Source organism: Eretmochelys imbricata, chromosome 22, assembly GCF_965152235.1.
Source record: "Eretmochelys imbricata isolate rEreImb1 chromosome 22, rEreImb1.hap1, whole genome shotgun sequence".
Lineage (NCBI taxonomy): Eukaryota > Metazoa > Chordata > Testudines > Cheloniidae > Eretmochelys > Eretmochelys imbricata.
In genome coordinates, this window is record NC_135593.1 from 3539391 (window position 1) to 3823965 (window position 284575).

The window sequence follows — 284575 nt, forward strand, 5'->3', positions numbered from 1 at the left end:
CAGGAGAGGAGCCCCACGCAGCACGGCCTGGGCACGGCCAGCAAACGTTGCCTCCTTTTCTCCGGAGTGCCTGGTCCCTGGCAGGACTTCTCCCGCTGCCCCACTCACAGGCTGGCGCGCCATGTGGGGGCCAAGCCGGGATTCCCGCTGTTGGCGTCAGGGCCGATCTCTGCTCCGTGACGCTGTCTGGGGCACTTGCCAGCGTGGGCTTTTCCTGGGTCACACGGGGAACCCCCGGGTTTGGAGGCCCTTGCAGCTGCTGTCGGTTTACAGAAGCCTGCATTTGCTGCCCAGGTTGGAGCTGGGAGCCCGGCGGCTCTGCCCACCCAGCTGGGTTCACCACACTCAAAGCTGGGGGTTGTTTGGCAATTGCCTGTTACGGTTTGGTCAGGTCTGCCCTGGGCAATGCTCTCAGCTCTGCAGGGGCACGAGCCTTGAAGCGTTTAATATTTCCTTTAATGGCTGTTGTGAGACGTTTTCCGGACCTGCCTGATTGCCCAGTGTGGTGGCCTTATTCCTGTAAATAAAGAGAGCTTTTCCAGCGAGCTGATGGCCGCTGAGTCACGCTCTGCACAGCGCCCAGCGAGCCCCGGGGGCCACCCACGGGGCACGGTGTTAGCACCCCAGGAGCCCTCCAGAGCCTGGGCATCGCGCTGCAATGAAAGGCGCAAAAAAGGCAGCTGAAAACAAACTCCTGACAGCTGCAAGGTCTATCGGAGAGCATGCGGGGGGGCTTGATTTGCCTCAGCACGTGTCGTTCCCGCCCGTTGGCGTGTCTGCCCTCGGCTCCTGTATGGCCAGCGTGCAGGGAGCCTGTACTCCGCGGGCTCTGCGTGTGGTGGGCCCCTCCTCCGCAGTCACTGTGAGCGAGTGGGCAGCCCTGCGGGCCTGGCAACGTGCACTGAAGCTAGGCAGATACCCGCTGCAGTGGCTCTGTGGGTGGCCCAGCCCCGCTCAGCCCTGTGAGATCCCCTCGAGGAGTTAAATCACCCTGGTCTAGCAGGCCAGCATGCAGTGATGGTGTCTGGAAAGTCAGCCACCCAGGCCCGGCTGCAGCTGCCTGCTGCCCTCCTGGAGCACCCGACCGGGGCTGGGGACAGGGTTACTAGCCAGGCCAGAGATCAGGATGTGGTAAGAGCCACCCAGGGTACCCAGGCTTCTGTGGGGAGCCCCAGATCCGCCACCTGCCCTGGGTAGGGGGCTGGAGTGCCCAAGAGCAGCCTGTGGCCCATGTCCCCACCCCTGAGGGCAGGTGGGGCATTGCTCTGGCCGCTCCGGTCCCCAGGCCATGTCGCTGCCTGGCAGCCACGCTCAGGACGGGTCACGGCACACGTTGTCCCACATGCCCCAGCCCTGGGCACGAGTTGCTGTGCCCCTGAAACCAGGCACATGTAACTGCCCCAGGAGCTGGGCTTTGGGCGAGCGCCCTGCCACTGCTTGAGCGCCAGCTCTCTGGGTGAGGCCTCTGCCAACACCTGGCCCCGCAGCCATTCCCTGCGACTGGGGCCATGCGGCGAATCCCTGCGGCTCCAGGTCGAGCCGGGAGGCAAGCTCCCCTCGGCATTGCCCTAGTGAGTGCGCTGCCCCGGGGGCGCTGGGCAATGGGTGTGTCTGGGGCAGAGTGCCCGGACCCGGCCATCAGCGCGGGGCGCTGCAGAGGGAGAGCGGGCTCTATGGTTATGTCGTCACAGCATTTTGGAGCATGCCTCCCAGCCCGGGTCAATAGACTCGGCTAATGCTCTAAGCACAGCTGTGGACAGCACCTTGATGGTGTGGCTTGGCCTGGGCGGGGAGAGGGGACCAAGAGGCCCGAGGCAGGTCGAAGCGCTGGCAGGGAGGCTCGCTCCTGTGCAGGGCAGACGAGTCCCAGTGTGGCCAGCGCCGGTGTGTGCCCCGCCCGCGGCAGGTGTACGGCACACGGCTCAGCCCGCTCCCCAGGTACGGTGCAGACAGCCTGGCTCAGAGCACCATCGCCCTGGGCTGGGATGAGCAGAGATCGGCACTGTGTGATCAGAGTGGCCGGGAGCCAGGGGACCTGCAGCCACAGCCAGGCCGCTGCACGTCTGCCCTGCTGCTGGGAGAGTCAAACGCACGGTCCCAAGCCTGGCAGCGTCTCCAGGGACCCGACTACCCTCCCCAGCCTGGCTGCCTGGGCAAAGCCACGCACTGCTGTATGGAACCCGCACACGTCACCTCAGGGTCGCCCCGGCCCTGCGGAAGTCAGGCAGGCTCCATGCAGGGCCAGCCCAACCGCCCCGGGGAATGACTGCCTCTGCTTTGCCACGTGCGTGCAGTGGGTGGGCGGAGAGCCAGGGCTGGCAGGGTTATCGGGGCTCCTGACAGGCTTCCGGCTGGACTGTGAACAGGGCATGGGCACACAATCATCAGCCTTTGTGCCCTGAGTGCGATTCGGACCCTTTCCCTCTAGGCCTTTGGAGACAGCACAGCTGGGCAGGGGCCGGGCGCAGCCAGAATTCTAGGCTGCTTTTGTTATGTTTCCTCCGCCCCTAGAGAGAAAACAGTGGGGAGTCTGGTGGGCACTTACTGATGGTCTGAGGAGTCTCGCTGGGCTGGGAAATCTGCCCTTTGGTGCAGTCCTGCTGGTAGGGCTGGGTCAGCCATGCCCAGATGGGTGAGTCCTGCCCTGGCATGGCGGGGAAATGCCACCCATCCATCCCCAGCACTAGCCAGACATGTCTATTGACGGGAGCCCGCTGGGGTGTGAACACCAACATGGTAGAGTGGTACAGTCACCTACATGCAAAGTCCCAGATGGTGTCTTTCCGAGTGGTAAAGCCCCAGTGCGGAAGGTGGCTGGCAGATCAGGTGGGTGGCATCCAGTCTGCTGGCTGCTGTGCTGGGCACACAACACCAGAAACGAGGGAGTTCTCCTAGTTTGCCCATTAGCTCTCCTCTCCCTTGCTGTTCCTGATGGACTGCGAGTGGCTGGGGGACGCGAGGGTGGGGGATTGTTACTCTGAGTGCTCCAAACACGCTGGACTTCGTTAACTCACGCACCGCTAACTGCCCAAGCCAGTGTGCAAGCCACAGCCCGAGTCAGGCAGGAACGACCCTCGCGCCCGGACACTCCTCTGGGGAAAAACCACTGTTCTGAAAACACAAACCAGACTTTATCCGTCAGTGAAGAGGCAGAACCAGCCCCAGCTGGGTTCTTTGCAGGGCACCTTTGAAACCACCCGCTGGCCACAATAAACATAGTCTAACGCCTCCTGCCATGTTGGCACCCACCTGCCCTTAGCCATCGTAACCCCGTATCTTAACCCCCCCGGCTCTGCCCAGCGCCCCCACACTAGCCTGTGGTGCCCAGCCTGGCCCTGCTGTGACCACTGGGAATCTGCCGACACTCATTCTGGTTGTGGCACAGCCGGTGAGGAGCAGCAGGGGCTGAATGGGGCGGCAATGTCTGCAGCTGGCTGTGCTTTGAGCCCAGTTTCCCCGCCCCGGGAAGCCGCAGCTCAGAAGGGCTGGCAGTCCAGTTGTGCTGTCCAGCCCAGGGGATTAGAACTGATGCAGAGGGAGAAGGAACTGGGGAGGAAGGCGGCCGGGCCCCCCATCGGTGCAGGACTGGGGGGCGTCCCAGGAGAGACGTGGAGCGGAGGGGAGCCCCAGCACCGCGGGCACTGTTCATTGCAGGGAGCTGAAGCAGGCTGCCGCCTGGGGTGGGAGCTCGGGCGTGAGGCGGGCCTGGCCTGTCGGTGCTCGCTCCGTGTTCCCAGCGCAGCCAGCCGAACGGAGATGGATCCCTGGCACCTCTGCTGGCAGGCCCAGCCTGAGCCGCGGCCCCCTCGCCCAGCCCCCCCAGCCCCGCTGCGTGTGCTGGGGCTCAGTGACCTTCACTTCACCTCCCGAGTCACTCGAACAGCCCTGCCCGTGTGAGAATCAATCGCGCTGCTCCTGGGGCGATCGATGGGCTGGGTGCTGGAGTGAGAGCAGGTCCTCCGTGAGTGGTGATGCCTGAGTGCGGAGGGCTGGCACCACTTCGGAGCATTACCGAGCGCACTGATAACATCTGCAGACAACACCACGCTGGGAGGGGCTGCAAGCGCTTTAGGGGGATAAGATTAAAATGCAAAGTGATCTGCACAGACTGGCAAAATAATCTGAAGTAAATAGGATGAAATTCAATAAGGACAAAATGCAAGGTACTCCACTTAGGAAGGAGCAATCAGTTGCACATGTACAAAATGGGAAATGACTGCCTAGGAAGGAGTCCTGCGGAAAGGGATCTTGGGGTCATAATGGATCACTAGCTAAATATGAGTCAACCGTGTAACGCTGTTGCAAAAAAAGTGAACATCATTCTGGGATGTATTAGCAGGAGTGTTGTAAGCAAGACACAAGAAGAAATTCTTCTACTGTACTTCACACTGTTTAGGTCTCAGCTGGAGTATTGTGTCCAGTTCTGGGCACCACATTTCAGGAAAGATGTGGACAAATTGGAAAGTCCAGAGGAGAGCAACAAAAATGATGAAAGGTCTAGAAAACATGACCTATGAGGGAAGATTGAAAGAACTGGGTTTGTTTAGTCTGGCAGAGAAGACTGAGAGGGGACATGATAACCATTTTCAAGTACATACAAGGTTGTTACAAGGAGGAGGGAGGTAAATTGTTCTCATTAACCTCTGAGGATAGGACAAGAAGCAATGGGCTTAAATTGCAGCAAGGGTGGTTTAGGACATTAGAAAAACTTCCTGTCAGGGTGGTTAAGCACTGGAATAAATTGCCTAGAGAGGTTGTGGAATCTCTGTCACTGGAGTGTTTTAAGAGTGGGTTATACAAACATCTGTCAGGGATGGTCTGGATAATACTTAGTCCTGCCTTGAGTTCAGGGGACTGGAATAGTCCTGTGAGTCTATGATTCTATGATTCCCCTTCCTGGATTGCAGGGCCAGACTCACCACCTGGCATGGGGCAGCCGGGCAGAAATTCATAGAGTCTAAGGCCAGAAAGGACCACTGTGACCATCTAGTCTGAACCCCTGCATAGCACAGGTCAAAGACCTGCCCCACAATAAGGCCGAGCGCAGAGCTTTTGGAATAACAGCCAATGTGGATTTAAACATTGCCTGTGATGGAGAATCCACCACGACTCTTGGGAAATTACTCACTGTCAAAAATGTATGCCTTATTTCTAGTCTGACTTAGTCTAGCTTCAACTTCTAGCCATGGGGACGTATTAGACCTTTCCCTGCTGCATTGAAGAGCCCCTTAGTCAATATTTGTTCCCCATGTAGGCACTTATAGACTGTGATCAAGTCATAGAATCATAGAATATTAGGGTTGGAAGAAACCTCAGGAGGTCATCTAGTCCAATCCCCTGCTCAAAGCAGGACCAACACCCACTAAATCATCCCAGCCAGGGCTTTGTCAAGCCTGACCTTAAACCTCTACAGATGGAGATTCCACCATCTCCCTAGGTAACCCATTCCAGTGCTTCACCACCCTCTTAGTGAACTAGTTTTTCCTAATATCCAACCTAGACCTCCCCCACTGCAACTTGAGACCATTGCTCCTTGTTCTGTCATCTGCCACTACTGAGAACAGCCGAGCTCCATCCTCTTTGGAACCCCCTTCAGGTAGTTGAAGGCTGCTATCAAATCCCCCCTCACTCTTCTCTTCTGCAGACTAAATAACCCCAGTTCCCTCAACCTCTCCTCATAAGTCATGTGCCCCAGCCCCCGAATCATTTTCGTTGACTTCCACTGGACTCTTTCCAATTTCTCCACATCCCTTCTGTAGTGCAGGGACCAAAACTGACTGCAATACTCCAGGTGTGGCCTCACCAGTGCCAAATAGAGGGGAATAATCACTTCCCTTGACCTGCTGGCAATGCTCCTACTAATACAGCCCAATATGCCATTAGCCTTCTTGGCAACAAGGGGACACTGTTGACTCATATCCAGCTTCTCATCCACTGTAACCCCTAGGTCCTTTTCTGCAGAACTGCCACTTAGCCAGTTGGTCCCCAGCCTGTAGCAGTGCATGGGATTCTTCCGTCCTAAGTGCAGGACTCTGCACTTGTCCTTGTTGAACCTCATCAGATTTCTTTTGGCCCAATTCTCCAATTTGTCTAGGTCACTTTGGACCCTATCCCTACCCTCCAGCATATCTACCTCTTCCCCCAGCTTAATGTCATCCGTGAACTTGCTGGGGTGGAATCCATCCCATCATCCAGATCATTAATGAAGATGTTGAACGAAACCAGCCCCAGGACCGACCCCTGGGGCACTCCGCTTGATACTGGCTGTCAACTAGACATTGAGCCGTTGGTTACTACCCGTTGAGCCTGATGATCTAGACAGCTTTCTATCACCTTATAGTCCATTCATCCAGCCCATACTTTTTTAACTTGCTGGCAAGAATACTCTGGGAGACTGTATCAAAAGCTTTGCTAAAGTCAAGGTATATCACATCCACCACTTTCCCCATATCCACAGAGCCATTTTTATCATCAAAGAAGGCAATCAGCTTGGTCAGCCATGACTTCCCTTGGTGAATCCATGTTGACTGTTCTTGATCATCTTCCTCTCCTCCAAGTGCTTCAGAATTGATTCCTTGAGGACCTGCTCCATGATTTTTCCAGGGACTGGGGTGAGGCTGATTGGCCTGTAGCTCCCTGGATTCTCCTTCTTCCCTTTTTTAAAGATGGGCACTACATTAGCCTTTTTCCAGTCGTCCGGGACCTCCCCTGATTGCCATGAGTTTTCAAAGACAATGGTCAATCTGCAATCACATCAGCCAACTCCCTCAGCACCCTCAGGTGCATTGCATCCAGCCCCATGGACTTGGGCATGTCCAGGTTTTCTAAATCATCTTTAACCTGTTCTTTTACCACTGAGGGCTCTTCACCTCCTCCCTATACTGTGCTGCCCAGTGCAGCCATCTGGGAGCTGACCTTGTCTGTGAAGATTGAGGCAAAAAAAAGCATTGAGTACTTCAGGTATTTCCACATCATGAGTCACTATGTTGCCTCCCGCATTCAGTAAGGGCCCCATGCTTTCCCTGACCCTTTTCTTCTTGCTAACATACCTGTAGAAACCCTTCTCGTTCCCCTTCACATCCCCTGCTAGCCTCAACTCCAATTGTGCTTTGGTCTTCCTATTACACCCCTGATGCTCGAGCAATATTTTTATACTCCTCCCTAGTCTTCTGTCCAAGTTTCCACTTCTTGTAAGCTTCCTTTTTGTGTTTAACAGATTTCTCTGTTAAGCCAAGCTGGTCGTCTACCATATTTGCTATTCTTTCTGTACATGGGGATGGTCATCACAAGTCAGCTTAACAATGTCATCACTTTGTTAAGCTAACTAGGTCGAGCTTCTTGAGTCCATCACTTACTCCTGGGGGAATTCTGCACCACTGCACAATGCAGAATTTTGCAGAAATTAATGTTTTGCATGCAGAATTTTGCTACTGGCCACCACTAGGGGCCGCTGGACCCAGCCGAGCCCAGCTCCCACACAGAAGCCACTGCCAGGGGGAGGGGGAGGACGCTTGAGGGTTCCTGCCAGCTGCAGTTCCCAGAATGCCCTGAGGGAGGCATGCAGGAAACTCCACGCTATTGAAAGCCTGGGACCAAGTATCAGGCTGTTTCCCCTTTGAATCCCTGGGCTCGGGGCGGGGGGGTGTCTGGGCTCAGGGGCCACGGCTGAGCTCTGGGGGTGTGTGTGCAGGTATCTGGGCTGGAGGGGTCCTGCGGCTGGGTTCTGGGGAAGAGGGGGTTTGGGTGCAGTCTGGGGGGGCCCGCAGCTGGCCTTGGGGGGGTGGATTGTGGGTGTCTGGCCCCCCCATCTGGGCTCTGGGGAAGGGGGGAAGGGAGCAGAGAAATAGGAACTGGGTTGTCATAGGGGTTTCTTTAACTTTCTACTCCTGGGGGAATTTTTGTGTGTGTCTGCATTGTTTCAGACATACTTGTTGACAGGTATTTTGAAATAAATGATGAAAATAACCGAAACTGGTGGGATTATGTCGTGTTATTTTGACAGATAAAATTTGCAGAATTTTAAAATAGTGTGCGCAGAATTTTTAATTTTTTGGCACAGAATCTTTTTGTGCAGGATGCCCCCAGGAGTAGGCACTATAAGGCAGGTTTTCTCACCCTTTAATCATTCTAGTGGCTCTTCCCTGACCCCTCCAATTTATCCGCATCCTTCTTGACCTGTGGACACCAGAACGGGACACAGGATGCCAGTCTCAGTCACACCAGTGCCAAGTACAGAGGTTAAATAGCCTCGCTGCGTCTATTTGAGATTCCCCTATTCCCCGCCCCCCCGCCCAGCCCCAGAGCAGCACATGGGCTGGGCTGCAAAACACGGGCGGTGACGTTCACTCTGCTGCTGCTGCCCCCCATTCCTGGGGGGGGGCGGGAGGGAGGTGACCGGGGGGACAGAAGGTGACCCACAGCCCTGCTGCTGCTCGGAGGCCTCACTGAGCTGCAGAAGCCGGGGTACCTCTCAGCCAGGGAGCTGAGTGCGCCGGTGCCCCCCCAGCCCGGGACCTTCTCCCGGGCCGCTGAGGGCGGGAGCGCTGCAGGAGGCCAGCACCAGCCACCTCAGGGCCCGAACGTCCCCGGCGCCGCTGTAAGGGGCTTGCCAGGGCTCCAGAGCACGTTCTGGTGCCTGCAAACACGGCGTCTGCAGCTCCCCCCCCCGCCCCGCACTGGCCCGACGGCTTGGCCCTGCCAGGGGATGGCATGCTGGCCCCACGGGCAGAGGTATAGCTGTCCCAGCAGTGAGGGGAGACCCCTCGGCTCAGCACTTGCCAAGCTGTGATCTGCTGCCACCCCCCTGCCATGCCCCCGGGGCAGACACACGTGTAGCCAGGGCATTAGCACTCGGACCCCCATGCGCCCCAGTCGGGCCCTGAGCACGCTCAGCGGACACGGCCAGTGGGCTGGGCAGGGGCATGTTGGAGGCCAGGCTTGGGCACACCCCTCCGTTGCCCTGGGGTTCATCACAGGCAGTGAGTCGTTAGTGCAGGGGCAGAGCGGCGTGGCCTGGCAGATATGGCATCTCGCAGTGCCCCAAGCGCCCACGCCCCCTCCATGCCCACACGGCAGGCCCAGACCATAGTGAGTTGCCAGGGCACTGAGTGCCATGCTGGGCTGTCCCTCCCTGCCTTGCTGGGGCTGGAGACTGCAGCGAGTGGCCCCCGCTTCTCTGAGCACTGAGTCTGGCCCCCGGGCCAAGCCTCAGCAGCCGGCTCCCCCTGCCCCAGGCTGGGCCAGCCCCTGGGGCCAAGCCCCAATTTAGGGTTTATAAATGCTTTTGCCAGCCCCATCAAACCCTGTCGCGGCCCGGCCTTTTCAAACCATCCGTGACACGGGTTTGAAGTGACCCCTCACTCAGCTGGTGCGGGGGCCAGAGCCCGGCAGTGACACGGACGAGACACAGAACTAACCCGGGGCGGCCCTGGGCAGGGGCTAGAGGGTAAATGGCCCCAGGCGGGGAACAGCTGAGATTGTCGTTAAGGTTTCACTTGCAATAACCTGAGCTTTGACTAACAGTGCAGGCGAGGAGCCCGCTCCGCACAGCACTGGCAGTGTGGCATTAAGCAAGTTTAGGGAATATTCTGAGGCCTAGGACGTGCCCCTCATTCCCCGCCCCAGGGCAGCCCCCTGCTGCCGCCCATCACCCAGGACCCAGACCTCCCCTGCCCCAATAAGCAAAGCCCGTCGCTCTGGCCAGGGTAACAAACAGCTTTATTGGTTGTTTTACAAAAGGGTTCATTAGCTACCAAAAAACACCCCTGCCCACACGAGGGGCTGGTTGGGCTGGCAGTGCCCCACGGGCAACGTGTGCCGTGCGGGTGGGCTGCTCTCTGTGCCTGGCTGGAAGCTGGTCCTGCCCCAGCTGCCTGCCCCTGCCCTGCTGGGCACAAACCTTCCTTTGCAGAACTGCCGGCTTGGTACTGAACGGGCTCATGCAGGCCTCACCCACGAGCCCCGTGTCCTGGGTATAAACACAGCCTGCCTGCCGCTCCCAACCCCACCTATTTACAAGGGACTGGGCCGCCTGGCTCCAGTCACAGTGTCATCAATTAAACCAGCCCAAAGCCCAGAGCCCAGCCCAGATCTCAGGGCAGAGCCCTGCTCTCAGCCTGCATCCGCTCACTCAGCCAGCGCCGCTGGCTTCATCTCTTCTCCTGCAAAGAGAGAAAATCGTCAGCAGGGCTGGGACCTCAGAGGGGCTAAGGCCATCACGGGCATGGGCCAGGCGCAGCACGGCTTGGCTGGGCCCCTCTGCCCCGCCCCTGGCTGTAGAGAGCATGGGGCCCCAGCCCCAGAGCTCGCCAGCTCCTGAGGGGATGCCTACTGGTCATGGGGAAATGCCACAGCAGCCCCACCTGTCGCTGGCAGCCATGGCCGGGGGGATCCAAGCTCCCTCTTTCTGTGGGACCCAGCCCTCCCCAGCATTCCCCGCCCCAGGACTCCTTTAGGGGCTGCTGCCCTGAGGTGGGGCTCCATTGGGAACACCCCCGCCATGCCCGTGATCCGGCTGCCCAGCCCACCACAGAAACACCCAGCTGTCTCCGAGCCAGCAGGCCCCTCCCAGGGGTTCCCCACAGCACAGCAGGGCCCATGTGAATGGGGCTGCTCCCTCCCGCAGGGCAAGTTAAAGCCCCCAATGGTCTGGTTTGGCCAGGAGACTCCCCTGGCCAGGCCAGGCCCCTGTTCCGAGCCCTCCCTGCCCCTCCTAGTGAAACCCCTCTCCTACCGGCTGGAGACCCAGGAGAGCAAACCAGCCCCGGTGCAGCGTGCAGTGGAGAGAAAGGGAATCAGCCCCATCCAGCCCACGCTCGGGACCCCACACACCAGCCCCACCCCAGGGGGCCCAGTGTCCTGCCCTCGCTCTGCTGTGCTGCTAGATACTGACCCTGCAGGTCGCTGCTCCCCCAGTGCCTGGCAGGCCCCCAGGTTACGCGCCTTGGCTCACCTCACTACGGTCCCCGGCTGTCCTGCTGCGGCCGGAGCCGTGGCCCCGGGACCCCGTCGAGCCCCTGGAGGAGGAGCTGCCGGTCGTGGAGCAGTTGCTTGACACCTGGCCTCTGGAGAGGAAGGTGGGCCTGCTGTACGGGACGATCTCCTCCACTGCAAGGGAAGGGGCAGGCGCGTGGGTGGGGCTGGTGCTGCCTCCCGCAGCCTCCTGCCCAGCCCGCGCCCGGCGGAACGGGGCCCTGCAGGGAGCCCCTGCAGCACATGGCCGGGGACAGGCAGCTCAGGCCCCCATGGCTAAGCCCCACCTCCCCACGGCGTTTGATCTTTAATGTACCCAGTGCCCACAGCTCCTGGGCAGGGCCTGGACCCCATGGTCTCCCCTGGAGTCTGGCTGCAGGGCACCTCGGAGACCCGCAGTGCCCTGCCATGGAACCGCATTGCCACCGCGTCTGCTCAGCGCCCCACGTACAGCCCCACCCTGCAGCCCTGCTGGCAATGCCCTGGGGCCAGGTGGGCCCTCCCAGCAGCCAGGAGCCAGCTGGGGGGCCAGACATCGGGAGGGTCAGGCTCCACGTGTGGCTGGCATGTCTGTGCCCGCGGGTGGCCGGTTTCTGGGGGGTGCCGCACGGCGGGGGTTACCGTCTCGCTGCTGGTGCTGGCCCAGCACGGTCCGATGGCCAGCTCTCCGCTCTGTGTCGCGGGCACCGAGCACGTCTCTCTCCAGAGAGGAGGCGCTGCAGGCCGGTGGAGGTGCTGGGGGCTGAGCAGAGGCCCCGGGGTCCTCGCTGGGCGGGGGCAGTGGGGGCGGTGGCAGATCTGTGTGAGAAGCAGAGGGAATTGTGTCAGCGGGCCAGTAAGGCTGTGCCCATCACACCCAGCCAAACCCAGGCCCCTCCCCAGCAGAGATCCTGATGGGGGTTGGTGTGACTTGGGAAGGGGGCCCTGACACGGAGGTTACACCAATGGGGCCATTGGCTCCCCGGCAGACAGAAGAGCCAGGAGCCTTGCTGCCCGGCCTGCTCCTTGCTGCCCGGCTGGCATTGCCGGGGCGCTCGCTGCCACAGGAAGGAGCCGCTGGTGCTGCCATGTGCCGTGCCCACACTCACCTCCCTGTTTCTTCTCCCGGCGGTAATGGCTGGACTTGGGCTTTTTCTTCGTTCTCGTTTTCTGTGCCGGGGGGAGGGACGCGTCACCGGGAGCGGGGCGGGCTTTACCTGTCGGCAAAGGCAGCGTGAGTCCCTGACCTGCCTCTGTCTCCCACCTCCTCCCACGGGCGCCGGCGGCTGAGCGCTCGGTCCATGGGCCACGCATGTGCCCACAGCGCCTGGCTCGCTGTTCCCCCAGCTCTCCGCAGGCTTTAGCAAAGCTCTCCGCAGCCAGAGCACACCGATCCCACCCTGGCAGCCCCAGAAACCAGGCTGACCATGGTGGGAGAGGGGGTATCAGTCCCTCTGTCTGGGCACAGGTGCCCCCACCTGCCAGGGCCGGGTGCTGCTGCGGGAACGTAGAGGGCTGGGCTGCACTCACCTGGGCTCCGGGAACTGATGTTCTCAGCACTGTGCGCTGGGGTCTGACTCAGGTTGCGTCTGTGCCCGTGTCTGGGTGTGTGGCCATCGGCCCCCTCCGTAAGGGCATTGAGATTTGGGTCAGACTGGGTCAGGGGAGGGCTCGGGGCTCTGGGCAAAGCCCCCGAGCCATTCGGCAACCGCCTGGAAAACAGCAAGGCCAGCCCAGTTAACCCACGCACTGCCTGGGAGCAGGCGGCTCCAGGAGCAGGTCTCCGGGAACCCACCCACCCCACCCGGGCAGACTTGCAAACACCAGCCATTGCTACAGCTGCCCTCTGCCAATGGGCCCCAGCTGAGAGGAGAGCCCAGCCTCTCTGGCCCCGTCAGGCTGCCAGTGGGGCAGGGCTGTGCACAGCTTTGCTCTGGGGGCACCTGCCCAGCAGGAACTGGACCAAGACCCAGCAACCCACCTCCACTGGCTGCACCAAGGCCCACACCGCAGGACCACTCTGGGCCCCCTTCGGCCCCAGCTCTGCTCCCAGGCTGCGCAAGTCATGAGAATGCAGCCTCTTGTGCACATCAGACAGGCTCCCAGGCACTGCCGGCCGGGGGGCGGGGGGGGGGTGCTGGAGAGGACGAAGAAGCGGGGGAAGAGCACAGGTAATGTGGAATAATTCATCAGGCAACCAGAGAGCCACCCTGGGCATTAATCACCCCTGGCCCAACTGGGTCTCCCTGGAACCTCTGGGGGACATCCCCAATCGAAAGCCACAGCACAGCGTTGTCCCAGGCGAGGGTAAGCGTGGATACTGCAGGTCAGGATACAGCAGAGCTGGGGGGGCCCAGGGCTGGGGTAGCAGGGGCTGTGGGTCGGGATTGAGGGGCACCGGCGGAGCGGCGTGTGGGGCCCAGGGCTGGGGTAGCAGGGGCTGGTGGTTGGGCTTGAGGGGCTCTGGCAGAGCTAGGACACAGGGAGTTGTGCGAGAAAGCTCTCCAGGTGAAGGAGGAGTGACTACGTGGCCCTTGCGGGGAGCTGATTATCTGTTACTTTGTTTTTGTGTGCTTGCCATGTGCCTGCTTGACTGGAATTTATAGTGTGGGCTGTTCGGGGGGCTGTGTGCTGAGGCTAGTGACCTGGGGTTTCTTAATGAGGCTCTAGCCTGCTGTCCTTTGAGCCCTAACCCCTTTAGGCTCCCTTGGCAAGGGGCTGGCTCAGGTAGAACGGGGTGAACAGGTCAGCTCCAGAGAGACCGGAAGAGCTAGCAACTAGGGGAGTTTACAGAGGGAGTATGAGAGCCAGATGCTCCTAACAACCATTCTCTGAACCTAGGCCAACAAGTGTCCCCCTCCAAAAAGCCAACCAACCAACCAAAATCCCTGCAAGAGCACAAAACATGCAGGCAGAGTCCCGCAGCAGACCGAGGCTAGCCAGCGTATTGCACGGAGTGCAGCCAGTACGGTTACCTGCCTTGTGGGCAGATGGCTTGCTGTGTGCATGTTTGGTGCAAGGAGCTCTGGAGACCAGAGTGTCTGAACGGGAGGAGCTAATGGAAACAGAGAGATGCAGAGATGAGACCTTCCAGGACACAGAAGCGGGTCCCACCCCCAGTCTGATGCCTCTGTGCTGTTGAGGAGGATGAAAGTCTCGGGGAAGGAGAACATCAAAATGGAGCAGAGGGAACTATCCCATAGTTGGGATCCTCCTTCTAGATGATGGCATGGTGTCCACTCACACTGAGGATACCTCTTCGGGGGAGAGGACCTCAATTAGAAGAGCCAGGTAACAGTACTGGGGGAGTCGATCATTAGAAACATAGCTAGCTGAGTTTGTGATGACCGGGAGAACCACATAGTGAATTGCCAGCTGGGTGCAAAGATTGAGGACTTCTTGAGACATCTAGACAGACTTATGTGCAGTGATGGGAAGGAGCCGTGAGTCATGGTACATGTGGGTACCAATGACATAGTGAAAGGTAGGAGTGAGGTCCTGGAGGTCAAATTTAGGGTGCTAGGTAAGAGCTTGAAGTCCAGGACCTTCATGGTAGCATTCTCTGAATGCGTCCACCTGCACACACAGGGCCATTTAGACCGGCAGAATGTTTGGATGAGACAATGGTGTTCGGAGGAGGGATTTAGATTTAGTAGGAAATGGGAAACTTTTGGGAAAGGAGAAGCTTATACAGGAAGGATGGACACCACCTAAACCAAACCAGAACCAGATTGCTGACACTTAACATTAAAATGTTTGTAGAGGATTTTTTTAAACTAAGGGCTGGGGGAAAGCCGACAGGTACGGAGGAGCACATGGTAAAGAACAGAATTGTCAGACAAGACCATAGATGAACACACTATGTTGGGGAAGAGTCAACAGAGCTTTTGTAAAGGGAAATCATGCCTCACCAATCTACTAGAATTCTTTGAGGGGGTCAACAAGCATGTGGACAAGGGTGATTTTTTGGATATATTGTACTTGGACTGTCAGAAAGCCTTTGACAAGGTCCCTCACCAAAAGCTCTTACGCAAAGTAAGCTATCATGGGATAAGAGGGAAGATCCTCTCATGGATCAATAACTGGTTACAAGACAGGAAACGAAGGGTAGGAATAAATTATCAGTTTTTACAATGGAGAGAGGTAAATAGCAGGGTCCCCCAATGATCTATACTGGGACCATTGTTGTTTAGCATAATGATGGGGGGAAAGGCGTGAACAGAGAGGTGGCAAAGTTTGTAGACAATACAAAATTACTGAGGATAGTTAAATCCAAAGTGGACTGTGAAGAGTTACAAAGGGATCTCACTGAACTGAGTGGCTGGGTGGCACAATGGCAGATGAAATTCAATCTTGATAAATGCAGAGTAATGCCCATTGGAAAACATAATCCCAAAAAACCATACAAAATGATGGGGTCTAAATTAGCTGTTACCACTCTAGAAAGAGATCTTGGGGTCATTGTGGAGAGTTCTCTGGAAACATCCGCTCAAAGTGCAGCATCAGTCAAAAAAGCGAACAGAATGTTGGGAACCATTAGGAAAGGGATAAATAGAAAGAAAATATCCTAATGCCACTGTATAAACCCCTGGTGTGCCCACACCTTGAATACTGTGTGCAGTTCTGGTGGCCATAGCTCAAAAAAAATACATTAGAACTGGGAAAAGTACAGCGCAGGGCAACACAAATGATTAGGGGGGTGGAACAGCTTCTGTATGAGGGGAGATTAAAAAGACGGGGACTGTTGAGTTTTAAGGGGGGCACAGGCACGGGAAGTAGGAGTGTGGGGGGTGCTGCAGCATCCCCAGTTTTATACGGTATCCCAGCTGCCGGCCCCGCTCCCAGCCATGCACACGGGAGCCCAGTTGCCGGTCCCGCAGGCGGGGCTCCGCTCCTGGCTCCGTGCCTGCCCCCAGCCTCGGCCCCCTTGTCCCTGTCTGTGTCCCCCCCGGACACACGGCCCTGCTCCTGGTCTCAGCTCTGAGGGGGGGGCACGAGGTAAAAAGTTTGGGGATAGTTTTCCTGGCTTTCAGCACCCCCACTATGAAAAGTGTTCCAACGCCACTGAAGGGGGGATATGACAGAAGTCTATAAAATCATGAATGATGTGGAGAAAGTGACTAAGGAAGTGTAATTTACCCCTTCACATAACACAAGCACCAGGGGTCACCTAATGAAATGAATAGGCAGCAGGTTTAAAACAAACACAAGGAAGTACTTCTTCACACAACGCACTGTCAAACTGTGGAACTCCTTGCCAGGGGATGTCATGGGCGGCAGGTATAATAGGCCAGGGGACTCAAGGGAGATTACTGAGGAACCCAGGAGGCTGAGTAGCAAATGCTTCCTCCTCAGCTGCCCCAGAAACTGCATGGGGCACAGCACAGAGACAGATCAGAGAAATGCTTTTCCCCGGGCAGCTTGGGGTCTGGGGAGGGGAGGTGCAGCTTGGGGCTCCTCTGGGCCACAGATGGGAGGGGAGTTTCAGGGAACCTCCGGGTAGGCGTGAGTGTGTGTGTGTGGGGCTCGGGGCTCCGGCCAGCCCGGGACTCCTCTGGCCGACAGGGGGTGCGCGGGGCTTCTTTGGGCAAGAGGGGGGTCCTTGGGGCTCCGGCCATGGGGCAGGAGCGTGAACAGAAGGGGCAGAGCTGTGGCTTGCCTCCCCAAAGTGGGACTCTATCTGCCGCCCGTGGGGAATGTTTTGAAGGCCAAATTATAAAAGGGTTCAAAAAAGAATTAGCTAAGTTTGTGGAGGATAGGTCTGACTATGGCTGTTAGCCCAGAGGGTCAGGTCAGCAACTCCATGCTCTGCGAGTCCCTAAACTCTGATGTGAAGCTGGGACTGGACGACAGGGGATACTTGCCCTGTTCTGTACCTTCCCTCTGAAGCACCTGTCCCTGGCTGCTGTTGGAAGGCAGGATCCTGGGCTAGATGGACCATTGGTCTGACCCAGTCTGGCCGTTCTCACGTGTGTGGGGGGAGCCCCGGGCTGGGGTATCAGGGGGCTGCGGGTCGGGATTGAGGAGCACAGGCAGAGCTGAGTGGGGAAGCTGGCCTGACCCAGGCTGGCACTCCACTCGCCCAGCTTCTCTCTCCTGCGAAAGGTTCGGGGAGCCCCCAGGAGCCTGAGCCCCAGGGGTGGGGTGGGGGCGCCTCCTACCGGGGCAGGTGCGGGATCTCGAAGTGATGCAGCCTGGGGATGTCCTCGGCAGCTCTCATCTCATCACGCGGCGAGGGCGTCAGCGTGGCCGTGGACTGCTGCCCGTAGGAGTGGGCGGGTGAGGAGATGTCGCCACGGGGCGGGGGCAGGGGGCACTGTTCCTCCTGGACGTTCTCCATCAGGTAGGTGCGTTCGGGCAGCGGGGGGCACCATTCCTCCGCCTCCGCACTGCAAGTGGGGGTATGTTAGACCCTGCCGGGCACCACAGGCCTGGACGGCGCCTTGGCTCTCACAGCCACCCCACTCAGCCCCGCAGGCCGCCCTCATCTCGCCCGGCTTCACATGCCACCGCACCCGTCCCACGGGCCTCCTCGCCCGGCTCCATGTGCCTTCCCACCCATCCCACGGGCCTCCCCGCCCATCCCACGCACCTCCCCAACCGTCCCACGGGCCTCCCTGCCCGGCTCCATGTGCCTTCCCGCCCGTCCCACGGGCCTCCCCGCCCGGTTCCATGTGCCTCCCCGCCCGTCTCACGGGCCTCCCCGCCCGGCTCCATGTGCCTTCCCACCCATCCCACGGGCCTCCCCACCCGTCCCACGCACCTCCCCGCCTGTCCCATGGGTCTCCCCGCCCGGCTCCATGTGCCTTCCCACCCGTCCCACGCGCCTCCCCACCCATCCCACGCACCTCCCCAACCGTCCCACGGGTCTCCCCGCCCGGCTCCATGTGCCTTCCCACCCGTCCCACGCGCCTCCCCACCCATCCCACGCACCTCCCCAACCGTCCCACGGGCCTCCCTGCCCGGCTCCATGTGCCTTCCCGCCCGTCCCACGGGCCTCCCCGCCCGGCTCCATGTGCCTCCTGCCCGTCTCACGGGCCTCCCCACCCGTCCCACGCACCTCCCCGCCCGTCCCACGGGCCTCCCCGCCCGGCTCCATGTGCCTTCCCACCCGTCCCACGCGCCTCCCCGCCCATCCCACGCACCTCCCCAACCGTCCCACGGGCCTCCCTGCCCGGCTCCATGTGCCTTCCCGCCCGTCCCACGGGCCTCCCCGCCCGGCTCCATGTGCCTCCTGCCCGTCTCACGGGCCTCCCCACCCGTCCCACGCACCTCCCCGCCCGTCCCACGGGCCTCCCCGCCCGGCTCCATGTGCCTTCCCACCCGTCCCACGCGCCTCCCCGCCCATCCCACGCACCTCCCCAACCGTCCCACGGGTCTCCCTGCCCGGCTCCATGTCCCTTCCCGCCCGTCCCACGGGCCTCCCAACCTGTGCCACGCACCTCCCTGCCCGTCCCACGGGCCTCCGCCCCCATCCCACACACCTCCCTGCCCGTCCCACAGGCCTCCCCACCTTGCCCACACGCCTCCCCGCCCGTCCCACGAGCCTCCCCGCCTGGCTCCATGTGCCTTCCTGCCTGTCCCACAGGCCTCCCCGCCCAGCTCCACATGCCCCCCCGCCCGTCCCACGGGCTTCCCCACCCGTCCCACGCACCTCCCTGCCCATCCCACACGCCTCCCCGCCCGTCCCATGTGCCTTCCCGCCCGTCCCACGGGCCTCCCCACCCGTCCCACGCACCTCCCTGCCCGTCCCACACGCCTCCCCGCCTGTCCCATGGGCCTCCCCGCCTGGCTCCATGTGCCTTCCTGCCCGTCCCACGGGCCTCCCCGCCCCGTCCCACATGCCTCCTTGCCCGTCCCACAGGCCTCCCTGCCCGGCTCCACGCCCCTCCCCGCCCATCCCACAGGCCTCCCCGCCCGTCCCACGCGCCTCCCCACCCGGCTCCACGTGCCTCCCTGCCCAGCTCTACAGGCCCCTGGCGCAAAGCCAGGCCGAAGGGGGAAGCACCCCATGGCTATGGCTGTAATCAGCCTCTGTCATAGACTCTCCTGACCGAGCCTCTGACCTGACCCAGGCAGGCTGGCAATGCCATAGGTCTGCCTGGGCCCGCCCAGCTCCCTGCAGTGCCTCTGGCAGGGCTGGGGGAGTCTGGCGCGAGGGGCAATGTCTGCCCGGCCCCGGCAGCCACTGGTGCAGACTCTGTGTTGCCATGGGCACCCAGATCCTGGCCGTGGGATCGCTGGGTGTTTGTGCGGTGGCACCGTCCCTGCTAGGACAGAGAGAGCGGTAACTGTGCTCACCTGGCAGCCAGCTCTTCCTCCTCCTCCTCCTCCTCCTCCTCTGCCTCCTCCACGTACTGGCTCAGCTCGCTGGCCGGAGGCGGAGGGGGCAGCAGCTCCGTCCAGTTCAGCGAGGGCGTTTTCACCGGCTTCCCCATCGACTTTGCTTTGCCGATTTTCACCACTAGAGAGACCGGAGCCAGACAGGTGTTTCTGACACAGCGAGTGGGGCAGCCCCACAGCGAGCCCCCTGCCTCTCGCCTGCCCTCGGAGTCCACAGTGGCTGTTGAGGGCGTGGGCTGGGCCCAGGGTCCAGCCAATCCGCTTTGGAGACACACGGCGCTTCCCAGCACTCCGCGGTGTCCTTGGGGTGCTCCTGGCAGCGGAAGGTGGCTCCCATGCCCAGAGAGCTCCTGGGGCCAGCCGTCGGAAGAGCCAACTCTGTGCCTGGCACTGGCTCACTGGGCCCCCCACCCCGCGTCCCCCGGGCTCCACAGCCCGACCAGCTGCACACCCAGCGGTTCCCACACGGCGTCCCTACCCTGCTCAGCTCTGCTGCGCTCCGGGAGCGCGTACTGGCTGCCGGAGGGGCCAGGCTGGGGGCTCCGCGGGCTCTCCTCTGCGTCAGGGGAGGGCAGGCTGGGCACCCCATACGGCACCAGGGGTGTGCTGGCATAAGGCGTGGTGTGCTGCGAGAAGGCCCCGTTGAAGGTCCTCATCTCGTCGCTGGCAGGGTCAATGGTGCTGTAAATGGGCCCGTCCGACGCGCCCGCCCCAAACTTCTCCGTCTGGGCGAGGTAGTTGGAAATCCCGGCCTCTGCGGGGCAAGTTACAGACACAGGACACTGCGCTATGGGGACAGTTCAGCCACGTATGGGGTCATTTGGCTCCTGTCCTGCCCACCACGTGGCTGAGCTGTTGCTGGCCCAGAGTTCCCAGCGTTGGACCAGCTGCCTTGGGCTGCTTCTCCTGCCCCTCTCCAGGAGCTCGGCCCACCTGCTCCCCAGAGCCAGCAACAGCAAAGCCGGCTTGGGCCCCCAAAGAGGGACTCAGCTCGGCTTCCTCGCCCACCCAGCCCTCACAGCCTTGGGGCCGGAGATCATAGAACCATAGAATCATAGAATCATAGAATATCAGGGTTGGAAGAGACCCCTGAAGGTCATCTAGTCCAACCCCCTGCTCGAAGCAGGACCAATTCCCAGTTAAATCATCCCAGCCAGGGCTTTGTCAAGCCTGACCTTAAAAACTTCCAAGGAAGGAGATTCCACCACCTCCCTAGGCAACGCATTCCAGTGTTTCACCACCCTCTTAGTGAAAAAGTTTTTCCTAATATCCAATCTAAACCTCCCCCACTGCAACTTGAGACCATTACTCCTCGTTCTGTCATCTGGTACCACTGAGAACAGTCTAGAGCCATCCTCTTTGGAACCCCCTTTCAGGTAGTTGAAAGCAGCTATCAAATCCCCCCTCATTCTTCTCTTCTGCAGGCTAAACAATCCCAGCTCCCTCAGCCTCTCCTCATAAGTCATGTGTTCTAGACCCCTAATCATTTTTGTTGCCCTTCGCTGGACTCTCTCCAATTTATCCACATCCTTCTTGTAGTGTGGGGCCCAAAACTGGACACAGTACTCCAGATGAGGCCTCACCAATGTCGAATAGAGGGGGACGATCACGTCCCTCGATCTGCTCGCTATGCCCCTACTTATACATCCCAAAATGCCCCGGACATGGGCCCATTCGTCCTGGCCCCTTTCCTGGCTGCTCTAAGCCCAGCCCCCTGCCACGGCCTGGCCACCCGCAGCTCCCCATGCCCCACCAGTACCATTGTAATATCTCTCCGTGGCATCATGAATCCCTGTGCAGCAGCTCGTGCCAGGCTCCTTGGCATTCCCATTGAGCAGCAGGTTGGGGGCGGGCCATGAGTCCGCCAGCCAGGGGTAGTTGGAGGCGCTGGTGGCCATGGCCAGCATGCCTGGTCTGCAGGGAGAGAGGGTAGGGTTGGGGCTTATGTTCACTGCGTGCTGGGTAGCCCTGCTGGAGGGTTTCCCCAGCGGCCCCCGGCCGCTGCGGAGCGTGGGGTGGGAGGCCTCTGCACTCACCTGCTGTTGCCGTGGGCCAGCCCCTCTGCGTGCGGGAACGAGACTGAAAGAGACAGAGATGCTGCGCTGAGACCCGGCTGCTGAGGGTCGGGTGAGGCCTCGTTTGCTGCGGGTTGTGTTTGACCCGGCTGCTGAGGGTCAGGTGGGACCCAGGGGCCAGGCCCAGGTGCCATTGCAGAGCCTGGTGACCAGGCTGTGGTAAGCAGGCAGCTCCCACAGTTCAGCAGCCCAACCCCCGCCCCAAAAAAACCCCACAGGTCCATGTCGCAGGCCAGGACCAAGACACCTCCAGGGCCGGGCCGGGCTCTGACCTATGTGGACAGGGCTCAGCCGGGCACCGTTTGGGTGAAGGGGGTGAGAGACATGGCAGAGACAGCAGCAGCCAGAAAGCTGAGCAGGGACCCGCTGGGGACAGCTCTTTGGGTGCAGGCGACGGCAGGCTTGACACTGCAAGCACGGCTGGTCTCCTGCTGCTCGCCTCCTCCTGTGTTCAGGCAAACGGGACTTCGTAGATAACCTTTGTAACTCAAGCTGGGTCAAGGGGCCCCGCCACGTTCTCGGGGAGCCCCGTGGCTGGGGCAAGGTTAGGGCCTTACCTGCTGGCGTGTAGGCAAAGGAGGCTGCAAGAGAGGAGGGGAGACGGTCAGTCGCAGCAGCTGCAGGCAGGAGGAGAATGCCAGGGCACAGCAGGGGAGCGAGCAGCAGGGCAGGAGGTGGGAGCTGGGACCAGGCACAGGGCAGCACAGGGGCATTCACAGGAGCATGGCACACCGCACCCCCTGTCAGGTCCCAGGCCCCCAGGCTGGTACATTCTACTGGGAGGGGTGGGTGACACAGAGGCCCTGCTCCCTTTGGGCCCCAGCCTTGTTCCCCTGGATCTGCCTCTGACCCAGCTGTCTGGTGCTAGCAGCCACGCTGGGGAGCCCGGGCCTCCCCAGCGGGCAGCGGGCACAGGGATCCCCTGGGAAGATAACTGCATAAGGGTTCACCAAAGGGTGGCTTGTTAGGTCTCAGCTGAGGGCTAGTAGCCTCTGGGGTTGGGCTGGGGATGTGGGGTTTGGGGTGCAGGAGGGGGCTCAGGGCTGGGGCAAGGGGTTGGCTTGGGGGGTACAGGGTCCCGGTAGCACTTTCTGTGACTGCCAGGAAGCGGGTGCCAGGTCCCTGCAGCCCCTAGGTGCAGGGTGGCCAGGGAAGCTCTGGGTGCTGCCCTCGCGCCTGCAGGCGCCGCCCCTGCAGCTCCCATTGGTAGCGGTTCCCAGCCAATGGGGGCTGCGGAGCCGGCACTGGGATGGGGGCAGCGCACTGAGCCTCTCTGGCCGCCCATGGGGCTACAGAGATCTGGCGGCCACTTCTGGGAGCTGTGCAGAGCTAGGGCGGGCAGGGAGCCTGCCTTAGCCCCGGGCCCCCACTTTGCTGCTGACTGGACTTTTAACGGCCCAGTCAGCGGTGCCGATCAGAGCCACTGGGTCCCTTTTCGACCGGGCGTTCCGGCTAAAAAACGGACAGTCAGCAGGGCCAATGGGCTGGTCTGATGTACTCAGGGTACCAAGAGGCCCCTGGATCCTTCACTGAGGGGCTGTTGTCTCCTGGCCGAGGGGCGCAGCCAGCCTGGCTGGGAAGCGTGGCCGAGCAGTGACTGTGGTTCTCAACCTTTGATTGTATAGAATTGAATTCTGTTCAGTCTGTTTTCAGTCTGGCTCTCGCGGCCCCCTCAGACAGTGTGCAGGCCCCCAGGGCTCCGCAGAGCACAGGCTGAGAACCACGGCTGCATGAGACGGGAGAGTGTCTAGGCTCTCGAGTACATGCTCGGACTTCATTAGATTTGTAACCAGGTGTTCCCACCAAGGGCTGAGCGTGCAGCAGGGCAGTGAGTGGAGGGGAACAGGTGAGCTGGGTGCACTGAACCTTTGGGAGCAGCGGATCGGGCACTGCGAGAGCCAGGGGACTGGGGCCGGATGCTCCGGGGAGGCGCGGGAGGGCTTGGGGGTTGCGAGGTGTCACTTGTTAGCCTGCAGAGAGTCCGGGGCGTACGAGGCCCAGAGGGCAGTGCCTGTGTTGCCTGGGGCCGCTGCAGTGGGGAGCTGACCCCTGGCAGGCACAGACAGGGCTCCCTCCCGCTAAGGACAGGAGGTAGCGAGGTGCCCACAGGCCTGGGCACCCCCAGGAAGTGTCACACCCATGTGTGGAGGGTAAGCAGAGGGGGCGAGCTCTGCACACGGGCTGGCTCTGGGGGGAAGCAGTCAGGCTGTGGGGATGGCCCCCTTATGTCCCAGGCAGAGCCTGACTTGCCCGCATCTAATCTGGAGTGGCCCAGTCCATGGCACAGTGTGATGGTGGTGGGCGGGGGGGCAGTCCCTGGTGAGCAGGGGAGGGGCTGATCCCTGGCATGAGGTTGGGGTGGGGGCTGGTCATGGTGCATGGTGATCAGGGTTGGGGTGGGGGCTATTCCTGGTGCACTGGGGTGGGGGTGGTCCCTGGCATGCTGGGGTGGGGGCAGACCCTGGTGTGTGGTGGTGGGGGTTGGGGGGGGCTGTCCCTGGCGCACTGGAGTGGGATCGGTCCCTGGTGCTTGGCAGTGGGGGTTGGGGTGGGGGTGGTCCCTGGCGCACCGGGGTGGGGGGTGGGGGGGCTGTCCCTGGCGCACCGGGGTGGGGGCAGACCCTGGTGCGTGGCGGTGGGGTTGTGGTGGGGGTGGTCCCCGGCGCACTGGGGTGGGGGTTGGGGGGGGCTGTCCCTGGCGCACTGGAGTGGGATCGGTCCCTGGTGTGTGGCAGTGGGGGTTGGGGGGGTGGTCCCTGGCGCACCGGGGTGGGGGCAGACCCTGGTGCGTGGCGGTGGGGGTTGGGGGGCGGAGGGGAGGCTGGCCCCTCACCTGTGTAATGACTCAGCTCCTTCCTCTTCTTGCGGCGCCAGTAGATCCAGAGGCTGAAGCACATCAGGATGACCCAGCAGGCCCCGCCAATGCCCGCGATGAAGGCCGGCTGCTTCACCACGTCTGTGATCTGCTCGGCCAGGCTCACGTTCTCCCCACTGCTGATGGGCACCGAGCCCTGGTCCAGGGCAGGCTCTGCGGTGGGTACAGGTGGCAAAGGCAAGGCAGTTAGAGGGCGTCTGCATGGCCCGACCTGTGCCCCTTCATGCCACAGCCCCCCTCATGTGGTCAGTGGTCCTGCTGCAACCCCAACGCCGCCGGTGCCCATGTCACACACACCCCAGCATCCCTCTGACCCTGGCAGACACTGAGCCCCGACCCCCGGCAGAGACTTCCCCCTCCCTGCCTGCCCTGCCTGCAGTCTGCTGAGCTCCGAGCAGCCCAGCGCCCCGGCAGACAGAGCCGCCCCACCTTCACTCCAGTGCCTTGCTGCCCCTCACCGCGCATGGGCAGTGCCCAGCACTGCAGTGACTCCAGGCGGGCACAGGTGAGAGACGTGCAAAGCCTGGGCAGGGAGGGGTGCAAAGGGAGGTCCTGGGGTGAGAGCCGCCACCTGCCCGCTCTGCCGAGCGCACTCACTGATCTGGATGGGGACGGGCGCGCTTCTCACTCCTACGCCGGCGCTGGTGACAGCGGCCACCTCGGTGAGGTACAGCACCCCGGGCACCAGCCCCTGCAGCACTGCGGAGTGCACCGTGCCCTCCACGCTGCTGTTGATATGGAAGCGGCTCTCGTTCCCGAGGCACCAGATCTGCCAGGGAGAAGACTCTGGTTACCTGTGGCTTCAGGGATGACGTGGAGCAGCTGCCCCCACCCCCAAGTGCCTGGCATCGGCCCCGCCAGAGCATGCAGGCAGTGCGGGACTTGATGACCCTTGCCAGTTTGGTCGAACCCTCCTGGCAGCACCTGTGCCCGGCACATTGGATGCACCTGGTACCTGCCCCCCTGCAGTGCCACCTTACCCGGTAATCCTGGATGATGCCGTTCTGCTCGCCGGCAGGGGGCGGCTCCCATGACACGCTGATGCTGGTGCTGTTGCCCACTGTTACCACGGAAACTGCCTGAGGGGGGGCGCTGGGGGCTGGGAGGGAGGAAAGAGGGTATAGTGCTGAGGGCTGGGGGGAGCTGCACATCAAGGGGACTGGCCAACCGCGAGCACCATGCCTGGCCCCAAGAGCCTCCTGCTGGCCCCTGGACTTGCCCCAGGCTCCCTCCACCTGGCCCAGCCAGGAGGGGACGGGTGCGCTGCACATCCCCAGGGAGCCAGCAGCCCCAGGGGAGGGCAGCAAGCTCTAGCTGCTCCCGGGCCCCGGCTCTGACAAGCCACAGGGCACCAACACCCTGTCGGCAGCAGCTGGGGAGGGAGCCCGTCCCAGAGCACGACCGCTGGCTCCGTGACGGGCACCATGTAGCCACGGCCCACGGCCCGCGGAGCTGCCGGGCCAGGGCAGGCCAGCCGAGGTAGGCATTATGGGACAGGCAGGTTAGCGTACGCACTTCGCACTCCCCCCCGCACAGCAGCCCTGGCGCCCCCCAGACGCCCCTCCAGCCCTGCTCAGCGCCGGGCTCCTCTGCCCCCACGCCAGCCCGAGGAAGCCAGGGAGCACCAGCCGGGGCAGCGTTCGTGAGGATCCCGGCCCCTCCCGCGGCGGCCACGGTCAGGGAGCCCGCGTCCCTGCAGATGGCTGCGTCGCTGGCCCACGGCACGGCAGCTGCCCGGGGAGATGCCGGCCCTGCCCGGGGGCCGAGCTCTGAGAGGGGGCTGCTGCCACCCCACTGACCTTCCTCGGGCGTGCGCACCACCAGCACCTCGCTGTCCACGCCCTGGAACTCGTCGAAGTAGGGGCGCAGCTTGACCTCGTACTCCTGGCCCTTGCGCAGATCCACCAGCACGGTGCTCCGCTGGGCCGGTGCCGGCACGTCCTGCACCAGCCAGGCGCTGCCCCGCGGGCGGTACAGCACCCGGTAGCCCTGGAGGAACTGGGCCTGGCGATTCACCTGGGGAGAGGGGACCAAGCCACGGGACAGCATTGGGGAGCGCTCGCCCGCGGCCCCAGCACGGCCCGCGGCCTCCGGAGAGCTGGAACCGGGCTGCTCCCCATGCTCTGCCGTCCCACCCCCACCCACCGCACCCTCTACGCCACCCCCAGCAGCACACCATCCACAGTGCCCTGGCACAGCCGCCCGGGCTCTCTCCACGCTTCCGGGCCCGCCTCCGCCTCTCCACCCCCGGGCCAAGCTGGAGCTGGTACTCACAGTCCAGGACGCCTGGATGGTGGTCGAGGTGAGGATGACGGGCTCCTGCAGCTGTACCGCGACCTGGCCGAGCTCGCGCTGCACCTGCCGGTGATCCACACCCTGCCTGGTGGGGCTGACGTCTGCCAACAAACCCAGCGTGAGTGCGGTGCCCAGAGTCACCCCACTGTACCGGCACAGGACACAGGCACAGGATCGGGCACAGGTGCCCCTCAAGCCAGCCACTGGCTGGGCACATATCTGTCTCCAGGTGCCCACTAGGCCCTACTGCCCAGGGAGCCTGCTGGGACGGCCAGGAGCCCCTGCCCTCTGCTGGGGCCAGCTGTACCAATGGCTAGGGCCGGCTCCTGGTGCTCAGCTGCCTGGACACACACCATTGCCCTGTGCTTCTGGAGTGGGGCCTGCAGGGTGGGCCTAGAGAAGACATCGGGGGACTTGGGCTGGGCTCCAAAGCCCAGCGCAGGTGCTGATGAGGAAGGCAGGGGGCCAAGCAGCCTCTGGGGCTGGGGCACTGTGCTCGGGAAGAGGAAAGGCTTTCCCTGTGGCCTGGGGGGCACAGGCTGCTGGCTCTGGGCAACAGAAACCCGGGCAGCCTTCGGGTGTCCTTCCATCCAGCACCCTGCTGCTGAGCACTCCCAGCCCCACCTAGCCCATTGCCCTCCTCTCTGACCTTGCCCATCCCTCAACGGAGACCCCGGGGCCCTGCCCATCACCCCCTGAGAACCCCTTGGCTCTGCCCATCCCTGCCTTTTGCTGAGTCCCCCTCCCCAAGGATGGCCTTGGAGCCCCCACCCCGTGCTTTACCCTGCTGCCTCACCTTGCGTGCGCACCGGCTCCGAGACGGGGCTGGGGTCGCTCAGCCCGTAGGCATTGGCGGCGCGGATAAGGAAGAGGTAGATGGTGTTGGGGTTCAGGCCGCTCACCGTGTGCTTCTCCACCCGCACGTTATCGGCCACTGTCTGCCAGGTGCTGCCTGAGGACTGGCTGCAATGGGGCGTGGGGAGAGGGGTGAGCCACAGCCAGGTCATCTGCCACCTCCCTGTGCACCGGGCAGGGGTGGGCAGTGCCTGGGCCTGGCCTGGCACAGGGGGGCAGCAGCAGAGACAGGGCTCGCCATGTGAGGGCGATTCCAGAGTCCAGCAGGCCCAACGGTGCCAGGGCCCAGCACAGAGGGACTAGGGAGCCGGGGCCTAGTCTGGGCCAGGGCAGGGGCACTCGGCCCCTCTCTCACTGGGTGTCCGAAGGGAAAGCAGAGCCTCCCCCTGGGTTACCAGCACCGCCTGCTCCAAGTGTGAGCCCTGGGCCTGCCGCCAGCCACAAGCCCCTGGTGTCACTGGCTTCACCCCGCCTCCCCCATCAGCCTATGGGCAATGCCGCCCCGGCTGCCACCCCCTCCACGGTGACTGGGCCTGCCAGGAAGGGGCTCCTCCAGCCAGCGAGAGATGGGGGGCGGGATAGGGTGGGGCAGGGAGCCCAGGAGCACTCGGGCTGGGTTTGTGTTCCCAGCCCGGCCCCCCTCCCGCATCCCAAAGCAGGCACTCCCTGGGCCCCCCACGTTTTTGTTTTTTGGGGGCCTCTCTGCTGGGCGCCCTGGGCAGCAGTGTGCAAAGCGTTACCTGAATGCTTCGATGATGTACGTGGTGGCTGCAGTGCCCCCTCTCTGGGGGCTCGGCTTCCAGACCAGGGTCACGCTGTTCTTGGTGACGTCAGTGACCAGCGGCGCTGAGGGGGGTCCAGGGAGGTGGCCTGGTTCGGAGAGCTGCACCTGGAGGTCAGCCCCAGTCTCTAGAGAAGGACAGATTGACAGACTGACAGGGAGGCACGGAGTCCAGCCCGGGCGTGTGCTCCCAGACCGGATTCCAGCTGGCAAATCCAGAGCCTTTCAGTGCATGGGCCCTGCCACAACCACGGCCTCTGGCGGATGAGGCCAAGGGGGACACGGCAGGGGAGAGGCACAGTGCCAGGCCTGATGCTTGTGCTGCGCCCGTTTTGTGGGCGAGGGTCGTCAGGTTCCAGGCCTGACAGTGCAGCGCTGCTCACCAGCAGGCCATCCCCATGTCGTGCTGGCACGGCAGTCCTGCTCTTGAAGCTCAGCACACGGGAAGGGCCCAGGCCTGCCAGGAGTGCCCTGGCTGAGAATGCGGCTGGGGGCTGGAGAACCGCCAGGAAGTGTTTCATAAGAACGGCCAGACGGGGTCAGACCAATGGTCCATCTAGCCCAGAATCCTGTCTTCCGACAGCTGCCTGCACCGAGCTGATGAGAAGCTCAGCTACGCCCCCTCTGCGGAGCCAGTGCCCCGGCTGCTAGGACAGCAGAGGCCATGAGAACTGGGGGGCTCCTCCCACCCACCAGGGAGTCCCTCCAGCTTTGCTTGTACTTGACTTGGCCCTGGGCAAACCCCGAGCTCCTGGGCAGGTCTGGCCAAGGGCCGTGGCTGTCTTGGAAACACATTTGTGGCTTTGTCAGTGAGCAGGACTGCACCTCGGGCACACCAGGCAAGGGGGTTTGCAATGGGGTGACCCGTCTTCCCCAGGGGCCAGCCCCACCCTGCCCAGCCCAGACCTCATGCTGAAGCACTCGCCAGCGCTGGGTGACGTGTCCCAGGAGGAGCGAAAGGGAACGTGGGCTCAGAGCTTCCTGCAGTGGAAGGGACTTTACACCCATCTGAACACAGCTGCAGGCTGGGGGCTGCTGGAAGAACAGCACAGCTGCCCAGCCAGAGGGTCTGCCTGGGGTTGAGGAGCAGGGGAAGCCGGCGTGTCTGTAACTCATGTCAGTGAGTGGCATGTGCAGCAACGCTGGTGGGATTCCCCCAGAGCGGCCGACGTTGGCGCTGGGTCCAAAGCTCTGGAGGGACATGGTGCCTATGCCTGCAGGCCCAGCGCTCCCTGGGTTTGCTCACTGAGTGGCCTGTTTGCTCTTCAAAAAACCTGTCCTGGAGAACAGACAGTTCCTGCCCCAGCCACCTTCTCAGGGCCCGGGGCGGGGCCCGCAGACCGGCTGAGCTGGAAACCCATGTGGCAGTTACCTGCCCTGCCGGCTGTCCTGTGCAGGGGATGCAGCAAGCCAAGCAAGACCAGCGCTAAGCTCTCCCGGGAGTGGCTCTGACCTATGCATAGGCAAGGCACCCGCAGTGACAGCTGCAGGCCTAGGGCAGCCCAGGGAGCCCACGGGCATTGACCCCAAGGGTAGGAGCCAATTGAGCATCCTGTCTGAGCTCCCTCACAGCACAGAGCAGCGAGCCTCCCCCGTGGGTCCTGCATTCAGCCAAACAAGCACCTTCCCGATCGGTGTAACCAGCAGGGACCAGCTCCCGACCCGACCTGCCCCTAGCGCAGCTACTGTGTGTGTCTGGGCCATTCGCCCCCACTCCCAGCTCCCAGCCCCCCGCCCAACCCCTAGCACAGCTACTGTGTGTGTCTGGGCCACTCGCCCCCAGTCCCTGCTCCCAGCCCCCCGACCTGCTCCTTGCTCAGCTACAGTTTGCAGTTTTGTTTATGTACTGAGGTAATCTGCTTTGATCTGTTTGCTATCACTTATAATCACTTAAAATCTACCTTTTGTAGTTAATAAACTTGTTTTTGTTTTGTCTAAAACCAGTGTGTGGAAATTATGACTTGGGGCAGAAAGCTGTTGCATATCTCTCTCCACATTGAGGGAGGGGGCAAATTTCACGAGCTTACACTGTACAGTTTCCAGTGCAGTGCAAGACTGTACAATTTTGGGTTTACACTTCGGGGGGTGCCTTAGCAACTGGGAAGTGCCTTAGCTGAGCCTTCTCATGCAGAGCTGAACTCAGCATCTGTGTGCGAAGCTGCAGCTGGGTGTGTCCCTATCTGTGTGTATGCTGGTGAAAGAGCAAGCTTGGAGAGCTTGGCAACTTATCACAGTGCCAGTGTGAAAGGAAGCCCAGGCTGGTGAGCCAGGCGGGCTCAGTGGTACCCCAGCTCCAACTTGCACCCTGGGGGGAACCCGTCACAGCCCCCATAGCCCTGCTACCAGGCCCCCCAGCCTGCCCCTAATGCAGCAACTGTGTGTCCTGGGCCACTCTCCCCCATTCCCTGCACCCAGCTGTCCTGATATGCCCCGACATTGCAGGGCCCAGGTGAACTGGTCTGTTACTGACCTTGCACTGCCAGGGCCCCACTCCATGTCGTCTCCCCCGTCGAGCTGGTAGCGACACAGACATACAGCCCGGAGTCCGTCACCTGTGCACAGCAAGGGGAGCCAGTGAGTCGTGCAGCTGCCATGGGTGAGTCCCTGGCCAGGATGAGCTGTGGGGGATGGGACACCGTTTGCACACCCAGAGCGTGCTGTGCACGAGGCTCCGTGCTGGGGATCCCTTTGTAGTACTGGGATTGCAGACCCCCTGTGCCCTCGGGGCCGGCCAGGCTGCAGCCTCGGGAGGAGCTCTCTGGGGAATGCATCCGGCAGTCCAGCAGAGGAGCTGAGTTTCCACAGCCCAGATAGGTAGCTGGCTGCAGGTTTCCTTGGGAGAGACAAAACTGCAACAGCCGCCCCAAGCAGTGTAACAGAGCCTGGACCTGGCCGGGTTTCTGCTCACATGGGAACAGCTCCAGGAGGGCAGCTGGCCTGTGTGCCTGGGCATTGCTGCCCTCCTGAACTGCACCGCAAGGGGCAGTCTGGAATGGGAGTGGAAGAGGGCGGCCAGGGCGGTATAATGTCGGGGCTCAGCGAGAGGGGCCTGGGGCTCTGGGAGCATCGCCTGTGTGTTCGGCTCATGGATCGTGGCTGAGGGCTGTCGTACACACAGTGTGAGCTGGGCACGGTGGCTCAGAGCCGCAGGCTCCCTGGGGTGGCACGGGGCTGAGTGCAGTGATGGAGTCAGCCTGCCTCTGAGCCGCACCCACGGCCCTTCCTGCAACGCTGTGCCATTTCGAGATCCCAGTGACGATAAATGGCACATCAGTGTCCAGGGACTTCCCAGCCTGAGCTTCAGGGAATGCCTGCCTGCCGGAGGTGCCAGGGCCTGGCACGAGAGAGCTGCACAGCCCAGCCTGCCAGGGCTGCTCGCCAGCCACAGTGACCCCCTGGCACCACGCTCACCAGGATGCCACTGCGTGGTGCTGCCACGCACACTCCACACTCCTGCAGGTGGGAGGTGAGGACTGCCGGGTACGGGGGGCTCCACTGGCAGAGCAAGGCCCGGGACAATGTCCTCTGAGCAGGGCAGACAGCAAAGCCGGGGGTGCGATGTCCCTGGCTGGGGGGCGCTGCAGACAGGCTGTGCGGAGAGCGTCAAGGGAGCGCCGGCCGGGGAGGCAGCAGGCCTGGGGGACAGGAGGGCAGCATGCGCAGAGGGGAATGGAGGGAACGCTTTAACGTGCCTGTCAGGTGGGGCTGCCCCACTTTTCCCCATGAAGCAGCATGGCCTGAGGAGGTGGCCGTCCCTGGGGACCATTAACTCATGCTACCCCTGCTAGCCGCCTGACAGCTCTCATTGCTTCCTGGGCACAGAGCCACAACGGCTACCCACCGATGCCATTAGGTGCGCCGGGAGCCGGCAGATGCATTAACCTCCTGACTCGCACACAACGGCGGCCCAAAGCGCACGTGAAACAGTTCGCTCCCCACTGATGCCTGACATCAATTTTTAAAGCACTGTTTAGCGTGAGCTGTGTGTTTTGATAACTAATTTATGGATAACCTCCACTTTACCCCGGCGCCGTGTCTGACTCCGCCGCGCCTGCCTCCAGGCCGGGGGGAGGAACGCAGCTCCCACAGCACCCCAGCCATGCCCACCCAGCAGCCCTGCACATGACAGCCACCTCCCAGAGACAGGAGCCGGCTGAATGCCCCATTCCCGTCAAGTGAGCAGGGCCCCATGGTACCAGGCCCTGCCCCGACTCCAGGCCCTGCCCTCCCCATCTGAATGTAGGGCAGGCTGCAACCGGTGTGGTTAACAGAGGGGTGGGGGTGGGGGAGGGAGGGCGTGGCAGCACACCGTGGCTACATCAGGAGGGGGTGCGCAGCCGGGGGACTCAGCGCCCATGGGGAGCGGGGTGTTCTTTGGAAGGAGGCCCAGTCCCAGATGGCGTTTAGTGCCTGGAGCCAGTAGTGCTGTCAGCCAGCCTGCACCCCTGCTAGGGACCCCCAGCATTCCCTGCAGAGAGCTGCTGTGCCCAAGGATGCTCGGGGCTCTTCGTTCTCCTCCACGCCCCCCACTCTGCTCTTTACAAACAAACGATGGGTGCATGCATGGACACACAGGTGTATGTGCTCACACGCTCGTGTGCACTCCCACCCCCACATCTGCACACAAACTTTAAGACTCTACTGCTGCATAATTCGCACACACCGGGAAAGAACACTGCTCTCCCTTCCCCCCCACACTGCCACGGTTCAAACGCTGCCCCCTCGAAGGAAGAGCCATCCCTAGGGCCCACCCCCCAGAGCTGAGCAAGGCCTTGTCTCCATGGGAGAGCGGCCCACCTTAAGTGCCGATGTGATTTCAAGCTTATGTAGTCCGACCGGCGCAAGGCTAGGTGGACGTCTAACCCTGGGTTCGTTTAAATCAACTAGGACTGAGTTAGGCCTGGGGCCAGATTCTGAAAAGTGCTGAAGCTTTGCTCAGCTTTGCGTTACAAGGCCTAAGTGACTTAGGAGCCTGAGGGCATGTCTACACTACACGCTAGGGCTCTGCAGCTAACAGGGCTGCACTGTGGCATTGACGGACGGGGTTTTTCTACCGATGCAGGTAAATCAGTGGAAGCACCCTTCCATCGACCAGCCGCGTCCGCACAGAGGGTGAGGGCTACCTGCCTGTGGTGCTCAGGGCACAAAACTCTTGTCGCTGGGCTGAGCAAAGTTTGAGGTGTAGGCCAGTCGTAAGTCTCATTTTCAAAGGGACTTCGAGCTCGTTTACACGTCAAACGTTGTAGCAGCGCAGAGGGACCTCTAGTGCTCCAGGGAAGACGCTACTTACATCGCCGGGGGTTCTCCTGCCGGTATAGGCACTCCACCTCCCCGAGAGGCCCCCGCTGGGTTGACGCCAGGGGTCAGGACGGTTTAACTGGACCGCTCAGGGCTGTGAGTTTGCACTGACCTGATTTCAGAGTGCAGCCCATTTAGGGTTGTGTTGGCGAGGCCGGCCGGGCCAGCGGTTTGGGCCACCGCTCTCGACTTCAGAGACCTGCGCCCAAGTCCCTGCTTTACCCCAGCGACTGTGTGGCCTCGAGCAAGTCACTGAGGGTCAGATTTGTAAAGGTATTTAGGTGCCGAGTGGTATTTTCAAAAGCGCCTAACTCCCACTGATTTCAATCTGCCTCGCCTGGTCCCTGAATACCTTTAAAAATTTGGCCCTCCGTCTCCGTGCTTCAGCTTCCACGCGTGCCGTGAGGATTGCAGCACTTTGCAGCCACACGGGGATTCAGGGACATGCACCCTGAGACCTACGAATAACTGCAGAGTGGTATTACCAAGAAGGGGGAGTCAATTTGAAGCAGAACACAGCCAGGAAATCTGTACTATGCCAGGTGGACCAATGCACGGAACAAATTAAATAATCCAGTGTACCTGCACCGTGCCTTGGTGCTGTTAAAAAATGTCTCGGTTCCAACTGGAACATCAACAGAACATCACAGGACAAAACTGAAAGGCCCAGTAAAGTGGCAGATTGCAAACGCATGCATGCCAGGGGTCTCAAACTTGCCGAAGAGATGCTGCGGGAGTGGAGTCAGAACAGCAGCAACAGCTTGAGGGGCTTTGTGATTTCTATACTCCACCAGGACCCACTGCACTTCCAGGAATAACAGACCGAAGCACCAGCTGCAAACTCCTCCCCAAAAGGAGTAACAAAGCTGGGGCTTGACAAAGGGGAAAAGGCTGACTCACAAGAGGGGCTTCAGGCGCAGCTCTGGGAGCGGGGAGTGGGGGGATGTTTGTGATGTTTGTTACCTGCATGTTTGTGATCTGCAGAGTCCCGTTGTCTAACAGGCTGACCCTGGGGTCCCTGCCCACAACCTGCTGCCCATCTTTCAGCCACTGGACGCTGGGTAGCGGGTTCCCGGTCACATGACATTGCAGCTGGGCTGTAGCATCCACGGCCAGCGTCTGATTCGCGGGCCCTCGGCGGATGATTGGCGGGATGCGGTCGGATGTCACTTAAGGGGAAAAGGCCAGAGCAGGTGTTAGCGGCTCTCCTGGCCTGCGTCGAGGGCAGAAAGCACCCAGTCCCGCTATTGAGGGACCATGTCCAGCAACACGCCCGCCCCAGGTTACCTGGCCACACCACGGCAGCGCCACGGCCTCTGGGCAGGTGCCACCTGGGCAGCAAGGAGCAAGCTCCATGCCCCCCATCTGGTCAAGGTGCTCACCCCGCCCCGGAGGAGCCAGTCTGGCCTGCTGGGAGAGGGGTCTGAGACCCGGCCCCACTTGATCCTTGCGCTGCCTGCTGAGGCTCCCCCATGGGCCCAGGAGTGTCCATTTGGTGGCAGGGTTGCTGCAGTAAGAAGCCCACTCAGCCCAGCCCTCCAGAGACCCCAAGCAGCCCAAACTCGCCCCACACAGAACGGCCCCTCCCAGCAGAAGAGAGCTGCCACTGAGGCCCCTCCTGTGGGCAACATTGTGACACCCCCTCCCCCCCAAGGCCCCTCCCATGGGCAGCACCGTGACACCCCCTCCCCCCCAGGCCCCTCCCATGGGCAGCACCGTGACACCCCCTCCCCCCCGAGGCCCCTCCCATGGGCAGCACCGTGACACCCCCTCCCCCCGAGGCCCCTCCCATGGGCAGCACCGTGACACCCCCTCCCTCCGAGGCCCCTCCCATGGGCAGCACCGTGACACCCCCTCCCTCCGAGGCCCCTCCCATGGGCAGCACCGTGACACCCCCCCCCGCAGACTTCCGAGGCCCCTCCCGAGGGCAGTGCCCCCCCTGCTCCAGTTGAGCCCCGTCCCCTTCCCTAGGCTGTAGCAAAGGGCAGACGCCGAGGGAACGGGCGGTTGCTCTGAGGAGAGGGCTGTGGAAGTGCCGCCAACCCCCGGCTCTGGTGACGTGCGCAGGTCGATGGCACTTTAATGAACTAAGCATCTGAGCGAGCCACGGGCCGGCCCTGGCTGGTGCCATCCACCAGAAGCCAGATGTTGGTGCTAGTTTGCTAGCGGACCAAGGCCATTGATCTGCCGTGTGCGAGGGGAGAGGCAGGGCTGCTGTGACACCAGAACAGCCCTACTGACCGCAGATCAAGGGGGGAAGCAGCAGGACATTGAAGGAGTAAAGGGAAGGGCTCTCCTTAGACGGCACTAAGCACCCAGCGCTCCCAAGGGGTAGCTAAACCGCTCCGCTCTCTGGAGCACCAGGCTTCCTCTGAACAGGGCAATGGGAACAGCCGACCCCTGGTGCCCCATCTCCCTGTGCTACTGCCCCACAGACCGTGGGCGGCTCTGAGCCTCTCCCCGCACGCACCCCCAGTGCTGCACCGGGCTGACCGCTCTGCGCTCACCTTCCTTTGCTGGCCGGTCTGTGGCCGATAAATCCGGGGGCCAATTAGAAACAGGCTTTTGGGGTGGACGCAGAGGCCTTGGAGCTCAGGCTGTGCTGACTGGACTGCAGGGGAGAGCATGGGGCGGCTGAGGCCGGAGTGCCATGGCAGCAATGTGCCAGCCCCAGGGGAAGGCAGCCGCGTATTGTGCCAGCAGCCACAGCTGGCAGCCAAAGAGTATGCACACAACACAGGTAGCTAGAAGGTGGGTGCCAGGCCATGGAGAGCCCCAGAGTGCAGGGATTGGGGAACAGAGTGGGAGGTGGCTTTGCCTCCTCGGCCCCTCCTATGCTGGGAAAGTGACCAGTGGGGAACCACGGCTAACAGGGGATCTGGGAATTGAGTTCAGACACCACAGCGGAGTGGCAGGCCCCGTTTGGCCTGGAGGACGCAGGACAGGAAGAGCTGGCACAGACAGAGACGGGAACCCAGCACCTGGTTCCAGTGTCGCCATTTACACTCACACACCATGTGCGAGAGGCAGGACACACCCCACGCCAGTGGGCCCAAGGCAGCCCAGGAGTGCGAGAGCTGGCTGGAGGGCAGGGTCACCTGCTCACTCAGCAGGCTGTGGGTCAAGTTCTTGACACCAGAGCACATCTGTTGTCGGTAGCGGGGAGGCCCAAGGTGCCGCACGGGCAGCAGAGAGGGAGGTTATTAGTCGCCAGCCCGAGCAGGACTCTTGTCAAGCAGTTGGAATGGGCTGGCTGTGGGTTGGCAGTGCTGCTCCACAACGTGGCTGCCAGGAGCCAGGGCGCAGGGAGGCCTGTGGGGACTGTATCTTGTGGGGCAGGCCACTGTGAGGGGCAAACGGAGGCCTGTTTGGTGAGGCCTGAGGCAAGCATTTCATTAGTAGGAGCGACTTTAAAAACCTGAAACTAGCTTAGAAGCTGTAAACAAGACACCTGAGTGTTCAAAGTCATGTAGAGAACTCCCAGGCTAAGAGGGACAAATTCCAGCCTACATGCATAAGATGTGGAAAAAATCATATCTCAAGAGATGATGCATGTGCAGCCAGAGGTGTGCAGTGTAATAAATGTATAAAATATGGACATTTTGGAGCTGTTTGCCGCACCAAAGCAGTCAGGGAGTTGACTCATATTACACACAATTCAGAGCTTTTGTTTCTGGGATCTGTCACTTGTGATGACACAAAGCCTGTCTGGAGAGTGAAACTAAATATTCACGGCAAGACTATTGACTTTAAAATTGACTCAGGAGCAGACCTCGCTGTCATCTCAGAAGGGAACCCCTCCCAGAGCTGAAGTCACCTGACACTGCTTTGACTATCCCTGGAGGTATTCTGAACTGCAAGAGCCAGTTCACCACAGAAACAACTTACCAAGACAAAAGCTTTGCATTCAGAGTGTATGTGACAAACAGATGACAGACCAACCTTTTCAGCCGCAGTGTGGCAGCCATGATGGGCCTAGCAAGAAAGGTGGAAGAACTTGAATGAGAATTTGATGATATTGGACTTTTGAATGGAGATCCAGTACAAATCAACTTGAGAGACAATGCTGGACCATACAGTATACAAACACCTGTACCAGCCAGATCTTGGAAGAGACTAGCTGCAGATTTATGCAGATTCAGGGGAAATCACTACCTGGTCGTTGTGGACTTTTTTCAGTTATATAGAAACAATGTACTTGAAAGTCATAACATGTCACAGTGTTATTGAGAAACTGAAATGCACTTTTGCTGACTTCAGTATTAGAGAACAACTGATGATGGACAATGGATCGTGATTCACTGCAGCAGAATTTTTGTCATTCAGAAGGAACTAGGATATTGACCATATTACTAGTAGTAAATGGAGAAGCTGAGAGAACTGTACAGACATCCAAGAAAATCCTACAGCAGAAAGATCCATTCCTTGCTCTTCTGACTTACAGATCAACACCAATAGCATCTACTGGAAATAGTCCAGCACAACTCCTGATGTGACGACAACTCAGAAGTACTGTTCCAACTTTGGAAAAGAATCTGTCTCCACATTGGCCAGACATGAAGCCAAATTGGATAAAAAGCAAAAAGTCCATGAACACTTTTACAACAGTCATCACTCAGTTAGAGAACTGCTAGGTCTAGAACCTGGTGACCGTGTTTATTTCAAACCGGAGGGAGAAAAAGGACGTCCAGCTGTCATGAAGACAAAGAATTCATTGCCCGGATCATATGCGATTGAGACCGACAGTGGAGAGTTCAACAGAAATTGTTGACATCTACAGTTTGTTCCTCAGAAAGAACAATCCACAGAGCAAACTCTGCAGCTGGAGGGCACAAAACAAGAAGATGACTCAAGAATTCCAAACCAACCACAGCCAGCTGTTGTAACCACTGGACAGCCAGCTGACCACGTTGTTCCGTGTTTGGGTCATGTAATTAAAAAACCCAGTATGGTTCAGAGATCCTTAACAAACCGATACATACTGTCCTTCAAAGACAGCCTGAGGCATGTCGAATTTAAAGGGGGAGATGCAGTGACTTGGCTGCTACTTTGAAACCTGTATTATACGGTTCAGCCACTGGACTGCACTGTGTGTAAAATGCCTTATTTAAGTTCTCCTCAGCCATACCTGGCACAGCGTTGAAGGATCTGATGCTGAACACAGCTAAGGTATAGAAGCGAGCTCTGTGACCTGTCCACATCTGATACAGGGACATGGCGGATGTGAACAGGGCGTGGCCCACCATGGCTTTGAGTCGCTGTTAGGAGTGGGTGAGAATGCTCATTGCGACAATGAAACAGCAACTGCTGGGGCTGGGGCAAAACAGGGAATTTGCATTTGCGGGGAGGTTTTCTGTGATGTGGCTTGTTTTATGCAGAAGCTGACAATGCCCCGCCCCACCCCCCCAAAGGAGCTAAACAACTCAACTCCAGTTCTGTCTGGCAGGAGCCAGCTGCACCAGAAACATGGCTGTTGTCGTTCTAGCAGGATCTATGCTAATTTTTAAACAAGACTGATGCGGGTGGCTCACATGTCATCATCACTCAGCGGCTGGCTGATGGCCTCCAATCTGCATATTGGCTGGCAACCAGCATTCAGAGCCTCAGCCACTGGCCTGGCTGGCATTACAAGGACATCGGCAAACAGCTCAGCTAAAATGGTGGCCAGCCACATGGGGCCACTTTCTAAACTCTGGGGGCTTCGGGGGTGTTAATCCTAATTTGGGAAACGTGGTTTTGGGGGCATAAATCAGTGATCTGGGCCATGATGGTGAGTGCCAGGGCCTCTGCTGGCAGAGACGCCAGCTCATTTCACAGCATCTGCACAGACATGCACCAGAAAATCATATCCCAGAATAGGACAAAAGAGCCAGTGATGGAACACAGCTGCTTCCCCCTCTGTGCTCTGTCTGCCCTCTAAAGCATCACTGTTCCTTTAAGAAGCTGGCACATTATCATCAGCAGACCAACTTGGCAGTCCACACGGAAGAGGAAGGACAGGTGCTGGGGCAAGGGACAGTGTTAGAAAAGAGTCATGTAGGACTAAGGGCCACTGTTTACTATAATGCTTCATAACATTTGTTCTCTTCTCTCCTGTGTAGGTTTTTATGCCGTGCTCCTACAGCCAGGGCTGGAGAATCAGCTCCCTGACAGACACTCACAAGGAATGGCCCTCTTGCAGAACGACAGCCATCACCCACTGTTCTCAGTGGGATCAGAGCCACAGGCTGCCCTCAATTACAATGGGTCATTTTGTGACAGCCTGGACTCCTGTGCTCACCTTTTTACAAAACTATGATACATTTTGTACAAAGTCTGCCTTGTGAGGTATCATTTGGAAACTCATAATCTGCTGAGCATTACTGTCTAGGTAAAATATGTGTGGCAACACTGTATACAAAGTTATAAAATTCTACTGTATGACATTGATGAGACATGTTCCAAGTTTAGAAAAACAGCCTCAGACCAGTTCCCCAGAGACAAAAGATTAGTCCACCCCTCAGCCAGGTGCCAACAAAATCAAGTGGACTATCACCTGGGTAAATGGCCATTCTTTGGCAAGAAGAAGGGTGTGAACGAGACATTTACATTTTGAGTTGGGGGTTCCCGTGTGACAGACTAGCTGTTGCCTATACCCCCACTGGAGATAATCCTCAAAGAGGAGAGAAAGTTATAAGAAGAGAGGAGACTCTACACAAATTACCTTTCTCCTCCATTCCTTTCTGCTCACGGCAGTATCAACACCTGAAGAAACACTGAACTGGGGAGGGGTCCTGGCCTGGAGGCTTTCAGCCAGCAAAGACTGCAAAGAGCAGGTGGTGAGAAAAGTCTTTGCTTTGAATTCATTTAGCTTGCTAAGTTAGGTATTAGTTTGCGTTTGGGTTTTTTTTGTAACCAACTCTGACTTTGATGCCTCATTACTTGTAATCACTTAAAATCTTCCTGCAGCTAATAAACTTGTTTTATTATTTTATCTCAACCAGTGTGTGCTTGGATTACAGTGTTTGGGACCCTCCAGCTAAGTAACAGGGCTTGTGCATGTCCTTTTCTATTAATGAAATGGCAGGCTTTCTATGAGCTTGTACTGCACAGACGGAAAGAGCTGGGCAGTACAAGTCACACACTTCAAGGGGCAAGTCTGGGAGTGGGACTTTGCTGGGGTTGCCCTGTAACGTAATTCATGAGTGATTAGCTGTAACGCTCAGACAATTCAGCTGGGAGTGATTTACTTGCTAGAGGCTGTGTGTGAGCAGGCCAGGAGTGGTTGCTCTTACAGCAAAGCAGTATTAACGGCACCCCAGGTTGGAGATTTCAGGGGAGACAGCTGTCCATCTGTCCAGACTGTACCCGGGGCAATGTCACACATTTCCTTACAGCATGGGCAGGATGCTGTTTAGGCTGCCCCTAGCAAAAACGGCCACTGCCTCCCATTGTTACTAACGAAGTAAAGCCAAGCTGCCCTGAGTGCTAATGGCAGCCCTGATGCTGGGAACAGGCCAAGGGGCGTACTGGGAGGGGAAGGGAATCCAAGTGACTGTGGCACTGGGGGAAAGTGGGGACCAGAGAGGGATGTTAGAGGTATGGAGGGGGGGGCATTCAAAGGGAGGCAAAGGGGGCAGGTGAGTATGAGAAGCAGAGGGAGACTGAGAGGAAAGGAAGGGCAAGGGAAGCCCAGGGAACAGTGGGGGAGAATGGGAGGGGGGCAGAAGACCGGCTGGGGGAGGCTGGGTTTAATAGGGGAGGGACAGGGTAGCATGGTATTCCCCAGCCCAGCGGATGGGGAGGGGAGGCTCCTGTTTGTGCAGATAAGGTAGGATTGTGAGCCTAGAGGGATCTCGCACAGGTTCGGGGGTGGCTCCAAACACACCCAGCCTCCACCCTGGATAGAGCAGGGAGGGGCAGTGCAGGGAAGGGGGCAGGGCTTGTCTGTCCGTGGGGATGAGGCCGTGCAGTATTTGGCAGGTGCCACCCCTTCAGGGCAGAGCCAAGGTTGTGGGTTGCAGTGTACGGGGGAGAGGGGATGCACTGAGAGGGGCTCAGCTCCCCACGTCCTTTCCTTTGTGGGTCAGCGTCAGGCATGCTGCGTGTGTCGCGACCTTCCCAGTGTCGCGCTTTGTGCCGCAGCCCACAGAACGCTGTGCCCCTCGTTCTCACTGCTGTACCTGGGCACCCACAGTCGGTAAGCTCACCGCACCCTGGGAGGCAGGGAAGCACTATCCCGCCATTTTACAGGGGGCCATTGACACAGAGAGACAAAGGCACTTGCCCAAGGTAACGCAGGAAATCAGTGGCAGGGCAGGGAACTGGCCCCAGCTCTCGCATGGCCCAGGCTAGCCCCTAAGCCACCTTTCCCCTCTATTATTGTTCCAAGAACTCATGGTGCTGATGCCACCCTGCCAGCTGTGTCCCTGCCCCTCTCTCCGCACGGATCACAGCTGTCGGAGCACACGCTGCAAACATGGAAGAGTGAGGCGGCGAGGGCGTGAGCGAGGTAGGTCCTGCGGGGCAATGGGAAGCCCACGTGGGGCCGCAGTCGCCCCAGGGGTCACTGTGAGAACAGGGCAAGGTGGGCAGGGAGGACCAGGTGCTGTCAGAGACGAACTGCAACCTGTCCTATGATTCCCGCTGGGGTTACTCAGCGGCTGACCTTGAAGTGGGCTGGGTGGGTGCAGAGTACAGTCAGGCCAACTCTCCCCTCACTCTGCTGCGAGTGTCACCATGGTGATGCCCATTCGGGGCACCCTACACAGCATTAACGATGACCCACCCCCACCCGAACTACCCCAACCAAGTAGAGACAAGCTTCCACCTCCGGCAGCAGTCTCCATTCAGCTCAGCAGCCCAGGAAACGGCAGCATCCGCCCATTATTTATGACCCTAATTACTCTCCATTGATTGGGAAGCAGCGGCTGGACAAAGAGCCCCGGAGAGTCACACACAGTTGAATTTGCCAGTAACAATCAGCAAAGAAAGCGCCTGGGAGAGGGAGAACAAACCCCAGCCAAGGTAAAGGAGCTGGCTCAGACCGAAATCAGCTGGCAGCAGGCAGGCACCACACTCAGCACTCGTAAGCGGGGCGGCGTTTCCCTGGCCTCCCGGGCAGCAGACAAAGTGCCTGACAGCTTCGCCGGTGACGTGGGCGCAATGAGCAGGATGCTACAGGCCACAGCTGCCTCCTGCCCTGGCCTTGTGCGCTCGTCTGGCAGAGGCCTGGCTCCCGGTTCCGGATTGTGACTCACTTGCCCTCTTGTTAACACGCCCCTGGCCGGAACAGGCGCTCCACAAGATCCAGACACATGAAGTGTCGCATAAAGGCCAGGGACGGCTCATCTGCCGCTGCGGAGTGCTGTGCTGGCTAGCCACCCTCTCGCTGCGGGAAGCCATCTGCGCTGCGGAATTAGGATTCTGGGTTACAACTCTCTTTGTCCAACAGTTGCCATTAATCACCTCGCCCTTGTCAGCTGGGCTGACGGATCAGGTGTTACCAGAAAACCGAAATCACCCAGGAGTGAGCGCCGCGCTGCCCAGCTCAGGGGAGAAATAAGGGAATACAAAGGCTTTCCCTCTAGTAGGTACCATCTGCTGGGCGCTCACTGGCCTGCGTGCAAGGAGTCTGGTGGGAAGCACAAAGGGGAGAAGCTGGTTCCCACACTGGCAGCCCCAGAAGAGGCCAGAAGCAGAATGTGCCATGGGGGCGAGCTGTCCCCTCGTACCTACAGATGGTCACTCCAGCTCCGGGTTGAGGCACGGCTGTGGGCTAGTGCAAGGTCTCTGCACACGCTGGGCCCATGCTGCCCCAGTGCGGAGCTGGGCTCAGGAAATGTTGCTGGGCCGTCTGTCTCTCTCCAGGCTTTGCTGGGAATAGGTTTAAGCATCTCAGTTGAGTTAAATCGACAAAGCCCTCCTTAAGCAGACACGGCTGTACCAGGTTTCAGAGGAGCAGCCGTGTTAGTCTGTATCCGCAAAAAGAACAGGAGGACTTGTGGCACCTTAGAGACTAACCCATTTATTAGAGCATAAGCTTTCAGCACATGTTGGGTCGAGAACCAGCAGAAGCAACGCCGGTGGCAAGCGCAATTGTGCTGTATAACTGCCCCCGCCCCCGCCCCATCGTTCCGCCATCTCCTGCAAAGGATGAGTTTTCAGGTCCATACCGAGCAATACCTTGTGCACATGGTGAGGCGAAGCCCTGAGGCAGCCGGCCCTGAGCGCAGAGCCGCTCGCAGCTTGGCGTGGGGTGCTGTCAGCACGGCCTTTGGAGAGCACAGCTCTCTGTCGGCACGTCCAAGCCAGGCTCCCGCCAATGGGGTTTCAAAGAGACACTCGTTTGTTTGGACAAAACGCAGGATACCTGCGGGAGGGGGCGGCGGCAGGTGGGCTGGGGGAGACAGGCTCCACACAGGAGGGCAGGAAGCCTGCCTCTTCAGCTGGGTTTTTAACAAGAAACCCCTTCAAGATAGGCAAGGATTTTATTTGCAATAAAAGGAGAGCCTCTCTGCTCAGGACTTGCTCGAAGCCGTGGTTCCTGTAACACCTCCCGAGCCCTGGCTAACGCCAAGGGAACTCAGACAAATGAAATTCACAGCAGGAGAGTTCAGAGAAAATGCCAGAAAACTTCACAGGAACAAATTCCACTGGCAAAGACCCGGGCCGCAGCTCCCCAGGCAGGGGCAGCTGCTCCGCTCCCGTCCCCACTGCTCAGACATTCCCGGGCTCTTTGCAGTTCCACAAGGGAAGCAGCTGGGGGGCCTGTGCAGGGCTGTGCCAGTCCCTAGCTCAGCACATGCTGGTCTGCGCCCGACCGAACCCCACTGCAACCGGGGCAGAGCAGCCACATCTTGCTGCACACCCAGCTGGGGCCTGGTGTCAGGGCCCCACCAGGCCTTTGTGAGCTGACAGCCGTGTTCCCCCTGGAGATGGGCTGAGTGAGGGGTAACCACTGCAAACGGGGAGCCTGAACCGCCGACCCAGCAGCTGCAGGAGCAAATGGCTCCCTCTCCAAGGGTAGGGCTACGGGACGGGCACCATACCACTGTGGCTGGGGTGCTGGAGCTCTGCTGGCAGAACCCCGTCGTACAGATGCAGCCCGTGGCCATGGAAGGGGTTTTTCCGTTGGTGCAGGAATGCCACCTCCCCGAACGACGGAAGCATTCTTCTGTTGGGGGTGCGGTGGGATCTGGGCCCTGCCGGGAGCTGGGCAGCCTTGATCGTCTCAGGCGGAAAGAGCTGCAGCCACCCCACAGGAAATCCAGCAGCAGGCCACTTCTTCCATGCTCCTCTCTGACCCCTCCCCACATTGCCCCCACAGATCTTCCCCTGCCTTCTTCCTGTGCCCTGCACCGGACCCTTCCTCCCCCGACCTACTCCTTCGCTGCCCCTTGCTCATTCCCTGCACTGGGCACCAGGCTGGCTGCTGTTCCAACGGGCCGTAGCTAGTTAGGATCCCTGGTACTCCGCTGTTCTGGATGTCTGTGGCTCATGCCCCAGGGCCCTGCTGGCACAGTCCCTGTGCGTATCTGGGCAGCTGGGAGGTTTAGAGCCCTCCTCCCAGGTAGGAAACACCTTAAAACCCTGACCCCCTGAAAATGCAGTCTGCAGGCTAAACTAACCAGCTGCTGAAACACAGCCCTGCGACCCTGAGTAAGGGGCCGTGACAGGAGCGTGCTGCAGATAAGGGGCCATGCTCCAAGGGGTTCAGCATGCAGGCTGTCCCCTGCCCCCAGCTCAGCGAGGCGGAGGGGATTTGGCTCCAACTGTCCAGAACCTGCCGCCCAGAGGGGCAGGGGTCGAATGGCACCTTGCCCAGACTCAGAGGGAGCACTACTGGACCAAACCAGCTGCCAGCCTGAGTGAACGAAGTCCACTGAAGCCCCCGGCAGAGCCTCCTGGCCAGGCTCACCCCTGTGCTCTGCTGTTCCCTCACCAGCACCTTGGGAACTCAGCAAATGCTCCACCGCTCCTGGAGAGAGATGTCACGCTCCCCCACTTCTCCCCTAGAGCCGCCTCCACCCTGAGCTCCGGGGCCCAGAGCCCCTCGGCCCTGCAATACGCCGACCACATGACTCCAAGCTCCTACAGGGCAGTGAGCCTGCTGCAGGGCCTGGACGTTACCGGGGGTTGTGCCCCTTGGCCTGGGGACCACACCAAGGGCTCTCCCTGACCATGAAGGGCCTTACTGGAGCCTTTACGTTTACAAGTACTCACCATCCTCCACCTCCAGCAGGGCTTTGGCCAGGATGCTCCCCGCCACGCTGATGGCCTGGCACATGTAGTACCCCGAATCTGCTGTCTGCACCTCCGTGATGGTCATCTCGCCACTCGGGGACACGGAGAAGCGGCCCATAGGCTGAGGGGGCTGGCTGGGAAACAGCAGGATCTGCAGGGCAGACACAAGGGGAGAGCCCCTGACTCTCCACCTAGTGAGAGCCGAGGGCGGCCTGGAGGCATGGGGAGTATAGGGCCTCTGCAAGGAGAGGCTGGGCTGATTTTGGTGTGCCCCGCCCAGGGCCAGGCGAAACAACACGGGGCCCAGCTCTCCCCTGACACTATGCAGGGTGGGCGGAGGGGCTGTTCCTGACATCAGGCAGAGCTCCCTGCACCAGTGCCCAGAGATACAGAGGAGCCGGCACCGTTCCAGGCCCTGCGGCGGGCCAGGGCAGGGCTGCAAGGGGCCAGCCTGGGCTATGGGAGCTTTTCAGGGGAGTTTCAGGCTCCCAGATTCACCTTCAATCTCACTGAATATGAATAACAGTCCTACAAAGCCACAGCCAGCCCTCGGACAGTGCGGGGCCAGTCCCCTCCCGTCAGCCCTCGGAGCGCGCGGGGCCAGGCCCCTCCCGCCAGCCCTCGGAGCGCGCGGGGCCAGTCCCCTCCCGCCAGCCCTCGGAGCGCGCGGGGCCAGGCCCCTCCCGCCAGCTCTCGGAGCGCGTGGGGCCAGGCCCCTCCCGCCAGCCCTCGGAGCGCGCGGGGCCAGTCCCCTCCCGCCAGCCCTCGGAGCGCGCGGGGCCAGGCCCCTCCCGCCAACCCTCGGAGCGCGCGGGGCCAGGCCTCTCCCGCCAACCCTCGGAGCGCGTGGGGCCAGGCCTCTCCCGCCAGCCCTCGGAGCGCGCGGGGCCAGGCCCCTCCCGCCAACCCTCGGAGCGCGCGGGGCCAGGCCTCTCCCGCCAGCTCTCGGAGCACGCGGGGCCAGTCCCCTCCCGCCAGCCCTCGGAGCGCGCGGGGCCAGGCCCCTCCCACCAGCCCTCAGAGCGCGCGGGGCCAGGCCCCTCCCGCCAGCCCTCGGAGCACGCGGGGCCAGTCCCCTCCCGCCAGCCCTCGGAGCGCGCGGGGCCAGGCCCCTCCCACCAGCCCTCAGAGCGCGCGGGGCCAGGCCCCTCCCGCCAGCCCTCGGAGCACGCGGGGCCAGGCCTCTCCCGCCAGCCCTCGGAGCGCGCGGGGCCAGGCCTCTCCCGCCAGCTCTCGGAGCACACGGGGCCAGGCCTCTCCCGCCAGCCCTCGGAGCGCGCGGGGCCAGGCCTCTCCCGCCAGCCCTCGGAGCACGCGGGGCCAGGCCTCTCCCGCCAGCCCTCGGAGCACGCGGGGCCAGGCCTCTCCCGCGGAGCGCGCGGGGCCAGGCCTCTCCCGCCAGCTCTCGGAGCGCGCGGGGCCAGTCCCCTCCCACCAGCCCTCGGAGCACGTGGGGCCAGGCCTCTCCCGCCAGCCCTCGGAGCGCGCGGGGCCAGGCCCCTCCCGCCAGCCCTCGGAGCGCGCGGGGCCAGTCCCCTCCCGCCAGCCCTCGGAGCGCGCAGGGCCAGGCCTCTCCCACCAGCCCTCGGAGCGCGCGGGGCCAGGCCCCTCCCGCCAGCCCTCGGAGCGCGCGGGGCCAGTCCCCTCCCACCAGCCCTCGGAGCACGTGGGGCCAGTCCCCTCCCGCCAGCCCTCGGAGCACGCGGGGCCAGGCCTCTCCCGCCAGCCCTCGGAGCGCGCGGGGCCAGTCCCCTCCCGCCAGCCCTCGGAGCACGCGGGGCCAGTCCCCTCCCGCCAGCCCTCGGAGCACGCGGGGCCAGTCCCCTCCCGCCAGCCCTCGGAGCGCGCGGGGCCAGGCCCCTCCCGCCAGCCCTCAGAGCGCGCGGGGCCAGGCCCCAACCGCCAGCCCTCGGAGCGCGCGGGGGCAGTCCCCTCCCGCCAGCCCTCGGAGCACGCGGGACCAGGCCTCTCCCGCCAGCCCTCGGAGCGCGCGGGGCCAGTCCCCTCCCGCCAGCCCTCGGAGCACGCGGGGCCAGGCCTCTCCCGCCAGCCCTCGGAGCGCGCGGGGCCAGGCCCCTCCCGCCAGCCCTCGGAGCGCGCGGGGCCAGGCCTCTCCCGCCAGCTCTCGGAGCGCGCGGGGCCAGTCCCCTCCCGCCAGCCCTCGGAGCACGCGGGGCCAGGCCTCTCCCGCCAGCCCTCGGAGCGCGCGGGGCCAGGCCCCTCCCGCCAGCCCTCGGAGCGCGCGGGGCCAGGCCCCTCCCGCCAGCCCTCGGAGCGCGCGGGGCCAGGCCTCTCCCGCCAGCCCTCGGAGCGCGCGGGGCCAGGCCTCTCCCGCCAGCTCTCGGAGCGCGCGGGGCTAGTCCCCTCCCACCAGCCCTCGGAGCACGTGGGGCCAGGCCTCTCCCGCCAGCCCTCGGAGCGCGCGGGGCCAGGCCCCTCCCGCCAGCCCTCGGAGCGCGCGGGGGCAGTCCCCTCCCGCCAGCCCTCGGAGCACGCGGGGCCAGGCCCCAACCGCCAGCCCTCGGAGCGCGCGGGGGCAGTCCCCTCCCGCCAGCCCTCGGAGCGCGCGGGGCCAGGCCCCTCCCGCCAGCCCTCGGAGCAGGTTGGGGCCAGGCCCCTCCCGCCAGCCTTGGAGCGCGCGGGGCCAGGCCCCTCCCACCAGCCCTCAGAGCGCGCGGGGGCAGTCCCCTTCCGCCAGCCCTCGGAGCGCGCAGGGCCAGGCCCCTCCCGCCAGCCTCGGAGCGCGCGGGGCCAGGCCCCTCCCGCCAGCCCTCGGAGCGCGCGGGGCCAGGCCCCTCCCGCCAGCCCACGGAGCGCGCGGGGCCAGGCCCCTCCCGCCAGCCCTCGGAGCGCGCGGGGCCAGGCCCCTCCCGCCAGCCTCGGAGCGCGCGGGGCCAGGCCCCTCCCGCCAGCCCTCGGAGCGCGCGGGGCCAGGCCCCTCCCGCCAGCCCACGGAGCGCGTGGCTGGGCCCACTCCGTCTGGAAAGCACCTGGGTCTTGTGTTTGTGGTGCCTTCCCCTTAAGAAGGGAAGCATTCCCCAAGGAGAACGGCTGCTGGAGGGGGGGGATGACTGGCCCCCGCCCTCCCTCGGGGTTTCTGTTACTGGGTGAGGAGGGAGCTGTGTACAGCAGCAGGCCCTGGTGTGCCACAATCCTGGTCTCACACCTCCTCTCCTCCTGCCACGCATGTGGGCAGAGAGAGGCTACATCACAGCACTGCCCTCCTGGCCGCACCAGGCCCTGGGGCAGTTCTGGGCCTCTGCTGCAAGCATGCCGGAGGAGCCAAAGGAAAGGGACAACAGACGATTGAACAAAACAGAAGGGATGGGATGGAAAGAGCAGCTGCCAGGCAGGCGCGGCTCCTTGGAGATCTGGCAGCTGGTGCGCTAGGCACCGCAAAGCAAACACACTGCCTTGCCCTTCTGAGCTGTGCAGCCTGTGGTATCATGCAGGCCCGCGGGTGCCAGGCTGGGCAGACAGCACATGGCAGGCATGCCCGCAGCTCACCCGGTGGTTCTGACAGAGGGAAGCCAGGCACACACTGGAATCTGCTTGCAGACCCCGGCAAGGCCCTGCCGAGCAGAACGGAGTCGTCCTGCTCCACTGGCCAGGAGATGATGCAGGACCCCAGGGAGCACAGCATTGCCCTGTTTCAGTCCCAGAGGTCCGATCCTTTTGCCACTCCAGCCTGGGCTCCAATATTCCTGCCCTGTCCTCCGGGGCCCGGTTCATCCCTATGGTTGTTCCCAACGGGGTTCAGTGCTGACTGGCTCTGCTTTCAGGTTCCTGGGTCCCTGCACACTGACCCCTTCCCGGAGCGCTCCAGCTGAGAGCGCTCTCACCCATGCGGTATGGTTCCCTCGGCTCTGTACGGCCAGTGGGCAAGGGGGGAGCTTTGCGTTCATGGGCAAGGGTGTGGGGCTCCAGCAGGGCAGCAGAGCAGCGTCACTGTAGAAATGTGCACTGCAGAGCAGCAAGTGCCAGGGCTGATCTGAGCACCTTAGCTGAGGGAGCCTCAGGAGGGGAACCCAGGGGGCTGATCTGAGCCAGGGCCCAGGCAGGGAGTGGGGAGCGGTGGGGAGCAATGTTGAACTGAGCCAGGGTCTGGGGAAGGGAGCCAGGTAAGGGTCAGCTAGCACCTGTGAGCTGGGGTAGGGGGCAAGTCAAGCTGGGCCCTGGGAGCCAAACTGGGGCCTGAGAGCCCGGGGTGGGTGTGGTGGTCAGTAGAATCGAGCTGGGGCCTGGGAGCCTGGGTGGGTGTGGGGAAGCTCAGTCGGGTGGAGAAGACCTGCCTCAGGGGAAGACACGGCAGTCTGAGGGGGCAGCAGAAAGCAGCTGGCCCCCAGGGCGAGGCCAGGGGCCCATGGCACGAGGTGGCAGCATCTGGCAGAAGAGGAGAGCTAGACACACTGTTGAGCTGGGCCCCCTTGGCCCTGCTGTTCCCCGCCCCCCTGCACTCACTAACCTCCCCTCCCCACCCATCACACCTCCATAGGCACAATGCTGCCTCCCCCCCGCCACCCCCGGGGCTGCCTTCCTCAAGCCTCACCCTCTCAGGGCAATACTGTTGGCCTCTTGACTCCTGCACTAGGGTCTCGCCAGTGCCTCACCCGCCTGCAGGAGCCTCGACCACCCACAGAATAGCCCTGGCACGGCTCCAGGCACCAGGGCAGCTGGGGATGATTCGCTGCGGGGCGAACCCCATTGCCAGGGCCACTTAAACAGCTGAGCTAAGCCCCAGGGATGGACCAAGTGGGCCCCAGCATGGCCCCATGGGAGCCACCCAAATCCAGGACCTCTCGTCCCCAGGGCCTAGGAGGGGGCTGGGCATGGAGGTGTCTCAGCTGCGAGGATGAGCTGGTTGGAACGGGGCAGCAGGACCGTGCCTGGGAGATCTCCCCGAATCGAAGCCAGAATGAACTGGGCTTGACACAGCCCAAGGGCTGGACCCCAGGGCAGCCCGCAGGGGACAGGCAGCAGGCTGGCGGGCAGAGAGCAGCCTCGGGGGAGGCAAGGGACGGGAGTCACTGCCTGGCTGACTCAGCCAGGCCTCGCACTTGAAGTGCCCAGTGGAGAATGTTCCTTCCCCGTCCCCTGCTCCCTGCCACGCCGACGCTCGCTCGCCAAGGGGGTGGGATTCCCAGCCTGGGCCGACGCGCTCACACTCGCTCAGCTCCTGCAGGGTGGATCTTGCTGTGCCCACAGCGGCTCAGGAGAGACATCGGGCGGGCTATTCTTAGCACGCTAGCTGGCGCTGCCCTCCCTGGGGCTCACGCCTCCCCACTGCAGCCTAGACGTCCCCACACAGGCCCTGGCCTCCCGGCTCGCAAGAGCAGAGTCAGCCAGTTGCTCGTCCCGAGAGGCCGCCCTAGACACTGTCTCACCCTGCGAACACAACGCTGCTTTGTTTGTCCCAAGGGACTGGGTCCCTCCTGGGTCCGGGTGGGGTGGGACCAGGTTTGTGCCCTGGGAGCATTGCTGGGGACTGTGATCACATGGGCCAGGGACCCCAGATGTGAATGCACCCTCTGAGGCTGGAGGGCAAGTCACAACCTCCCGATGGGCTCGGAGTCCTGGGCAAGGCAGCCAGAGCTTCGCAATCTGGCTTCGCAAGGCAGGGGCGTGGGACAGGGGCACGGGTAGGCCTTGGTACACACTCAGGGGAGGGGGCCATGCAGAACCTACCTGGCTGCCCTCCTTCTGCCAGAACACAGCCGGTGGCGGGTTTCCTTTGGTCTCACAGTGAAAGGTCACGGTGCGGCCCTGAGCTACAATCTGGTCCCGAGGGCGCGTCACTAACTGGGGTGGAACTGAGAGCGGGTGAAAAGAGGGAGAAACAAATAGACACGGGTTGCAAAACTTTAGAAGGGGTTTTGTCCAACAGCATGGGGTCTCCAGGCACTGGGGCTCAGGGCGCCTGGGGCTTTCTTGCAGAAATGCTCCCCCAGGAGGTGGGGAGGGGATGCTGTGTTGGCTAGCAGAACGTATTTCCACAGCCCAGAGGTCCATGCGTTTCTCTTAGCCTCCAGGCAGCTGACCAGGAACCGGAGCGCTGGCCCTGTCGGCAGCTACAGGGACCCCAGGGAAAACCCCTAATGCTGACATGCTGCACTGGGGCAAAGCTGGGCTTGCAGGGCGCAGCCTAATTTGGTACCACACCAGGACACAGCATCTACGCAGGGATAGCGACACCAGAGCCAGTTCCCTTCCTGGAGACTGGGGCTCCGCCACGCTGCACATCTGGCCTGTTTTATGGCCTAAGCTAACACTGGGGCAGCAAGCACTAGGGAGGCACAGCAAACCATGCCAAACCAATCTCATTCCCTTCTCTGGCAGGGTCACTGGCCTAGGGGCTGCGGGGGAGCCAGAGATGGGACAGAGCGTGATTTTAGTAAAGCTTTTGACACAGTCCCGCATGACATGCTCATCAGCAAACTAGGGCAGCGCTCTAGATGAATTTACTGTAAGGTGGAGACACACCAGATTGAGAAACCGCCCTCAAAGAGTAGTTATCCATGGTCCCCTGCCAGACGGGGAGGGTATCTAATGGGGTCCCACAGGAGTCAGTCCTGGGGCCGGTATTAGTCAATGTTCTCACTCATGACTTGGCTAACGGAAAGGAGAACGTGCTTGTAAGATCTGCAGATAACACTACACTGGGTGGGGATGCCAGCACTTGGGAGGACAGGATTCGAATTCAAAACAACCTGCCCAAATTGGAGAATTGGTCTCATTTCAACAAGAATAAATTCAATAAAGAACAGAGCAAAGTACGTCACCTAGGAAGGAAAAATCAAAGGCACAGCTACAGAATGGGGAAGAGGATCTGGGGGTTACAGTGGATCACAAACTGAATGTGAGACAACGAGTTGCAGTTGCAAAAGAGGCAATATTCTGGGGTGTATTAGCAGAAGCGTTGCATGTAAGACACAAGAGGTAATTGTCCTGTTCTACTTGGCATTGGTGAGGCCTCAGCTGGAGCAGTGTCCAGTGCTGGGTGCCACGCTTTAGAACGATGTGGACAAACTGGAGAGAGTCCGGAGGAGAGCAACAAAAATGATCAAAGGTTTAAAAAACCTGACCAAGGAGGAAAGGTTAAAAAAGCTGGGTGTGTTTAGTCTTGAGAAAAGAAGACGGACAACAGTCTTCAGATCGGTTAAGGCTGTTATAAAGAGGATGGGGATCAATTGTTCTTCATGTCCACTGAAGGCAGGACAAGGAGCAATGGGCTTAGTCTGCAGCAAGGCAGATTTAGGTTAGATATTAGGAAAAACTTTCAAACTAACTCTCAGGGTAGCTAAGCTCTGGAAGAGGCTTCCACAGGAGGCTGTGGAATCCCCATCTCTGGACCAGGTTGGCAAACTCCCATCAGGGATGGTCTCGGGTTACTTGGTCCTGCCTCGCACAGGGGGTTGGACTTGATGACCTCTCGAGGGTCCGTCCAGCCCGACATTTCTATGGCTCTCTGGTAACATGGCAACCTGAGCCCTGGGCCTTCTCCCCAGGTGCTGGGGCGTCCGATGGGCTGTTTACAGAGGTGAACAGCCACAAAGATATTGCAGCACCTGCCTTCTGTTTCTCTGACAGAGCAGGAGTGCTGCCGGGTCCCTGGAGAGAGGCCCAGAGCTGCAGGTTGCATTGGAAGAGGCTGCCCAGTGGGACCGGGAGCTTGTTGCTTCTCTGTCAGCCACAGCGAAGGCCGGAGGGGGCCGCATTTTCTTCCTGCTTTTTTCTGACACTAGCACTGCCTGGCTGGGCCTGGAGAACAGGCTGAATGGGCAGCATTGCCAAGTGTGGCACCTTGCTTGGCCCTTGTGCATGGGCAGCCCTGCCACACCTCCCTGCAGCCCTGCTTTCACCCATAAGAAACCTCACAGGCAAAGCTGCACAAAAGGTGGACGCTATGAAAGGCAGCAGCACGTTAATCAAGTGAGTGGAAGTGGAACAGAGGGGCTGGTTTCCTAGCCAGACTGTAAAACCCTTTGGATTTAGGGGTTTTACGGTAACACATTTAACTCCAATGTCTAATTAATAGTCTGGATAAAGGAAGCCCTTGCTAATGGTACCACATCCTCTCCCCTTCCATTCAGATGCATGAGCTCCCGGTAAACATTCTCCAGCCAGACCTCTCCAGCCAGGGCAGACTTGACTTTCCTTATATTTGTAGGGGAAAAAACGAGGAGAATAATTCTTAAAACCCAGAACCCCACATCCTCCATCAGGAAGAAGAAGAACAGGCCTGAGACTAGACCAGTCCCCTAAAGGGGAACAGCCCAGCCCAGGGCACCCTGCACTAATCCCAGCTTTGGCTCTGTGATCCCGCTCTCCAGGCTGCGAGCCACGTTCAGCACAGAAAGAACGTCACTAACAGTGGGAACAATTCTTCTTTCCTGTTGTGAAATCCTCCTGGTACTTCCCAGGTCTGTGAAAGCTCCCAGACGGCAGCGCTCCGGGACATCATGAGCCCAGATAAGGGGGGCTTGAGCTGGGAGTCACAAGAGGCAAAAAAGGCCACAGTTTCCTCCTGTTTGATTTTGTGGGGGTCACTTACAGGGAACTCGAAGGAGTATCGTTGTTGCAAACACTCCTTGATTAGCAGCTGTGACCGTCCACGGTCAGACGTACCCAACTCTTCCATAGCTTGAATGTGATCCAAAGCGGCTGCACTGTGCAGGGGCTCCCCAAATAAATGTGTGAAAGAAAGCACCCCCTGAATCCTATGCCACGAGCCATCTGGTGTCTGCAATGTCTTGGCTACATCTACACAGCGCCACAGTGTGGACTACGGGCATGCAAATTGCAGAGCGCACTAACTAACGGCCTCTTGTAGACACTGCTGGCACGAAAGGAAAAAGGTATCTGGCTTGTGTTAACACAGTCCTCTTCAAAGAGGGCTATGTTCATATGAACTAGCTACCTTTTCATTCACGCCAGCAGGGTCCATATGCACACAGGGAAGTTAGCTCTGCAATTCACACTCCACTCGTGTGTGCTGCGGCACAGTGTAGACCAGGGCTTAGTGTGCGGTGTCTTCTCCAAAGCAGGATGCGCAGAGGAGAATTAAAACACATTGTTTAAAAGGTCCGTTAAAACTTACGTGTGTGCTGGAAGCCCCCAGCCCAGCTAGTGGGACATTCTGGATTTAAATCCTTGAACACCTCGTTGAGCATCCTGGTCAATAATCTGACTAGCTCGAGGTTAAAACTACTGGGGGGAGGGTGGGGTGGGAAAGAATACCCCAACCCACGGGCAAAGCTGCCCCATTTAAACTGCTAGAGCCTTGGCCAAGATCAGCCCAGTATTTGGACTCTAAAATCAGCCAGATTCTGACACTCTCGCTCAGCTGAGTGGCACCTTGCCCCAAAGCGACCTCCCGGACGTGAGATCAGCAGGGCCCGTCATGGGGTAAGGTGCTACTTAATGGAGGTTTTCATAGCAGCCTCATCACCATAGAACCTCTACTGATGAGTAGAGGATCAGAATTTGGCCCTCTGACATTTCTAGTGCACACACAGACAGACAGAGACACCCCTCTCCCTCCTTGGGCTGAGACATAAGTTCCCTCTAAGCCGTGTGGCAACGCAGCAGGCTACCAAGGGCCACGCCGGCAGGGAGAGGCGCCTCTCCCCCGGCCCCAGGCTGCTGCAGCGAGAGAGGGCTGGGAGGAATCAGCCCTAGGGCAGCCTGCACCCCAAACCCCTCATCCCTGGCCCCACCCCAGAGCCCATCCCTCTGCCCCAGCCCCCCTCCCACACCCCAACCCCCTCATCCCCAGCCCATCCCCAGAACCCGCACCCCCAGCCAGAGCCCTCACCCCGCCCTGCCCACCAACCCTCTGCCCCAGCCCTGAGCCCCCTCCCACACCCCAACTCCCTCACCCCCAGCCCACCCCCAGAGCCCGCACCCCCAGGCAGAGCCCTCACCCTGTCCTGCCCACCAACCCTCTGCCCCAGCCCTGAGCCTCCTCCCACGCTGCGAACCCCACCACACGTCACCTCCATATTGGTGCGCATAACAAAATTCATTCTGCACATGGATGGGAGAAATGAGAGGGAACGTTGGCTGAGACGGAGCATGGAAACTACCAGCCCCAAAGGATCTGTTTGAGAAAGTAGCTACTCTACAGCCGAGCCCGCTCCCCGAATAAAATATTGCCCAGCTGCTGGCACCCGGGAGAAGCAACAGATAGTCACTAGCTAGCTCCAGTGGGATACCGAGCCGTTCCCTTTCCTAGCAACCATCCACCACAGCCCCCTTAACACAACTGTCCACCCCAACGGCGCGCTGTGCAGCACCGGCTTGGCCTTCCCGGCAGCCAGGACCCAGCGCCTCAGCAGCCGAGTAGGGTGCGCTGTGCGGGCGGGGGAGAGACCGGTGGGCGGTGGAAGTGAAATCACAGCCGCGAGTGGCAGCACTTGGGGTTTTCCTGGCTTGCAGTGGTCTCCGCAGCAACCTTCCTGGTCTGGGACACAGGAGCCGGCCTGTGTGCAACCCCGAGGGGATCTCCCTGACCAGACTAGCTTGGAGCCCTGGGTGCCCACCTACATCCCGTGAAGTAGGCCAGGGGAAGGGGTTTGACTCAGTGTGGTGCGAGCGGGCTGCAGCAGCACACGGGACTGATACTCTTCTCTGGCTGGCACAAGTGAGCTGGAGCTCACAAAAGCTCATGCTCAGATAAATGGGTTAGTCTCTAAGGTGCCACAAGTCCTCCTTTCCTTTTCTTTCTGCTTCCTAGAGGGATCGCAGGGGGACAATTCCAAACCAGACGCCCCCAGCCAGGTATTTACAAGGGGACAGATAAGAGGGAGCCAGGCAAGGCCCCAGGATGTGGCAGTGAGGCTCTCCTGAATAAAGCCATAACACTCAGGGGAAGGTGCATTGATGTGCCTCCGGATAACCTCTGGGCACTCAGAGCAGGATCTGGAGATGGAAGGGGGAGGAGGGACAGAGAAGAAAAGGAGCAAGTCTCCTAAATCAGCCACCTTCCCATAAATAACTAACCCTCCCCCATCCACCTCTGGCTGTTCAAAGCCTTTTCTTTCCTCTCAATGGAAGACAAATGACATCAGGTTTTACAAATGCTAATTGCCCGCCTTATCTCCCCTCTGCCCACCCCTTCCCTGCTCCCTCCAGGAGCAGGGAGACAAAGCAGAGCTGTAAAGTATTTATGGGGCACGGGACACTATCACATAGAGCTTCAGGTGTGCCATTGTCAGGCTGATCCCTGCAGGCACCGCTTTAATGAAGTTATGGATTGCTAGGTACCCCCATGCTAACGGCCCCCCCCCCCCAAAGCTGCTAGCTCTCCCCAGCTGAATTTCCATGGCAGGAAAAGAAAAACCTGCAGCTGCTTAATTGTTATTGATCTGCATGTGGGACGGACGCTGCACAGAGAAAGGGTGTGCGGCCGAGACCGGGGAAAATCCAGAGCAGGGGCCAGTGCTCTGCACCAATGGTTCTGCTCACTTGCACCAGCTGAGGATCTGGCCCCCATCACAAAGTCTGTTTAGGGCAGTAAGTCCCCAGAGCTGAGTCCCCAGAGCCATCCCCACACAGTGCAGGGAGCCGGCCCGTGCCAGGAACCCGCCGGCCTGGCTTGAGAAGCAGATCTGCAGCTGGAGATTTAAGCACGCCCTGAGGAAGCCATGCTGCCCCCTCCCCTTTGCCTGGAGGGCAGGCTGCCCCCCCCCCAAGCAGTGGCTGGAGGTGGGATGCACCTTGCATGCTCTTGTGGGAGGCTCATTGTAAAGGGAGCTCAGCTGGCTCTGCCCAGTGCTTGGATTCAAATCCAGCGACCTGTGACCTCTCCCAGCAACAGCCTGTGTCTGTGTAACCACCTGCTCCACAATCACATCTCAATGGCTGTGGCTGGAAGGGAGGGGGCGGCAGCAATGCAGAAGCCTCTTCACAAAGCACCCTCCCCCCCCCGGGCTTCAAAGGGGCAGCACCCCTCCCCCCCCGGCTTCAAAGGGGCCAGGCGCCCACATGGAGCAGGGACGATGGAGGCTGACTCAGGAAATCCACCCCCACGTTCTGCTCCTGCCCCACTTCAAAGGCCAGGAGGAAACGAGGGCCAGTGACGTGGGCGCCCCAGGAAGCATCACTTAGTGCTGAACGAGCGCTGCTGCTAAGGGGCGGGGGCGGATCAGAGGGGGCAGATCAGAGGCAGGAAACTGACTGGACTGGGGCCTGCCCAGCGGGCAGAGCAAAGGGAGCCGGGTTCTGCATTGGCCCCATCACTTGCTCCCCTTCATGCCCTCATTTTTACCTCTACAAGGAAAGCCAGGGGGTTTGTCAAGGGCATTTCACTACTGACACAATACACACCTGATGGGCTAAAGCCAACCACACCCTGCCCAGAGCCTGCGGCTCCCAGTGCCTTCTGGCTGCATCAGCTGCAGGGCCAGGCCTAGTTACTGCTGTCATGGGAGCCTAGGGGGGTCTGTGTCTCTGACTTAATGCACTGCAGATATTGGCTATTGCACGGGGCTACCAAGTGGCTGGTCCACACGCTGGAGACGGGAGAAGGACACTGCGGGTTCACACACTGCACAGCGGTTCTGTGGCTAGAGGGCAATCACAGGGCCACAGAGTGGGCTAGTGTTAATTAACTCCCAAGCTCCATGCTGGAACCCAGTGGCTTTTCAGCTGAGAGAGAGAGAGAGAGAGAGGGAGGAAGAGAGGGAGGTGCCCATGGTGGGAGAGACCTGATCAGATGCACTAGCCAAATGCTCTGCAGCCAGCTGAAGGCCAGTTGGATTCACAACTGCAGGCTGCTCTGAATTCCTTCTTCTCCCAGAAAGGAGAGTTGGAAAAGCCCTTGTAGGCCAGCCAGGCCCGTTCCTGAGAGCCCCCGCCGGCAGGTTTTAGAGTGCTCTCCAATGGTCTGACGCAGGCAGCTGGCCGGAGCACCACAGGGTGTGGGGAGAGGGCAAAGAGCCTCTTGCATAGATCGTCTCCCACTATGGCCTCATGAGCCCACAGGAATGTCACATGCACAGCCCCTCCCTGCCCGCCACGGTGGCCCCGCGGCCATCCCCGCGGCCATCCCCGCATGCCCCAGTGTTATGAGATGAAATGGATACTCACGGAATGGGCTCACTGGAACAGAGAACACAGAGAAACAGGCGTGAGATGAGCAGGATCCAGCGAAGCCGGGGGGGCGTTACAGTGACAGTACGCATGAGGGGCCGAGAAGCAGAGTGAATCGGCGCTTCTGAGTGCCGGGCCCACTCGGCCTCTCAGCGATGGAGCCTGCTGCGTGCCAGCAGCATGGAACAGACGGATCATGCAAGGAGGGGGTCATGGCAGTGTCTGCCTATCGTGGCCAGGCTGATTCGCCTTCCCAGGGACTTCCACGCACTAACCTCGGCCCAGCCAGTCGGTACCGAGGCTGTGGCCAGCTGGGCCCAGTCGCTGGTGTTGAATTGTAACCAGAGGGGATCGACAGAGACTGGCCTGGCTCAGCGAGGGAGCCTGGCCCATCTCCCTCCATCCCGCCAGCCCCGAGCGCTGGAAAAGATTCACATCTAACACCCCGGCAGCAGTCGGTGCCCGACTAGTGTCAGCCGCCTCTGAGGAGCACTCAGGACCTGGGCTGGGATCTCCCCATCACGAGGCGCTGAGAGAACAGGGCTGCTCATCTCCTCCTCGACTCCATGTGTTCCACCACCAGCAGCAGCCCCCATCGCTGCCTGGCCCCCTGAGCGACCCCTTACCGTGGACGCTGAGCGAGCCAGAGGCTTCCGACTTGCCCACGCTGTTCTCTGCCACGCAAGTGTAGGTGCCCTCGTCCTCAGCACTGACCCGGCTGATCCGCAAGGTGCTGTCACTCTGGATGTCTGCCCTGGGATTGACCGAAACAAACGCTGTGAGAGCCCAGCCTGGCGCCAGCCCCGGTGCCCAGGATGCCAGTGCCACATTGGTGCCAGTGTTGTACCCGGAGACCACTCCCATTCAGTCCATCCTGCTCCCCACTGGGGGAGAAATGATGCCTGGCATTTCCTGGGTCAGGGCCCAACCTCGGGCCTCGTTAGTGCGCGCACCCACCCTCGTTGTCTTCCAGACCCATCTAGGTAAGCAGGAGGGTGTTAGGGGCTGGCAATCCTCTCTGGGTAGGTGGGGATTTCTACAATGAGTCACGTCCTGGGACCACATTCGCTCCAGGAGTCAGACTGAACGGATCTAACGGGGCAAGCGAACCCCCTCGTGAGCCAGGCAGTCCGGGCTTGTCTGGTAAGAAAGCTGCCAGACCCTGTGCGGACGCTCTGATTCTGGGTAGGAACAGAGTTCATTAAACTAGAATAAGCTTCTTAGACCGGCACCCACGCGTCCACCCGGGTTAAAGTCACCCTTGGGTTCAGCTGGTGCATGTCTCATGTAGAGCAGCCCTGGGGTGTCCACACACAGAGCAGAACTGGTTTAGCGACATCATTTTAGTGTCTCACCTCTAGCTCTCCTGTCAGCTGTGAGCGTGGAGCGGGCCGGGAGTGCACAGGCAGCCCGGCCCGGCCTGGAACCAGTATTCCTGCTGCACCCCATCCCAGGAAAGGGCCTGGCCTCTCATCTCTTACCTGCCCCGCGGCAGCTCCCCTTCCTCCTTGCGCCAGCGGGACGTCGGCACTGGGTCCCCCTGCACCTCACAGTGGAAATCCACGCTGTCCTCAGCGAGCACCACCTGGTTGATGGGTCTGCGGATGAATGTGGGGCGCTCTGCCAAGACAGGCCAGAAAGGCAGCGTCAGGACTGAGCACAGGAGCCGTACAGCCCACACCAAGTGCAGAGACCCCACAGCCTCCGACCCCTGCACATGCAGCCATGCCAGACTCAGAGGATGCACTTGGAAAATGTCGGAGAAGCCGGCCCCATGGGATCGGAGCCTCCTTGCACTAGTCAGACGGGTACACGCAGCCTCACCCCCTGTTCCATGGGGCCTCACGCAGCCTCACCCCCTGCTCCCTTGGGGCTCATGCTGCCTCACCCCCTGCTCCCTGGGGGCTCTGGCCCCCCGGTGGCTGCTGGAAGGCTGATGGGCCTGGAGCTCAGAGGGCTCTAGCCACACAATGGGTCTAAAGAAAAGGAGGACTTGTGGCACCTTAGAGACTAAGCAATTTATTTGAGCATAAGCTTTCGTGAGCTACAGCTCACTTCATCAGATGCATCCGATGAAGTGAGCTGTGGCTCACGAAAGCTTAGGCTCAAATAAATTGCTTAGTCTCTAAGGTGCCACAAGTCCTCCTGTTCTTTTTGCGAATACAGACTAACACGGCTGCTGCTCTGAAACAATGGGTCTAGCAGTGAGAGGACAAGCGTCTCCTCCATCAGGCTCTGCCTCCCAGTACCTACCCAGCCAGCGTGGCCCAGCCCTGCCACGGAGTTTGGCCTCGGTAGCTCCGCCAGACCTTGGTGACTTGTAAGGGCAGCACACTTGCCCTGTGGGAACTGGCCGGGCCGCAGGGTTATTTATGCAGCTGCCTGTCCAGTTCACCATGGCCCAACGTGCAGGGCTGTGCACTGACTGAGGGAGCAGTCCTGTGTCCGGGCCAGCCTGGCCCAGAGAGGTCTCACCACCTCCCAGCCAGCAGATGGGATGGAGCAATGGAAGGCAGAGGGAAAAACATCTCAGCACCCAAGACTGGCAATAACGTAGGCAGGAACTGGTTTCCCCCTCGGGCTCCGGCCAGGGCTGCTCAGAAAAACACCTGCCTTGTTTATGACCCCTTCGGCTAGAGCAATAAACCATTTCCCAGCTCCCAGCACGGCAGGAGGCAGTCAGTGCCTGGAGAAGGGGATGGTTGTTAATGGCCATTCAGTCCCCTCCAGCAGTGGAAACACAGAAGGCTCCTTGGCGTGACTGACGATGGAGAAGGTAGTGACTCAGTGGTACTGCTCTGGGTTGGAGATTCCTGGGGGCAGCTTGCAAATGTTCCCATATGGATCCTGTTTGTGAGTGTAGGGTCTTTGATTAATAATGTCTGGCACCCCGGGTGGCCCTAACCACATCCAGACAGCGCTGCTGCCATGCAGCCACTTCTGGGGTGGAGTGCAGCTGTCAATCCCAGCTCGCAGCACAGCAGCAGGGAAGCAGCCATTCAGGGACGTACACTGGGCCAGACCCAGCCAGACAGGCTTGCACCTAGGGGGAAAGGCTGCTGAGATGTAGTCTGGGTATTCCCAGCCTGATGCCTGGCCACTCAGCTCTGGTGCCTTGGCTATGGGGCACTTCTCAAAGCGCCTAGCTCATCAGCCGTGCTGGGTGCTGTGTGGGGGAGCAGCCATAGAGCCGAGCTCCGTGACACATAGCCAGCCACCCTGTGTGTCCTGCCCCACACCAGCCCCAGGTACTACGTACCAAACACCACCAGCTCGGCCGGCTCGCTGTCCCGCTCCCCCACCATGTTAGTAGCCACACAGACGTACATGCCAGCGTCACTCTTCCTGGTGTTGGACATCATCAGCTTCCCCCCACGGATCTGCACCAAAGGGGAAGAGCTCAGAATAGCTGGCCCTGCCGCGGTACGGGGAGTCACACGCTTGGGCACCTGAAACATACTGCTGGGGAGGGTCACAGGACCGCTCTTGTGGCTTCCCTTTGCTTCCCCATCAGAAAGTCATTTTTCTGTGGGGAAGCAAAGATATCTGGAGGGGACATAAATTCTGCGCCCGTGCAGAATTCCCCCAGGAGTATTACAATAACTGTATTGGAGAAGAGGAAAAGTCACAAGATTTTATCCATTACAGAAGAGAAACTCTGCCATCGGGGGTGTGGCATGAAGGATCCCAGCTCTTTGAACTGGACCTGCACTACAAGGACAAGCGAGAGTGACTCCCCATGCCACCCTGCAGGACAGATGCTCCCACGGCCCTCTCCCTGCATTCCACCCTGCCCCCATGGGACAGATACCCCCATTACCCAGTTTCCCCTCTCCACAGGACAGATGCCCCCGTACCTGCTATGACGAAGTGAGACTGTTCTTAATGTTTCCTCTGAATAGTGTGGGGGTGCCTCAGTTTCCCCTATGCAGTTCTTAAGTATCTAGGTGGTGGGGTAAGGATGTACGATCATTGCAGAGCCCTAGAGGGCAGGTGTGTGCAGGGGTCTGGACACAGAGAATGGCCAACACCCTGTTTCCTGGCCACTGATGGCCTGGGCCCTTCCTCCCTGCAAGGTGAGAGCTAAAGGGTTGGAGAACAAAGGAATCCGGTGACCTCCTGGTCCGGGAAAGGGGAAAGCCCAGAGGAGGAGGGGCTGGTGAGAGTTTCCGTTTGGGGCTGGCTGGGACATGGAGTGAAGGGCAGACGTGGTTGTCTGGCTCACTGCCCCCCAAAATGGACCCAGCTGAGGGGTCCTGTTCTCTGCACCTACAAGCTCTGTTTTAGACCATGTTCCTGTCGTCTAATAAACCTCTGTTTTACTGGCTGGCTGAGAGTCACGTCTGACTGCAAGGTTGGGGTGCAGGACCCTCTGGCTTCCCCAAGACCCCGCCTGGGTGGACTCGCTGGGGGAAGCGCACGGAGGGGCAGAAGATGCTGAATGCTCCGAGGTCAGACCCAGAAAGGGGGAAGTTGTGTGAGCTGTGTGTCCTGAAGACAGGCTGCTCACAAAGAGGAGACTTCCCCAGAGTCCTGCCTGGCTTCATGGGGAGCAGTTCCAGAGCATCGCCCGGGGACTCCGTGACACCTGCATGCCAGCCCCGCCCCCATGGGACAGACACTTCTATTAGTTTCCCCACCCTGCAGGACAGATGGTCCCATAGCCCTCTCACTGCACACTACCCCAGCACCCTGCAGGACATATTCCCCCACCATGCCCTACACCCTCTGCACCTCGGGACAGATGCCCACCATACCCCCGACCCCGCTGCTCCCCCCACCCCACTCCCCCCAGCCCTGTGGGATGGGCAAGGCCTCACCGTGATGCGCTCATCTTTATCGCTGATGCGGATGCTGTTCTTCTTCCAGGAGATGGTGGGCTCAGGGTGCCCGCGGGGCGGGATGCACTCCATCACAGCTGGCTCGCCGGCCGCCACCACCACATCACTGGGGGCCTGCCGGAAGTCATCGCGCAGGACTGCAAGGGAACCATGGATGCGTGAGCCAAGGGCTTGGCCAAGGGGCCACGCAGGCAGAGAAGGGGCAGACAGCTGCAGGTGCCCTCCAGAAACAACCGTGGCCATTTGTGCTCCGCCTCCTCCACCTTCCTCTGCACCCACCTTGCTGCCCTGTCACCAGCCAGTGCCCGCGGGAGCAGAGAGCCCAGTGTGGGGACAGCCCTGCGGGGAGCCATGTCCCCGTGGCCGGTGTGTCCAACCCCAAGCCCAATCCCGGTAGGACGTGCCGCCTGGCTCGCTTTGCCAGCATGCCCAAATCGGGGTGTGTGACCTGAGGCGAGCCGCTGCAGTCTCCTCAGACAAGGCGGAGCGAATGCCGCAAGAGGGGGAGTCACACCCCACGGCTGGGTTCCCAGCCTAGAGCCTTCCACAGGAGTCAGGAGGGGCAGAAAATGTCCTGTTGCATGTGAGGGCTGCTGGGTCTGGAGGGAAGCACCCACACACACAAGTGCCCAGGGCAAGCTAAGGATGCTCTGCCTGCCCAAAGCCTCAGGTGCAGTCTGGGATGTGGGCTGTTAGAATCATAGACTATCAGGGTTGGAAGGGACCTCAGGAGGTCATCTAGTCCAACCCCTGCTCAAAGCAGGACCAATCCCCAACTAAATCATCCCAGCCAGGGCTTTGTCAAGCCTGACCTTAAAAACTTCTAGGGAAGGAGATTCCACCACCTCCCTAGGTAACGCATTCCAGTGTTTCACCACCCTCCTAGTGAAATAGTGTTTCCTGATATCCAACCTAGACCTCCCCCACTGCAACTTGAGACCATTCTCCTTGTTCTGTCATCTGCCACCACTGAGAACAGCCGAGCTCCATCCTCTTTGGAACCCCCCTTCAGGTGGTTGAAGGCTGCTATCAAATCCCCCCTCACTCTTCTCTTCTGCAGACTAAATAAGCCCAGTTCCCTCAGCCTCTCCTCGTAAGTCATGTGCCCCAGCCCCCTAATCATTTTCATTGCCCTCTGCTGGACTCTCTCCAATTTGTCCACATCCCTTCTGTAGTGGGGGGACCCAAACTGGACGCAATACTCCAGATGTGGCCTCACCAGTGCCAAATAGAGGGGAATAATCACTTCCCTCGACCTGCTGGCAGTGCTCCTACTAATACAGCTCAATATGCTGTTGGCCTTCATGGCAAGAAGGGCACACTGCTGACTCAGATCCAGCTTCTCGTCCAGTGAAAACCCCAGGTACTTTTCTGCAGAACTGCCGCTTAGCCAGTCGGTCCCCAGCCTGTAGCGGTGCATGGGATTCTTCCGTCCTTAGTGCAGGACTCTGCACTTGTCCTTGTTGAACCTCATCAGATTTCTTTTGGCCCAATCCTCCAATTTGTCTAGGTCACTCTGGACCCTATCCCTACTCTCCAGGGTATCCAGGGCCGTCCCTAGCCATTTTGGTGCCCTATGCAGCCGTCCTGCGGGGCGGTGGGCATCCTCAGGCCTCGGAGTGGGGGAAGGAGCAGGCTTGGGGGGCATGGGGGAAACCGCCCCCCAGCATGAGCCTGTGGAGTGGAGCGGGTTGGGGCCGGGTCACTCCACTTCCTGCCGCCCGGTGAGTGCAGGGCAGGCCTGACCCCTGCTGCAGTCCTCCGGGGAAGGAGTGGAGTGGGAGTTAGCCCCAGGCCTAACACTAGGGTTGCCAGCCGCCCGGTTTTCAACTGGAATGCCTGGTCGAAAAGGGACCCTGGTGGCTCTGGTCAGCACTGCTGACCGGGCCGTTAAACGTCAGGTCGGCGGCACAGCAGGGCTAATGCAGGCTCCCTACCTGCCCTGCCTCCGCGCTCCTCCTGCAAGTGACATGCCCCTGCTGTTCCTAGGCGCAGGTGCGAGCAGAGAAGCTTTGCTCACTGCCCCCACCCCAAGCGCCAGCTCCGCGGCTCCCATTGGCCTGGAACCATGGCCAATGGGAGCTGCAGGGGCGATGCCTGCATGTGCAGGCAGTATGCAGAACCGCCTGGCCATACATCCTCCTAGGGGCCAGCATGCCGGCTGCTTTCAAGAGCTGCACAGAGCCAGGGCAGGCAGGGAGGCTGCCTTAGCCCCACTGCGCCACCAATCAGGAACCGCCTGAGGTAAGCGCTGCCCTGCTGGAGCCCGAACCCCCTGCCCCAGGTCAGAACCCCCTCCTGCACCCCAAATCCCTCATCCCTGGCCCCATCTCAGAGCCCACACCCCCAATTGGAACCCTCACCCCTTCCGGCACCCCAGTCTCCTGCCCCAGCCCAGAGCCCCCTCCTGCACTTCAAACCCCTCATCCCTGGCCCCACACCAGAGCCCACAATCCCAGCTGGAGCCCGCACCCCCTCCCACATCCCAACCCGCTGCCCCAGCCCGGAGCCCCCTCCTGCACCCTGAAAACTCATTTCTGGCCCCATCCCAGAGCCCGCACCCCCACCCCCTGCCCCAGCCCAGTGAAAGTGAGTGAGGGTGGGGGAGCATGAGCAACAGAGGGAGGGGGGAATGGAGTGAGTGGGGGCGTGGCCTCAGGGAAGGGGTGGGGCGGGGGCGGGGCAAGGGTGTTTGGTTTTGTGCGATTAGAAAGTTGCCAAGCCTACCCAACGCTGCGGTGCAAGGACGAGAGCTGCTGAGCCCGCCCAGGCCCTGGGGGTCCGGAGCGCTACCAGCCAGGCTGTGACCTCGGGACCACCCAACTCGCTGCACTGCTCACTGCCCTCAGGAAGCTACACAACACTGCGCTGCGTCCCTTCCCACTCCGCCCAGCCCATGACCCGCGTGCGGACTCGAGGGGCACACGGCGCTTTGGGCTGTTTGCCCCAGATCAGCCTGTTTTCCTATCCTGCTTGGCCTCCGCACCAAGAGCGGCAGGACCTACAGCTCCATGCCCCCTGTGCCCTGCCCTCCTGTTGGCATGGTAGCTGCATGCCCAACATGGCAGCACAATGCCTGCATGCCCCCGTGCCACTGTGACTGTGTGCCCGGCCCTGTCCGTCAGCAGCTCGCCCGCCCCAGCCTCCGGGCACCCTCCTTCTTGGCTTGGAACAGTAGCCTCGAATAAGCAGGCTGCAGTCGGACTCATACACCGGGGCCTGACAGCGTCCCGTCCGGTAGGCCCGGCAGAACAGGGCACCTGGACACACCTCTAGACCCCCACAAAGGGTCACTTGTGGGTGGCAGAGAGGAAGGTGCTAGGGGCAGGGGGTCCTGGCACTATGACCCCATCCCCCCCAGTCTGCGGAGAGTCACAGGGGCAGGCTGAGATTGGCGAGAGGGCAGGGGGAATGGGTCGGAGAGGAGGGGAGCGAGTCTGGGTGGAGCTGTGGCAGCCAGGTTGGCAGTTCTGTGTGTTGAGGGGCACGGGGGGGGGGGGGTGGGCCTCACAGTGAAGGGGACGGAGGATGCAGGGGATACAGAATGGAGCAGCTGTCCCTTTTCCTGGCTGCAGCTCTCTGCGTCCACGGGCTTGGGAGTGGGGATTTCCGACACCCGCACCGGTGGGCCAGGCCCGGGGAAGGAGTGCGGTGCCGTGCAGCGCTGTGGCTATTCTCCAGGACTCTCACGCACTCCAAAGCCATCAGAAACCCCAGCTCGTCCCCGCTGTGCCCCTGGCCAGAGGCTCCAGCCAGAGCTCCGGGGACTCAGAGCTCCCCCAGGTCTCTGCTCCGGCTCAACACACAGAACTTGCCATCGCGGAGGCAGGAGAGTCCTGCAGTGCCCCAGCCCTCCTGCTGCTGCCCTGCCTCCTGCCCACCCCCCAGCATCTCTGAATTATCGCCGACCCCCTGCACATCGCAGGCCACAGAGCCTCGCCCACCCACGGCTGGAATAGACCCCTCGCCTCTGGCTGAGTTACTGGCGTCCGCAGATCGTGATTTAGAGACTTCAAGTTACAGAGAATCCACCAATTACCGTGCTGCAGCAGCACTCATTCTTCTGCTCCGGGCAGCGCGGCCCAGCGTTTTATAACCATTACGGAGAAGTGTCAGGCCCTTAATGCACAACTGGCTGTGGGGCCGGTTACTGCTCCTTCGCTTGTCAAACGCACCTGCGCTAACAATTCATTAGCCGCGTTCACCAGCCGGCCACTCCCCCTGGGGACTCGTCCAGGAGCCGATTAGCACTCGGAGCAGCAGGAGGCATGATGGACACCACAGGGTGGCCACAGCCAGAGGGGATGCCCCTGGGAGCCGGGGGACAAAGCATCACCCCGGCGCATCCAGTCATTGGCCCCCGGAGACTCAGCTGGGGGCACCGTGGGGATTTTCATACAAAGCTCGACCGGCGAGGGGGCTAGTCTGGGAAGGCCGATGCCCCGAGAGCTCACTGCAGCCAATGGACGGCGGGGGTCTGAAGCCACTTCTGCTTTCTTTGTACTGGTGGCTGCTGGGGACAGGCCCTGGCACATCCTGAGCTTCCACTGTGGCCAAGAGGCTGTGTCTCCCGTGGTGACACCCCCAGACTCAGGCTGGCCCCATGTTCCCTGAGCTGACACTCTGGGCCCTGCACCATGGCTAGGATGGGGCCCGTAGCCCACAGACCAGCTGCTCTGTACAGGGAGAACCAGGGCTCGGTGGAGCAGAGAAGAGGTCCCTGTGGCCAGCACACCAGCCAGGTTCATTGGCCTAGGGGTGAAGGGTTCCTAGGGCTCCCCCAAGCCCCCCGCAAGGCCAGGGCTGTCAGGCACCATGGCTGTGTTTTCTGAATGAAGTGAAGGTGGCCTTGGCTACTCCTCCACGCCCTGACACTGTCCCCTGGGTACAGGTTATCTGCGGGATAGGGAGACCCTGACCTGCATGGATGTGCTGGGCCTGCACCGGCTGGGGGTAGACTCTGCGAGGGTGTCCAGCACCCCAGCAGCCCAGGAGTTAACACACAGACCAGACTGCAGATGAATGTGCACACGCAGGGGTCTCCTATGCCCTGGGCCAACCAGGGGCTCCGCACTAGGGCACGTGATTCTCAGGCACCAGCAGCCCTCATTGGCCTGTGACTCTGTGGCCAATGCCCCCCGGGGATGTAGCATCACAGCTCTGTGGCGCGGGATGCTACGTAGGGGCACATGAGGACGGAGGGTGGGGGGATTCACAGGAGAGCTGGATGCCCAGGGCGGGAGAGGAGCCCACAACAGGCTCTGCTGCCAGGGCCATTTGCTGTCCAAACAGAGGTGTGGCACGGTCGCCCCCTTTCAGAGTGCCCTCCAGGGCAGGGGAGCAATGAGGGCTTTCCCAGCAAAGCAGGGCAGAACGGGGCAGTGCCCTGAGCTCCCCCCACCTGGGAGAATGCAAACTGGCAACCTGGACAGAGGAATACTGACTGGGGGGCTGAGACTCTCCTCGACATGATGAGGGCCACGGATGATGAGGGCCACGGTGTATAAAGCACAAGGCCTCCCACTGGTATCAGGGCCTCTGACCCAAGCAGGACAGGCCCAGGGTGTCATCCATCACTGACATTTCAGGCAGTGGGAGCCAACCTATAAAAGGCCCAGAAAAAGCCCTGGTAACTACGTGGGTGTGCAAAGGGGCCGTGCAGTCGCAGCTGGAATCCAAAGGGAGCAGTGCAGGGAAGCCTCCTTGGGTGCTCCGGGAATGGGGAGCTGATCTTGCACGAGGAGACTGAAAGAGCGGGTCTGGGTTAGTTTAGCAAATGCAGGCTGCGAGGGGATCGGATTGCTCTGGGGCAGGCGGGGGCACACTGGAGAGGGAGAAGAGCTAACGGACGTGAAAGGGCACCAGAACTAATGGGGATAAACTGGCCAGCAATAAATCTAGGCTGGAAATTAGAAGCCGGTTTCTCACCGTCAGAGGAGGGGGGTTCTGGAACTGCTTCCCAAAAGGAGCAGTGTGGGGGAGAAAGGTGGCTGGTCTCCAGCTGGAGCTGGGTCAGTTCATGACCAGGATTGGATGTCGGGGCTGCCTGTGATAGCAGGACCTGGACTCGAGGAGCAAGCAGGTCCCTTCCTTCCCTGTGGGACTCCCTGTAAATGGGGAGGCCTGGGCATGTCTGACAGCAGCATTCCCAGGGTCCCGCGGCAGCTGTGGACCCCGAATGCTCATGAGCTACGTCCAGATGTGGGTGCCCCCAAGCGCCAGGCTCTTTGGTTTTCTAAGGGATTCTCCGTGCCGGTCAGATGGGCGTGGTGCTGATAAGGCAAAGGCCAGGTGTGTCCAATCCCGGCTCTGTCAGGGCAAACCCAGCCAAGCACAGAGGCGAGGTCAGTTTCAGTCAGGGCCAGGGTGACTGCCCAAGCCATGCAGCACTCCTCTCCGCATCCCCTCTGCTGGATGCCCCCTTGAGCCCCGGGGTGCCAAGGGAACTCAGAGTTGCCAGGTTCCTAGAAGCTCCCGGTGGCTGAATGGAGTCTCAGCACTTACCAGATGTGAATAGCTTGTCAATAAGCCATTTAACTTGGTGGGAGTAATACACCATAAATATTTGTATCCAAGGGTAATACGCTCAAATAATCCAGCCAGTAATGAGCAATAAAACATGGGTATATTGCTTATTATGTATTTATGTACCTAATCCAGGCGCGTTCCCAGGCTGGCTGCCTTCCAAGAATCTCACACCCAGGAGAGCACAAAACAAGCAAGAGCACAAAACAAAGGGTCTGTCTGCTCTTTGGACAACTGAGCGTTCTCCACGAACCCTAACCACAACCAGCACATCCCCAGCTGCATGGGGTCTAACCTCACGGGCCGCGGTAGCCAGGGGAGCAAGGGTGGAGTCCCTGCCCCGGAGGAGAGGCCCCTTGCTCAGAGAAAGAGGCAATGGTTCGCCCAGCACCCATGAAGGTTCTGCTCAGTAAAGATCTCTGCTGGAGCTTTTCTAAATATAGCAGAGGGGCTGAGCCCTGCTCTCCTTTCTCCCACTATAATGAATAAATACAGAAAGACGCAATTAGCTGGCAGTAACCCTGATAATCTAGATCAACGGCTGCTGTATCCTTAATGAAGTGTTAAATTGAGTCTGTCTCCATACCCCGCCCCCCCGCCTCCGACTCCCCTGCAGGCTGTTTCGGTGATGGGTTTGTGGCTTCCCCTGGCTGGGCTCAGATCAGTCACGGAGAGTCATGAGCCCTGGCTAGCGCCGAGGAAGGAGAAGCAGCCCACCTGGGTGACTCCTCGCCACCACATCACAGCTACGCCCGGCCAACAGGTGGCTGCTGTCCAATGCCAGCCCTGCCATCACCACCCTACAGGCTTTTATAGTTCTTGTGCCAAGACAGGTGCCCTCCCGGGCACATGTCCCAGCGCCCCCTACCACCCAGCCACCCCCAGTCCTGCCAGGGAGTCACCTTCTGTCTGAGAACCCTTGAACATGTGAAAGGCCAGGCAGCCATCTGACCCACCTTAATGCTACCTGGAGCCAGCCCCACCCCCTCCTAGCTCCACTGACCTCAAACAGCTTCACACTTCATTACCCAACACCCTCCTCCCCTGCAGACACTCCAATCAGGCCGCCTCTCCGCAGCCTCTCTGGAGGCCAGAGAATACCAGGGTCCTCAGTGTCTTCTGGGGCCTCGGCCCTCGGATCCATTAATCACCTTTGTGGCCCTGTGCCGTGCTCACCCCCTGCCCGTGTCTCCTGCTCCCAAGGAGGGGATCTGTCTCAGACACCGCACATCTCGTGCCAGCTACATGGACCCCTCAGATATGGGAGTTCTGCAAGACCCTCTCACCCCGTGGGGCACGCTGCTCTGTAACCTCCTATGGACAAGAGCTGCAGGAGTGCAGTGGGGGGTCAGGAAGCCTTCACGGCTGTACTCCCAGCTCTGCAGCTACCCACCAGCTCCACACAACCCCTCTTGCTACAGGACCAAGCCCAGAGCAAAACGGTGCTTTTCTCTGTCTCCCACTGGGCTGAGGGGCCTGAATCTGCACACGCAGGACTTCTTGTTGGGGGCTGTACTGTGTCTTCCAACCTGATCTCAGCACAGGTGCTGAGGCTGGCTCAGTGTTATCTGGCAAAGACTTCGCAGCCAGGGAAGGGACTGTCACCCAGAAGGCTCAGCTGCCAGGGTTAGATCATCTCAGATTGGCCGACTGCTGGCTTAGCCTCAGTGCAGCATAGTCGTCCTGGTGAGAACATGGTAGTAAAAATGCCTCTAAGGCAGCTCTCCAGGCCCTAGACAGAAACCCTGACACAGGCATTATTGACGTGAGTCGGGGAGGGCCTCTTCCACCCTGAATCTAGGTAGATCACGCACCCATTCTATACATACACGCACATGTGTCTCCCCATACATAAACGTCTGTTGTTTCCTTTCCCTGTATTTGGAGAGAGAAATCCCCTTGTTAGACAGTCTCTAAGATGCTATAACCATGGTAATAACTGTCCAGGTGGGGAAAAGAGAAGTGAGCTGAGCTGGAGCTGCTGCTGATGTTGGTAAAGTCCAATCCCATTTCTTAGAAGACCAAGCCAGACAAACACACCCGAAAGAGGAAGGACTTTCACTTGCAGTGTTGCTGCTGAAAGACAGAGGGATGGCACCTGGTCTGATCGGCTACTCTGAGACCTGGCAAACTCGTACCACCATTGGGCTCTTCAGGGCACTTTCTGGTCACAGGCTCACTGCAGTGTTGCAAAGTCTGCAGTGCTGGCTCGCTAAGCCAGACTCTTAGGCAGAAGGAAGAAGGCGAGGGCTAGGAAAGAGAAGAAATAAGACGAGGAAGGGAAAGGAGACACGGGGGCAGGCGGGGAGACAATTCTCTCATCCCAGATGGTATTTGGGATTCAGCCAGAGCTGGTGGAGGTAGCAACATGAGGAAGGCCCGGGGGCCCAGGAGACAGCAGGGTGGCAGCCACGGGGAAGCGCCCCCCAGTAGCCAGCTTTTCTCCCCAAAGTCTGTTAAGAACCCCAAAGGAAGTGCTGGGGGGAATAGCCATCCTCTCGTTACTTTGTTAAGCCCTAGTTGCTGACACACCAGTTTTGGTTCCCTGATTCTGGTCTCACACTGTTTTCGTTTACCAGTTCTGATCTTAACACAGCCCTTGTGTTCCCTCGGGAGGTCTTGTCCTTCACACTCAGTCAGGCTTTCTGTCTCTTTTTGGCACTTTTGCCCATCACCATGTGTTGTTCTGGATCCTGTGACACTTCAGGAACGGTCACTCACTTTTCAGGCAGGAGCTCACAATCGCGCTGCATTTGTGAGCCCAGTTACCACAAGAGACTCCCCCAGAGTCTCAGAGCCCAGGGCTGACACACACTGCTGCCCGCTGAGGGGTGCCAGGGGCTCTGGCAGCCTGGCATACGACTGGCTGCAGCAGCCTCTCCACCATGTCATGGAGCACCTGCTCTGGCAGCCTCCCCTGTGCTGTGGTGGGCGAGTCTGTCTTGGTAGCAGGGAGGAAACAAAAGAAAGTTACATTAGAAGAAACCCCCATTGCTCTGGGGAGCGAGCAACTGTCCAGGCTCTTTGTCAGCTCCCTGCCCGCTGCAGGGGGACATGGCAGCCCTGGGGAAGGATCCCTCATGGGGCTCAGCCCATGGAGGTGACTCCAGCTGGGAGCGCCCAGCCCCCCTCAGATCAGCCCCATGGGGTGCTGGGTGCAGGACTTTACTGGCATTTTCCTATCACCCTTTGAACCCAGGTATGAGGCTTGGCTCCCAACCAGGGGCACATCACTCCTTAGGCTGCTCAACTTCCCTGGCTCCATGAGCAGCACTTCTCCCACACATCCCTGACAACCTTCCCTCCCTGTCCCACTGCCCACTGCCAATGCACGCTGCCCCCTTCCCAGCCCAAGACGGGGTGCGGCTGCACAGTGGGGGTTGGCAGGAGATATTGGCAGGGCCAGGAGGAGGGAGAGTGAGGCTGGGTATGGCCCCTTCCAGTCTCTACTTGGCTGCCCTTCCCAAAGGCCAGAGACCCCACAATCCCCACACAGTCACTGCCCTTGAAGTCTTAACATCCAGCCTACTTCAGTAGCGTCTGCAAATGCGATGACAGAAGGTGGTAGGTCTGCACTGAAAGCAACACAAATACTTCAGCTAGTCAGTGCCAGCATTGGGGGCCCTGGCGCTTGGCCCCACTCCACGTGGCCCCGGGATGCGTGGCCCCTGATCTGCTCCATGCAGCCTGTGGCGCCTGACCCTGCTCCACCCGGCCCTGGGGCACCCAGTCCCATGCAGCCCCATGGCGCCCGGCCCCACTCCACGCAGGACCTGGCTCAGTCCAACCTCACTCCATACAGCCCCAGGACACCTGACCCCATGGTGCCTGGCCCCGGAGCACCCAGCCCCACTTTGCTCCATGCAGCCCCAGGGCACCTGACCCCATGGTGCCCAGCCCTGCTCCACTCCACGCAATCCCTGGCTCAGCGCAAAGCCTGCCCCTGTGCCTCCTCTCCCCATCGCTCTTTATCCCGCTTTGTCCTTTATTAACTAGCCCATATTCGGATGGTTTATACAATAAACAAATCTGGGAAACTTTACTGAGAACTCCCCGAGACTCCACATGTGTTAGATCTATCGGCTCCTTTCAATCCAGCCCAAAGCTCCCTCAGTACCAGTGACCCCAGCCCGGCCTGACAGGGTTCCCAGTCACAGGCCCAGGCTGATTCTCACTCACGACTGGCACTAGGTGGCAGATCCAGCCTATCCTATGGGATAACATGATTCTGGCAATTAATTGATCTTTAACTATTCATGGTAAATAGGCCCAATGGCCTGTGATGGGATGTTAGATGGGGTGGGATCTGAGTTACTACAGAGAATTCTTTCCTGGGTATCTGGCTGTTGAATCTTGCCCAATGCTCAGGGTTCAGCTGATCGCCATATTTGGGGGCGGGAAGGAATTTTCCTCCAGGGCAGATTGGCAGAGGCCCTGGGGGGGTTTCGCCTTCCTCTGTTGAAGGGGGCACGGGTCACTTGCTGGAGGATTCTCTGCTCCTTGAAGTCTTTAAACCACGATTTGAGGACTTCGATAGCTCAGACATAGGTGAGAGGTTTATCGCAGGAGTGGGTGGGTGAGATTCTGTGGCCTGCTTGTGCAGGAGGTGGGACTAGATGATCATAATGGTCCCTTCTGACCTTAGTATCTATGAGTCTATGCGTCTATGTCCCTGGAGTCAGTACGTTGCCTGGACAAGCCAGCTCAACTCTTCTCCCTGGCACGGGTGTTACCATCGCCCCTCTCCCTTCCAGCTCCTTTTCTCTTTCAGAGCCTGGCAGTGCACCAGCTCTTTGCCAGTCACCCCCCACTTCTCCAGTCTCAGACTTCAGGAACCTAACATAGCGGCTTAGCACTGTGACCCCTAACCTGATACATCAGCCGCCCAGCCCGTGGCTCACCCTTAGCCTGTCCATTGACTGCTTCCATTTAGACTGCAACTGCGCAGGGCAGACTTGCATTAGTGGCCTGTGAGGTAACGCACTATAGTAATACAATTAACAGCACCCCTGCTATTCCAGGCTGCTGGGTTTACAGGAATGTATCAAAGGGTAGAGGGGAATTAGCCAGTTAACCGGTATGCATTCGACGGCTTGAGAAGCAATGCTGCGAAGCTCTCCGAGGCCCTGACCACAGCCCCAGTCAGTGCAAAGATTCCTGTTGCCTCCCGCATCCTTGGACTAGCCTGAAGCTTTTAGGCAATTCCCAACCACCAAAGTGCTACAGGATTTTGTATTGTGTGCGCGTCCCCCTATCCTCGGCTGGAAAGAGCTCACCCCGAGAGTACAGCCCTATACTGCTAACCTCTGAGGGAGATTCTCCTGTAAGAGCCTGCGCTTTTGAAGCCAGAGGACCCGGGAGCTCCTGTTGCCATGAAGTCCCCGGTGAAGCAGTGACACCTGTGAAGTCCTGACTGGAGCCTGCCCGTGGATTGGCTACCAGCCTTGGCAGCACACAAGCCCCCTCGGCTAGCTACGCTCTGAGGGCAAGTACACAGCAATCGCTCAGCACTGCCCACCTTGTGAATGGGTGTCAGAGCCCCGCACAGCAATCGGCCCGCTCATCCCCCAATCACATCCTCCCCAGGGGGGCTGTGACAACCCTCCCTGGTAAATGTTAATGCAAAGCGGCTGCTGAGCTCTCCTGCAGTTTCCTTCCCAACCCAGCTCTTTGATTTCACTGCCCAGTCAGTGGCCTCACTGGATCACTCTTATTTCTTGTCTCTCTGCTGGGCTTAAGGATTTGGGCTCTCGTCCTGGAGGCTACGAGCTGATGCAGGAGCAGTGGGAATTGCCAAGCTAATCATGAGATCTCACATCGGGAGTGCTGCAGCAGGGCGGAGAGGGCAACAATCCCAGTGTTTAGGGTTTAACTGCCCCACTTAAAACTGATATTTTGACCTATTTGGAGTGCACTATTTTTATTGGGCTCTGACTCTCAGGATGTGAATGATGGGCAAAACCCCATCCCGCCAGCCTGGTCTCTTGTTACCAGACATGCCAAGGCAGGTATATTCAAACTACAGCAGAGCAGATTTAGATCTCAGGAAAAACTCCCTAACTGTAAGCACAGTAGGACAATGGAACAGACTGCCTAGGGAGGTCATGGAAGCTCCTTCATTGGAAGCTGTCAAAAGAAGGCTAGATAGCCCTCTGCCTTGGATGGGTTAGACACAACAAATCCTGCAGCTTGGCAGGGATGACTAGATGACTAGGACCTAACCCTATGGGTCTATCATATTACCCCTGCGTCTGACCAGCTTCTCAGTGTCTCACCGAAGGCAAAGAACTAGGGGATGGTCATGATTATTGCAAGATATTTGTACGGGAAATAGTTTCAGAGATGTAAAATGTAGCAAATTGGGTTTCAAAATTGGAAGTGAAACTTGTCACAGACGAGGCAGGTCTCCGGGCTCACTTCATCAACACTGAGAAAAGGGGACATCTGTGGAGACATCTTCTTTTATTGTCGGGATCTGGTGCAGGTGGGAGAATTTACAAAAACAAAAGAAGGTCCCAAGACAAGTCTCTGCCTATGGGACCCCCTGGAGTAACAGATAATGGTCTGCAACTCTTACTCCTGAGGGCATTCTGCGCCAAAAAAATTAAAATTCTGTGCACAACATTTTAAAATTCTGCAAAATTCTGCAAATTTTATTTGTCAAATAAATGTGACGGCTCCAGCATGGCATTGAGGAGCACAGGCCGCCGGCTGTACACAGGTGCGAGATCACTGTGCAGCTCCCCGGACTAAGCAGTGAGGCTGCACCCAACCTGGACACAGAGCAAGGACCAGGCCTGCTCCAGAAACACCCCAGGGTCCTGCCCCTCCATGCCAGGTGCACAAGGCAGGATCCAAATGTGGAGGGGCTTAGTGTGGGGGATCCAGGTGTAGGTTGAGAGGGTTCTGTGGGGGGCAATCTGGGTGCGGGTGTAACGCCGACAGACCCCAGTCATTAGCGGGGGGGATCAAACCTGGGACCTCTGGAGCTTAGTGCATGAGCTTCTATTGCATGAACTACAACCCAACTGACAGTAGAGTGGACACACACACACACACACACTCACGCTCACTCTCTCTCTCTCGTCGCCACTAGATGGGACAGAGCACCATACCCAGAAGGTGCATCGGTTAACTGGGCAGCTCAGTGGGGGATCTGGGTGCGGGAAGGATCTGGATGCACAGGGGCTTGTGGGGGGTTCTGGGTGCAATGGTAACGGGACTCTGCAGGGGGGTCCAGGTGAAGGTGGTTGGAGCTCAGTGGGGAGGGGGGGTTGGGTGTGGGGGGACAGAGCTCAGAAGGGGGGTATGGGTGTGGGGGGCTCAATAGGGGGGTCCAGATGCTGGGGGAGTTGGGCTTAATGGGGTGGGGATCCAGGTGTAAATGGTTAGGACTTGGTGGGGTGGGGATCTGGGTGCGGGTGGCTTGTCAGGGTGGTCCAGGTGCAGGGGGAGTGGGGCTCATTGGCGGTGGGGGGTTCTGAGTGCGAGGGAGAGAGGCTCAGTGGGAGATCCTGGGTATGAGGGGGTCTGGATGCATGGGGTTGGACGGATGGGGCAGCAGCTCCGTTTACAGGGATCCCTCCCCCTGCAGCTGAGGATCGATGGGTGCAGGAAGCGGGGGAGGGGGAGGAGAAGTTTGCAGAGCTTCCTGAAGCTGCGGGAAAAATCTGGAGGTGGGTCTGACCGGGACCCGGATGCCATGCAGGGGAAGAGGAAGTCCGGTCCTCCCCAGCCCAGCCTGGACTAGCATCTGAGCTCAGTGCAGGGTAGGATCTACCAGTCGGGTCTTTCCCACTCCCACCCCTACTCCATAGTGATTTACCTCTCTGCCATCTATCCTGGGCACCTGAAACATACTGCTGGGAAGGGTCCCAGGACCGCTCTTGTGGCTTCCCTTTGTTTCCCCATCAGAAAGTCATTTTTTTGTGGGGAAGCAAAGAAATCTGGAGGGGACATAAATTCTGCCCATGTGCAGAATTCCCCCAGGAGTATTACAATAACTGTACTGGAGAAGAGGAAAAGTCACAAGATTTTATCCATTACAGAAGAGAAACTCTGCCAGCGGGGGTGTGGCATGAAGGATCCCAGCTCTTTGAACTGGACCTGCACTGCAAGGACAAGTGAGAGACACCTTATTAGACAGGAAAGTAGATTGTTAATAAGTTTGCATCTTATAGTTTTCTAATAATTTCACCTGGAACCTTATGTTTCCAAATCCTTTCAAATGTATTTGAATTTTTATCTCCAGCTCTGTTAAATAAACTCCAAGTTGAGTTTACTATCAAACTGGCTACATGCCTTGTGCTAAAGAGATGACGCTGGTACACTGGGGGGGCACTGCTTCCAGGGAGGCAGCAGATCAGGGTATTCAGCTGGGGTCCAGAAGACAAGGTCCTGGGCACGTAAGTGTAACAACGTGGGGTGTGTACACTGCTAGCCTGCAGAGAGGAAGAGCGGGGCTCACGGAGCCCAGAGCGGAGGCCTGTGTTACAAGCAGCTGGTAGTTGGGGAAGGTTTCCCGTGGTGGGCACAGACTAGGCTGTCTCACGCTAGAAGCAGGTGCTACTGTCCTGGAGACCATGGGAGATCCGAACAGTGTCAAGCAAGTCCCACAGGCGACCGGCGGCTCTGCAGTTACACAACAGAGGGCAGCTCCCAGGCACTCTGCCCAGAGGCTCACGTTAGCTCCAAGCTCAGACTCTCCGGGGTCTCTGGGACCCGATGGCACTAACCCTCAGAAATGAAGCCACCGGAGCCAGGTGAGCGCTGGCTGCAGCCAAACCAAGCAGAGCTGTCATCGGACGACAGCGCCTCAGTGTGGCCAGCAGGGCGAGGCTCTGCATCTGGGGAGCCATCGCTGCAGCAGGGCCTAGTTAGTGCCCCAACCCGCCCCATGCAGCAGAGCAGCACCCGTGCTAAGCCCCCCCTCCCCTCGGCTTTATACATCGCCCCTTTCACACCATTTATCTAGGGCGTGTTTTGTAAACGAACCCCTGGCAGCCAGCAGCCCCGGGGAGCAGCCTCCAGGGAACAGCCGCAGCCCCCAGTGCACCGAGCGCTCCACCGGGTTCAGAGTAAAAGGATGGCAATGGTGCAGAGGAACAGCGTTCCTGGGGCACCCGGCTGCAGTCACGGGGCTCTCTTTGTCCCTGCTGCGTAACACGATCCTGGGAACGCTTGTCTTGGACTCGGCTCTGGGAAGAGTTCTGACAAAACCTACATTTTGGGCTGATTGGTCCTGGGGGTCTGACCCCATGTCCCCCAAGAATGCACCTCCGGATGGGCATACGGCATGCGGCAGACCACACGGTAACAGGCCAGAGACCTAAAGAACCAGTCCCTGAGACCTTGTGCCCCACTTGGACGGCGCTGGCTCCCTGCCCAGCGCCATTAAGCCTGGTGTCACCGCAGGCAAGATGATTGTGATTGAATCTTGTCAGCGGCTTTGCAATGACTGAGCAAGATGCAGCTTCCCGAAGGGAACAGACCCATAAGGGCAGGTCCCACCTGGCGATGCCCATTCAGAGCGAGGCAGGAGCCCTAGATGTGACCAGCGGACGCCCCCAGCTGCAACTGTCTCTAAGCTCCCTTTGCAGATTGCATGGAGGGCGGGAGGAAGGGAGCCTGACTCTGTGCTGCCGTGCTGCATCCAGACAGCTGCAAGTGACCAGCCAAGCCCCTCGCTTCCCCACACGCAGCCCCAGAGCCCACAGCCTGGCCCATTGCCTCCCCACTCTTGATTTAGTCCTAAGTGGGACACAGGATCTAGTCCAAGAGGTGAATAGAGCTGGACCGCTGGGTAACAGTGATCATAATATAATTAAATTTAACATCCCTGTAATGGGGGAAAAACCACAGCAGCCCGACATGGTCACATTTAATTTCAGAAAGGGAGTGTAGCGGGGCAGCTCCCCCACTCTGAGAGCAAAGGCTAGGCTGGCTGGGGAAGCAGCCACAGCTGGGGCCACGCCCCAGTCAGGCCACGCCTGGCCCTGTTGTAAGGGCTCAGGGAGGAGCTGGGTCAGACTCTCTCTAGCTGTGGAGAGAGAAGGACTGGCTGCCTGGGAGCTCAGGGTACCGGGAGTGGAGCAGGGCTGGGGAAAGGCCAGAGGAGCTGGGGAGCTCCAGCCTGGAAAATCTCCAGGCTGCAGGCCTTGCTAAAGGCCAAAACAGGTATTGGGGCTCCAGAGGTGCAGCCTGGGGTTAGGCAGAGGCAGGGGATGCTGTGTCGGTGAGCCTTCAACCTCACTGCAGGGAGACTCACAAAAATGGGAAAGTTAGTTAAAACAGAAATTAAAAGGTACAGTGCAAAAAGTGAAATCCCTGCAAGCGGCATGGAAACTCTTTAAAGACACCGTAATAGAGGCTCAACTTAAATGTATACCCCAAATTAAAAAACCTCAGAAAAGAACCGAAAAAGAGCCACCGTGGCTAAACAACTAAATAAAAGAAGCAGTGAGAGGCAAAAGGGCATCCTTTAAAAAGTGGAAGTTTAAATCCTAGTGAGGAAAATAGAAAGGAGGAGTATAAACTCTGGCACATGTGTAAAAAATATAATTAGGAAGGCCAAAAGAATTTGAAGAACAGCTTGCCAAAGACTCAAAAAGTAATAGCAAACAAAATTAAGTACATCAGAAGCAGGAAGCCTGCTAACAACCAGTGGGGCCACTGGATGATCGAGATGCTAAAGGAGCACTCAAGGACGATAAGGTCATTGCAGACAAACTAAATGAATTCTTTGCATCGGTCTTCACGGCGGAGGATGTGAGGGAGATTCCCAAATCTGAGCCATTCTTTTTAGGTGACCAATCTGAGGAACTGTCCCAGATTGAGGTGTCATTAGAAGAGGTTTGGGAACAAATTGATAAACTAAACAGTAATAGGTCACCAGGACCAGATGGGATTCACCCCAGAGTTCTGAAGGAACTCAAATGTGAAATTGCAGAACTACTAACTGCAGTCCGTAACTCATCATTTAAATCCACTTCTGTACCAAATGATTGGAGGGTAGCTAATGTGATGCCAATTTTTTAAAAGGAGTCCAGAGGTGATCCCAGCAATCACAGGCCTGACTTCAGTACCGGGCAAACTAGCTGAAACTATAGTAAAGAACAAAATTGTCAGACTCAGAGATGAACATAATTTCTTGGGGAAGAGTCAACATGGTTTTTGGAAAGGGAAATCATGCCTCACCAATCTACTAGAATTCTCTGAGGGGGTCAACAGGCATGTGGTCAAGGGGGATCCAGTGGATATAGTGTACTTAGATTTTCAGAAAGCCTTCGACAAAGTCCCTCACCAAAGGGTCTTAAGCAAAGTAAGCTGTCACGGGATCATAGAATCATAGAATATCAGGGTTGGAAGGGACCTCAGGAGGTCATCTAGTCCAACCCCCTGCTCAAAGCAGGACCGATCCCCGACTAAATCATCCCAGCCAGGGCTTTGTCAAGCCTGACCTTAAAAACCACCACCTCCCTAGGTAACCCATTCCAGTGTTTCACCACCCTCCTAGTGAAAAAGTTTTTCCTAATATCCAACCTAAATCTCCCCCACGGCAACTTGAGACCATTACTCCTTGTTCTGTCATCTGCTACCACTGAGAACAGTCTAGAGCCATCCTCTTTGGAACCCCCTTTCAGGTAGTTGAAAGCAGCTATCAAATCCCCCCTCATTCTTCTCTTCTGAAGACTAAACATCCCCAGTTCCCTCAGCCTCGCCTCATAAAGTCATGTGTTCCAGTCCCCCAATCATTTTTGTTGCCTTCCGCTGGACTCGTTCCAATTTTTCCACATCCTTCTTATAGTGTGGGGCCCAAAACTGGACACAGTACTCCAGATGAGGCCTCACCAATGTCGAATAGAGGGGAACGATCATGTCCCTCAATGTGCTGGCAATGCCCCTAATTACACAGCCCAAAATGCCGTTGGCCTTCTTGGCAACAAGGGCACACTGTTGACTCATATCCAACTTCTTGTCCACTGTAACCCCTAGGTCCTTTTCTGCAGAACTGCTGCCGAGCCATTCGGCCCCTAGTCTGTAGCGGTGTATTGGATTCTTCCATCCTAAGTGCAGGACTCTGCACTTGTCCTTGTTGAACCTCATTAGATTTCTTTTGGCCCAATCCTCCAATTTGTCTAGGTCCCTCTGTATCCTATCCCTACCCTCCAGCGTATCTACCACTCCTCCCAGTTTAGTGTCATCTGCAAACTTGCTGAGGGTGCAATCCACACCATCCTCCAGATCATTTATGAAGATATTGAACAAAACCGGCCCCAGGACTGACCCCTGGGGCACTCCACTTGATACCGGCTGCCAACTAGACATGGAGCCATTGATCACTACCCATTGAGCCCGACAATCTAGCCAGCTTTCTATCCACCTTATAGTCCATTCATCCAGCCCATACTTCTTTAACTTGCTGACAAGAATACTGTGGGATAAGAGGGAAGGTCCTTTCATGGACTGGTAACTGGTTAAAAGATAGGAAACAAAGATTAAGAATAAATGATCAGTTTTTCAGAATGGAGAGAGGTAAATAGTGATGTCCCCCAGGGGTCTGTACTGCAGCCAGTCCTATTCAATATATTCATAAATGATCTGGAAAAAGGGGTAAACAGTGAGATGGCAAAATTTGCAGATGATACAAAACTACTCAAGATAGTTAAGTCCCAGGCAGACTGTGAAGAGCTACAAAAGGATCTCTCAAAACTGGGTGACTGGGCAAAAAAATGGCAGATGAAATTCAATGTTGATAACTGCAAAGTAATGCACATTGGAAAACATAATCCCAACTATACATACAAAATGATGGGGTCTAAATTAGCTGTTACCACTCCAAGATCTTTCTTGAATCATTGTGGATCATTCTCTGAAAACATCTGCTCAATGTGCAGTGCAAAAAAAGCGAACAGAATGTTGGGAATCATTAAGAAAGGGATGGAGAATAAAACAGAAAATATCCTATTGCCTCTATATAAATCCCCGGAATGCCCACATCTTGAACACTGCGTGCAGATGTGGTCGCCCTGTCTCAAAAAAGATATATTGGAATTGGAAAAGGTTCAGAAAAGGGCAACAAAAACGATTAGGGGTATGAAACGGCTGCCATATGAGGAGAGATTAATAAGACTGGGACTTTTCAGCTTGGAAAAAAGACGACTAAGGGGGGATATGAGTGAGGTCTATAAAATCATGACTGGTGTGGAGAAAGTGAATAAGGAAGTGTTATTTACTCCTTCTCATAACACAAGAACTAGGGGGTCACCAAATGAAATTTATAGGCAGCAGGTTTAAAACAAACAAAAGGAAGTATTTCTTCACACAATGCACAGTCAACCTGTGGAACTCCTTGCCAGAAGATGCTGTGAAGGCCAAGATTATAACAGGGTTCAAAAAAGAACTAGATAAATTCCTGGAGGATAGGGCCCATCAATGGCCATTAGCCAAGATAGACTGGGATAGTATCCCTAGCCTCTGTTTGCCAGAAGCTGGGAATGAGTGACAGGGGATGGATCACTTGATGATCACCTGTTCTGTTCATTCCCTCTGGGGCACCTGGCATTGGCCACTGTCGGAAGACAGGATACTGGGCTAGTATCTGACCTTCGGTCTGACCCAGTGTGGACGTTCTTATGTTCACACGCAGAGCCAGACATGCAAAACCTGGCCCATTGCCTCCCCACACACAGCCCGAGACACGTGCACAGCTGGGTCCATCATCTCCAGCAAGCCCACTTAGTAACTGAAGAATTCAAGGGATAATTGGGAGGAAATCCACTTATTTTAGTCAAACTGGAAGAAATCCCCAGTCTCCTACTAACAGCAGGAATCACTCGGGGCTCGATGGTCTCATGTGGACAAGCAAGTTCTGGATGGGGATGGGTTGGTGTGGCTTTCCCGTGGGCACATGCAAGTGCATGCATGAAGGATGTGGACACACACCAACTCCTCCTCCCCTTTTGCTTCTCATCCCAGTGCCAGGGCGAGAAAAGCACCTTCACCCTCCCACTCCCTCATTGTCTCGCATCAAACTCCCAGCCAGCCTGCGGTTGCCTCTCACCACGTACGGCACTGCCGGGCCCTGCGACCCTCAGGAACATGCTAGAGGACTTGTTCTGCGTGCCGTGTCCTCACAAGCTGCCTCCCTGAGAGCTCTGCCGCCGCGTGCCTCGCAGTGAGAGCCAGCTGAATTATTCAGATTCCAAGCAATAAACAAAGTTGCTTTATGACAGTTCAACCTTCCCAGTCAGCTTCTAATTGTTCATTACACCGACTTCCAGCCCCTCTCCAGGGCTGTGTCACCAGCGAGGGAGAGAGCCCCTCAGAGCTGATTAATGCCCATGCTCCCTGTGCTTAATGAATCAAAGGCTGCGGCTGAATTTGCAGCACATGACAGAGAAGCAGGATGGTCGGGCTTCCCCAGCCGCTGCCCGGGAGGCTCCCAACTCAGGCTCAGCACAGGAAGCAGCGAGAGCAGATGGTCTGGCTTGCAGAGCCAAAGGCCACGGTCGAGGGACATGGACAGGACCTAGGAGAGACGAGGTCCACACGGCCACCACACACATCCCATGCGCAGGTCGCATGACGGCAGGAGCAATGCAGGGGCTTCCTGACCCCCGCAGGGAGTGGCAGAACCCGGATCCCTGCGCTCCTGTGCAGCCAGGCCCCTGGCAGTAACACCTGGGCTCTGCAGACAGCCCCATGGGAGCTTTCAGGGACACGTTTTGGGGACGGTCCCCACTGTGAGCTGGGGGTGCAATTCCCAGCTCACGGAGACGCTTGCACTCACTCGCAGGGAGCGAGTGTGCTAACAGCAGAGCGTAGCTGCAGGTAAGCCTGTGGGGCGGCTGGCCCCTCCAGCCACTTGCTGCCATGGCCACACGCTCCTTTTAGCATGCCAGCTCCAGCACAGAGACGACAGGTGCGTGGTGGCGAGCTGGGAACAGCACCTCCCGCTGGAAGTGTAGACGCCCCCTTTGTCAGGGCTCTCATTGGACAGCTCATCCCGAACGTACTGGGCAGCGTAGCACACTCCCCGTAGGGCACCGGGGCAGCCCTGGCGAGGGAAGATGTCCCCTGCTACATCACCAGCTCCACTCCCTCCCTGCTCCTTGGAGCCTCCCCATGCAGAAACGGAGCCAGCCCAAACCTGTTAGCCTGTAAGGTCCTTCAGTGATCACCACAAAGCACCTGCCGTGGGGGGTAGAGCAGGGGGGCTGCTCAGATAGGAGGGGCCAGGCCAGGGCCTGCTGGCTGGCCTTTGTTCAGGGTTCAATTTTCCCTGATTAGCAGAACTAAACGCTACACAAAGCTGTTTTTCTCCATAATTACAGGGTGCTGGGAGGAAGGCTCCCTCCCTAATGGGGATCATTAGGCAAAGTGCTAATCACCTTTCTTAATGAGGTCCGGGTGTGATTGGCACGAGTTGCTTAATTGGCTGTGCAAATGGAAGGTGTCTTGCCACTGGAGAGAAGGGGACAGCGTTCGTGGGCAGGGGCAGGCAGCTGCGTTGGGCGGGGAGCTTCCCTGAGCATCCCCCAGCTCAGCGCAGCGTGGCCGGGTCGCTCATTGGGTTCAATCTGCCCTTGTGTAATTGAATTGTGAGATCCTGACGGAGCGGCCACTTGACCTTTCAGTCAATAATTCCTTCTGTCCCACGTGGGGGTGGGAGCTAATGCCCGGAATTATTCTAACCTCACGCTCCCGCAGACGGCACCGTCCCGGCCTCGCTCAGCCGCTGCGGGGCGAAAGGGACCCTGAGATCAATGGGGGAGGGGAGAGCTGGCGTGAACTCCAGAGAAAGGAGAGTGATGAATGGGAACTCTGAATCCCTGTGCTCCAATCAGCTTTCCACCATGGGCAGGGATTGTTAGCAATCTATGTTTGCCCGAGTATTACACCTTTCATTGCCAGGGCTAGCCCATCAGGACCAGCCTGAAATGCAGCCACCTCTGGGGCACCACGCAGCAGCTGTTTAGCACAGCATCACGACACAGCAGAGAGCTAGGAGCACTGTCTCCAGCAGAAAGCCCAGGGGCGATTACACACAGGCAGAAATGAACCACACAACTTGACAGGCAGCCAGGAGGCCAGTGGTGATGGGTCTTTTCCTATAGAAGTGCTCGGGGGGGGGGGGGTTATGACCTCCCTAGCCCAATGCCTCTCCGCCACAATAGGGCAGCTGGCCAACATGGATGGAGCAAGCCAAGACATCCAGGCCCTGACTAGACTGGGCTCCAGTTTGCTAGGGAGAGCGTGGCCCCAGCTCCAGGCAGGGATCACACCCCGTTTGTGGGTGCTCAGCAGGGCTGATGGGAATGGCTTTTCCTGCTTTGGGAGGTTTCAAAGGAGGGACCTTTCCCCAGGCACCCGACCAAATGCGCTGGGATTTCACCCTTCGACGCAAGGGGCTGCCGAGCAACGCTGGGCCTCCAAAGCCCCCCTCAACCCCGCGGGAACGCCGGGCACTTTCACACACCTGCCCTTACACGAGTGCCCTCAGGGCATTCTCAGGGGCTGCACTGCCTGCTCCCACCACAACTCGGTCACAGGGGCGAGACCGGAACCCACTCCCCAAGGCCTCTGCGCTGGTCACCGAGTCCACTGCCCTTTGCTTTCCCTGCAGACACACACAAGGCCAATCGCCCCGAAACACGCAGCTGTCACTGGCAGCTTTCGCCCTGGCCTAGCCAAGCAGAGGTGACTGTGCAGCACAGGGCAGACCTGAGCAGACGGAGAGCTGGGGCCTGCGCCTATGGCCTTGCTGCCCCAGTCGCTTAGCCAAGGCCCGGGGAAGGAGAAGGTCCAGCTGAGGCTGCTCCGCACAGGACGGTGATCATGGTGGTGGGTGGGGAAGCAATTTGGCAGACTGGCAGGGGTTGTGACTGCTCCATCTGTCGGTCGGGTGTGCCATGCCCTTGCCAAGGAGGTTCCAGCTCTTGGATTCCCAGGCAGCAGTGCGGGCTGGTGGGGCTCCTTCCATCTGCCATGCAGCCTGGCCTAGGGGGCTCTGCGGGCTGCCCTGGAAGGCGGCTCCAGCAGGGACTGCAGCAGCCTGGGCTGCTCACCAGGTCAGGTAGGCATCAGCCCATCCCCCTGGGATTCCTCGCCTGGCACCGGCTTCACGCCAGCCATTCAAGGGGCAGGTTTGAAGCTTTCTGTGGTTGGGAGCCCGCCTGCCTTTAGGAGCATCCTTCCTTCCCCCCTCAGGCACTGGGAACGCAGCTCAGCCCAGATGAGGTGCTTCTGCCGACAGTCCCTGGTGTGCGCCCCTAAGCATAGGACATGCCAGCCAGAGCCCGAACTCACCAGCCTTCTAGGCATGTGGATAGGCACCAAGAGATCTTTGCTTGGGGCAGGGAGGGATAGGGGGCAGGCCGCACTGACCTGGCCGACCATTGGGATGCCTTGCTTGTCCTTGGTATGTAGCACGGACCCAGATGCCACCATGCCCAGAGAGAGTCATCAAAGCACCAGCTGCCACCCCCTTCACTGCTTGATAAACCCTGCACGGGATGGTTTGTTCTGAGCCTATCGCCAGGGTAGCAGGGTGCCCCCAGCCAGCCCTTCTTCCCCAGCTCTGGGGCTAGGGGAGAGACGCCCATTCTCCTCATGTAGAGCGGGGCGTGTAAAGCTGCCTGCTCTGCCTTGGACCTCTCTGCTTCAAAGAGCAGCCAGAGCCCCCAGAGCCCCTCAGAGCCACTGTAGCATCATCCCAGCACGCATCCTGCACTGGAGTAAAGTATATGGAAAATAAGGAGAGCTGCACTGTCTTCCCAGACACAGGCAGGAACAAGAGGGTCTGACCAGTGCTGCTGTGCACCTTGTATTGAAGGCAAACGCCTTCCAGGAGCCACCTCATCCATCTCCACTCTGCAAAAGAGCTGGGCCAGCTGGCCCCTGGGGGTTATTAAACCACTCAGCCATGACTCTTCCCTGGGGACAGAGTGACAAACAAGCCTTCACTCGAGCAGGTACAAAGACCTGGTTAGAAAAGGGAACTGATCCATGCAAAGGGCGCCAAGGACATGTCTTGGATGCAGACCTCACAGATAGAGTGAGTAACAATGGAGGGGCCGGCTCCTGCTGGTTACAGATTAACCTCCTGGTGAAACAGGCTCCACTAAGGAGGGGAGGGTTTCTCTTGGCAGCGTGCGCAGGCCGCAGACTGGGGCTGCGGCTGGACGCACGGGCTCTGGTGAGTTACAAACCCGCCTGCCGCAGTCTGTGGACTGAGCTGTAGCGTTCTCTGTCTATTCCGGTCCCGCCACCGGGGCTGCGAGCGCCTTCCAGCCATGCACAAAGCCACGTGGCTAATAATTGCCATTCTCTTCTCAAGGGGCTTCTCTTTAAAGGCTCTGCCAGTGCGCCGCTTAGCACAGGCCGGGAAACAGGCCCTAGGGCTCCGACCGAAAAGCAGCAGGGTTGAGGTCTCTGTGGTCCTGGAGAGTTCAATCCACCCTTGGACTGGCTCGAGTTTGCCCCGTCCCCGACCCAGATGAGCTTCAGGGTCATTCCTTTCAGCCTGAGGAGTGGTCAAAGGCCCGGAGCGTCAGGCACCTTGTAGGCGCCAAAGTCGGGGGTTGCTGAGAGCCTGGAAGACAAAGGCTGAATGGCTTTTCAGGGCCCCTGCGGGTGGGCGGAGGGCAGGGGTCAGGGCTCAGCGTGGCTGGGCAGGGCTTGTGCTGCTGTATTCTCCGCTGGCTGTGAGTCCCTTTGCGGCCCCATAGACTGTGAGGTTTTTAGCCAGACAGGAGGCGACAGGATGTGAATTCCCGAGGCCAGGCTCCAGCCCCAGCACAGGCCGTAGGGATAAAAGGGTCAATCGCTGACACAACGGGTCCGAATTCTTTCCTCACCCTTCGGTGCCCCTCTAACCTCCCTCCACGCCCAGATGGCAAAACAACAGGCATCAGCTCCTAGGAAGTGGAGCCCTCTGCCCCCTCAGTGCCCAGGCAGCCAGCTGAACCCCCACCGAGCAGAGGCTCCTCATCACCAGCAACCTTCCTCCGTCCTACCACCCAGGCTAACCTCAGTAACCCTCGATGCCTGGCTGGCGGGGCACTGGCCGGGGACCCTTTTGAAACCCCTGCACTGAACATGCCCTTGGGTTCCCACTGCAGAGGCAGCAGTCGCTGGCATGGGCCCTTTGGGACCTTCAGACAAGGCCCCATGAGAGCCAGGACCCTGCCACCTTAGCGTGGATCTGGCACCTGCTCCGGCCCGGTGGAACGCGGGGCTGTGTTGACAGTGGGCGTGTGAGGCCCTTGGGTGCTTTTCCTTTCCCTCGTTCGGGTCACCCCAGGCTGGCAGCTCCCCCAGGCTGTAGGCGAGCGCGTACGCAGGGGTGCCGTGTACCCCCGCCCCCAGGGCACTGGGGTTACTCAGTCATGCAGGAAGAGCTACAGGTGAGCGAGTGCTGAGAAGCACCATGGCACTGCCATGCCTGGTACAGCGCCGCTGTCATCGTGGCCAGCTCGTGGCACAGCTCCATTCCCGGCCCAGCTCTCCTTATTCAAAACGGATCAGGCGCAGTCCTTATGGGCTCTGCCTTTACCCACAATGCCTTGCAGACCCTGGTGGGTTATGAGTTTGACCTCTGACCGCCCCCAGGCTCCCAGGGGGCTTTTCCTGCTAAATGCAAAAAAATGCAGTTTAATCTCTCTCCAGAATGGCCAATTAGAATTGATTAAAACGACCAGCTGCCTTCCGATGGGTGGAGTAAGTCTCTGCGGAATAAGTCTTTCCAAGATCCCGTCCCCAGGCCCCAGCCAGCCAGAGGGGCGCGGGCTTGGAAAGGACGGAGCAGGCTCCCTGGACAAGACTCAGCCCAAATGCTCATTCAGTCGTCCCGCTAGTGGCACTGAGCCCGGTAGTGGATAAACCAATGAACAGCAGTGTTCAAATTCCTATCAACGCCGCGGGACAAATCTGCCTCTGCATCCCCCCACTGACAAGTCTCAGGCCTGCAGGGTAAAGGAGCCCAGCTGGGTTAGCCTGGTGTTAAATATCCCAGGCCTTGGGGCACCTCCTCCCTGCTCTGCAGCAGGAGGCATTGTGCCACTTTGAGAGCCTCGTAGGGCTATTCACCCCCAAATCCCCTGCTCATTCCATTCTGTTCCTGGTCCTCTCTGCATCTCCATGGGTTTGCAGAGACCCGCTTTCACAAAGCTCCTGTAAGGAGCGGCTAATCCAAATGCAGAAAGCCCTTCATTAGGGGAGAATGCAGACCTCTATCCAGCTGCAGCACAGCCCTGCCTACAGCCAGGGGCTCTGGGCTGGAAGAGATTGATACAGGGCAGCAGGGAGGGGGCCAGGTGTAAAATCACCCCATCTGGAGCTGCAAGAGCAGCCAGTGCAGTCAAAGAGGCCTTTCTTTGGTTTATCTGTGGCACTTTGGAAGTTGTTTAAGCTGTCAGTGACTCTGAAAAAGATTTGGAGGTTGGGCTGGATAGTCAGCCCAACGTGAGCTCCAGGTGTGACACTGTGGCCAAAAGGCCTAATGCGATCCTGGGATGCATAAACAGGGGAATCTCGAGGAGGAACAGAGAGGTTATTTTACCTCTGTATTTGGCACTGGTGCAACCACTGCTAGAATCCTGTGTCCACAGTTCAGGAAGGATGTTGATGAATTGGAGAGGGGTCAGAGAAGAGCCGCCAGAATGACAAAGGACTGGAAAACCTGCCTTATAGCGATGGATGCAAAGAGCTCAGTCTGTTTAGCTTAACAAAGAGAAGGTGAAGGGGTGACAAGATCACAGTCTATAAGTACCTGCACGGGGACCAAATATTTACTAATGGGCTCTTCCATCTGGCAGAGAAAGGTCTAACGTGATCCAATGGCTGGATGTTGAAGCTAGACAAATTCAGACTGGAAATAAGGCGTGCATTTTTAACAGTGAGAGTAATTAACCATTGCAACAATTTACTGAGGTTCGTGGTGGATTCTCCGCCATGGGAAATGTTTGTTGTTTTTCTAAAAGCTCTGCCCTGGGAATTCTTCTGGGGCAGGTTTCTGGCAGGTGCTATGCAGGGGGTCAGACTAGATGATAACAATGGTCGCTTCTGGCCTTGGCATCTGTGAATGAACTGGAACAAGTTGCTCCTGCGCTGGACAGAGGGCCCAGCCGGGGTTAGACAGGCCGAACTAGAGCAGTTCAACTCTCTGGGTAATTTCGCTGGTGTAACTTGCCACGCAGACAAAGCCCTACAACCAACTGGCCCCTCTCCCTGCCCTCCCTGTTTTCACCTGCCTCCCAGACAGCAGCACCCCCTATTGCACTCTGCTTGCACCTCCTGGATTGTGGGCCCTGCCATACTCTGCGGGCACCTCCCAAATCACAATGTGCCCTCCAGCATTCCTCTCCCAGACTGCCCCCTCCTGGATTCGGGGGATCCACCCCAGACAGCACCTCCCCCATTACATTCCTCCTGTATTCTCCCACACTCTGTGCATCAACCCGCTGGCTCTGCTGTGCAGCTCTCAGGACACGATTGCAGGTCACCACGTTCCCAAAGCGCAGTGCAGTCTGGGAGCACAGCTGCTGCCCTGCCCAGCAAAGCCCCGCTCAACTCATCACACTAATCCTACAGAGTGCTAGTGACCTGCCACCAGGGCTCCCGGTACAGGCAGGACCTGGGGCCCAAGGAAAATGGCAGTGTGGCCTGTCACTGCTCCCCCTCCCCTGGACTGTTCCTTGTTCTTTCTGACACCCCTCCCCTGAGCTTCCCCCTAGGGGTGCCGCCTGGGATTTGCACCCCTCGTATCTGTTCGTGACCATGTTTCCTCCCCGCAAAGCTGGGAGCTGCACTCCCCCGTCCACAGACAACTGCTCACACGTGATCTGCTGATGTGCAGCCGGATTATTAAAGGGACTCGGAGCCATGTTGCCAGCTTCCTAGGATGGGAGGAGCTGGGCTGCAGCTCAGGTTGGCCAGGAAGCTGCTCAACCCAGCACTGCGTCATCACCAAACATCCCAAGAGGGTGCCAGGAGCGCAGGAGGCATCAGCCCTGCCATCCAGGCCGGGGTCCCTGCTGTGCCCTCAAGGCTGCCAGCTGCCCTTTTGGAGAACCGACTCCATGCTGGGTTTCACAAAGGGACAAGGGCAGTGCATGCTTCCCAGGGGGCCTTGCACACATCCCAGGATTTCTCAGGAGGTGGCATGGGCTCCCAACTCCTAGATCCTGGGCCGTGGGGCCCTGCCACCAGCAAGCACCTGTGTGCACATGTAGATTTGAGGAGGGGGGATCGAGGCGCCTGCTCTCCCTCCACTCCCTGCGGCACAGAGCTCATACTGCAGGCATGTCACGTAGCAGCCCTGCAGGGCAGGGCCCTGCCCAAGGGGCTGGCCGTGCCACTGACAGACAGGTGAAGCTGCCACGAACCCCAGGGATGGGGAGGGCAAGACACCTGCATGTCAAGGCAGTGCAATTTCTGTCCCCAGTGCTGGGCTGCCAGCCTGAGCCTGCAACAGCTGGAAAGGCCGGATGGCGCCAAGCCCTGCCCACCCCAGCCCTGGTTTAAAACAAGAAGTCACCGCTAGTGTACAAAATGCTCACTGAGCGTGGAGCCGGAAATGCCACCTGATGCCCAGCTGCCCCTCCACGGTACTCACTGCCCAGGAGTGCGTGCGAGGCGTGCTTGGCTGCAGGGTGCTAGACCCCAGAGCCAGAGGCTCTCGGCAAGGTCTGGCAGAGGGGAGCAGAAGCCCCCGAATTCCATTCCCTCTGGGGGAGGGGGTGTTTGGACTGTGCATCTCACTCTGCATGCCCATGCCAGGGTGGTATTGAGGCACGGCACTCAGCAAATGCCAACCTCGCCCCGAGCCACATACACCAGGTGCAGACAGGGCTGTTGCATGTGTGACCACTTCCAGCAGGTCTTGCAGGGGGGGCAGGTGTAGGGGGAGGTGAGCGGGGGAGCGGCGGGTCGGTCACTTCGCTGACAAACAGGGCAGTAGGACAGGCAGGGCTGAAAGTCCTGGCAAGCGGGGCCACATGGGCCCTTCACATGCCCTCGCTCAGGTCCCGGCCACAGTCCTACCCGGAGGAGAGCCCGCGGCTGCCCCTGTACCTGGCTTGGCTCCCTGCCGGGAAGCGCAGAACGACCAAGCGGCGCCTTTGGCTGCAGGCTCCAGGCTCCCGCAGCGGATTTGTGGCCCAGGCCCCACGAGCCCAGCCTGACTTCCCTCGGGAGGCTCCTGAGCCGATGGAGATGTTCAGCCTCCAGGATGCTAATCGTGCCCCGTCCCCTCCCGTGAGCATCGGACCCTGACATGAATGGTTTGTGCTCCCCAGCTGCTGTTTCACAAAGTGATCCTGGCAGGGTGACCCGGCCATCTCCAGCACAGCCAGGCCAGCACGGGCTGCACTCCACAGGCATCGCGGCTGCCTCCCAGCTCCATTAATCACTTTGAACCTGACCGACTGCCAGGTGAGAGCGACTCTCAGTTACCAGCCAGGCAGAGGAAAGCCAGGGGAGCAAAGGGACTCCTAGTCTATCAAATGCAGGAATCTGGGGTGCCAGGTCAGCTTGCTGGGTCCCAGGGCCTCTCCAGGTGGGAGCCAGAGCAGATGGGGAAGCGATGGCCCGGCTAGCGGTCAGCAGAGGGCTTGGGGGAGGAGGGTGCTGCCGGCTGCCAGCAGACTGCATTTAGCATGCCAGCTGGCTGGTGCTAGGAGCTGCAGCTCCCCACGGGCCAGAGCAGCGAGTCTGTGGGGAGGGGATTGCAGAGCCAGCAGCCAGGGCTGTGGCGAGAGGGCCTGGGGCACAGCACCCTGGCCAGCCCCAAGTTGTAACTTTCTGGCCATTCTAAAGACACAGGGGCTTTCCCGTCTTGCCCTCAGGCCACAAGGCTGTGGCATAACATGGCCCTAATCCGGGACTTGGGCTCCTGCCCACTGTGAAGCATGCAATGGAGGCAACTCTTCTGGAGGAGTTTCGGGGACAGAAAAGGGCACCCCGCACCTGCCGTCTCCCAGCGCAGGGTCTCCTGGCCAGGAGCACGGGGAGCTCTCCCTGCAGGGCACCGGCTGCAGCACGGGCCTGTCCCAGGCTATCCCAGCCCCCGAGAAGGGCAGCGCTCCCTAGCGCAGTGTCGTGACACGGCCCCCACTGGCCCCAGAACAGCCCGGGGTGTAGCTGGGTTGCTGCTCGGGGCAGGAAGAAGGTGGGCTGTCAGGCGAAGGTCGGCTGATGTGTGACTATTACATTCCAATCAATACGGCCCATTGTTACAGGAACAGGCCTTCATTAGCGGGAGCTGCAGCAGATGGCCCCACGTCCCCGGGGGGCCCCGTGCGCGTTCAGGCCAAGGCAGTAGCTCAGCTCACTTCCTTGAGGGAAGTAGCCCTTTAATTAGCAGGCCAGCCATCAATACGTCGCACACGAACAGTGGCATTCCTTCGGAGCGAACACACCGGAGGACAAGCTGACGGGCTGGCCTGGGGGTGGGGCGAGCGAGCGAGCAGCTCCGGCGGGGGGAGCTGGCCGCAGCTCCGCTCACATCCTGCATCTGCGCTGTCGGCGCTTCCTGGCGAGCCAACGGGGCTGAGCACGACTGTGCCCAAAACCACAGCGGCTCCAACAATGGGGAGGCCCCACCGGGAGGGGGACGGGACGGGACGGTCCCCACCAGCTGGGGAGGCCGCCGGGTGCTCGGACGGGCCCCCGTGGTGTGGCCCATCGCTGTGTGCGGGTTTCTCTCGGTCCCTCACCCTTCCACTGCCCCTCGAACGAAGAGCCCTTGCCCATCGCACTGCAGGGTCCAGGCGGGCCGTGCCCAGGTCCATGCTCTCAGCTGGTGGTGACTTGCCCTGCTGTGGGGGAAGGAGGATGCAGCTGTGGGGGGCGGGGAGTGCTCTCTGCTCCAGGAACAGAACCTGCCCTCCATGCGGGGCCCCTCAGCTACCAGCCTCCCGTCGGGCTGCGCAGTTGAAGGAGAGGATGTGCTGGGAGCTGGAGACAGCTGTGGGTCCCAGCCCGTTACGGTCCCATGGCTCCCCCCACCTGGCCCTGGAGGGGGACTGAGGCCTGCAGTCCCAAATTCCTGCCTCCCTCCCTCTCAGCCACTGCAGCCGGCACCCCACAACTACGAGGTTGTGCTGGGGGAGGGAGGTTGATTGATGCTTGTGCTTGGCACCGCACAGGGCAGCGACCCACGGAAGTCAGGGCTGATTGGAGGGGCCGTTCTCTTTCCAAGCACTAAGCAGGTGGGCAGCGAGGGGTGGCACTTCCCTGACCCTGCCCTCCCATGCCAGCCTGATCCTCCGGCAGCCCAACCAGCTCTGAACTGCTCCCTGGCCAGAGCACATGGTGCCCCGGAGGCTGATGGTGCAGGCAGCAGTGACCTGCCCTGTGCCCCCCTTACCCAGGGCTGGGGGGGATGAGAATGCCCATTGCCTGCTGCCAGCATTGGGGGTGTGGACTCTGAGCTGGTTTCCCCCCCTCGCCTCCTCCCCCCCGGGAGCCCCAGACAGACAGTTGAACCAGAAGCTGTCCCAGCTGCAGGCCCCATATCCTCCATGTCACCAACAACCAGACAGACCGTTGGGACTGCCGGGAACACGGGAGAAGAAGGCAGCACGAAGCTGGCAGCCCCCCACCGCCCCCGGCACAAGGCAATGAGACCTGCCCGGTGCCTGTCCCAGCCTGCGGGGCCCCCAGCAGCGCCTTGCGCCTGCGGCCAAGAGGGCTCCAGACTGCAGAGTGAGGGAGCAAAGGGAGGGGATCCGGTGCAGGAGATGGGCTGGGCCGAAGGAGCAGGGATGGGGCGGGGCAGGGCTGGGTGTGCGGGGAGGGGGAGAGGTGACACCTATTTGTGCAGCTCCAGCTCCCGCCACACCACCATTGTGCCCCTCGTGCCTCCCTCCTGCCCAGGGCTCCAGCGAGGGGCTGGAGGAGAGGAGCCCTGGGCACTGCCTGGGCCCTGCTGCACCAACAGCTGGTCTCCTTGAGGCAAATGGCCGGGCGGGCACAGAGCCCTTCCCTTCCGCCCGCAGAGCCGACACATAGAATCATAGATTCTCAGGGTGGGAAGGGACCTCAGGAGGTCATCTAGTCCCACCCCCTGCTCAAAGCAGGACCCATCCCCCATTTTTGCCCCAGATCCCTAAATGGCCCCCTCAAGGATTGAACTCACAACCCTGGGTTGAGCAGGCCAATGCTCAAACCACTGAGCTACACCCCCACAAGCCCCTTTACGCCATCACTGCTCAGTAGGGTGGTGGGGGGAGCAGTTTTCCAACCGCCCAAGCCCCGGAGCGGACGCAATGCCTGGATCAGCGAACACTGGTCCCTCGGCCCGAGCGCGGGCTGCAGAGCACATGGCACACAGATAGCACTTCCCGTTAGTGGAAACGGGGCGCTGGCTGTTCCTGTCCTTGTTACACTCCCCACAGGGCGATCTGCAAAGGGGAGGCCGAGCGGATACAGCGTGTTCGGCGTAGCCAGGGCGGCCCGTCTGCAGGGCTGGGATTTAACAGGCGATGAGTCCCGAGGAAAATGAGGGGATAGTTTTACACCATGCAGTAGCCATGAGTCCAGCGCACACAAAGCTAGCCGGCCTTCTGCCCCCCGTGCTCACTGCTCGCTCCCAGCCCAGGAGCAGCGCAGGAGGGAAGGACGGAGACACAGCGGGGAGTCCAGGGCTGAAGGCAGAATTGGCACGGAGGTGGGCGAGGGCTCAGGGCTGGGAGCGGTGAGTGCAGCGGGTCAGGAGCGAGGGGCGATGGCTCGTGAAGCGGAGGAGCCAGGCCCGGGTAGCAGTGGGCGGCAGGTCTGTGCGGGAAGCTGCAGCGTGCCCGGTAGCCCAGCCCGTTCCACCAGTCGCTCGCGAGGCGGAGTGCCGGCTGGTTTCATGGAGCGGCTACGCACGCCGCATGGAGCTCGCCCCGCCGGCAATGGCTCAGGTTCGGTGAGTGGCAATGAAGGGGAAACGTGAGTCACTTTTCGCAGTCTAAGAAGCAGAGTTTGCAGCCAGAGGGAGAGAGGGGCTACAGGGAAGAGGTGGGGACCTGCGTTGTGGGAGAACTCACGGCTATGCAGGAGGCTGGGGGAGCCCCAAGCCCAGGGAAGGCCCCCTCATGTCGCAGGCACCTGCATAGCCCTGTTAACACATGGGGGGCTTGGAGGAGAGTGAAGCAAGCTGCTGCCCCTCCTGCAGAGCCGGCAGATTCTCCCCAGCCCGCCTAGCTCAGGAATGTCGGAGCTGGAGCCAGCGGGCCAGGCTGCACCCCCGGAGCAGTCAGGGGAATTCAGCTTCTACACATGACCCTGGAGAGGTGAAAAGGGCAGGATCGAATCTGGCTGGCTAATGCCGAAGGGAGGGGTACCGCTGGTCTGGACGCGCAAGGACGGGAATTTGGGAGTGAACAATCGTCTCTGGAAGGAGAGCGTCACAGAGTGCTGGGCACGGAGCAGGTACAGACGGGGCTGTATTCCCCTGCCCCCCCACCCCTTGACTGGGAGCAGCTCACAAAGGGCAGCCAGAGCCTCAAGCCGCCTTGGCACACGCGGGTTTTGAACATTACAGAGCCCTTTCTGCACGACACCGGATGAAAACATCCCCATGCCTGTGGCAGGGGTGCTGCGAAGACATTCCAGCCCTTGGGCTCCCTTAGTTCGTTCAAAGGGACAAGGGCCCAGGCAGGCGGCTGTGAAAAGGAGCCAGCTCCTTGTGGCGGGGCTGCTCCCAGCAGGAGCCGGGCTGTGGAATGCGCTTTCTTCCCCGCTAGCCATTGACAAACTCCACATTGTGCCTTTGGCTCCAAGCCTCCCCTCTGATTTAGTGGGGACAGTTATGTGAATGGCCTGACCTCTGAATGGGAACTTCCCTGGCCGGGTCCTGCCCTGCTCTGCAGTGGCCCCTGCATCATGTGCTGGCCTGGGAAGCTGGGACCATCCTGCTGGCTGCCCAGCAATCTCCTGGAGCTGGCCCTGTGGTCTGGGTACAAACAACCCCAGTGGTGGAGAGGAAAGGGCAAGTCCTGCTCCGATCTGATAAGAGCCGGGGGGGTGGGGGGGAGCGGCTCTGGCCAGGCAGCTGCAACAGGCCTCCTTTGCCCCATCCCAACAGCCTGGCAGGGGCTGAGCCCCTCGAATCAGGGATTTGCACCTTCCTCCAGCACAGCGACTTGGTGCCTGAGAGCTGGCAAGCGGGACTCTCTAACCAGGGGATCACGTGATCTGCTCTGCAGCGTGCCACCCAGGCCAGCTGCTCCCCTTCAGCACAGCAGCGCCCACTGCACCCCGAGGGAGGAGCACAAAGGACGGGGGTGGGGGAGGAGAGGAGGCGAGGTTTGATTTGGGGTGGGAGCGCACTACCCCCAGGACAGATGCCATTTGCAGTGATGGATGTTCTCGGGCCTGGCTAGGAATGCAGCCGGCGCTGCCATCTGGCACCTTGCCCTGCCCAGGTTGGCAGCAGCATGCCTGCTGTCTGACACGTGTCGCTTCCCGGCACCACAGGCTCGAGTGCTGCTCGGCGGGAGAAACCCAACCCAGAAAGAAACCAGCCTGGAAGTGCTCCGCTGGCCAGTACGTTCCTGCCTCGAGGCAGCAGGAGCCGAGGAGAGCAGCGCGTTCCCGGCTCCCCTCACACGCAGGCAGGGCTGCCAGATGCCGCGGGACGTCTTTCCACACACCCCGGCCTTTCCGCTGTAAGCTGGAGAGCTGGAGAGTGCCCAGCCAGGATCCTGGGAGAAATCCAGTCACTGCCCAGAAGCTGGGGCCCCTAGGCGCATGCTCAGTGTGAGACCTGCAGGCCAGCCCTCCCTCCTGAGAGCCAGGCTCACCCTTCAACTGCCCCACCTCTCTGGCTCCTGTGCCAACCCTTCAGACACCCCTGGGCTTAATCGCTCCCCCTGCGTCTCCCACAACTCCCCTCATGGGGGAATGCTGGGCTGGGCAGCCTGAGGGGCTGGCGTGACCGCTGCTGCCCTGCCCCTCCCATAGAGAGCAGGTGCAGGGAGACAGGCTGATGAGCCCCGACATCCCACTCCTCCCCTAACACTCACGCAGCAAACGTTCCTCACTCCATGGCACGGGGACACCAATGCTAAGTGGTGACGAGGCCTGAGGCCCTGTAACTCCCCTGTTGTGCCATGCAGCCCCATGGAAGCAAAGAGTTACAGCAGCACAGAACCAGAGAAGTGAAGGAACCAGCCAGTGCTCGATTTCTGACCCCCTCTGTGTCCCTCGCTAGAGAGAAATCCCAGGGGCTCCCCAAACCAGAGCAGAGATTTAAGGGACATTTGGGGGTTGCTGGGCCAGGTGAGGATTTTCCCTCTTCCAAGTCCAATGCTCTAACTCTGACTCTTCCCTCTTTCTACTCCAATATATAATTTGCAGGAATTTCTGTCTCCCAAAGCGCTTAGGTCCCCAGCCTGGTTTATTGCGCTGGTCTCAGTGAGGACTGGTCACTGCAGGGCCGGTGGGAGAGGACAAGGGCTCATTTTAAAGTCATTCCGTTGTGCTTTTTGGAGCCTCAGAAAGTTCCATGCAACCCCAGAACGCCCCAGGCTCCATATGCCCTGATGCGCAGGGCCAGGGGCAGGCCTTCCAGCATCAGCACTGCAGAGACACTGCCATTTCAATGCCAGCTGCAGCCCTGGCACAAGGAGATTGGGAGAGCAGGAGAAAGGGGCCCAGGCCTGGGGAGGACTCTGAGAAGGAAGGAGACAGAGGGACAGTGCAATTCCCTGGCTGGCTGGACTGTAAACACTTAACTGCTCCAGCCCAGCAAGAAGTCCCGCAGGCAGCGCTTAGCTCGGTCACCCAGCAGGCAGTGAAATCCAAGGAAAGAGCGGGCTTAGAGACTGCAAAGGAATAACGTGGGGTCCTTGGCTGGGTTGGGTAGATCTTCCCTTTCACTGCGGGTTTCCGGTGTCAAGATCAAAGCCCTGGTGGGTGGAGCAGGGATCTGTCGGATCTGTCTCAGCAAAGAGATGTTTAGAAGGGAGAACTAAGGGAATTCTCAGAATACACTATGTCCTGAGTCGCGCTCAGACAGCGGCTGCATTCGGTATCAATTTAAGCTTTGGATCCTTCAGGACAGACCTAGGAAGTGCCAGACTAGAGCCCACAGGTGCTCAGCCTCCCTCGGCCTGCCAGACAGACCAGACCCCACGTCTGTCCAGCCCACGCTCCTGCTGTCAGTGGCAGTACTGACATTTGAGAGGAAGGTCTCCTTAGCCCCTTCGCTTACAGCTCAGCTTATGCCCTGGTGCAGGATGCGTCGCCTGGCCTCCTGACATCACACCGGCTCCGGGGCTGATCAGTTACCATGGCAGCCAGCATCCCGAATCCCAGGCACGAGGCAGAGGGTTGGCCCAGCAAAGCCATGGCAGGCTCAGAGCCCAGCTGCGCAGCAGAGGCTAAAGCAGACAAGCGGAATCAGTCCCTGGGGTCCATTTCCCCTCTTCCCCCTTCCTGGGATCAGGCCATTCTCCCTCCCTCTCCCAGCACCCATTCTCACATCCCAGCTGCCCGCAGAGGCACCCGTGGCTGGCCCGCGGGTGGGGGCTGGATCCAAGCTCGGAGTGGCTGGGCTTTGGCTGCACTGCCCTTCTGCCTCAGGATTGCTCCACGGCTCAGAAGCTTTTACCCACCAGAGTCTCCTCTTAGCTGTAGTGATTGTGGTTGCTGACAGCGCGGGCTTACAGTTAATCTTAAACCATGCTTCGAAACATAGGCCAGTCACTTTACTGCCCTGTATTGGCAGCACGTCCCCTCCCCAGCTCACCGCGCCCTCCTGGAGAGAGGAGAGCTTTGCGGGATCCCAGCTGGGGCAGGGTGGGGGGAGGGTGAGACTCTTCTAATTACTTCTCAGGGAGTTAGTTAACGGTGCAGAGCTCTGCAGCTAATCTCATCCAGGAAGATCCCAGCAGCAAAGCGGACGGGCATGGTAAGCCCATTGGCTTCGCCACTTCATTTATAGACACTGCGAAGAAAAGAGGGAGGCTTAAAACCTGCAGCTCTTGTGGTATTAGCAGGGCTTGCTTCCTCCCAGCCCCACTAGACCAGAGCTGCAGGGCAGCCCGACCCGGGGGCTGTTCCCAAGGCAGCACTGCCTGGCAGTGAGGTCTGGACGCCTCGCGGCTCCCCAGCGGGTGGTGGTGCAGGAGGACGGGGAACGGCCACTCCCAGCACACTCCACCTGGGCAGGCCGACGGGGAGCCAAGGGCAAGCCTCGATTTGCATGTGAGAAGTGGGGAGAGCCGAGTCAGGCCCCTCGCTGCCCAGGTGCATGGGAAGCAGCTGCATGGTGTGTGCCCCTGCCGAGAGCACAGTCAGGCTGCCCCATGCAGCGCTGCCCAGGGCGGCACGAGCAGCATCCCAAGGCGGACGCTGCAGCCAGGGGTGCAGAGCGAAAGAGGCAGAGCACATTCCTTAGCTCCCTGGGGCTGGCAGCTCAGCTCCAGCTGCAGCTGTACCATGGCAGCCAGCGAGCCCTGCCCCTCTGCATGGCGCTAATCTGGGATGAGCAAAAGCCCAGCTGGAAGCTATTCATTAAACCCCTCCCTGCCCCCAGCAGCACCTGCCACCAAAGGTGGGGCCCATGCGGTGCACATTCCCTTCCCTCCCACACACAGCGTCCCCGCCCTCCCAGCGTCCCCAGGGCAGACCTGCACTGAACCAGAGCTCCAACCCGCACAACGGTGTCCACTCTCAGCTCCTCCCAAGAAGGGAAGGAGATGGAGATGTTCCCGGGTAGGTTTCACACAACTCATCAAAGGGCTGGGGGGATTGGTCCAGGAGGAGAAATTAGCAGAGCTGAGTGTGTGCTGCTTGGCTAAACAAGGGCTGCAGGCCGCGTGTGTTGGGGGAGACACCTAGGAAGACAGGGAGGGTGTGACTGTTACCTGCGGAGAGCAGTTAGATTGGAAAAGGGGGCTCCACGTAACGGGAAACGAGATTAAATCAAGGGAACCTGCATTTGGCCGAATGTCAGGAATGAGTTGCACAGGGTGGGAGTTCTTAGGTGCTCAGCAGCATCTCGGAGGGAAAGGCGGGTGGGACAAACCTGCTCCAGCAAAGGCCCAGCCTCGCGGCAGTGGGGAGTCTTTTCCATCCCTGACTGATTTCCAGCTGTGCAAACAGCAACCTGAGTGGCCAGGCTGGGCTGGAACTGCAAACACCCAGCCTTCAGGCCTGGCAGCGTGCTCGCCACTTTCAGCTAACTACCGCTCAGCTAGCCAAGTGTCCCTATTACGGGGGCGACTGACCTAGCTCTGGCCCTCCTTCCCCAAGCCAGACTCCCTTAGCTAGAGTGCGGCTGGGGGAACTCCGTATCTCAGAAATGCAGGCCACTTTTATTTAGGTACCTACACACAGGATTTCGGTTCCTTCCTCGAGGCATGCACAGAGCAGAGGTCCAGTGTCGGGTCCCTAGCAGTCAGGTCAAAGGGGCAATTTGAGACAGGTTTGGACATGGAAAGTAAAAGAAACAATTTTACAGGCTCTAAAGAAAGAACATCCAGTACTGGGGGATGCGAAAGCTCAGCCTTTGGGGGAGATTCTGGGGTTAGGCCCCGGGGGTAACTAAAGGATAACCAGCGGCAGAGTATTCATAGGGAAACCACACAAGCTGCCAAGCTCCGGGGGTATTTCTCTAACAAACGAGTGGAGAGCAATCTAATGAATGAGGGCTTTGAGGGGTCTCTCTGTGCACAGCATGGAAAGTCACCCTGGTCACACAGCAGCCGAGGCGACACACACATTTAAGTCAGGTTCCTGCAGCGTACAGACGGTCCCTGCATGTTTGCACTGCAGCGTATGACAAATGTGCTGCACGACGCTGCACTTGCAGCCGAAGCAAAGGGCTGCCCGCGTCACTTGAGGAATACCACGTGATGGCCTAAAGAGAAACGCAGGTGCTCAAGGGGTCGTTTCCAGACTGGAGCGGATTTCCACCGAGCCCCGCTGAGGAAGCGTGCCCGAGGCTATACGCGGGGAGTCGGGGCAGAACTAGACGGAGAACCCTGATCTCCTGACTCCCAGCCCCTGCCTTAACCTCAAGGCACCCTTCCCTTCCAGCAACCGAACGGTCACACCGATGGCGACTTCTGCTTTATGGCATTTCTCTGGCACACAGAGCCCCTGGCATGTGGCGGGGTGAGGGGGCAGGGGAAGGAGGTGTACAATGGGGACCCACAGAGCCCCTGCTGTCACAAGTCAGGGCAACTGCACCTATATTGCCTCTTCATGCTCAGCAGGGCTCCCACTCTCAGCTCCCCAGCCAATGCCTTTCTGGCTGCAGACGCACGTCTCTCCCTTCCGACTGGGAAATCCCCAGGCTGTACAGTTCCCTGCGTACTTCCCAGCATAGACCCGCTTGACTTTCCTGCAGAGACTGCTAACAGAGGCTACTGATATAAGTCACTGCACAGGTCTTTCTCACGAGGCCTACTTATTCTTAGGACAAAAGCATTACAGAGAAAACACAGTAACAGCACTAAAGGAACCTGCCCGCATGCTGATCAGCTTACCAGGGCTCACCCCAGCATGGATTCTTGCAGGATAAACCCTTCTCCCACACACAGACCCACAACCTAGGTGAGTCCTTAGGGTTACAGTTCATCTCACGGCTTCAGCACACCCATGACAAGGTCAGTCCACCCTTTTACACAGAACAGGGGTCTTTGACCCGGAGTTCATACACAAAGGGCGTGTCTTCAAAGGGTTGCTTTGGAGGGGATGCTTTTGCATTCCTCTCACCTCAAGGTATTTCCAAGGAAATCCACCTTCCACACACTGCTCCAAAAAGACCTGCGAACTTCCCCCTCCTTTCCTGAGATCCCAGTGATCTTGTCTAACGGCTAAAGAAGTTCCACACAATCTCACACTAGCACATAAACATTTGCATTTCCAATGCAACGCACCCCAAAGGTGTTAACCCTAACTCGAGCCAGTACATTCAGTCAGGACATTACCAGTCTGTCACAGCTGGTATGGTGGGGGAAGGTGGCACGCAGGGAGCCATGGAGGGGGCAAGAAGCCCCTGGGCTGTTCAATGAACTGGACTGACAACGTGTGCGACCCCCCAAGTTTAAAAAAGGGCAAACTGACAATTCCAGCCTGGCCAGCCACAGCTTGCCACACCATTGCGGCCGAGTCCCTGTAAACTCCAGGAAAGCCAGTAAGAGCTGCAGTTGCTCGGCCCCTTTGAGAGCAGGCCAGCAACTCCTGCGGGGCTGCGTACCCGGAAGTGCTTCGAGGGGTGTGGGCCCTATCTGTGCTCCACGCGCCCGAGGGCGGAGGCTCAAGCGGTGTCCGCTGGCCCGCACACACACAGTACTTCACCTCGTCCTCCAGATCGCGGGCGTAAGAGGCCATGCGGGCCAACGCCTCTCCAGTTCCTCCTCACCGCAGTCCAACCGAACGTGAAACAGAAGAATAGATGGTAGGTAGAGGAACACAGATCGGGACCATGCACCTCAAAGAACCTCCAGTTACTCCGCTCCTCTCTCTGGGTGTGTATTCCACCCATGGGTGACAGACCCGCAGTGCTCAGACTGGAGCGCGGTGAAGATGCTGGCCAGGATGATGCTGGAAATATGGCAGTTCCCAGTGCTGCGTCTGCAGCGGAGGTTTAACGAGTGTGTGACTGGAACGCCAGGGCACCACGCTACGTATGTCCAGCGATGGTCCTTCATGCAGCAATGCTGCAGAGACAGCTTGTGCTCTAGTGGAGGGTGCCCTTACCCCGTCAGGGGGAGGGATACGCACTAACTAGTAGCATGCGTGATGTATCCAGCAATCCATTCAGAGATCCCCTGCGTGGACAGCTCGTCCCATGAGCTCTCAGCTATGGCAAGAAATAGCCTTGGAGACATTGAGAGATTTGGTTCTCTGCAGGTAGAACGCCCAGGCACGCCTGACATCCAGGGAAGGAAGGGGCAGGGGTTTGGGGAGGAGAACAGGAAAGTGGATAGCTTGGCTGGCATTGGGGAGGAATTCAGGAGGCAAATGAAGAAAGCTTTCCCTTGTGAAGTACACGGTGAGGGTCATAAGGGCTCCCATATCGCCCACCCTTCTGGCTGAGGTAATAGCCACTAAGAACATGACCTACATGGACAGGTGGGACCTGGAGCCTGTTGCCAAGGGTTCAAATGATGGCCCAGTAAGTGCTGATAGGATGAGAGTGAGGTCCCATTGAGCTATAGGTTTGATGACTGGCGGAAAGGCCCTAACCAGGCCTTTCCTAAACCTCACTGTTATAAGGTGAATAAAGATGGAACGTCCATCTACTGGAGAAAGGCAGACATCGATTGCTGCACGATGGGACCCACAGTGAGCTAATGGAAACACTCGAGTTCTGTATAAACAGGAGGGGATCTAAAATGACTGGGATATCTGTAGCTTATCCTGAGCCCCGGTCAAGAAGCATCTCCACTTAGCTGAGTAGCAGGTTCTAGCTGAGTCTTTCCTACTCCGAGTAAGATTAGCTCGGACGGGTGTCGAGCATGAGCATTCTAGTTCTGATGCTCATCCAAACACCAGGCCATGAGCTGGAGTGGGTCTGGACTGGGGCATCTGACTCTGCCGCCTTCCGCAGGAAGGAGATCTGGGATGGGGCGGATCCTGATAGAACGGATCGACATCCTCAGGAGCTCTGTGAACCAAAACTGTCTGGGCCAGCTGGGAGCGCTGTCCTGTCTCTAGCCCTCTCCTGGCAGATCAGAGTGAGGGGCTTGTACCTGGCAGAGAGTTGCTCGTCTGATAGGGCCGACGTGCCAGGGGTCTCCTTGGCCCATATCAGAGTGAGGCCTCAGAGTCTTCTCCATAAGGTCTTTTCTTAATCTACGCTCACAAGCACGGCAAGTTTGCAGCAGAAAAGGGCGACAGACACTGCACTTTGCAGCAACATGCGCCTCCCGCAACAGTAGGGACAGAGTTGGTGCTCGGCCCTCGGGAGAAGGAGTGAGAGCAGGAGACAGCTCGTGAAACCCAGGACTCTGGGCATGGTCCCAAGGCTGCGGGGATGGAGTCCCTGGTACGGGGAGAAAAATGACTTATACTAACTACACTGAAAACTCACTATGGTAACGTGACTATTTACAAATATATTTAGAGGCCAAAGATGAAAGCTGGAGAAATCTTTGGACACAAGGCGTCTGACTCAGGCCACAGGGCAGTAAGAAGGAACTGGAGAAGCATTGGCCCTCAATCTGGAACATGTCAATAACTGCGGGTGTTCGAATTTCCCGACTCAGGCGCGTGGCATGCACACTCCCCCCATGGGGAGTACAGATAGGGACCAGCACGCCAAGCACAGGATAATGATACCGGTGCAAGGCAGGGTCCTGACCCTGCAGACACTCGCAGTGACGAGTACTGGGCGGGTGCAGGAGTCCCACTGCACTCAGAGGGGCAGATGGGGCAGGACGGGGGCCACTGTTTCAGAGCGGCAGGAGAGGCGGCATCTCTCCTTAGTGAGAGCAGCAGCGATTGCTGGGGGAGGATGGTTTCAATCAGGCAGAGGCCAGATTCTATAACCAGGAGACCTGGCAGATCAAGATAGGCTCGGGGAGGAGGCACTTGAGTAGCTGCTGGGCTGGGTGCGTGGAGTTAAGTCCCCAGCTCAGCGGAAGGGCCTGCCACTCTGCTGCTTTCAGACACTCCTCACTTCATTTACAGCCCCGGCTGAGTGCGCTAAGTGCCCCCTGGAACTTCTCCCCTGCCAAGTTTCATGCCTCGCAGTTGAGCCACTTCTGAGCCACTTCTGAGTACCACAATACAATGACACAGCTTGGATCATTTTTCCAGAGAGAAGGGTCATTTTCCCACCCTCCCCTAGCTCAGCGACGGCCCAAGAGGCTTCTCCAAACTTGCAAATAAAACCCCCTACGTTTGGCCAGAGAGCGGACCTGGAGAATTTCAGCCAGAAAGGTGAGATGTAGAGTTGTGAGCAGGTGCGACTAGTAAAGGAAATTCCCCAGCAGCCTTCGCCAGCCCCAGACAGGGAAATCCAGGAGCACCACCCCCCGAGCAGGGCACAGGAGTCTCATCCCAACAGCCACCCACTAAGCCACGCAGTGACCTCGTGTCCCTCTCCCCGTCCCATCCCCCTGCCCTCCCCCTTCCAGAGCCCCACTGTCACCTCTCCCTCGTATAAAGGGAGGAGAACGGCTGCCTGCACCCCTGCCCTGCCCGCTCCAAGCCAGCCATGAAAGGGCATCAGGTCTAGGCAGGGAGGGGCAGAGCCAGCTGCAGCCTCACACCCACACAGCTGGGCACAGAGCAGCCCCCTAGAGGCAGGAGTCTGCACTGCACCTGCTTTCTTTCCACCAGGCGTCCACAGTGACTGCAACGCGTGGTTGCATTTCCTGAGCCCACATGGACCAGAGCCTCACTTCCAAGCCAATCTGCCATTCCCTTTAACGCAAGGGCACCTGGAGCCCTCCGCTGTGGGGGTGGGGACAGAAGAGGCAGTCAGCAAGAACCCTGTAATAAACCCTCATGGCCCACCAAGCTGCCAGGCTCCACCTCCCCCCTTGAGCAGATCCTTGTCCTACTTGACCGGGCAGGATTCCATCACCAGGAACCAAGGCTCCCGAGTCCCAGTGTGGAAAACAGCACAAAAGGGGCTTGCATGCATTTACATGTAGTTCTATGAGTCAGGCACCTCCCAGGTGTGGATGGTGTTGCGGGGGGGTGGGGTGGAGGGGGGGCTGATCCCATGGCAGAGGGACGGGAATGGCCAATAGAGAGACAGAGTGAAAGCAGGTTTGGGGAGTTTGCACAAGTGCATTAAAGACCAAGGTGCTCTTGGGTTGCAGATGACTGGCAGGGAGGGGACACCTGGTCCAGGTGGCCTTGGTATGACTACACGGAGAATACTGACCAACCGGGGGGACTTCAGAGCAGAGTGAGAACTACAAGAAAGCAGCAGCAGGTCCTGGAAGGGCTGGTTTAGGAGGAAGAGCTAAATTTGTGTCAAGCTTGGGCAGGACAGGGCTGAGATGATATTGCAAGCGGTGCCCAGACGTGTAGTCTGGGAAGGGACTGTTTATGCTGGGCCCTGTGGGGTGATCCCACACAGCAAGGCACAGTGGGCTCGGAAGTAACCTCCCACGGGACTGACGGGAGCCCCACGACACTTAACAGCCTTGAGAAAAGCACCAGCCAGGCAGCAGAACATGGTGTAGGCCCCGCGGGATGGATGGGCCATGCCAGGCTTTTCCCATCGATGTGCTGGGCCTCTCATTTGAACCTGTCTCCACATGCTCATGGCTCCGGCTCGCTCTGCACCTTGGCCCTGGAGCTTCTGCTGCTGGCTCCCGGCCCAGAGCCCAGCTTTGGTGAGAAGCCTGAGGAAAATCCCTTCAGCCATGGTGGAGTTCATGGAAAGTGAGCTGGGTGTGGAGCATTGGAAGGCTGGTTACTCACAGGCTCTGGGCGAGCCGTGAAGGCAGTCAGTTAAAGGCACTCAGTGGGTAAAGTAGACACCTGCTAAGGTTTTAGCAGATCCTAATCTCCCCCAGTGCCAGCATGCAGTGCCCCGCCCAGCCTGACAGGCCAGGGAGGCACATCAGAGATCTGGCTTTGTGCTGAACTTTGGACCCTACCTGCATTGTCTCCTCGGGCACATGCTTAATGGTGCACCCTCAACATGAGATGGGAAGGGGGATTCGTTTATTTTAAAAACACAAACCAGGTAAATGTAAAGAAGAGAAGCGGGACGTGTGGGCATGCCCGGAGCCTGCACCAAATGGCAGCACGTGCAGGGGGCATGGAGCCTGCTGCATGCACATGGGGAGAGATGGAGTCGATGCATGGGAAGAAGCAGTCTCTGGGCATGGCCCATACCACACTCTAGCAGCAGGATGGCTCCAGGTTTGCTCCAGCAAGGGCATGGCTGTAAACAGCTCGTCAGCCGGGGCGCTGGGCCCCAGGAGAACAGCACCCATTCCGAGCAGCGCAGCGGCAGGGTGCCCTGGGGTGCTCTGCACCCGGTGAGGCTGCGGCTGTCGCGCGCAGGGCTGTCTAACACCTCGCCCTGGTGTTACCAGGGTCTGGGGAGCTAGAATCCCGGCCAGGATCTCCTAGGCTCAGGGTGGCTCGTTACCTGACCGTGCTCTTCCCAAGGTTCCCAAATTCCAAAACGTTCCTAAGAAAAGCAGGCCGCTCGCCGACAACAGAGAGGAGCAGGAAAAGGCCTCAGCCTTGCATTTCCTTCACCACCTTTCACTTGGCATTTCCCTCTGGCCAGGGGTCTGCAAGGACAGCAGGGGCTGCTATTCCAGTTGGGATGCCAGGGTTTCCCACCTGAAAGATGTACACGCCTGGGCATCACTCAGCGCCCCTCCCTGCCATCTCTGTGTAACCCCCACTGGAGCATGAGAACTGGGCTTTGATCGCTGCTATTTTAATCTCCTTTGGAAACAGATGTTCCTGGTGCATCTCCCCAGCCCCTGGGCTCGGTCTGTCCCTACCGCTCACGCTCACGGCTGACCCTTCACTGTTCTGTCGCTTCGCCCTCCTTCCTTTGCACACACAACCACCACATTCGGACAGGAATAACTTTCCCCCCAGGTTCTGCAGCCTGGCTGCGGCAGGGACTGTCCTTCCTCCTTACTGCGGTATAGCTTTCATAAGAGCCAGTCACACTGGCAAGGTCCCGGTACATAAAGTCATAGATTCCATGGCCAGAAAGGACCATGTGTTCATCTAGCATCCGGCCCATCAGACCTTTTAATTTGGCCCTTGAGCTCCTGCCGGGGAGCAGGGTTGGGGGCTTGCCCCGCTCCAGAGTTCCAGCTGGGGAGCAGGGTCAGGTGCTTGTCCCGCTTCGCACGCATCACAGAAGCGGCAGCATGTCCCACTTCTGGCTCCTATGCGTAGGGGCAGCCAGGGGGCTCCACACACTGCCCCCGCCCCAAGCACCAGCTCTGCAGTTCTCCTTGGCCAGGAACCACGGCTAACGGGAGCTGTGGGAGCGATGTCTGCAGATATGGCAGCGCGCAGAGCCGCCTGGCCGTGCCTCCACATAGGAGCCAGAGGCGGGACATGCCACTGCTTCTGGGAGTTACTTGAGGTAAGCGCCACCCGGAGCTTGCACCCCAGACTTTCTCCTGTGTGCCGACCCCCTGCCCCAGCCCTGATCCCCCTACCACCCTCTGAACCCCTTGGTCCCAGCCCAGAGCACCCTCCTCCACCCCAAATCCCTCATCCCCAGCCCCACCCCAGAGCCTGTACCCCCAGTTGGAGCCCTCACCCCCCCCCCCACCCCAACCCTCTGCCCCAGCCCGGAGCCCCCTTCCACACTCCAAACCCCTCAGCCTGGAGCCCCCTCCCCCACACCCCAACCCTCAGCCCCATCCCAGAGCCCCCTCCCACACTCCAAACCCCTCAGCCCCAGCCCGGAGCCCCTCCCACACCCTGAACTCCTCATTTCTGGCCCCACCCCAGAGCTCACACCCCCTCAGCTGGAGCCCTCACCTCCTCCCGCACCTCAACCCCCAATTTCTTGAGAATTCATGGCCTTCCATACAATTTCCATACCCAGATGTGGCCCTCAGGCCAAAAAGTTTGCCCACCCCTGCTAGAGGCTGTGATCAAGTCACCCCTTAACCGTCTCTTTGTGAAGCTAACCAATCAAGCTCTTTGAGCGTATCACTCTAAGGCAGGTTTTCTAACCCTTTAACCATTCTAGTCGCTCTTCTCTGACCCCCTCCCATTTATCAGCATCCTTCTTGATCTGTGGGCAGCAGAACTGGGCACCGGATTCCAGCAGTGGTTGCCCCAGCGAACGAACAGACATCAGCCACCGGCACAGAGCTCGGAAAGAGACTGCATGGCAGCTGCCTCCAGCACCCCAGATTCGCTCCCCTTTGAGTCCCCTCACAGGAAGGGCGTGTCCCGCGCACGCAGATTTCTCATATTTGTGCAGAGCGCTGTAGCTCCCTGATGGAAATCCTCCCACGCGGTCGGACAGCTGATGCCTCTGGGCAATGACGTAAGATACCCTGGCTGAGGTATCTTACCTCAAGTAGCTGCGTTCTAGTGCAGCTGCCATTGATCTCCTGCTGCTCCCTGCTTTTTTTTGGTGGGGGTGGGCAGAGGTGCTTCCCTCTCTGCCCTCAGAAAAGGTGGTTTCTTCCCACCCCATCAACTCTGAGTCCAGGGCACTCACCCATTCCTGCCAGAAGCTTAGAAATAGCCAGACACAAATTGCAGAGAAACAAGCAGTTATGCAGGTGTCCCAGAGCCTGCTGCCAAGGGGCAAGAGAGAATACCACAGACTCTTCCAAAGACAGCCAGCCCGAAAAACTAGTTTTGCAAAAGATTCCTACGTGGTTTTTGTTCAGAAAGGGTCAAAGCAGACCTAATTGCGGGGGTTCAGGAGGGTTTACAAGATTCTGCCTCTGATATTTTTCATTCAAAATGACCGTTAATTTTTTGGTTGACCTGAAACCAGATTTTTGGTGAACAAACGTTTTCAATTGTGTGTTTGATAAAGTGTGTTTGTTTTTTTAATTGTGAAAAATGTTCACAAATGGGTTTTTGGTGAAAATGTTCATTTTTGAAAAAAGACCTTTTTGAAAAAAGAAAAAGAAAAAGAAAAAAAACCCCTTTTCATCTGAAAAAATTTGGCCAGCTCCAGTTTCCACACACAGGGTTGGTTGGTTGTTTTCCAAAAGTAACCACAGCACAACACCAGGAACAAAGGCCACATTCTAAGGTCAAGAGGGCGCCTAAAAAAATAAAATCTGGATTTTCTTTAAAATACACTCCTAGCCCATAGTCCAACACCGCTCACAGCCAAGTGGGTAATCTGGACAGACAATTCCACGGTGCCAGCAGAGTCTGCCCAAATCCAAACTTAGCGACGATGTTTCCTAACGTGCATACAAGCAAAATCAAACGGCTTTATCTTCGTTGCTTTTAGTTTCTCCCTCTCACTGACTGCCCTCCACTGCCTTTTTGCTGCACACCTGGCTGCATGTTTTAACATTCAGCAGCTTAGGAATGTTTTTAAGGCACAAAAAAAGCAGAGCTAGAGAAATGTTTGAAGTGAGAAAAGCAGAATTTGTTTCCCATTTGTGTGATTCAAAAGAAGAAATTGCTTGAATAAGTTCTCTTCATTCCCCTCCCTCCCTCATCTTCTCCCCCTTCCCGTGAGGGATGGTGAAATGCTCCTTGAACTCAGCCTCACACCTCGGGTGGTGGCAGCCATGTGAGCAGGCTGGCAGGACTGGGGGTGTCGGGCAGACCTTGAGCAAGTTTCCCCTTGAGAGCCAGTCAGTAGCGCTGAAACAGGCTAGTGCTGCAAGCACAATCAAGGACAGCTAGTCTGCCAAAGCCTCCCCACAATCCCCAGGCTCCTGCCCCAGTGGCCTTTTCTTGTCCTTTACCTGTTTGCTTACTGGAAATCACCTAGCAGTGCACGTAGGCGTGCTCAGCAGGCAATCCCCACATGCACATGTGGCTTCCGATGCCAGCTACTGCTTTCCTTCAGTGCCGGACCAGAGAACACCCCCGAGACAGCACCTCAGCCGGCTGCCGGGTGGCAGAGGCCACCACCATGGAACTGGTGCATCTCTGCCGCGACTCGGGGAGCAAACCCCAAAGTGCCAAGCTCTCCAATGGGATTTCTAAGAAGCTGAGCCCAGATGAGAAGTGCTCAGATCCCTTTGCTACAAGTGAGGTTTGAGGCATGTCTGCAGCAGGCGTTTCCTGGGACCGTGAAGTGCCCAGCAAAGGGGAGAAATGGTTGTGTACTTTTTTAGGGTTCTGTATGCTGGAGAACAGAAGCCTGAAAGTTGTAACTATAGCTGGTCAACAGCGGGACCGGCTGTTCCGGGGCAGCCCGAGCAGGCAGCCAGCTGGCCTGGGAGTCTGGAAGCCTGGGGTCCCCCACCTAGGGCAGCCTGCATGACTCTAGGACAGCCTCACTGAGGACACTGGGAGCTGGGTCTATCACTCCTAGGCTCCCCGCTCCATGGCAGGGCACTGGTGGATGCTCTTCGCTGGATCCTGGGCAGGTGTTTCAGTGAAAATTTTGTTGAATCTGCCACAGAATCAGCAAAACATTTTGGTCCAGTGAACCAGCATTTTCTGACTAAACCAAGTTTCTGACTGTGACAAACAGGCCCCTTGACAAAGGGTCCCCTGGTCTTCGCAAACAACTCTTGTCTCAGACCTGACAAGCTCACTACATCAAATGCATGGCTTGAAGGGGATTTGTGCATAAAGGAGAACATGGAAGATCTCTATCGAAAGTTGAGGTTATTGAACTTTCTGATGTTCATAGCCATGGCAGGATGTGTGCATGGGTGACACTTAAGGAATAATGTACCTATATTGAGGTTTATACCCTTATGGGCTTAAAGCTAAGGGATGTCAGCAGGCCACGATACCACTGGGTAACGGCCTCTAGGCAGGCAGAAGCTGCCACCCCTCCCTGTCAGCTGGTGATGTTATGCCAGGCTCAGTTGTCCACCCCTGCCACATCCCAGGACAGTCAATGGAAAGCCATCACAGACAACTGAAAACAACCGAAACCACTTGGAGATAAAGAAAGGACATGGTACCAGGTGGGGGTCGCCTGTCTATGAACAGAGAAAAAGACTGTCTCAGTGTGACATCGAGTGGGGAGTACTCTCTGGGTCCATTCACCGAGGAGACAGCTTGTGGAGCGGGGGTGTTTCATGGAAGATCAGATCCTGGTTCCCGTGAAGCCAGCCAGCTCTGCAACAGACTGAACTTTGGGGGTGAGGGGACCCACTTTATCAGCTAGAAGAGGGAATTTCATTAATAAGTGTTGGCCCTAGTTCGTGTTCTGTGATTTTGTTTTGTAGTGTAGCCATTTGCTTCCATCTCACTCTCTTGTTTCTGGTAGAACCCCGTCCTTCCTTAACTCACCCTTTGTTTGTTCCAGTACCAGTGCCGTGAGTTATATGGGAGCAGTGGTTTAACTGGGGTCCCTGCACCTTTGGGGGCAAAGGCTCTGGAGTTTTTGTGAGTAGCCAGTGTCAGGGGCTGGATAGCACAGGGGAGTGCTTCAAGGGGAGTCGGGGACTGGGGTGCACCTATTGCTAACTGCAAGGTGAAGTCAGGGCTGGCACAGCCCAGAGGAGAACATAAGAACGGCCAGACTGAGTCAGACCAAAGGTCCATCTAGCCCAGTATCCTGTCTGTCGACAGTGCCAATATCAGGTGCCCCAGAGGGAATGAACAGAACAGGATCAAATGATCCATGCCCTGTTGCTCATTCCCAGCTTCTGGCAAACAAAGGCTAGGGACACATTCCCTGGCCATCCTGGTGAATAGCCATTGATGGACCTGTCCTCCATGAACTTACCTAGTTCTTTTTTGAACCTGCAGGAGCGTGCCTGAGTGGCTGAAAGGCTGGGGCTACCAGGGAGCTGACACCCAGTCACACAGACAAAACTCCCTCACGCTGGAGGCAGGGGGATAACGAGGCAACTCAGAGTTCTGGGTACCCCGAGATCCATCACAGTGGCCAGATCTACTCCTGTTTCCCCCCTTTACATTCATTTTGCTCGTCTTACTGCCATAGAAACTCTCAGAACATGATGCCTGCTCTCCCCGCTCAGACTGGCAGAACCCTGGGCTGGCTCAGGCCTCACCGACAGGAGATGGTTGCACCCGTTTAACAAATGGGGCAACTTTAAACAGATTTAACTAAATATGATTCGCGCGAACCTGGTGCAGCTCAGCCAGGTGCAGAGGGGACGTGCTCAGCCCTGAGCTGAGAAAAGCATTGCAGAGGTGTTATCAACAAGAAGAGTTGCACACAACCTGAATAAATTCCTTCCCCTCTCCTGCAGGTTCCACTGTTCTAACCCCACCAGCTCTCCGCTCAGCCAGAGAGCCTGCCAGGGTAGACAGGACCTGGTTTTCTATGCAGATTTCCTTTATAATCAATGGCTGCGAATGCCACCACAGAATCACTTATAGCTCTGTGCATCAAATCCACTGGGCACTGGGGATGGCTTACATCTCCAGGCAGGTACCTCTGAGCTAACAGGAGCATCTGCAACCTCTGGGACACGTTACACTGATCTTTAAAACATTTCAGCTAGAAAGCAGCCTTTGGGACCCCAGCCATTGTGCTGACCTGTGCCGGAAGAGTTAGCATAGTATCAAGCCTTTGTGGCAATCAATGCAGGCACCAGATCAACACGTCTTTGAGCCTCTTTAGAGGAGAATGGGATTGCATGGCTGCAGCTCAATCAATTTCACCCACCATTGGAAACACTGATTAACTCTATGCAAATGATTTTCCCGTTGGCTAGCAGGAGCGGCACCTCCGCAAACCTGAGTGCGCACAACAACGACTTTGGTGGTTCGGAGCCAGGCAAGAGAGCTAGCCAAGGGTGGATTTATCAGCAGTGGAAATTTGTAATGCAAATAACAGCCCCACCATTTACCACCCTCGGCTGAAATGTGCAAGAGAAAAGAGAGACCGGACACTCTGGCCCAAACGTAACAGGCGAAAATCATCAACAGAGCCAGAGTCACGTCTGCCCCTCTCTCAAGTAACAACCACAGCTGACCTGTGGCCACGAGGGAAGGGAGTTTTTCCGAGTTTCTAACTAGGAACCCAAGTGACCCTTTCACGTGTCGAACACAAAAGAGTCTAATCTGCCCAAGCACATTCTGCCTGCAGACAGGAGGCTAAGAGGGTCACCCAAAGGGTTCCCGTTACTTAGGAAATGACTTAATTCCTTCCCCCTTGTAGCCAGCACTCATTTCCTAGCCCAGGCCCCAGCTGAGCCGCTCTCTTCCCATATCACTGGTTTGGAAGCCCTTAAAGGGAGAGCTCTAATAACATGCTCTCGCTCCCCTCGCCCCTCCTGGAGCGGCTGCACTTTACCACTGGGAGGTCCTGTAAGCACTGGGAAGAGAAATTCCTGTCCAAATGAGAGAATACCTTCCAAACAAGGCTGCTGTCTGATTACAAGGCTTGGTAAGTGGCCGCGCTAGACAGTAATTCCTGCCAAAGCCCTGTCTGTGAATGCGCCAGGGGAAGACAGAGCGCTCTGGGGTGTGTGCATCACTGGTTTATTGTTATCTTCAGCCAGCTCCACAGCCCCAAATTTCAAAATCACAAGGTCAAAACATCTGAAATCCATTAGGAATTTCTAAAATTAGCCTGTCAACGCAGGGTTCCAGCCGCTGCTTCCAACACAAACGCCAACGCCCTGCGCCGGGGGAGTGACGGGCTGTCAGCACCGAGTCACGGCTCCCCCAGCCAAACTGATGGGACGCCCCCAGAGACTGCTCCTGTCCCCCAGCTCCCTCCTCTCCCGGGGCAGCCCTGGCGGCGAGGAGGGGGGGGGGGGGAAGCTGCTGCTATTTTGTTTGTTCCCCCCGCTGCCCCCTCTCCAAATTACATAAACGCCTCCTGTCTGGGTAATGGACTGAGAAGTGACACAAAAATCAATAAACAATTCCCGTTTGGAGATGGCCGGCTGCTGTTCCGAGCGGCTGCCTGGGCATCTCTGCCTGGAGCTGTCAGCATGTCCTCAGTCACTCACAGAGCCGGCGTCCCCTCCCCCATCCCCAAATCTAACCCCCTGAGCTTCCGGCGTCAGACAAAGGCCATAAGGTCAGAGGGGGCATGCTCGTCCGCGGACGCTGTTCTGTGCTTGCCCCACCTGGGTTTTGTCCGTGCTGGCAGGTGGGGACTAGCACTGCCCGGGAAGGCAGGGGCAGTGCACTGAAGGCCGGAGCTAAGAACCCCGGCCTAGACCCAACTGCTCACTTGGGATACTAGCCGGAGCCAGATTTCCAGCTCTCTCTTCACCGGGCCACCCACGGGCTCCTTACCCCGCCCCTCCCCCCACAACAGCCCCAGCAGCTCCTGGATGCGCCTTTCCTCTGTGCTTTGTTTTTCCCGGCCTAACGAGCTCGGAGCCCATTGCCTCGAGAGTGACGGTCTATCCCCCCTGCCAGGAATGCACAGGGCAGGGGCCGCTGCAGCAGGCTCGGGGCGCGGCATGAATCCCAGGGCTGCTGCGCTCGCTGCACTCCAAGGGACCAGTCAACACGCACTCGGAAGGGGGGCCAGTCTCTGCCTGCAGCCGCAGCCTGTCCGTCCGCATCGGGGAACTCACCTGGGCTGGGAGAGGGGGCTGCTGGCAAATCCCTCCGGCCCAGAGCTGCCCGCTGCGTCCGCTGCGGCACACAAACCAAGCTCCCAATGGCCGGACAAAAGCCACTTCTCCTGCCGTCCCGAAGGCCACCAGAGACTGCCCCCTCCCAAGCGCCCCCAGCACCCCGCTCCCTTGTCCCTGCTGGGTGCTAATCTTTGACCTCCCGCCATGGGCACAGTCCCTTGGTGCCTGTAGCCGACGGATCCCAGAGGAGGATCCCCAGCATCCCGCGATCTATCCTTCTGGAGAGCCAGGACTTCGCCCGTGCAGCCCAAACACTCGTTCCATTCACTGCTCAGATGTTGTTACGGTCACAATAAGGCCTGAGAGTTCCCAGAAGCCACGTGGCCCATCCATGTCCTGTTCCCACCGTCCATGAACCCAGAGCCAGAACAAGAGTCTGAACCAGAGGCAAAACTTGTGGAAGTCAAGAGCAACAAAGATCCTTTCCTGAGCAGCAACTCATTTGTGGGCATGTTTCCTATGCTACTGCTCAGAGCCCCCTGCAGGGACCAGACCAGCGCCCCACCTTGCCGGGTGCAGATGCAGAGCGAGAGATGGTCCCTCCCTGCCCAGCTCACAATCTAAATAGACAAGACACAGGATGTGGGATCCCCATTTTACAGCTAGGGAACTGAGACACACAACGATGAAGTGGCTTCTCCAAGGTCACACAGGGCGAGAGGCAGGAGCTGAACCCGGATCTCGCATCCAGAGCCTTCCCCCCAAAGCCAGCTTTCCTCTGAGACACGGCATTTGTATTTATACTGCAAACTCGTCAGGCTGGGACGGTCTTACTAGATGTACCTACGGCAGGGAGCCCAGAGAGCCTGTCCAGGCACGAACCCCACAAATAGTAGTGAACTATTAACAGCCAGCAAAGAGACCAATGACAGCTGCGGGAATGGAGACTGGCTAATAAATGCCTGTGCAAACAGTTGGCTGCTGGAGACTAGTCTCCATAACAAGTCGCCTGATAGACAGACCAGCCTCAGCTATCCCCGGGAGTGCTCCAGGGGGAGGGGCTGCTCCCCCCCGCCCCCCAGCAGGCCTCTGGTTGTTACCGTGCGTGTTGCATTTCGCCCATCCATCAAAGATAGCAGAGTGCCTCCAATGGGACACACCCAGGAGCAGCTCGGGCGAGAAGGTGCCTGTTACTTGTGGCAATAAGACAGGAATGGATCCAGAGGCTTGTGCTGGGGAATGGCAGAGCGTGAAGAGCAGATGCTAAAGACAGGCTAGCAAACAGCTGTGGGAAAGGGCAGTCTGTGCTGAGCCCGGTGTTCCAGCATCTCTAGGGGGGCATCTACGCTGCAGCTGCAGGGGCCATTCACAGCTCGGGTGGCTGGACGTCTGCTCGGCCTAGAGCACTAAAAATAGCAGGGGCCCAGGCCTGCCACCCTGTACTTGCCTAGGAGCTCAGGGCAGCCGCTTGACCTGGGAATTACACCTCCTAGCTGCAGTGCAGCTGTACCCTGGGCGGCCAGGGTTGTTCCTAGCACGCACAGATGCACCAACGTCCTCCAGACCCAGTGGGCCCGTTTTAACCCCCACTCTCCTTTGCCCTGAACTTTGGGAACACCCTCGCTTGGGGCTGGGCTCAGGCCAAACAGCCAGTGATTCTTAAAGCACCACCACTTAGGGTACGTCTACCCTGCAAACTCCTTATGGCGCCACGTAGAGTCCGTGCCCCACACGCCCCCCAGCGCAGGTATAAATAGCAGTGTACCCAGTGAGGCACGGCTTAGGGGAGACATGACACACCTGGGGCTTAGGCCCAGGGCACGTATCCTACACAGCTCTCTACTCGCCCGAGCAGCACCTCACCTGCGGCAGGGAATGGCTCCGGCAGCTCCCAGCCGCCTCTCCCCTGCCATGGGCCCTACATGCTGCTGCCAGAAGTATGCAGTATCGACAGGCCCTCCGTTCAGGGTAGACATACCCCTGCATTTTCAAAGCAGTGGGAAAACCCCAGCGCAAACAACCAGTTCATTAGGTCTGAATAAAATCCACTTGGAGTTCTGCAAGCTTGGGGCGAAACACCAAACCCAACCCAACCCAGCTTCTTTTCAGCAGTTAAGTTACTGAAGCTTCTACCTTCAGACTCGCCAGGCAGCTTGTCCTGAATGAGAGCCCCTGAGAAAAAAGGCTTTGTTTTAAAGCTTCCTCCTCAATGTGATACTCTCTCCTAGATACTCACCCTCCAACCCACCACCGATCGGAGCCAGTACCCCCAGCTGCACTCATTCACATGACCCTCTCGTGGCTGGTCCATCAGGGGATGAGACCTACTGGTGAAAAAGGGACTCTCCCGCCACTCAAGAGGGCAGCAGGGGCCTTGCTTTTGGAGCAGAAGGTCCAGGGTTCTCAGCTCAGCTCCCCAGGGAGCATGTGGTAGAAGAGGGACATCTGGAACCCCCCACCTGTATCCTGCAAAGAGAACAACTCACGCCCACGCAGCCAGGAGAGACCATGCCCTGCCCTGCAGGCAGCCAGCCAGCAGAGAGAGGCACCGCTGCATTGAAGGGAATGGGGCGTGGCGGAGCTCTGCTGCATGATGCCCATATTAAGAGCATTAGAATCCATCTATCCCAGTGCCAGGCTTCAGAGAGAATGAACAGAACAGGGCAATTACCAACAGATCCATCCCCAGTTGTCCAGTCCCAGCTTCTGCCAGTCAGAGGCGTAGGGACACCCAGAGCATGGGGCTGTGTCCTTGACTATCCTGGTTAATAGTCATTGATCGACCTATCACCCATGAACTTATCAAATTCTTTTTTGAACCCTGTTATACTTCTGGCCTTCAGAATGTCCCCTGGCAATGAGTTCCACAGGTTGACTGGGCACTGTGTGAAGAAGTACTTCCTTCTGTTTGTTTTAAACTGCAGTTGGTGACCCCTAGTTCTTGTGTTATGGGAAGGGATAAATAACACTTCCTTATTTACTTACTCCACCCCAGTCAGGATTTTACAGACCCGGATCACATCTCCCCTTAGGCATCTCTTCTCCAAGCTGAAAAATCCTAGCCTCTTCAATCTCTCCTCATACAGGAGCTGTTCCATACCCCCAATCATTCCTGTTGCCCTTCTCTGCACCTTTTCCAATTCTAATAGATCATTTTTGAGATGGGGTGATGAGAACGGCACACAGTATTCAAGCTATTCTGATTTAGTTGGGGATTGGTCCTGCTTTGAGCAGGGGGTTGGACTAGATGACCTCCTGAGGTCCCTTCCCAGCCTGATATTCTAGGATTCTATGGGCGTACCGTGGATTTATATCATTGCATTATGATATTTTCTGTCTTATTATCTGTCCCCTCCCTAATATTGGGGCACTGGGGAGGAGAGGAATCTAGCTGGTTTGTAGAGCTCTGAAGGGCTCAGTCCTGGGGAGCGTGTGCTGCTCTGAGGGGCAGCTGGAGGAATCACAGCTTCATTTTACTAAGTTTCCTTTTCCTTTCTTTATTGGCAGCTTCCAGTTCCAAAGGATTTGGGTTCCACAGACTAACTGCTGGGAGCAAATCCAAGCATCTCCAAGGCCCCAAAGCTGCTGCATGCAAGTCCTTGCTAGCCTAGGAATAACTCACCCAGTGCGTTTCCTTCTCGGGAGCCTTTTATAGACCTTCCTTATTTGATGGCTGAATTTTAAACAATTACCCTGGCTGCAGCACACTCCTTCGATAGCTTTAGTCAGACGGCAACTTCTCAGCCCAGCCAGAAATCACCTAGGCTAGTATCAGCCCTGTCTGCTTCCGAGCTCTGCTCAGGCCGGCTCCCAGCCTGTAATGTTGGTGACTCAAGGGCTTAGCAGAAATGACATTTCATTTCCTATGCTGCGGGTGACTTTACATGGCCTTGTCATAGGTAACATGGTCATTTATCTTGTGCAAGCATCGCCTGGCTGGGGTTTGCGCTGTTTGTTTGCAGATCTTTGTCTCTGTAGAGCCATTAGGGAAGACAATGGGGTCAGGACACCGAGGAACAGCACAGAGGAGACTGGTTGGGAGGTCAGGGCAGATAAATACAGCCAGGGTTTCTTTGGCTGGAGGGGCACAGAGAGCTGGGAAAGACACATCACAGCCTGCCTGGAATGCAGTCTGCCATTGCCGGCTGTGGACAAAGCGGACTAATCAGGAGTGTTTGTTCACCTCGGAGTCGGGAGCACAAAGAAACAGCTGCAGATAGGCCAGAGAAAAGAATCTGATCGCAGATATGAGTCCCTCTCTGCAGCATATGTTCTTCCAGCCAAAGGGGAGCGCATACCTGGGTGCAGAGGGACAGAGATATTTCCAAGGCGCTGGCCCATTACTGTGCTGGGGGAATTCTCGGAGGCTAATCCTGAAGGTATGTGCAAAGACCCCAAGTCAGGAGCGGGTGACTGATGGGCTGAGCTGTTCATACGCTGACAGCTCAGGAGCACAAAGGAATCTAAGCAGGAGAAACCCTTCCCCTAAACAAGGCTAAAGAGCAGAGGCTGCCTATGGCAATTAGGAGCAGATCTGCAGCTATTAGAGCAATGAGGGAAGAGCAAGCCGATCAGTAATCCACCCCAGCAGCTCCCAGGTCACCGGCAGTCAAGAGACCGACAGACTCCAGTTTGATCTCGGACCCTGTTCCCGTGGTGCAGTGCGCCCCGCCCAGCCTAAAACAAGTGGGACCCACAAAGCAGGTCGCTGCACCAGCACCAGCAAACTAGACCTGTCAGAGGGGTCCTAGGCGCCGCCTCACCCCTGTGTCTGGGGTTAATTGTCCATTGCCCCAGTGCAAGTGAGCTGAAAACAGTCAATGGGACTGTTAAAGCCAGAGGAGCGGGGGGCTCAGGGCAGGTGCAGCTCAAACGCCATTCAGCTCACTTCCTGAAACTGGTGAGGTTTCAAGCCGGCAGGGTCCTTTTAGCTTCCAGGTGCTGTCAGCTGTCATTGCCTCTCATCATTCACTCTCACCAAGCCCTGCTTACTCCACAGCTCCCAGGGCAAGGCCCCTGGAACCTGCACTGACGGGAGAGTCTGTTCCTGCTTCGTTGAAGTTTAAACTGGAGGGTTCTGGAGAATGGAAATCGAATCAGTCAGCCTAGCAGCCGCTGTTATTGTTTTGATGCCTCCTTCTGTTTGCTTTACACAGCCCCCACTCACACTTTCATAGCTGGTGTGAACAACCCACTGAGGCATGGCAGAAGCCAGCGGCAGGGGGCCGTGGAGGGTCAGGCAGCTAGGGAGAGGTCAGGCAGCGGGACAGCTTGAGACAGTAGGAGAAATACTGGAGCTGAACGACCCTGGAACGACTCCCTTCAGGTTTCAGAGTTAACGTCCCACTGAAATGAATGGGCTCTCTGAAAGCTGTTGTTTCAGGCCGGCTGCAGACTCAGGCAGACAGCACTGCATCAGTTCACACTTGATTCCAGGCAGGATGTGAACACCCGCAAAGGCCAGGAACAGATGTTTTTATAATGCAAAATGGAACAAGGCCCCTCAGCGAGGAACGGAGTCTGCAGCCAATCCCATGGAACACAGAGGGCTCCAACTAGCACCAGTGCAGATCTCAGGGGAACGGGGTAATGGGGTGATGTGGTGAAGGGACCCCACTTGGGTTGTGGCAGGGGTGGGGTTAAGTTTTGTCCCAAGCAGGCAAAAGGACTGATGAGGCTGCAGGACTGTAGTGGAGAAGAGCCCTGCAGACATCTGTGCTCAGGATGCCCCGGGGGAAGCATCCCTCTACTTTCCAGAGGCAGAGAGCAGGGCAGGGAGGGAGCTGTGTCTGTAAGACAGGCAGGTTCCTGCAGGAGGTTCACCCCCCATTTTACTTTTTACTGCATTTTACTTTTTCTGCAGTAAAAACAGCAGCCATGAGCTAAGTTGCAGAGAGTCACATCCTCATGTTCCATCTAAATTGCACCAAACCAGTGTATTATCAGGCTGCTGTGAAGCCACTCCTGTCCTAAGAGTACCCATCACTGGGTAAAGAAACAGATCTTAAGACTTTTAAGAAAACTTTGTTTGACAGCATTCTGCCTGGCAAAGAACCACTTATCAACAGCTGTATTTGTGAAATCTCTACTATTGTTTGGCCTTTGTGGTTCCTACTTCTCTATTATTTATCTGTGTGGTCTCGGTCTGATTCTTTTATTGTTTCAGTCTGTTGCATATCTCATGAATCAACTGAAGTGGTGGGGTGTGATTGGTTAAAGAAGTGTTTTATAATGAGCTAGGATGGGTGAAAAATACCATTTTGTAGGACTTTAGTGTAAAATGACTGGTTAAGGTACGGCTAAGCAGGACCCAAATTTTAACGATATAAACTGGGGTCCAAAGGGAGGTTCTTCAGAACCTAACTTCAGAACACAGCCCAAGGTCAACGCTGCAAAACCATCACACCCTGCTGACCATACTGTGCAGAAGCTGGAAGCCCAGACAAGGAGATCCTGACCGGCCACCAGGAAAAGTCTGTCTGCCTTATTAGGAGTGGTGAGCATTGTATGCTTAGCGTGTGTAGTCTGCTGATCAGCTGTTAATAAATATAGGTTAGTACTGTGTCAGGCTCTTTCACTGGTAAAAAGCCCCACAGACCCATAGAGCCCTGGGCCCACTAGGAATGGGTGTTAGCCCTGAGCCCATGGAGAGGTAGAGTTGGGTCCCTTACTCCCTGAGTGCCCACAGATGTAGGGGGCTGGGAACCCTAAATTGTGCAGATAACACCGGGAGGCCCCCTCTCCCTGGGGGTCCAGCCTATCTCCCTTTGCTGGTCTGCACTGTGGGACAGAAGGCTTCCTGCTGGAAAACGAACACGGCGCAAGCAGGGCTCAGGATTTCTCCTGAAGGGGCTGAGGCCTGCACAGCTAGGCAGAGGGTGCTGCTATGGGCTCGCTGGGGGTGCTCGTCAGCTCGGCAACTTTTGCAAGAGAATCGTACTCGGACTGCAGGGCTTGGCTGGGAATCCAGGATCGATGAATGCGGAGAAAGGCTCCAGCCCAGACACACACAGCCCAGCCTCCCCAGACCCATGCGGCACAAAGCCAAGAGCGCTGTGTAAAGGGCCTCGCTGCGTTAACTCTTCACAGAGAGCTAGCATGGCCCTGGCCCGCCATGCCCAGCACTGAGTGCTAGCAGGAGAGGACATTACACAATCATACATTCAAACATCCCCATTGCCCGGTGCCCATAATAACCACAGCCAGCAGGGCAACACCGACCCGCCATACCAGCCAGCTGCACACGTGTCGGAAGGCACCAGCTCCCCTCTCGGCAGGAACGCACTTATCCGGCAAGGCAGCTGGCATGAGCGCACAGCAGAGCCCTGGCCAGGCTACGCTGTGCTGCCATTCAACTGCCTCTTAGCAGAGCACGTAGGAGCCAGCCCCAGCGGGAAAGTCTAACACAGCCGGCAAAGTCGTCGGGCCAAATTCTGCCCTGGAGTCCATAACATGACTTCCCACAGCCTGGGCCCTCAGCAACTCCTAGAAACAGCTCGCTCCGCCCCAGAACCACCCGGGAGCTTGCTCAGAACCCCACTCACTGGCCACCTCCAGCGACGCGTTCCGGCTCACGGCCTCTCCCAGGTAGTTCCTGGCCACGCACACGTACACGCCCTCGTCGGGCTTGCTCCTCCTGCCGTGGACGATGCGCAGGAAGAAGAGGGAGCCACTAGGCAGCAGCATGCGATGGGATCGCGGGTCCTCCTTGTCCGTCTCCACCCGCTCCCCATCCTTGTACCATTCGATTATCGGGGTGGGGCGCCCCTCCGCCTTGCAGTTCAGCGTCGCTGGCTCCCCCTTGGAAACGATGAGGTCGGAGGGGTGCTCGACTATCCTTGGAGAAAAGTCTTCGAGTCGAGGGCGGGAGCCTGAGAGGCAGAAGAGAGAACAGAAATCAGGGCGAGGGCTCCAGCTGGGAAGGGCAGAGCTCCCAAGGGGATTAATAGCCATGCTGCTGGGAATGGAGACAATGGCCCTCAGCAACCCTGAGCTCACAGGACTGTGTGGCCCCATGGCTGGAGATGGGGATGTGGCACTCCGTACCTCAAAGCAGCCCCCTGGAACCCCCATATTCACCCTGTCATACAATTATGTACATTTCATACAAACATGCCATGTAAGATATCTTATGAAAAGTCATGATCTGTGAAACCCATTGTTCTGTCCAAATATGTATTTTCTTAGTGCGTATCAAGTTATGAGATTTTGCTGTATGGTGGTTACTGAAATATGTTGTCATTTGCTAGTGACATGCAAAGGAGATGAACCACTCCCAGGAGGGTGTTCAATGACAATCATCAGGGGAGGTGTAATCAAGGGATTGACAATTGCACAAGCACCACACAATGGGGACTGCTCAACTCTATGACTCGGTTGCAGAAGACAACACCAGGGGGATAGCTCCAACCTGTTACTCTGCAAAGCCCACCAGGACACGTCTGGGCTGGTGTTTTCCAGGCATGTGGTCTGAGAGCATAAAATAAGAGACAGTGGCATCATGCCATGGCCTTTCTCCTCCCCCACCTATGCTGGAAGCAACAAGAATGCTGGGAAGACAAAGACTTCAGCTGAGGGGACTGGTCCCAGGCTTAAGGGAGAAGCCTGTGTATTAAGAACTGTAACATCCAGTGGGCTTGATCCAAATACTGCCTCGTGCAATAAGATTTAAGATTTCGACTGTCTGCTTACCGTTTATTTTCTTTGGTAACTATCGATGACCTTTTATGCCCACCACTTATAATCACTTAAATCTATCTTTCTATAGTTAATAAATCTGTTTTATATTTTACCTAAAACAGTGTGTTTTGGTTGAAGAGCTTGGGCAATCTCAGCTCAGTTTACAAAGGCTGGTGCATAACCTCTCCACATTGAGGGAGGGGTGGACTGAGTAATAAACTTATGCTGGTCAGGCTTCTGACCAGGGCAAGACAGTAGTACAGTTCTGGGGTGTAACGCTGGGGAGCTGGGGGGATTTGGCTGGTGCCTTTCTTTGTGTGATTCACGAGTGGCTCTGGGAGCATTCATGCGAGCTAGCTGGGTGTGGGACTCCACATGCGGCTGTACTGAGTGGTAACAGCACCTGGAGGGGTTTGCTGCTTGTCACTAGCAAAGCACTGTGAGAGACAGCCCAGGCTGGAGAGTTAAGGGGGCACAGAAGCACCCCAGTTCCAGGTTGTACCCCGGAGACCCCATCGCAGGGGGCTGGGACTCCAGGAATCTACCCGGGCAGCACCGAGAACACTAAACGCCCGAGAGACAGGCTCACGCTCCCAGGGTTCTACACCATTTCCCGATGGCCTCTCTGCGCGCTGGAGTCCTGGGGCCCAAGGCCCGGGGAGCGCGTTGCTCCTTTTATCATTAGTTTCGCTTTCTGATCTATTGTCTCGCTGAAGCCAAGTTCTCCTGATCCCTTCTGGGAGAACATGCTACAGCCCATACTCAGAGATGGGGAAAGGAGCTTTTCCAGCTTGGGGAAGGGGGCAGAAGGGGAGCCGCAAGGCTGGTGGGGCCAGTGCACAGGGATCCTGGGAAGAGACTGGAAGAGCAGACCACTACTGATAAGTCCTTGGGTGGCTGCCAGGAGCCCTGGTGGAAGTGAGCTGTCTGCAGCTCGTGGCTCTGGATCTATATTTAGCTCTGGCTCACACTCAGCATGGGAAACCACACCACAGCACAGGTGTGCCCGGAGGAGTCACCCTAGGAACTCAGCGTTCCAAGTACTGTCCCTGGGCTGGCTGCCCTACAGCTTCCTGCCCTTTAGAGATCAAAGCGTGAGCCTCAAAACCTTTACACCAGGACGCCTTTCTTACCACGGCAATCGTCACACCAGGAGCCCAATCATCTGCTGAGGTCAGGGCAAGCCCACAGCCAGGACAAACCCACAGGGACATTACAAGAGAGGGGCAGACAAGTCGCACGCACAAGCAGCTCGCAGATGAGCATTTCATTCGACAGCTCCAGCTCTCACTGAATCGTACTCATCTGACGCCCCAGCTCAGCCAGGCTGGAATCCAGGCTCCCCCAGCTAGCAGGGCAGTGGCTGCCTCTTATGGGCCCAACACACTGGGCTAGGCCAAGTGAATGGCCCCTCAAGGTTCACAGCCTGCTCAGCCTTCTTGCCCCGTTTGCTCCATGGCAGCAGAGAACCACACTACCCTAGTTCCCAGGAAGAGCCTAGCAAGCTGGCTGGTTGGGACATGCTCAGACAGGAGCATTTTATTCACTTTCCTGATAGGATTCATGGGGAAAGCTCTCGACTGTTCCAGTCTCCGGCTCATGGCATAGCCACTTTGAGAGCATGCAATGCCTGCAACCTGCCCTGGAGACTGCACCCTCAGCCTTTGGCACGTCAGTCCCAGCAGAGTCACAGTCTGGACTCCGGTTAGGACAGGGCATCCCTACTACGCCGGCCCAGCTCCCTGCACGTGGCCGTTGCTGTCAGAACACCGAGAACATCATGCCCAGCTCGGGGAGAGGGAACTCAGTTGCCACGTCTAAGCTGATCAGTGAATTGGAGTCTCAGTCCAGCTTCTCTGGGGCAAGTGTCTGCAGCATGAAATTACCGTGCACCTGGCACCGGTGCTCAAGTCTCAGCAGATTGGCAAGAAGCAAACGGCTCATGGAGAGGGCGGTGGGGTGGGCAGGGAGGCAGTGGGGGAGGGGAGTTCACACACCACCAGCCTTGCTACAAGTCTGCACTGGGGCAGCCAGTGGATGTCAGACTCACGGCGCGTGATCTGCTCCTCACCACTTGAAAGGTCCCTTAGGGGGCATCTGCAGAGTGATGAGAGATGCTGGGATCCAGGGGTGCCGGAATGGGGGGGCAGGGGGCCATGCTCCCCCCACTTTTAGGATGCTTCCGCCGCTCCTGCTGGGATCCTCCTCTCCCCACAAAAGGAGAAATTATTGTTTTTATTTAACGTTAACCCCTGATTACTATCAAGGAATAATTACCCTGAAAGTTCAGCGCTGCCGGGCTGATGACCGTGTGTGACAGCAGGAGAAGGGACAGGGAGAACCTGGCAGGGCTGTGGTAACCATCAGCCAAAAACCCCAAGAAAATGCCTTTTCTGCCCACCTCGCCAGAGACCTCGGTGCCCCGCCCCCTGCCTCGGGGCTGGCCCGGACTTCTGGCATCCACACCACTAGCCATGCCTTCCTGCTGAGACCTTGTCAGTCAAACAGACACATTCGCAGGAGGTATCTGGGCAGCTGGCTAAGGCACCGCAGAGGGGCGGTTCTCCGGGATCCCGCCCTGCCTGAGTGCTGCCCACGCACCTAAGCAACATGCCGTCTGTTGGGTCCCCTTTGTGTCACGTGACACCGGGCGACGTGGCACGTCACACGCGGGTGCCTCACCATGTGGGGTGTGCCCCGTTCGCCAGACAGCTGTGCAACCGGAGTAGAAGAGCCCAAGGGGCGCTGCAGACCGTGCGAATCCTGTGAGTCAGCGATTATGAGCCCACCCCGTAGACGCTTTCAGCACCTTAGACAGAGCATTGCACAGCGCAGCATCACTATCTGACTCTGCAGCCACTTCCTTCCTGCACCTCCCAGCCGCCCAAGGCTGAGACAGTGAACAGCTCTGGTCCCCGCCCCCGCCGGAAGTGCAGAGCTAGCTAGGAGTGCATGGAGATTCACTGAGGGCGAGGACTTAGGGCAGACACCTTTTAACACCCCATTCCCTCCACCTTCTCCTGGCTCACCACAAGCAATGCCAACAGCCTGTGAGCATCCCCAGCCGGGCCCATGGATTACAACGCCGGGGCCAGAAGGGCTCCACTGACCCTGACTCCACTGACAAGCTGTATCCCTGGCCACGTGAATCGGCCAGGGTTTTTGGCCTGGTGTTTTTGGCCTGGTGAACTGGCCTGGTGTTTTTAAAGGAACATCAACCACCTAACACAACCAGTCACGTTGCTGTCTGCAAAGCCTGCCCCTGCTATTCTTTCATTGGAGTAATGCCTAGGAACTCCAGCCATGGACCAGGCCCCCTGTGCCAGGCATGGAGGGTCACAGGGAACACCTGACAGGGCTGTACTGGTGAGAGACAGACAGCTCTTGACTCATCTGCTTTGCTCGCGCTGGGCATTAGGAAGCAGCATGCGTGGAACTGGGGTACTATCTGCCCTGTCTAGCCAGTTTCTTCCTCATCTACTCACCCCGCACTAGGAGCCAAGAGACCCTGCTGAGCAGAGAAGGACTTCTGTGGACACGATCTGGGACAGGCTGTTTAAAGGGGCTCTATCAGAAAGTGTGTTTGTACATGAGTCCGTTTAAAAGAGCCTCAAGACATCCGAGGGCCCACGGCCCTGTCGACACCAGGCTCCTGCTCAGGGACTCCCATGCCAGGGCCCCGGCTCAGAAACAATTGGCTGGCTGGAAATGTCTCCAGAGTCTGCAGGCAGCCTGGTCCCCAGTCGGGCTGTGGAACAGCCATCACCTGGAGCCCCACTGGGTCCCTGCCATAGATGTCAGCTGAGGGTCTCTGGCTCATCCCCACAGCTCGTCCCCTCCTCAGCATCCCGCCCCCCAGCCCCGATCCATTAACACCAAGCCCTGCTCCCTCCCTGCTCATGGGCCCCTTATGGTGAGATGGCCCATTCCCTCCTCTGCCCTGAAAGCGCCCGCTGCACTCTGTGGGACACCAGCCCGTACCAGCCAGCCTGCTGCTTGTGTCTCCGAGCTGCTTCTGCAGCCACAGGGGCTCCGCTCTGATTCTTCCTCCTGGCAGCCCTGCAGAGTCCGCCTCAAGCCCGCCAAATCATCAGCTGGCTAAAGCATGGTGGGGCATTGCTAGGTGGGCGTGCGCAGCCTAGACTGCCAGCTCTTTGGCAAGGTCTGCATCAACCCCAGCAGCTACACAGAGCTCAGCACGAAGGGTCGCACTCCAGCAGGGAACCCTGGGGATACTGTAATACACCTGAAAACCAAACAGCCCCTGCGACTGCCATCCCAAGCTGCATCCATGCAGCCCTGAGAACCCCTAGGGGAGCTGTTAACTCAGCTCGCGGTTTTGAGCCCAGTTCTGTCCTCAGCCCCCCCCCAAACCCCCCTGAAGACAGGGAGATAGCCAAGGCGTACCTGAGAGCAGAGCCTGCCCCTGGTGAAGATGCAGCATCACTATCTGACTCTGCAGCCACTTCCTTCCTGCACCTCCCACCCCCCAGAGGAACTGTGAGCCAGAGCCCCAGCCCAGTTTGTGGTGCTGACCCATGGACAGAGCACGTCTGACCTGGAGTCACCAGCAATGAGCTGTCAGCTCCCATCTCGGCTACCGACTGGCCAGCTCACACCAGGGAAGCGTTAGATTCTCTGCCTGGGTCACTGGGGAAGGGGCGGGGCATTCAATCGCCTTAAAACAACCAGATTGAGAAGGGCACCCTTGGGCCCATGTAGATGGAGGAGCAGAGACACAGATCCACAGAGTGAAACCGCCCTCTAGCCGGCACCAGGGCAGGCTGCAGCCCCCGCAGTGTTCAGCAGCAATCACGTTTTGCTAACCTGCCCAAATTCCAACACTCAACTCAGCGTTAACTCCAGAGAACCTGGACCCCCTCGTTTTTATTGTTAATTCTGTACATTACGGGAGTGCCCAGCAGGCCCCCTGGTGCTGGGGGCTGCACAGACAGTGACAGACAGTCCCTTCTGATCTAGGGTCAGATTTCCAGGAGCTCCCAGGCTCCTCAGAACAGGTCTCATTGATCCACATGCTCCAAGTGACTCGGGGACTTCGGAATATCCCATCCTAACTAGACAAGTCAGACAAAGTGGGAGGGATGGGAAGGGACTTGCCCAAGGTCAGTTGCAGAGAAGACAATGAAACCCAGGCCTCCCACGAGCCAGCTCAGTCAACAACTCCTCATTCTCCCCTCTGCTCCCCCCCACCACGCCTGCTGACATCCCCTTCCTTACTCTAGGCCCCTTCCTTCCTGATCCTCTCCCCACCTCCCACTTTTCTCTATTTCCTCTGTTCCTGAGTGCCCTCCTGCTCCCAGATCTCATATCCTTCCACCAGAGCCCACAGCAGCCTGAAAAACATCCCCAGAATCTGCTTGGAAACGAAATGGCTGTGAAACCCACCCTGACTGCCTTGCCTTTGGGGGCCTGCCAGCACCTCCCAGCTGCGCTGGCATCTCACCGGCAAACGGCAGCCAAGGCGCTTGCCAACCACACAGCCCCAGGGACGCCCCCAGGATGGGACTGGGCTCCGCGTCTCTCATGGCAAGAGAGAGCACTAGCTTTCCTACTGTCCCACGCTGGAAGGAGAAGCTGGTGTCTGCAGCTGTGCCAAGCCATCATCCTCAGCAGTTCGCCATATGTTTATTCAACCAGCCGGTCCATAGGGAACGTGTCCCTCCACCTGTGCGTCACGCGGCTCCCCCAGGAGCACGTTACATGCCTCTCGCAACACACAAAAGACACCACATTGATTGAGCACCAACGTTCTCGGGGCTGGGCAGGATCCAGCCTTAAAGCCAGGCCCCGGGCTAGTGAGCTGGGCCCCCGGGGAAGGGCAGCGCTCGCACTGTGCATTAATGCTGTCACTGACGAGGGCACGCTGCCGACTCATGGCCCAGATACGCCAGGTTAATAAACTATTCATAGATGTTTTAATAAACGGTTCATCAGTGGTGAGAGTCCAACAGGCTGCTTACAGCTTTCTAGAGCACATCCTACTGCTCACCTCTGCGCTTGAAAAGAGCTCTCAGCCGTGCATGAACCCTTTCTAAACAGAGCCTGAGTACAGTGTGGGCGCTAACCCCCTTCACAGGACACCCCACAAGGAGGGACTGTTCGGAGGGGACTGGAACAAGCTGGGGAAGCAGTGGGGTTTGCCTAGTGACATATTCACCCAGTAAGTTGCTCTAGCAATAGCATTCTGGCTCCTAAAGTTTTTGGCTTCACATATTGGATCTGGGAGGAGGGAAACAGGCATGTTTCTAGCCACCAGCCCTGCAGACTCAGCCAGGCATCTGAGAGTCATGCTGGGCTTTCTCCTGCTCCAGCATCCTCAGCAGCAGGAAGGGAGCCGCAGCGAGAATTACGCTCCACCCCCATGGGACCCATCGGCTCAGAATGATGCCCTCTGCTATGATGGCTGGAGGCACGGAGATCCCCTAGGGCTGCATCCAGCCTGCAAAGCCTCTCATACCGGTGGAGAGAACGTGCGAGGAGGAGGGCGCCCAGTGTGACTCTCCGAGCCTGGCAGAGAGTGCAGGGCCAGCAGCTAACAAGCCCTGCAGGCTGCTTCTGCACTCGGCCCCAGAGAGACAGACAAGCTTTGGGAATAGCCGAGAACCAGCCTTTAATACTCATTTTCTGCTTCAAGCTCAAGTGTGTTTGTTGCCACTTCTCCTGCCCGATGAGGAGCCTGTTCACAAGCTCACTGACACAAGGCCCCTGCGGAAACACCAGACAGCTGGGAGGTGCGGGGCTCGGGGTTGGGGGTGGTCTAATTTTCAAACCCTGGAGCAGCACAATCCTGACAATTGCCTCTAACTTCTGCTGCTAATAACAGACCAGAACAAACCCAGGGAGAGAGAAAGGAGGGCCAGGAAATAGGAAGCAGATGCAGATTTGAGGGCTTTGAGAAGAACAGCTTCTGCCAGACGGAGTCGGTAACGTCACAGTTCTACCGTGAAGCGGCTGCACGTGGGATACATTAGCATTGCTCTTCAAGTCACATCACCCTGGACAAATTAATTCAAGCAGGCCTGCACCGGAAGATGGCCACGTGGAGTGAAAACTGCAGGGAGGGTCCTGCAGGGAGCAGCGGTCGGTCGTTGCGCACTGTAGGTCACAGACAGGGAGGGGAGCAAACGGCCGTCTGATACCATCTGGAGGCAGTAGCTCCTTTTACATGGCCCACCTCCCCCACACAGCCCAGTGCCCGGGTGGGTTCTTCATATTCTATTCGTTGCGGAATGAGCAAAAGACAACAGAGGTGAAGTGGGAGGAGCTGCGGAAACTTGTGAGATGGATGAAGTAGCACAGGGACCCGGAGAGATTAGAAACACAGCTCCCACCAGGGAGAAAGCAACCAAGGCCTCTGCGGAAAGCATCGGACCCACAGTCCGTGGGCGGGAGAAGCCAGGTACAAGGGGAAGCCAGCAAAGCAGACAGACAGGTAGGGCATGGCAGGGACACGATGGGAACCCACAGGCATTTCAGCAGTGCTAAGGCCAAGGGCAGAAGGATCAGTTAGGGTAAGAGTTGGGAGTAACATGGTTCACACTAAGACACTGGAAAAAACGCCCTGAAAGCGAGATGCATCAGGCAGCAGCATCCCCTCCAGGAGGAGGTGGTCAGAGCCCCACAGCTTGGGGCGTTCAGAAGCAGACTGGCCAGAGGCAGGGAAGAGCACATAACACCGCACTAGCCCTGCAGGACTGTCGGACCTCACAGTCCCCACTGAGCATGGACCAGAACCGCCCCCCGCGGGCACTGCCAGCTCCCACAGCAGCTCTGCGGGGCTGGCCCATGCCGTCAGGGCTAGCTCCGAATGCTGCACTAGCCCCATTTCGCCTCTTCTGTAGCCTGTCTGCTTCCAGCGGCCCCAGATGCGGTGAATCCTCCTGCAGCGCTTGGCACAGGTGTGCACAGGGGACAGACGAGCCAAGCTCCGGGAGACTGCATGGCACCTGGGCCCCGCCCTTCCTGCTCCCTCTCTCAGGCACACAGCGCTTGGCTTCAGCCTGCCATTCTCCTTGGCACGTGAGCCAGGCCCCAGCCCCTCGTCCAGCGCTGAACTGTAGGGCCCGGCTGACAGCGTCAGAGAGGGCTCCCAGCTGCCGAGAGCAGAGGCACCCCGCTGCTCCCGCCTCCCTCAGCGGGTCAGATGCCGGACGCGGCCCTCCAGCTGGGAATACAGGAAACAAAAGCGCCCCCATCCCCCTGCACCACGGCAGGGCCAAGGCTAAATATTTACTTAAAGCATTTTTGCTTTGTGAGGTCACGGGGCCGGCCTGTCCCTGCTCTGGGCTGGTGTCTCCCCCCAGGCACACCCAGGCAGAGGCAGGGCAGCCCCACTCGTGCGCTGAGCTGCCTGCTTGGAACAGCCCAATACTGCAGCTGCCCGGCTCACAGCCTCGGCTCAGCTGCACAACTCACACCGCACCTGCCTCCAGAGCCTCTCCCACGCCCAGCCTCGTCCACCCCGTCCGGGCTGGGACCCTTCCTTCGCCAGCACAGCAAGGCCCTGGGCAGCCGAGGGGCCGTATGCACGCTGCCAAGCACCAGTGACCGCAGAGTCCCTGGAGGCTGCATGGCTTGAGCAGAGCCACTGAGTCATACCAACAAGGAGCTGAAAAATAAACTGGCTCCAATTTAAAATGACGACAACCCACACGAAGGCCTAAACTTACCATAGCCCACCAAAATCATCTCAACCGTATGCTGCTGCAATTGGCCTGCCTCAAATTTCACTGCGTTAAAAGGGAGCTGCTTTCTGAAATACACACCGCACGGGGGGGGACCCGCAGGCATTATCCTGTTGCAGCGGCACGGAGGGCAGCGAGCAGCGGTATTTTCAGCAGGCTTTACACGCGCCTGCACTGGCAGGGGGGGTTTCCAGAAGTGAGTGCCTCCCGAGTCCGTTGTGCAGAAATGCTTTTTCCTGAATTGGCCGAGCTCACGAGCTGCTATGCTCAACTGGACGACACACCTTGTGAGCAAAAGAGAAGGTTTGACTAATTAAATCCCGGGTGCCTTTCCCTCCCCCAGCCAGATGCTAACAAGCCAGCAGTGTCTGCCTGCAGCACCCCAGCCTGTGGGTTCTGGTGACTCCCAGATATCCCAGAGTTGGTGTTAGATCCCTATAGAGAGGGGACCTAGGGTGTGGGCTGAGCAGACCTGAGGGAGGAGCCTGGGGAGAAGGGCTGAGCTTAGCTTGGTTTGTTTATTGCTCACTTGCGGGTGAGGCCACACTCCAAACAGGCCAGCGTCAGGCACAGGCCTTGGGCACTTGTTCTGGAAGAATGCCTCTGAGACACACCAGCCTGGCAGTGTCCTCGCCCTCCAAGCAGCTGCCATCTCCCGTAGGACCTGGTGCAGCAGCACAGCCCTGGCCTGGCCATGCAGCTTTGGGGGAAGTCTGCTCCTTTAATGATGCCCTCTTCCCACTATGAGTAGGGCTGCAGCCCAGCTGCTGTCCCCTCCCCACAAAAGTGTGTTTGGGGGAGCGGAATGATCCAAGGGCAGCAACATATTCAGCCCCAGCCCAGACTTCACACAGCAAGGAGGCATCACCTGCCCACCGACACATGCAGGCCAGTGCCCGGCTCCACCCCGGGCTGTTCCCATCAGGAGCCGAGAGACCAGGCTGCCAGTTAGAGCAGTCACAGCCACTCCCATGCCCCACCCTACAGCCCTCGCACCTGACCCCGCTCTGGATCCTCCTGTGCCCCAGATCACAGCCTGCTTCTCTCCTGCGCCCCGGCAATCCCAGTCTGGCAGCCCTGAGGCTGGCTGGGAGGGTCATTCACTCCTGGGAGCTGCAGTTCAGCCTGTCCCGCTCGGAATGGGAATTTCCTTGTGGCTTCTAGTTCAGATTTCCCGTAACCCCCGCCCCCCCCAAAGGCCTCCTGAGAACCCAGGGCCGCCGTCTGCCTGCAGGAGGCGCTGCACAGCGCGGGTTACGCTGTCATCATGAACCCCCTGCAGGGCTCCCGGAGACACCTTCAGGCTGCCACTGACACTGGAACAGCAGCTTTCCTGCGTCACGGGCGATCAAGTGCTGCCGGAAACCTCCAGCAAATCCGGGATAAACCCAACGGTGAGAGGGAGAATTACAGAGCACCTCCCTTTCCTCCTCAAGAGCGATTAGAGGCCGAGCAGCTGTGTCCAAAGAGACCTGGCAGGATTAGGGCTTCGTGGCACCACCGCCACCGATGGGAGCTGGGCGCGGATAACAGGCAGACGCAGCGGGCCAAAAATCACTGCCAATGTCAATAAGCAGAGCTGGGCCATGGAGGGGCAGCGTGCCAGGAATGAGCCAGCTGTCAGGGTGCCCAGGACAAAGCCTTGAGGGCATGGCTCCAGACCCCGAATACAACTGTGTCCCAGCTCTCCCACTGGGGCTTCCCGAACACGCTGGCTGCCTCAGGGCCCTGCTAAGGTGCTATGGAGGGACCCTGCAGGTCACCGGTTTGAATCCAGCCCAGCCAGGATTAGACGCTGTTCCCATCTGACCGATGCTGGGTGGCCCTGAGATGAGATGAGTTTGGTGGTTCTCAGGCCCAGCTCCCATGTCACAAACTCCCCATCGCGCTTTGCTGAGTCAGTCAGATAGCGAGCAGAGGCCAAGAGATGCCTGAGCCATGGAGAGTGCACCACCCATCACCCCAGTATCCCCCAATCAGGGGTGAAGCCGGCTGGCAGGGCTGGGTCTGTGGGGTGACCAGAGAGCTGTCAGACAGGCACCTCTCAGCAGCACTCCTTCACCACCCTGGCCCGTGAGGGCTGTGGCTATCCAAATAGCCAAGTTAGCTCAAATTAAGCCTGGCTGAAGGTTAGAGATCCACTGGCACTTTAATCACAAAGAGGAATCAGGACTCTCCAGGGTGACCTGGCTCAGGGCCGCTCTCAAGGCATGGGCGACCCCGCTCAGCCCCAGCTCTCCCGCTCCTGTCAGAAACTCGGGATGGCCCAGCAGCTGGTGAGAAGCTGGGCAGCTGGGACAGCAGAGAGCCCTGGGTGGAGACTCCGACGTGCTTCTCTGGAGCTTTGGTGAGGATGTAACTGGCTATTTTGCTGCTTCAGCCCTTTCAGCGATTACCGGGTTTGCAAAGAGAAGCCACATTCCAGCAGGGGCATCGCCTACCTGGCAGCTGTTTATAATCTCCTCCCCGCCGAGGAGTTCAGGATCGCCTGGATCCTTTACTCTGCCTTAGAGTTCACAGATTGCCAGGGAGGAGGGTCCGTCGCCAGGCTGAAGAAGTGACGTTCCCCCTTTCACACACCCAGAGACAGCGCGAACGTCACCCTGGAACCCCGACTCAGGGCAGCAACTGCAGTCGCTGGGCACAGGAGCTAGTGACGCTCTGCTAGCAGCTCTCTTCCCTCAGACCAGACACCGTATTACCGCAGCATCTAGGCTCCAGCTGTGAGCAGGGGCTCATTGGGTATGGTGCTGCACAGACAGAGAAAGAGCCAAGCCCTGCTCCAAATTGCTGGTGATCTAAATAGACAAGACAAAGGGTGGGAGAAAGGAAGGTTGGCTCTTCCCAGCCAGACGAGCGCTGAGACACACAGAGACTAAGTGACTTGACCAGGGTCCCACAGAGAGTCTGTGGCAGAGCTAGGCATCAACAGCAGGTCTCCTGGGTCCCAGTCCAGTGGGAGACACCTTGCTCCCTCATGTAGCACCTGGGCTCCACGCTGTCTTCTCTTAAAGAGACTCACCTGGAGAGAGGAAGCTGAGGGCACATTTGCAAAGCAGCCAAATTGTCACTGCACGGTCCTACACAAACCGTTTCAAGGTGACAGGGAGAAGAACAGGTTTCCAATTAGCCACACGTGGGAGCCATTAGGATCCCAGAAGGCTATAAACGTACCTGCCATAGTTTGCAAAGTTCGATAGTGATGAAACTGCTGCCGTTGCTGGTCACAGAGACCCAGACGGAAGCAAAGTTCTCGTTAACAGAACGACGCCCTTTCAAACACGCGCAGCTACGGCAAGAGAGGCAGGCCTGCTCCCAGCGGGGCTAGCTGCTGGAGCCAGCGGCTTGCACTCTGTGACTGTCCAATTAACGTCCCAAGTAGGAGGCTCTCGCACTGCTCCTCCTCCAGCCAACCTTTCGCTCCACTAATGAACTCTGCCAGCCGTTCAGAATCGCTAGCACAAAACAGTCTGTCTGGAGGTTTCCCTTCGGCAGCGTCCGTGCAAACTCTCGGACAACGGCATCTCAAAGCAACAGCAAGGACTGTCAGCTCTACCGAGTTATGGGATTCGCCTGGGCTACTCCAACAGCAGAACCAGCTGACACCGGAGCACACATCCCCCTGCGTCACCTGGAGTCTTTGCATCAGACTGGGTGAACAGAGCCAGAAGGGAACAAGCACCGGGGGCAGGACTGCTGCAGGAATCAGGAGGTCAGACGGGATGATCAGAAAGGCTTAAAAAAAAAAAATCTATGGATCTACAAAATAACCAGAACGGGCAAGTGATTTTAGTAACAGCCCCAGATTACAGCGAGGCCCCATTAGCTTCCCAGGCTTCCGCACTCCCCAAAGAACGAGCCGACTTACCCATTTCCTTCTCTATCTGAGAGCCACCCTGAGGGACACAACTGACTCTGGTGACTCGATCAGTGTATCATTATCCTGAACCCCAGATGCAGCCAATCCTTCACCCTGGCACGGCTACATGCTTCAAAGTAGTCGCTCTACGAGACTGCAAGGACCGGGGAGTGCAGCTGCAGCATCACCCCTTCAGACCCCCATTCTCATCCACGTGGGATCTAAAGACACGGACACTAGGTTCAGTGGTTCTGCCCTGCAGTGGGAGAGAAGGTTGTGGAGCATATCCAGCCTTTAACGCCACACCGCATCCGTATGAGCACGGGCATGAACAACCATACGTGAGCACACGTTCCATGGAGAGTTCCTTTCCTTCTCCAGCCTTAAATGCACACGTAGGGAAGCTGGGAGCGCACGGGAACGAATGTACACCGGGGAGCAGGCTTGGCACAAAACCCTGCCCTGAACTCCCAGGTCTTCCCACCGCTGCTGTAACCGGGGTTGTTTTAGAAAGGCGGAGAACCCAGAGTCCCCAGTTCTATAACCAACAGGGCCTAGTTTCCAGCCGCACCAGTGATCCCTGTGGGCTTGCAGGCCACACAGGGAACGTCCACACTGCAGCTTGAGCAAGCCGCCCAGCCGGGGTGGACAGACTCGCTCCAGCGGGGCTAGAAAGAGAGCGTGGCCATTGCGGCACCTCAGGCTAGCCACCAAAGCCAGCCCAAGTCATGGCCACCCTTAGAGCACTAGCTAGTTCGAATCGGTCTACCCAGGCTGGGAGGCTCACTGCAGCTGCAGCATGGCCGGACCCCTAGGCACTCGTCACCCTGAGGCAGAGGCTGAATATGGTCCAAGTACTGTACGCTAAGGGTGCACTTCCAGGGCTTGAAGGGCTCACCAGACACGCCCTCCCAACAGCAAGGGCGAGGCAATGCTCACAGACCAAAGCCCAGCTGTACGGAGGGAGGTGCTGGGGCTCCTGCCAGATGCGGTCTCTGAGCCCTGCGCACGGACTATCCAACGTTTCCATTGCACTGTCCAGCTGGTGGGTCTCCGAAATCCAATGCCCACCTTCCCTTGGACTCCTGCAAGGGAGAGCCTCTCCCCTCGGGCCTCCCAGCTGCTGCCACTCTGGAAATGGAACAGGAAGGAGGGGCTCCCCTATTCTAATCCCCCTATTCGTGACCTCCTCCTCCATTAATAGCTCAGCGTCTGGCACTCTGCTGCTGCTCACGGCCTTATCCAGCTTCCTGGCGGCCCACAGGTCCAACACAGGAGCAGCAGAACTGACTGGAGTCTTGCTCATCTCACCCAGCTGCCATTTCCCAGATCAGCAAGCAGCAGCATGCTCTGTCTGCAGACTTGGAAGGAGGCACTGCGTCAGCTCTCATCACAATCCCTAGCAACAGAAACCTGAGCTTTCACTGAAGAGCGAGTGAAGTCCTGAAGAAGGCAATGGTTTAGGTCCCCCCTCGCCAGGGAAAGTCTCCTACTCATCTGAGTTTACTGTGCATACCACGAGCACAAACGAGCTCAGGAGAGCCCCAAGGCTTGCTTAAACCATGAACAGGGTTAAAAAAAAGCTCTTAAGTAACACATTGCAAACTTGCTTGGATTGGTGGCCTCAATGAATCTACAAAAGAAGCCAAGTTTGAAGAAGCCTGCTTGAGTAACTTGACGTCACAAACAGTCGAAGTCAGCACCTTTCAGGAACCATGCAGTCCACTGGGCCACGCACAGTGTGCTCTCCCTGTGACAGTTTTGCTGGCAGACTGGCTGTCCTTCTCACCTTTGCAGGCTGCGTCCAGCCTTCCGCTGCAGCCCTCCGACGACGTGCAGCTAACATGTATTTCAGATTCGGAAACCGCTTCAGGGCAGGCACCGAGCACCCCTGTGTCCCAGGGAAAGCACAAGAGGAACTGAAGGGGGCACAATGGAATTAGCTGGGCACCACAGTTAACAGCCCCGACTGATGAGAAGTGACTTGGGTGCTTCAGTGGCCACAGGTGGTTCGGGCCTAGGATTTACATCTGGATTTAGGAGGCACTGGGCGGCTGACGGTGCCATTGTACCTCCACAAAGCGGCATGGGGACCAGTGCCAGCTCAGAGGGAAGAGATCTTTGGCAGGAGCAGCCAGCAACCCTGAGCTGATGCAAGGGGAGGGGGCCCCTCCCCTTCCACATGGATTCTGGGAGGCGAAGGGGCAGCTGCAGAAATGGTGCTAAGGCAGGCCTGACAGGGCTGAGGTGGTGTCCAGGCAGCCACGCATGGACACGAACCCAGACTCCAGGAGAGCATGGGACAGTGTCCTCAGCACCAGCTCAGCCCCACAGCCGCCACTGGACGGGGAAAGGACACCCCACAGGAAGAGCCAGAGCTTGGGAGGGGAAGATCTGTGCTGGACAGAGGAGGAGAGAAATATAAACTGATTGCAGCCCCAGCACAGACGGCAAGGCAGGCCGAGGGGACGGAGAGAATATTGCTCAGCCCCTCTCATCCTCCAGGCCAGCCCTGCGACCAGCAGGGACTTCACCTCCTAATGGGAGTCCCTGCCGCAGGGACGCCCACCCACCGGCCGGCTGCCAGACGGGGAGAGGTAGAATCAGACTCTTGGTACCCGTGGAGCACGTGGGGCGGGGGCATGCTGCTGAGCAGAGCAAACAACACGCCTGCTGCTCCTGGGTAGAACAGTGACTGAGGAGAGGGAATCAGCAAGGGCACTTGATGCGGCTCTGGGCAATTTGCACACCTGGGTTTTCTGTGGGGACCCTACTCCAGCTGAGCCTACGTAGTGCCAGCCTCAGGGGGTCTGGCTGCAGGTTCCCACAGGGCCTGCCCACGGGCCAGCTTGGCAGCGAGCGGCAGTCTGGTACGGAGAGCGCTTTGGTGCGTTATGAGCGAGAAAGCTATTCTAAAAGTGACCCATGTTGGCGAGCGACCACGCTAAGCATCAGTGCTCCTGGCCTTGTGGAACAAGCGTGGCTCCTGTCAGAGCCCTGAAATTCCCTCCCCCCAAGCAGCACCCGGGGATTTCTGGCAGGATGGTGCACCCCAGGGGCTCTACGCTGCACATTCCCCCAGCAACACCCACAGCCCTTTGGGATGAAATGCTTTGGATTAAAGAACCTCTGCCCAGCCCGTTAACCACAGCTGATTGCTAAGTATGTCACATGGCAAGGCTATCAGAACTCTGGAGATGGTTAATCCTGGGATGAGAATAAACCTCCCCAGAGATCTGACTCCTGCCCCGCAAATCCCCTAGGAACGGGAAAGCTAAATCTCCTGCTTTTAGCAGATGTTTATGAAAATGAAATCAGGAGGACTCTAGCATATTAACCCTTCAGGCCTGAGAAGGATTTTCCAGCACAGAGCTCAGATCCCAGACAGCTTGTGACTGCATCTCTGAGAGCACCTGCATTGACTTTAAAGCTAACAAACTCCACCCTGGCCATCGCAACCCAGCTCTTCCCATCTCCCCGAGGCGTCCTGGAAGGAAACAGTTGCATCTGAGAGGGACGCCCCTGGTTACTCATTAGCTGACCCCCATTGTTGCTCCCCATGTAAATTTCAACTTGTTTGGTGCTTTGGCATTCAGGATCCTGGAGCCATTGCACATTCTGATCCTGACTGCAACTGTTGCTATAGCCATGTCTCAAAAGAGCCCCTAAACCAGCTAATCTGTCTTGATCCCAACAGCCAAAGAATGCGCCAACCCCACAACAATGCTGCTTTCCTCTTAAAAAAACCCACCAACCTACCCCCTGCCCCCCCACCCCTTTACTGTCCCTAAGAGAGGCTGGGAATTCAGTTGCAAATTCACCCTCCCTGATTAGGGCAGTGGAAATAGAAGGGCTTCACAATAGAGCACACAGACCCCCACCCCGAACAACTAAGGGCAGACAAAACGGGCGCTCCCGGAGAACAAGGAGGAGATGGCCCTACCCAGCCCCCCACCCCCAGCATCCTCTGCTCCGCAGGGCAGGGAGCTGACCGGTTTGGGGCCTGGCATGACACGGCGCGGACAAACTGGGTAATTTATGACCAATTTGATTTATTTCTCACACCTCCCCCCACACCTTTGCTGTCAGCCGTCAGACGTGCCGTGTGCAGACACCAAGCAGGGAGCAGAGCAAACTCTTAGCAGGGGAAGAAGGCAAATCACGCTGCTGAAGGGCTCTGGGCCCTACTCCCTGGCGAGCACAGACATGGCCGCTCTCAGTAGGAGGGCTGGCTTATCCCCTCCGCAGTCACTAAGCTGGAGGTTTAGGAAGCAACCGAAGGGTGGGGCCCAATCCTGAACTGTGGGAGCACACGCATGCGCCAGGCCGGGGAAACTGGCACTAGGTGACCGAGTTCCAGAGCAAGCCGCCATCGCTAGCTGCTAGAAGCCAGCGAGTCCTCTCCAGCGCCACTTCCGCAGCCCTGCCCCGTACAGAATTTCCCTTCCCTGCTCTGTCTAGTGGTGTCCTTCAGACCAGAGCCACGCCCGGACCAGGTTACAGCTCCAGGCCTCCCAGCACCTCTGGCCGAAGGAACAGTCCCTTTATTTTAAAAGCACTTTCCTAGCCCCGCCCCAGCCTCGGAGAGGAGCTGCCCCTTCCCAGTGACGGGCACAGCTGGCTTGGTGCCCAGCACAGTCCAACTGAGAGCGTTAACCAGGGCAAGCGGGGCTCAACAGGGGCTCAGTGGCCGGGGCACTGGCAGGGACACGCACAGGCGAGGCCCGAGGCAGCGTCTCCGCGAGGGAGCTCTACAGGAGTCCCCCGGCAGTGATGGGGAAAGCGAGAGCCCTAATGCAGGAGCTGTCCTCCGCAATGCTTCAGTTCAGAAACAGCCTGGATACCTGCTCTGCCCGCTCCTCTACAGCTCCCCCCTCAGGACACTGCAGGAGTATCCCCTCGGGTCTGTGGGAATGCCGCAAACCCCCTCGGCCCATTCTCTCAGCCCAGGCTCAGTGACCCTTCACAGGCACCGAAGCGCTGTACCGACTCTCTTGCTGGGCCGCCCCACACCAGCTGCGGCTGGACTGGGGCAGGACAGTAGGTGCGGCCGACAGAGAGTCCGGATAATGTCAAGTGTTGGAGAACCAGTGCCCTGCTCAGACCCAGCTGCTCTCCAGCTGTGCCACTTGCCGGGGCCGCTGGCAGCCCGGCGGGCGTGGATCCCCCCGAGGAGGGGCTCTAGACGATGACTGTGGGACACCACGCCCGCCCCACCAGGAACAGCAGTGTGTGTGTCTGTGTGTGGGCGGGGAGGGGGCTCGCCTCCCACAGAAGCAAGGACAGCTGCACAGCGCCTACCTATTCCCCAGGAGCGGCAGCAGATGCCTCCTCCCCTGCACAGAGAGGCAGGAGGTATACCCCCAATACTTACATCCCAGCTGCTGGGAGGGCTCCGTTGGGGGGGCTGCTCCCTTCCCCTCCTGCCTCACCCAGGGTTTGCTCTGACTGGGAGAAGGGGTCGAGTTATCTAAGCCCACCCTAAAGTCGCCCGCTTTCCTGAGTGAAGACAGGACTGGAGAGCCCTGTGCTGGGGGTCGGCTGGGCCCTCCGAACCAGCACCCTCAGAGGGGAACAAGGCAGGCCACACTTCTCAGAGCGATCCTCACAGGCTCCGCGGACAAACCACCTCGGTAGCACGGGGCTCCTCCTCAAGCCTTTCTTCACAGCCCTGAGGGCTGGAAACTTTCGTTTTTAAGCCGCGACCCCACTGGGATCCCGATCCCAGGAGCTGGGACCCGAGGCAGCAGCATGAAGCACCCAGGCCTGCTCCCAGGAGCCGAGAGCCGTGCTGAGCGCTTCCCTTCCCACCAAGCCACCACAGGCCACTGCGATGCCCTATTACTGCCCAGCTGCAGAGAGCGCCACAAACCAGCCCCAGGGCCTTGCAGTGTGAAGTCTCCCCAAAGCCCCCACGCTCCCGGCAACGTAGCTGGCTCCTATGGATTCAGTGCTTCCCTATCCCAGCATGCAGCGGGGCTGAGCACCATGCACGATGCATGGGAGTCCCAGCTCCGCGTGGACGTGCCCAAAGGGGTCTGACACAAAGAGCACTGCTGTGTGGGCTGCGCTGAATGGTGCGATGATGCACAAAAGAGCCAGCCATTCATGCAATCAGCTTCCTCACCGAGCACACCCCATGTGTCCCCCCTTCAGACAAGCCTGAGCCCAGCGAAAAGCTGTTGTCTTGATCAGTGCACGTTTCTTCCTTCTGGAGCGACATCAAAGCCACTGTTTGGCTCCTGCTGTCACATGAGCAGTCTCCCACAGCTGGTGTTTCTTACCAGCTTTTCTTCCTGAAGAGTCACAAGGCACTTTACAAATGACTCTCGCACACTTAGGGACAGGACCTCAGCTCTCTAGAAATCAGGGTAAAGCCTCTCAAAGATTTTAAATTAATTAAGAAAAAAACCAGACAACTTGCAGACTCTGCTGAATGTCATTTCTTGTTTGGTACCAATCAATCCCCCGACAGAGCCTGGACTCCTGCTGTCCGAGCAGAGGAGAATGAACACAGAGTTAGAGCACTATCCAGAAAAAAAGGATGCCAAAAACACCAGTGACTAGACCTCAGAGCCTCTGCTGCCTTGAGCACCACCCCAATAAATCACACACAGGGGGATCTTCCTGCCTGCCAGCCAGCAGCCATCCTGGAGTCCCCCATCAGCCTTGGAAACCGACTAGTGATGACCCAAAAGTATCAGCGGGTGATTAAAGAGAAATCCAGGGCTGCCACGTCCTTCCTCCGCATCGTCTCACCAAGGTTAATCTGCCACCTTTGTAAACTGCAGAGCCAGGACAACCCAGCACCACTGAGATGTAAAACATCCAAATACACCCCAGGTTTCTCTCTGGATCTTCTGAACGGGGTGGGGGGGGGATCTTAGTAGATTTGAAGAGAAAGAATTGGGGGTTTCTATTATTGCTCTATACTAGCAACGCCTCAATTGTTATTCACAGACCACATCGATCCATGGACCATGGAGCAACTGCTGATGGTCCCTGGGAAACTGGCTGGTAACATGGTCCTGGCTCCTTGGTCCTAGCTGCTTCTACAGCTGTCCAAGCTTTTCACTGTAATTAAAAGCCTGGAGGCCTGTGAAAGCAACTGGAAACACGGAAGAGTGAGTCAGCCTGTCTGCCCCTAGCAGGGACTTCTGCTGCAGATTAAAGGAGAAGAAATGAAGAGCAAAAGGAATGTTTTCTCCCCGAAAAGGACAAAACACTCAGCGCTTTAAAGTCAGCACAAGACACAATCACTTTCCCAATATGACCTTCCCCTATAACAGGGGTTCTCAAATTGGGGATCACCAGGTTATTACATGCAGGGGTCGCAAGCTGTCAACCTCCACCCCAAACCCTGCTTTGCCTCCTGCATTTATAATGGTGTTAAATACATTAAAAAGTGTTTTTAATTTATAAGGGGGGGGTCGCACTCAGAGGCTTGCTGTGTGAAAGGGGTCACCAGTACAAAAGCCTGAGAGCCACTGCCCTATAAGCAATGGATCTAGGTGACAAAGGGCTGTTATGTGAGAGGTGAGGTGAGCTCTCTACAGATGTGGTCTTTGCTATGGTGAAAGCCCTGCTCTGTGCTCCTGGGGTGGGGAGTAGTCTGATTTAGACGTAAGACAGACATCAAAACTGTGTGGGCTTAGCTAGGCCCCAGCACAAGAGTAGCAACATTAACCTTGGCATCCTGGCCAATTCCCCCTGGAAGCAGGATTCTCCTTCATCGCCTGTTCTAGTTGAAAGAGGACTATAACTGCCCAAGTTAGAATTTGGCCAGGATGCTTTGGGTTTGTCTACATGGCAAGCCAGGCGTGGGAGTCTGCAGCGCACCAGCTTGCTGTGCAGTAATGTCCTGTGTGGACACTGCTCCAGTGTGGGAAAAGTCCCAAACTACTTGAAAGTGTAGCAGATGGCGGCATTTCTGAGGGAGTAAAGAGATTCCTATATAGTTTGCAAAGCCACCTGGTACCTTAGAATGACTGAGTTCCACGAACACAGTACTGTCTTACTATGAAATAAGTATATAATGACCCAGAACCAGCTGTATCTGTTCTCTGCCCTGGTATGCTGCATGGTGCGTGGCCTCACCCAAACCTACCAGCATCCAACAGAAGACACGGTCTTGAACCGACAACTGCAACATTCAGGGATATCCCAATCCCAATGCACTGATATTTACAAACAAGAAATCAGTTCTTCTGGGAGAGGTGTGCTGGGCAGAACAGCAAGAGTTAGCGCCTGCAGGGCCAGATTTTCAGAGCTCAGCCCCCAACCTGCACCCAATGCACTGAGCGCCTCTGAAGAATCTGGCCCCAATTGTTCACCGCTAGAAAGCTCAAGATCAGATCCTGGAGGTGGTTAGGAGCAGAAGTTTGATTGTCTCATCCTAGACTCCTATTATCCACATCCCAAAACTATTGCATAATCCAGCCCAACTAGCCCATTGCAAGAGATGCCCATGTCTAGAACAACAGGGTGGGCTACGGGTCGGGACTGAGGTGCGCTGGCAATGCATAATGGGATTCTGTGCAGCACCTGCCGACACAAATTACCTTCCTTGCGGCAGAGCTTGCAGGCTGCACTTTCATCCGCACCAAATTCTCTTCCGGTCTTTTTGAAGACATCAGTAAATAAATACAGTGAGATGCAAGGACAATCAAACCCAGGGATGTAACTCAGTGAATAACCTCGGAGGCCGAGGGATGGACTGTGATTTCAAAAGGAGACTGGTTTGGAAAGAAAAGATTTTTGAGAACTGGTAGCATTTACAATGAAAGGCTCTGTACTCTCGTTTCTTGATGCTCACAAACAACCTCCTTGCATAATTTTTGTTGTTGCGAGAGCCCCGTCTTCCCCTATATCTTATCTAAAAAACATGCAAAAGCTCTTGCAAACAAGACGGCAGCCTAGGAGTTGCAGAGGAAGATGTACCAGTTCCATCAAATTGAGATGTGACTTTATAAACATGCGTGCTAGCTCATTCTAACAGGTTTGCCTACAGACTCTGCGCTGGTCATTGTACTGTCTATTTGGATTGCTTCCTGCACACAAACATTAATGAACTGCTGCAAACTCCTGACTGTTTGCTCACCAAAACAGTGCATACAGCTGTACCAGAGAGTCACTTTGTGTTCTCTCAATGCCAGTCCTAGCATGCTGCTGGAGAGACTCCATCAGGTCTTTTTGATAGGGAGAAAGTTATCCTTCAGTATTACCCAATGCTCCTCTTGGGCTCGTCAGCCACAGAATAGAAGCTCTGATACTAGTGAGAGTAACATCTGGAGCGTATACTAACTCCGTGCTGCAGTTGTTTTAATTGTTGAGGGTCTTGGGAGGGAGGGCGAATGGGGAGAATGGCGGCAGAGGAATCCTGCCTAGACTACATGTCACTCAGTGTCATCGTCCCCCCAGACCCCCTCTGCTTTGCACGGTCCTCTATTTATGGTAAACTACTGGCCCTGGTTGGAATAATGACCTGGTTTCCAGCTTTGTTTCAAGCACTGCATGTCAGACTCTCCTCCCGCGCTGGTGGACCGCTCGCTCCCGGAAATGACAGGGTTGGAGCGAGAGCTGGGCAGAAAACAATAATTATGTTTTGCAAAAAATGTTGAGGTTTCAGCATTTGTTTTCCTTCTTCATTGGAAGAAAAGCAGGCCATGTCAGAGCAGGGAGCTGACCCCCCTGCAGACACACACATTGGAGTTGTTCCACTCGGTATAAATAATGAAATATTCATTGACCCAGCAAGACAGACTCAAGCCCAATGGTCAGGACACTCAGCTGGGCTGTAGGAGACCAAGGGTCAAGTCCCTGCTCTGAACTGGGCAAACTCAGCTCAGGCGAGTGTCATAACGGCTGGACTCCTGGCTATTCTGGGGTGCGGGTCCGTCCATCTGTCTGTCCAAAACTCCATCCTGGACTGCGAAAGCTTTGCCAAAACCCAGCTGCTTCCAGGAAAAGTTTTCAGTGTGACTAATTGGGCTTTTCTGGCTGATGAGCTCTAGGAGGCACTGATCTTGCTACCTCCTCTAGTGGATGGATTCAGTCACTTTTGCTCTCCATACCATCTCTTTTGAAAGGATGCACGCGCCCCGAAAGCCCTCTAGAGCAGTGCTTCTCAAGCTATCTGGTGTGAGGGACCGGCATTTTCTTTTTCCAGTGTGTGCGCAGACCGGCACTGATCCGTGGACCACCACTGTGAATAGCACTGCTCCAGAGACAGCGTAGAGGGGAACTCCTGGCTCCCGAGTTCACACACCCCCCTAGAAATCCTGCATAGCCCTGCTGCAGCTGCCCCTCAAGCCAGTGGGAGAACTGCTGTGCTCTGTACTTCTGAGGGCAGCCAGTGCCTTTTCCAGCCTGAGAACTGACACACAAGACAAGGCCAGTGCAGCCGCGGTCACTGGAAAGAGCTTGGTTCTGACCCAGTGATGGTACATTCAGTAAAAAATGCAACAAATCAAGGGCTTGGAGTGGGGACTTTTAAATGTCAATGGCTTGGATTTCGGTGGGGGCGGGGGGAGGACGACGACAGTAGAAGAGAGCGCCCTTGACTCCACCACTCCAGACCTCCTCCCATGACCCACACCCCACATGATCCTTTATCACACCAGGACCCACCCCTAGGGCAGTGCTGGCAGAGTGGTGCCCTGGGCTGGCAACCCCCCTCCTTGCCAGCGAAGAAGCAAAGGGCTGCCTGGGGGTAGGGCACATTGCCCATGGCACCGCACCCGCCAAACCCTCCCGCCTCTTGGTGATTTCACAGCTAACAGCCCAGGCAGAGGAAAGGTGCTCAACACCGATGGCCAAGGGAGGGGGAGAGCCACAAAAGCCAGCTCCCCAGGGCGGATGGGTGGCCTTGCAGGCAGGACTTGGGGGAGCTGGTTCTACTCCTGACTGCCACTGACCCCCAGCGTGACCTTAGACAAGCCACTTCACTGCCCCATGACTCAGTTTCCCCACCTGCACAAGGTGGGCATTGACAGGCTCACCAGATACTGTGCGCAGGGCCCCATCCAGCCTGCCCCAGGCTCGGAGAGGACGGTGATGGGCGCCGGGCGAGAACCAGGTTCGGTGCCCAGGGAACAGAGCAGCTGCACGGGGCTGCCAGACAAGCCCGCTGTTCCTTGTGCCCACTCAGCTTGCCCGGGCGCCCGGCGCGGCCAGCACAAGAGGCGGGGAGGTCCCACTCGCTGCAGCCGCTGCCCGGAGCGGAGGGGACCAGGCTGGCGGCAGCTCGCGGCATCCCTCCCGGGCGGGCCCGGAGCCCACAGACCCGAGGCGCAGCCGGGAGCGGTCGCGGACACCAGCCCGACTCAGGGCACCTTTGGATGCGGCGTTCCGGGCTCCAGCGGGGCGCAGGAGAGGTGCCCCGCCCCAGGGCGGACTAAGGGGTGCCCAGCCCCGGGCCGGGGGGCTGCACCCGGGGGGCTCCCAGACCCAGGACGCACGAGCCGCTCCGGCGGGGTCTTACCGAAAGTTGGTCCCACCAGGGCCGGCATCAGACACAGGAGGCTCCGCAGCAAGAGCAGCCGCCGCCGCCGCCGCATGGCCCCGTCCCTCCAGGGCCACATCCCGCGGGGCAGAGCGAGCCGAGCCGAGCCGGGCGGGAAGAAGGGCGCACGGGCGACCCAGCAGAGGAGCGCGGGGGGGGGGGGGGCGGCGAGGCACACGGGGGGAGACCGGCGGCTGCTGATCGGTCCCGGGGGTCAGACAGGAGGGGGCCGGCGCGCACTGGCGGGGGGCACGGGGGGGGGGCTGGGGCGGGAGGGGTCGGCGCGCACGGGGGGGGGGGGGAATCTGTGCGCGGGGGGGGGCAGGGGATTAATTCATTCTTTCGCTGCCAGCCCCGTTCCCGCACCAGGCTCCGCTGCTCCCGGGGGCTCCCGGCGATAATCCACCGCAGAGGCGCCGCCGCTGCCCCCTGCTCAGCCCGCACCCGGGCGGCGGCAGCGCCGGGAACTTGCTCCAACTCGGCTGCCCCGGCCCATTGTCAGGCTGAGCCCTCCCCCGCCGCCTTAAAGAGACACCGACCTGCCGGGCAGGAGGGGCGGGGGCTCCGCCTGCAGGGCCGGGGGGCGGGGGGGGCCTCGCCGCAGGGCCACGCGCCTGCCCGAGCCCGAGCTGGGCTGGGGGCAAGGAGGCGCCGGCTCCGGGGGGGTGGTGAACAGACCCTCCACCCCCAAGGCGCAGGGGCAAGGCAGGAGCCCTGGGAGCCGGGCAGGGGGCGTGAGCGGCGGGGGCGGTTCCGCCTCTGGGCCCCCTGGGGCGGGGGTATCGCACCCCCCCGGGGGGGGGGTGCACGAGGGGCTCGCCCCTGGGCCCGCTTGGAGCCCGCGCCTGCTTTGCGCACGAGGCGGGGACGGGGACCCGGGCGGAGCCCCCCGGGCACACGGGTGTTTGCATCTCAAGGAGCGAGGCCAGGCGGCAGCCCCGTTCCCTGGGCGCACACGGGACGCCCCTCGCCCCGGCAAAGCCGCGGCTCCCTCTTTGGCCCAGCCCCACGCCAGGCTCCCCAGCTGGTCTCCCCACGTGCGCCTTAGCCGCAGTCTGTGCCAAGCGGGCCCCGGGGCTCACAGCCCTGCATTAATCCGCTCTGAACCAGCCCGGTCACTTTTTAAACGTGTCACCGCAGCTCCTGTGCCCGTTAGCCCTGGGGAGGAGCCGCCCCGCTCTCTGGCCCTGCCAAGTGGTGGACTGGCCTTTCAGGCACCCTTCTGCCATGGCAAGAGGGCAGCGATAGATCGCCGAGCAAGGAGACAGGTTCTCTCGGCGATAAGGAGAACGTTTTCCCGAAGCCCCTCACCCTAAAGTGAAGGGCAAGAGTGATGGAGAGGAAGCGAGGAGCTGTTCATGAAGGGAGGCAAAGATGACATCTTTTGCAGTGCTGCCTGGCTCGACCAGAGAAATGATGGTGACATTCATCAGCTCAGGAAAGCAGACAGTTCATTCATTCCTCCTCTACTGCCAGCCCTGCCCAGGAGAGCCTGCCGCAGGAAAGCCACTGTTTCAGAGGCGGACTAAAAGAGATTGAGACGCAAATGGCCCTTTTTCTCTGCAGGTTTTGATCAAATAATTAAACATCCAACAATGGGTGAAACTTGCACTGAAAGAATGTTCATCCCTGAGCCAAGAAAGTGCTGAAAAGGCAACCCTGCTCCTACATGAACAGGGGCACCAGCCTGGCGGGCGGTACAGGGAGCCACGGCAGCTTTACACGCTGGCTTGCTAGCACCACTTGACAATAAACTCACATGCCACCGCAGTTGGGTGGGTGACCTCTGGCCACATCGATGGCCCAAGATCCCCAGTTCTCAGCAGCCCTTGGGAAGCCCCTTGGGTGTTTGTGAGGCACTCAGATACTATGGCGAGGAGCATGTCGAATGCGTACATGGAAGTGAGTGTCACAGTGGGCCCTCTGCCAGCACTGTGGAAGGGTCACGAGCCTGGTTTGATGCTCACACAGGCTGTAGGTGAGCTGATCCTGCAGCATGTGCACTCCTAGTGGAGAGTGGTGACTGCCCGAGAAGAATGTTACATTCTACAGCTACGCAGCACCCTAATCCAGAGGTTCCACTTCTCAGGGCTCCCTGCCCGCCCTTGGGGAAAGCTTGGGATGCGCAGGGTCAGTGCTGGTGTAAACTCCTTTACACGGGACAAGGTGGCTTTAGCAGAGCCCAGAATCCAGCCCTTGGTGTAAGGTGCTCCTGCATTTGGGGACTGCAGTCTTGGACACTGAGCAAGGCAGCAGTTAGGGCTTGCTTCCCAAACCCCCCTTCTCCATGTGCCCTGGATTCTCTTTCCTCATTTTTCCTATTACCTCTCCATCCTCCCTGGTGTGCACTACTCCCAGGTTAGCATCATCTGCAAGATTAATTCATGTGCATCTTACTCCCTCTTTAAAATGACTAAGGAAAGCATTAAGCAAGGGCCAGAGCTGCTGTGACCCTGAGGGACCTCTCCTCTGTATGGGAACTCCTAACTCCATATACTGCTTTTGTTTGGGGTCTTTTGGGCAGTTTTCATTGTACATAGCAGTCATAGAATCTCAGGGTTGGAAGAGACCTCAGGAGGTCATCTAGTCCCACCCCCTGCTCAAAGCAGGACCAATCCCCCATTTTTGCCCCAGATTGAGCTCACAACCCTGGGTTTAGCAGGCCATGCTCAAACCACTCCCCCCCCTCAAACCCAAGCCCATCCTCGGGGGTTTGGTGAATTCACAGACCAGCGCTGTCCGAGTGGCACTGCACACACATGGAAGAAAATACATTTCCATTCCACCGAGCTCCCAGTCTGAACCAGCCACAGGAAGTGGAGTTCAGACACATACAGTGACACACAGGCCGAGACACGCTGGTCTCCTAGCTGTCCTGATTTTTTTTCTTCTTTATAAGATTTTTTTAATTCCCCCCAATTTTCCCTCCTGAAACCAAACATCCACGTACAGCAGCATTCTGTGCAATAATTCCTTACTGCGTTGAACACCAGCATCAGTGGGTGAGTGGTGGGAACAGTCTTCTGTCCTCTCCCCTTCTCAGTGAATCCCTTCTCACTGTGAGGAGGAAAGGGCAGGCTGGCTTTCTCTGCTTTCTGGGTCAGAACGCTGCCCTCCACAGGTCCTAAGAACCTCTTGATTGTGCATGTCGGACTGTATTGGTTGCCCAACTGTTCTCAGCACAGCTAATCCCCCAGGAGAACACGTGTCCTGTGGTTCTCTTACTCTGTCAGACCTGTTTCAGATGCTGTCTGTAATTCCTCCTTGAAGCTGAATCCCTTCTATCATTATCAAAAGCATTTCATTACCATCGGCTGGCTTAGCAGATACTTTGGAAGGAAAGTCTCACTTCTCTGACTCTGTTTCCATGCCCCTGCTCTCCTGTACAGACTGTACTCAGTCCAGTTACAAGGCCTCCCCACCAGGTTTCATGCCCATGGTGAGTGTCACTGTCCTTTAGAACCACTTCTAGCTCTTGTTTGCTTCCCACACGCCTGTCATTTGTGTACATGTGCCTAAATCCACTGACACGCCTGTTCTTATTATTTATTGAACTTGTTGCAGAGTGATGTCATCTTGAGTCTCATCCGGTATGTTGGTATGTTTGGTATGCTGGATTATCTGAGCTAAACAAGATCTTTAACGTCCCTGTCCTGCCTAGTTTACAGCCCACCCAGGTAGCCCTGCAAGCTCCGAGCACAGGTTAGTAACCCTTCTGCATAAACAGTGACTGTCCAGTCCAAACAGCAGACATACGTCACTCCATGAATCCAGAGTGCCCACTTCTCGGCACCATCACTGCAGCCACCAATTCTTCTCCAGCATCAGCCATCCTCTGGCACTTGCCATTCCTGTCTTTACTTCCCCTGCAGCTATTATTGATTGTACTAAAACTCCCTTCGTTGGGGGCGGGGAATGAGTTGTTTCCACGTGATCTATAATAAGCATGAATTTCCCAGCATCCTCCAGGATATGCTCCATCCTCCTCCTCCTCCTCATATGTCCTGCCTGGTTCTCCATTATGGAGCCACTGATCAGAATTGTTGGCTATTTCCTCCTGGGGAATTAATAAATTCCTTTGGGACTTTCTCAGCCTGATCCCCTCTCATCTTCTCAAGGGAGGGGCCTGACAGCAGGCATCTAGGCTCCACACACATTTCGCTTTGGTTTTTCCAGCTCCTCTTGGTATTCCTCAATGCCACGGGTCTCCATCCTTCCTCCTTGTGCACAGCTAACCCAGCTGAGATCCTACCTGCTAAGCATCTCCAAACACCTCCTCCCTCCATGCTTCCCACAGTCTGCCTCTATTGGTATCTTTCACCTGGCATTCCCTGTGCCAATGGGAGCAGCTGCACCTCTGGGGGCTTGCCCTCTGCGGAGGGCAGGGAATGCTTGGACGGCTGTCCTCCCAGAGGCCTCTACCTGCGGAGGGCAGATCTGACTCATGGCCTGGGAGGCGCCAGTGGGACCCTCCAAACCACTGGCAGTGCCACTGTGCCCTCTTCCACACAGACCCGCTGCTGCCAGAGGTCCTATGCCTGGGTTCCACCGCCCGAAGCCAGTCAAAAGCAGCAGGGGCTCAAGCTAGATCACTACAAGCAGGGCTATAAACCAGGAACGTCCCCAGCCAGACACACACAGACCCAAATCTCCACTTTGCCGGGGCAGAGCAAGTGCTACCAGGCGTGTTCAGAGAGCCTCAGATTACAAAGCCAGCAGGGACCACTGTGACCATCTAATCTGCCCTCCTGTAGGACACAGGCCAGAGACCTGCCCTGACTTAATTCCGGTTGGACCCAGAGCAAATGTTAATGGTAAGCCCAGTCAGTCAGGCTACAAGTGCCTTGACTTGGCATTGTCAGGTGCTGCTTGTGTCCCAGTGGCACGCAGAATGGTAAGGAACTCTTACAGGGGCTTCAAAAATATCCAAGACATTTTAAAAATGACTCCCAGTCTAAGCCTTCGGCCCGGGGGCCAGCCTGATCAGCACGGGCAAGGGCTGCTTGTCTAATGCCAATAGGAAATGACTTCTGGAAAATATGTTTTAATCCCTAACCAACCTCTCCCTGTACCTGCCCCCGCCCCCTGGGGAGAGACCACGGAGCTGGGGCTGTTCCATCTCTATTTCTGATCAGCCTGCCTCACAACTGCTGCTTCCTCTGCTCGCTGGACCTTGACTGTGTCAAAGCCGTGCTGAGTGGCCGCCCAGGCGGGTGTGTAATTTAATTGTTCAGCAGCCAGAGAACATGTTGGCTGCTTTAATTCGTTTAAAATAGAAACAGAGTAAGGTGTTTGGCTGCCTCCAGGACCCCGTCTGCAGCTTCCTCCTCACTGCTCGGGTAGCGCTAGGTGACCTTCTGCCGGGAATCAATAGCGGCAAGGGACAGGTTCAACAGGATGTCTGGGGTCCCTGCTGCAGTGAGCTGTTTGGCTTGAGCCCACATCTGGAACCCCATTCACACTGCCGCTCTAGGAATTCACCTCGAAGCACCCTGCTGCCCTGGGGGCCAGGAACTGCAGAAACAGCCAGTTTGGTTTGGGAAAAAGAAAGGAATGACCCAGCCAGCTGGCTGGGCCCCCCAGTGCCCTGACTGCCAGCGGGAGCCCTCCCCCACCACTCCATCCAATCCCACCTCAGGCAAGTGTCCCCAGGAGCAGCTGGGGATGGGCCCCAGCCTGCTGATACTGGCTGCATCTGGTCTTCTTTGGCCCACAGCTACCCACGGGCAGTTCCCCTCCAGTTTACTGCCACCACTACCCTGCTCAGCTCGGCTCCCACTGCCAGGTCCCGTCCAGCTGGCCGACGGAGTGTGAGATGCTTAATCAGAGTGTCGTTTGCCAGAGCCAAGCTCAGACTCCACAAGAAATCACCACTCTTCCTACTTGCCATGCTGGGCCCGGCTTCCAGCTCAGGGTGGCTCAGCTTTCCTCTGAACAAGCACCATGAATTTGCACACGTCTGCAGCTACACAGCCCGGTTAGTGGGACACAGGGAAATTCCAGACAGTGCCGCTGGGCGCTTTATGGGACTCCTCTGAAGTGCAGGCAAATTACACCTGGCAGCAGGTAGGACGCAGCCTTCAGTTTCTCTCATTTCACCTACAGAAGGCGCCAAAGAGCTTCTGTTCTCACCCTGCTCTCTTACCTGTCTACCTCCATCTGGCCTGTGCACCCACTCAGACTCCTCCTGGACTCCTCCTGCAGCTGGCCTCCGCAGCACAAGATAGCAAGCCGAATGCTCTGTGGTTTAAGGCTCCTCTAATTAAAGGAGAGGCACCCACAGACCTTTTCAGAGGCTTCTTTAATTGAGTCATAGTAAAGGGGAACTGTCAAATGCCACACACTCTCCTTTGATTGCAACCTCCTCCCAGAAGCCTGAAACCACCCTTTGTCTCTCTCTTGCTCTCATCCTTTCCCACTTGACAGACACTGATATTTTCCCTGCGTGGTTTGAGGAGCGCAAGGCAACGTGTCTCTGCTCCCTTGCGTTCCGTGTGTGAGGCTCTATTGCTCCAGCTCGATGACAGAGCCAGTCTGGGAACAGCATCCGTGAGCACACACCAGCTAAGCGGCTGCCTCTGGCAGCACGGCCCACGATACTATAGGGCCGGCAAATGCGCTGGTTTGGGGTTGTTTCCAAGCTTCTCCAGCAGCAAGCAGTGAGTTGGAAGATGTGGGCAGAGGCTCTGTCACATGCTGACTAAGGGGGAAAGGGAACTGCAGGAAAGGAAGGATATGAAGAGCATTAACACAAACTCTGTTGCTCAGTTAAATTGACACCCTGTCCTGGAGACCCACCAGGTAATCTGACTGCCATCCATTGCCCCTTCCCTGGGGTATCCTGCACATCACTGCCTTGCTCCTCAGCTGAATCAGGCACATGGCATGTTGGCAGATGTCAAAAATCCTGGAAACCCGCAACTAGGATTCCTACCATCTAGCTCCACGGAAAGATTTTTCCAGCAACACTGGCTGACCTGTCTGCCCAGTCCCTTCCCGAGGTGGATTTTACATACAGCTTTCAGAGTAGCAGCCGTGTTAGTCTGTATTCGCAAAAAGAAAAGGAGGACTTGTGGCACCTTAGAGACTAACCCATTTATTTGAGCATAAGCATCCGATGAAGTGAGCTGTAGCTCACGAAAACTTACGCTCAAATAAATGGGTTAGTCTCTAAGGTGCCACAAGTCCTCCTGTTCTTTTTACATACAGCGTGGGCTAGCATCGCTCTCAGGGCTTGGAGAGCACTAAGTTCATCAGATGAGATTTTATACATCCCATAAAAAGAGCCATCAGCGTTTTCCACCCAAACTAATATTGCTAAATGCACAGCCCCTTTGACCCAGCTTAACGCTAAGCCCTTCAGGGATACAGCTCACCGTTTCCTCCACTTGGCTGAGTCAACTCAGTCCAAAGGGAGGGCATTCCTGAGTGCTGCTCTGCCTACAAGTCCTGCCAGCACCATTAGCTACTTCGTATAAAACAGAGCGAGAGAGAATAGGCAGAAGTTCTATAAGGAATGACGAGAGACAGGAACTAGTTTGCTGAGGCTCCAAAGACAGAAAACCTAGGGAGGTGTTAACCTTCCCAAGCAGGAATTCCATAACTGGAACATTGTCACTTGGTGTGCGTGGAGCTGGCTCTATTTTACAGAAACTCCAGAATTGGAGTCTCACGTGGCAACGCTCTGAACCTTCTTCTATTCTCCCCTCCTTCTAGTCCTTCCAACCTGGTTTCTGGCAAAGACACTTTGCTCCCTCAGGAGATCAGACAACACCCTGACCTAGAGAGCACTCGCGAACTATGGAAGGAGGTAATCAGATACCTGGTCCAGTGCCAACATTCTCATTGACTTTCCAAGATGCCAGCTATCGGGTTCCCCTCGTGGTCAGGAAGTCATTTCTGTTACAAAGTGGGATCGGCCCAAAGTCTGGTGACCATTGGAGACTTTTTCCAGGGCCAAAACCAGCTCACAATCAGTTGTAGTCTGCCTTCATGGACTTCTCTATGTGCCTACAAGTCAGAAACGTCCTAGGCTCATTTGCTGATCAAGGAACAGCATTTAGTAGAAACACTTCAGCGGGCACTGAGCCCACGCAAGCTATCACTATGGCAGTTTCTTCACTGAGAGTTCTTGTGTGTGTATATCCCACGTTCCAAACAACGACTCAAGAAGTTTAAAATTCCTCATATGGATAATCAGTGGCAGAAACCAATTCAACAGCCCTCTGAAGTCTCTATCTGCAACTTCACACTGCACAGACTTTATCATTGCCCTCCAGTTTTGAGCAAAATGAAGCCAGATCTACATTAAAAATGCTCCTATGTGATTATCAGACTCATATATTGTCTAGGCAGCTGCTGTCCCATATGCCTGTTCTGGACATTGATCCACCATTTCATACATCCCAAGTTGGCAATGGACTCGGAGAAAACCCCTAGTCAATGGGCATTTTGTCAATGGGCCAAGATTTCACCCTCTATGTTTAACCCTTTTTTGTACATTCTGGAAACAACTCACAGGACCAAATCTCTGGCACAGGGTTAGGATACAGAACTTGATGTCTACGGTGGATCGAAGGTTATCTGCAGTCTATTGATGGTACCTACAAAGGCCGCATTACCGAGATGGGAGAATGGAGTCAAACTTACTGTAACTTGCTGAGAGCAAAAACACCAGAACAACCCGAGGTGACAAAGTTTTGCTAAACTAGGGGCTTAAATCAGTGGTTCTCAAACGTTTGTACTGGTGACCCCTTTCACACAGCAAGCTTCTGAGTGCGACCCCCCTTATAAAATAAAAACACTTTTTTATATATTTAAAACCATTATAAATGCAGGAGACAAAGCGGGGTTTGGGTGAAGGCTGACAGCTCGCGACCACCCATGTATTAACCGCGGGACCCCCGAGAGATCCCTATTCCCAGTTGAGAACCCCTCACCTAGATGTACATGTCTTAGGACTTTACTAAGTGGTAACTCCATTGCCTTACTCAAGAGATACCCGGGTTGTGCTCCAGCCAATCAATCTGCTGCCCAAGCTATTGCTAGTATTTGGTATTGAAATCTATAATGCAGATTAGCTGAACGTAAGGGAAAGTCTTCTCTTGACACTTCTACTTCCTGTGTTAAATATGATTGATTTGTAGAAGACAGATAAAACTTGGCAGTCATGGATTCTTAGCATCTTAAATATAACTCCGTGTTCCTTTTACTTCTGTTCTCTGATAGAATATTCAGCAAGTTCTGATCATCCCCTAAATGTTTCTATATTTGTATATCCCAAATGCAATTAAAAAAAATCTATCTCACCTGGGGCAGTTAAATATGGAGCAGTATTTCCCCTTCAAAATATAGGGAACACTGCAGATGCCATGGTGAGGTCAAACACCATAGCATGGTAATTGTTGATTTGTTTTGCAAAATGCTTACTGTAGCATGTTAAATTCTTAATTCAAGGACACAAATATCCCCTCATTAGACATCACACAGGCCTGGGAGAACTTTAGAGTGCCCTGTCGAATTTGGATCAAGAAAAAGAGGCAGCTAATTAGAATAGTTAACAACACAATCTCCGGACTTTTAAATTCTAATCAGAAGGGCCCCAACTTGCTCCAGAATAATCTACCCTCTCCTGACTATCCCTCATGAATAAGGTTGTTATGTATGTGAATCTTTGAAAGCACACCAGGGGATTGTTGCAGGGGATTAATGTTAGATGGGCACCGTTCAGCCTGAAAAAAACACATTTCAACACCATCCTGATTCAGGTCTAAAAGGCATTAGGGAGACGTTATTGGATTTGCATAAATCACGTCCATATTTATCTAACATTCATAATTACTACGATGGAGCTGAGTTGCCTCAAGGGGTGGGAGAAATCCTTGGATGGGGGCTCCAGAACCCAGGGCGTTAGCTTTCTGGCACGTCTAAGTCCTGCTGGGCAAGGAGCAGTTTTCTGTGTTGCACAGAGCCAAATGCCCCTCTGAAAAATGACTAGACCCATAAATATCCAAAACCATTAGTAGAGCCGTCAAGCTCAACCAGGTGTTGTGACAGTGAGGGGGTTTCATTTGGATATTAGGAAAAACTTTTTCACTAGGAGGGTGGTGAAGCCCTGGAATGGGTTACCTAGGGAGGTGGTGGGATCTCCTTCCTTAGAGGTTTTTAAGGTCAGGCTTGACAAAGCCCTGGCTGGGATGATTTAATTGGGGATTGGTCCTGCTTTGAGCAGGGGATTGGACTAGATGACCTCCTGAAGTCCCTTCCAACCCTGATATTCTATGATTCTATGACTTGATGAAGGGGTCATTGGGTGAAGTTCTCTGGCCTGTCTTCTACAGGGGGTCAGACTAGATGAGCCCAATGGATCCACTATGAATCTAGGAAATAACACTGGAGGCATGGGCCACAATTTTCTAAAGTGTCTACGTTACTAAAGGCTGAAGTCCCATTTTCAGAAGTGACTCAGGCACTAAAGAATTTGTCATTGACAGTTAATGGGACTTCAGCTCCTAAGTCACTTGGGCACTCTGGAAAGTTTTACCCTGGATCATGGAAATCCTTAATTGTGAGAACAGTCATTTTAAAACAAGGCTGCAGGTATGAAAGGAACACAGACTTGAAGTCTGGAGGCTGGCCTCACCTCGGGAGTGCTTAAGGTTGTTGTGGTATGTTTGCTTATGTTTGAGATGGATGGCACAGGGGTGGGGTCACATGAAGATCATGCTTCCCATAGGCGCTGTGGATTTCCTAGTGCTTTAACGTGGCTGGTGGCAGTTGGACGTGAGCAGTCTTCACTGAACATCATACTTTTGTGCTGGAACAATGACACACACAAAGAGCCTTTCTCTGGGATCCACTGCCGCATTTGGGAACAGCTGTTGCAAGGTTGTCCTTTCATCTCAGCAGGGCCCTTGTTTTAAAGCCAGCACCATCAGCCACGTCCCACCGTCCGTGGGAACCCATCAGTTGAGTGCGAAAGGAAAACCTGCACCAGATCCTTCCCTTCCCTTTCACCCCTCACTACGCCAGCTTTCAGGCTGCCATGCAGCCTCAGGCACTGGGCCCGCTTAGCCAAACCCCAGGTCTCCACAGGTTCCCGGGTCTCCAGCTTGGGCTATTACGGAGTTTATTTTAACAAGAAGAAACCTCCAGCCCTCTCTCAATGTGCCTCATTGGGCAGGCCGGGGGAAGGGGCGGGAGGAACTGGCTTTTTCCTCCATCTTCTGTCATTGGGGGGCAGCAAGGTAAGACACCCCCCAAGCCTCCTGGCATCTTCTGGGCAGCAGACTGCATTTAGCAGCCTCCACCTCACTGCTGCAGGGTGTGGGGGTGAGGCTGCGGCCTGCTGCCAGAAGAGCCAGGGGACTCGGGGGAGAGGCCTGGCTCTCCCTGCCATCTCCTTCAAAGACAGAGGCTGAAAGAGTGGCCAGCCCAGTGTTTCGAAGAGCCCAGGCAAGGAGAGGGCGTCCACAGACATCTGGAGAGGTGTGGAGGGCAAGGCCACTGGCCCATGGCGTCTACCCTAAGAAGGGTCTGGGCCTGTTGGAGAGGTGGTATCTAGGCTGAAGGGTGGTGTGACTGAGGCTCAGATCTGGGTTCATTCGGACTCGGTACCTGAATCTCATTTCAGCCCATTCAGTGCTCTTTGGGTCCATGCTGCCTGCAGTCTCTAGGGACACCTGTGTCCATGCTCCCACATCTAACCTTGGTGTGTTACGGGCACGCCAAGCCTATAGGTGGTGGAGCTGCTCACAAAGGCTTGTTTGTTTCTTCTGCCGAAAAAGGTGAGCGCCCTCTGCCGATCCCACCACATCCCATCACCCACGTTTCCAAGACCGTTTGTCCAAGGCTAAAATACCCACCTCTTTAATGAGACACGGTGAGGTAGGGAATATCTTTTATTGGACCAGCTTGTCCTGGTGAGAGAGACAAGCTTTCAAACTACACAGAGCTCTGCTTCAGGTATGGGAAACGTACTCGGAGTGTCACAGCTCAATACAAGGTGGAAGAGATGAGCAGTTAGTTAACTACTTCTGCTAAACAACACAGCATAACTCTGAAGACGAGATAGGTGTGGCCCAGCAGCTGGTCTCTCTCACCTACAGAAGTGGGTCCATTACAATCTATCCCCCCCTTGTCTCTCTCATACCCGGGGACCTGCATGGCTACTACACTGCGTGCACATTAATGAAACTCATCAACCATTTAATGCTATTAGCCCGGGCACTTACAAATGTGAAGAGAGATATTTAATTAGTAAGCTCTCGGGCCCAGCCTCAGATCCGGGGAGCAAGCAATGTGCTATTACTGATGGGTTCATCATTCTCAAGCAGTGTAGAAATCTCTCGTTCGTTCCTCACGCCTGCTGCAAAGTCAGTTATATCGAGGGCCCTGGGGAGGTGAATTGAGTGTGCAATAGTTCTAGGACTCGCTCTGCAAACGGGGCCAGTTTGCTACAAGGTCTCATTGCCTACCGGGGGTGGGAGGGTTTACAACCTTGCTGAGCAACCGTAGCATCTGCTGAATTCGATGGGAGATCGGGCCAGATTACTGTTCATGCTATTAAACTAATACATACTTAAGTGCCCCCCCTTGTCTCTTACAAATTACAATGGGATGATTTCTCATGGGAAGAATAAGGGCAAGCAGAACAGGAGAAAGAAGGGAGAAACACCACTCCTGTGGGTAAAACACTCAGCAGACAGTCTAAAGATACGGGATCAGACCACGGTATATTTTCATTGGCAAGCTCATCAGTTTTGCCAAAATTCCTCCCTGCTTTCCATTGTCCCTGGCTGTCTGTTCTCCTCGTGGGCTGTTTTCACCTGGTAAATGTATACCACTGGGATCAGAAAGCAGGTGAGGTTTTATACCTTATCTGATCAAATCCACATGTATAAAGAAATTCATTTAAGAGATTCTCTTCTTTTAAAGTAACATCCTAGGGAGCAAGGCAGTGGGAGGAAAAGCCACGGGGTCTAATGGGAGAATTCAAGGTTCTCCCCGGCTTTGTCAGCTACTGTTCTATGATTCTTAGAGACAAGATTGAAAACTTTTCCATTGGTTGCGTAGCCAGCTGACCCATGGGCCACATTCTTTGCTAAGAGGTTTTCCTCTCTGTCTCTCTGGGCTCCAATTCTGAAATATCCTGCAGTCCCGTGAACAGAGTCCTATTTCCTGTAAGGAGATGGAGCGGATTCTGAGGGAGATAACGGAGAAATGGCTCTGATTTCCGGTGGACTTCCCCTAAGGCAACGTGTGCTGGGTGGCTGTAATCAGTGATCAGCTGCAGGGGATGGCGAGTGCAAAGAGAATTGTTAACTGCACCTAGAAATCCAGAGGGAAGGAGCCCAGCACAATTAAGAGTCAGAGAGAAGAAGGTGGAGAAAGGGCGCCCTCTGCACATAGACTGCAGAAAGGCAGGGTACTGAGGAGCCAAGCAGCATCCCCACAGTGGCCTACAATGTGACTGAGACCAGCAGGGTGGAGTCCTGGCTAACAAGCCATGGAGCCTGCTTTGATCTTTCACAAGACTGGGGTCAGGCTGGAAATCAGGGCCTGGTTCTGATTTATTTACACAGTTTATGATGTCCCAGCAGTGTCCACATGCACTTAGAGCGACAACCTAATAGGAGGACTTGTGGCACCTTAGAGACTAACAAATTTATTAGAGCATAAGCTTTTGTGGGCTACAGCCCACTTCATCGGATGCATAGAATGGAACATATAGGAAGAGATATATAGATACATACAGATAAGTTGGAAGTTGCCATACAAACTGTGAGAGGCTAATTAGTTAAGATGAGCTATTATCAGCAGGAGAAAAAAACTTTTGTCGTGATAATCAAGATGGCCCATTTAGACAGTTGAGAAGAAGGTGTGAGGATACTTAACTTAAGGAAATAGATAGGCTGGAACATCCGCCCCCCAGCATTAGTAACTGCAATCAGATGCTCTTCTGCCACCCCAAGGACCCCCTACATTTCCTTCCCTGCCCCCAGAGAGCCTGGGGAGAGAGAGAGAGAGAGGCCTTGTGCATGTCCAGGGGCTGCAGGAGCAAGTGGGGATGAATACCAGAGCGCCCGGCCCATGAGGCGACAGATCTGCGGAGGGGGCACAAGCAGCCTATCTGATCTCCATTGTAGGGGCCCAGTGCGGAGGGAGAGGAGAGGCAGCCCGGCACACAGGGCCCAGATCACCAAGGGCTTTATGGCTGCCCTGGGAAATGATGTGGCAGTTGGTGCGATCTCTGCAGGGCAGGGACAGGAAGCTCTCCGATGGTTTTTGAGGGAAGCCCCAAGCACAGCTAATCCAGCCTGGCCAGGCCTGAATTCACCTTTGGATGCTGTCTCACCAAATCAAGTGGGGTCCCCTGTTTGCAAACGCCAGTAACAAAAGGCCCGTGCAGCCCCTCGGTCAAGAGGGCAGCCCTCACCTCTGCAATTCCCAGCTGGAAAGGCCCCTGCTGGGGGAGTTTTTTTTATCCAGTTCTGCCTCACACAAGACCCAGTCTGATGGGAAGTGGCTCAGCCTCACCAACCAGCTCAGAGGAAACAGGGACGCGGTGCTGAGTGCTGATCCTGGTGCTCTGGAACCAAGCCTGTCGCACTGCAACCCCTCGTGGCCTTCCCTGCATAAGTGCTGCACAGGAGCAGCTAGAGAAACCCTGCAGGACCTGAGGACCCTAAGAGAGCCTTTGCGGTAAATGGGCCATCACCCAGCACCGCGGTGCCAGCAGCTAGGGCATCCCAGAGGTAACAGAATGGAGCTACTGAAGTGTAACTCTGCTCGTCTCTGCCGGGGCCCATCAGTGGCCTTTTGAGATCAAGGATATTAATAGCAGCGGATAGCTCTAATGGAGTCCGGGGAGGGCAGGGCAGGCATCTGGCCTCGGCTGCTTTGGAAATCCCAGCCTAGAACGCGGTGTGACTACGGCTGCAACCAGTCGCTCTGGGGGTCGTGCTAAGCCCATCACTATCAAAGGTGGGTTTGCCATTCCGTCTACGGCGTGGGGAAAACCTGCCCGTAAGCCAGAAACCTGCCACTGCCTCGTAGGGTGCTTTTGACCAATGCTAAAAACTACCCCCCCATAGACATATATGCACACAGGCACGCACCCCTACCACACCCCCGCCCCCCCCCGACAGGGCTGTTGGAAGCAGGGTCTCTGTCTGGGGACCGGGGGTGGAGCTGGAGCCATCACAGGGGTTCTCTGGTGGCAACAGCAGCTGCCCCTGGTGGAGGAGAGAAACCGGTGACAGGCAGGGAGCAATAAATAGGGTGGTTGGTGAAATCAGCCCGGCAGAGGCACTGGCCTGTGAGTCCCCAGAGAAGCGCAGCTGCTCCCTGGTCTCTCTATGCCCCGAGGAGCCCTTTCTCCTTCTCTGTCCTGCCTCCTCCCCCCATGGCTCCAGCCTTTCTGCATCCTCCTGCAGCTCCATGTCTATTTGTCTGTCCATCGGCGCACGTTCCCATCGCAGCCGGCCCGGTCCCCTGGCTCATCCGGAGGATCAGAGTGCAGGAGATGGAAAAGGCCAGCTGGCCTTTCCCCAGGGCCAATGCAGGACTGCTCTATACGGGCACTTGTGAGGGGGGCATCCAGCCTGCGGTTACAGGTCCCAAGTGCTGCGGTTTCCAGGACTTCCCTTGGGAGATGGCTCTGCAACCCTGCCAGTCTGTGCTGAACGCGACAGGACTGTCCCACTCAACCACGGCTCCCACACAGCGCCCCCTTCTCCGTTCCTGTCCTTTACTGCATCAAAGCCAAGCTCCTTATCTTCACCCCCCAGGCCCTGCCAGTCTCCCCTCCCCGCACCTACCTCTGTGCTCATTTCCTCGGGCTCCCCCTGCACCCTCCGCCCCAGCTTGGTCTGGTGCTGTCGCACTTTGGGGCCTTCTTCAGCCTGAGCCTCTGCACCTGGAACAGTCCCTCCCCCACGGTCTACCAAACATCTTCCTTCCTCCTTGAAATACCATCTCCAGGCGACTTCCTCCCTTCGCTCACGGCAGTTCCACAGCCTCCCCCAGCTGCAGCATTGCTGGGAGCGGGCCAGTGCTCGGATCCATCAGCTCCTTGGTGCCGGGCCTGTGCCCTGTTTCATGGACAGTAACGCGCCCTGTGCATTTCCTGGACTACATCATCCATAGCGAGGTCTCCTCATATTTGCACCGTGCCTTCCTTAATTCCATCCTCATTGGTCCCCTTCAACTACCCCAGCCCAGCCGTCTCCTCCTTGAGGTTTATCCCTTCCGCCACTAGCAGGATCTTGCCCCCTCTTAGCCAAACTAGAAGAGCTCTTTCAGTGCCCCCGGCCTGACTGAGCCAGGCCCTCCAGCAAATGTCAATAGTTGTCTCTCACTGAGGAGCCCAGAACAGACACAGCCATTCTGGCTCTGTGGAGTGATGCTTCTACCCACGGGTTTCCCATTGACTGCAGTGCACTTTGCCCCAGGCCCATGGGTCCAAAATTGCTTGATCTTATTTTTTTTTTTTTGGTGCCCATGTCCTGCTGCAGGCTCCCCAGCCTCCAGCCCTAGCTTCTTTCAACATCACTGCTGTCTGTGGAGAGGGAGTGCGTCCGTGCATCATTTCCCCCAGAGAGCTCTGTGTGTGCTTGCCCATGATGAACTGCGTGGGATTTCCTGCCTGTGTCTCTTCATATTATTTCCAAGTGCTCACTGCTGCCCTCAATACCTTCCAATGTGCTGTGATCTGTGAATGGCATGGTTCTCCTTATGAATGATCTGGAAGAGGAAGTGAAGCTGCCATAGCTTTGATCGCTGTGACAACTGTGACTCTTCGCTGGGCCCCTCCCCAGCATGGGATGCGACATTTCAGCCTGTGGCTGCCAATCAGCTTTGTTGGAGGCCCCCTTGCCATGGACTCATAAAAGGATGGCTCATTTCATTGCCAGACCTGTGTCCTCTCTATTTCAATGGCCAGCACCAGATTTTTGGAGGAAGGTATAAAAGACTCCCTAGGGGACAGTGGTGGAATAACCTGCACATGGGCGACATTCCCTCCTAACCCGAAGCAGTTACAGGCTGCTTTAGGGGTATAAATCCTGTACAAACCCTGAAATGTTCAGCATGCTCATGTAGCTGTGGATACTCTCATCACCCACAGACCTGTCCAGGCCTTCTCAAAACTATGCTAAGCTCTTGGCCCCTAGGACATCTTGTGACAGTGAGTTCCACAGGCTACCCTCACTCCAGGCTCTGTTGCTGCCATTTGTCTTTTCTTCTCTCTCTCTCTCTCTCTCTCTCTCTCTCTCTCTCTTTCATCTTTTTTAAGCTTGGTCTACACTTATATAATTTGGTGGCATAGCTATGTCTGTTAGCGGTGTGATTTTCCAGCCCACTCTGGATTGCCACAGCTGTGCTGGCAGAAGCTCTGCTGTAGACACACTTATTCCAGCAAAAAAAAAGTCCCTTTGCCATGACAACATACTCCATTTAGGGAACTGGTTTAAGTCCTACCAGCAAAAGCACTCTTTTGACAGTATGTGTCTCCACTAGGAAGGTATATCTATACCAGCAAACCCTTCCTAATGTAGACAAGGCCTCAGTCTGCTGCAGTTCTGTTTCTCTGTTGTTCTGTCCCACTTTTCCATCTCCTTTTTTATTTTCCTTTGGCCGGATTCTCCCTGTCCCGCCCCCCAGTCACTCACTGCTGTGCACAGTGCATGTAAAGTGCTGCCACGCTGCTCCAGTCGCCTGTTGTACTCACTTTGCACAAGTGCAAGTGAGCCTGAGGCCACAAGGCAGGAGAGAATCAGGCCACTTCCCCACCCCAATCCCCTGGAGAGATGGTAGTGGGGGAGGAGAGGGCAGAGTGAAGGCAGCTGGCTTCAGCAGTGTTACTGAGCATGTTCAATCCGAGTAAGGGTGCTTAGTACAACCTAATCAGCAAATGGGGGGGGCACATGACCCCATATGCCCCCCACGCATCATCTCTGCCCCATCAGCTACAGACCTGCGCTGGAAGAGTGGTGTCCTGTGGCGGCTCCAAGGGGCTGGGCTTCATGCACTTTCTCATGCGGGAACTGAACACCATGGGAACAGAGAAGAGATACTTGGGCAGCTGGCCTCTGCCAGAACCTCGCCATTTTCCCTAGTGTAGATACAGGCTAACACCCATCACTTTGAAGGCTGACCCAGCAGGAGCAGGGCCGAGACAGGACAGCTAACCCTGACTGACCCTCAACCACTCTCCCTAATCCAGACAGACCCTCCCACGCATGGGCCCAATCCTCAGCTAGTAGAAACTGTTTCAGAGTAACAGCTGTGTTAGTCTGTATTTGCAAAAAGAAAAGGAGGACTTGTGGCACCTTAGAGACTAACCAATTTATTTGAGCATAAGCTTTCGTGAGCTACAGCATCCGATGATGATGCATCCAATGAAGTGAGCTGTAGCTCATGAAAGCTTATGCTCAAATAAATTGGTTAGTCTCTAAGGTGCCACAAGTACTCCTTTTCTTTTTTCTAGTAGAAACTGATTTCCAGGCACACAGAAAGAGCTACATTCAGATTCATGGTCCCAGTAACACACAGCTGCACCTCTGTGACGTTATTGACATGAACTGTGACCGTATAGATCATTGTTGCAACCAAGATCATATAGTGGCACCAAATCTTGTACAAAGGAGGTCAAGTAAGGTGTCTATGACAGGTTATGATTCGCTGGTTATGATTATGCTATCTGTATGCATGTATCGTTTTTGTATTTAAAGTTATAAGTATTGGCTCTATACTGTCTGTATTTCAAACTTGTGCTATGCTTCTGGGTGACACCCCAGACAATGTGGCGTCAGCTCTGCCTAGGCTGCTTGATGACCCATTAAGGACCATCAGCTATACAATCGACCCATTGAGAGAAGGCAGATACACCTTGTGACTCAGCAAGGCATGCAGGGTCATGCCTATGGACAGAACTCTAAGGTGTTTCCAAGCCATGTCCTGGGTGGCTTGTGGTTGGAAAAAAGAAAGCACAAGTCACATGGCCAAAGGACTATAAAAGGCATCATCATCATCTCCATTTTGTCTTTAATCCTGATTCTAACCTCTGGAGGAACTTTGCTATAAACTGAAGCTCTGATCAAAGGACTGAATAACCCATCCAGCTGTGGATGTTCTCCAGAGATTTGATTTGAACCTGCAGTTTATTCCATCACTGCTACAAGCCTGAACCACGAACTTTGCCGTTACTGTATGTCATTGATTCCATTTAACCCATTCTAGCTTTCATCTCTATCTTTTTCCTTTTATGAATAAAATTTTAGATTTTAGATTCTAAAGAATGGGCAACAGCGTGATTTGTGAGTAAGATCTGATTTGTATATTGACCTGGGTCTTGGGGCTTGGTCCTTTGGGATAGAGGGAACCTTTTTTCTTTTACTGGGGTATTGGTTTTCATAACCATCTGTCCCCATAACGAGTGGCACTGGTGGGGATACTGGGAAACTGGAATGTCTAAGGAAATGGCTTGTATGACGTATGGTTAGCCAGAGGGGTAAAACCAAAGTCCTCTCTGTCTGGCTGGTTTAGTGAGCCTTAGAAGTGGAAAACCCCCGGCCTTGGGCTGTAACTGCCCTGCTCTAAGCTATTTATCCTGAATTGATACTCTCAGAAGTGTCCCACCAAAGGCAGCATCATTACAACCTCCACACCCCATTCCATTACCTCCCAGCAGCCCCCGGAGCTGTTCACACACCCACAATGGCACTGCCATTCACGGACTCTGTCACACAGCCTGCACACCCACCCAGGCCACAAACACACGTCCTACGTGTGAGTGGGCTTGTCCTCTCCGGGGACTCAGCAAATGGAAAGTCAGTTTCTATTCAGCTCCGAGCAGCCAGACTCGGTCTCTGCATGTGTCAACCCTGGGCCATTAGAACGGGCACTGGGCCGATTTTTAGCCTATTACCATTATTGCTGTGTACTCCCAGCTGGTCCAGTTCCAGCCTGTTCTGAGGGGTCTCCGCACACAGGGGGCTGGGCAGTTCCTGGTCATGCCCGCTGATGAGAGCGGGCGTCTCGTGAAACCTCTGCTGAGACCTAGAAAGCTGTGGTGTGTGGCCTGGAGAACAGCTCATGCCTGAAATGCCAGCCAGGTGTGCCAATGTCCCCGGCCGGGCCTGTCCAGTTCCCCAGCCCCCACCAGGCTCTGGATTCCCTGTCACCTCACCCCGGTTCCTCGCACGCTGCTCTGCTCTGGGGCAGCCGAGGGGGCAGCGCTGTGCTCACAAGCCACCCTGCCCTGTCAGGGTCCAGACTGCCCCTGGGGCAGCTGGCTGCACTCACAGCCGCCTGCCTGAGGCAGGCACGTCAGGCAGAGCAGGCGGCCGAATGCCCCATGTCCCAGAGATGGCGCCCCCCTCCCACACCATGTGCCGCAGGTGTCCCCCCCGCCAAGCAGCCAATGGGGAGGAAGGAACTTCATCGCCCTGAGCGTGGGAGGAGTCCCCCGCTCCCGCCCGCAGGGAGCCTCTGTGACCCGTCAGAAAGGGGATGCAGAGCTGCGGGACAGGGGTGGCGGGTGGCCACAGGCGGCGAGGGCATGCGAAAGGCCTGAAGCCTGGGCAGAGCAGGGGAGCTCCAGGGCTGGGCTCCCAATGCACGTCACCAAAGAGCTGCCTGCCCAGCCAGGCACAGCAGCAGCAAATGGGAGAGGCATGAGCAGGTGGGGAGGGCTGCTCTGCATGGGCTGAACTGGGCTCCAGCCCCCTGCCAGCTCTGGAGAGCAAGCACCTGGGGACCTGGTCAATCCAGGGGCACTAAGCCTGGCTGGAAGGAGCAATTCTCCCAAGTGTCCGGGGATGCCAGCTCCTCCACTGACTCCTGCCTGCCCCAGCGAGGAGCCATGTTGCTATGCCCAGGGCAGGAGAGCGAGAGCTGTGTGCACAGAGGGGGCTGCCAAGCTGTTACGCACAAATGCCCCACCCTGCACAGTGCGTGCAAATCCCCCTGCAGTCGGACGTGCACTCTAGTATCGCTCCAGGAGCAGGGGGAGACCTAGAACTCCCCTAAGCTTTGCCCTTGGTGTCCCACTCTCCTGTCCTGGAGCACGGCTCAGGAACTGGAACCACGGCTTCATGTGCAGCAAAGTCATTTTCTTCCCAGTGAACGATGAGGCAATAAACCGGTGGGATGATCAATACCCGCTGATGTAATCTGCTGGCAAACAGCACCTTCTTGCACACTCCAGCCCGAGCGATGCAGCCCTGGAGAGGGGCCAGGAGGAGCCTAGTCAATATTCCAAGGGAGTAGGCTGCACCCTGAGGCTGGGACCAGCTCTCTGCTGGCCCTCTCACTTGCTCGCTGCCTCCCAGAAGTATTAATCAATGCACAGCTCACGTTTGCATTCAGAGAGGACTGCAACCAGTTCTCCATGCAGGGGGGAGCTGTTCTCCTGCTCCAGTCAATGCCGGGGAAGCTGTTGTTACAAATGAGGACCTGGGCTCCAGCCGGGTCTCCTTGGTGCTCTGCTGGAGTGTTACTCTGCGGAGGGCTAGAGCCCTGCACTGCTTTCTCTTGGCTCGTGAACTCCATGTAGCGTCAGGGGAGCAAATGCAGGGCCCCCAGGTCACCCAGTATATGCTGCTGCTGGACACAGACGGGCTTGGTGATATAGCAGCTCCTCTCTATCACTAGCTTTGATTTCGGATGGTATTTCCACCTCTTGGAGCACCCGCCCTTCCCAGGCAGGGCTCTCAGGGTTCCCTACTCGCTCATTTCATTCTAGGCCACTTGCAGATTTGCCCCACCCAGCTTTATCCCTTCGTAAACATCCCGGTGCTTCCGCCCTCCCCCCATTAATCAGATTGTTCCCATTGGCAGCTCCTTGCCACACGCAGCTACCCCCCGCACCTGCGCCAGGTGCTGCCCCGGGTTGCTGTGGCTTTCCCGCCGTCAGCCCGCATGGAGTGAGGGGAGCACAGCCCCCGGCGGCGTGACTCAGCTGCCCTGGCAGAGCGTCCCAGCGCTGCTCTTGTCCCTGTCCCCATCGCACTCACGGCACATGGCAGCTGATTTTTCTCATCCCCAGTTTGTCGCTGAGTGCAGAGGCTTGGGGACTGCTGCTCGCTCTCTGCGCCAGTTCCTCTCAGCATGCAAATGGGGCTCATTGGGGCAAGGAGGCAGAACGGGACAGGAAGCGCCTAAAGCCAGGAGTTCTGAGCACTGCACGCTTGAGGCACAAAAAGAGGCTCTCCGTGGGCTGGACGGCGCTCTGTGCTGTCCCTGACGTGACACAATCCCAGGAATCCACTGCGTGCATCCGACGAAGTGAGCTGTAGCTCACGAAAGCTCATGCTCTAATAAATTCGTTAGTCTCTAAGGTGCCACAAGTCCTCCTGTTCTTTTTGCGATTCCCAGGAGAGAATCCTAAACTGCCTGAATCCACTGGGCTCCTACAGGAGCCAGGCCCGCAGGCTGCGCCGGGGTCACTCCTGCTCGGGGCAGAGCAGCCGCTGCGCCCCACCTCGGGAGCCAAGGCCGAGACCTGGGTGACGCCTAGCACCACAGTGTCGGTACCAGGCACTGAACACACAGCAAGCCATGAGCTGCGTGTTCACCCAGTGCGTGAAACTGACCCTGGGCAGAGGGCCTCAAAAGAGGGTTTAAGGGGATTAGGTGGGGCCTAGGCCTTGTGCTGGCCTCTCTGCTTGGGGTGAATTTCACCCTTTCTGAGGATTTGGCCCTGCCTAGGAAGCCCCATGTAAACAACTGTGGCTGGCAAGCAGGTCTGTCCTCTGTTCACTGTGGCACAGAGGAAGCCATTTGCAGGCAAAACCAAGGTTTTACACCCGCCAGGAACTCTGCTACCTGCCCTCGCGTGCCACCCACTGGCACCTGGAACCTTTGACGATCTGATTACAGATACACGGCTACACAGCGTTCCTGGAACAGCTCTCCCACGAATCAGCCAGTGGACAACACACTGTGTCACGTACCCCTGTGTGCTAAGGGAACGAGCGCCCATGTTGGCAGAGGAAATGACAAACACTGACATTCCAGCCATGGAAACAATGGCAATCCCGGCAGTTAGCATCCCAAGACCCCCATCCCTAGGGAAAGAAGGGAGCAAACCAGAGGGAAACCCATCTTGAAAGAAACAGAACTTTGCTCCACAGTAACAGAGGGACATAAAAAGTACGTCTTGCCAGACAAATGTGATTACTTTTCTGGCCTGAATTACAAAATGAGTGGGAAAGGGCATGCTGTAGATATGCTGTATCTGCTTTATTAAAGCATTTGAAGTGGAGTTTCATGAAATCTTAATGAAAAATGTAATTAAAATTGGCTTGGACAGGAACAAGTGTGGATCAAATACTGGCTAAAAGACCAATAACAAGGGGCAATGACAAATGACAGTGTTCAGTGCTAAGAGCCACTGGATTTAATATCCTCATTAATGATTTGGCAGAGGGAGGAAAGGGCACATTAATGAAAGTCACCGATGATATTAACTTAGCAGGAGCTATGGGCACCAACTCAAGGCAGAGACATAATTCTGAGCCACCCTCAGAGACCAGAGACATGGACAGGAAATAACAAAATCAGGGGGACTTAGCAAAATGCAGCTGATATGCCTGGGGAAGAACAATCTGAAACACAGACCTTCAACGGCGGAAGGAACCCAGGAAACAGGGTTGCTGTAAGAGACGTAGGCAGACGTCAAATTAGACATGAGTTTGGGGTGCGATACGCCAGCAAAAAGGTAGTGACAGAATGGGAGGCTGGATGCACAAGGCCTCACGTCCTGGAGCAGGCAGGGTGCAATGCCTCAGTATGCAGCTCTTCTAGTCTCTCCTCTCTAGTCTTCTAGTCTCCCTAGCACTTCAGTTAGACTGGTACCTCCTCCGCAGACTCCCGGCGGAAGTTCATTCAGGAGCAACAGGACTGAGCAGGGGTTGATGAAGAAAGGATGCTCTTTGAATACCGTTGGAACGTTACCTTTGGCTACCGCCATTCAAGGACTATGGTCCAGAGGAGAGGGTGCTTGGTGAGAACTCTGGGTTCTGATCCCAGCTCTGCTATAATTATTAGCCTTGTGGCTTTAGTCAAATCACTCAACCTCTGTCTTTTCTGACTGAAAGCTCTTTGGGGCAGCGACTATCAGTGCAGGGGTTAGGATGATAGGGCCTTGAGGTGTCACTATAATACTACCGAAAACTGGGGCCCTGGGCCAAGTCAAAGCGCTGCTCCTCTTGCCCGGGTGTCTCAGTTCTTCAAATGTAAACTGCACCCAGAGCTACACAGCAGTGGGTTCTCTGCCCATCTCTGAGCACTTGGTTAAGGTGGGTTATCAGAGGGCACAGCTGGGAACACTGGAGGGGGAGCCCCCCTTGGAATGTGCAGCCTCGGTGCCCTGGGCAGAGGTCCAGTCCCTGGAAAAATCATGGAGCAGGTCCTCAAAGAATCAATCCTGATGCACTTGCATGAGAGGAAAGTGATCAGGAACAGCCAGCATGGATTCACCAAGGGAAGGTCATGCCTGACTAATCTAATCGCCTTCTATGATGAGATTACTGGTTCTGTGAATGAAGGGAAAGCAGTGGATGTATTGTTGCTTGACTTTAGCAAAGCTTTTGACACGGTTCTCCCACAGTATTCTTGTCAGCAAGTTAAAGAAGTATGGGCTGGATGAATGCACTATAAGGTGGATAGAAAGCTGGCTAGATTGTCGGGCTCAACGGGTAGTGATCAATGGCTCCATGTCTAGTTGGCAGCCGGTATCAAGTGGAGTGCCCCAAGGGTCGGTCCTGGGGCCGGTTTTGTTCAATATCTTCATAAATGATCTGGAGGATGGTGTGGATTGCACTCTCAGCAAATTTGCGGATGATACTAAACTAGGAGGAGTGGTAGATACGCTGGAGGGCAGAGATAGGATACAGAGGGACCTAGACAAATTGGAGGATTGGGCCAAAAGAAATCTGATGAGGTTCAACAAGGATAAGTGCAGGGTCCTGCACTTAGGACGGAAGAACGCAATGCACCGCTACAGACTAGGGACCTAATGGCTAGGCAGCACTTCTGCGGAAAAGGACCTAGGGGTGACAGTGGACGAGAAGCTGGATATGAGTCAACAGTGTGCCCTTGTTGCCAAGAAGGCCAATGGCATTTTGGGATGTATAAGTAGGGGCATTGCCAGCAGATCGAGGGACGTGATCGTTCCCCTCTATTCGACATTGGTGAGGCCTCATCTGGAGTACTGTGTCCAGTTTTGGGCCCCGCACTACAAGAAGGATGTGGATAAATTGGAGTCCAGCGAAGGGCAACAAAAATGATTAGGGGTCTGGAACACATGACTTATGAGGAGAGGCTGAGGGAACTGGGATTGTTTAGTCTGCAGAAGAGAAGAATGAGGAGGGATTTGATAGCTGCTTTCAACTACCTGAAAGGTGGATCCAAAGAGGATGGTTCTAGACTGTTCTCAGTGGTAGAAGAGGACAGGACAAGGAGTAATGGTCTCAAGTTGCAGTGGGGGAGGTTTAGGTTGGATATTAGGAAAAACTTTTTCACTAGGAGGGTGGTGAAACACTGGAATGCGTTACCTAGGGAGGTGGCAGAATCTCCTTCCTTAGAAGTTTTTAAGGTCAGGCTTGACAAAGCCCTGGCTGGGATGATTTAGTTGGGGATTGGTCCTGCTTTGAGCAGGGGGTTGGACTAGATGACCTCCTGAGGTCCCTTCCAACCCTGATATTCTGTGATTCTATGAGACCCTGGGTCTGGGCTTTTCAGTTACAAATAGGTCATTCAAAGCCAGGCAAGCAGCGGTGTAATTTCCAGCCCAGCCAGAGTAGGCTGAGTATCAATACGAAAGCTAAAATGTCCAAGTGGCCTCAGTTTTGAAGGCCTCAGTTCTTGGGTGCCCAACTTGAGGCACCTGGGGCCTGATGTCTGGAACCGCTGAGCACCCCTGGCTCTACACACAGTCAGAGAGAAATGCGGGTGCTCAGCTCTTCTGAGAAATAAGGTCCCGCTGGGCTCAGACTAGGCACTCAGAAACTGAGGAGCATCTGCAATGGAGCCAGTCTTCACTTCAAAACAGGCTGAAAATCCTATCAACTCTACTGTGCATTCATGAAACGAGACCCTCCAAAGCTCAGACCTGGCCGGGTCCGAACCTGTGCTCACTAGAGTACCCAGAGAGACTTCTCCTCCACCAGGATTACTTCCCTGCCAACAGGCAATGTCCCATCTCACTCCCGATGCCAGAGTGGCCACACTGCTGTGCAGGGGCCTGCACCCTGAGGTGCCCAAGGGAACAAAAATCCATCTCAGCCTGGGACCGAAAACCTTTCAGAAGAGTCAGCAAAAGCTGGAGGCAAACAGACAGGGCAAATGGGACGGGTCTGGGTGAATGAGCCGTGCCGAGGGGTCTGCAAGGCTTCTGGTGCAATCGCGGGTTGGCACGGCAATGAGCTGAAAGGGTCTAGAACGGGGAAGAAACGTTTACAGCAGAAATCACCGAAACGTGCTGTGATTGGTTAATGTGATGTCATGGGGCTGCCACCTCTGCCTGGACATTGTTTATCCGGGGTCTCTAGGAGGGAGCTGGGGGACACGTGGCCTAGAAGGAGTGAGCTTTTCCATCATGGCTGCCACCATGATACCGGGATCCTCCATGACACCACTGGGCCTTCGTTGTCCTGAACCTGAACTGTCCTGTCCAGACAGGGACAGAGAGAGGGACCCAGATGACAACACCACCTCCACCATTTCCAGCTAAATCCTGAACAAGGTCCAGGATGTGAGCGCCTTGGGTTCCTGTTGTTACCCCGCCTCCCCTTTCCTCCCGCCTGTGTTACTTTCCATCCCCACCTTATTTCTCCCCTTTCCTATCTCCTGCTTGTGCCTCGGTCCAATCAGAGTCCGGCTGCCCTGACATGACAACTCCTCCCTCTGCTGCACGGCTGCGAGCCTGCGACCAGAGAGGCAGCTAAAAGCAAGGTAGGTTTACAGGTTTGCCAGGTCTCAGAGCGGCTGAGCCAACCGTGGGCTGGGCCCTGTGCTTCTCTGCAGCAGCGAGGCTGCAAGGGAAGTCAGCACCAGAGACAGAAGCTGCCTTTTCTCTGAGCTGTTCTTTTCTCTCCCCTTTTGCATGTTTCTCTTGTTTTGTCTTAAAGAAAACGGGATTGAATTGAAAGCTGGGCACCCAAGGAGCCTGCCAGCCCAAAAGCCAAGCACCCCGGGGAGCCTCCCAGCCCAAATGCCAGGTGCCCACAGAGCCTGTCAGCCCAAAAGTCGGGTGCCCATGGAGCCTGCCAGCCCAAAAGCCGGGCACCCCAGGGACCCTGCTAGCCCAAAAGCCGGGTGCCCACAGAGCCTGCCAGCCCAAATGCCAGGTGCCCACAGAGCCTGCCAGCCCAAAAGCTGGGCACCCCAGGGACCCTGCCAGCCCAAAAGCCGGGTGCCCACGGAGCCTGCCAGGCCGAAAGCCAGGTGCCCATGGAGCCTGTCAGCCCGAAAGCCGGGCACCCCGGGGAGCGTGCCAGCCAGACATCCCAGGAGCCAACTAGCTGGAGAGCTCAGGGATCCAGTCTGCCTGCCTGGTTTCCTTTGGAAGTTTGATGGAAAGTGTTAATTGCATCCAGTTGGCATCTCCCAACAGAAACCTGCACTGTCAGAAAATTTTTGACCAGCTCTAGCTGTAAGAGTGAACAAAGGTTTCATTAACATCTTATCCCTTGTTGGGCCTGGGGGTGGCTGGTGAGTTAAAGCACATCAAGCTGCCTCCCATCCATCACCCTCAGGTGCAGGCTCTCCCCCTTCCCCCCTACCTCCCGCTCTGGCTGTGGGGCTGAAGGGGGACCCTCAGCCCGTCATTTCTTAGCTGCAGCTCAGGTTATGGATTTCCCCAGGGCATGCTGGTGTTAGCCTTGGATAAGAGGGGAATACGGCCTCTCTGTCACCTCCCTGGGGCATCCAAGGAGTACTCTGCGTGTGCTCTCTGAAAGTCCGGAGCAATGCCTTAGTGCCTGAGACAAACAGAATGGGGGGTTTCACAGAGCGTCATAACCGCAATAAACCACAAACCACTACACAGGGACGGTTCCAGCCCCTGTCACCGGACTCTGCCAGAATCCTCCCCATAAACGAGGTGGGATTACAGCTCAGATCCCGCATCAGAGCTTCATAAATATGTATGGATCCTTCCGCATCCCCAGCGCCACCCTGGCCGGAGCCCTGTTCCACCAGCCCCTGATCATTACTGACTGGGGAGGCAATTCCAATTAGTGGAACTGGCGCTGGCTTTGAGAACATCAATGGGGACTGGAGGAGGAGCGGAGAGGGGAGGTTAAGGAGGAGGAATGGCAGCTACAGGAAAACATTGCCTTGGGGACATTGGTTCCTGGGCCCCAGCTGGTGCACACTGAGTGCAGAACTTAACCTGTTAATGTCCTCCACCGGGAAACAAAGCAGCTGACAGTAACCGTGCGACTCCGCTGCATTGCTCAGTTTCCTCACGTCTGGATCTGAGGCAGATTCCCCCATGAAATCCGTCGCTGGGGGGAGTTAAGGCTGTAAGAGGTGGGGCTGCATGACACTGCTCCAGAGTTAGAGCTAGAACCAGTTAGAGCTGCGTAAAAACAACCTCCCTAGGACAGTGCCTGGGGACAGGTGAGTAGGGCTTGGTCAGCCAACAGGACAAGGAGGCTTTCCCCTGCAGCCCTGAGCCCCTCAGTAGCTGCTGGATCTCCGAGCGGGGGCTAGCCCAGCCACCCCTCACACTCATTGTTCACTCTGCCATCCCCTGTAAGAAGAGAGCAGGAGGGTCGCAGCACGGCATAACCCACTCATGTTGGTGCCACAAGTGAGCCACACTGGGGAGAGTTCAACCACTTCTTTCCCCCCCACCAATCAAGAGCCCATGGACACAGTCACACCCCAGCGAGGGGACCAGCTCGGGGAGCCACACACTCCTATTCCGAACAATTGACTGGGAGTGGCACCTCATTCTGGCAACCCACATGGGTGGGCCTTACTTTGTGAGTGGAGCTGGGAAGAGCACCACCGTCTTCCCCAAGATGAGCCCCTCCAGCAGCCTCCTATGGCTTGCAGGAAGAGGGCTCCTATCCAGCTGGCACTAGGATCATTAAAAAGCAAGGAAATTCCCACACAAAACCTTTGTGAGAGTGAAGAGCAGGTGAAGCATGTGACCAGGTGAATTGATTCCCATGCTTATGCTATTCCCCTGCATGGTTGTGAAAGCAAAGCCATAGATTGAGCCCAAGTCCCATCTCCAGTGCCCTCAGACCCTTTTCACACTCCAGAAGAATCAGACAAGGGTGCCCCTTGCTAGAGGGAGCAGAGAGCACACAAGAAACAAAAGCAAAGATCTAAGGGAGCTGCATGGCTCCTTGTTACCACAACAGCTGCACCCCTCACAGTCTCATTTACCCTCCCAGTAACCACACAAGGTGGGCCTATGCTATTACCCCATTTTACTGGAGCATCAAGCCGCTTGCCCAAGCACCAGCCGGAAGTATGGAGGAGAGCAAGGAATTGAACTGCTGTCTCTGGAGTCACAGGCCATGCCCATGCCACAGGGTCACCCTCCCCTCCCCAGGTGTTAGTGCCTCACCCATATACCAGTGCCACCCCCATCGCCGACGCCCGATTGCTGCTCACACATGGCAGTGTAGCGCGAGCACCAGCGTGTCTTGCTGTCTACAGTTACAGTGCGTCAAGCCAGGGTTTGCCTCCTGGATCTAGCCGTGCCCATGGCCTCGTTAGTGTGTAGCAATACTGAATATTTACCCATTTGTACCCTTCATGGGGTGCCCACCTCTACACAAATGTGTGGTCCCAGCTGGGCATCTCCCTGCAGACGCTTTCTAGAAGCTGGCTCTGAGTCATGCAGATTGCTCCAGGGACAGGCACGGCACGCTGGTGTGGCAGCTTCCACACCCCCGCCCTTCGAAAGAATGGGAGAATGAGGCTGCTTTCTGGAAAGATACACTTATTAAATCAAGCCTGATCTGCGGACAGCATCTCCCCTATGGCGTGCTCAGCCTCAGACATGCTCTGCAGTGCAGTTCTCTTCTCCACCCTGTTCATAAAGGGCCAGCTCCCACTAGCCAAAACGCAAACACTAAAAATACAATAAAAGAAGTGTTAACACAACAGCCGTCGTCACTTCACGATACAGAGCTTTGCACTCTCAAATCACGGCGCCCGAGACTCGACGGTCACTGCAGTAACTTTTAGTTGCAAGAGTCGACAACGCTGCCCCTGCTGTCACTTGCCTCATCTGCTCCCAGCACAAGGGCTCCCAATCAATAGCTCCATTCACTGTGTATGAGGCGGTGGTTGTCAGGGCTCCCGTCCTGCGGCCAGGCCTTTCCCCAGAAGTTTTCAGGGCACGCGAATTTCCACTTCACACACAAGCAAAGGACTGCTCTTCTTTTTCAAATGGCATGTTTGAAGCTCCTCCTTTGGAGCAGGTCAGAGACAGGGTGAACCATCTCATGCCGCGGCCTTTATAGAAGCAGTGCCCAGGAGATTATTTTGCATTCAGATGATTTGGGACATGCAATTTAATAATAATCATGGTGTCAAAATTGTTTGTGTCCATAAGCCCACAGAGAGGGGGGCTGTGCATCAGCCAGAGCACAGCCGCCTGCTTGCTTCCTGGGAGCAGAGGGAGGCCAGCCAGCTGCAGGAAACACCTGCAGTGAGCATCAGTTTCAAATGGCTGTTCAGAGTATGGTGACTAGATGGCAAGTGTGAAAAGTCAGAACGGGGTGGGGGGCAATAGGAGCCTTTATAAGACAAAGCCCCGAATATCGGGACTGTCCCTATAAAACCAGGACAGCTGGTCACCCTGGTTCGGAGGCACCTCACACGCCTCTCCGTGGCTGAGCGACAGCCCCAGGGAGACTTCCCGGGACATAATCCAGGGGCGGAAGGAAGTGAAGGAGGAAGGCAGCGCCGGCTGCTAGCTCCAGAGCAGGGGGCGCGGGGAACAGGCAGGGAAGAGCACAGCGTGTGGGGAGCTCCCTCGTAGCGAATGCTGTCCCTCCCCGCCATGCAGCACACCGTCAGTACGCTGAAGGCTCCCTCACCCCAACCCCGTCGCTGGCGGCTCGGAGAGCTCTCTCTCTCGCCGTGGTCAGAGGCGTGACTGTGTAGCTCACCTGGATGGAGCCAGCTCGAGGAACGCCAATGCCCCGGGCGGGTGGGCAGGCCCGTGCTGCCACCCATGCTGCTCTGCCTTCATTACCAGCGTGACTGACGTGGTACCGTCCACACGTGCTGCAGGGACACCTCTGACTGCAGTGTGAGCAGACCCACAGTCCGAAAGCAGCAGCCCCACGGCGTCCCACACAGAACACCCAAGCGCAGACATCTGGCTTCACTAACTGACCCTTCTCCGTCTCACCGGCCTCTGCCTTCCCCAAGGTCCTTAGCATGCGTCTGGGGCTGGCTGGCTGGGAGACTGCTTTAGCATGGCCAGGGCTTGCGGGGCAGGATCCCAGTGGGGAGTGGGATGGGAGCTCCCTGGGCCCCATACAAACAGACAGCGAATGGAGAGCTCAGAGCTGCTCAGTGCAGCGCTCCCAGCACCCGAACTCTGCGCTCTCCTCTAAGGAACATGCTTGGAAGACACCATCGATTGCGCCCGAAACATAGCTGCAGCACCAGCCCTTCCTCTGGGCACCTGCTACTCCCCAGGTGGGTGCTAGAGAGGTCTGGCGCTGAGCAGATGCAGCAGCCCCAGCTGTCCCCTGACACAGCCTGCCGGGAATGGCCTCTCAAGCTGCTCGGGTGGGCTCCGGACAGAACAAACGTCGGCCACTAAGTCAGGCGACCGAGTTACTGAGACTCCCCGCCCGGGAAGGAGCAGCTATTAAAGGACACAGGGTATGACCGGGCCACATGCTCTCTCCGCCTGCCAGCCCCAGAACACAGGTGGATTATTAGCACACAGACTCCCTGTAACTGCCCCACTGTCTCTGCGTGACACAAAGTGCTCTCCAGGGCCTCGAGAGGGGGGATGGGAGCCAAACGAGTCCCGGTCCTCGCTCTGCCACCAAGCCCTTCTCTGGCCTCCTCATGCTCTCTCCCCTGCAGAGCAGCTCGCCTGGGGCCTCAGCCAGCCTCACTCGGGGGCAGAACGGACAGGTGGGAATAAAAGATTCCTAGTAATAACCGTGCACTAAGCCAAACCCTAACTGATGTCAGGATCAGAGGAGATCCCCAACCCCCTGCAGTACTGTGGCGATCACCGGCTTCCCAGCCACCTGCATGGACTGGGAATCTGGCCACCTGCTAGCAAGAGGGAGAGCCTCTTGGCCTGGGAAGCTGATGCTGGAGGAAAAGTGCAACACTTTCCACTGTGGACTGGAGAAAAGGAGAGGGGCTGGATGTGCCAGGGCCCGAAGGACGGTTGGCATTCAGAGCCGATGTCAAGAGCTGCATGGAGGGAGCCATTCCCAGTGCACAGCAAGTGATGCTGCCCCTAGGAACTCTGCTACGCATTCTCCAGTGCCTAGCGGTGCATTACCTGAGAGCTATTGGCATGCCCCCAACGCAGAGCACTCACACCACAGGACACCCCCAACTTCACTGGAGTCGGGCGCCCTTAGACTCTTTTGGAAATCCCAGCCATGGGACAGGGGAGTGCAGGATGCTACTGACCCCTGTCATCAGACATCTGTTCTAACACAGAGTCAGCCGTGGCTAACTATCAACCCCAGGGAAGCACCAGGCATGTGTGCAAGACATTTGAACAGTGGGTGACTGAACGGGAGGTGCTGGTGAGGGACTGTGGCTGCACAGACAGTGATGAAAGTGTGAGAAACTATAGAGCTGGGTGAAAACTCTCAGCGGAGCCAGGGAAGAGTGAGCTACCAAACCCAAACAGGGGCAATTCAACTGATCAAACGCACAGCTGGGAAAGATAAGCCAAAGCTGATAGGCATCTAGTGCCAAAGCCAAGGGCTAGCATCACACAGAGAGACGGCAGCAGGGCCCAGCCAATGTGCAGGTGCTGTTGGGAAGATGCACACTGGAGCTAGAATTTGCCCTGCCAAGGGTCTTTGCTGCACAAGAAGCTTTGCAAAGGCCTGTGGGTCTGACCCAAACCAGGCTGTCCACGCAGCTCCTCCCAGGGGATGGAGAGTACCCATCCTGATCACGCTAGCCTTGCACTGATACCCTCACCACTAGCAGGTGGGTCAAGCCCAAGCTAAGCTCTTGTTATTCTTGAACATCTATGTGTTATCCCAGCCGTGCGGGTTCTCACATTGCTATGCACTTCCCAGGGGATCGAGTGCCTGGCCCCAGGGAACTGCATGGGCTAGCTTCTCCACGGGTGTCAATCAGGCAGGCTCTGTTGAAGAAGCTCCATTGACTGACACCAGCTGAAGGTCTGGGTGTGTAAACTCAACCCCTTAGTGCCTCTGCAGTGATTAGAAAGTGCTCACTGGGCTACATGGGGGAACTGGGCAGCTAAAAGCATCTTGAAGCTTGAGCCTGGTATGAGACCATGAAGCCCCATTTCTCTGAGATGAGGCAGGCATTTTCAGAGGGGCTGGGCTGTTCCTCCCATTGCGACCCAACAGTTACCTTTGCGGCCCATGCACTGGGAAAGGTAACGCTTCCATTCCATGACCGCCCTGAGCTGGGAGAGAAAGCCAAAGTGACCGAACCGACGGAGCTAGCTAACTCAATAACAGAGCAAACCCCCACGTCTGCCAGGCAAATTCAGAGTCTGACATGGCCCTCAAGATATTAGCTGAAGGGTAAAACACTCGCATCCCCTTTTCCCAGCCTCTGCAGACGTGGCACTCTAAATCAGTGTTCGGCGCTGAGCGGGGTCTAAGTCTCACAACACCAGGGTGTTGAGCAATGGAATTCCGCACCCCCAGCCCAGCGAACAACCTGGAATGCGCAACGTGACCCAGACCTGCCCTTTGGCATTACCTCACAGGCACGAGGTCCATATTGACATAAATCTGGTGAACACCACGGCGCTCCTGGGCTATTAGAGAGACAAGGTGGGGGCGGGAATATCTTTTATTGCACCGACTTCTGTTGGGGAGAGACAAGCTTTTGAGCTTGCACAGTGCGCTTCCACTGACCTGAAGAAAAGCTTTGTGTAGCTCGGCAGCTTGTCTCTCCCCAGCAGAAGTTGGACCGATAGGAGATATTACCTCCCCCACCTTGTCTCTCTAACAAAGCTGATGAGGCTCATGAGGAGCTCAGGGGAGTTGTGACCATCTTGGATGATGCTCTAGCATTCCCATTATTGGTTAGGTTTGTCCAAATCTTTGTGTTGTCACACGGGGATGAGACGAAGCTCAGCCCAGGGAAGAGCAGCCCAGAAAACTGCAGAGAGGAGCCAGACAGAGACTCCAGCCAATAGGGGCAAAAGCAGCCAAAGCAGGGACATTGGTCCTTTGGACATTCAGAGACTTTTCAACAGTGTTGATGGGCCTCTCTCTGCCCTGTGCTGACCAGCGGTTTGCTCCAACCCTCCCACTCCCCCCTACCCTCTCTCCTCTGCCTTGCCTCTCTTTCCACCCTTCTTTTCCCCTTTCTTTCCAGTTAGCTAACATAAGAACGGCCGTACTAGGTCCCCAGACCAAAAGTCCATCTAGCCCAGTATCCTGTCCCAGAGAGAATTAACAGAACAGGTAATCATCAAGAGACCCATCCCGTCGCCCATTCCCAGCCTCTGGCAAACAGAGGCTAGGGACACCATCCCTGCCCATCCTGGCGAATAGCCATTGATGGACCTGTCCTCCATGAATTTATCTAGTTCTTTTTTGAACCCTGTTATAGTCTTGGCCTTCACAACATCCTCTGGCAAGGAGTTCCATAGGTTGCTGTGTGTTGTGTGAAGAAATACTTCCTTCTGTTTGTTTCAAACCTGCTGCCTATTCATTTCATTTGGTGACCTTCGGCTAGCTGTTTTTCACATTCCTTTTTGGCCTCCTAATTATATTTTTATATTTCATTTGCCAGAGTTTATCTTCCTTTCTATTTTCCTCACTTGGATTTAACTTCCACTTTTTAAAGGATGCCTTTTTCCCTCTCACTGCTTCTTTTACTTGGTTGTTTAGCCACGGTGGCTCTTTTTGGTGCTATTACTATGTTTTTTAGTTTGGGGTATACATTTAAGTTGAGCCTCTATTATGGTGTCTTTCAAACGTTTCCATGAAGCTTGAAGGGATTTAACTTTTGGTGCTATACCTTTTAATTTCTGTTGAACTAACCTCCTCATTTCTGTGCAGTCTCCCTTTCTGAAATTAAATGCTACTATGTTGGGCTACTGTGGTGTTTTCCCCGCCACAGGGATGTTAAATTTCATTATATTATGGTCACTATTACCAAGCAGTCCAACTATATTCACCTCTTGGACCAGATCCTGTTGGTCCACTTAGGACTAAATCAAGAATTGCCTCTCCTCTCATGGGTTCCAGGACTTTAGCTTTCTACCATTACATGATGTAATTGAAAGGGACTTTTTCATTTGACTGTTTCTCATCAGATTCTACCTGTATTTTATTATCTTCCATCCTCTCCTCCTTACTAAGACATAGAGAATCTCCATTAATAGATCCTCCCCTAAGGGATGTCTCTGTCTGAACCACGTGCTCCTCCCCACCCGTCAGCTTTCCCCCAGCCCTTAGTTTAAAAACTGCTCTACGACCTTTTTAATTTTAAGTGCCAACAATCTGGTTCCAGTTTGGTTTAGGTGGAGCCCATCCTTCCTGTATAGGCTCCTCCTTTCCCAAAAGTTTCCCCAGTTTGTAATAAATCTAAGCCCCTCCTCCCTACACCGTCGTCTCATCCACGCATTGAGACCCTGCAGTTCTGCCTGTCTAACTGGCCTTGCACGTGGAACTGGAAACATTTCAAAGAATGCTACCATGGAGGTCCTGGACTTCAATCTCCTACCTAGCAGCCTAAATTTGGCATCCAGGATCTCTCTCTTATCCTTTCCTATGTCATTGGTACCTATATGTACCACAATTACCAGCTCCTCCCCAGCACTATACATAAGCCTATCTAGATGTCTTGAGAGATCTACAACCTTCGCACCCAGCAGGCAAGTCACCATGCGGTTCTCTTGGTCATCGCAAACCCAGCTATCTATGTTTCTGATGATCGAATTGCCTATTACTAAGACCTGTCTCTTCCTGATAACTGGAGTTCCTTCCCCCAGAGGGGTATCCTCAGTGCGAGAGGACACCACAACATCATCTGGAAGGAGGGTCCCAACTATGGCATTGTTTCCCTCTGCTCCAGTTGGATGGTCTCCTTCCCTGAGACTTTCACCCTCCACAACAGCACAGAGGCATCAGACCGGGGTTAGGACCATTCTACTGTGTCCTGGAAAGTCTCATCTATGTACCTCTCTGTCTCCCTTAGCTCCTCCAGTTCAGCCACTCTGGTCTCCAAAGCCCGCACACGGTCTCTGCGGGCCAGGAGCTCCTTGCACCGAATACACACATATGCCACCTGCCCATAGGGCAGGTAATCATACATGCTGCATTGGGTGCCACAAACTGGATAGCCCCCACTGTGTTGCTGGACTTCTGCCTACATTCTCTTTTTACTCCTGCAGCTTGTTCTTTTGTTGATGTTTTGTTTTTATCAGGGAGTGTTTTGGGCCTTAGGTGTAAAGAAATTTAAAGAATGCAAGTGTATCTAGCACCCCCCTCACATTCCCGCTCTAAACTCCCTCACAAAACTCCCATTAGCTGCTCCTGTTCACTGATCCCCTTCTAAGTAACCCTCTCTCCCCAAAAAGTCATGGCACTAACATGCTGGGTTTTTTGTCATCACTCTGCTGATGAGTTAGACCCCCTCCCTTCCCCTGGCTCTCACTAGTCTCTTTAGATTTCAAGCTTGTTGGACCAGGAACTGTTTGCTACTTAGTTTTTGTACAGAACCTAGCACTCCTGTAATAAACACAATGAATAATGAGAAGAAATAAATGATTCTTCACGTCACCTCCTGCACATTGGGTCAAACCGGAACTAGCTAAGATCACTGCAGTACAGACGATGCCCTGCAGAACGAAAACTACTTCTTGGGGTTTTAAAACATATTTTTCTTTAAATGCTCAGTTCCTTGTGTCCATGAAATGGAGCTGAATGGAGCCTTCTTCTCTGAACCATGCTGAGATGTGTGTGGGGAAAGCGCTGCACAAAAGAGCTTCACGTTGCTATCCCGAGAATGAAATTTGTTTTATGAGTTCCGAAGATCCCCTGAGTTTCTGCATTGCTCAGATAAAAGTGCCTGAAAACGGAAGGGAGAGGAATAGCTAAATCTACTGAATTTCTGCTAATGCCCAAGCTGCCAGGGTGTTTGTTGCTTAAAACCACCTGGGTTTTCTTTACTTGCCACCGCTGGCTTTCCCAGCTACTTTGCCGTGTTCATGTCACTGAGAATAATACTAACAGTGCAGCCCAGGGCTAGAAAGCGCCCCCTTCCCCTTTCTTTGGAAATGCAATATGGATTTTTAATTTATCATTTGATCGATTGGCTGGGGACTGTGTACAGTGCTAATTGGTTGCTTTGCCTCTTTGTCTATAATATTGAACTCTTTTTCAGTGCTCCATCTCCAGCTGGGCCTTTAGTGGAGAAAAATGGGTGTGAAATTGCTGTGACACTGATTTCATAGGGATTGTGGCTTTTATTTTCCTCTGTAAATTTTCTTTCCTGCAGCTTGCTCTCTTTTTTTCTGGTGCTTTTTCTGGGTTGCTGCAGATTGGCCAGGCATACGCCAGCGCAATGCTAGGACACCTGCATGCCGGGCTTGAGTTGCCCCGATGAAAGTGCACGCACAGGTCTTTGCACGCACCAAGTACAGGTGCATGTGTGCGTGTTTACACCTGAAGAGGGCTGGCGTAGGCCTCTTTGAAAATGTACTCCTTTGTTTCATTATAGGAAATGCATGAATTGCTAGAGTGGATCAGATTCCAGGTCCACACAGCCCAGTCTCCTGTCTCTGCCAAAGCCAGATGTTTCAGAGGAAGATGCAAGAACCCCACAGTAGCATGCAGTGGGATCTGGGATAATTGCCCCCCCCCAACATTAGGTCCCATCATTATTGCTAGTAACTAGAGATTGGTTTAAACCCCGAGGCATGAGGGTTGATATCCCTTCAAAATCTATGATTGCATCAAGCAGGATAATTCTGGATAGCCTTGTTATTCAGACAAATGTCCAACCCCTTTTTTAATCCTGCTAAATTCTTGGCCTCAGCAACATCCTGTGACAGTGAGCTCCACAGCTAATCACACACTGTGTGGAGAAGTATTTCCTTTTGTTGCTCTAGAACTTGCTACCTCTTAATTCCTTTGATTGTCCTTTTCTCTTGAGACCCGGCGAACAGGAGCTCCTGATTTCCCTTCTCCAAACCATTCCTTATTTTCTGTATTTGTATCATGTCTTACACTGACGTTCGAAGGAATAAATACAAACTATTTAGAGAATTTTTAAAGGAGTTCATTAAAAGGCAAGTGAGCAAACAGAAGGAAGGGAGATAGCCAGGACATTATAGATAATGATTGTAAATTGAATTGTGATGGCTTAATTAAATATAACTTAAAAATTAATGAGAATGGGGTCTGCACTGACATAAAGCTTTCTTCATCTGTGAAAGGTAGTGCAATCCAGTGGCTAAAGCACAGGAATCGTAGCTAAGAGAGCTGGGCTCTTTTCCTGGCTCTGCCACTGACTTGTTGATGCCTCAGTTTCCCCAGCTCTAAAAGGGGATAATACTTCCCCACTGGGCAGGAAACTATCGAACGGCTGTAAAGAGTTTTGCAACCCTGGGATGCAAGAACTATGGAAGGGGAAAGTGGTACTGAGAGTTAACCTGAAAGCACTTTGGAAACATTAAGCTCCCTGCCCTGCTCTGGGGCATGGCAGTGTTAAAAGCCAGGCACGAAGGACAATCACAGAACCATAGAAGTGTGGGGCTGGAAGGGACCTCGAGAGGTCACCAGGTCCAGCCCCCTGCGCCGAGGCAGGGCCAAGTAAACCTAGCCCTGACAGGGGTTTGTCCAGCCCGTGCTTAAAAACCTCCAGTGATGGGGATTCCACAGCCTCGCTTGGGAGCCAATTGCAGAGTTTAACAACCCTGAGTGTTAGAAAGTCTTTCCTACTATCGAACTGAAATCTGTCTCGCTGCAGGACAGGCCCATTACTGCTTGTCCTACTACCAGTGGGCATGAAGAATAACTGATCACCCTACTCTTTATAACAGCCTTTAACATAATTGACGACTGTTGTCAGATCCCCCCTCAGTCTGCTTTCCTCAAGACTAAATGTGCTCAGTTTTAACCTTTCCTCGCAGGTCAGGTTTTCGAAACCCTTTAACCCTTTATTAAATAGGTTAGTCTCTAAGGTGCCACAAGTACTCCTTTTCTTTTTGCGAATACAGACTAACACGGCTGTTACTCTGAAATTTATCGGGTTTGTAGCTCTCCTCTGGACTCTCCAATTTGTCCACATCTTTCTGAAGTGCGACACCCCACACAGGACACAGTGCTGCAGTTGAGGCCTCACCAGAGCCGAGTAGAGCGGGACGATTGCCTCCCGTGTCTTACATACGACACTCCTGTTAACACACCCCAGAAGGGCATTACGCCCTCAGAATGAGATGGTTATTTTAAGTCCTGATCCTGCAATTTGCTACATCTGCAGGAAGCCTGGCTGGCTTCAAGAACAGCCCAGAGAAAGGGGTTTACAATGAGCCACCCGTCTCAAACGGGACTGTAGCATCACAGCTAGGAGCACTGCCCTTCCTGCCCTTGTCTGCCGAGTCAGCCTGCCCCGGCACCAGGGTCCACTGCCCCCGCCTGCCAAACCTGTGAGATGCTGAGCACCCTCCCCTCTCATTGATATCACGGGGAGTCGAGGGTGCTCAGCACTTTGGGGCATCAGGCCCTTAGAAACCAGACCTTGGGCAGGCGTAGTCAACCTGGATGGAGGGTTTGGATTCCCTCTAGCCCTGCTCCAGAAGCCGCTTTCCCCAGGTGAGGGCTGTATAATGGGGCATTACAGGAACGTGGAGCAGCGTTAGAGGGACTCTGAAGCAGGGGGTTGTTTGCATTTATTTTTACTCACGTGTCTGTAAAATAAACATAAAGGGCCAGATTTTCCCCTCACTCGCCCCAGTTTCCAGCAGAGTCACTCCACTGGCTGAATGGCGTTGCTCCAGACTCACACCAGTGGGCTGAGAAGCAGATCTAAAGTGCCTGTCCTCGTCTGGGGAACGGTTCCTCCTCACCCCGTTTCCTGCAGAGCACAAACTACCCTCGGTCTGTTCTCCTCACCCCCTGGCTCCTTCATAGCATGGCTGGCGCAGAGCTCTGGCTTCAGCAGCGGGAGTCGGAGGCGGTGCCTCAGTGTGCCAGGCAGGACCCACTGTGCTGGGTGCTGTACACACTCTACAAAAGCACAGTCCCTGCCCCTCAGCACCATTTCAGTAGGTTTCTTTGGAATCGTCTAGTTCTGGTGCTAGTCACCAGGTTCTCCTCTGGGTCTGGAGAGCCCTGCTTCTCTACAGCCAGAGACACGCAGGTGCTAAACACAGCTCCACCTTCCACTTAGAAGAAGTGGATTGACTCTGTTACATTTTAGACACGGACACTCACTGTCTGTCCTTCCTTCCCCACACCCGGTCTGGGATCGGGCTGCCAGCACAGCAGCGAGAGACAGAACTGCAAAACGGGGGGAGGGATAGCTCAGTGGTTTCAGCATTGGCCTGCTAAACCCAGGGTTGTGAGTTCAATCCTTGAGGGGGCCATTTAGGGATCGGGGCAAAAATGGGGGATTGGTCCTGCTTTGAGCAGGGGGTTGGACTAGATGACCTCCTGAGGTCCCTTCCAACCCTGAGATTCTATGATTCTAAAACACGGGGTTACTTCCTGAGTTTAAAACACTCCAGGCAGAAATCTCCCAAGTTGTGTTTCAGACAAGGCGCAGCTGGTGAGAAGCTCTGCCATCACCTCGTCCTGATGCAGCTGACTAACGGGGTCTGCTGGAAAAGATGGAAGACGGCAGGTGCGCACCACAGACAGCATCTACCAGGGAGCAGGTCGCTCTGGCAGGTAACAAATGACATGATGATAGCATTAACCAGGAGCCTTCACCTGGCCTACAGCAGAAATATCGGAACTATTCCTAAGCAGGGACGTAGTGGTTAGATTTTACTTCCCCAGCAGAGTTGTTAACGAGTCTGAAAATGTTTGCACAACTCCATAAATCCCTTTAATAGCCTGGGTAATTGCTTTATGTCACGCTCTCGCCCCTTGAGGCTATTTGATGAGCAGTAATAAATCCCCAGGGTATAACTCCTTTTCTAGGAGGACACCGTGGGCAACCGACCCCCTTGGAATGTGAACATCTGTTCCACAAACACCGTTAGAGGACGAGGTGCTGATCTTTACAAGCAGACAGGAGGTGTGTAAGCCGCTGTGCGGCTTTCAGGGTACGTTTGCTTCTAAAACGATATTGAGACAAATTGTCAGCTGTGTGCTACAATGGGGCTGTGTATCGATTGTGGTTGGTGGCTTCCAAGAAGAGTGCACTTGTGGGGCTGGAGAACAGCTCATGGTAATGTGCTCGAGCTCCTGGCACACACACACGCTGATAACGAGGGCTGAGGGCTGACACACAAGACAAAAAAGGGGCAGCATTCAGAGCAGAGCCATCGAACCGGCTCTCCCAACGCTTGGTTCGATGTCTCTTTGTGCACTGCTCTCCCTGTACATCAAAGCCGGCTGCAGCTTGCAAGCCCCACTCATTTCCCACCAGTTATTCTGTTTGATGACCAAATCCCAGCCCTCCTAATGATCCCCCCTGCATAGGAAATCCTGCACCGGTCTCCCAGAGGTTCATCTCACTGACGTGCCCAGTGCTCAGCGGGATAATAAATATGCAGTTGTTTAAATAACAGCAGCGTGATAGTCAGTGAGAGCCCTGAGCGAAATACAAATGGCATCTGAAGCTTGTGAGACAGCGGTGCGTAGGCACCGGAGATCGGAGCCCGGAACAAGGCTCCATGTGGCATGGAAACAAACAAACATCAATGAAATTAGTGGGCAAAGCGGTGGCTGCAGAAAGTCAGCGTTACATCAGTTGCAAAGAGTTGGAACAGCCACCAAAAGAGCTGGTCCTGCCAAGAGTCAAACTAGTAATTACAGGGATCATTAGTATCAGCCTAAGGCCCTGAGAGCTGGTGGGATAATGGCCTCAGCTTCCTCCGGGAGGCTGGGCTGAGGCAGTCCTGGAAAAGCAGCTAGGGCAGGAGGGGATGGGGAATGCAGATGGGACCATTTGTATCAGATGAAAAACAAAGGCAAAGAGGGCTGCAGCTCCTTTTTGTTTGCGCTTCACAGAAATACCAGGCCCTGGGGGCGAAGGAGCACAGAAGTAAGCACAATGCCAACCCTGTCCTAGCATGTTTTAGAATAGCAGCCGTGTTAGTCTGTATTCGCAAAAAGAAAAGGAGGACTTGTGGCACCTTAGAGACTAACCAATTTATTTGAGCATAAGCTTTCGTGAGTAGCTCACAAAAGCTCATGCTCAAATAAATGGGTTAGTCTCTAATGTGCCACAAGTCCTCCTTTCCTGTGCTAGCAGTTACTCCACGGCAATGGGACTACTCAGGTGAGTAACTGCTCACCGATGAAAGGAAGGGTTCACATGCCAGCCCTGGAGTTCCTATAAAATCAGTGTAAAAGCTACTCACCATGATGCCCCACCGGCATCTTCTTGCAGGCTAGCACCCCTGTGGACGGGTGCTCCTGACCTGCATCGTGGGGGTTTCTTCTGTCTGGTAACTTGGCCCTCTGGCCAGTCACACTCTTTAGGCCAGTGCTTTTCAAACTTTTTTTCTGGCGACCCAGTTGTAGAAAATTGTTGATGCCCGCGACCCAACGGAGCTGGGGATGAGGGGTTTGGAGTGTGGGAGGGGTTGGGGGGGTGCTCAGAGCTGGGGCAGGAGGTTGGGGTGTGGGAGGGGGTCAGGGCTCTGGGCTGGGGGTGCAGGCTCTGGGGTGAGCCCAGGGACGAGGGGTTTGACTTACCCTCGGCTGCAGCACAGCCGGGGTGCAGAGGCAGGCTTCCCGCCTGCCCTGGCACCGCGGACTGTGCTGCGCTCCGGAAGTGGCCAGCAGCAGGTCCAGCTCCTAGGCAGAGGCGGTGCAAGGGGCTCTGCGCAGCTCTTGCCCGCAGGCAGCTCAGTGTGGAGCTGGTGCTCGGGATGGGGGGCAGCGCGCGGAGCCCGCTGGCTCCCCAGCCTAGGAGCCAGACCTGCTGCTGGCCGCTTCTGGAGCACAGCACGGTGTCGGAACAGGTAGGGACTAGCCTGCTTTAGCTGGGCAGCACCGCCAACATCACTTTTAACAGCCCGGTAGGCGGTGCTGACCAGAGCCGCCGCGACCCAGTGCCTTCCATTCCGTGACCCACAGTTTGAAAACCACTGCTTTAGGCCACCCCTTCCAGGGTCACAATTGTTCAAGCTGAAAGTCCAAATTGTCCTTTACAGAAACACCATCCTCCCGCCCTCTCTGGGGCTATTCCTCAGCCTCTTCCCTGTCAGTCAGGCTCCCGCCCAGGCCTCCATGCCTGGAGAGCATTTCCCGGATAGCACAGGGCACGGCATCTCCTGGGCTTCTCCCCTTCCATTGCAACTTCCTGTCTCTCCGGGAACCTCCCTGCAGCTCCTTCCCCAGCAGCTGGTCAGCTGGGTGTCATCACTGCTTGGAAGCGGCTCCTTTCACACAGAAATCCCCTGATTCCTTCCAGACGAGGCCCATCCTGGGCTCACGGTGGCTTAGACCCAGGTTCTCAAGCCCACCCTGTTACAGGCAGGGATACGGAGCGGATCCAAGCCCACACCCCAGGTGAGGGCTCCCATGCATGGCAGGAGGTGCTTCAGCGTTACCGGTGGCCTCCTTTAGAGGGGCCATAGCCCTGGGGTCTCCTCAGCCCTTGGCTTGGGGTCGCCCAGGTGAACTAAAGAACCCTGACACTTCAGAAAGAGCCTCGTCTGTTCTGACCAGGTTCCCCCCCTGTGCCCGTCACCAGGGCACCCGAGTGCCGGCCAGAGTCCAACCCACACCAGACAGTCTTTCTCCAGGAGGCGACAGTCCCTCTCCATCTCCCCACCCCCGGGAACATGGACAGTGCTCTCTTTTTGTGCCTGTTGTGAAAGGAGTGAGGCCACGTGCCCCTTTGTGGGGAAGCCACGTGCCCCTCTGTAGGGGCGGGGCCGAGGGGCCGTCTCTAGACGTGTCACCAGCACAGAGCCTAGCTCTTGGAGAGGACAGAGCAGCTTGTCATCCCAGAGGCTGTGTCCCCGGCCTGGCAGGGAAGCAGACTCCAGTCCCACGTCCCATGACGGCCATTTCCTCGGGGCATTGTTTATTCGTTACCGGTGGGCACAAACGAAACCAAATAACACATAACACAACCACACAACTCAACTGCAAACGCTGGTCAAATCCCCAGAGGCCTCCTTGCCACCGCCAGCAGGGTGGGGTTGGGGGGACGACACACCCTTCCTGTGAAAGGCAGGGAGCCCGTAACCTGCTGTGTCTTTTGCCCTGTATCCAACATGCCCAATATGCAGGAGTGCCGCAGGCGGGGGGGCCCAATAACCAGTTCACTAGCTACACACGCTGCACCAGGCCTAGCTACCCAGGTTCTGCTGCTCTGGTTGGGTTCTGGTGGCTTCTGAAACAGTGGAGGACTCACAAACTATTCCAAGGGATGCTACCCAATTCCTATACACTGTAACCCTCTGCAGGCTGCTACTCGTACCTTCCAGGCTGCAGGGAGACTCCCTAAAAGGCCACCTCTTCACAGGGGAAACCTGACCAAGGGCTTTGTCTACGCAGGGACGTCAGTGCGCCCTAAGCTCGGGTGTGAATTTAAAGTGCGCTAGCTCCCCCACACTGACTCCCCAGGTGCACGCTCTTACTGCACGCTACCTGCACACAGGTAGTTTGGCATAGTACACTTCCAAAGCGCATTGACCTGGGGATAGGGTTGCCCACTTTCCAGTCGCACGAAACCGAACAGCCTGGCCCCTCCCCTTGCCCCTCCCCCGAGGCCCTGCCCATGCCCCGCCCCTTCTCCAGAGCCCCACCCAATTTCGTTCTATCCCCCCTCCTGCTGTCGCTCGCTCTCTCCACCCTCACTCACTCACTCACTCATTTGCACTGGGCTGGCTCAGGGGGCTGGGGTGCGGGAGGGGGTGAGGGCTCCGGCTTGGGCTGCAGGCTCTGGGGTGGGGCCAGAGACGAGGGGTTTGGGGTGCAGGAGAGGACTCCGGGACTGAGGAGTTCAGAGGGCGGGAGGGGTATCAGGGCTGGAACAAGGGGTTGGGGGGCGGGAGGGGGGAGTGAGGGCTCCGGCTGGGGGTGTGGGCTCTAGGGTGGGGCGGGGGGATGAGGAGTTGGGGGTGCAGGAAGGTGCTTTGGGCTGGGACCGAGGGGTTTGGGGATGGGATGGGGATCAGGGCTGGGGCAGGGGGATGGGGCGTGGAAGGGGGTCAGGGGTGCAGGCTCTGGGTGGCGCTTACCTCAAGCAGCTCCTGGAAGCAGCAGCATGTCCCCCCTATGGCTCCTAGGTGGAGGCATGGCCAGCCAGCTCTGCGCGCTGCCCTGTCTGAAGGTGCTGCCCCCCAGCTCCCACTGGCCATGGTTCTTGGTCAATGGGAGCTGCAGAGCCGGTGCTGGGGGGGTGGCAGCATGTGGAGCCCCCTAGATGCCCCTATGCATAGGAGCCAGAGGGAGGGCATGCTGACAGCTTCCTGGTAGCCGCGCAGCGTGGAGGCTAGCAGGAAGCCTGCCAGCCCCCGTGCACAGCGCCACCAACCGGACAGTCAATGGCCCAGTCAGCGGTGCTTTCGACCAGGTGTTCCAGTTGAAAAACAAACACTTGGTCAGCCTATCTGGGAATCGACTGCCTAAGCGGCAGTTCTGCAGAAAATGACCTGGGAGTTACAGTGGATGAGAAGCTGGATATGAGTCAACAGTGTGCCCTTGTTGCCAAGAAGGCCAACAGCACATTGGGCTGCATTAGTAGGAACATTGCCAGCAGATCAAGGGAAGCGATTATTTCCCTCTATTCGGCACTGGTGAGGCCAAGTCTGGAGTATTGCGTCCAGTTTTGGGCTCCCCACTACAGAAAGGATGTGGACAAATTGAAGAGACTCCAGTCAAGGGCTACAAAAATGATTAGGGGGCTGGGTCACATGACTTATGAGGAGAGGCTGAGGGAACTGGGGTTGTTTAGTCTGCAGAAGAGAAGAGTGAGGGGGGTTTGGATGGCAGCCTTCAACTACCTGAAGGGGGGTCCCAAAGAGGATGGCTCTAGACTGTTCTCAGTGGTGGCAGATGACAGAACAAGGAGAAATGGTCTCAAGTGGCAGTGGGGGAGGTCTAGGTTGGATATTAGGAAAAACGATTTCACTAGGAGGGTGGTGAAGTCCTGGAATGGGTTACCTAGGGAGGTAGTGGAATCTCCTTCCTTAGAGGTTTTTAAGGTCAGACTTGACAAAGCCCTGGCTGGGATGATTTAGTTGGTGTGGGTCCTGCTTTGAGCAGGCGGTTAGACTAGATGACCTCCTGAGGTCTCTTCCAACCCTAATCTTCTATGATTCTAATGCACACCGAACAATGTATCCTACCATCCCACTGACATCACACGCCATATCCCACCCACCTAACGCCATATCCCACCATCCTGCTGACATCCCCCCCACCCTGCACAGAGGGCATGCCAGCAGTGAAACTGATTCGGGGAATAGCAGCCATGAAATTCACAAGAATGTCATTTGCACATTTCCTTTCATTTCAGGAACAGCATATTTCAGTGTTTGTGAAATGACATTTTGGGGGTTCACTGTTTCACTGGGAAATGTTGGTTAATTTGCTCTCATTTTGAATCGGAATGAAAGGAAATTTGTAAATATTAAAATCCCCCAATTTTGGCCAGCTCTAGTGTTGAGTCCCGGCAGTTCCCATTGACTGCAGCTGGAAATGTGGGTGCTAAAATCTCTGAAAATAAGATCTTTGGTTTCTCAACTTGGGCATCCAAAAACAGAGGCACCTAAATTAGTTGCCACTTCCTGGCAAAACTGTGATACTTATCTCCTTGGTAAGGTGTTTCGGGCTCTCTGGATGGAGAGTGCTGTATAAAAGCAGCTAGGTATTCTTATTCTTAATTCACAGATGCCGAGATGGTCAGAAGGGACCGTTGTGATCATCTAGTCCAGTGGTTCTCAACCTATTGACCATTGTGGGCTCTGTGTGTTATGCGGGCCACAGCCACACAACATATATGCTACCTGTATGGCTCTGACGATGTGACATGGGCTGTGAGATGATTGGGCTGCAAGCGGGATGCGGGTTGAGAACCACTGATCTAGTCTGACCTCCTGCATAACACAGGCCTGAGAACTTCACCCCCTGACTCCTGCACTGAGATGAATATCTTGGTGCACTAGAGAAGACTTTATAGAAAAACGCCAAGTCTTGATTTAAAGTGATGGAGCGATGGATAATTTAATACTAGGAATCACTTCCCCTGTTGCAGAAATTCAGCCTATTCTGTGGTGGTGAGAGCAGCAAACCAGAATCTGGCAAAATACCAGGCCCTGCTCTTCCGAAGAGCACTATGGAATCTTTAAAGAGTACATCACTCTTCTGTCTCATCTGAAAGACGTCTCCTCCACTCTGGGGAACTGTGCTCCATGGCTAACATCTCTCCGCCGCTCCTAGGTGTTCCCTGGAGACCTCCCATGCAAGTACTTACCCAGCCTGATCCTGCTTAGCTTGTGAGTTCCAACAAGCCATAGCTAGAGGAGGTATTATAAAATATAATGAAAAGCTCACAAACAGCACTATCCGGAGAGCAGTTTCTTTTCTTGTCATATATAACAGATGGATACACAATGCATTGCAGTGAATAATGTCTGCTAGACTTGAGTGAATAATCCAGAATGACATCTTTCTCCATTAACTTTGCCATTTTTTCTGTTGTTGAATTATCCATGAACAGATTGAGAAATTCTTGAGTGTATTTGTTATTCCAGTGTATTTGCAAATTTCTTCAGCACTGTATTCTTGGTCCATTGAATTGCAAAAATTACAATCCAATGCACAATTCAAAACATGTGCCCCAGCGCATGTAACTAAGACGTGTACTTTTCAGGGTGTAACAGCCATGTACGTTAGTTATAGGCTTCAGAGCCTGAATTGTGAATGCTGTACTGATTAGGGTATTCACAGTTGGAGCTGTGTTGCTTCCAATCTGGTTTCAGCAACCGCGAAGTCAAGCTACCGTTCAGCGTTCCTGTTGGAGTGCACAGAGGATTCTTTAGGTAAGTGCACACCAGGGTCAAATTGCTATTCAGTTCCAGGTTCAAAAGCCAATTCACACATTTCCACCAACGTTTCGAGTCACTAGGCTGTGCTTTGCCTCTGTTACGATCTGTGCCGTGGGGGCAGTGGTCTTTTCCTGCCTCCTGGGGGCTCGGAGGATAATTTCATGGGTCTTTGTGTGGTGCTCAGACATTGTAGTGAGGGGAGCCAGAGAAGCGACTAGCCAGACTCATCTCATGGGTTACATGGACCCTGCCGCTGTCCTGTGCCCACGGTCAGACAGTCTGTACATTCTTCTCCCACAGAGGAAGCTACTGAATCCCTGGAAATATCCTTGAGCTGGAGAAACTGATCGCTGAAGGGGAGAAAATGCTTTGATTGCCACTTCTGCCAAACTCCTCAGCTCCCCAGGTGGGAGCTGGAGCAGCATGTGCACCTCACCCCAAACCCATCCTGGCTGAGAGCAAGAGAAACATCTGTTTACGAGAAGCTTGTTTGCTCTGCACTGTGCAGTGAGGAATCCTCCAAGCCTTTAATCTCCCTTTGGGCAGCGAGAGACAAAGGGTTTGGTGAGGGATTTGGAGGGAGCTTTTACTTACAAGCATCAATACTGATTGGATTGCCAAAGCTGTTTCTTGACTAGAATAACCTCATTAGCTGGCAGCGGGGAAAGGTCACACCTGTGATGCCTGCCCTGGCTGTGATTACAGCGATACCTCCTGAAGGAGGGAAGGTCAATAATACCACCGGGCCCGATGCAAATGGGCTACAATGAGCCTCTGAAGTGGCAGCTTCTCTTTTCAAGGGCTACATTTGTAATCAGGCTGGAAGTGAGTCTGATGTGTGGCACATTTGCCAAGCAGAGGGAAACCTTTTAGCTCTAGGCTCATCCAGCGAGGACAGTGGATGCTTCTAGGGACATTCTAAACAGCCTCTAGGGACAGTCGAAACAGCAGACTGGACTTCTACATAGACTGCTTCCGCCGACATGGATGGGCTGAAATTGTGGAAAAGCAGGATTACTTGCCCCATAACCTCAGCCGTGCAGAACACAATGCCATCCACAGCCTCAGAAACAACTCTGACATCATAATCAAAAAGGCTGACAAAGGAGGTGCTGTTGTCATCATGAATAGGTCGGAATATGAACAAGAGGCTGCTCGGCAACTCACCAACACCACTTTCTACAAGCCATTACCCTATGATCCCACTGAGAGTTACCAAAAGCAACTACAGCATTTGCTCAAGAAACTGCCCGAAAAAGCACAAGATCAAATCCGCACAGACACACCCCTGGAACCCCGACCTGGGATATTCTATCTACTACCCAAGATCCATAAACCTGGAAATCCTGGGCGCCCCATCATCTCAGGCATTGGCACCCTGACAGCAGGATTGTCTGGCTATGTAGACTCCCTCCTCAGGCCCTACGCTACCAGCACTCCCAGCTACCTTCGAGACACCACTGACTTCCTGAGGAAACTTCAATCCATCGGTGATCTTCCTGACAACACCATCCTGGCCACTATGGATGTAGAAGCCCTCTACACCAACATTCCACACCAACATGGACTACAAGCCGTCAAGAACACTATCCCCGATAATGTCACGGCTAACCTGGTGACTGAACTTTGTGACTTTGTCCTTACCCATAACTATTTTACATTTGGGGACAATGTATACCTTCAGATCAGTGGCACTGCTATGGGTACCCGCATGGCCCCACAGGATGCCAACATTTTTATGGCTGATTTAGAACAACGCTTCCTCAGCTCTCATCCCCTAACGCCCCTACTCTACTTGTGCTATATTGATGACATCTTCATCATCTGGACCCATGGAAAAGAAGCCCTTGAGGAATTCCACCATGATTTCAACAATTTCCATCCCACCATCAACCTCAGCCTGGTCCAGTCCACACAAGAGATCCACTTCCTGGACACTACAGTGCTAATAAACGATGGTCACATGTAGGATTCATACAAGGTTTATGCGCTTGGCAACATTCAGGGCACACCCGGAGTGTTGTGCTGGACCTGTGCACACACAGCTCCTTTCAAGGGCATCAACCTTGGAATCTCGCCCAGATGACATGAACCGTGGGAAGCCTCCCAGGACTGGGCTCAAGGCCCGAGAGCAAGGAATGCGGTAGATAGAAACTGGTAAATAAGAATGTTAAACAAAGCCAGTGTATTCCTTTTATCTGTTGGGGAATGTAATGCGCGGGGGGAGAGAAAGAATAAAGGGGAAGGTGGAATGCTGACAGGCAGAAGTCGGTTGGCAGACCAGCTCGCTTGCTTGCTAAAAGCTCTGTGCTGTCTTGTCATTGAACCGCCACAGTCACATAAACACCACCCTATACCGGAAACCTACTGACCGCTATTCCTACCTACATGCCTCCAGCTTTCACCCTGACCACACCACACAATCCATCTTCTACAGCCAAGCTCTGCGATACAACCGCATTTGCTCCAACCCCTCAGACAGAGACAAACACCTACAAGATCTCTATCAAGCATTCTTACAACTACAATACCCAGCTGCGGAAGTGAAGAAACAGATTGACAGAGCCAGAAGAGTTCCCAGAAGTCACCTACTACAGGACAGGCCTAACAAAGAAAATAACAGAACGCCACTAGCCGTCACCTTCAGCCCCCAACTAAAACCCCTCCAACGCATTATCAAAGATCTACAACCTATCCTGAAGGATGACCCATCACTCTCACAAATCTTGGGAGACAGGCCAGTCCTTGCCTACAGACAGCCCCCCTACCTGAAGCAAATACTCACCAACAACCACATACCACACAACAGAACCACTAACCCAGGAACCTATCCTTGCAACAAAGCCCATTGCCAACTGTGCCCACATATCTATTCAGGGGACACCATCACAGGGCCTAATAACATCAGCCACACTATCAGAGGCTCGTTCACCTGCACATCCACCAATGTGATATATGCCATCATGTGCCAGCAATGCCCCTCTGCCATGTACATTGGTCAAACTGGACAGTCTCTACGTAAAAGAATAAATGGACACAAATCAGATGTCAAGAATTATAACATTCATAAACCAGTCGGAGAACACTTCAATCTCTCTGGTCACGCAATCACAGACATGAAGGTCACTATCTTAAAACAAAAAAACTTCAAATCCAGACTCCAGCAAGAAACTGCTCAATTGGAATTCATTTGCAAATTGGATACTATTAATTTAGGCTTAAATAGAGACTGGGAGTGGCTAAGTCATTATGCAAGGTAGCCTATTTCCCCTTGTTTTTTTCTACCCCCCCCCCCCGACGTTCTGGTTAAACTTGGATTTATGCTGGAAATGGCCCACCTTGATTATCATGCACATTGTAGGGAGAGTGGTCACTTTGGATGAGCTATTACCAGCAGGAGAGTGAGTTTGTGTGTGTATGGGGGTGGGGGGGTGAGAAAACCTGTATTTGTGCTGGAAATGGCCCACCTTGATTATCATGCACATTGCAGGGAGAGTGGTCGCTTTGGATGAGCTATTACCAGCAGGAGAGTGAGTTTGTGTGTGTGGTTTTTGGAGGGGGGTGGGGGGGTGAGAAAACCTGGATTTGTGCTGGAAATGGCCCAACTTGATTATCATACACATTTTAAAGAGAGTGGTCACTTTGGATGGGCTATTACCAGCAGGAGAGTGAGTTTGTGTGTGTGTGGGGGGGGGGGGGGGGGGCGGCAGAGGGTGAGAAAACCTGGATTTGTGCTGGAAATGGCCCAACTTGATGATCACTTTAGATAAGCTATTACCAGCAGGACAGTGGGGTGGGAGGAGGTATTGTTTCATGGTCTCTGTGTATATAATGTCTTCTGCAGTTTCCACAATATGCATCCAATGAAGTGAGCTGTAGCTCACGAAAGCTCATGCTCAAATAAATTGGTTAGTCTCTAAGGTGCCATAAGTACTCCTTTTCTTTTTGCGAATACAGACTAACACGGCTGTTACTCTGAAACCTGTCATTCTCCAAAGGAGTTTCCATTGTTATTCCCTGCTGTAACATCTATGGAGCAAGTCCTGGGGGCTTTCCACCAGGCACAATTGTCACTGAACAATCTTTCCACCTGCTGTGGGCAAAAGCCATTTTTCCTCAGCATACAGAATGAATCCCAGATCAGCTGTGACCAACCGCAATGCCTAGGGACTAAAACCAATCTGCTCCCCAGGCAGGTTAGTCTCCTAGCCTATAAAAGGAGAGGAAATCTTGCCATGTGATTGATACACCAGGACCTTGCTGCCCCAAATACCCCTCTGCTTGGGCCACTTGGTAAGACCAGGGGTGGGAACCCTGCCCTAAAGTGAGACATTCTTTGTTTTGAAAAGCTGCTTAGCAAGGACTGGGCCGGAGGCGTGGGAGGTGGGAGCAGTGTAGAACTGATCAATGAAATTGTTTTTAATTGTTCACTTTATTAATATAACTTCATAAGTAAAGTTTTATGAATGAAACTACATTCATTCATAAAACCAGGTACCCCAATAACGGGCTAATTGAGTTTCACTTTCAATCCAGTTGCTGCTTAAATCACTGAAACTTGCACTGCTTCAACACTGTAACTTCTGCTCCCTGTTTGTGTGAGAAAGTGGGACTGTTCTTAATGTTTCCTCTGAATAGTGTGGGGGTGCCTCAGTTTCCCCTAGGCAGTTCTTAAGTACCTAGGTGGTGGGATAAGGGTGTATGATCACTGCAGAGCCCTAGAGGGCAGGTGTGTGCAGGGGTCTGGACACAGAGAATGGCTGACACCCTATTTCCTGGCAACTGATGGCCTGGGCCCTTCCCCCCTGCAAGGTGAGAGCTAAAGGGTTGGAGAACAAAGAAATCAGGTGACCTCCTGGCCTGGGAAAAGGAAAAGCCCAGAGGAGGAGGGGCTGGAGGGAGTTTCAGTTTGGGGCTGGCTGGGACATGGAGTGAAGGGCAGACGTGGTTGTCTGGCTCACTGCCCCCCAAAATGGACCCAGCTGAGGGGTCCTGTTCTCTGCACCTGCAAGCTCTGTTTTAGACCATGTTCCTGTCGTCTAATAAACCTCTGTTTTACTGGCTGGCTGAAAGTCACGTCTGACTGTGAAGTTGGGGGGCAGGACCCTCTGGCTTCCCCAGGAGCCCCGCCTGGATGGACTCGCTGGGGGAAGTGCATGGAGGGGCAGAGGATGCCGAATGCTCCGAGGTCAGACCCAGGAAGGTGGAAGCCGGGTGAGCTGTGTGTCCTGCAGACAGGCTGCTCACAGAAAGGAGACTGCCCCAGAGTCCTGACTGGCTTCATGGGGAGCAGTTCCAGAGCATCGCCCAGGGACTCCGTGACAGTTTGTCATTCATTATACTTGTCTATATTGTAACTTCTGTTCACTGTTGGCCATTCCTGACACTTATCTATGTTGTGACCCAAACAACTCCATTTTAACTTCTCCCAAACTCCATTTTAAAATGCTCACTTCATTTTTGCAAAACCCTGCTGTAATCTGATTAGTGTAGTTTAGATGTGGGAATGAGGTATGGAGGGATGATGGAATCAACCTCCAGCCCCAGCCTGTCCTGATGAAATAAAGTGTAAATGCCAACGGCCGAAGATGCAGAAAACAGCCCTGACAAAGCAAGAATCCACCCTAAAAAGAAAAGAACAAACGTACAATTGAAGAAACATCAAAGCCAGGTCCTAGGCTGACAGTCATGTCTGCAATTGACGGGTGATCAGTCACACTGAACCCAGAAGCAGCGTGACACAGCAAGACCTATAGACTCTGGATTCAAACTAAAGCCTACAAAAAGGATGGATGAGATGGAAGACTTTGGAGGGTAACATTCTGCTGCCAACATGGAAGGGCCTCAGTGCATGCCCAACAGAGACCCAGTGTAAGCAGAGTCAGGATGAGCTCCACCCTGACATCTGGTGGTGTGGCAAGTTGTGGAAAAGAACTTCAGGGGCCGATCTCCTTTGCATAGGCACACCCATCCTGCCTAGAATGAGGCCATAGCTGCCCAAATAGTCACTTTGGCTGCTGTGGGATCCCCAGTGTCTCTGTTATTGGGGCAGGAAGAATAAATTGTTATTACCCTGATTATGGGAATCAAGGATAGGGAACTGTACTTGGCCTTTTGTTATGATGGAGGGACTCGCCATCAACTAAGTAGCACTCGCTAGGGAAGGGACATGGGTTCCAAAACTCTGTGAATGGAGAGAGGCTGGGGATGGGTATTAATACTTGGTGGTATGGGCTCCTTGTTGAGGGCCTTACATGCTAATTATACTTCCTCCTCTCTCTACTGTGGAATATCAGGGCTAATTTTGATTCTATTAGGAGTCTAGTTACTGGCTGCTGAGCTGAATTGGCTTCGGGCTAATAGTGCACCAGCACTGAGGCTCTCTTATTATGGGCTGCGATCATAAAAGAGCTAAACTTACTAAGAGCTGAAATCACTGAGTGTTGTGTTAAGTAGTGGGGGAGTCTGAAAATATATGGTGGAGCAGTTTGTGGGACCGGGAGCAGAGCAACTTGTGGGGCGACTGGCAGAGCGGAGCCCCATGGAGAGGTGGGGCCATCAGCTTTAGACCACGTAAGGTGCCCCTTAATCTCCCCACAGGTTGGAAGGTAAAACTCTGCAGCTAAACTTTCGAACTCTGGGCTGCTCTGACCAGGGACAGAGACTTTTGGGTCGTTGGACTTCTGGGACTTTGGGTGATTTTGGGTTGCTGGACTCAAGAACCAAAGGGAAAGGACATGCCCCAATTTGCTTGGGGTGGGTTTTTTGCTCATGGGTTGTGTTAGGAATCCTGTTGGTGGTGTTTCCCCAACATAATGCCACATTGTTCCTCTCTGTTATTAAAAGGCTTTTTGCTACACTCAGACTATGTGCTTGCGAGAGGGGAAGTATTGCCTCCCGGCCCTTGTTGCTGCCAACTCTGACAGGCAGAAGGGTTACACTTGTGCCCGGCTTTCCTGGCCAGTGAGCCGCCGCAAGCTACGAACTCAAGCTACGTTCAGGACTGGTAACTATACAGCAGCTGCAGAACATTTGGGGGTGGGGTGGGTGTGTGTGTGTGTACATAGGTATTAGATATTAGTTATTGGTCTTAAATCAGATTGTGTTATTATAATAAACGTGATATCTTGTCTTGTCCCCTGAAACGATCCTGTGTACTTTTGTTGGTGTAACAGCAGGAATAGACAGTCTGGGAGCAGGGATGCAGGGCTCTGGGGCAGGGAGAGACGCCGGCCGTGGAGTAGGAGAAGACAGGCAGGGTTGGGATGAAGTGGGATAGTGGGGATGTGAATGGAGAAATGGCAGGAGCTGAACAGTGCAGCTGTTATCGGCTTAAGCTTCCCAAACAAATTCAATCTGAAGCAGAGACCAAACCAGGGAAATTCCAGCCCAAACAGTTTGCCAAAGTCAGAACCAATTGAAAAACGGAGTTACAATGGGAAGTGTTAGACAGCCTTACTATTTATTACCCATGTGACTGCTCCACTTATATTAAAAGGATGGAGAGAAAGCAGGAGCATTTTCCCATCAGGCGACATCCAGAAACACTAACGCTGGGACATCCACGTGGGGGTACCGGGAAGTGAAGGTTCCCTCAGCAACAGGGACCTGCCCCCATCGCACAGAGTGGGGATTTTCCATGACTGTTGACACTGTTACATTGACAAATGAGCAAACATCATGCACTGGGGCTGAGCTAATGTTGGCTCCAGAGCCCACCCAGCGTCCCCCAGATCAGAGACCCCCAGGGGCCAGCTGCTCCCAGAGCTAGCCACCTTAGAGATGGAGAAGAACTATCAGGTCCACTTATGTCAGTGCAAGCTTGTCCACAGAGCCATTTCATGGCCCTGTGAGCTCAGAACATCGTGCGATGATCCCACAAGAACTCCCCAGCCCCAGTGAGCCCACAAGCAATACCCCAGCACCCTTCCTTGACTCCCACCCCTCACAGCTCCATAGCGACCCCTTCCTAAGCCTCCTAAACTCACAGGCCAACATGTGTTTGTTTTTCTAGTCACATCCGTTTTCCAGGCCTGACTCCTTAATACTGGTACGTGGGAAACGGTGCCTGGCCCACGATGGGCCAATCTGACCATGGCTGCAGCACAAACAGCAGCTGATTTGATCGTGCAACACGCAATCCCTATCACCAAGGCTGTAGTGATGCTGCATGACAGAAGTCTTGATGACAACGAGAGAGGAAATACAAGTGCTGTCTTGCCCTGCTAACCCCATCCCCGGGCTGTGCAGCAGAGTCTTTGTGTTGGGGATCTGCGGAGCAAGTGGAGATCAGAGCCTCCAAGCGAGGACAGGAGAAGGCTGGTGTTGAGAGCAGTTTTCTTTCCTGCTCTGGTTGCCTCTCTGTTCTGACCCCTCCCCAGGTCCTAGTCAACCAGTCTGGGCTTTCTCTTATGTGCTTCTGTGCCAGATGTTCCTACAGCCTGGAGTAACTGAGAGAATGACTTGCCAACATTTCCTGCACTGTGAAATCCACAAAAGGCTTGTGCTCTTCTGCTCTGGGAGGGCTGGTGCCTTGGACGCGTTCTGGAGAGTTTGGTAGGTTTATTTTAGAGCTATTCCACTCTGAGAACTCTGCAGAGTTGCGGGTCTCCACAGCCTGTATCCGCCAGAACCAGCTGCTGCAACACGTGAACTGCTTGAACTTTGCGTCCAACCCAGCAGTAGGGAGGCTCTGAGCCTTCACTCCTGCTAGCTGAGGGGCACAAGTCTAGGTCCTGTGGTTCCGACGACCCTAAACCCTGCAAGATCCTGCAGCTCTTTCCTCCATAGGCTTCTGACACAGCTCATGTATTCCAACAGGACCAGAGGCAGCTGCCTGGGCTGGGACTCCTGGGCTAAGTTCCCTCTCAGCTGCGTGGCCACCTATTAAGCAGGGCGCAGATACTCACAGCTGCAGCACCTCTCCCCATGCCCTGGACCTGCCGTGGTGCCCCAACCCAGCCCCAACCCACGGCCAGGGGAGAGGCGCCTCTCCCCCGCAGCCCAGGTGCTGCTGTGGGGAGACAGAGCTGGGGGGGAGTCCTTGCCACTGTAGCCCCAGGGAATCATAGAATCATAGAATATCAGGGTTGGAAGGGACCTCAGGAGGTCATCTAGTCCAACCCCCTGCTCAAAAGCAGGACCCATCCCCAATTAAATCATCCCAGCCAGGGCTTTGTCAAGCCTGACCTTAAAAACTTCTAAGGAAGGAGATTCCACCACCTCCCTAGGCAACGCATTCCAGTGTTTCACCACCCTCCTAGTGAAAAAGTTTTTCCTAATATCCAATCTAAACCTCCCCCACTGCAACTTGAGACCATTACTCCTTGTCCTGTCCTCTTCCACCACTGAGAATAGTCTAGAACCATCCTCTCTGGAACCACCTCTCAGGTAGTTGAAAGCAGCTATCAAATCCCCCCTCATTCTTCTCTTCCGCAGACTAAACAATCCCAGTTCCCTCAGCCTCTCCTCATAAGTCGTGTTCCAGACCCCTAATCATTTTTGTTGCCCTTCGCTGGACTCTCTCCAATTTATCCACATCCTTCTTGTAGTGTGGGGCCCAAAACTGGACACAGTACTCCAGATGAGGCCTCACCAATGTCGAATAGAGGGGGACGATAGAGGGAGTCCCACTGCACCCCAAACCCCTCATCCCCAGCCCCACCCGAGCCCACACCCCCAGCCGGAGCCCTCACCCCCAGCACCCCAACCCTCTGCCCAAGCCTGAGCTCCTCATCCCTGACCCCACCCCAGAGCCCGCACCGCCAGCCAGAGCCCTCACCCCCGCGCACCACAACCCTCTGCACCAGCCCTGAGCCCCCTCCCACACTCCAAACAGGGTGTGGGAAGCTCCAGGGGGACACAGGGAGCTGTTAGCCTCAGGGTGTGGGGGAGCCCCACAGGCACAGAGGGAACTGCCGGGAGCAGGGTGTGGGGAACCCCATGGGCGCAGATAGACAGGTGCTTTTCAATACCTTTATTAGTGATCTGGAAGAATATATAAAATTGCTGGTAAAGTTTGCAGATGACAAATTGATGGGTGGTGAATGAGGACAGGTCGGTTCTGGGTCACATGGGAAACGGGGACATTTGAACAACACAGACAAAAGCAAGGTCATACATCTGGGACCAAAGACTATGGGTGACGTCTCGGGGAGGGGAGCCTGCACCCTGCAAAGCAGTGACTCTGAAAAGGACATCAGGGTCATGCGGAAACCAACTAGCCACATGCTCCTAGCGCAATGCTGTGGATAGGAGAGCAAACGCGATCCTTGGATGTATAGGGTAACGTTGGGTAGGGAGGTGGCACCAGCGTATGGTGTTAGTGAGACCGCTACCGGATATTGTGTCCAGTTCTGGTGTCAACCCTCTGAGACAAGAAGGAGTTTTTAAAATGTATTAGGAACAGAAAGAATCCTGACAATGGTACGGTCCGTTACTAGAGGGCAATGGTAGAATTATCAATAATAATGCAGAAAAGGCAGAAGTGTTCACTAAATATTTCCGTTCTGTATTTGGGGAAAACCAGCTGATATAGTCTCATCAAATGGTAATTATAACGCTCTTTCCATTCCACCAGGATCTCTGGAGGATGCTAACAAGAAGCTGCTGAAGTTAGAGAGACAAGGTGGGTGAGGTAATATCTTTTACTGGCACATCTCCTGTCTGTCAGACAGAGAAGGTTTTGAGCTTACACAGAGCTCTTCAGGTCTGGGAAACCTACTCAGAGCGTCACAGCTAAATACAAGGTGGAACAGACTGTTTAGCATAAGTAGTTAACACATATTTCAAGAGACCATTCAATTTGAAGTGGCCTGTTAAACAACAACACTGCATGCTACTAAAGTTAGATGTTTTTAAATTAGCAGATCCAGAGAACTTGCAACCAAGAGTTTTAAAAGAGTTGACTGAGGAGCTGACTGGAGTGTTAATGTTAATTTTCAGTAAGTCTGAGAGTGCTGAGGAAGTTCCCGACAACTGGAAGAAAGCTATTGTTGTGGTAATCTTTAAAAGGGGTAAATTGGATAACCCAGGTAATTATTGCCTGTCAATCTCACATCAAATCTGGGCAAGATGATAGAGCAGCTGTTATGGAACTCAGTCAATAAAGAATTAAAGGAGGGCAATGTAACTGATGCCAGTCAATATGGTTTAAGGAAAATAGAGCCTGTCAAACTAACTTGATATCTTTTTTTATGAGATTACAAGTTTGGTTGATAAAGATAATCATGTTGACATAATAAACTTAAGAGTTCAGAAAGGTGTTTGATTTGGTTCCACATGACATTTTGTTTAAAAAAACTAGAACGCTATAAAATTAAGATAGCCAGGTTTTTAATCCATTAAATGGGTGCTAACTGATAGGTCGCAACATGTAACTGTAAATGGGGAATCCTTATCAAGCAGGTGTGTTTCCAGTGGGATCCCACACAGATCGGTTCTTGGCCCAACACCATGTAACATTTTTATCAATGACCTGGAAAACCTAAAATCAACACAGATAAAGCTTGCAGATGACAGAAACCCTGGGGAGTGGTAAATGATGAAGAGGTCAAGTCATGGATTCAGAGCCCTCTGGATCCCTTGGTAAACTGGGTGCAAGCAAACAATATGCATTTTAATACGGCTTAAGGTAAATATATACCTCAAGGAACAAAGAATATAGGCCACACTTACAACATGAGGACTCTCTCCTGGGAAACAACGACTTTGACAAGATTTGGGGGTCACGGTGGATAACCAGCTGAACATGAGCTCCCACTGTGAGGCTGTGCCCACGAGAGCTGAGGCACTCCTGGGATGCAATAAACGGGAATCTTGCGTGGGAGGGAGCAGAGAGGTTATTTTACCTCTGTGTTTGGCACTGGCGTGGCTGCTACTGGAATCCTGTGTCCAGTTCTGGTGTCCACAATTCAAGAAGGATGTTGATAAATTGGAGAGGGTCCCCACAGTTCCTTTGTGCGCTGACCGTGGCAAGGGAAGTGAATGATCTCCTTCAGCAGCACGCAGGAGAACAGAGGTTCTGCTATAATTAAGCAATCACTTGTTTGTCGTTTGCTGCACTAAGACCTGTCCTGCTGCCATCTGTGCATATCCCAGGACAGCTTCTCGCTCAGGCCGCTCCAGGGGGACATGCACTGTCAGCCATAATTAAACACGACAGTATTCTGCAGTGCTGCCCTAGAACCCAACAGCTCGCAGTGGGCTGTGGGGTCACAGGAATCCATAGTGTTATTCTGCTTAATAGGGGATGGGGCAGAGCCTGCCATTCCAACAGCTACACTTGTCAGACAGACCTTTGCAAGGAAGGTGGTGTCAGAGCTGGAGAAAGCAGGGGAAGAAGGAAAGGAAACAATGTGAAAGAGCCTGACATGCCCAGAGAAAACAACGTACATGGACCTCCTGTCTTTGCAAAAGCAAGTCTATGGAAACCATTCTGGCTGGCAAGGTAGACCTGACTCCGAAACCCACATGTTCCCCATCCACCACAACTTCCTTTAACCCTTCTCTGACTGCTTTGCACAGGCAGGCACCCCCTGCAGCTGGGTGTATTGCCTCCAGGAGCAGCGGAAGCTTCCTATGGGCGGAGGTGGGGGGGGGGATGAGCACCTGAACCCTGGCCTCACCCCCTGCACTACCCCTCTCCCCAAGGGCCAACCCCCCTCCCACTCCTTCCCCCTGAGGCCATGGCCCCACCCCACCCCTTCTCCCCAAGACCCAGCCCCCTCCCCCCTTGCTTGTCCTTATGGCATGTAAAAAGGGGGAGGGCTTAGCCCATTGCCCCCTGGTTCCCCCCCTCCCCGATGCAGAGCCCCTGATTGCACCCTGACACTACTGATTCCTTCTGTTTTGCCACTCAGGTGAGCTCAAAGCTTGTGACCGCATGGTCCCTGGCCCTTTGGCCATAATGAAAACTGACCCTTTTTATCTTCTGCCGATAAGCCACTCTCTGGTACATGACAGCTCTCTGTCTCCCTCACCATCGCTATATCAAGCCTATAGCACAATGCCAGATAAAAGTTACACGGACAGTCCCCATGCTGGCATTTCCCATCTTTTGAGTGCTTGACTTTGCAACCTTAATATAATAATGTGTGTGTGTGTGTGTGTAATTTCCTAGGTTTTTAAAAAAGCAAACAAAGAAACAGAAATTCCACCATGTGGCCTCTTACTGACACCAGGATGGGCCATCCACAGGGCTGGAACGTTTACCTCCCCCCCCAGCCCTCTGCCCCCTGAGCTAAGATAGCAGTTGTAGCTTGTCATGCCCTGCGTGGAGCAGCACAAGGAGAAGACGAGATGCGCTTTGCCAGGAGCTCACAGATGTTTGCTGACAGCAGAGGAATGGAGAGACTCAGGGGAGTTGGCTTCCTCTCCTCTTTGGAAAGGAGTGTGCTCTACTGGGCACAGACTCTTCTGGCCCTTTCCCTCCAACCTGTCTCTCTCCCAGTCCTGTCTCTTCCCTACCCCTGGCTTCTTGCCTAGCCAGCCCTAGACTCCACTCCTCAGACATCTTGTCCTAGACCCAGTTTCATTCCCCCGCCAGTCCTAGTCTCCCCCTTGGGGCCCTGTCACCACTACAGCGCCTCCTTCTGGCCAGGTTTGGGGATTAGCTCCACCAGGCCGACACCCCTTCCTGCAGTTGGTCTCTGTCACTCTCACGCTCGCTGTCTTGGGACTCCTCTGTTCCCGCTTCGTGGCTTGGCCCTCTGGGCAGGTCCCTTTAGTCCTCTCCTTCCGGCGGACGGGGCATGTATCTAGTTCTGTCAGGACCCTCTCTTCCCTTTCACGGCCCATTAACGGCACCACAGCCAGTGGCTGGAAGGGGAGCCCAGACCCGCCGTCTACACTGGGTTCCAGCCCAGGGACCCTACAACAAGCAGTCAAGGTCTGCACAGTCCTGACCCTTACTGCTGTAACCCTGGGCTAACTCCCACCTTGTCTTCGCTCACCCTGAGTGTCCCTGCAGCCTCTCTCTCTCTGCAGCCTCCCTCTGCTCTTTGCTACTGGGCTTTCTACAGGCCCCTCCTGTCCCTGGGCAGCTGAGCTCCTCTTTAATTAGTCCCCATTGCTCCCTGGCTCCTCCTCCAGGTGCAGCCGAGGTGGCTAATTGCCCCCCTGAACCTCTTCAGGCCTTGTGTGGGGTAGACACCCCATCCCAGGCCCCCCCATCCCAGTCTCCAGCCTAGCCAGTCCAAGTTCCTCCCAGATCCTCGTCTGGTCTGTCTCTCTACCCTGTTGGCTTGGCTCCCAGTGATCCTCCTCATCCCCATTCCCCTCCCTCCCACTCCCAGACTCTCTCCCAGGGCTCCTCACCCTATCTCTGCCTCCCACATCCACCCTGTCCCTGGTTCCTTGTCCCGCCAGTCCCTGTTCTCCCCCTGCAACCCTTGCTCCTCATCAGATCTGTCTCCCTTTACCCACAACCCCATTTCCTTTCCTAACACCTGGGTTCCCAGTCTCCTTGCCCAGTCACTCCCAGTCTCCCCCTGCCCCTAGTCCATACCTAATAACCCCCTCAGCTCCCAGTCCCAGTTACTCTCCGTGCCCCCACCCACAGTCTCCCGGGCTCCTTGTCCCAATCTATTCCTGCCTCCCCACAGTCTGAGTCTTGTCCCCCCAGTGCTCACGACTGGAACAGTACCGTCCTCCTTCAGGCTGCCTGGAGCCCAGCACGGACAGGAGGGACAGGCTCCCTGTTCTCTGTTTCAGTGCCCAGCTCCCGTCTGCAGCAGCCAGGAGCAGCAATTGCAGGGAAAGTCCCATTTGGCCCCAGGATCTTGGGCTCAGTCATTCTGCGGGGATGGTGCACACAGTCTGCTCAGCACTAGGAGCAATGAGGAGACAGATTCTATCCACACTGAGACGATCTGCAAAGCTCAAAGCAGTCTCTGCGGAGTGGGTGCAAACTGTAATTTTTCAAAGGCTTATCACTTGGCCAGATTTGGGTGGATATTCACTGGGGCAAACAAAGGCACATCCCTGACACGAGGGCCACTCTCCTGCTCCAACGCATGGGGCGGGGGGGGGGGGGGGGATGTTTTTCAAAGGAAGTTTCTTAACATCGCAAAACAATGTATTTTTTTCCTAGCCTTGTTCTTGGAAATGGCTGAACCATTTTGGTGGAAACTAAAAATAAATAAGTGTTGGCCTGAGGCTGGAAAATTTCAGCCTGAACAGTTCGAGTTTGGCAATGTTTTAAGCAAGTAAAAATCGGGTATTACTGTGGGAAATGTCAGGCAACCTTAATAATCAGCAGCGCTCGCCGCTCCAAATAATGCCACTCTATAAATCACGGGTATGCCCTCTCCATGAACACTGTGTGCCATTCTAGCCATCCCGGCTCCAAAAGGACAGAGCATGAATTCAGGGGATTTGGAGGCTCCCTGTGGAGAAGAACAGTAGAGATTGAGACCATTTACTTCAGAGAGGAGACAAATAAGAAGGGACTTGATAAAGGTACAAATACTAATGAACGGGAGAGAAGATAATTTGTCTGCCTAGAGCCACCCTGACACCTGATAGAAGGAAGAGGAAATATTCCATTAAAAGGAAAGGCAGCACATTTAAAACTGGGACAAGGAAATGCTTTTTCACTCTACGCAAGGTTAGTCTGTGGAACTCACTACCACAAGATATTAGTGAGGGAAAGAGCTGGCAAGTTTGAAAAAAAGGATTGGACTTTTATATGCAGAATGAGAACATCCAGATTTCATTGCTGAGTGCTGCAGAGCACTTTTCCCTGTGGGCAGCATCTGACACCAGCCACAATCAGAGACAGGATACAGAGTAGATGGGCCACTGGTCTGAAAACAATGAAGCACTCATCCCATACTTTACCCACATACCATCCCATACTTCATTAGCCCATAGCCTCTGCCTTGCCGTTCCCAGTTGGGTTCTGCCATCCTGTTTATTCTAAATCCCAGGTCTTGTTCCAGAAGTCAGAGAACAAGAACTAACCCAAGTCAGCATTTACTTCAAGCAACGTGAAACTTCCTACTGCGAGGACTTGGAGGTGCCGACAAACCGAGCGTGTGGTGACTGCTCTACAGACACCGCTGTCCATCTCAGTTCGGTACTTCTCTGGCCCCCGTCACTGCGGTATCGGAGCATCTCCCAGGGTTTACTGTATTAACTCTCACAGCACTGCTGGGAAGTAGGGCAGTGCTATTGTCCCCATTTTACTAATGGGGAAGGGAGGCACATAGAGACATAAGTGACTTGCCCAAGGTCAGAGGACGGCTATGGCAGAGCAGGAACTGAATCCAGGTCTCCCAAGGCCAGCACTCGAATCACTGCACCATCCTTCCTCCCAAACCTCCCCTCACCCCCAGATGGGACAAGGCCCCCCCATCCCTGACTTAGCCTAGCCACTGTGCTGCGACGCGTAGAGCAGGGAATGCCATTTCACTGCCACAGAGTCAGCACGTGCAGCTCATCTGCACAAGGACTTTGAGAATTCCACTCCCATGGGCATGGCCCTGTTGGCAGCGGGGCATCGACACCAACGCTCCACGGGAACCTTGTTAAACTCCGCGTACGTTCTCTGTGAAATCCCGTGCTGTTGTCTCAGGAGCCTGACAGGCATCACTCTAATGAGTGGGGAGGGGGAGAGAAAAATCTCTCCATTTGTCATTTGACCTTTACATATTTCCCAGGTGGAATAACAGATATGTCCCAAATTTAATCCATGACTTGAGGTCAGAGGTCACAGCCCATCAGCAAAGCCGTTTTGTCAGTAATTCCCCGAGGTCTTTGACATTCTTGGGAGATATACTGCACCTCTCATTCTCTGCTGCTGCCAAAGGATGGCACATCCCAGCTGACGGCAGAAGGAGCTCCTGAGAGGTTCAATAAGGCCTGTACTGATTTCGGATGCTCCTGTGCCATCCATAACCATTTATTGCCTCCCAAACAATGGATTTGGCCTCGCTACACTCCTGTGGGGTCGGGAATTTATTCCTGTTTTACAATGGAAAACCAGAGGCAAAAGAGGCACTGTTATTTGCCCAAAGTTGCATAGTGAGTCTGTGGCAGAGGACAGACACCTGTGGCTGGCCCATGCCAGCCGACTCGGGATCACGGGGCTAATTGTGGTGTAGTCATTCAGGTGTGGGCTTCAGCCCAAGCTCTGGGACCCTCCCACCTCACAGGGTCCTAGAACTTGGCCTCCAGCCTGAGCCCAAAAATCTACACTGCAATTAAACAGACCCTAAGCCCAAGTCAGCTGTGGGTAATAAATTTGTTAGTCTCTAAGGTGCCACAAGTACTCCTGTTCTTTTTGCGGATCCAGACTAACACGGCTGCTACTCTGAAAAGTGTAGACATTACCCTTCATCTCCACTTCAGTGTCTTGCCCACAACAAAGTTATTTAAGGGAATAAGTGTTTGAAAAACAAGCCCATACGGTACCTTGTTAAAACTTTACACAAGTGCTCAGAGATTCACAGATCTTAAGCCAGAATGGCCCTGATCATGAGCCGGACCTCTGGCATCACTCAGGCCAGAGAATCTCACCCAGTGATTCCTGCATCAGGCCCCGTTACAGGGTATCCTTCAGAAAGATACTCAAGTCTTGATGTAAAGACATTAAGTGATGGAGAATCCATCTCAGCTCTGGGTAAGCTGTGCCAGGGGTTCATTACCCTCACCATTAAAAAGTCATACCTTATTTTTAGTCTGAATGTAACTCACTTCAATTTCCAGCCACTGGATCTCATTAGACCTTTGTCTGCTATCAGAGCCCTCTGCTATCAGAAACGTCTCCCCATGTCGGTACTCACAGACCATGATCAAGTCACCTCTTCGTTAAGGTTAACCTTCTCTTGGGCCATTAAACGGACTGAGCTTCCTAAATCTCACTCTGGGGCAGGTTTTCCAGACTCTGAAACATTCTTGTAGCTCTTTTCAACATCCTATTTGCAGTGTGGACTCCAGAACTGGATTCAGTATCAAGTAAGTCTCATTTTGCAGAGGTAATAACACCTCCCTACTCATATTCCTTTGCTGATTCAGCCAACGATTGTGCGTGACCTCTCTTAGCATCGCATCGGGAGCTCATGTTTTCACTAAGTCCTCTTCCGATTCACTGCTTGTTCCCCATCCTATATGTGTGACTTGTATTCTTTGTTCCTAGAGGTACAACCATACATGACTGTATTAAAACACATGCTGTTCAGATGCACCTAGTTTACCAAGTGGTCCCGATTGCTCTGTAGAACTTGCTTGTGCTTATCACGGTTCCCCATCCCATGATCTTTGTGTCACCCGCAAACGTTACCAGCAACGATTTTATATTTTACTTTGGTTCAACTTCACTGATGTTTTGCTGGAGCAACCCCACAGGCTTGGGCCTTCTCTGACCCCCTCCCCTGCCCTCCGCTCCCCTCTTCTTAAACTCTTTCATCTCCATGGTCACTTTTTTGGAAGGGCAGGGGCCTCTGTTTCAGATTTTCCCTGGGCCCCCCAAAAACCTCTGCCACCAGCTTCTGCCCTAGTGGCGAGCTCCGTCCTTCCTCCTTCCATTTCTTCTCTCCTCTCCCCACCCTGCCTCTCTAGCTAGCCTTGCCCTGCCCCTGGCATCACTTGGTGAGACTGTGCAGCCCAGTGCTCACACCACCACACCCTACGCACCCTGGTGCCCAAAAGAGCGAGCCCAGCGCTGGCCGTGCTCACCTACCTGAGCAACGTGGAGACCAGCCTCTCTGCTCAGACTTTAGATCCATTTTATTCTTTCACTTAGAAAGGAGCATAATCTCTGGCAAGTCCAGTGTACCAGTACAATCAATCAGGCAGGCCAAATAAGAATTTGCAGAGCAACTAGCAAAAGACTTAAATATTAATAGCAAAAAAACCCAACGACGTTAAGTACATCAGAAGAAGGAAGCCTGCCAAAAAGTCAGTGGAGCCACTGGATGATCGAGGTGCTAAAGGAGCACTAATGTCCAATCTATAGTGTCCTTGCTGCAATTTATGCCCATTGCTTCTTGTCCTATTCTCAGAGGTTAAGGAGAACAATTTTTATCCCTCCTTCTTGTAACAAACTTTTATGTACTTAAACTGTTATCATGTGCCCTCTCACTCTTCTCTTCTCCAGACTAAACAAACCTGATTTTTTCAATCTTCCCTCATAGGTCGTGTTTTCAAGACGTTTCATCATTTTTGTTGCTCTTCTCTGGACTTTCTCCAATTTGTCCACATCTTTCCTGAAATGTGGCACCCAGAACTGGACACAATACTCCAGCTGAGACCTAATTACTTCTTGTGTCTTGCTTACAACACTCCTGCTAATACATCCCAGTATGATGTTTGCTTTTTTTGCAACAGCGTTACACTGTTGACTCATATTTAGCTTGTGATCCACTATGACCCCTAGACCCCTTTCTGCAATACTCCTTCCTAGGCAGTCATTTCCCATTTTGTAAGTGTGCAATTGATTGTTCCTTCCTAAGTGGAGTACCTTGCATTTATTCTTATTGAATTTCATCCTGTTGACTTCAGACCATTTCTCCAGTTTGTCCAGATCATTTTGAATTTTAACCCTATCCTACAAAGCACTTTCAACCCCTCCCAACTTGGTACCGTCTGCAGACTTCATAAGTGTACTCTCAATGCCATTATCTAAATCACTGATGAAGATATTGAACAGAACCAGATCCAGAGCTGGTGCCTGCAGGACTCCACTTGACATGTCCTTCCAGCTTGACTGTGAACCACCGATAACTACTATCTCTGAACGGTTTGACCCATCACTCTGGCCCTGTGTAAGTGCCTGGTACCTTGAGAGGTGGGAGGTATCCAGCTGGCACCTCTGTGGACTTGCAGGGCCAGTGCCCTACGGCAGTCCTGTGTCCCTGCACAGGGCTGAGAGCAGAGCAGGATTACGGGTGAGGAGCCCCAGCCAGATACACGGTCCCTGCGAGCAGCCCTCCGTCCCCTGACCCTCACATCAGCCCCTTCCCTAGGCTGGGCCGCAAGGCAAGGCTGATGAGGTCCCAGCCCACGCCCAATACTGACAGCAACCCCTCCCAGGGGAGACACCTCTGCCAGGCTGGGCCTGCAGAGGAGATGGGCCGGTGCTGCTCTGTTGTCTCTGAGCAGCCAAATAATAGATGGGCTCGGAGTGATGCAGCAGCTATGTCTGGGCTGCACCTCGCTGACACCTCCCTCCCCAACCCCAGCCCTCCCATCTTTATCAGGAACCAGAGGAGCGCAGCAGAAGTGGGAGGGAGGGAGGGAAAGCAATGGGCAGATGGGCTGGGGCAGGCATCTGCATAGCTGCACCCTGGTTAGAGGTCACTAAACTGTCACCTAATGCCCTCCATGGGAACAGAGAGCAGCAGCCTGAAACTCCCGCTCTAATTGTTCTTGAGGTGCCCCGTGGCCCAGCTCCAACTCAAATCCCAGTGAGCCCAGCTCCTGTGCCACACCCCAGGCCCTAGAGCTGCAGGAGAGACCCTGCTCCCAAGGCAAGGAAACCGGCGAGCTTGGGGGCTGCCTAGAAGCTGCCCATGCCAAGGCGTGGCTGCAGCATGTTGCCCATCACAGGTTTTCTCAGCATTGCCCATTGCTCCTCCGTGGGCTGGGCTAGCAGGCTCTCCAGACCCCACCTCAGGCCCTGGGGAGGGGGGGGGGGTTTCCAAACCAACAGTCTAGCCAGAGAAAGTGGGTGCCCCAGTACGAATGCAGCCTGCAGAGGTGATTCCCCTGCCCGTAAGGTATCAGCTCCACGCCCTGGCCGGCAGCGGGGAACAAGGGGTGACCTTCCCAGCAGGGCTGCTCTGCAGCTCTCCCAGAGCCGGCACGGCAGGGGCAGCCGTGGGAAGTGGAATAGTGGAACCAGGAGAGGCGGCCAAGTGGGGGTGGAGGGAGGAGTGCCCACAGAGGGGTGATGGAGCCTGACTGGGGGAGTCAGATGGGCAATGGAGCCCGCCCAGGGGGTATGGCTGCTTGTGGTGAGGATGGTGCTGCCCCCCCTTTCCCTCCACACCTACTCTGTGTTGTGTCTGGAGCAGGTCCACAGGAGGCAGCATGGCCTAGTGGTCAGTGCACAGAGCGGGTGCTGTGAGGGCAAGGGGTCTGGCCCTGGTTCTGGCATGGAACAATTGTGTGACCTCAAGGCAGTCACTGATCCCTTCTGTTTTCCCGAGCCCTCAACCTGGTGATGGAGCCCGTGCCACGAGAGCCTAGGCTGGGTTGAACCACTCCCTATCAGATCCTGGCTTCCAGCTTTGTTCTGTGGCTGGCAGGAACGGGAAGACCGACGGCAGGCACAGGAAAGGGGCTGTGAAGCTGGTGAGGGAATATGCCTTGCAATGAACAGTCAGCCTCCCTCCATGGCTAGGTGGGACAGAGCCTGCAGGCCAGACGATGACCCTCAGATGGGGGCACCTGCTCTGGAAAACATCTGGTTATCGCTGGGAGGGGAGAGTGGGTGGGAAGGGGTAATCGGTGTCCCTTGGAGCTCTAGGTGCTGTGCGAGATCATGGGCGATCACAGATTGCAGTTATTGACAGATCACCCGGAAGGTCAGAGTCTGCAATTCATCACTGGCATTTCCCCTCCTCCTGGAAGGGACGCACGGGGAGAAATTAATCAGCAGAGAACAAATACAGATCAGGGGCCTTGCGCAGGGAGGGAGGTTTCAGGGAGAGGCGTATCTGCTCCACGCCAGGAGCAATGGAAGGCAGCTGGCTCACCTAGCTGGTCTTTTAGAGTCGGGGTCTGCATTACCTTCCCTGCTGAAGCAGTCAGGGGAGCACAGGGGTGGCTGGGCCCTTGGGGAGCTCTCAGTGCAGATGGAGCAGTGAGGGAAGGACCCCAACTTGCTCTGGTTTCAGCCACAGGCCACCCCCTAGGGAGCCTGCCCAGTTTGGGCAAACCACCTGTGTGCAGGGCCTGTTTCTATGTGGTGTGGAGCTGTCCACACAGCCAGCTGATCACAGCTGAGCTCAGGGATAAGGCAAGCAGAGAGGTTCATTAGCCTCCTGAAAAACTGCATCATTAATGCTCAGGATTCCTTCTGTTCCGAATACATTTTAAAAACTCCTTCTTGTCTCAGAGGGTTGACACCAGAACTGGACACAATATCCGGTAGCGGTCTCACTAACACCATACGCTGGTGCCACCTCCCTACCCAACGTTACCCTATACATCCAAGGATCGCGTTTGCTCTCCTATCCACAGCATTGCGCTAGGAGCATGTGGCTAGTTGGTTTCCGCATGACCCTGATGTCCTTTTCAGAGTCACTGCTTTCCAGGGTGCAGGCTCCCCTCCCCGAGACGTCACCCATAGTCTTTGGTCCCACATGTATGACCTTGCTTTTGTCTGTGTTGTTCAAATGTCCCCGTTTCCCATGTGACCCAGAATCCACTTGTCCTCATTCACCACCCATCAATTTGTCATCTGCAAACTTTACCAGCAATTTTATATATTCTTCCAGATCACTAATAAAGGTATTGAAAAGCATTTGTCTCTCTGAGGCCATGGGGCTCCCCCACACCCTGGGGTTGGCATCTCCCTCTGTGCCCATGGGGCTTCCCACACCTTAGGCCATGTAGGGGTCTTGGCTCGGAGCTGGGTGGGGACAGGCCATGTCAGGGGTCTAGGCTCGGAGCTGGGTGGGGACAGCTCAGGTGAGCTGTTCCTTCACCCAGGGGGATACACTCTTAGCTCCAGGCCCCCTTGGGGAATGCCCAGAGCCACGGGACTAAAATTCACTTTCAGTGACTATCCTGCAAAATCAGCTTTCCAGTCTACGTTCCCAGGAGCGTTCCCACCTGCTAAGCCCCCGGCCAGGCTATGTGCACAGCTTCCATGGGAGCGACGGGGGGCTCGGCTGCACTGACCTGCAGCACAGGGCAAACCTCCTCTTTGCCCAGCTCTGCTCCGGGCATTCCCTTTCCCCCACTCTGCCCCTGCATCGGCACAGTTCAGGCCCCTGTCGCATTAACAGAGCGCCCGGCTGACCGCAGGGGATAAGAATTCACCCTGCATCTTACAACACTAAACGGCAAACGCTCCCTTTCTTAGTCCAGAAATGAGCCCTGCTCCAGACAGTGCGAACGAAACCACCTGGTGAGGCTCTGGCGCCCTCTGCTGTGGGATGTGGAGACAGCAGCATTTGCCCCCCTGGGTGCAGCTGGTTGGAGAGCGGCTCTTTGCAGCCTGCTCTCGCCCTTTGGAAAGGAAAGGGCCTGGAGCTGGGCGTCTCCGGAGCCGCCGCGTGGGTCCGGTTGTACAGCGTGGGTGGCGCTGCCTGGGAATGGGAAGGAGGCTGGACAGCTTCTGCGCTCGTTACTGCAATCAGCCCCGCCGACAGCAATCCCGGGCCCCGGGGCAGAGCAGGCTCCGGGCCCCCACGCCCGCGTGGACACGGTCCGCCTGACATTTGGGTGGTGCTGCGCCGGCTGGTGCCCAGCGAGCTGCCGGCTGCCCTGCTGGGCGCGCCCATCCCTCTGGCAGCGGCTCCCAGGTGGGGGGCTCGGGGGGCTCCGCCTGCTGGTGCCTGCACGCACCGCCCCCGCAGCTCGCATTGGCTGCAGTTCCTGGCCAATGGGAGCAGCAGAGTCGGTGCTTGGGGCAGGGGCAGCGCTTAGGGGCCCCCTGCCCACCCTCCACCCGGGGGCCGTGGGGCCGTGTCGGCAGGGTGGCAGCAGCCGGGTGCCCCCGGGCTCTTTTAAATCGCCGGGGCCCCGGGGCCATTGCGCCCTTTGCCACACATGCCCCCCGCCGGCGGGCCTGACCGCAACCCAGAGGGACAGCCACCCCTCCCGCCAACAACTGTCTGACACTGCAGACACCGAGCCAGGCACCTGCCACAGGCCGACCGGGCGAAGCACGGGAGCAGCCTGCGAGGCCAAACACGTGGCCTGGTGCGTTAGGCCGGGACCGTGCGACGGGAGAGGCTGCGTATGAAGCCGGCAAACAGCTCCCGCCAGAGCTGGACAGGCTTGTCTTAGAATTAAAATACAGAACCTGCGGACACCTCCTGCCTGATACAACAGACCGTCCGCAGAGCGTCTCCCAATGCTGAACAGGGTCTGCTGACAATGATCTCTTACCCCCAGGCAAGGGCCTGTCGGCGTGCTTTACTAGCCGATGGTACAAATCTCTGCATGCAAGGGAAGGACCTCACTTGCTCACAGACCGTAGCCCCTTTGGAGGGAAAGCGGTAGCTGTTTATCAGCCCCACAGCAGCGTGCACAAGACCTCGCCACAAGCTAGGGACAGTGCATGGCATTTAGAGTAGCAGAATATAATGACCAGAACTGGTCTGTGGTCAGCCACTGATCCAAAGTGTTTACATGGTCCTCATTACCCGAGCACCTCCCAGTCCCCTGCCCCAGGGAAGGGCCATTATCCCCACCCACCGCAGAGCCGAGGAGCAAAGCGGCTAAGTGACTTGAGCACAGGAAGACGGTGGCGGAGCAGAGAACTGAAGCGGGGTCTACTGTTGCTGAGCCAGCACCCTAACCCCATGGCACCAGCCATGCTCTTGGCAGCGTAGAGCGGATTTGAACCCGGAGCTGCTTGCATGCAAAGTACAACCTTTGCACGGCCCCACTCCTGCGTAGGGACGATACTAACCATGGGCGGTCAGGATCCTATTATTGTATGGCCACTAAGCGACAGTCTCTCCAGCCGCACAGCATGCCCCAGCATCATGCCCAGGCACTGACGCAGGTGCCCTGGTACAGTGGTAAGGAATTCAGGAGGAAAGCCGAGGGGAATAATAACTCATCCCGCGCTTCCTATAATTCTGGATTTCCCCTGGGGCTCTCCCACCCACGTACCGTTCACCTGGCTCCATCTCAGCCGCTGGTGCTGCACGGCAGGAGTTAAAGGATGAAACGTCGGTCAGGACAGGGAGAGAGAAAGGAAGGCACATTAGCCTGAGAGGAAAGATGCCTTTGGGCAGGAGAGGAAAAGCTCCGGAGAGGATGACTGTCATCAGCACTACCCATTAGGCTGTGCTATGGATGGGTCAGAGTCCAGGAGGGAGGCAGGGCAGTTCAGCACTGGAATTGCCCCACGTCCGACTCCTGGAGTCCTGTGGCTATCCTGGCAGCCCCAGGGTTTGAACGCTCATTGCTCAGTCATCCATTGAGACCAGCTCCCACTGGTTAAGCTGGCTCCTTAACCGCTCCGGCCCAGGCTCCAAGGTATCTAGGGTTCAAACTTAGTGGAACCTTTGAGGTTCTGGGCCTCAGAAACTCGAGGAGCAAGAGGCTCTGGGTAACAACCACATCACTGACCCCCGCCCCCAGCACACTCCCAGCTTGCCCCCCTGCGCTGCACCTGCCAAACTGCTTCCACTACTCTCGTGGGCATCAGGCACCCAGCTGGCCTTGACCCAGGGGTGAGGTTGGCTTACAGAGGGAGCAGATCTGGTTCCAATCCCAGCCCAGCAGCTAGAGGGAGCCAAATGCCTTTGTCTCCCCTTGCACCCCGGTTCACGTGCTGCATGTGGCCAGCTCCTCTTCCCCTTAGCCACGTCCCTGCTCTGCCCTGCAGCCTCCCCTAACCTCTGGGCAGCCACCCCTGCTCCCAGCCACTGTGACCAATACAAATGGCTGTGAAATCCAAGCCCGGGTTCGGAGTGCTGGATCCAGGTCACACCCGAGCCTGTGGAGCGAGGGTTATGGCCTGGCTAGTTGCAAGAAAAATAATTTAATCTGCTGGGTTTCTTTAAATGCGGGTCTAAAGATTTGCATTATTCTAATACTACACTGGAATAGCTACTGTTAAAAGTTTCTGTGTCCAGCTAAAGATGCTTCAGTGTTCCCACGTCCGCAGTTTAAGCGATAACCGACCCAAACTGTTGAAAATACAGCAGCTGTCTGCCCACCAACACGCAAGTGCACCACATGCGAGAGGGGGTTTGAGTCAGGAAAGAGAGAGGAGACATCAGTCGTATCTACACGTGTTATCTCTCTAAGGGCTGGTGACGGGGGACGGCGGAGTTCCCTTGTGGTTGGGGTTGCAGCAGGCTTGCTTTGTGCAGGGGGGGTGGAGAGAAAGGGGAGGGATGCTGGGTTCTTTGCATTTCAAAGGGGGTAACCCTACTCGAAGCCTGAGGGTGCCAGAGGAGGCTGAAGAGGAGAGCAGCTGGGCTGTGGAGCAGGCCAGGTACAGGATCTGGCCAGGGTTTCCTCAACCTGAGGGTCAGACCCAAAACTGGGTCACCAGACTGTTTCAAAGGGTCACGAGGCAGCTCCTGTCCCACAGGGCGGGCTACGCTCGCCCCCCTGCTCCAGACACTGCAGCCGCTGGGGTCCTAGCGCCACGCAGGGTTGGCCCAGCCGGCATGACGACGGGAGTCCGGGTGGGCCAAATTTGAGGGAGTGGCACTGCCAACCCATGAGCCAGGTCACAAATGCATTGGCACAAATTTGGTCCAGTCGGGGATGGGGCCAAACCTGAGCAGCACCCACAGGTTGCAGCACCCGGAGCGGAGAGCCAAGTCAAGCCAGCCCCACAGCACAGGAGATGCAGGAGCTGCCACTGCGGGGTGAGTGCCAGGCAGGACCCGACCAAAACCACCCCAGGGCCTCCACCCCCAGACTGTTTCCTGGCTCGTGCTGGGCCCTAAACATTTACAGATGGGTCCTGAGCCCAAAAAGGTTGAGAGCCACTGATCTAGACACCATACTGACCCTTGTCTATGGCACTGGAGTAGCTGAGTGCATCACAAGCTTTACTGTATCCATCCTCCCAACACCCTACGTGGCAAGGCAGGGCCGTTATCCCCATTAGACGGATGGGAACTGAGACATACAGAGACTAAGTGATGTGCCCAAGGGCACACAGGAAGGCAGTGGCAGAGCAGGGACATGCTGTCATGTCTCCTAAGTCATGAGCGTTTGCCTGACCCACTGGCCCAGCCCTCATCTACCCCCCGCCTCCTTCCTGCCTGCCTGCCCTCAGGGAGGAGACAGAATGGAATGGGCCAAATATCTCATCGACATTTCTACCTTGCATCCCATCACGAACTGCTCGTAGGGCTGGACCCCCAGCCTGCTGATGCCACTGGCCCCTGCACTGCACGCAGCCCAGGGCGAGCAGTACCGTGCACAGTGCTGTGGCATGGCCTTACAGTGCCTGTCTGGAGTCTCTGGGGCACGCTGACAACATGCCCGTCCCGCCCTCCTACAGTGACCCATGCATATTAGCAGACCCCACAAGGGACCAGGGAATAGGGTTGCCAACTGTCTAATCACACAAACCCAAACGCCCTTGGCCCGCCCCCTGCCCCTTCCCTCAGGCCACACTCCTGCCCAACCCCTTCTCTGAGCTCCTGCCCCGCTCACTCCATCCCCGTTCCCTCTGCCGCTCACTCTCCCCCACCCTCACTCACTTTCACCGGGCTGGGGCAGGGGATTGGGGCCAAGGGGTTTGGAGTATGGGAGGGGACTCCGAGCTATGCCTGGGGCAGGGGGTTAGGGTGCAGGAGGGAGTGTGGGCTCTGGAAGGGCGTTTGGATGCAGGAGGGGGCTCAGGGCTGGGGCAGGGGGGAGTGCTGGCTCAGGGAGTGAGTTTGGGTTTAGGAGGGTGGAGCAGGGGATTGGGGTGTGAGTGGGGGTGAAGGGTGTGGGCTCCGGGCGGTGCTTACCTGAGGCAGCTACCGGAAGCAGCTAGCATGTCCGGCTCCTCGGCGCAGGGGCAGCCAGGGGGTCTCCACGCTGCCCCTGCCTGCAGGCACCACCCCCGCAGTTCCCATTGGCCACAGTTCCCAGCCAATAGGAGCTGTGGAGTCTGCGCTCGGGGTGGGGGCAGCGTGCAGAGACCCGCTGGCCACCCATGCACCTAGGAGCCAGACAGTTATGCCACCTGCTTCCGGGAGCCACATGGAGCCAGGGCAGGCAAGGAGCCTGCCTTAGCCCCTCTGTGCCACTGATCGGACTTTTAGGGGCCTCAAATCTCCTGGGTTGGTTTCAGTAGCCACCAGAAGATTGAGGCCCATTCCGGGAGACTCATGGCCAATCAGGGAGGGTTGGCAACCCTACCAGGGAATCACCTTCCATGGGGAGGCTCAGGGACAGACACACCAGTGCTACCTAGGGGCCTTCTGAAATGAAACATGGATTTACAGGCCCTGCTGCTCCCAGCCAGCATCAACCCTGCTCTGCTGCAAAGGCTGCTCCCAGAGCTAGGAGCTAAAGCCACCTGGGCCCCCTCACAGCCCAGTTCCTTCTGGACACTTTGCCACAATGAGGGCTGGGGCCTGGCCAAGGCCAGACTTGCACAGACCCATGCTGGGGTGGGGGCAGAGCCACCTGTCCAGGGCAGCCCGGGGAAATGCTGTGCCACCGGACACACAGGCCCATATGGAGCTCCCAACACGCAGGGCCAGAGCATATATGATGCTAGCTCTCAGGGGGAATAGTCCAGCATGCTCTCTCCTGGCCTTGCCAGCTCTGCTGCCCACTGAGCTCTGGGACTGGGAGTTTGTCTGGCCCTTGGACAGGGACAGGGCACAATCCAAACCAGGAAGACTCTCCAGGTCAAGCAGGCGTCTGGCAGAGCCAGCACCCTGGAAGCCCTGCCTTGCTGTGACCCGCTGGCCAGCGGGAACTGGCTCCCCGCTGCAGCAAAGGGGCACGGTGGCATTGTGGGAGGAGAAACAGGTGGGGCTTGGCCAGAGGCTGCCCTGGCTGTTCCTTCTGTGCCAACACGACCCTGGCACCAGCCTAAGGACAGCGCCGGCACCAGCCTCCGCTGCCCCCCCTCCCCTCACAGAGGCCCTAGGAGCTGGAGCCAGGCACCTGGCTGCCTCTGGACCTTCTCTCCCGTGAGGTGGGCTAGCCTCTTCCGCGGGCATGCTGCACTGAGCAGGGGGTCACGCCAGCTTGAGGGGCCAGGCGAAGTTCCCTGTAAGCTGCACAGCCGCGCAGCAGCCTGCTTAGCGCCTCCCCCAGCCCCCACCTGGCCTGGCCTCCATTCGGCCGCGGGAGGGGCATCCCTCCCCCAGCCCCAACTCATCCTGCAGCTCGGACCTGCCGCAGCTGGAGCGGCCCGGACCCAGCTGTGGCCAGAGTGGCCCGGGGCTGGGGGAGGGGCGCCTATCATGCAGCCCCAGCCCCAGAGCTCCCGCAGCAGGGACAGGGGCCTCTCCCCCCCCCAGCCCAGTCCAGCCCAGCCCAGAGCCCGCACCCCCAAGCAGAGTCTTCACACCCCTACACTCTAACCCTCTGCCCCAGCCCAGAGCCCACACCCCCAGCCGGAGCCTTCACACCTCCCCCCCCCAACCCTCTGCCCCAGCCCTGAGCCCCCTCCCAGAAGAACCCTTCGGCCCGACCCCCACCACATGAATTTTGTCACACCTCACCTCCATATTGGTGCACGTAACAAAATTCAGTCTGCACCTGGGTGGGAAACAGGAGCGGGAACATGGGTGCCGGACCCGCACTTGTTTGGATCCAGGTAGGGCACTAACAATGGAGTGCGGCCACAGCAGCGTGAGGGGATCGCCTCCCCCAGCACGGGCCTAGCGTCGGCCAGGACAGTGTCCCCCTCATTCTTCCCCCGCATGTGCTCCACGCGGCACTGGGGAGACCCTGAGGCAGCGAACGTGAGACCTGACCGAGCAAGGGTGAGGTTACCGGGTGCTCGATCGCTTGCAGGGCTGTACATAGCCCATGGGCCACCAAGGGGCGCTCGAGAACACAGAGCAGAGTGCTGAGTGCCGGGAGCCCAGCGACGCTACCTCTTGTGTGCCGAGAAGGCCAGTTCTTCACATCGGCTCACTCCGGGGCACAGACATGCATTACATCAGGGCAAGACAGTGGCCCAGAGGAGCCAGCTGGCAAAGGGTTCACTGCTCCACATCAGTAACTTCTAACAGGCCTGACAAACTCACTACACCCCACGGACAGAATGCCGCGTGAGCTGTCAAAGGAAAGCCGATGCCACACTGGTCTTTAATATCACTGCGAGTTGTATATATAGATGAGACTAAAAGTTATGTGTATATAGTGAGAATATAGCCTGAGCGTGTCTTAAGGTCTGAGCCTCCAGCAGGGACAGGTTTTCTCCCAGACCAGGCCCTCTAGCTCGCTCACTCAGTCCCGGGGATATCAAGCATTGCATTGTTTCACTGGGTGCCTCCATCCCCAGGTTGAACGAAGTGCTAAGAAAGAACAGGGACACGTGACATCAACAGGCACCAGAGGTTAGTGGATTTTACGGACTCTGGGGTAATACAGGGGGAAGGCAAAAGGATACATTGAGCGAGGAAACCCCTGGAAGGACGTGGGGAACCAACATGGAAACCAGCAGCTCTATCAAAGGCTGAATCTTTGGGAGAAAATGGCCCTTAGGAAGCAGAGAAGGTAACAGCCTCTGACAAGTGCAGAGCAAAGGTTGCATTTGTGTTTTGGTTTATATGTGTCACCATTTCTCTTTCCAGGCCTCATCTTCCCTCACTGTCTGGTAACACTTAACCTTTGAGACTCAAGGTATGATTGATTCACTGCAGGTGCAGCTGTGTGCTGTGATAACGGACCTGCCCGAAGCAGTGCCAATCACACGGTGCATATGCCATCTCTTCCGGGACACCTTACCTGGTCATTGCTGTGGGTGTGCGGTGGGTAAGGGCTGGATGCTGGGGGATCCTCTCAGTGGAGCGAGAGGGACCCAGGGGTGCACCTGTTGTTACCCTACAAAGCAATGTAAGGGCTGGCAAGATTGTTTGGGTGACTGACAGAGTGGGGGGGTCCAGGAGCTGGTACCCAGCTCAGCAGTCTCTCTCTCTCACTGGGAGGAGGGGTAACACGTGACTCTCAGTCCTGGGCACCCCAGGAAAGCGTGACAGTCGGGATCTGAGCATTCACAGGCAGGGCCGCCCCCTGCTCACAACCTCAAGCCCCCTCTCCAGGGAAGTACCACACCCTGTGCTTATCTGTCAGAGGCAGTGACATGTAGAGGCCTGTGCAGATACAAGATCTGTATCCGCATCCAATCCACAATCCGCAAAAATGACCCGTGGAAATTCACACCCGTGGATGCGAATACCCATGGATATAAAGCGGATATCTGCGGATTTGCAGGGCTCTAGTGACAAGGCCCCAAGTGCTGCAGTGCATGGACCTCGCAGTCACGGCTGGATTTATCCTCACACCCCGTGCAGCAGGGCAATCACACATATGCATGCTCACACTCACTCATGCTCACACTCACATCAATCGCACGTGCATGCTCACACTCGTATGCTCTCACTCACACTTCTCTGCTGCACACGGGGGAACTGAGGCACAGACAGGCTCAGTGACTTTGCTCTGTGGCAAAGCAGGGACTTGAACCCAGGTCTCCCAGCTCAACCCCTTAACCACTGGGCCAGCCTTCCTCTCTTCTTAAAGAGACAGTTCTCATTAGTTCAAGGTGTTCTGGGAATCTGCCCTCCATACTTGAGGGCGGGGTGTCTCCATCCTTGGACTTTTGACCCCAGGGTGAGCAGGGCCATATGGAAACTCTGGCTAGGAGGAGAGAGGTGCTATGCAGAGGGCAGCTGCCCAGGATGCTCAGCCACCTACCCCAGAACTGGGAAGAAAAGGGCCCTGGGGTGAGCTGGGGAAGGGAGCGGAGACCTGGGTGCAAACAAACATGCTCCCCAAAGAGGAGATGCTGCAGTCAACTGCCATGTCACCAACTCCCCCTGCTGTATCATGAGTCTTATGCCATTTGGGGTTTCTCTTAAGGCCCCAGCTCCTGGAGTCATGTGATTATAGGAAATTCTCAGCTTCCACTAGAAGGAGCCCTTCGGATTGTGGAGAAAAGCTTTTAAAGGTGATACAGTGCAGCCTGAGGGCTCAGACACTGAAAAGCCAAGAGAGCAAGGCTAACCCTGGTCATCTGTCAGCAGCCTCACGGTTTGGGGCCTGGCTGATGGGTCTGAACCCTGGGGGGCAACACTGGGAGGAGTTGCTGGAGTCCTGCAGGCCTGCCGGGGGGTTAGGCAAAGGGGAGCAGCCAGGCCCCACTGGGGTGTCACAAACCTGCCCTGTGAGTCAGCAGGGTTTCCTTTGAGATAGACAAATGGACAGACAGAATGAGGTGGCCAGATGGATTTCGTGGGCCAGTGTCCTATCCCAGCGCAGCATTCCCAATACACCCCAACAGGGTGCTGCAATTACCCCAAATGGCCACTGGGTGTCACCATTCCCCAACATACCTCCCAGGCTAAGGCAGCGGGGGACTGCTCCATTCTCTCCCGTCTCGCAAAGTGACCTGGGCTCAGTGGGACAGGTGCAGACGCACATGCGCGTGCTCACACTCACACACATGCACCAATCACACGTGCGCGCTCACACTCACACACATGCACCAATCACACGTGCGCGCGCTCACACTCTCACACATGCACCAATCACACGCGCGCGTGCTCACACTCACACACATGCACCAATCACACGTGCGCGCGCTCACACTCTCACACATGCACCAATCACACGTGCGCGCGCTCACACTCTCACACATGCACCAATCACACGTGCGCGCGCTCACACTCACACACATGCACCAATCACACGTGCGCGCGCTCACACTCACACACATGCACCAATCACACGTGCGCGCGCTCACACTCACACACATGCACCAATCACACGTGCGCGCGCTCACACTCTCACACATGCACCAATCACACGCGCGCGCGCTCACACTCTCACACATGCACCAATCACACGCGCGCGCGCTCACACTCACACACATGCACCAATCACACGTGCGCGCGCTCACACTCACACACATGCACCAATCACACGTGCGCGCGCTCACACTCACACACATGCACCAATCACACGTGCGCGCGCTCACACTCACACACATGCACCAATCACACATGCGCGCGCTCACACTCACACACATGCACCAATCACACATGTGCGTGCTCACACTCACACACATGCACCAATCACACATGTGCGTGCTCACACTCACACACATGCACCAATCACACGTGCGCGTGCTCACACTCACACACATGCACCAATCACACGTGCGCGTGCTCACACTCACACATGCTCACACTCACATCAATCGCATGTGCATGCTCACAGTCGTGTGCTCTCACTCACACATACGTGTGCTCACACTCGGACACACCAATCATGTGCATGCTCACACTCACAACACACGCCCCACTCCCCTTCCAAAGGAATCCAGGCTCCAGGTCCCATTTCCAGCATAGGGAATGCTGTGGGCGGGACATGAATGGGCTGGGGAGCAGGGACGTTCCCCCTCAACCCCCCCTCCTGGGAGGACACCACTTGGCAAAGGTGACACCTGGGAGCAAAGGCCCATTCCTGGGGGGCATGGGGCACCCCGCAGTGGAAGTGCGGCCAGGGTCGGGGAGGAGCTGGCTGGAGCAATGAATGTTCCACCCTCCAGGTTATGTCACAGACACATTTCTACAGCGCCCATCACCGCAGCCGCTGGGCAGTCATGCAGGCCCTAGTGACGTGGGTTCACAGGGGCTGTCCCAGATCCGGGGGGAACTGCAAACATAAGGGATGGTATTTGCCCAAGCTCCACCCACTGGAGGGCACCTGCGTGGGCCCAGCCAGACTTCCCTGGGGTGGGGTTGGGGGGGCTGCCGCTGAGGTGCCCCTAGAGCCCAGCTGGGTTCTCCGCACAGGGAATGGGTATCATGGGCCCCGGGGCAGGCTCGGCTCCTTCTTGCCCAGGGAAGTGAAACCCATGCCCTGCTCCCCGCACCAAGGTGAGCTGTCACCGCAGCCTGGGGTGACCAGATGTCCCCATTTTATAGGGACAGTCCCGATATTCGGGGCTTTGGCTTATAGAGGCGCCTATTACCCCCACCCCATCCCAATCTTTCACACTTGCGCTCTGGTCATGCAGCCGATCCCCACAAGATGCAGCAGGAGAGAGCCAGGCCCCAGACATCTATGGGGGCCACGGGACCCTCTAGATGACCTCCTGACACGGGCGGGTGTCAGGGTGAGAGTGTCTGGGGAGCACCACTCTGGCCCCTAGAGCATGGGACAGGTCTCGGCCCCACCCAGACCCCCACGCCACCATCTGTCTATGTCCTGTGGTGTCCGAGTGCCCCCCACTGCCCCTCTCCTCACCTCAGCCCCCCCCCGCTGCCTCTCCCCTTGCTCCCACTGCAACACCCCTAACCCAGCTTCAGTCTTGCCAGCAGCTCCTGGGCTCAGCCAGGGACTGCTGGGGGCAGCGGGAAACAGGGCAGGGAGTGGGGCAGGGCTGGCCCCTAGGCTGGACTGGCATTGATGGCATGAAGGCAGGGCAGGGTAGGAGGGGTGAGGCTCCCAGCTGGGTCCCAGCGGGACAGGCACTTTTATGAGGCTGCATTAGTGGCAACCTCTGCCCCTGACATCCCTGACTGGCCCAGCCCAGTGCTTCTGCTTGCAGATGTGGCTGGGCCATGCCTCTGTGCCCGGGCTGGCTCCCCACTGGGGGGGCACTGCCAGGACTCAGCGGCCCAGGCTCTGCAACTGCCACGCTGGCCACAGGACCAGCTTTCTGTACCCTTCTTCCCCCCACCCTGCAGGCTCACTACCCACAGGAGAACTCAGCCTGACTCTACAGTGCCTCAGTGGCCTGCCCGGCCTCCAGCACCGCCTGCCTACTGCACCCCCAGCCCCGCCCCAGCTGAGCACGAGGGGGCATGCTTGGCAGGGAGCGCAGGGTCCTTGCTGGAGAGAACCCGTTGAGCCTGCCCCATTGGTAATGGCACCTGGAGGTCCGGAAGGAGTCCTGCACCCAGAGCCCCTACCAGGCAACCCCAGTGCCCCTAGACCCAGCCCCAGAGCTCAGACTCCTTGGGGCTACTGGTGGAGGGAACCTGGGGAGTATTCACAAGGGCCAGATCCACAGCGGGTGTCAATCAGCAGAGCCGCGTTGGAGTCCCGGGGGAGGGGGGTGCGGTCTGGTCCCATCCAGTGTCCATAGGAAGGTCACACACTGGGCCCGGCTCCCTCCCACCCTGGCTGGGGGCATAGATGCTTGGGCGGGGTGGGGGGCGTGAAACACATTATTCTGCCCAAGTGCAAAGGGTCCTGCCAGGGAAAAGCAGGATAACCCCAGCCCCACAGCATATACAGACAACTTGCAGTCCATCCCTATCAGCCCTGTTGGTGCCCCACTATTCCAACCACAGGCTCCTCCCCCCTCGCACACAGCTCTGCCAACGTCCTTAAGCCCTGACCCATAGCCTATAGCCCACTGCTCTTCCAGCCGGGGTTCACCCCACCGCTCTTGGTCCTGGCCTGCAGCCTCCTGCTACCCCAGACTCGGGGGCTGGGCCCAAGGCACTGTCAGCAACCCCTGCACTGGGCTGGTGCCTGTCCTGCTGCAGCCCCATGGCTGGTCCTGGCTCGGACACTCAGATGAGGCTGCGCCAGGCAGGTGCTGCCCCAGGTCCTGGTAAATTGCCAGGGCAGGGGCACAGGGCAGCACAGGGGGGAAGAGCAGCAGGGGGCACAGCCCCGCTGCCAGGATGGAGGCAGCCCCTGTGGGGGAGGCAGTGGCTGCAGGGACACCTTGGTCCCCCTGCAATGCTGAGCACAGTGTCCCTCAGACACCCCCACTGGGAGAGCCCCCCAGCACTGCACAGGGCAGCTCACCCAACACCCTCGCTCTCTGGCCTGCCCAGCTTTGGCCAGAAGAGCCCCGGTAGATAGCTGGGCACTGCCTGGCAAGTGCCTGGCTCCAGCTGCAGGAAAAGGGGCTGGTACCCACAGTCCAGCATGCAGATCCCAGAGAGAGCCGGTGGGAAGCGCAGCCCAGCCCAGTTTGGGGGCCTCCACCCCCAGCACTCTGGGGAGCTGGGCACTTCCTCTGTGCCCCAGAGCACAGCAATGAGGCCAGGCTGAGACGCCCTGCGTCACCAGCTCACACGGCAGCCCCAGCTCCCGGAGTCAGGAGAGCCTGGGAGAACCCCGGCTTCCATTTCAAACTTTAATATGTTTTTGCCCTGGGGGCTGGGACATGAAGCTGGAGCCAGGCGAGTTCACAGCCCCAGAGGGATGAGCTGCGCGTTAGTGTTTCCAAGCTGACATTTTTCAGCCACTCTCATGGTTTTCAGAGCCTGATGTGATTTTCACCCCCCAGCACTGCATGGGAGGCACCAGCCCAGGGCAGGGCAGTGATGAGCAGTGTTTCCCTGGCATCATAGCCCCCCGAGGGGAGCAGAGAGCACGGCCCTTGTTCAAAGCCAGGCCCAGCGCGCTGCACGTGGCAGGGCTGCGGCTCCCCCTCGGCCCTGCTGTCTCCTCGCCCCCACCAGCCAGGCGCCATCTCGGCTCCACTCCCGCTGCTGAAGATAATTAGCGAGCACTCAGCGCGCAGCACGAGAAAGTTCACGGGGGAGGGGGGCTGTAATCCGGCTGCTGAGCCCAGTGCCCCCAGCAGCCTCTCACTAACGGGCCCTTCCGACGGGACACGGACCCGCTCGGCCAGGACGGAGAGGCCTGGCCTCAGGCACACCGGTGCCCCACGTTGAGCCACCACAGACCCCATGGCACAGCACCAGTGGGCCCGTCAGCACCTGACTGGCAGCCCATAAACCCCTCTGCTGCTGAGGGAAGCTGCCAGCTCCCATGGAAGGAGCCCGGCCGTTTGGCAGCTAATCCCCCAGATCTGCTGGCTTTCTCTCCTATCAGTCTCGGCTCCTGCCCAGCCCTGTCACTGGGCTAGCTGAGTCCCACACAGCCAGCCCTACAGAGGGCCACATAGGGCCAGATCCCACCCGGTGTAAGGCAACACAGCCAACACCGAGGTAGGCTGTTTCACACCAGCTGAGGATCTGACCCTTTGTCAATACTCCACCCTCACACAACAGAGCTGTTCCTAACTCAGCATTCCCTTTATTAACGCAACCCCATACATGCCCCCACCAGACTGGCTGCACCCCAAATGACCAACATCAGTGGGAAATGCAATACCTAGCTATGAGTTATTATGAGTTATAACTATGAGCAGGGGGTGGGACTAGATGACCTCCCGAGGTCTCTTCCAACCCTAATATTCTAGGATTCTACGTTTCCATAGACTCTAATGAGATCCCATTTGGATCCTACAGTAGAACCTGTAGGGAGGCAAATCCCAAGTCCTAGGAATTGAAATACCGGAGTGGAGTTGTACTGCCAGCCTGCGAACCAAGGACCGGAGACTGAGGCTGCAACACTGGAGAGATTGGAGGCAGAGTTGAATACAGTGACAGCAAGGGAGGATTTCACATAGCACCTATCCAGGGGTTGAACCTCACAGCAGGACAGAAAATGGAGAAGCAGGTGCTCGACACCTTAAACGGTTGCCCCTTGGAACAGCTCTCTGGGGCAGGCAGGAGGGCAGGGGACACGCAACTCAGCCCTAAGAACTGCACAGGGGAGGTGGTTCAAGAGGTGACAATTGTTGAGCCATTAAGCACCAGTTTGCACAGTATAGCTAAGGGCTGGTCTGCACTTGACATGCTCCTGCTGCGCTCCCCCAAGAGGCGATGGGGAATTCTCCCTGTCTACACAGGAGAGAAGAATGAGAGGGGATTTGATAGCTGCTTTCAACTACCTGAGAGGTGGTTCCAGAGAGGATGCTTCTAGACTATTCTCAGTGGTGGAAGAGGACAGGACAAGGAGTAATGGTCTCAAGTTGCAGTGGGGGAGGTTTAGGTTGGATATTAGGAAAAACTTTTTCACTAGGAGGGTGGTGAAACACTGGAATGCGTTGCCTAGGGAGGTGGTGGAATCTCCTTCCTTAGAACTTTTTAAGGTCAGGCTTGACAAAGCCCTGGCTGGGATGATTTAATTGGGGATTGGTCCTGCTTTGAGCAGGGGGTTGGACTAGTTGACCTCCTGAGGTCCCTTCCAACCCTGATATTCTATGATTCTATGATACACCAGGGGTGAGGTCGGCTGAACTGTGTTGCTCAGGGGCGTGGACTCCTCACACCCTGAGGCCTGGTCTACACTGGGGGGGTGGGGGGGGAGCTAAGTCAGTCTAAGTTACGGAACTTCAGCTATGAAAAGAGCGTAGCTGAAGTCGACGTACTTAGAGCTGCTCACCGCGGTGTCTTCACTGCGGTAGGTCAACTGCTGACGCTGCCCCGTCGACTCCGCCTACACGTCTCGCTCTGGCGGAGTACCGGAGTCGACGGGAGAGCGCTCGGCGGTCGATTTATTGCTTCTTCACTTGACGCGATAAATCGACCCCGCTGGATCGATCGCTCCGGAGGTAAGTGTAGACAGGCCCTTAGTGACATGGTTATACCAACCTCATTTCCTCGTGTGGCCAAGGTCTAAGCTCAGCAGGGCTGCGGGGGAGGAAGGGACCAGTGTAGTCAGGAGCCACAAGACTCAGAACAGGAGGAGGCTCATCAGAAAGTCCTGAAGGCAAAAGTGAGGGAATTAAAATCCTGAGACTAGCATGAAGGGGACGTAAGGACCCACCCCCGAGTCCTGGAGGCACAAACACACACACACCCCAAACGCGCAAGGAGGCATGTAGACTAGAGACAGCTTAATGGGACTAAATCGGGGGGCCCAGATAATCTTCATCCAAGAATATTAAAAGAATTGGCACAAGAAATTGCAAGCCCATTAGCAAGAATTTTTAATGAATCTGTAAACTCAGGGGTTGTACCGTATGATTGGAGGATTGCTAACATAGTTCCTATTTTTAAGAAAGGGAAAAAAAGTGATCCAAGTAATTATAGGCCTGTTAGTTTGACATCTGTAGTATGCAAGGTCTTGGAAAAAATTTTGAAGGAGAAGGTAGTTAAGGACATTGAAGTCAATGGTAAATGGGACAAAATACAACATGGTTTTACAAAAGGTAGATCGTGCCAAACCAATCTGATCTCCTTCTTTGAGAAAGTAACAGATTTTTTAGATAAAGGAAACGCAGTGGATCTAATTTACTTAGATTTTAGTAAGGCGTTTGATACGGTGCCACATGGGGAATTATTAGTTAAATTGGATAAGATGGGCATCAATAGGAATATTGAAAGGTGGATAGGGAATTGGTTAAAGGGGAGACTACAACGGGTCCTACTGAAAGGTGAACTGTCAAGTTGGAGGGAGGTTACTAGTGGAGTTCCTCAGGGATCGGTTTTGGGACCAATCTTATTTAATCTTTTTATTACTGACCTGGGCACAAAAAGTGGGAGTGTGCTACTAAAGTTTGCAGATGATACAAAGCTGGGAGGTATTGCTAATTTAGAGAAGGACAGGGATACCCTACAGGAGGATCTGGATGACCTTGTAAACTGGAGTAATAGGAATAGGATGAAATTTAATAGTGAGAAGTGTAAGGTCATGCATTTAGGGATTAATAACAAGAATTTTAGTTATAAGCTAGGGACGCATCAACTAGAAGTAACGGAGGAGGAAAAGGACCTTGGAGTATTGGTTGATCATAGGATGACTATGAGCTGCCAATGTGATATGGCTGTGAAAAAAGCTAATGTCGTCTTGGGATGCATCAGGAGAGGTATTTCCAGTAGGGATAAGGAGGTTTTAGTACCGTTATATAAGGCACTGGTGAGACCTCACCTGGAGTACTGTGTGCAGTTCTGGTCTCCCATGTTTAAGAAGGATGAATTCAAACTGGAACAGGTACAGAGAAGGGCTACTAGGATGATCCGAGGAATGGAAAACTTGTCTTATGAAAGGAGACTCAGGGAGCTTGGCTTGTTTAGCCTAACTAAAAGAAGGCTGAGGGGAGATATGATTGCTCTCTATAAATATATCAGAGGGATAAATACCAGAGAGGGAGAGGAATTATTTAAACTCAGTACCAATGTGGACACAAGAACAAATGGATATAAACTGGCCACTAGGAAATTTAGATTAGAAATTAGACGAAGGTTTCTAACCATCAGAGGAGTGAAGTTTTGGAATAGCCTTCCGAGGGAAGTAGTGGGGGCAAAAGATCTATCTTGCTTTAAGATTAAACTCGATAAGTTTATGGAGGAGATGGTATGATGGGATAACATGGTTTTGGTAATTAAATATTCATGGTAAATAGGCCCAATGGCCTGTGATGGGTTTTAGATGGGGTAAGATCCAAGTTACCTGGGAAAGAATTTTCTGTAGTATCTGGCTGATGAATCTTGCCCATATGCTCAGGGTTTAGCTGATCGCCATATTTGGGGTCGGGAAGGAATTTTCCTCCAGGGCAGATTGGAAGAGGCCCTGGAGGTTTTTCGCCTTCCTCTGTAGCATGGGGCACGGGTCACTTGCTGGAGGATTCTCTGCTCCTTGAGGTCTTTAAACTACAATTTGAGGACTTCAATAGCACAGATATAGGTGTGAGGGTTTTTTTTGTAGGAGTGGTGGGTGAAATTCTGTGGCCTGCGTTGTGCAGGAGGTCAGACTAGATGATCATAATGGTCCCTTCTGACCTAAATATCTATGAATCTATGACACACCTGCCTGGTCACATGTGAGGCTCAAGAGCTAAACCTGGAGATCCAGCTCTGGGGTCACTAATCAGACAACCAAAGGCATGTGCCCTGAGTTCACCAGCCGGGGGAAATGAAAGGTGGAAATTAGGGTGTAACAGGGAATCCGACCAGCAAATCACCAAAAGACAAAAATGAACAGAAAGAAAATATCAGAAGCAAGAAACACACAAGAGAGCCTGTGGGCACTGGACAGCTAGGGACAAAGGGCACAGTTAAGGAGGATGAGGACATTGTTAAGAGGTGAAATGGTTTCTTTGCATCAACGTCCAGCAGAGAGGATGCTGGGGAGATCCCGGATCCAGCCCCGCTTTCCATGCTGCATGTCAAACCAGCATCTGCTCCCTGCTGGAGATCAGGGCCCCCTCCCCCACAAAGGAAAACAACAATTCCCCCCAGCTTCAGCTTGTCAAGCAAACCCTGCTCCCCCCCCATGAGGGCACGGAAATTAACTCCCCAAGGTCCACTGTCATTGGGGACAACACTACTCTGCCCTTCCCTCCAGAGATCTCAAAGCACCTTAGACACGAATTAAACTGGCCCTCACCAGGTGTGCTGTACACATGGGGATCAGCTGCCTAGAGAGGGGCAATGGCTTGCCCTAGACCATGCAGGGATAGACCCAGGAATAGAAATCACATCTGCCTCCCCTGGCAATCTAAGCTGTCACCAGAGCATAAGTGGTATATCCGTGGCCCCCCCATCACCTCACAACCGTCACACAACCCCTGGGGGGCAGGGCAAGGCTCCAATTCCCCCCCACTGTGCAGAGGGGGAGCTGAGTGCAGAGAGGCTAAGAGCATTCCACACTACAAGAAGGATGTGGAAAAATTGGAAAGAGTCCAGCGAAGGGCAACAAAAGTGATTAGGGGACTGGAACACATGACTTATGAGGAGAGGCTGAGGGAACTGGGATTGTTTAGTCTGCGGAAGAGAAGAATGAGGGGGGATTTGATAGCTGCTTTCAACTACCTGAAAGCGGGTTCCAAAGAGGATGGCTCTGGACTGTTCTCAGTGGTAGCAGATGACAGAACAAGGAGTAATGGTCTCAAGTTGCAGTGGGGGAGGTTTAGGTTGGATATTAGGAAAAACTTTTTCACTGGGAGGGTGGTGAAACACTGGAATGCGTTACCTAGGGAGGTGGTGGAATCTCCTTCCTTAGAAGTTTTTTAGGTCAGGCTTGACAAAGCCCTGGCTGGGATGATTTAATTGGGGATCGGTCCTGCTTTGAGCAGGGGGTTGGACTAGATGACCTCCTGAGGTCCCTTCCAACCCTGATATTCTATGATTCTATTCTATGATTCATTGCCCAAGGCCACAGAGGGAGTCTGTGGCAGAGCAGGGAATTTCCTAGGGGATGGGCCTTCACCACTGGGCCATTCTTCCTCTCTCCCCAGGACTGGTCAGGAGCCAACCAGCTCCTGGCTGAGCCCAGGCCTAGCAGCTCAGTTCATTTCTCCAGGGCAGGGCAGCAGCTTCCCCTTACCCTAGTGATGGACGTCAACCCTTTCCTGACCCTGCAGGAACAGAGAACAGTTTGCTCTCTTTGCAGACCCGGCTCTCAGGCAGTTATCTTCTGAGCGATGGCGCTGCCGCCTGTTTTAATAGAAAGGACGACAGACCCCCCCTGCCCACAGTTAGGGCCAAGCCGCAGGCTGTAGGGGCTGGAATTGCAGGGTAGACACTTGGGGGCCAGTTGACAGCCCAGGATTTTGGTTTTCAGGAGTGGCTGATTTAGAAAACCTCTTTCAGGGGCCCCCAGGGCAGCTCCCTAACGGGTCCTGGGGCACCTGTGACACTTTCATGCCCTTGGGTGCATTGCCGATGGCTGTGGGAATTGCTCCTCCCCTCCTGCACACACACCCCTTGGCTGTTGCCCCAGCTGGTTCCTGGCTCTCCAATTCACGCAGCCCCGATTAGACCTCCTGAGGCAAGGAAACTTGGGAGTCAGCACCCAGCATGCTCAGCGCCTCCCTCATGTCCCCCTGATCCACGCACACAAAGCTGGTAGCACGTGCCAGTAGCCTCTGGTCTCCCAGGCTAACAGGCATGATGTCTGACACCACCCGCCTAGCACCTCCGCGACCTGAAGTCATAACCTGGGCAGCATCAGTGCAAGTTCCGTGCAAGAGGGCTGCAAAGAAGGCTCAGCACGGCACCTTCTGATTGGCTGCCTCCTGCGGAGGGACGCCAGCAGGAGGGAAGCGGTTTCCAAGGCGATGGAAGCAATACTCTTCTGTTGCAGGCAGGATGCTGTAATGCACATGTCACCTGGCTGCACTGGGAGCATCCTTGCTCTCCTCAAAGCCAGGCAGGCCCCTGCACCTTCCCAGAGCAGGTCGCACCTTCCCAGATCCGCAGAAGCGTGGCCCCGAGAACATGTTTTCCAATCCTTTAATCATTCTCATGGCTCTTTTCTGAACCCTCTCCAAATGATCAACATCCTTCTTGAACTGTGGGCACCAGAACTGGAAACAGTATTTCAGTAGCAGATGTACATGCCAAATACAGATGTTAAAAACCCTCTCTCCTTCTACCTTAGAGATTCCCCTGTTTATAAATCCAAGGATCGCATTAGCCCTTTTGGGCACAGAGTTGCACTGGAAGCTCATGCTCAGTTGATTATCCATTGTGACTCTCAAATCTTTTTCAGAGTCAATGAGTCCCCCATCCTGTAAGTATGGCCTACATTCTTTGTTCCAATACATTTATATTTAGCCATATTAAAACACAGACTGTTGGCTTGCACCCAGATTCCCAAGAGATCCAGATCATGCTGTCTCAGTGACCGGTCCTCTTCATTATTTACCACTCCCCCAATTTTTGTGCCATCTGCAAACTTTATCAGTGATGATTTTATGTTTTCTTCCAGCTCATTAATAAAAACCTTAAATAGCGTAGGGCCAAGAATCGATCCCTGCAAAACCCCACTAGAAACACACCCATTCAATGATTCCCCATTTACAGTTAAATTTTGAGACCTATCAGTTAGGCAGGTTTTAATCCATCTAATGTGTGCCATGTTAATTTTATATTGTTCTAGTTTTATTAATCAAAATGTTATGCAGTATCAAGTCAGAAGTCTATGTATATTACATCAACACTATTACCTTTATCAACCTAACTTGTAATCTCATTAGAAAAAGATATCAACTTAGTTTGACACAATCTATTTTCCATAAACCCATGTTGATTGGCATTAATTACATAACCCTTCTTTAATTCTTTATTAAGCAAGTCCCATATCAACTGCTCCATTATCTTGCCCAGGATCCATATCAGGCTGACAGGCCTAGAATTATCTGAGTCATCCTGTTTACCCTTTTTAAATATTGACACAACATTAGCTTTCCTCCAGTCTTCTGGAACTTGTCCAGCGTTCCAGGACTTATTAGAAGTCAACATGAATGGTCCAGCAAGTTCCTCAGACAACTTATTTTTTAAAACTCTTGGATGCAAGTTATCTTTAGTAGCTGCTGTTCAACAGTCTCCTGAGATAGGAGTGGAATGGAATGATTGTTATCATATGATATGACATCATCATCTGTTTTTTCCACAAATATTTATTGAACACTTCTGCTTTTTCTGAATTATTACTGGTAATTCTACATTTCCAACTAGTAATGGACCAATACCATTGTTAGGACTCTTTTTGTTCCTAACATATTTTAAAAGCTCCTTCTTATTGTCCATAACTCTGCTGGCCATAGAGTTCTGCTTCTGTCCCTTTGCTTCCTTTATCAATTTTCTACAATTCCCAACTTCTGATTTATATTTATTACTATCAACTTCTCCTTTCTTCCATTTATTTTGTGTGTTTTTAATTTAAATTTCCCCTCTAAACCAGGTCAGCTTTTTAACCAGTCTGGCCTTCTTCCTTGATTGTTGGATTGTGGCTTTTTGAACCTCTTGTAAATCGTTCTTAAACAATTCCTGATTAAACTAAACTCAAATGTGTTCACACAGGGGTTTGCACTGATTTAATTAAACCAGTTTAAACTCACACCTTAAGTACATCTAGTGCAACTTCCCCAGGTAGACAAGGCCTCAGCTAATGTGACCCTTGGCCCATTTGGACTGGTGGCAGGAGCCATTTCCTCCCTGTTTTAGGAATTGCAGGTCTTACTCAGTTTGCTGTGGCATGTCCCCAAGGGGAGCCCAGCATGAGCCCAACAGAGGGACTGCTGGGAATTTGGCTCTGCAGGAGCCGGACCAGGTCTGCAAAGGGTCTTGATGCAGTTCCTCTTCCTTCCCTAAGGATAACGGTTTCCACAGACAGCTCCCAGCTCTGTTATTCTGACTGTCCAGAAAAGCTGCCAAACCATCCTAATAAATAGCTTATGTGAATGTTGAAGCCAGAGCAGAAGGAAAGTGCGGGTGTTAATAAAGCCCCCGCATTCCCCACATGCACCACACAACCTCCATGCATAAAGCTTTGGCAGCCCTTTGGAGCAGCTTCCCTGTTCCTCTGCAGGAATAGAAGCAGCTCATTAGGAGGCTGCAGGGCTGACTGGCAGCCCTGATGCCCCTTGTATTGTACCAGACCCTTTTTAGTCACAGTCCTTCTGCCTTCCCCTCACATGGAGCCCCTCTCCCCCAGCAGACACAGGCCAGAGGCAGGAGCAGCAGTACGCCTGGAGTTTACAAGGGCAACGTCCCAGACCCCTCTACAGCTACAGGGCAGGTTCCCCTAGAGATCTACAGGCCCTGCCCCATGCTGGAGCATCAGACTTTTGCAAATAGTACCCAAGGATCCCCCAGGGGTCCTTAAGAATGAGCCTGGGATTATGATAATTGCATCAAGATAACAAACCCGTTTTGGTCCTTAAAGACATTAACTGCATCGCAGAAACAACACAGTCAAGCAGCTGGGCAGGGGCAGCTCGGGGAGGTCATCTGGGATTGTGGGAGAAAGCCACGGGCCGTGTCACCACTGAAAGGCCATCAGTGAAACAGCTGACAGTGTAAATCTCAACGCTAGTATCCCTGGGCTACAGCGTTAACACCCTGCCAAACTGAAAGGGATGGGTCTAGTCACACTGCTAACACCTGTTGTTTCTGGCTGGCTGCTGACTCAGGCAGGTCACACTGCATTGCTTAGCCCTGGTCTACACTAGGACTTTAGGTTGAATTTAGCAGCGTTAAATCGATGTAAACCTGCACCCGTCCACACGATGAAGCCCTTTTTTTCTACTTAAAGGGCTCTTAAAATCGATTTCCTTACTCTACCCCTGACAAGTGGATTAGAGCTTAAATCGGCATTGCCGGGTCGAATTTGGGGTACTGTGGACACAATTCGACGGTATTGGCCTCCGGGAGCTATCCCAGAGTGCTCTATTGTGACTGCTCTGGACAGCACTCTCAACTCAGAAGCACTGGCCAGGTAGACAGGAAAAGAACCGCGAACTTTTGAATCTCATTTCCAGAGACTGCAGGAACTGTGGGATAGCTACCCACAGTGCAGCACTCCGGAAGTTGACGCTTGCCTCGGTACTGTGGAAGCGCTCCGCCGAGTTAATGCACTTAGAGCATTTTCTGTGGGGACACACACACTCAAATATATAAAACCGATTTCTAAAAAACCGACTTCTATAAATTCGACCTAATTTCATAGTGTAGACATACCCTTAGAGCTGGTTTCCAGAGCCTCAGCTGGTGTAGATCACCACAGCACCACTGAAGTCAATGTGCTGATTTACGCTCACCGACACCGAGGATCAGGTCCACGGGGTTTTGAGGAAAACGATTAGTCAGAATCTGGAGCGCTGTGTTGGGGCCAGAAGTGGAATCAGTGACAAACTCAGCAGCTGTAGAATACCCAGGTTGGCCTGTGACCCTAGACTCATCGGTCCGATATGGCTGGATGCTCACACTGAGGGAGAAGATGGATACAGGGCCCAGTGTACATCTCCACAGTAATGAGTGAAAGGGGAAAGGGCTTTCTGAGCAGCATGTGCAGGGCAGGGACCGTGTGCAAGCAGGAGCGGTGACCATTTTCCTCTAATGTCCAAATGCTCTCTAGTGGTGCATCCAATGAGAAAAACCCTCCAACTGCTATTATTCCCCTGCCTCTGATCGGCCAGGCCGGGTACAATTCCCCCTTTACCTGCATCCCCATCACTGTAATCTCTCCCCAAAGTCAGCTTTCCAGTGGCACAAGAATGCACTTGAAAAGCATCAAAGTTCTGAGTAGGATCTACACGTCTGGCCTGTTTTCACCTACTGTGGTACAATGGGCAATGAAGTGAATGGCGGTCACGCAGTATTTACCAGCTGGTACTTACATGGCCATGAAGGGTGACACCCTGCTCCTTGTCCAGAGCAGTTAAAGCCTTTCCAGTAAGAGCTGGGGCTTTCTAGGAGGCTGGCTCCCCGTGAGAAGCACCAGTGCAAACTGACAGCTTCTTTCCAGAAGGGGAAGAATTCCTCCTCTCTCCGCCCCCACTTAATTCCTTCCAGTAAATGGATAAATCGCTGCGGAGCTGGATGCTGGGGCTGCAGCATTTCGGCTCCTGCTGGGCAGCACAGCTGTCCCAGCTCCTGTGAGCCAGGGAGTCGCTATTTCAAAAGCCACGTGAATGCACCACATTGAGAAGCACTGTGTGTTATTTACATTGACAGGGTCTCTCGCTATCTAGATGGCGGGAGGGGGAGCAGAGGGGCTGGGATAATGCCTCCGTGTCACAGCTGGGATGGGCAGGGAACATAAAGTCTTTGGAGCTTGCCACAGAGAGCTGAAAGACCTTCAGTGCAGCTGAGAGCCTCCAGATCATGAGGAACACCATCATCTCCCCCCACAGCTGCCCCAGAGCACAAGGGCTTTATGGAATATACACCAAACAGAGGAGGAAGAACTGGGAGTCAAACCTGTCAGGTCCAGGGACATGTGATTTATATCAGGCCAGAGTTCCTGGTCCTTTCCTGGGCAAAGGATCCCCATATTCAGCCCAGTTCAGCTCTGAATGAGAGCCCAATGCCCTGGAGAGCCAGTGCTTACTGGGCAGGTGAGCGATCCACCAGGGATGGGACTGGGACAGTGCAGGGCCAGGAGGTCAGGGGCTGCCCTGAAAGGCTTTACAGGAACAGTGCCGAGCACGCCTACCTGGAGCTATGCTGCGGGGTCCAGGCCATGGGGGCAGTGCATGAGGGCTATTTTTAAACAGAGGTGAAATCACTTCCCAGCAGCAGGAAGGCTAGCATAGATGGGTAGCGACCCCCAGAGCACTCAGGCATCCTGGGCTGTAAGCAACTCACCTGGACATAGTTAATTTCCATGGGAACAATGAATCGGGTTTTATCGTGGGCATGGGTCATGCCAGGAGGTTGGCCAAGACATCTGTATGTCATAGGTAGAAGACCAATTTAACAGTCACGGTTGATCTGTCCCTGGACCAGACCGATATTCAACAAATCTTGGTCTGGATTTGCAAAATCCAAAAGGGGCGATGGAAGGCATTTACACACCACCTATCAGCGTAGCATCGAGGTTCCGGGCAGCGCGGAGTGTCAGCACCCCTCGCTCCGCTCGCCTCTAGTCACTACTCTGGCGCGCAGCGCATTTGAGTTGCAAAGTTATACAAACCAGAAGGGAAAATCGGGCGCAAGTGATTTACCAGCGGTGGCTACCAGAGGGCGCCGGCTGTCCGTATCACCCTCTGTTCAGGGACCAAATGCAATTTATCCGCCCCGCCAGCCACTCCCCTCCGAGAGACTCTCTCGGCGCCCCACTCCCCGAGCGCACCCATTTCCTAAACACGCCCCTACAATGAATGGCACAACAAAGCACCCCTGGCACGGCCGGGACGGCTCCGCTTCCGCCTGGAGAGCCCCCCTCCCCCAGGGACGCTCCCTTCTGGGCTTTGGGGTCATCCAGGGGTAACATGTTAATTAGGCGCCTAAGTGACCCAGCGCGGAAGTCCCATTTTCAAACGGGACTGCGTTGAACTGGAAAGTGCCTGAAATCGCATTGGAAAACGGGACTTAGGCGCCCGAGTCCTTTGGGTGCTCCCCAGCCTTGTCGGCGGGATCTGCGGGGGCAGAGTCGGGGGGGGGGGTTTAGGATCCCAATGAGAAGAGAAACCGAGAGACACACGCAGTTAGGAGAGACAAGCAGACAGGGGGACAGGGGGACAGCCCCCCCCTCCCTCCAGACACGCGCGCGCGCTGCTTGTCCCGGGACAGCCCGCCCCCTCCCTCCAGACACGCGCGCGCGCTGCTTGTCCCGGGACAACTCCCCTCTCCCTCCAGACACGCGAGCGCTGCTTGTCCCGGAACAGCCCCCTCTGCCTCCAGAGACGCGCGCGCGCTGCTTGTCCCGGGACAGTCCCCCCTCCCTCCAGACACACGCGCGCGCTGCTTGTCCCGGGACAGCCCCCCCCCTCCAGACACACGCGCGCGCTGCTTGTCCCGGGACAGCCCCCCCTCCCTCCAGACACACGCGCGCGCTGCTTGTCCCGGGACAGCCCCCCCCTCCCTCCAGACACACGCGCGCGCTGCTTGTCCCGGGACAGCCCCCCCCTCCCTCCAGACACACGCGCGCGCTGCTTGTCCCGGGACAGCTCCCCCCCCCCTCCAGACACACGCGCGCGCTGCTTGTCCCGGGACAGCCCCCCCCCCCTCCCTCCAGACACACGCGCGCGCTGCTTGTCCCGGGACAGCCCCCCCTCCCTCCAGACACACGCGCGCGCTGCTTGTCCCGGGACAGCCCCCCCTCCCTCCAGACACGCGCGCGCGCTGCTTGTCCCGGGACAGCCCCCCCTCCCTCCAGACACACGCGCGCGCTGCTTGTCCCGGGACAGCCCCCCCTCCCTCCAGACACACGCGCGCGCTGCTTGTCCCGGGACAGCGTCGCCGCCCCGCGCTTGACCCCGGCCCCGGCCCCGCGGCTGAGCCTAGCGCCGGGCTCGCGACCCGCCCAGCCCAGCCCGGCCCGGCCCGGCCCGGCCCCGCCGGGCGGCCCGGCTCCTACCGTTGGCGCGGCTGAGCGTGGCCAGGTCCGGCGCGGGCAGCGAGCCGTTCAGGCCGAGCCGCAGCAGCTCGGAGGAGTTGCCCACGTCCCCCGCCAGCGAGTCCGCGAACAGGTTCATCTGCAGCAGCGTCTTGAGCAGGTAGCGCAGCATGGCGGCGGGGGGCGGCGGGGGGCCCAGGAGGGGCCGGGGGGGCCCGGGGGGAGCCGGGGCCGGGGCCCGGGAGCTGCCTGGCGCGGCGCGAGCGTCCAGCGCGCTCTGAGCTGCCGGCGCTGCCGCCTCCTTGCACCGGCCGCGCGGGGCTCCCGGGCGGGGCCGGGGGGGGGGCGCGGAAAGCAGGTGCGGGCGCCAATAAATGTTTAATTGCCGGATTAATAACCCCCCCGGGGGGCGGGGCGGCCCGGCTCCAGCCCCTGCGCGCTGCAGAGCGGGGGCTGCCCACGGAGAGCCGCTTCTTCCCCCCCCCCCCCCGCACCCCTGGGGCTCTCCGCGAGGCCGGGTGCTGCAGTAGAGCCCCCGGGGCTGGGGCGCACCCTGCCCGCCCCCGCAGAGACGGGCCTGGCAACGTGCAACCCCCCCCCCCCCCGGAGATGCTCTTGGGCTGGTGGGACACAAGCGAAACAAGGTGGCAGCAGGGCGAGAGAGGAGTCGGCACTGCCATGTGCATTGGCCAAAGCCGACAGTCTCTGTGCAAAAGGATAAATGGACACAAATCAGACGTGGGGAATGGCAACATACAAAAGCCCCTAGGAGAACATTTCAATCTTCCTGGACACTCTAACAGAGGTGACAGGAGCTAAACTTGAAACAAACAAAAGAAAACCTTGGGAAACAGACTTCAAAGAGAAACAGCAGATTTGCAAATTTTACACCATTAATCTGGGCTTGAATAGGGACGGGGAGTGGCTGGCTCATTACAGAAGCAGCTTGGCCTCTCCTGGATTGACACCTCCGCATCTATTGTTGGGAGTGGACCACATCCACCCTGATCAAATTGGCCCTGTCGACACTGGTTCTCCACTTATGCGGTAACTCCCTTCCCTCCCCCTGCCAGTATATCTATGTCTGCATCTGTAACTTTCACTCCGTGTAACTGAAGAAGTGAGACTTTTACCCACAAAAGCTTATGCTCAAATAAATCTGTTAGTCTTTAAGGTGCCACCGGGCTCCTTGTTGTTTTTGTGGATACAGACTAACACGGCTGCCCCCTGATGCTTTAACTAGGTCAGTTTTGAATCAGGTTGGTTCAACTGGCACAACTTCGCTGGTAGAGACGAGGCCTAAATTATAGCAGCCTAGACACCAAGTCAGAGGGCATCTAAACTGGTGTCATGTACACACCAAGGAGGGCAGAAGGTGTGAATGACAGCAGCTGGGACTGCCTTGGGCCCCACATCTCCTCCTCCCTCCTGCTCACCATGAAACTGCCCCTTCCACAAGGCCAAGGACAGCTCATGGCCTCTGCTTTGAAGGAGGCCAAGCATCTCAGCTCCAGCATCAGCTAGCCCTGCCCTTGGTGGGCTCTACACTGGCCCTTTCCCCTTTGGCATCAAGAAAAGAAAATTCTGGTCAGCATTCCTTCTGACAGCTACACACAGCCACAGGACAGTCACCCGAGCACACGGTCACCCCCACATTCATATAGTCACTCGCTGATACAGCCATTTACTGTTACCTGCAGACAGTCACAACCATCGATACAATGGTTCCACTTTCTTGCCAACACCTGTGTGCTGGAATATAAATAGTCCAGCGTGACAGCAACCAGCCCGAGTAATTGTCCCTTAGTGCAGGTAAATACAGACAACCTCACATTTCCTTTTCTCCCTGCTCTGCATATTGTGATGCGAGTGTCTGTTGGCGGCCAATATAGCTCTGAGAATCCAGCGAATGTTTCAGAAGAAAGACAGGTGGAAAGTCTCATGGCACATCTCGGCTCTTGTGCTGGCCCTGGGGTAGATCACCATGGTGAATGTGCCTCCACGCCTGTCCACCCAGAACACCATCCGTCAAATAGATTATCCCCTTCCCATCCCTTGAGCCATGCCACTGGCTGCCACTCTCCAACTCCTTGTCCTGCACATTGTGCTGAGTTCAGTTCTAAGCTTTTTGGGCATGGACTGGGCGGGGCCTCAATACTCCTCTCACCCCAGCTTTGCACCACTGTAAATATTTACATCAGCAGAGCCACTCCTGTTTTGTACAGGTGTCAGTGAGGGGCTTCTGGCCTCTGGTCTTTAAAGGCTTTGGAAAGCTCCAGGTACATTTAAGCCATAAGTGGTGACTGTTTGCTCAGAATGCTATCCCACTGTTAACTCTGTAAACACTGCCCCTGCTGAACTGCTCCTGCTGAAAGACAGGGTCTCTCCTTCCCCTCCCTCATAGCCCTCCAAAGCCAGGTGCGGCATGCTGAGGCTGGGTGCGAACCTAACTTGGTCGTACCCAGCACCACTTTGCTACCAGCATGTTAACACCAAGCAGGGGTCTTCACCCCTGACTGATGTGATGCTCACCCTGCACCAGAGACCATTATTTTTCACCTACAGCAGAAGCTTCCTTGTTTATCACACTTTTTTTAAAACCAGAAAACTAGCCACTTTCTTTCCCAGACCTGCCAGCCTCTTGGAACACCCATGGGCCTCAAACCTGACAAGAGAATTCAGGTGAAACTGCAGTAACTGCTACTTTCCAGGCAGGCTGCAGTGTGGCCAACACTCAAAATTCATTGTAAATCTCCTGCTATTTGGTGGTTTACTTAAATCCCCAGGTCTTGGAGTCATTTTCCATTCAGATGAGAAAGTAAGTTTCTTGCCCTCCTGGTTGGAGAGAAAAACATAGAATCATAGAATATCAGGGTTGGAAGGGACCCCAGAAGGTCATCTAGTCCAACCCCCTGCTTGAAGCAGGACCAATTCCCAGTTAAATCATCCCAGCCAGGGCTTTGTCAAGCCTGACCTTAAAAACCTCTAAGGAAGGAGATTCTACCACCTCCCTAGGTAACGCATTCCAGTGTTTCACCACCCTCCTAGTGAAAAAGTTTTTCCTAATATCCAATCTAAACCTCCCCCACTGCAACTTGAGACCATTACTCCTCGTTCTGTCATCTGCTACCATTGAGAACAGTCTAGAGCCATCCTCTTTGGAACCCCCTTTCAGGTAGTTGAAAGCAGCTATCAAATCCCCCCTCATTCTTCTCTTCTGCAGACTAAACAATCCCAGCTCCCTCAGCCTCTCCTCATAAGTCATGTGTTCTAGACCCCTAATCATTTTTGTTGCCCTTCGCTGGACTCTCTCCAATTTATCCACATCCTTCTTGTAGTGTGGGGCCCAAAACTGGACACAGTACTCCAGATGAGGCCTCACCAATGTCGAATAGAGGGGAACGATCACGTCTCTCGATCTGCTCGCTATGCCCCTACTTATACATCCCAAAATGCCATTGGCCTTCTTGGCAACAAGGGCACACTGCTGACTCATATCCAGCTTCTCATCCACTGTCACCCCTAGGTCCTTTTCCGCAGAACTGCTGCCTAGCCATTCGGCCCCTAGTCTGTAGCTGTGCATTGGATTCTTCCGTCCTAAGTGAAGGACCCTGCACTTATCCTTATTGAACCTCAGATTTCTTTTGGCCCAATCCTCCAATTTGTCTAGGTCCTTCTGTATCCTATCCCTCCCCTCCAGCGTATCTACCACTCCTCCCAGTTTAGTATCATCCGCAAATTTGCTGAGAGTGCAATCTACACCATCCTCCAGATCATTTATGAAGATATTGAACAAAACCGGCCCCAGGACCGACTCCTGGGGCACTCCACTTGACACCGGCTGCCAACTAGACATGGAGCCATTGATCACTACCCGTTGAGCCCGACAATCTAGCCAGCTTTCTACCCACCTTATAGTGCATTCATCCAGCCCATACTTCCTTAACTTGCTGACAAGAATACTGTGGGAGACCGTGTCAAAAGCTTGGACATGACCTGGAAGGGCTAATATATATATCTCCAAAAAAATCTTACGATTTTTAAGCCAGTTTCATGATTGTGGGTGGCCCGACTTGTGTTTTTGGAATAGTTGGGATTGGCAATACTGAGAATGGGACATTTTTGAGATCACTTCCCAGGCTGTTAATATGACTGATACTACCATGGGGGAGACAAGAAACAAAGGAATCTGAGTCTACAGAAGTGACCCAAGAAGTTATATCTGTAAGGTGATGGGAGAAAACAAGAATGAAAACTCCACCCTAAAGCTGCCAGTGTAACCAATTCCAGCTTAAAATGGACTCTAGGGCAAATGAATTCCAGTCTAATAAAGACCTTTAAAGGTTGATCCTACTGTTTATTCTTTGTAAATCACTGCAATATTTGTATTTAATGTGTAGTAATCAGGTTGGTAATAAATCTGTGTGTGCTCTTCCCTGATGTTTAAAGGGACTGTCGATTGCATCCTGAAAGCTTTGTTACTCACCTTGAATCTTAATGATCTTCCGGCTCTGGAATTCCAAATGGCAAGACAAACTGTATTCAGCTGGAGTTAAGGCTGAAAATGCATCTCAGTGACTGGAGCGTTGAAAGGTTTTCAAGAACACTGGAGCTGTCAGCAACACCACACTACCAGGCCTGGTCTACTCTACAAAAGGTTTGCTGATATAGTTATCAGGCAGAGCCCTACTGGCAAACCCTCCTAGTGTAGATGCAGGTATGGCTTACACCAGTTGTGACTCAGTGTGCCTGGGGCAGCCCTCACTGGAAATGCCAAGGTCAGGGCAGGCTGCAAAAAGGAGAGCAGATTTTCCCCACCAGTGTTGGGAAACACTGAAGTTAAACTCCCCAACCAGTCAAACTGTGCTTCTGATCTCCACACTGGTTATCCAGAAAGGGAGCGGGGGGAGAAATCACACAGCCCCCATATTGCATTCCAGTCCTCTGGCTCCAAGTCAGCACAAAGTCAGCACATAACTTCTCACTGTTCTGGACCTATTTTAAAAACTCTGCTCACTATACAAAATGTTCTGCTGAACCCGAACGGCCAAGCCACATTGCCAGGTCAGTATTGGATTGGATCTTACCAATCCTTTAGTGTCTAAAACTAAAGGCTTATTATAAAGAAATAAGAATGAACAAGAAGAGATGTTAAATGGTAAAGCAGTCACATACAAAAATTCAAAGTCCATGTATCAGGTTCTTAGCAGTATTGGTGAGTGTGCTGGCTTGAAAGTCCCTCTGGAACACATCCACAGCTTGGATGGGTCATTCAGTCCTTTGTTCAGAGCTTCAGTTTGTAGCTAAGTTCCTCCAGAGGCAAGAAGCAGGAATGAACACAAAATGGAGAAGAATAGATGCAGCTGCCTTTTATAGTCTTTTGCCATGCAGCTCGTATGTCCTTTGTTCCAAACACAAGCTGCCCAGCACTTGGCATGCAAGCCTTAGGCCTTGGCTGCACTTGCCAGTTAGAGCACATTAGATCAGCCCCGGGCACCCTAACTCCTCACTGGCAAGGCACGTAGAGCGACTGGACTCTGCAGCAGGAGCGCTCCTGGTAATCCACCTCCACCAGAAGAATGGAGCTTGCTGTGCCCTGGCTGAAATGCCCAGGTGTCAGTGTGGACGACGTGTTGCATTACTGCGCTGTGATTGGCCTCTGGAAACATCCCATAATCCCCTGAAGTCAAGTGACCACTCTGGTCATTGCAGCCAAGGTCAAAACAGGCATGGGCATATCCCCTTTCACAGCTCCCTTTCTGACAGCCGGCTGCTTATCTGCTCCGAGACAAAGAAACCATCACTGTGGAATGATGCTGCTGCCGAGGCAGGCCTGGGGGGGTGGGGAGCTGATGTCGGGGTTTCCCCCTGCTGCTGTCTGAACTTACAAGACAGCCTGCTGACACACTCTGCCCCCCAAAACACACCGTCTCTCCCTGCACATACACACAACACACTCCCTGTCACACTCTACCCAACCCCCCATTTGAAAAACACGCTGCAGCCATTTGCACCCTGGGATGGCTACCACAATGCACTGCTCTCTGTGGCTTTGCAAGAGCTGCTAATGTGACCACACCACTGCACCTGCAGCTGAGAGTGTAAACACACGGCAGCGCTTTCCCTGCTGCCCTCTCCAAAGGCTGGTTTAACTCCCAGTGCTCTACATCTGCAAGTGACGCCATGCCCTTAGAGTTCGATCATAGGCATGCCCTGCATGCCTTGTTGAGTCATAAGGAGTAGCCCCTAGCCCTTTGCATGGGTTCATTGTACAGTGATGTCCCGTCAAGCAGGCTCAATGCTAATACTCATCTGTCTGCAGCTGTCACCCAGAGACACAGCACAAGTCTGAAATACAGATCTATAACTCCCAATACAAAGGTGATACCAGCATATAAACAAGATCATCATACTTGGCAAGTTATAACATTTTCACAGATACCTCACATGGCATATCTGACACAACTCCTTGCAATTTTACACTATTGTGGACATTGGTATCCATAATATCATAGAGCATCTCCCATATTCCATGCAGTGTCACACCACTTCCCTAGGTCTTTTGCCAGTACAGAAATGTTTTGGTTTTTTTTGGGGTGGGGAGGGAGTCACACCCCAGCTTCACCACCAAGAGTTTGACATGTAGACCTGTCCATAGATACCCAACCTTCTCGGAGCTATGGCTATAAGAATCTTAGGCTATGTCTACATGACACAGCTTTTAACGACACCGCTATGTTGCTACAGCCGAGCCGCTAAACGTTGTGCCGTGTAGCCTCTGTCGGCGCTCCTGCCAACAGTGCGCTGTTCACGCGGGTGCTTGTTGTCGCCAAAATTTTAGTCTTTCGGGGTGTTCCCCACCACCACCTCTGAAAGGCAAAAGTTTTACCGTTCAGTTGCCAGTGTAGACGTATCACATGAACTTTTAGATTTGGTTTAAAAAGAACACAGAAATTATACATTAAGATTAAAACACCCCACCTCAAACATTTGAGAGCAAGAACAGTCATAGTAAAGAGATCCAACAAGCCACAGGACCAGTCAGAAATGCTGAAGACTGCCTTATGCCTTCACAACAGGCTCATCTCAGTCACCCGAGCACTACAGTGCCTCACTCCTGAGCACGCAGGGCCTTTGCCAATTCTGGCCTTCTTTAGAGCCAGACACAGTCCAGAGGATTAGATATGCTTGGCGAAATGCTGGTGTCATGAGGTGCTCTACTCACCACTGGATACCTCCCTGAGACCACAGCTGGGGATTAGCTCTGCTAGTCTGACATCCCTTCCTGTGGGTGCTCTCTCTCAGGACTTGACAGCTTCCTCTTTGTGGCTTGACTCTCTGACCAGTCACTGTAGTTTTCCCCTTCTGGGTTTATGTACCAAAGTCTCAGTAGCATCCTAAGCAGTTCTCCAATCCACTACCCCAGCAGGTGGCAAGGGAACCCCAGGCTCACCCTCTACTCCGGGATTCAGCCCAGAACCCGACAACCAGTGGCTAAGGTCTGCACTGTCCCACCTTTGCTGGTGCTGAGGCTTCCCTGGACATCTTCCTACATTGCCTCTAGCAGGCTCCTTCTCCAGCCTCCTTAAGGTCAAGCCCCCGTCTCACCCTAGCCCCAGGGAGAGTAACTGCAACATCCTCCTTACAGCCCCCTTCTGCCCTCAGCTACCTGGCTTTATACCAGCCCCAGCCCCAGCCTGCTCCTGTCCCAGCTGGGCCTCATCCTTTAATTAGTCCTTCTTCCCTGGCTCCTCCTCCAGGTGCAGCTTAGGTGGCTAATTGGTCCACCTGGCCCCCTTCACCCCATCACAAGTTTATGGCAAAACTCCCATTGGCTCCCCTGGGGCGTGTATTTCACCGGCACTATTATAGTGAAGCGGCAGCTCTGCTATAATTATAGTTGAGAGTTGCTCCCTGTTTAAAAGACAAACTGTTCTAAGTTCTCTAAAATCCACATGCTGACTTGGATTGTCTTCACATTTTCTATTTCCCCAGGGGGTGCAGGGCAGGGCTAGTCATCAGATTTGGGGTCATTTGAACAAAGGGTTCCTAGGGTACAGCCCGCCTAAACACGTTTACAAAATCACCAGGTTCTTCTCACCTTTTTTTGTGCATACTGGGTCTCAAAGGATAGTTTGAATCCTCCCCAAGCTGATATCAGTCTCTTGGGTTTATCTGAGCCATTGCATAGCACTCACTGCCCGTTTGGGGTGGCGGAGGATGGGGTTATATTAAAGAATTTACTCATTGTTAAGTCAGCAACTCCAGCTGAGCATGTCAGTAGCTCAAGCCAAAGAGAATAAAATACACACGTGTGCTGCAAGATTAAAGGGCTGTTAACAGCCAAAGAGGTTGCCAAGCAGCCTCCTGTTCTGGTAATTGGGTAGCTCAAGAAGACGTGCTGTGGTTCTTGAACCTGGCCGTATCCATGTACTGTGAGGTCAAGCGCTATCCTTGTCAGCTTTCAGGGGTTGTGTCTTATACATGATCCATGTGTTCTACAGCAGCTTCTTCTGGAAGTTTCACCCTGAGACCAGTGTTTCTGGTTTAAAAGCGATACTTTAGAGTGTTCTAAAATCTCTTTGCAGACTCTGACTCTAGAAACATTTTCAAGGAAATGATCATTGATTAAATATAGGTAAAATGAACGATTCTAGTAAGCAGTTAAGCTAAAGTAATCATTGTGAACAATGGGACTGAGTGTGATCAAAGGAAAGCAATCATTATCATTGGGTCGTTTGGTGAAAGGATTCCTAATACCCAGCCCCTAGTATGAGCTGCTGAGAACATTTTCATATTCTCCTAATGGCTTTGGTGCAAAGCTAGAGAATATGGGGGTCAGAGCAGGGATGAGGAATGTGAGGGGGTGGATAATAGGACTGAAGTAGTGTAGGGGTGTGGGGATAGGGAGGGTGCAGGGAGACGTGTGGAGTGGGGATTATGGGGAAGCAATAAGGGGAGAAAGGTTTGGGGCTGCAATGAGAAGAGGTGGGATTAGGGGAAGAGGATTAAGAGGAGGGGAGAGGTTTTGGGGGGAGCTCAGGCCAGGGGAAGAGGATGGAGACTGGGGGCATGGAAGGAGAGGGATGAGAGGTTGGGAGTGGGGACATGAAAGTAGGTGGCAGAGGGAAAGGGAGATTGGGGTGGGGTAGCCTGTCAACCCCACAGTTTTACCTCCTATTTAAACCTGCCACACGATCCTCTTCCCTTCCCCCACCCTCCTTCCCCTGCCTAGGCTGAGCAGTGCGGGGAGGGTGACATGCCTCCCATTCACAGCACATCTCTCAGGGAATGGTCAGAGACAGGAGCGGGATGAGTCTCACACAATGGGGTCAGGCATGGGGCAGTAGTGACTCCAGCTCCGGGGGGCCAAGGATCCCCTTGTATTTCCAGGAAGGGCCTGAAGAACCTTTAACTGGGCAACCATATCTCTACATTAACAGAGCTTTTGTGCCTTTAATACATTCCCGGTTAGACACCTAGCTCTCCGAAGGTAATTGGTCCCCACTCCCCATCCTTCAGTAGGTTTCCATGTGCCCGTGTCTTTAGGCACAGAACTAGTGTATCTCCACATACAAAACTCCCTGTCCCAGACCATGGAATTGGGGCACTCCTGTGAGAAGAGCAAAGCGTAGTGAGGTGGTGAAGGGGGTCACAGATGTTACGTGTGAAACCAGCACACTGTAGGGAGCCATCTCCAGCTCCACCTGCACAGGGGCTCTTCAAAAAGTGAAGATGGCTGCACAAGCTTAAAGCTCTTAGAAGTTCTGGTCCAAAAGCAGCAAAGAAAAGTGGAGGAGAGGCCGCTATCAATCCAGCGGCTGAGTTACAGCTGGTGGGTGCCTTAACTGAATGCCCTTGCTATCGAACATTTGGAAAGTTCTTATAATGACCTTAACTCAGAAGAGAGCCAAGGAGTCCTGATGTTCATGGGCCTGCTTCTACCACGAGAGCTAATGCCGTCCCCGGCTGCATGCATCCCCAGAAGGGATCCCAGAGCCACATGTGCTGGAGGGCCCATAAGTCCCACAACTGGGAAGCCGCCGTTGGAGTCCAGACAGGCCACAGATAACAAGCCTTCAGTCTGTATTTATGTCAGGGGTGGCCAAACTATGGCTTGTGAGCCACATGCGGCTCCTTTACAGTTAAAGTGTGGCTCACGGAACCCCCCACAACCCCCTGCATTCTCCTCCTACCAGACTTGGGGGGGAGGGGAGCTTGGGACCTCTGCCTTGCAGCAGCGTGGTTGGGGGAGGGAGGTTTCGGGGCTTCAGCCCCATGAGGCATGCCTGCTGGGGTTCGGGGCTTCGGCAGGAGCAGGGCTGAAGCCCCAAGCCCTGGCAGGTGCCTCCTGTGGGGCAGAAGCCCTGAGCCTCAGCTCTCAAAGTTCTGAAGATTGTCGGAGGCGGCTCAGAGGGTCAGTATGCTTGGCCACCCCTGATTTATGTAAAGTGAAGGCTGGCAGAGGGTGGGGCAGGGTGCACCAGACCCTTTGAGGCCCCGTGGTCCTACAACACCCCTCCCCTGGGAAGGAGCAGAAAAGGTGGGTCCTCCAGGCCTGCCTAGGGAGGCTGCAGGGAAACAGCCAATCAGAGCGCAGCAGGCTCAGCTAAAAGGAGCGGCCAGGCTGAGCTGTGCAGTCCCTGGCTAGGGTTGGAAGAGCAGGGAAGGGTGCTGGGCACAGCTAAGTGGTGAACTGGGGAGGAGGGTGCTGGTGGGACTTGCATACAGAGAGGAGTTGAGAACTTCAGCCCTGAGGCCAGGTGAAGAGGAGGGGGCTGCATAGGGAAAGGGTCTGGGAATAGCAGCAGCAAACTGAAGGGAGCGGTGTGTGGCTGCTGGTGAAGGATGCTGGGGCTGGGACCTCGAGTAGTGGGTGGGACTGGCTCCCCACACTAGTCATTAGCCATGTGGTCTAAGCCCTGAGAAGGAGAAGGCTCTGTTGGGAAGCCCAAGTGAAGGGCAGGACTTAAAGGAGCCCAGAGCCAGGACTGAAGATCCTGGTGAGGGCAGACAGAGTGCTGAACCCTTTGCTGCCCTGGAAGGGGCTCATCCATTTGAGACTGTGTGAGTGTGACTTGGCTGGAAAGCTGAGCCTCTGAAGACCTGCCTAGTGAGGTCAACCCCCTGTGGGGGCACCTGCTGCATGAGAGATTGCAGCATGGCACCCAGCTAACAGGAGGCACTCAGGAGGTGAGTGCCCACCCTCCCAGAGGGGTTCCCTGGCACCTAGTGCATAAGGCTCGAGCTAGGATTCCAGAGCCTGAGCTTTGTCTAATTTATTCCAGAGGCCAGGTCAAGCACAGCCTTGGGATATGGGGATTGCAAGGGGGTCTTGGGCTGCTTTGGGGTTCAACCCAGACCAGCAAGGGGTCATGTCATTGCCTGCCCTGCAACTCTGGGTGCCTTCAGTGCTGTGCTTCTGTGCTCACAGCCCAACACCAACAGCCAGCCTGAAAGCACACAGGGCCCACCTTGGCTTCCAGCACCCAAGAGATTTTGCAGAGTGACACTAACACCCTCCCATTCTCCAATTTCCCCCAAACTGTTTATCCTAGATTGTCCAGCCCTATGACTGGATGCTTACCGTCTTTATTAAGTTTGTTGCTCCCTCAAAAAGACAGTACCCAGCAGCTTAACTTGGGTTAACAAAGTGTTTTAATCGAAGTGTTGCATCGGTTTACAGTACACGTAAACTAAATGTATTAAACCAAAGGGCCTAGAGTTGGGTGACTCCTAGTATAAGGAGTAAGGATCGAAAGGGTTACAAAAAATACAAGTAAAACGACACTTCTAAGACAACAATTCCAGCAAGTGACAATCTTTGCCTAAGCAGGCTTTTCACCTCTCTTCTGTTCCCAGAGGCTTCAGCCCCCTTGGGTGAGGGACCCGTCATTCTGTGACTTCAAGAGTTCTGGTCCCTTTAGTCCCTCAACTGATGGAGGCCAAAATGGCTTTTTCTCTCTTCTCATATCTGCCCATCGTTCCCGGGCCCTGCTTGACAAGGCACGAAGGCTTTCTGGGCTGCAGGCTCCATCCCCTGTCAAGACTGACGTCGTCCTCTTCCCCACCACGCGCTCTCCGGATGGGTTTGTTCGCCTTGCATGTAAGTGTGCTTTTCTTTGTCTGTGGGCTCACACCGGCAACACGTTCAAGCAGGCAGCGCCGTGTGCCTCTGTCTGGTACAGGCGTGGCTGGAGCATTGCTTGCCAAACACATATTAAGAACGTATTTCCAGCCTAGATCTGTAATGGCCTTTGGGGGTTTGCTAGATGTGCATCATGCAAAATATCAATGAACAGTGAGTTATTAGTTTCCCAGTGAGATTACAGGCCACCTTGTGGGCTAGCCGGCATTGGGGTGCTCTTAGGGTCTCAGGTACAGAGTCACTTTACTGCACCCCCCTCCCTGTATCGGGAGGGGAGTTGCAGAGAATCAGGCCATGGCTTGCTGTCTTGGCTCTGGCACAGACTCCTGGGTGTTCGCTGGTGGCTGGTTCTGATTCTGCTTCCACTAGAGCCAATATTATAGCAGGGATGGAGTTAGCCTCAGTTTCTCTGTCTGTATCATGGGGACAATGATGCTGACCCTTCCCTCACCAGACCTTAGTGGATGTCACAGAGCTCCCAGCCCCAGAGCAGCTTGGCAATGCACTGATCAGGCACTCTGAGCTGGGGCACCAGCGAGAGCAAAGAGTCTGTGGTGTTGGTGAGCTCCCAGCCAAGGTGTTCACCAAAGGGCGAGCTGGGGTGCTGTTCAGGGGAAGCTCTTGTGCATGGGGGAGGACGGGGGCACAGGTATTTCAGCTCCCCCACTTCAGTTTCTGAGGGGTTTCTCCTTTCCCCACCCCCATGCTCTGGTTTCCCTGCCCCCGTCCTTGCAGTGTTTCTCCCCCAGGACGGAGTGTCACTTCTTTGCTCCCTGCTGCAGAAATTGCTGCCCTTGAACCCACTCGTGTTGCTGTTAGAAGCCAGCTGAAAGTGCCCCTTCCCCCATAGTGTCGGAGAGTCCTGTTTTCTGTTCAGCTGCTTTATCCATGGAAGGGGGGACAGCTCACAAATCTCAGCTCACGCTCCCTCCATTAGCCCCACAACGGGCCATTCCCCCTGCCCCCAGCAGCCTCAGCCCATGCTCTCAAAGGGGGCAGTGCAGAGCTCCATCCCCGGGCAGGTTGGGTGGTGAGCATGGGGCAGATCTGGAGTTACACCCCTTCTTGAAACAATCATTCACTGGGACCAGGGCTGGGGTGGGGTGGGGAGGTGAAATGGTGCCTTCCTGTATGACACACTGCCCTGCGTCAGAGCGGGGAGCTCCCTGCCGAACAGACTGGCCTTAGGGCAGCTACTCTTAGGGTTCAGACATAGGAACAGGAAAATGTGGAGCTGTGTGATAGGGAATTTTTCTCTCTCCCTCCTCATGCGTGCCCTCTGTCTGTCTCCTGAGTGGCGGCTCTCCCATGTCTCTTAGCCCATTAGCATTGCTTCCTGACAGGTCCTTAATGCGCCAGAATGGCTCAGGTCTATCAGGGAATGGGGTGGGCGGGGGCAGGTGGTTTCACAGGTCCCATCAGGGGACGCACCACGGAAGTGTTGTTTTAGAGCCTGGATTCTGTAGCTGGTGGGATGGCACTTGGCAGATGGAAAGTGTCTCATTTCTCATGCTTTCGGCGTGGGCAAGCTGCCAGCATGTCAGAGACCCACTTAAAGAGTAACAGGACCTCCCAGCCTGGCTCCCTCTGCACTGGGGAGCATTCCCAAAGGCACAGCAATAGTCGGCATCAGAAGCAGATACTCTGCCTAAAGAAAAGGAGGACTTGTGGCACCTTAGAGACTAACCAATTTATTTGAGCATGAGCTTTCGTGAGCCACAGCTCACGAAAGCTCATGCTCAAATAAATTGGTTAGTCTCTAAGGTGCCACAAGTCCTCCTTTTCTTTTTGCGAATACAGACTAACACGGCTGTTACTCTGAAACCTGATACTCTGCCTAGTTAATCCAAAGGAGGCTGGTGCCTCGCATGAGGAATTGGCGGAACTGCTGGTCAGCTGGTTGGAGCACAAGGGCGTTGAAAGGCCCCTCTCTGCAGCGTGCATGATGAGCCGTAACCCACCCCCACAAGCAGCCCCCTTGAAGGCCCTGGGCCTATTGACATGAATACGGTACCCCTCAGTGTGAGGAAGGGTGGCAGAATCCGACCCTGTGAAAGGCATCCTGGTCCTGCCTTGCCCTGCTTAGACCCTCTGTACAGAGTCTGCTCTGAGACTGCTCAATTCTTCTCAGGGGTGGATGTGATTCATGGGGAGACGTTTCTAGCACTCTGCCATGGCCAAAGCCCGTCATGGCTGGCTCCTCCAGGCAGGAGATGCCTTCCAGACCATGATTTTGTTAGGGCTGGGTCAGCAACAGGGGGTGAAACAAGAGCTGGACAAACCTGCCCCAACACTTCAGTCCAGCTGGAATCTCTCAAGGCCTGGAGAGTTTGCTGAAGCTCCCTGTAGCAGGGACTGGGGGACTAGCCACCCCTGGTTACTGCAAGAGGACCCCGAGAGGGATTTGGTGATCACAGGTGCCAACTTTCCAAAGAGCGAGGGGATGCTTGACCCCCAACTGTGCCCCAGGCCCGGCCCCCACTCCCCCTTCCCCCCAGTCCCTGCCTCCACCCTGCCTCTTCCCCCCCCCTTTCCACTCCTTCCCCTGAGGCCCTGCCCCTGCTCCACCCCGTGACAAATTTTTGTTACCAATCTGCCTGGGGCGTCAGGTGATCATGCCGAAGCTGCAGGATCTTTAGGGGAGGAGATGACGGAGCACACCAAGTGTCTAAGTTTCAAAGCTTTATTAATAAAATAACAAAATAACAGCAGTGAGTGTTGGGACTGCTCCCACTTCACTCAAAGAAAGAAAGAAGGAAAGCGTTAGTACCCCAGGCCTAACCCACTTTCATACTCACACATGCACGACCTGAGGCTGGCCAAGCCTGGGTGTAATGTAAGAAGAAGGCGGTGGGGGGGAAGGGTGGACGGGAGTTCTTGCCCCGTGCACGGGTCGTCCAGGGTCCGCTGTGATCTCCGATTTGTTGTGGCTCTCGGGAGAGTTTTAAAGTCATGGGTTCTTTTGGGGTTGTTTTTGTTTGGTGGCTTCTGTTCCTGGTGCTCTTTGCACCAGTCCAAACCGTCTCGCTGTGGCCTCCTCGGCTTTCCCAAAACGCACCAGCTCCAGAGACTTTGTTTCCCCCCCCCCCCCGTTGGCCTTCACCATCTCATTTGTTCTCACTGTAATTTCTGCAGCCCTGCTCCGCTTAGTTCTCCTCTTCTCATGGGGGGGTTGGGTAAGATGTGAATGCAGCTGCCGACTTCTCGTAGAGCCCATGACCTTGGACTGGGGCCAATGTCTTGTCTTCAGACGGAGCTAGCTGAGGCGTCGAGTTAACCCGTTCTCTGCTCTCTTCCTTCCTCCCCCTTTTGGCCTCTCACAACCTGCCAAGGACTCTTCCACTCCTCACTCACACCTTTGACCCCCCCACCCTCAAATGCTTTGGGATGCTTGCAACCACGTTAGCAACATACAATGCTGATCTGCTTCCCCAGGGGACCTCCTGAGAGAGGGGGCCACTGGGGGTGTGACACCCCGGCCCTGCCTCTTCCCCCACCCCAGTTCCACCCCTTCCCCCAAGCGCACTGCATCCTCGCTCCTCCCCTTTCCCTCCCAGCCTCCTGCATGCTGTGAAACAGCTGTTTGCGGCAGGTGGGAGGGAGGTGGAAGTGCTAATCTGTGGGGCCTGCCGGCTGGTGGGAAGCACTGGGGGAGGGCTTATAGGGCAGCTGCGGGTGGGTTCTCAGCACCCACCACTTTTTCCCCATGGGTGCTCCAGCCCCGGAGCACCCATGGAGTCGGTGCTTATGCAGGTGATTCCCCGACACAGGGTAGCTGGAAGCTGCAGGGAGGGAGGCTGCTCAAGGAGAGCAGAGACTGCTCGGCGTGAGCAGGCTCCAGCAGAGCCTTGGGATTCTGAGTGCATCTACGCTACAGAAGAAAGAGACGTACAGCCGCAAGTCTCCGAGCGCAGGTCAGCTGATGTGGGCTCAGGAGCTCATTGTTACAGGACTAAAAACAGCAGCTTAGATGTTTGGGCTTGGGCTGGAGCCTGGGCTCCAGAAACCTCCCCCCCCGCAGGGTCCCAGAACCTGGGCTCCAGCTCAAGCCTGAACGTCTACGCTGCAATTCTAGAGCCCTGTAGCCCGAGCCCCGTGAGCCCAAGTCAGCAGACATGGGCCAGCTGCAGGTGTTTTATTGCAGTGTAGACATACCCAGAGTGACTGTGCAAGTAAAGGGCCAAACAGAAGGGACTGCAGAGCTCTACAGGCAAAAAACTGGGGAGTAGGAAAAGAAATATTTGTTTGATAGACTTGAATTTGGAACTTTGAGTTTTATTTTGAGTTCGTTTTCTATGCATAAACTTGGACCACCAGGAGGGGTATTTTTACCACAGAAAGTGTGTGGAGGGTGTGTAAGGGGCCCTGAAGAGGGGTAAACAGAGCCGCAGAGTGACCTCTGGCCAAGAGGGGGTGCTCAGGACACTCCCCAAGGGACCCTTCCAAAGGGCCTTGCTAGCTTCTTGGTTTCAGAACCAAAGGGTCAAAAAAGCAAACACCATATTGTGATGCATAAAGAATGGGACAGCTGAGAGATGACATGATAAGGGTGTACAAAACGACGAACCATGCAGAGACGATTGGCCACTTTTGTTGACACTTTCTCATCAGGAAGGTAGGGGTCATGTCTCCAGAGTTGAGAGTGAATTGGATTTTGCACTTAAAGCAGGGACTGTCTCTGTTAGTATAAACCACAAATTTCCCTGAAATTACAGCACGTGTTCACTCACTACAGAATGAATTTTCTGAGAATGTACGAGTCAGTCTGCTAATTAGTTTGAGTTAAACTAATTAAAATGGAACCTTTATGAAATGTACTACCCTACGTGAGACCCTTCTATGTCTTGAATGATCTCATTAACAAAATAAGGCAGATTCCCCACAGTTAAAATGCACCAAAATCGCAGATATTGGTCATTTGAAGAAATGAGATTTAATTAAGCTAAATTATTAATGATTGCTGTAGCTACTTGTTATGATTTGCTATAGACAGGGCTGGATCAGCGGCTCAGGTCACTCACAGTTGGGGCCATTGCAACATGAGAAATAACTCAACCAATCATTACTCTTCCTCCAGAGCTGATTGACATGTTACAGTTCTGTTGCTTGTAAGGAATCAGTGGCATGAAAGAGTCTGGGTTTATGTGTCAGGAGCTCTCACTGATAAGTTACCTGGCCCAAATATCACTGCTCCTTGAACGTTCATGGCCCTATCAGTGCTAAAAAGCTCCCTATGGCATGACTGCTGGGCGTCCCGCCCCACACACATCAAGGCAGCACTGCCAGGGAAACTGAGGCTGGAGTGCAGGGGAAGCCCTCACAGCACAGAGACTTTGGGACTCAGGGATCTCTCCACCACATAGTATTGTCTCCCTAACACAGTCCCATCCCCTCACACATTGTTCCTTCCCTCTGATCTCCCCCGACCCCTCATGCTCTCCGCCCAGAACCCTTCTGCCCTGCTCTGGTGAGGCAAAGCTGTTGTAAACGCCATTAACAGGCTAGTGCGAGGTGACTACTTTGCTAAGCTCTCTCCGGTGGACTGGACTGGGCTGGCAAGGCCAGGCAGAGTTCAGGCTCAGTGATTTTTTCTACAGTCAGGTGAGTGGCATCACCAACTCAGAGTTACCGCCTCTGGGATCAGGGGTACCACCATCATTCCTGCTATTTCACTGTTAAGTAGTGCGGTGTCGGTGACTGTTGGACCAATGGTGGCTTTTTAACAGTGGCCAGGAGAATCAGAACGGGCAGCAATGCCCACTCAGTGCCATTGTATAGAATGCTGCCAGTCCGTGAGTACTGCTCTCCAGCCAGGAACACCTCCCGAGGAGTGGAAGGCAGCGTGTCGTCTGTATTAGCCATTTTTCTTTCTAGGCTTTCATAAGGTTGCCTGTGTCCAGGGTATCTGTGCATTGTGAGATCTGTGGGCATGAGAGACAGTCGACAGAATTGCTCAGGCTGAAGAAGGGTGGAGGATCTGAGTACAGAGTGCTCTTTGTAACACATGGCATGATGCACTTGGAGTCACCCTGAGAGCAGGAGACTGGCTCGTGCAAGTATACACGCCCTTCGGTACTCCGATCTACACAGCATGAATTCAGACTGGAACAGGTGCAGAGAAGGACTCCTAGGATGATCGGGGAATTGAGAGTCTCTTGTGAGAGAAGACTGGAAGAGCCTGGCTTCTTTAGCTTAGCAAAATGGTCAGATTGGTCTCTGTAAATACATTGGGGGATAAACAGCAGGGAGGGAGAAGGGCTACCCAAGTTCCAGGACAATTTGGCACAGGAACAAATGGGGATAAACAGGCCAGGAGTACATTTATGCTGGAATTTAGAAGCTGGTTTCTAACCGGCAGAGAGTGAGGTTCTGGAACCACCTCTCAGTAGGAGCAGGAAACCTAAAGATGGAGCAGGAACAATTTAGGAACAGGACGGGGCTGCCTGTGATAGCAGGGACTGGACTTGTTGCCCCAGAAGGTCCCTTTCAGCTCTATGGCCTGTATTCCCATCAGTACCAAGGATCATCCCAACCTAGACAGCCAGGGGAACCCATGCCACAGGTCCTCCAGGCCTCCCACACACCAACCGCTTTTATTTGGGCAGGGACAAATTGTAATAGAAACACAGGAAGTGCCGCAGGGGACAGAGCAGTGGCGCAGCGAGCCCAGTGTCCTGTCTGAGAGACTGGCTGCCTCTGAGGAAGAAGCCAGGAACCACAAAGTTGCCAGTGATTACCTAGCCTGTCCTTAGGGGAAGTTTCTTCCTGAGCCTGCTCTGTTAAGGGGTCAGGGCTTATGCCCTGGAGCATGGTGGTTTATCTCCTTTCCAAGCTCTTGGAATCTTTATTCACTGACATAGCTCGGGATGCACTGATTATCTGTATCATTCTCCAGTCCTTTCCTCAATCCTGCTTCGCTCTTTGCCTCAGTGATATCTTGTGGCAATGAGTTCCACAGGATATTTGTGCATTGTGTAAACTGGTGTTTCCTTTGATCAGTTTTAAATTCACTGCCTTTTCATTTCAGTGAATGTACCTGTTCTTGTGTTATTTCCAGACAAATTACACTAAGGTGGAGTTAAGTAGAGAATATATATATACATATATATATATATATATATATATATATATATATATATATATATATGAATACATAATTTAGGGTAAAATATGTTACAATGATGTTGTAATTATCCCAGAACCAAGTGTGATAAACCCAGAAATTCATAGTTAAAGTTAAAATGAATCCCAGGATGATCAGGCATGGACAGATAGGGCTCCCTAACAACCTTAACTCAGAGCCCATGAGAAAAAAATATGGGAAAAAGGCCAGTGTGTCTTTAAAAATCAGTGTAATCTAATCAGGGAACCACACACACACTGCTGTTCATTGATCAGAATTATCTGCTTATTGCCAGGTGTCCCCATTCCAGCCTGAGCTGAGCCTGTGACCCACTCGCAGCCTCTCCATGGACACCACTTTCAAGTGAGAGGCCCAGAGTCTGCTCTTCTCTTAGGGTGGAGTTCCATCACTCATCCACCTTTAGACTCATCAGTGTGTAATGGGTGCTCGTGGACAGGCATGGGTAGGGGTACTGTCAGGTTTGTAGAGGATCAGGAAAGTCCTAAGGGGTGGTGGTAGAACTAGCCCTGACGTTTGGTCCAGGAGTCCCCCTCCAATCCCATATCCCAATTAACTTCCCTGTCACCCTCCTCTAGCCCTGCAAGTCCAGCAGCTCCCACAAAGCTCAGCGTCAGCAGTGCGTGATGTCACCCTGCCAGACGCTGAGAAACAGCAGGTGGTCTCCTTTGCAGAAGGCTGAGGAGCCACGGAGCTGAGCGGTGGAAGAGAGAATGGGGTCGGGGTTTGGCATTGATTTAGTTGGTATCACTGAAATCTGGTGGGATGATTCGCATGATTGAAATGTTAAAATCTATTTAGGAAGGAATCAAGTGGGCAAAGGGGTGGGGAGTGGCACTCTGCCGAAAATGGCATTACCTGTATCTGAATCACTGATAACTTGGAAGAAAATGATCTTAAATGCTTATGGCTCAATGTCCTAACAGATAAAGGAAAAGATGTTGTATTAGCTGGTGTCTGCTACAGACCAACAAATCGCTGAACAAGATGACGACCTCCTTACGCATCTAACTATAATATGAAGGAAAAACAGCTGCATGATCATTTCCATTTGAGTGACATCTAAGTACACTATGTCCAGTGGACATAGTGTGTACTTAGATTTCCAGAAAGCCTTTGACGAGGTCCCTCACCAAAGGCTCTTATGTAAATTAAGTTGTCATGGGATAAGAGGGAAGATCCTATCATGGATTGAGAACTGGTTAAAAGACAGGGAACAAAGGGTAGGAATAAATGGTAACTTTTCAGAATGGAGAGGGGTAACTAGTGGTTTTCCCCAAGGGTCAGTCCTAGGACCAATCCTATTCAACTTACTCATAAATGATCTGGAGAAAGGGGTAAACAGTGAGGTGGCAAAGTTTGCAGATGATACTAAACTGCTCAAGATAGTTAAGACCAAAGCAAACTGTGAAGAACTTCAAAAAACATCTCACAAAACTAAGTGACTGGACAACAAAATGGCAAATGAAATTTAATGTGGATAAATGTACAGTAATGCACATTGGAAAAAATAACCCCAACTATACATACAATATGATGGGGGCTAATTTAGCTACAACTAATCAGGAAAGAGATCTTGGAGTCATCATGGATAGTTCTCTGAAGACATCCACGCAGTGTGCAGCATCAGTCAAAAAAACTAACAGGATGTTAGGGATCATTAAAAAAGGGATAGAGAATAAGATGGAGAATATCTTATTGCCCTTATATAAATCCATGGTATGCCCACATCTTGAATACTACATACAGATGTGGTCCCCTCATCTCAAAAAAGATACACTGGCATTAGAAAAGGTTCAGAGAAGGGCAACCAAAATGATTAGGGGCTTGGAAGGGGTCCCATACGAGGAGAGATTAAAGAGGCTAGGACTTTCAGCTTGGAAAAGAGGAGACTAAGGGGGGATATAATAGAGGTATATAAAATCATGAGTGGTGTGGAGAAAGTGAATAAGGAAAAGTTATTTACTTGTTCCCATAATATAAGAACTAGGGGCCACCCAATGAAATTAATGGGTAGCAGGTTTAAAACAAATAAAATGAAGTTCTTCTTCACTCAGCGCACAGTCAACCTGTGGAACTCCTTGCCTGAGGAGGTTGTGAAGGCTAGGACTATAACAGGGTTTAAAAGAGAACTGGATAAAGTCATGGAGGTTAAGTCCATTAATGGCTATTTGCCAGGATGGGTAAGGCATGGTGTCCCTAGCCTCTGTTTGTCAGAGGGTGGAGATGGATGGCAGGAGAGAGATCACTGATCATTACCTGTTAGGTTCACTCCCTCTGGGGCACCTGGCCTTGGCCACTGTCGGTAGACAGGATACTGGGCTGGATGGACCTTTGATCTGACCCAGTATAGCCATTCTTATGTTCTAATGACAATTCCCTGTTTACAATTACATGCTGAGATCTATCCGTTAGAAAGTTTTTAATCCATTTAAAGTGTACCAGGTTAATTTTAATGGTTGACTTATCTCTGATGTCACAATATCTCCACTTAAAAGGTAACCTAAACCACTGGCCTGAGCCTGTTTATGGACTATGTAATCATAACTAGATACAACTGTTAATAACTTCGCTTAATTAACACCCCATTTCTTCAAATAGAACCTATACACAAGATTTCAATTCATATTAAATTAATTGGATCGTTTGAAATTCCCTGTTATTCTGTTGTTATGATCATTCAGTGGCAAAAAATAAAAGACGTAGGTGCCAAATTTCTTTAAAGCCCCAGTTTTTAATTAATTTCAACTAATAAAACAAATGGATGGATTTACTGGGAAATCTCTGAAAATTCGTTCTGTGCTCAGACAGGAGGTGCCATACGATGGGGGAGGATATGCCGCTGTTCACAGATCACCAACACGTTGAATTCCTGCTGAAAGTGCAAAACTTAATCCAACCTTCAGGGGCCCAGTGCCTGCATAATCCACAGGCTTGGGCATGTCACGCCCCAGCGGGTGGCCTGCCTCACGAACTTCCATACCTGAAGTGGCAGAGGCCTGAGGTTGTGGGGCTAAAGGTACCAGGGCTGATCCAGGTAATCTGCATGAGTGGGGCTCTGATTAGTTACATTTTTACTGTTTGTGTTTCTACCTCTCCTAAAATCTACTTAGGCCCCAAAGCTTCCTGATCCGCAGGGACTCTCAGCGCCTTCTCCCAGCTCTGTTGAATCCGTGCGAGATGGGAGTTCTGCAGCTCAGAGCCAGCTTGGCTTGGCAAGTCTGCACGGCTGCCGTAGTGGCTGGGGGAAGATGCTCTGACAAGGCCAAGACGTCTTGTGAGCCTGAAAGAGGGGGCTGCGTTCTGAGTCCAACCGCCATTTGTTCCTTTGGAAATGACTCTCCTGCCATTGCCTTCGCAGTCTGGCAGGGCCTGCTAATAGAAACACCCAGGCTACGGGAGACATGAGAGAGTGCCAAAGCAGCGTTCGGCATGTTGATTAAAAACCCAAGGGCAGACGGCAGGAGGACTGGCCCGGTGACATGCCGTGCTATTATTTCTATTGAAGACTCTCTAATTGGGATAACAGCAGATTAAAAGGATGCTGGATCTGAAGGATTTTAAGGAGGCAATTGTCTGATTTCACAATTAGTCTGACGCTCAGGATGAAAGGCCTTGTATATTCATTGGAAAACATGGCCCAGCATCTAACCTGGAAACACTCCCCTGAGCAGCTCAGAGAGGCTTGGCCTCGAAAGGGTTATGAGGATCCTGCATTGCATGCTAGCCTGGGAGTGGGACTGCAAGCTCCTTGGAGGCAGGGACTGTCTCTTTGTTACAGAGGCTACAGCGCCAAGCACGAAGGGGTGCTGGTTCCCAAGGAGGCTGGCCTTTTCGGCAGTGTCACAATGCAAGCTGCTGCTGCTGGGATTATTATTTAAATGAAAAGGGGAGCTGCAAAAAATGACCCGACGTTTGGCGGAAAGGAGCTAGTTGCGATCAGTGTGGCGAGCAGGCGATCGGTGGTGGGAGAGAGTGTCACGCCCACCTACACGCGCATAAAGGGAGCTTATGAAGAGAGTTGGGCTCAGTCACCATCCGTTCCCAGGCCTGGTCTGCCACAGAGGAATCCCTGATAAAGATATGAGAATGGTTTGCGCAGTGAGCCAAGGTGCTAAGCGAGGCGGCAGAGTCCCCATCACTGGAGATATCCAAGGCTCAGGAGCCACCCGCCTCTTGGCGATGAGTCGGAAGGTGACACCAGTCCAGCGGTGTGGCTGTCGTCTCTGGGATTCATCTTCGTCAAGTTCCTCACTGGTCTAAAGTCACCTTGCAGGACGCTGAGCACATCGTTTTATTTGAAATGACATTCAACTCTCCCTCCCTGGCTGGGAGCTGAACACAAGGAGAACACAGCCATAGTTCAGAGTATTTACAGCTCTGCTGGACAGTCCTCTGCACCCAGCTCCACGCATGTCCATCTTCACCTGGAATTCCTGGCTCTGGCATGGGAGACAATGACACTTCCACCCTGCGTGTCAGTGCTGAGCTGGGGTCCAGTGGGTGTTTTCTGCTCTCCAATGGCCTGAGCTCCAGAGAGCAGGACCAAAAAGATCTTGGTACCTGATTCTGTGACATTCCAGTGACCTGGCCTAAAATTCTCCTGTTGCAGCAAGGGGTCAGACTACCTCGATTTGGTGCTGCTTTTCCCATCCTCATCCTCATCCCAGACTGAGCAGGGCAGCCCCGTGTGCCCCAGCCCCTGGCCACCTTCACTTCACTTATATCTTCCTCAAAAGCAGTTTGATTAGCAGAGATTTTAACCTCAGCATTTACTCTGGCTGCTTTGGTGGCCCATCTTCAGAGCCAGCTGATTAGAGCAGCCTGCAGTAGCAAGGAGCCCACTCTTGAGCTTTAAATCACAAAGGCACTTTGGGGGCTCTCCCCTTTCTCCGTCTGATCGGTTTATTATTCAGTTTGATGTGAGCTTGTCTCAGAAATCTAAGGCTGCTTACATTATGGAGGCTGCTTACCACCCTCTCTAGCTGGGTGTGCAGCACTGCAGACTATTAGGGGTATGATGGGATTCTATCATTTTAAAAGGTGTGAATGACAGGGCCCCTGGTCAACCCCATGGCGGAACATCAGAACTCCCCACTGCTCAGAAGTGCAGGCCTGGTGTGTTTCAGGGAGGCACAGAGTCATCTATTCTCATTTAGCTTGGATTGGCCTATTTATTTCTAAACCGAGATGTGTATAGAACAACGACTCAGCCCAAGTCTGAAATGATTGTCCAGCTCCGGCTGCCGCTAGACCTTATTCCATCCCAAGGATACTGCAGACAGACGTAACTCCCTTGTAGCCCTGTGCTCCCCCTCATGCTGATTGATTTGCAAGCCAGGCAGACACTATTCTCTCTTCCTTTTCCAATTCCATTTCTCTCTTGTCCTTTGATTATCAGATAAAGAAGAGCTGTCTGTTCTCCTTCCAGACAATGCATTCTCCACTCTGTCCTTCCCGGTGAGGCAGATTTATCTCTGGAAGCATCAACTTGTTTACTGGGCCAGCTTCCCGCTCCAATAGCTACCATCTGTATGTGGATGTTGGCACCTGCTGGGACGTGGCAGGGACCGTTGGGTCTTTTCCTTGGGCACCGTCCAGGGCTGATTTTCCAAGGGTGTTGAATTACTGGTTGAGAATGCATTGTCTGATGAGCGTACCCCTTTCCCTGGTTGTGATCTGCTCCTGAGTTCTGCAAGGGGGTATGTTACCCACAAGCCTCCTTCCCTGCACATGGCATAACAGTCACCGTGACAGAGTCAGCAGTTCTCACGTAGTGAGATCTGAGACACTTGCGTGTCTGGGAGTAGGAACTTGCTGCAGGAAATCTGGGGTCTGATGGCCAATACTGATGACTCTGGTATGATGATAATGTCTAGGCAGTAATATGACCCGGCTCCTTCTCATCCTGCAGGATCCAAGAGCACTTTACGAAATCTGCACAGTGAGCACTCTCTCTGCAGTGAGAGGCAGCCATCTCTGGGGTGGAACATGACAGCTGTTTGGGCGCTGCAGGACAGGTTAGGCTGGGCAGTACAAGACGGTAATACACACACTAAGACCCATGGAGGGGTGGGGGGATCCAAGGGAGAAAAATGCAATTACCCATTCTGTAATTTGGTCCAGATTAACTCTCTTATCCTGATGATCGGGGCTCAGACCACAAGGGGGTCAGCGTGAGGCAGGAGTAACAGTGGCACCTACTCCGTCCCCTTGGTTTCTTCTCGCACAGCTTCCCCAGAGAGTTTACAGCCTGCCCTCTGAGATGCAGCAGATCATGAGGGGAGAAGGCCTGGCTGGGGTTGGTGTGAGGTGGCTGCAAAGGAAGGCACGCTGCATACCTCAGCAAAGGCAACCGGAAATCACTAAACGGCTCACGGGGCTAGGGAGGCCACTGGGGGGACACAGGGAGGGTCAGGAAATGTTCCTGCAGGCAAGGGAGGAGAACACCTTGTTTGTGAGGGTTGTCACCAGGACAATGGCTGGAGTCGGAATTGCCTCCAGAGGGAAGCACACGACTCTTTCCTGACAGGACAGGCTCCATGGCCAGCAAGAGAAGGGCATTCTGGACCGACTGCTGGAAAGGAGCCCAGTCAGAAACTTGGGAGGAACCAGAGCCCCACTAAACACGGCAGCTGCAGGTCTGACCGCTCTCCGGGTACGGCGACCCGTCGAGCAGGAGGGGGAATTCCAGCCGGAGCAGACGTACTGCGCTAGGGCTGACAGATGGAAATAGATCTGGCCACGGCAGCATGAGGGGCAGGATCCGCTAGCCCCTGGGTACGGAGCTAGTGTCTCCGAGGGGATCGTGCTCAGGTTGGCTCGGCTCGGCCCGGCCCTCCCACCATTAGTGCTGCCATGGCCACGCGCTCCATTTCGTGCTCCAGTTCGACCAGAGCATGAGCAGATGTGTCTCCTGGCGCTGGAATTCGCACCTCCTGCTCAGTACCAGGCTTATCCGGGCTCCAAAGGGGCCCCAACCCAGCCCCACCAGCCCACTGGCTCCTCTCCACCGCTCATGCCTGTTGGTTCACAGGCCGGCCAAGGGCTCCTCTCTGCACCCTGGCCAGACCCCAATGCAGCTCTGGCTCCCAGCGGCCTCTGCTGCCCACCACCTGTGGGGGCCCCACCTGCCTCTGACCAGTGGAGAAGCCGGGCCAGTCTCGGCCAGCGCGGGGACCAGTGGCTGGGGGGAGGTTGGCTGGGCCCCTCCAGGTAGAGTGACTTAATATCCTGACAGGATGGCCAGGGGCTCGTCCAAGCCGCCTCTCTGCCCGAAGGGCTCGCCAGAGCCACCACCGCCCAGGGCTGACCCCCCAGCAGCTCCGTGCCCAGTGCTGCCCACAGCCGGGGCTGGGGCTGAGAGCCAGAGCTCTGCGCTGCCCAGGTGGGGCTGCTATTCCCGGCCCCGCAGCTCCACGCTGCCCAGGGCTGACCCCCCCCCCCGAACTCCACTGCTGACCCCCCACCCCTGAGCTCTACGCACAGCTGCTGACACCCCCCCACACACACACACATGCGCCGCTGCCCAGGGCTGACACTTCCCCCTCCACACCCCCCCCCCCGAGCACCACGCTGCCTGAGGTTGGTGTTGACCCCACAACTTGGCACCTCACTTCGCACACACCCCCAACGTTCCTCTGTGCCCCGCTAGAGGAGCGAACCCGACTTTTTCGGTAAATTGGGCATTTGTTCGTTTGCTCTTGCCATCTGTTGATCAGCCAGGCTGGTGTGTGTGGCCGGGGGGCAGGGTGGGGGGAATGGGTCTCTGGAGGGGTCTGTGGGGAGGTGCTGGGCTGTGAGGGGGCGCTGGGCAGCGTGGGAGTTTGTGTGGTGTGAGATGCTAGGCAGTGGGGGGGTCTGTTGGGAGGGTGCTGGGAGGTGGGGGAGGTCTGTGGGCGGGGGTGTGTACTTGTGGTGGTGGGGCTGTGGGGAAGGGGGGTGGGGGAGATCTGTGTGTGTTGGGGCGCTAGGGAGTGGGGGTTCTGTGTGGGGGTGCTGGGCCATTGTGGCGAGGCTGTGGGGGGTGCTGGGCTGGGGTGGTGGTGTGCAGGGCGCTGTGCATTTGTGGTGAAGGGTCTGTGGGGGAGCCACTGGGCATAGCAAGTCTGGGGGGCACTGGGCATAGGGAGTTGGGGGACATGCGGGGCTGCTTGACACAGCATGGGCTCACCTGGGAAGGGGCACACTGGCAGTACAGGGCTGGGCAGGCCAGTGTGCGTCTGGTGACTGCCAGTTTGTAAACAGTGTCCTTGCCCCCGCCATGCCACGCCCCATTGCCCCTGGCCGGCCCCTCACTCAGGGACCAACCTCCCTGCACCCTACTCCGTTGCCCGCATGGGGGCCCACAAATATGTTTGGCACTGGGTACACAAAAAGTTAGTCAGGCCTTGTTCCCACTCAATGTGCAGACGCACCCTTAGTCGGAGATGTCAGCTCTAACACAGCCTCTGGTTTCCATGAAGTTCCCGCGGCCAGGGGTCTGCACAGAAAATGGATGGGGCAGACTCATGCACAACCCTCTTAGCTCCCAGGCCCTTCCCCTAACCCTGCCCCACATCTCCCCCAGCTTGGCAGGGCCCCCTGCATCACTGGGGTCCCGTGTGCAGGGGTGAAAGTAAGTTAGAGGACTTACCAGTTTGCTGGAGTCCTGAGCAGGGGGCGTGGCCTCAACTGGAAGAGGCGTGGCCTTAATTCCCCGGGGCCCTTTAAATCACTGAGGAGCCCGGGGCTCTGGCAGAGCGTTAAAGGGCCTGGGGCTCCGCTGTGTAGTGGCTGCCGGAGCCCCGAGCCCTTTCAATCCCCACCAGAGCCCTGCTGCCCGAGCCCTGGGGTAGCGGCCGCCGGGCTCCTTCGAGGATTTAAAGGGCCCTGGGGCTCCAGCCGCTGCTACCGCCCTGGCCCTTTAAATCCCCTCCGGAGCCCTGCCGCTGTTACCCAAGGGCTTCAGCAGCAGGACTCTGGCGGGGATTTAAAGGGCCCTGGGGGGGGCGGGTAGTGGGGGCTGGAGCTCCGGGGCCCTTTAAATCCCTGCCAGAGCCCCCCACCCCTACCCCAGGGCTCGAGCAGCAGGGCTCAGGCGGGGATTTAAAGGGCCCCGGGGGGAGTAGTGGGGGCTGGAGCTCTGGGGCCCTTTAAATCCCCGCCAGAGCCCCCCCACCCCTACCCCCGGGCTCAGGCAGCAGGGCTCAGGCGGGAATTTAAAGGGTCCCAGGGCAGTAGCAGCGGCTGGAGCTCCGGGGCCCTTTAAATCCCCGCCGCAGCCCTGCCGCCGCTACCCCAGGGCTTTAAATTGCCCTCTGGGAAAGCCGGTCCCAGTACAGCGTATCAGCTCTTACCGGTACGCTGTACCGGGGCGTACTGGCTTACTTTCACCTCTGCCCACGTGCAGCATTGCCAACCCCAAATGTTCAAAAATCCTGAGTCATTGATTCATGTGATTGGCTTTCAAATCACAGGATTATGTAAAAATACTGGATTTGGGGTTCCTTTCGGTGCACGGGGGTCACATTTTGAAGCTTTCTTCACAGCTACGAGGACGAGAAACTTACTTTTCCTTTAAGAATGAAGGCTGAAACCATCAGAGCTCCACTTGGCTCCAGGAGGCTTTAAGGAAAACAATAATGGTAATGAGACTCATGCCAAAATCTTGAGAGTTGGCAACACTGCAATGGCTTTAAGGCCCACTAACGTCAGAGTGCGTCCTGACAGAGGATGCTCCCTTCCTCACAGGCTGAACAGCGCTAAGTGCTGTTCGGCGACGTCTGTGTGGGAAGAAGGTTTAGTGCAGGGGTGGCCAACCTGGGGCTCCGGAGCCACGTGCGGCTCTTCAGAAGTTAAGAGGCGGCTCCTTGTCTAGGCACCGACTCCGGGGCTGGAGCGACAGGCGCCAAGTTTCCAATGGGCCGGGGGGTGCTCACTGCTCAACCGTCCCCTCCCCTGAGCCTGCACTGCCCTCGCTCCTTCCCCTCCCCCCGCCCCCCGGAGCCTCCTGCATGCCACAAAACAGAGGTGCGGGGAGGGAGGGGGAGGCGCTGATCGGCAGGGCTGCCGGTGAGCGGGAGGTGCTGGGAGCCGGGGGGGAGCTGATGGGGGGCTGCTGACATGTTACTGTGGCTCTTTGGCAACGCACATTGGTAAATTCTGACTCCTTCTCCGGCTCAGGTTGACCCACCCCTGATTTAGTGCTTCAATAATTTCCCAGGGAGAGACCCTATCATGTGGATGTGAGGGGAATAAAAAGGGGGATGGATGTGATGGGGCCAGTGCTGCATTCAGTATCTGGCTGCTTCTCTCCTGGCTCTGTCAGTTCCCTATCACCACACTATAGGGCTGGGACAACATAGGGCCAGACTGCCAAAGGCACTCGGAGTCCCTCTGGTTGCAAACTCGATCTGGGCAAGTTAAACAAGATTTGGCCTAAGCTGGTCCCCTTCCAGTTCACAGCCTGTCTACGGGTTTGGGTGCCCTAGCCCTGCTGTCCAGGTTATCCTACCTGGGCCAGCTGCTGCTCTCAGCCAGGCTGGTTTAAATCCCAGGATTGCTATGGCTATGAGGGAACGAGAGAGCAAGCCACAGGCAGACAAAGGACAGTCTTGCAGTTAAGGTCCTGGCTTAAGATTCTAGGGGAGCTGGGTTCAATCCCTGGCTCTGCTCCGAACCCCTGTGTGACCCTCAGGAATGTACTTAATTGCTCTGTGCCTCACTTCCCTGGGCTAGCAGCCTGCATGTTACCTGCTGCTTTGATATCGATTGACAGAGAGCGTCTGTCACCATTGCACATGCAGCGCCAAGCACAATGGGGTCCTGAGCTCAGCTGGGGTCTCTGGTTGCTACATTAATAAAAATAATCAATAAAGTGGCAAAAAGAGCGTGGGGGGGAGTGGTTAAAAGTGGGGGTGAAAGGGCAACCAGTCTCAATAAAACAGCACCCAAAATGGTGATTAGCAGAGCAGTGAGATGGTAAACAGATGAAGATTGGCAATTAACGGCAAGAAAGGGTAGCTAATGAATAGCAATCAGAGCACTGAGATGGTGACTGACAGCAGTCGATGGTAATGAGCAGTAGCCAAAGACTGTGACTAACAGTGAAATGGCAATCGGTTACTGGTATTCAGCTAGCAATTGCAGGGGAATGCAGTGTGTCACGCCGCCGGTCACTTGCAATGGGAGGGCAGCCAGGTGCTGGAGCTGGTTTGAAAACAAAAATCTGTTTTGTGAAAAATACCCACGTTTCTGTGTTTGCTCATTCTGGGATGCAACTGGGACCTTTGGGAATTTTTTGTGACAAGTGAGAGAGAGAGAGAGACCCCCTTACCCACACCTAATAGCCCTGGCTCAGAGCAGGGCCTTGAAGAACCTGGGCCCTCTAGGGTATGCGTACACTGCAATTAAGCGTGCCAGCTGATTCAGGTTCACAGAGCTCGGGCTGATGGTTAAGTGCAGTGTAGACATCTGGGCTCGGCCTGGAGCCTGGGCCTTAGGACCCTGCGAGGAAGAAGAGTGAGTCCAGAGCTTGGGCTGCAGTCCCAGCCGGAACATCTACACTTCAATGAAACAGCCACCCAGCCCGAGCCCTGAGAGCCCAAGTCACTGGCACTTGCCAGCTGTGGGTGTCTAATTCAGTGTAGACATACCCCTAGTCAAGGCCTTAACCCCTGGTCTACTGGCTTTTCTAAGGTAGTGTCCGCTCTTCCTGGTTTTGACCATAAATCCCTCCCTGGCCCTGAGACACTCCCCTGGTGAAAATTTCGTTGACACCAGTGTTTCCACAAAACATTTTAGTTTTGATGAATTGGCATTTTCCAGTGAAATACCATTTCAGCCCCACTTCCCACCCAGTGAACCACAGCCGGAGCTAATCGAGGTCCAATGACTATACAGGCCCAAGAGCCTGCTGTTGATACAGGACAGGAGCAAATCTGTAGCCAGCTGGGACTTTGTGGCTGCCATGGTGCTGCATGTCAGGGCCAATGAGACCTTCACAGAGATGGTGAGACTAGAACCGGGGCTCTTCTTCTCCGAAAGCACTGGCCCCTGCCACCTGAGCTAAAGGAGAATCGCCATCACCCTGTGCCACTGAAGAGCCTGTCCCAGATAGTCTAGCAGTTCCAATTCCCTCCAGTAGAGGGCAGTGAGACACATACAAACTAGTCAGTCGCTACAGCCCATCTGCCAGTGGGGCAGTAGAAGTGGGATTTTCTCTTTGCTTAAGAAAACAAGGAAATTAAATGGAAAAACCTCCGTTAATGCATCATTCAAAGTGACCTCTCGAGAAAAACAGAGCTGCATCACTGCCCTCTCGTGCTCTGTCATGATGGAGAAAGGCGGCCTCGAACCTTTTGGCAATGGACATCAGTTCTGGCTGTGTGGTACATTGAAATATCAAAGCTATGGGGTGTTGTACCTTGGAGACACCCCTCTGGGGCACAGACCCCTCTCTGGTTACCCTTGCTTGGTGGGTTCGTAATTTGTTGCCTATATCAGCAGTTGGCACGCTGGGGTGGTTTGGGCTCTGCCTATTCCCTGGCACTCCTCGCCCACTTGCCTGCCTACTCCTTCATGTCCACACCCCAGGTCTGGGTAGCCATTCAGGGTGTCCAGGGGTCTCTTGTCCTCCTGGCTTCGCTCTGTGACATAGTTTGAGTCTCAATCTAGCCCTCAGGTAATATCTCAAAGCCCCTCGGGGTGGCCCTGTAGCCCAGTGCCACTCTCCAGCAGGGGTCAGGAAATAAGTTCTCCTGGGACAGGTTATCCCATAAATAGGGCCCTCCCAAATTCGTGGTCCTTTCTGGTCAATTTCACGGTCATAGGATTTTTAAAATAATACATTTCATGATTTCTGCTATTTAAATCTGAACGTTCAGTGTTGTAATTGTAGGGGTCCTGACCCACAAAGGAGTTGTGTGGTGGGGGGGGTCGCAAGGTTATTGCACGGGGAGGGGCGGGTTTGCACTGCTGCTACCCTTACTTCTGGTCTGCTGCTGGTGGGGCGCTGCCTTCAGAGCTGGGCACCCGGCCAACAGCCACCGCTCTCTGGCCGCCCAGCTCTGAAGTCAGCGCAGAAGTAAGGGGGGGCTATATTGAAAGCCCCCTAAAATAACCTTGCGACACCCCTGCAACTCCCTTCTGGATCAGGACCTCCAATTTGAGAAGCGCTGGTCTCCCCCGTGAAACCTGGTCTTTTGTATGCTTTTACCCTAAACTATACAGATTTCACGGGAGGAGACCAGGCTTCACACTCCGTGATGCATTTTTCATGGCCATGAATTTGGTAGGGCCCTACCCATAATCGGCCATTACAGGGATGCTCGCTCCTTCACTGATCGCTGTCAGCGACAGGATACTGGGCTAGCCAGACCTCGGCTCTGATCCAGCGTGGCCGTCGTGTGCGTCTGCCCTGGCCCGAGTAGAGGGAGCCAGAAGCAATGGATTGAAATGAAAAAAACAACAACAAAAAAGAGGATAATTTAGCTTGAAAATGAGGGAAAACGTCCTGCCCAGGGGTGTCCCAGACTGTGCGAAGGGCTTCCAGAGCCAGGACAGGATGCATTGCTTGGGCCATTTCAGCCTAGATGGAGAAAGTACTAGAGTCCGCTCCCTTTTGCCAGCTCCCCTCCCCCCTTGACACCAGCCAGCCCATGACTGACCCACATCACTGGCCAGTCCCCCACAGCCCCAGCAGCTGCTATCTCTCCACCACAATCTCCCCCGTTGTGTCCATTCCACAGCCCCATAGGTACAGACAACATTTCTGGGAAGGCAGGCAGGATGCACTGTTTCCCTGAGTGGTTTGATTTGCAACAAGTTACCCAGGTGAACAGGGCGTGAGACCTGCATCCCAGGGCACTCCAGCCCCCAGACGTATGGGAAGCTGCCAGGAACTGGACTTTTCCCTGCTCAAGGTTATGCTGTTGGAGCCACTCCTGGGGCTGGAGATTTGCTCCCCCTGGGGGTTACCTGCCCTGCGCTGGATCATGGGGAAGGGCATCCTGCTCGCATGGACTGCGTGGGGCAGCAGGGCCTACGAAAGACCTCCCAGCAGACCCAGGGTAGGAGGGACCCTCTGGGCCAGCAAACCCTCTGGTTGTTTGATTTCTATGTCTAACACGTCAGCGATCAGCAGGGAAGCTGCAGCGCTCTTCTACCGCCCTGGTCTGCCTTAGGGTTGCCTGGGGCTGGTATCGGCGCTCACCCCTTTCTCTCCACTCTGCCCTGGACCAAACCCAGCAACGCAAGTCCTTTGGGGCTGTCCCTAAGCCACCCAAACCAAAGACCCCTGTCGATTTGATGCCACGTGTACCACAGCGACAATAACACGCCGGCCAAAGGCCCCGTGCTGCAGCCCTTCTGACAGGCCCACGCTGGTGCCGTGCCCGTGACACCCTTCCAGGCGAAGCCGGTCTGCACCATTTCACGCAGCAGGTTTGCCTTCTAGTTTTGCTAGAGTCGATCCCTGGAGCAAAGCGGCCGCTGAGAGCAGGAACGGCAGGCCGGGTCTGTGGGCAGGAGGGCTGGGATAACCGTGATTGGAATGCTACTACCCTACCCCTCGGGAGTGGACGGAGCGAGAGAGGCTGGCCAGAGCGCGAGGGAGAGAAGAGCCCTGTAAATGGCTGGCAGGAAGCGCCTGGTGCGGTGGGCATTGAGGAGCCCCACTGGAGAGGCAAACCCGGCCTTAGAGGTGGGGGCACAGCAAGTCACAGAATCACAGACTGTCAGGGTGGGAAGGGACCTCACAGGTCATCTCGTCCAACCCCCTGCTCAAAGCAGGACCCACCCAAATGGGCCGGATTGGTCAAGCCAGGCTCAGTGCGTGGGAAAGGAGCTGGTTCTCAGAGCGGTGAGTAACTGGCGCTGCGGGAGCAGAGCTGCTGGGACCCCTCCGGGGAGCTGATTAGTCAGCGATGCTGAGTTCAGGGGGATTCTGCGTACTGTGATAATAAGGGGAGATACGGTATCTCCATGGAGCAGGTCCTGCACTGGGATTCCCACCTCGCCTTTCACAGCATGCCGTCAGATAAGGGCTGGTATCGAGCGCAGGCTGCTCTGTTAATTAGCCTCACACGCCGGCACTTTGGACTTGGCGCGAGATTGGAATAAGATGAACTGATTTGTACCAAAGGACAGAGGTTAAAGCAGGGGGTGTGCAGCCACTTCTCTGCACTCTGGAGCGCCCCTCCTTGCCCAGCGCCGCGGAGCGCTACCCAGGAGCTGGAGCAGAGCTAGGCGACCTGGCATGGATGGGCCTCCGTCCCTAGAACTGGGCGAGAGCCCTGCAGGCCCAGCACAGGGCGCCCGGCAGAGCAGCGTAGACCCAGAGACACACGGGACGGGCAGGGCTGAAGGACTCACTGGCCTTGCTTCTGGGCTGCTCCCCAGAGAAGCCACGGTTTGAACCAGCTGAAAGAGGGCCAGGCCGGTTTCTGAGTGCTCGGTCAGTCGCTCACGCCCCCACAGCGGCTGGTTTCGGGCCAGGAGCTGTTTTGTCCCGCTCCATCTCAGCAGCAGCTTCCGCGTAATATAACCCTCTTGCCAAGGGGCTGGGTAGAGGGGGACTGGCTGGGCTCACTCAGCTCTGTTGCTGTGCTCAGCCATGACTCTCACAGCGAAGTCCTACGGGAAAGAAGCCAAGAGCACATAGGACCCTTGAGCAAAGTCCTGGCTGCTTGGAAATAAGCTTTTGTCCCATGGTAAGAGCTCCCCCCACCAATCCACGGTCATGTATGGTGACTCCCCAAGTGTCACTCAAGGAATCGTGGTAGGTAGCCTATGCAAATGCAGCCCGTTCCCCTTGTCACCATAGCAGGGGCAGGGAGCTCTCTCTGGCCGCAGGGCTTCTGTCAATAATGACGGGCAGAGCTTCGTCCGGCTCACACAGCATCTGGCACTTCTCGGAGCCTTGTCCCCCTGGGGCCTTCCTCATCCTGCCCCCCGCAGCTGAGGCCTCTCTGTGCCTCTGCCAGGGCCAGGTTGAAGCAGACCCCTGCGGCCAGGCCTTCTGGCTGGCAGGGCAGGACGGAGATCACCCAGGCAGTGCTGTGTAATGGCTCACCTGATGCTCTGCCCCCTGCCCTGAGCCTGGGAGCAGAGAGAAGTGCTCCCGGGCTGGCAGTGGGCCCTGCTGGGCCATGCAGAGCTGCTGGCATTTACCTCAAAAGCATGTGTAAGGGGACTGGGGGCCCCCTACTAAAACTCAGTGGGGTTTTTGGTTGACTAGCTCCCAGTACCAAAAGAAAGGGGAAGGGTCGATGGGAAATCAGGACCCTGAGACTGACAGTCCCCAGGGGCAATGGGGAGAGGCCAATGGTCCAGGTCAGCCTGGCTGACAGGGCGGGCAGGGTAATGAGGGAGTCAGGTGGCCGGGGGCAGGGGGAGGAGGGTTCCTGTCCTTCTTGTGAGCTGGAATTGCCTGGGCCAGAGTGGGGCCGAGCTAAGGAGAGAGCAGGGGCCCGGGCTGAGCTGGGGAGCAGAGCCACACCAGCAGAGGCACCAACTTCCTAAGTTTCCCGGGGGTGCTGACCCCCACTCTGCCCCAGGCTCTGTCCCCACTCCACCTCATCCCCCAAGCCTGCACCCCTGCCCCACCTCTTCCCACCCCGCTCCACCTCCTCCCCGTCTCTTCCTGCCCCCGCTCCTCCCCCTGCCCCCTAGCATCTCCTGCATGCCGCTGAACAGCTGATCGCGGCGGGCGGGAAGTGCTGGGAGGGAGGGGGACGAGCTGATCGGTGGGGCTTCCAGTGGGTGCTGAGCACCCACTATTTCTTTTCCATGAGCCCTGCAGCCCCAGAACACCCATGGAGTCGGCGCCTATGCACGCCAGCCAGAGTCAGAGAGAACCAGAGAAGCAGCCCAGCGAGCAGGCCCATGCTGGGAGCAGAGCCAGAGAAACAGCCCAGAGAGCAGACCTGTGCTGGGAGGAGAGCTGCAGCAACCAGAGCCAGAGGGGCCAGAAAAGCAGCCCAGGGGCTGGAGGCAGAGCAGCTCAGAGCCGGGTGTGGCGAGCTGCTGGGGAAAGTGAGGGGGACGGACCCTGGGCAGCGGGCCCAGTGCAGGGAGAGCACCTTGGAGTGGGGACACCCTAGCCCCTGTCCTAACTGACCACAACAAGGTTGGGGATCGAGCCCTCCAGAAATCCTGGGCCCAGCCTTGTTGGGGTTACGAGGACTCTGCCACCAGGAGGTGGACGGGGAGTCCCTGAGGTCAGGCAGGCATCTGGGTAAAGAGAGTGGGAGCGCGGGCTTTCACTAGCCCATTTCACCGGAATAATTTATAAGCCAGAAAAATCCCCCACAATAGCGGGACCATTCCCCCACTTACACATGGAGGGCCAGATGCTGCTTTTACTGGCACTGGTGTAAATCTAGAGTAAAGTCATTGAGGCTCTAAGAGCTTCTTAGACAGAGAAGCCCAGGACCAAAGTCCCATAGAGTGTGTATGTGGGGGGGGGGGGGGAGTCAGGGAGGGATGCAGAGCAGAGGGTGCCCAGGGAAAGGATCAGTCCCAAGCCCGC

At 55.9% G+C, this 284575-nt stretch overlaps 1 protein-coding gene across 1 annotated transcript; it reads right to left on the bottom strand.

The window, feature by feature from the left end:
* Window positions 1-10125: 10125 nt before the first annotated feature.
* On the bottom strand, window positions 10126-150076 carry ROBO3 (roundabout guidance receptor 3). The gene is made up of 27 exons (XM_077839631.1): window positions 149977-150076; window positions 124796-125122; window positions 63610-63767; window positions 62049-62169; window positions 60271-60409; window positions 59416-59543; window positions 51383-51507; window positions 45677-45848; window positions 34436-34641; window positions 30645-30726; window positions 28134-28302; window positions 27335-27501; window positions 26043-26639; window positions 25224-25342; window positions 24841-25012; window positions 24202-24396; window positions 21926-21949; window positions 21330-21372; window positions 21053-21207; window positions 19772-20047; window positions 19252-19414; window positions 17112-17339; window positions 12481-12662; window positions 12060-12167; window positions 11593-11769; window positions 10957-11106; window positions 10126-10160 (listed from the first exon to the last, which is right to left on the bottom strand). The coding sequence occupies exons 1-27, from the start codon at window positions 150074-150076 to the stop codon at window positions 10126-10128; spliced, it is 4518 nt and encodes a 1505-aa protein (XP_077695757.1).
* Between the last annotated feature and the right edge of the window lie 134499 nt (window positions 150077-284575).

Excerpts from the sequence above, each read along its gene's own strand:
- ROBO3 (XM_077839631.1), bottom strand. The coding sequence starts at position 150,076 with ATGTGGCCCTGGAGGGACGGGGCCATGCGGCGGCGGCGGCGGCTGCTC. Across the intron at positions 27,502-28,133 it reads TACATCATCGAAGCATTCAG|CCAGTCCTCAGGCAGCACCT; the intron begins GTAACGCTTTGC and ends GCCCCATTGCAG. Across the intron at positions 26,640-27,334 it reads GGAGCCGGTGCGCACGCAAG|ACGTCAGCCCCACCAGGCAG; the intron begins GTGAGGCAGCAG and ends GTTTGTTGGCAG.